Genomic DNA, 288,358 nt, shown 5'->3' with positions numbered 1-288,358 from the left:
TCCTTTTCACAACCTGGCCTGTCACTTCCTTGACCTTTTCTCCTCTCTATCTCAGTTATTCACTCTCTGAAGTTTGTCATTGCCAATAACAGCAGTTCCTCCATTATCTTCCTTATAAAGATCCCACTTTCCAACCCAACAGTCTCTTTTCAGCTTTTTTTTTTTTCTCCAGCACTTCAGCTCCAACAACCCTTTGGCCCCACTCCACCAGAAAAAAAGCCATTCATTCTACCAGTTGTCTCCATCTCTTTTCTCTCTCAGGTCCATATTTCCTTCTGTGTCTGGCTTAAATTGCATAGTCAGCCATTAATATCTTTCTTTTGCATGTACTCTACACAACCTTGTTCTGCTTAATATTTATCTTCATCTACTCTGTGCCAACATCTGAGAAGCTGAATGTGGCTGAAGAAAAATCACACTGTTATGATTGGTCTCACCTTATTTTTTTTTTCTTTTACCAATACCTCCAACGGGCCCCATAAAGCTTTCTAGGAATTTTGTTATATTTTGCTAATTCATTCATTCCCCTATACTCCTAGGTCAGTGATTCTCGGCTATGGCCTGCCCCATGACTTGTAGCATTGGTTTTACCTGGGAAGAATGTTAGAAATGCAAACTTTTTGCCCCAGCCCAGACCTATTAAATCAGGGACTCTGGGTGTGAAGCCTACACATCTTTGCTGTAACAAGTTATATTAGTCCCTTTTCACATTGCTATAAAGAACTACCTGAGACTGCACAATTTATGAAGGAAAGAGGTTTAATTGACTCACAGTTCTGCAGGTTGTACAGGAGGCATGGCTTGGCAGGCCTCAGGAAACTTCCAATCATGGCAGAAGGTGAAGGGGAAGCCAGCATATCTTACATGGTGGAAGCAAGAGGAAGAAAGAGCAAAGATGCAGGTGCTACACACTTTTAAACAACCAGATCTCACGCGAATTCAATCATGAGAGGGCACTAGGGGGATGGTGCTAAACCATTAAAAACCACCCCCATGATCCAATCACCTCCCTTGAACATTGAGAATTACAATTCAACTTGAGATTTGGATGGGGACACAGAGCCAAACCATATCACACGCCCTCCTGGTGATTCTGATGCACACTCAGGATGGAAAGTCCAAGTGCTAGCTCCTACCAGAGAGTCAAATCTGGCTCATCACTGGTTTTGCTTGTTTTAATTTTTTAAGTAGTTAAATTGAGACATAACTCATATACCATAGAATTTACCTATTGAAAGTGTACAATTCAATGGCTTCTAGTATATTCACAGACTTGTGTAAACATTACCAAAACCAATTTTAGAACATTTTCATCACCAAAAAAAGAGAAATCCCATGCCCTTGAGCTGGTATCTCTCAATCCCCTCATCTTTCCCATCTTTAGGTCTAAAGTTGATTTTGAATTGATTTTTACATACAGTGTGGAGTAGGGGCCCAAGTTCATTCTTTGCTTGTGCTATTCAATTGTTGCTGCCTGTTTTCATAAACAATGTTTTACTGAAACTTAGCCACACACATTCACATACATATTATCTATAGATGCTTTAATACTACAACTGCAGAGTGTGTAGTTGAGACAGAGACTGTATGGCTTAGAAAGCCCAAAATGTTTGTTAGCTAGTCTTCTGCAGAAAAAGCTTGCTGACACCTATCCTAAAGGATGACTTTGTATCTTCTTGTTTCCTCAAACCTCCAATACTTTCTTTGTACTAACTCTCAGCTGAAGGCTCTGCTGATGACTTTGTGAAATTTAAAATGATTATTAAATAGAAGAGCATTTCCTCAAGTTCCCATCACTAGATGTATCAATTCTGTTACATCTGAGCTCATATTCTTTACCTTCTTCCTTGCTTCTACTTAAGACCAACCCTCCACTTGTGTATGAGGTCGCATACCATTAATTTTTCACTCTCTTGAATCATTCCCATCAGCATACAGACATGCTATAATATTAATCATCATTAAGAATAACTTTTCCTGATCTCACTTTTCTTCCTGCAGTAACCACTATGTTTATCCCCCTTTACTATAATACTCCATGGAAGGGATGTCTCTATTTACTATGTAATTCTCTTTATATCTCTTTTTAAAACTTCTTTAAGTTCTATTTCCATGCCTGTAGATTGAAACTACTCAACTCCACACCTCAAAGCAATAAGAGCTATCTATGACAAACCCAAACCCACTCATACTGAATGGGCAAAAGCTGGAAGCATTCCCCTTGAAAACCAGCACAAGACTGATGCCCTCTCTCACTACTCCTATTTGACATAGTATTGAGAGTCCTGGCCAGAGCAATGTGGCAAGAGAGAGAGATAAAGGGCATCCAAATAGGAAGAAAGAAAGTCAAAACATCACTGTTTACAGGTAACATGATTCTACATCTAGAAAACCCAATAGTCTTGGCCCAAAAGCTCCTTAAGCTGATAAAAACTTCAGTGAAATTTCAGGGTACAAAATAAACATACAAAAATTACTAGCAGTCCTACACTCCAACAACAGTCAAGCTGAGAGCCAAATCAGGAATGCAATCCCATTCACAATTGCCACACACAAAAAATAAAATACCTAGGAATACAGCTAACCATGAAGGTGAAAGATCTCTACAGTCAGAATTACAAAATGCTCCTCAAAGAAATCAGAGATGACATGAACAAATGGAAAAACATTTCATGCTCTTGGATAGGAAGAATCAATATTGTTAAAATGGTCATACTGCTTGATATGGTTTGGCTCTGTGTCCCTACCCAAATCTCATCTCCTACTGTAATCCCCATAATCCTCACATGTCAAGAGAGGAAACTGGTGGGAGGTGATTGGACCATGGGGGGCAATGTCCCCCATGCTGTTCTCATGAGAGTGAGTGAATTCTCATGAGATCTGATGATTGTATAAGTGGCAGTTTCCCCTTCTCTCACCTGCTGCCATGTAAGACATGCCTGCTTCCCCTTTCGCCATGATTGTAAGTTTCCTATCACCTCCCCAGCCATGCAGAACTGTGAGTCAATTAAATCTCTTTCCTTTATAAATCACCCAGTCTCAGGCAGTTATTTACAGCAGTATGAGAATGGACTAATACACTCCCCAAAGCAATTTATAGATTCAATGCTATTCCTACCCAACTGCCAATGACATTTTTGACAGAACTAGGAAAAACGATTTTAAAATTCATATGTAACAAAACAAGAGCCCGAATACCCAAGGCAATCCAAAGAAAAAGAACAAAACTGGAGGCATCACACTACCTGACTTCAAACTATACTACAGGGCTACAGTAACCAAAACAACATGGTACTGGTACAAAAACAGACTCATAGACCAATAAAACAGAATAGAGAGCCCAGAAATAAGGCCACACACCTACAACCATCTGATCTTTGACAAAGCTGTCAAAAAGCAATGGGGAAAGGATTTCCTAGTTAATAAATGGTGCTGGGATAATTGGCTAGCCCAATGTAGAAGATTGAAACTGGACTCCTTCCTTGTACCATATACAAAAATCAACTCAAGATGGATTAAAGACTTAAATATAAAATCAAAAACTAGAAAAACTCTGGAAGACGACCTAGGCAATACCATTCTAGACATAGGAACTGGCAAAGATTTTATGATGGAGACATCAAAAGCAATTGCAACAAAAGCAAAAATTAACAAATGGGATTTAATTAAACTAAAGAGATTCTGCACAGCAAAAGAAACTATCAACAGTGTAAACAGACAACTACAGAATGTGAGAAAATTTTTGCAAATGATGCATCTGACAAAATTCTAATATCCAGTATCTGTAAGGAACTTAAACAAATTTACAAGAAAAAAAAACCCATTTAAAACTGGGCAAGGCATCAATAACAGACTGGATAAAGAACATATGGTACATATACACCGTGGTATACTATGCAGCCATAAAATCAATGAGATCATGTCCTTTGCAGAGACCATGGATGGAGCTGGAGGCCATTATCCTTAGCAAACTAACACAGGATCAGAATATCAAATACGGCATGTTCTCACTTATAAGTGGAAGCTAAATGATGAGAACACATGAACAGATAGGGGGAACAAGACACACTGTGGTCTTTTGGAGGGTCGAGGGTGGGAGGAAAAAGAAGATCAGGGAAAATAACTAATGTGTACTAGATCAATACCCACGTGATGAAATAACATTACAACAAACCTCCATTACACAATTTACCCATGTAACAAACCTGCACTTGTACCCCTGAACTTAAAAAAAAAAATGGACAAAGGTCATGGGCAGCCACTTTTCAAAAGAAGACATATGTGCAGCCAACAAGCATATGAAAAAAAGCTCAACATCACTGATCATTAGAGAAATGCAAATCAAATTTTATTTCTTCATTAGACTTCCAGGAAACTACATTTTCCTGGAAATGTGGTTCTAAAGCCTTTTAAAATAAACTTCTACTCTTGCTCTGAAACTTGCTTCAGTCTCTTTTTCTTCCTTATGCCCCTCAGTTGAATTATTTCTTCTGAGAAGGCAAGAACTGAGGTTGCTGGAGACCCATAAGGATTAGCCACTGGAAACTTGGATATTATTTACTGGTTAACATAATGAGAATCTCGAACCTGAGTTGTTCGCAACCAAACTCCTGATCTTTCTCCTACCCTGTCCTTCAAGTGTCTTCCCCATTTTAGTTAAAGGCAACTTATTGCTTCTAAATTGTTGAGGCCTAAAATCTTAGTGTTACTATTGACTCCTCTTTCTTTCAAATTCCACATCTGAAAGTTGGCTGGGAAAGTTTTACAGAGAAATTTTTTTTTTAAATTTTCTATCTGGAGGGCAAAGGCCTAGCTGCAGGGATTCTGGAAGCAAAGAGAGGAAGGGGTTTAAGGTTCCCTATGCAGTAGGTAAACTTTGGCTCAATCCTCCTATTGTCAGCCCCTCATCCTCCACTCACTTTATTTTTATCCACCTTCCCTCATTTTGTTCCTTTTTCATTTCTCTGTTTTCTCCAGGTCCAAATCTACTTCTTCACATAACTGCACAGATCCCTCAGACCCCTACTGTGTATAGGGCAGCTAGTTGATCCTGGTGGATTTCAAAGACACAGAACTCAAATCTCTGACTTTTAGAAGTAAAAACATTAGGGCTGGGAGCAGTGGCTCAGGCCTGTGATCCCAGCACTTTGGGAGGCTGAGGCAGGTGGATCACCCGAGGCCAGGAGTTTGAGACCAGCCTGGCCAACATAATGAAACCTGTCTCTACTAAAAATACAAAAACCTAGCCGGATGTGGTGGTGGGCACCTGTAATTCCAGCTACTCGGGAGGCTGAGGAAGGCGAATCATTTGAACCTGGGAGGCAGAGGTTGCAGTGAGCCGAGATCATGCCATTGCTCTCCAGTCTGGGCAAAAAAGTGAAACTCCATCTCAAAAAAAAAAAAAAAAAAAAGAAGAAGTAAAAACATTAGTGATTAATGTGGTGCTTGTCTTGACACATCTTTGGCATATTAGGCATTCAGTTTCTTAGGATAGAAGGAATACTTAACTATGTTTACAGAACAATTAACAAATATTTTGGAATTAACCTGTGTGTATAGGTGCAGACAACACTCTGTTTATTAAATTCTTGCCTTTTGTGTGTGTGTGTGTGTGGCTTATTGTTGTTTTGTTTTAGAATCTTGGGGTTGTTCAATAATAGTAAATAAGACAAAAACGTCTGTTTCTATCATGGGTAGTGTCAACAGTTTACCATCCAATGAGAGCATCCTCCTCTGCTTTTCTTTTTCTGTCCCTTTTAAATTCTATTATGTTTGTTTCTGAGGAGCTACACAGATGGCAGTTATCATGAGAGTCAGTCCAATGTTGGGGATACTTTCTCCATTTTACTTTACATTTTTTTGCTGTGGCCTTGCCTATACTTCGATTATTTTTCCTAGCTGCTACTTCTTACATGGCTATATATATATGTGTGTGTGTGTGTGTGTGTGTATATATATATATGTGTGTATATATATATGTTCCCCCATCTGTTCTTGTGTTCATATCATTTAGCTTCCACTTACAAGTGAGAACATACCATATATACATATATATATATGTATATTCTTTTTATTTCCTTCTCATCTCAATAGTGAAATGACTACTGTAAAAGGTTGCTTTCATTCAGTTGATCCAGACTGAGACTGGAAGGAAAAATCCTGACTCCTCTTTTATTTCCTGAGAAAAGGAAAATAGTTCAGAGCAGTCTGAGGAATGTGAGTTGTGCAAAATTTATCAGGCCCAGAGAGTCATGAGTATAGGACTTACCCATAGTGATAGTGGTGGAGGAGGACAATTATTTAAAGCAGTTTTTTCCTAACAAGCTGCCTTGTCCATTATCTCCATGTTCCTGGGATTTGTGATAAAAAGAACAATGTACGGCCAATCAATAGAAATAATGTAAATTATTGGTAAATAACTTAGGAACTGCCTTATCCTTTTCTTTAAAAATTTACTTGTACCTGCTGCTAATGGAAGTGTATATTCGAGGCAAGTTGAATATATGCTCTCTGGTTCTAGTCCTCAAACTTCAACCAAATAAACTCTTCACTTATATTAAGTTTGCCTCAGTTTTTTCCTTTAGGTCGACACTCCTAAACCTGGTCTGTTAGCTCTCTCCAGCTCAACCCCCAGAAAGATTACTTGTGTGTTTTATTTGTGCTTTAAGTTTTTCCCATCTTCTTTCCCAATCTTTTCTTAGTTCTTTAAAACATCTTTTCTTTTAAGACTTTCGCTCAAAAGAGGATGGGGAAGGGAACACTGGATTTTCTTCCTGGATTTGCATACCTTAGATCCATTATGTCAGTGAGATATATCCTGAAATTTGCATTCCCCAAATTTGCTTACATTATTATAAAATATAACTGTCATGCATTTATTACAGTGATGTGTAACTGAAAATTCAAAAGTCCTGATAGACTTGTGGTAACAGTTACTAAGCGGGCAGTTACGAGCAGCAAATCTGCTGAGTGAGGTGTACCGCACGTGTAACTCTCAAAAGAAGCCACAGACTCTTGGGAAGTTTTTTTAAAACATTAGAAGCCAATAAAAGTTGGCCCTAAAATGCCAAGAGGCTTGGAATTTTCTTGAAATTTTTTCAAGAAGGATTCCCTAAATATGACTAATGACTAATGGCAGAGGAGGTAAACTAGGAATTCATTTTCTTTCCTTCTTTCATCTAAGGGTGGTGGTCGTGGGGGAGAACAGTCCTGGTTGCAGGAAGTGAGATTTAGATTTACCTGTGGGTGGTTCCTGCTCTTGTTTTACCTGAATTGATTTTTAAATTCTTTGCAGGTAAAAAAGGTGTATGTCATTTACAAGATAATATGGGAGTTAGGCAACAATAGTAATTGTCATTTAAAAACTTTTCTTTCCTAAATTACTTCTTATTTTGAATTTGCAATTTCTGCCTATAAGAAAGTTCTATTTACAATAAGTAGAATAATTTATTAGGGTGGGCATATCATAGACGATATTGTAAAAATTGCTGTTCATTTAAGAAATACAATTAGTCTTGACTTGATGTCATCCATAGGTTCTTAGAAACTATGACTTTAAGCAAAATGACATATATGTATGTAACAAAACCATTTTTTCTCATCAATGTTATAACAAAACTATATTGAATAAAATTACGTTATTCAATGACGTGCTGCATGTTGTTTTGCTTAAAGTCACAGTTTCCAAGAACCTGTTGATGATGTTAAGTGAGGACTTACTGTATAAAATTTTGAGAAATAAATGGAACACATTTAGGAGCATGCTGGATTTCTTCCTCCTTCTCCTCTCGAATACCTACTTGTTTTATCTTTATAGAAAAACTTATTTGAAAGTGAGAATGGGTTCCGAATGCAATGAAAGGTGAGGGGGGTGATAAAACAGGAAAAACTAGTAAGCTTTAACATTAGCTCACATATATTAAGAACATGGCTCATTTAATCTTGACAATCCTATGATGTTCTCCACTGTCCCGATGGGAGAAAGCGAGACTTAAAGAGACAAAGTGACTTGCTAGTGAGAGGCAAAGAAGGGATTAAATCTAGGTCCTATTCACTCTGGTGCTCAAGTGCCAAACTACTACCTTTCAGGACCTCACAGGAAGAACCAGAGAAAAGAAGAGAACGACTGGGGAAGAGAGAAAGCCAAAGTAGGTGGGAGAAAGAGAGGCAGCCTGAGTGGCTAGAATCAACTTTCCAATTTCAGGAGCATGGACTCAGCCCCCAATGTGGATGGAAGAGGTCTCCCTTATTAAAAACGTTTGAAGGGTTGACTGCAGGAGCTGACCTGAGGGGTATCCAAGGTTTGTTTTTGTCTCTCATCTGTTATCCCTTTTCATTATAAAGAAATTTCTGAGATCTGTCACACTCATTACAACAAATGTCACTACACTGAAAAATGTTCAAAATTCCTCATTTCGAGAACCAGTATTTCTCATGTGTATATTTTGTAAAATTCCTAAAGTAAAGCAAGAGAGAAGCACACCGAGCCTCAGGTCCTCGTTGGAGTCATGATGGTCCAGGGCCCTTTCCCAGCTTTTCCTATTTAGGAATTAAATTTCAGCAGTTTTTCCGTGAGTGTTCAACCATTTGCAGTGGGATTCACAGTGACCAGTCATAAGATTCACTCATTTCAACAAGTACTTGCTGAAAACATTTTGTGTTGAATATTCTCTTTTGAACCTTCTAGAATTTCTGTCTCTTTCTGCACCTGCTCTGTCCCCAGAATGGGAGGTGACCTTTTTGGACTTCACTAACAATCTGGCTCTATTTATGTCCAATTAGTAGAAGCCACCAGCAGGAGATGAAGGGGCAGGAGGAGAGTGAAGTAAGATTATTCCTTCCCTATGGAAGAACAGGGGTCTGCAAACTATAGCCCAGAGGCCCTATCTGCCCTGCAGGCTACTTTTGTAAATTAAGTTTTATCAAAACACAACCACTCACATCCATTTAAATATGGCCTATAGCTGCCTTTTACACTCCAGCCAGCAGAGTTGAGTAGTCATGACATGACAGAGATGGTATGATCTGTGAAGCCTAAAATATTTATTTTCTGGCACTTTACAGAAAAAAAGTTTGTTGACCCCTGCCTTAGGTAGGTTCCTCTTCAGGTAGGATTAATCTTTTTTTTGTTTGTTTTTGAGATGGAGTCTCACTCTTGTCACCCAGGCTGGAGTGCAGTGGTACGATCTCTGCTCACTGCAACCTCCTCCTCCCGGGTTCAAGCGATTCTCCTGCCTCAGCCTCCCAAGTAGCTGGAATTACAGGCACATGCCACCATGCCTGGCTAATTTTTGTATTTTTAGTAGAGACAGGGTTTCACCATGTTGGCCATGCTGGTCTCAAACTCCTGACCTCAGGTGATCTGCCCACCTTGGCATCCCAAAGTGCTGGGATTACAGGCATGAACCACTGTGCCCGGCCGGCAGGATTAATCTTTAGGCAGTTTTATTCCTGCCAGAAACCACTACTGTTGGTTGAATGGCACTCTCTACAGCTACAGCTACACTACAGGTAGAACTATCCCTGAGTTCTGGTAACTATTTCTTTTCCTGCCCTGTTTAGGCCTACGAGTGATTGTCAGTGTTGCTAGTCCCAGGGACTACATGACACATATACTGCCACTTTCCTTTATCCCTGCATACACTCAGTCCTTTTGTGTCTCCTAATTTACCCAGTTGGATTGTGCCACCTATTTCCTGCTAAGACCCCAACTGACTTATTACACGCATAGCATCATACTAGAAGCAATGAAAAAAAATGGAAAAGAAAAGAGGAAGTCCACATACATATTCTTATTTTATGGTGGTGATGACAGGTGAGCTGAGCAATGTGGATAATGTAAGTATGAATAAATATGATAAAAGGAAGACAGTGATAAGTACAATAAGAGAGGCCAATACACAAGGGAGAAGGGGAAAAATCACATCTGGTTGAAATATTCAGGAAAGTTTTCATTGTTTAAGTGGCATTTGAGCTGAACCCCAAAGGGCTGGTTAGTTTTAGAATGGTGAATATTTTTAAATGTACAACATGAGGTATTTGGAAGAAAATAAATAATGATTTCCAGTTTCTTCAGCGAGACACTTGACAGAGCACTTTGGCCATTATCTCATTTTGTTCTCATGACTCCATGAAGTAGTTGCTATTATTAACCCATTAACAGATAATGGAACACAGGTTTTTATTGAAAACTGAGTAACTTGCCCATGATTTACAACTCGAAGGAGAAGAGTAAGGATTCTTACATTCTTACCCAGATGCTTAATCCTTAGGAAGATAGCAAGGCATAAATTGTGTTTCAGTGGTGGTTTCAGGCTGGTTCTGCTGCATAAATAAAGCCAAGGTCATTGATTTTGGCCACATCTGAAGCAACTAACATTATGTGAAGAACTTTGGGCTAATGTTCCACAAGTACTGGGTAGTCTCTGAGGCTTTTTGCTTAGGCTAATGAGACAATTGGAGTTGTATGCTTAAAAAAATATGATCTACGTTATATATAAAAAGGGGTTTGAAGTAGGGTGATAGTAGGGGGTTTTTAAAGGACAGCGTCAACACCAAGGGTATGGCCGAGGGGCCAAAGGAAGAACTGAAGTGACCGTGGCTTTTTAAGTCTGGATAGGTGGTGAGTAGGAAGGCAGTGATATTAATAACAAAGCTGGTGAACACAAAAGGGAAGGCTTTATTTTATTTTATTTTATTTTATTTTATTTTATTTTATTTTATTTTTTGAGACAGGGTCTTACTCTGTTACCCAGACCAGAGTGCAGTGGCATGATCATGGCTCACTGCAGCCTCAACATCCTGCGGCTCAAGTGATACTTCCACCTTAGCCTCCTGAGTAGTTGGGACCACAGGAATGTGCCACTACACCTGGCTTTTTAAAATTTTATTTATTTTTTATTATTTTTATTTTTAGTAGACACAGGTCTTGCTACGTTGCCCAGGTTAGTCTTAAACTCCTGGGCTCAAGTGATTCTCCGGCCTCAGTCTCCCAAAGTGCTGAGATTACAGGTGTGAACCACTACACAGCCTTTGGAAGACTTTCCAAGAATGATAAGGGATCCGATTTTGGAAATGTGAAGCTAAAGATACAGAAGAAAATTCCAACTCTACTTACAGATAAAATTCTAATATGGGGTTGGGCACAGTGGCTAACACCTGTAATCCCAGTGCTTTGGGAGGATGAGGTGGGAGGATAGCTTGAGGCTAGGAGTTCCAGACCAGTGTCCTGGTCAACACAGCGAGACCCCATCCCATCTCTACCACAAATAAATAAATAAATAATTTTCTCTGCAATTAGAGATATGAGTTGAGTCTCAAGAACGTTCTGGCTATAGATTGTTGACATAGGAGTTCGGTAGCTAAATACATCTATGGCAGGTATAAGAAGAGTAAGTGGTGGAGAAAGTTGTAAAAACAGGAGGGAAGATTAACTTCTGACCATTGACTCCTTGGGGGATCACAGCTGGGCTTCAGACAATTCTTCAGTTCCTAGTGCTGGGGCTAGTGTCTATGAAATACGTTTTCCCCCTCCCTCCAGGCCTCCTAGGTAGTTAGGACTTTTCAATAACATTGGACATTGCCATATGCACATGAACACACTCAGTTTTAATTTCTCAGATTCTCCGCTTGCTGGCTTCTAAAACTGTTGTAAGAACTGTTATCTGGCTTCACAGGGTTGTGACAAGGCGGTGAAATGCTTTGAAAAGCGCCTATCGCTAAACAAACGTGAGGTACCGGCGCTCGAAACTTTTCCCCAGGAGGTGTGCACCTCTACTTAGTGCGTAATGCCCAGACTATTTTCGTAGCTCTCCGTCCCCGCCCGCCTTCTGCCGCGGACAGTTACAAACCTGGTCGATAATTATCCTGGGAGAACTCGACGTCCCAGCTAAGAACGCGGGTCAGAGATCACAGAGACAGAAGGATCTTGGGGAGGAGCAGGGGCCGGGCATGACGTAGCAACTGGCAGCGCCGCCGATTGGCGGAGGAGAAGGTTGTTCCCGCAGAGCGGCTGCTGATTGGCTACGGAAGGCAGAGGCGTGACGTCCTCAGAAGTTGAGCAAACACCTCCTACTTCCCAGCCTTCCATCCCAATTTCTGCTAGGAATTCGGAACCTCCCCTGCAGCGACTCGGAAGATCCGAGGCGGTGGGGGACAAGTCGGCGCCCCAGAGCGGACGAGGTGAGGAGAGGAGAGGTCCCCGCGGAGAGCTGAGCAGACGCGCGGGTGGGCTCAGCCTGTGAGATGCGGTGGAGATAGCAGGCCGGGCTCGGGCTGTCGCTGGGAGGGGCCTGCGAGCCTGGCCTTCGAGTCCCAGCGCCTCGAGGCGACCCGGGCCGGGCCGAGAGAGGGAGAAGGCGGCGAGCATTCGGGCTTCCCTGCGAGGAATGGAGGGAGAGCGGAAACGCAGAGCGTTTCACTGAGAGGAAGGGAGGGAGAGCGGTCAGCGCAGCTCCAGCATTTCTAAGCAGAAAGGCGAGGGATTGCAATTCTAATTTCTTTTCTTTCTTTTTTGGCGGATAGTGGTGGTGCTGTGGCTGGGGAATAAAGAACTGATGAAGCTGCGGAAACAATGCCTTGTTAATTTGTGGACCGCGTGCTTAGAGGGGACGGCTGGCTGAGGGGGCGGTGGATGGAGATTTCGGGGTGGTTCTTTCCCCCTTCCCTCCCCACGCCCAGCGTAGCCAAACTGATCACAAACTTCTCTCCTTGTCCATCTTGGGCTGCCCACTCTCCGAGACACAGATCCATTCTCCAGCAAGGATCGGAGATGGGTGGAAGTTGGGCGCCTTGCAAGTCTGGGTTTCCTGAACTCTTGAGCCCCAGTGGGACTATGCGGGCCATTGTGAGCGCTCGCGCGGGAGGGGGCGCGGGGAGAAGCAATTTACCCACCCTCCTCGGTTGAATGGGGCTGAATGTCTGTCTATCCTGACAGCTTCAGAAGAAGAAATGTGCTTTTCAGACATTGATTTCAGGGGAATGGGGGTGGCAGGAGCCGAAGAGAGAGAGAGAAAGAGCGCTCGCGCGCGCGAGAGAATGAATTAGTTCAGTAACTTGAACAAGGATGAACATTTTTTGATGTTGTGGGTCATCAGTGGGGAAGGTGCAGCTGTGAAATGTAGTTACACACAGGACGGAATGGTCCTTGACTGAAGCTGCGGCTTTCCAATACTGTATTTAAAAACTCCCAAAACACTGATGGCAATTTGGTGTTTCTGGGTTTGTCTATTTTGTCCCTTGCACTCCCCTCTTCTTTTTTTCCCATGAAGATGAGTGAATCTAGGGCTACATGACTTGACTGTGTAACCTGGTGGCCATTCTGCAAAATGAGTTAGGTGGACAAAAATTGAAGCCAATTTACCAGAATCATTTTCCCACTCTTCAGATAATCATATTTGTTATCAGTTTCACTTGTTATTGATGATGGCGTGATCAGAACTTTGGTTTATTTGTCATTGAATTTTTTTTCTCACTAGTCCTTTAGCAGACCTTGGTTCGGAATTTTGGAAATGATCTTTGGTGTGTAAGAAGCCACCATTTAACAAAACATTTTCATTTTTTTCATATATTCTTTTATTAATTTTCTCATAGAAATAACATTACAAACGGTGGTAAGTTTTCTCGGGAAGGCTACAAAAGATTCTATGCAAATCATGAAATCATGCAAACAAACATTTGGAATGGAAAATAACCCCAAAACATTATTACCACATTCATCTGATCTAAGGTGCCTTCTATTGTAAGATGTATCCCTATTTCACAGATGCTAAAATCTGTAAAAAAATTGTCTTAAATTTGATGAAATACAACATTAAAATGGTAATTTATTTACCTTGAACATCCATGCCTGAAATTTGAAGTTGAAGAGAAGGCTTATTGGGCTCTAATTATTTTTTTTCCAAAATAATGTAAGGGTGGGGAATTAATATGGAACCATCGTTAGAGTGCCTATTTATGTTCTACATTTCTAATGTTTTTGTAATTCTCAGTGTCCAGTCACTACTATGCTTAATAGAATCAGAACATCAGAGTCCGAAAGGGACTTTAGTATTATATTTTAGTCTGGGTAAGGAAACTGAAGTCGAGAGGAGGAACCCCACATCTAGTTCTGTGTCCCAGCTCCCATGTCTGAGTTTTCCCACTATACTGTACTATATTTCACAACATTTGTTGATCTATGAGATCTTGGAAGAGAATTGAGTTTTTTTTTTTTTTACAGAGTTAGGGGGATGTGAGTCTCTTCTTATTAATGTGTCTATTTTGTTTGTTTGTTTGTTTTCTTGCTGCATAGGTCTTTATAATGTTTATTGAATTTGCTTTTTCATTTATTCATTCTTTCTTAAAACACTTGCTGTTTTCCCATGTGCCAGTCATTGGGAATATAGAGATGAGTAAAACACAACTCATACACATTTACAGTTTAGCAAAGGGACAGACAAGTAAGCAGATAAGCATTTTGGACTAGACTCTGATTTAGAACTAACTTTGTATTCCATTTCAATGAAGCTAAAATTATGAGCTAGAGACCAGGAGAAATATGTGTCATGTTTATGGATGACTTTGAGTAGGTGATGGGCTGGAGAAAATATGAAAATTCTCAGACCAGATTAGTTAACACTAATAGACCTCCTCCCCCAAAGTCTACCATTTTTTTCCTAATCCAGTAAAGTATTTTATAGAGGGTTTAACATGGAAGCATTAGAAGAATGTACCCACGCACAGGAAGTGAAAGTATGACCAGTGTTAATGCAAGCCCAAGCCTAGTTCTAGCAAGCCTTGAAATGGGGAGGGATTTGGATTAGTTCTAGGCCATCACCTGGTGCTCTGTTAATTCTGGAACTCTTTTGAACCTCTCCAAAAAATATTATGGTTTGGATACCTAGTGTAGGCCAAGACTCATAGCCATAGAGCTGCCACACTTATTTACAGACACCAGGGCTTCTTGGGAAACCATGGGTTTTAATATATACTTGTATTTTTTTTTTTTTTTAGTTACTTGGAAGGGTGAATATAAATAATTAGCGCTGTTCATCCATGAACTTATTTTCTTCATCTAAAGACTACATTACCTCATTCTTAGTCTCCCGATATTTAATCACAATATATGCCTGATTATTGCAAATAATTTGTCATTCAGAAATCCCCCGTGTGATTTGATAGTTTTGGTTTGAGCCATTGAATTATGCTGTAGTGAAATTATTTTAAAGATCTAAAATAGATGGACAAAGAGCACATTCCTAACTGTGGGGATTAAAGTGGGAACATTTGGCCTTAATTTCTTCAAAAATGAATGTGTGATCCTTCATACATATCCCAAAAGAAGTGACAGAAATTAAGAGGAGCAATGCTTAGTTCATTCCTTTTTTTTTTTGAGATGGAGTCCCGCTCTGTTGCCCAGGCTGGAGTGCAGTGGTGCGAACTCAGCTCACTGCAAGCTCCGCCTCCTGGGTTCATGCCATTCTCCAGCCTCAGCCTCCCAAGTAGCTGGGACTACAGGCACCCACCACCGCCCCTGGCTAATTTTTTGTATTTTTAGTAGAGACGGGGTTTCACCGTGGTCTCGATCTCCTGACCTCATGATCCGCCTGCCTCAGCCTCCCAAAGTGCTGGGATTACAGGCGTGAGCCACCGCAGCCAGCCGCTTAGTTCATTCTTAAGTTCTTGTAATGCTTGTGCATTGTTTTGCTTAGGTAGGTGATCTATAAGCTTAAAAAGTATTCTGAGTGGGTTGGTGCTATAGAAGGGTTGAAGAGACTTAAAGAATTTTAGGTATTTGATGGAAGAGTAAAAAGCTCTATGAAAATCTCAGCTCTCTTCATCTACCCAGTTCCCTTATAAAAACTGCAAAAATTAAATACATCTTTTTTTGTTTGTTTGTTTGTTTTTTTGAGACAGAGTCTCACTTTGTTGTCCAGGTGGGAGTGTAATGGCATGATCTTCACTTACTGCAAACTTTGCCTCCTGGGCTCAAGTGATTTTCATGCTTTAGCCTCCCGAGTAGCTGGGACTACCAGCATGCACCACCACGCCCAGTTAATTTTTGTATTTTTAGTAGAGATGGGGTTTTGCATGTTGCCCAGGCTGGTCTTTAACTCCTCAGGTGATCTCCCCACCCTGGCCTCCCAAAGTGCTGGCATTATAGGCATAAGCCACTGTGCCTGGCCAAACACATCATTTTAAGGCATAAATACTGCCTGAAAAGTAGCAGAGAGAAAAATCTTGATCGAGTTACATTTAAAAAGTTATACCAACGAGAACAACAGACTGTCTTACTGTGACATCCATTATGATAAGTCATTATAAAAATACATAATAGTGGCTTGGAAAATGCTTTCTATAAAACAGAAAAAAATCCCCTATTTCTATGGGCCTCACTATTCTCATTTGTAATACTAGATTTTAGATTACATTATATCAGGCCTACTTTGACTCTAATATTTGGATATAATCAATAATTAATAATTCACTATCAGACATTGATCATTACCATTTAATTAGATAAAACTAATCCTGAACATGGGCAGGGACTGGATTACTGCTTCTTTATATCTTTACCAAGTACATCATGCTGTGCATATCTTAAGTAGCCCCCAAATATTTTTTGAATTAAAAAGAATCAAAAGCATTTGTCCCATATTCCATGTACAAAAGATTTTATTTTGACAGCTCTATGAAGAGACTTTCTGGATTTCATTATAATTTAAATATTAGAAAATATTCGTGCTATAAGCAAATGACTAGCTGTTTTTATATTAATATATGTAATTGTACAAAAGACCACTCTGCTCACACTCTGAAAGGACCTTTCTAACCACACATGAGATTCTCTGTCCTGAGAGTGGCTTTTCTTAAATATAATATTTTATAAATACATTTTACAGAATCTGCTTTGCTTTGGTTACTCCATGTGATTTAGAATGATGGTGTACTCAGTGACCATAGGACAGCTCATGGTCATTGAAAGAAAATGGTGGGATATGTATGGAGTGCCAAGCTCTGTCTCTGTGTCCTTTACTCTTTCTCTCTCTATCTCTGTCATTTTCCTTTCCCTTTTCTGGAAAATAATAAAAAAATACAAAGAACATGCAAGCATGTTCTTTCTTCTGATTCTCATGTTTTTGTTGCAAAGTTAGCAAATTAAAAGATTAAGTCTTGCCCCCTTGAGAGATGGAAAGATAAGACAGTATCATGGAGTATGTTCTCTTATTGCTACTGGGCAACCTTCACTATTATCTTCCTGTCTCAGTACATAGTAGTTCCTTCTTATTCAAGTTTTCGCTTTCCATGGTTTCAGTTACACACTGTCAATCTGGTCTGAAAATAGGTGAATAAAGTACACTAAGATATTGTGAGAGAGAAAGAGAGAGAGAGAGAGAGACCACATTTACATAACTTTTATTACAGTATATTGTCATAATTATTCTATTTTATTAGTTATTGTTGCTAATCTCTTACAGTGCCTAATTTATAAATTAAACTATATCATAGGTATGTATGTATAGGAAAAAACATAGTATATATAGGGTTTGGGACTATCAGAGATTTCAAGCATCCACTGGGGGTCTTGGAATGTATTACCCACAGATAAGCAGGGGCTACTGTATCTCGCTGCAATTCACTATAATATTCCCATGACTTTTAGAGACATTTCAAGTTCCTAATCAATTTTAGGTAAATAAAATTGTATACCTTAGTGGTGTTCTGTTTTACAAAAACAGAGAAGAAATCTTTTAAGTTTCATTTTTATATTTGAAATGTTAACCTTCATGTAACAGGGAAGACTGTTACAATTTGTCAGAGGAAGGGTCTTGTACCCCACCCTTGCCTGTGTGACACTCTTTCTCTGTTTTCCTCCTCTTTGTTCTTTCTAGCTCTTTTTTTCCCCTCTCTGCCTCCCGCTTTTCTACATCCTTCTTGCTTGTGTTACAAGCTGTTATCAGCATCCGACATTGTCAGGTAACCTCACTAGAGCTGGTGGTGAGTAAACCCCGATCTTCCCTCCTTCCTTCATTGAAGGCATTCCAGAAATATACATTTAATTTACTTCCTGATATTCTTGAAAAATACCACAAAATCCAGGACAGAAAAAGCTAAAGCAGTCCCCGTTGGCATTTCCATGAAATACTAGACACCAGCAGTGCAATTCAGAAATTCTCACTATTTCCTATTTCTTGAAGACCTTAGAAGCAAATGAACTGTGGATCTTGAAAGTTCTATGCTGAGACCAAGTTTTAAGGTTCAAGCAGTAACTAGCAGTTACACTATAATCAAACCTTTTTTTTTCTAAGCCCCCAGAAATCTAGAATTTGTCTTGGCAGGTACTTAGGAATGATTTTCAGTATAAAGCAGGAAAAGGGGTCAAGAGAGGCACGGCAGGCTACGGGGAGAACTGCTAATTCACCGTAACTGTTGAAGGCAAAGCCATATGGATCTGATTTCTTTCTGAAACAAGAGTTGGCTGGAGTTAACAGCATGTGTTGGATCTATATGGTGTGAATCTGTAGGCTTTGGCAAAGAAGAGAAAATTCCAGGTCTTAAACATTAAACTAGGAATCCTGCTTCTGCTTAAAAGCAACAGATCCTATATGATTCCAGTTCAGTTTCTTCATCTATAAAATGGGGATATATATCTACTTAATAAGATTTTTACAAAGAGGAAATAAGATGATGTCCATAAAGTGCTCAGCATAGAGCTTGGCATGTGATGCTTAATCAATGGTAACTACTGTTACATTTGTTTAAATAATGAAAGTTACAGATATTATGATTTAAGGCTTCCATGCAAAAAGTGAAAGTGAAAGTAGCTTCCCAAATAAACTGAAGCTCAGTCCCAGGCACTTCTGTCTTTTTCCCTAGTCTTCCAAGGTAGTTGGCCTTTGCAAGTATATTTGTGTATGTTACAAGTGACTGTCTATGTTTGTGTCTGTGTGTGTGTCTACTGCTTTCCTGCCCTATCCCAGACAAAGAAGGTGGTGGGAGAAGGAGCAGGGATTATTACTGAGTGAGGGATGAGTGAGGTTAACATTCAAGCTTGGGCTAGAGGGGAGGGATTAAATTATCTCCACATGTTCCTCCTGGTGGAGTCAAGAATTTCGACTCATAATAAAAGTTACAGGGGTATGTAGTCACCTGTGAATTCATGAAACACAGCCCCTGCTGGGAAGATGGGACGGTTTCTGGACATTCGTGTATGTTCAAAGGAATCACTATCTTTGGAATTGGTTTTATTAGAAACTAAGGGATTCAGGTTCTAGTTTTTCTTTTGGCATCGAGAAGACTGTTATGGGTTTGGGATTGAGTTTAATGCAATCTATTTTAAAAAACAAAAGCACATGAATAAACAAAAAAATAGATGCAGTATATAACAGTCATTTACTGAAATGTTGATAATCTATTTTGCATGCATATTTTGCCCTGAATAAAAGCCTGAACTCCTAATCATCAGCAATTTCTCTTGCTGTGTGCAGCTTTCTTTCTTCTTGGCCGTCTTCCTAAAGCCTTCTTAGCTGGACTCTTCGCTATTTGGTCTGTTCTCTGATTCTCTTGTAAAGTGTCCTATAAATTTACTGTCTAGGTAGCAAGTAGTTGTTTGCCCCCAGGAAATGTACTTGTATGCTTAATTGTTTGGTCAAGCCTTCCCCATCCATCAAGCTGGTGCTCTTCCAAGACTGCAGTCTGATGTAAAAGAAATGTTTTTCATGCAAGCTTTTCTATATGTTGTTAGCGGTGATGGGTAGAAAATTTCTAAAAGGTATAAAAATCATTGAATCCTTATATTTTGCTGCCAACTTTACATGGAAAACTAAGTTTTAGCATTCAAATGATCTGGCAAATCATCATCTGAAATGACATTTGGCTACAAAATTGAAGTTGGATAGAATCCAATTGAAGTTGGATAGAATACTGTTAAACCTGGATATTTATGCTTTAAAAATTTACATAAGATTTATTCTGCATAGGAATAAATGAACCTGTATATAAAAATTAAGGAGCATCTGGGTGAAAATAAAATGTTTGCTAGTGTCACTTTAATATCTTTAATTTGGTTTAAAGTATTATTTCCACCGTATTCTATGCTTCCTCCAGCTGAGGGATAAAAGAACTACTTTTAGTAGATGATATCTTTCAATCATTCTCTCCTTCATGTGCAGCCCTGGTTCTGGGACTAGGGGGACAAGACACTTCTTGTACCAAGAGAATGCTGCTTTGAGTAGAGTTTATTCATGAGAATATACCTTGCCTGCCACGTTGAGAGAAGCCCGTTACATTCATCATAGTCAGCCTTTAGTAACTATTTATTGATTGAATGAGTGGAATTACACAGTCTTCTCACTTGAATAGCAGTTGGAAAACTGGTTGAGGCAGGTCGGGGTTTAATACAACAGCAGGCGGCCATGTATGGAGAGAAAACCCAGGAAGAGGAACTGGCATGTTTAGAGCAACAAAGGTGAACAGTAAAGGTGAGCTGGACTCTAAGAAGCAGAGTGATTTAACTCTGCTTCTTAATCTTCTAACACCTCTGGTTAAAGAATAGGTTTGTTTAGTTGATTGGTTTTCTTTTTTTTTTTTTTTTTTAATACTTTAAGTTCTAGGGTACATGTGCACAACGTGCATGTTTGTTACAGAGGTATACATGTGCCATGTCGGTGTGCTGCACCCGTTAACTCGTCATTTACATTAGGTGTATCTCCTAATGCTATCCCTCACCCCTCCCTGCACCCCATGACAGGCCCCAGTGTGTGATATTCCCCACCCTGTGTCCAAGTGTTCTCATTGTTCAATTCCCACCTATGAGTGAGAACATGCAGTGTTTGGTTTTCTGTCCTTGTGATAGTTTGCTCAGAATGATGGTTTTCAGCTTCATCCATGTCCCTACAAAGGACATGAACTCATCCTTTTTTATGGCTGCATAGTATTCCATGGTGTATATGTGCCACATTTTCTTAATCCAGTCTATCACTGATGGACATTTGGGTTGGTTCCAAGTCTTTGCTATTGTGAATAGAGCCACAATAAATATACTTGTGCATGTGTCTTTATAGCAGCATGATTTATAATCCTTTGGGTATATACCCAGTAATGGGATTGCTGGATCAAATGGTATTTCTAGTTCTAGATCCTTGAGGAATCGTCACATTGTCTTCCACAATGGTTGAACTAGTTTACACAGGTTGATTGATTTTCTTAAATTTCCAATCTGTTGAGGACCAATACTTTTGTAAAATCCGGTAACAATAAATTACTAGAAAAAATGATCTTGTGGCCTGACATGGTGGATCACCCCTGTAATTCCAGTAATTTGTTATAAATTTAAAAAAAGAACTTAGCCAGGTGGGTGGTTGTGCACCTGTAGTCCTAGCTACTAGGGAGGCTGAGGCTGGAGGGAGGATCACTTGAGCCCAGACTGCGGTAAGCAATGATCTCACCACTGCATTTTAGCATTGACAGAGTGAGACTTCATCTCTAAAAATAAATAAATAAATATGATCATGTGATATTAAGGCTTCTAAATGCTTACTTTCTATTTATGTACACATCTAATTGTGAACCAGTTTTTTTGTTTTTTTGTTTTTTTTTTAAAAACAGTTCACTGACACTAGGTTGTGGGGCACATTGAGAAAGACTTATTTTGGGAATGTTCAGAGATAAACTGGAAAGAGGTTGGCACTAAATTGTGAAGAACCTTGTATACCATTATAAGGATTTCAAACTTTATGCCATCAAAATTTAGACCAATCTGAAAGTCTTGCTCTTTATTATCTTCCTGGATTTGCATTGTAGATTAATTTGTTTAAAACTTTTGTGCTGAATAGATGTTTGATAAAATGTGTATTTAAAAAGCTATTTTAGCTTAGCAGTTATTGGATAGTGTCACACGTGTTGCTCTATACTTTTTAAATTTTGCAGTTAAATAATCTTGTTTTTGAAAACTTGGCTTTAAAGGAACACTTGACATCCCAGTTTTCCCTTCCCTCTTCTCTACCTTGTGTCTGTTTTCATAAGAACGGGTTGTATTTTACCTCAGATTTCTCAGGAGACCAGAACTGATCTGCCAGCCCTGCTGCCTTTTGTTGCTCTGCTCTTTACATTGTCTTTACAGTCACCAGGTGTCAAGATGCTGCAAGTACATAGGACTGGACTGGGCAGGCTGGGGGTCAGCCTCTCCAAGGGTCTTCACCACAAAGCTGTGTTGGCCGTCCGGAGGGAGGATGTGAACGCCTGGGAGAGAAGGGCCCCTCTAGCTCCCAAGCACATCAAAGGCATCACCAATCTGGGATACAAGGTCTTGATACAGCCTTCGAATCGGCGGGCCATTCATGATAAGGTGAGTATTTCCAATGTTTTTATGTGAGAATAAAACGAACCTGCATGTGAAAATTAAGGAGCATCTGAGTGAAAATAAAATGTTTGCTAGTGTCACTTTGATTTCTTTACTTTGATTAAAAGTATTATTTTCACCCTATGCTTACCCCAGCTGAGGAATAAGAGAACTTACTTTTAGGAGATGTTATTTTTCAATCATTCTGTCCTTCATGTACAGCCCTGGTTCTAGGACTAGGGGGATAAGACTCCATTCTTGCACCCAGAGAATGCTCCTTTGAGAATGTACCTTGCCTGCCACTCTGAGAGAAGCCTGTCGTGTTCATCATTCCACTTGCTCTTCGAAATAATATTATGGTATAGGTATGACTCTCATTCCCATTTTAGCAATATACATATATATGTATGCTTTTCCTTTCCTGAACCATTTTAAAATAGATCACAGACATCATAATTCATTACTACTAAATGCTCCAACATGCATCTCCTCAGAATAAACCATGTTTTCTATATAACCACAATATGATTTTCATACCTAAGAAATTAATAATTCATAATATCATCTTATATCGTCTATGTTCAAATTCCCCATTGCCTCAAATGCCTTTTATTTTAATTGAGGCTTAATGAAGCTTTATTGCATTTTATTATTGTATGTCTTTAGTTCTTTCAATCTAGAACAGTACATCCCTTTCTGATTTTGTTTCAATTATATTGATATTGACATGGACTCTTTTTAAAAGAGCCCAAGATTTACAGAGTGTCCTGCTACTGGGCACGAATAATCTGGTTGTTTTCTCGTGAATAGATTATATTCTAATTATATTCTATATGTTATATTCATGCCAATAATGTTTGGCATGAATACAACGTAAGTGATATGTGTTCTTCCCATGGCATCACATCAAAGGCACAAAACATCAGGTCGTCCCATGGTTGGCAATGTGTGGTCACTTGGTTGAGGTGGTTACAGTGAGAGCTCTTCATTGTTAAAGTCAATTTCACCCTTTGCAATTACTGAGTCATCTGTGGTATGGTATTTTAAGATCTGTGATGTTCCTATTCCTCAATAACTTTACAACTAATCATGTTAGCCTCCATTGATAATCTTTGCCTGAATCAGTTTTTACATGGAGACATGTGAAGTGATGCTTTTCTAATTTTATTACTCCCCTAAGTTTGTTTGCTGACATTCTTCTTTAGAAAAGAGGTTTTCTTTTCTTTCTCTTCCACTCCTCCACTTTTTTGAGTTGTGAACTGTTTTATTACAGTGCATTGAACTGTTTACCAAACTGTGAATTCTGTAATTCGGTGTTTAAACAATTTCTTAAAAAAACTTTCTTACCATTGCATTTAAAGCCTTGTTATGAGGAGTTTATATATACATCTTCATGTTGACAAGATGAATCTTAGGATGTTGCTAAAAAGATGAGTTGTGAACTGTTTTATTACAGTGAACTGAATTGTTTATCAAAGTGTGAACTCAAATTTACTATTGCATTATGCTTCTTTAATTTTTGCTTTTTTAAGTATATTTTGGAAGCATGGACCTTTTTCATTCAATCCATTTACCATTACTCTTTTTAATGTCTGAATTATCCCAAAATTGGTTAGTGTGGGTCCTTCCAAGGGGGCTTCTCTGTCCTTTGGACGTGAATCCATTTATCTTTGAGCTTTCTTGTTTCTTAGAATAACAAATTGTCCTAGTCTCACCTTGTACCTTTCTTGCCCCACGTGAGGAAATTAATAATTTCACCAAGAAGACTTGATTTCTTTTATTATATAGAGACCAAGATCTGGTATCTGATGTTAAGCATGTTTATTGTTACTGAGATACTGTTGCTCTTAGGCTCTATTAGTGTACAGAATTTAGAAATAAACACAAACAGATGCCCATATATATATATTATTTAATCATGAGTTAATACTGATACTAAAAGACCTCCAGAGGAAAAATTAATGTCCAGGAAAATTAAAATTTAACATTGCACAACTTTTTACCTTTAAAATTTTATGTTTGCATCTGTTTTCTCCAACAGTAAAAATCTTAATTTTTTAATATTAATGCATATTGTTTGCTTTATCCTATGATATGTATAAATAGTGTCAGGATCACAATACTATTATTACAACTAATAGTAAGCCCACTAAATGAAGTTTACTATTTCTTTGATTTTTTTTTTTGCCTTTAGAATATATCTGACAATGAATATTCAGAGTGTTGTATTAAAAAACTTATTTGAATTATTTTTTTGGTGTGGTTTCATCATCAATCTAATATCCATCTGGATTTATATATTATTGTTTCTATTGAGTTTTAATGTTTGCTTTCCCATTTTTGATTTAATTTTGTTTTTCAAAGTAGAACATTTACAAATTCCAGAAATGAAGTCATGTTTTCATTTTAATCCCATCCAATTCTCACCTACCCCAAAGAGGTTACTCTTGTTTCTGATCTATCATTTTTTTTTCTTTTTTTTTTCTGCAAAAATAAACACCTGTGTGTGTATTTAAGTATTTATTTCCCTTTTGTTCTTATAAAGAAGGCTGTCTACTATATACACTCTTTTAACCTTGCTTTCTTTCTTTAGTAACAACATATCTTGAACATTGCTCTATGTAAGTTCTTAGAGAGATTTCATTTCATTTCATGGCTGTGTGGTAAGTACTCCATTGTACAGCTTTACCATGGTTTCTTTACCAATCTACTACAAATGAGAAAATGGACTGTTTTTGAAGAAACCAGGGAGAAATTGTATATTCATTCTTTAACTATCTCTGTTATTCATCTCTACTTTCCTTTGAAGTAGATTCCTAACTAAACTTATCTTTTGTTCAATTGCTCTTTTAATTCTGCTTGGGTTATACCTCTTTATTTAAAAATCAGATATGTCTGTCTGTTGCTTCCATGTACTAGTTATGCAATCTCAATTAAGTTTGTAAGCCTCCGGTTTCCCATTGATTGAATGAGGATTATAATTGTACTTACCTCATGAGAGTTGTATGAAATTTAAATGAGATAATTCATGCAAAGAGCTTAGCAAAGTATATGTAATTTATTAATACCCATCAATGATTGTTACTTATTACCCAATAAAGCTCATATTAGCCATGACGACATTCAACCTACATTTCCAAATCGATTTACTCGTATGTTGTAAATGTCTCTTTACTTCTCTCTCTTTGTATTTTTATATATGTCTTCATGCCTCTTACTGATATTACCATCTTGTGTTTCCCATCTTCATTTCTCTAAATTTCAGGTAGCCTTTCAGATTAATTTAAATTCTCATGTTTCTTCGGTATCCTACCTTTCAGATTAATTTAATTTTCATATTTTTTGATCATCCTACTTAGGAATTATCTCAGTATCAGTTAAAGTAGCATATCACTTAGGTACTGCTGATCATGTTTTGTATTTTTCATTTACTCCAATCCAGAGTACTTTTTACTATATTTTGTGAGCTCCTTTATAGAAGGGATCTTGACAATCTTTCCTTGTATCTTAGCATCTCATCTCTAGCACAGACTAATGTACAGTAAGGACAGTAATAAATACTAACTGGGTCAACACTGAAAAATAAACGTTATAATGATGTCTTATCTTTTAAAAATACAACTAATAAATCACAATTTGGCATTTAATATTTCAGTGTACTGTTGGTACAAAATATACATTTCACAAGTATGCTTAAGTCACATGTGCTAGTGCATATGACCAAATTATAAACTCTTCTTAAATATATATATATATATGCCAAGTTTTCTAATTGTTTAATGCTGTGAGAGTTGACATGATAGATTTATCTTTAGCCAACAAGTACAAACATTACAAGTAGTTGTTCTATTATTTGTTCTAATTCATACAGATTTTATTCCTTCAAAAGATTTGTTGTGCCTTTGCTATACATTTTGCTCAAGAAAACATGGATATTACAAATCAGGATAATAACCTTTAATCATAATTACAATTTCAGGACTATGTCAAAGCTGGTGGCATTCTTCAGGAGGATATTTCTGAAGCTTGTCTAATTTTAGGAGTTAAAAGACCTCCAGAGGAAAAATTAATGTCCAGGAAGACTTATGCATTTTTCTCCCACACAATAAAAGCTCAGGAGGCCAATATGGGCTTGTTGGATGAGATTCTAAAACAGGTAATTAGTGATTAATATTTATAAATATTAATGTAGAAAAATAATATTTTTTACTTTTAACCCCCAAATGGAGTTTTAGTCTTCTTTTCTTCTTTAGTTTAAGAGAAACATTGCATTCCTTTTATATTCTGAAATGGAAAGAATGATAAAAGCTTTTTCCCTAAACAATTTACCAATTTATAAGGTCAATTGGCCATATACTACCAAACAGAATTTTAGAGCTGAAAATAACCTCAGGGATCATATAATCTACTATCTTATTTTTCAGATGGGATTTTTTTTGAGATGGAGTCTTGCTCTGTCATCTAGGCTGGAGTGCACTGGCACAATCTCGGCTCACTGTAACCTCCGCCTCCCAGGTTCAGGTGATTCTCCTGCCTCAGTCTCCTGAGGAGCTGGGACTACAGGCGCCAGCCAACACGCCCCGCTAATTTTTTGTATTTTTAGTAGAGGTGGGGTTTCACTGTGTTAGCCAGGATTGTCTCAATCTCCTGACCTCGTGATCCGCCCACCTCAGCCTTCCAAAGTGCTGGGATTACAGGCATGAGCTACCGTGCCTGGCCGAGACAATTTTTACATTTATTCACATTCATAAGGGAAAATGCATTTTTGAGATATAAATACTATGAAAAAAACTAGCAGCTGTTTAAAACACAGGATATTCATTTAACAAATATTTATTCAGTGCTGATGCTGTGTCTGACACTGTTTGTTCCAATGAAAGAGCAAAAAAGTAAAGTATCTTTATTTTCACAAAGCTTACATTCTAGTGGGAGGAGACAGGTAATCAATGAATAAGACATCTAATATCCACTTGGGAATATGTGTGATGAAGATAAATATAATATTGAAGGAGAAAAGGAGTCCTGGGCACTGGGAGGTGATGATGCTATTTTAAGTAGGATGGTCAGGGAGGACCCCATTGTGAAAGTAGCATTGAGCAACAATCTGAAGGAGGTGAAGGACCGAACCAATACATCTGAGATGAGTCTTTTAAGCAGACGGAATAGTAATGCAAAGGCCTGAAGGTCTTTCTGAGTGTGGGGTTAGAATAGACCATGTTCAAAAATGCTTATTTTGTCTCTTGTGTCAACAATGGTTGGAGGTGGGAGAGGAGAACACCATTACTAAGAAGGCTGCTAACCTGGGCTGGTCTAGACTGCAAGTCACAAGTGGTGGTGGCCTGCACCTGGAAGAAATGGTGGAAGAGAAAGTTGTGAAATGTGGACAAATCTTGGATATGTTTTAGAGGTGGATCCTACAGGATTCACTGATGACATAAAGGTGGAATATGAAAAAAGGAGAGCAGTCAGGAATGACTTCAGGTTTTGGCCTGAGCTACTTGAAGCAATTGCCATGGAATGACATGATGCCACTACAAGAGAAAACGGCTTGGGTGGGCAAATCAAGGGTTGAGTTTAGGGTCTGCCGAGTTTAATATTCTATTAGACATTTAAAGGGATAATCTAAGAGGGCTGTTGGAAATGAGTCTGAAGCTCAGGAGGGCGGCTTCTCCTGACATGCATTTTGTAGTTGTCAGAGACCAGGTGGTGTCTAGAGCCACGAGACTGGATGAGCCTAGGAAGGGAGTATAGAAAAAGAAGTCTAAGGTCCACATCTTCAAGATGTTAGAGCTAGAATCTGAGATTAGGGCAGAGGATTGGAGGGTTCATAAACAGTAAAAGCAATGGAAAATACCTATTATATAGGAGTGTAAAATACTTCCAATTGATTCCAAATACAGTAGACCAGGGTGACAGTTAATTTGTAGTGTTTCTAAAGAATAAGTTCAAGTAACTTAATGGAAATAATACTATGGGAAGAATGTTCCACTTTAAGCAAATAAAGTATTTATAAATTACTTTAGGAACTTTTTTTGTTATTTTAACTTTTGTTCATTATAAGAAAATTAACAAAAACTGACCTAACAGGGCTGCTTTTGGGCAGCATTTTGTAACCAATTACTTGGAGTTGGAAGAATGATGAACATTCTTAAATTCATGAACATGATAAAAATTATATGATCTTTGAGGAAATAAAATTACTGTTTAAAATAGTGTATAATTACAATACACTAATATGTTTTAAGCATGAATTACTAATGCTTTCCTGAGAGTGGAAAGGTTTTCAAGGAAAGAGGAAGAATATGTTTTTAGTGAAGGCAAGGAAGAGAAATGACATAAAGGTGGAATATGAGAAAAGGAGAGGAGTCAGGAATCACTCCAGGTTTTGTCCTGAGCTATTTGAAGGAATCGTGTACTACTTTTAATAGGAAGGTTACCTGTAAAAGGAAGGAGAGGGAAGAAGAAAAAGAGAGGAGAAGGAGGAGGAGAGAGAAAAATATCTGTGCTTGGACTTGAGAGAGAGTGTTATTTTCCAGGTTGAGAGAGAGTTGTTATTTTCCAGGTAGAAGAGACCTGAGTTTACTTAGAATGGTTGAGAAACAATGTAAAGAGGGATGATGCAAGAAAGAGGTAATAGTTCAAGAAGAGTGGTCTTGGAGGACATGAGAGAAGCTGGGATCTAGGTCACAGAGATTCCTCTCAAAAGGGATCTGTTTTCTTTGACCAGAAGGAAGGATGTAACGATGAGAGGGGCTTTAGATATGTTTATAGATAGTGCTGGGTGGGTGGGGGCAAAAAGGTAAAGGAAATTCTACCTTTATTATTTCATTGCTTACCATCAAGGGGGGTATAGCACCTGCTACAAACATTTTTTCATTTCTAATTTCAAGCCTACCATTGGTTTGCTACCTGCATTTTGTAAATATTTCATGGTATACCTGATGGTAACTTCTGTTAGCAAGTTAAGGTGTATTTCAGAAGAAAAAATGTGAAATATTTACTTGCTCATATATGTCTTTACTTGTTAAAATTAAGCTTAATGGGTCCATTTGAGATTTTTTTTATCCCCTTTTCAGGAAATTCGCCTTATTGATTATGAGAAGATGGTGGATCATAGAGGAGTACGGGTAGTGGCATTTGGACAGTGGGCTGGTGTGGCAGGTAAGTATGCCAGGGCTTACATCACCCACTTTCTAAATTGGCTTGGGGAATAACTATGAGTTTTCTCTTTTCTGTGGCAAGGGGATAGGAGTGTTTATTTCCATGGAAAAAATTAAAATGAAGGTATGCTGAAGGATAATGAATACAAGTGGAATAAAGTATGAAGATAAATGGTTAAAAATATTTTATTGCAAAAATTCAAAGGAAAAAGCAGGGAGAAGGGTAACAACTACAAACAAGCTCTGGTTTTTAGGTAGTTCCTTTCGAAAGGCTAGAAGGAGATACCTGTTTGGTAATGAGACATTGAGAATTAGAAGATAGGGAGAAATAGAAAGGGAAAAAAGGTCCAGGGGCAGGAATTTTGTCCAGTTAATTCTTTGAACCTTGTTTGGTTAAGAAACACCACAATATGTTACAGCTCTGTTTCAGATCAGAGTACTTACAGGTCTAATAAGGAAGGTCATGACTTTGGCATTATTTGTTTGACCTTGCTATATAAAAGTAGAAGATTCCTTATGTAAAAAGTAAAAGTAGAGGTTCCTCTTCAAAGACTTTCCTCCCTATTTAATTAGGAATAAATAGTAACTTCTCTTAGAAGCAAAATTTATTCAGACCCGTGCTTCTAAATATTTGCCCCGGCAGGCTTATACTGGTCCAAGCAAGCATTAAGTCATAGCCTGTTCCTCTTCCTTATTTAAAAATGTTTTTACCTTTCTCAGCATTCCACAGGTTACTTCCTCCTTCCTTTGTTCTCCTCTACCTTTGCCTCTTTTAAAAAGTTCTAAGTTGCTAGCCAGTTGGAACAAATACAGAATGTGAGGTCTCGTTCCAGCCAATGGAAACCGGACACAGCAGTAGGGTGGATGAGTCAGGTTATAAATGACCCTGTCTCTTTGGTGTACTCTCGTGGCAAAACTGCTGGCAAGTGTACCATTTCTGCAGGAAGTGAAAATGGCCTTACTAAATAAATTAAATTTATGTTCATGTGCTGTTTCTTTATGGCACCAGGGAACAAGCATTTCAAACACTTATTATGGCTTATGTCATTCTGCTTATTATTAATATTATACTTGAATCCACCTGCTTTTTAAATAATAAAGAAATCTAAGCAAAAATGTGAAATTCAAAAAATTCTTTTACTTAAAACCAATTCAGGCAGGGCATGGTGGCTCATGCCTGTAATCCTAGCACTTTGGGAGACTAAGGTGGGCGGATCGTTTGAGGTCAGGAGTTTGAGACCAGCCTGACCAATATGGTGAAACCCCATCTCTACTAAAAATACAAAAATTAGCCATTGGTGGTGCATGTCTATAATCCCAGCTACTCGGGAGGTTGAGACATGAGAATTGCTTGAACCCAGGAGGCAGAGTTTGCAGTGAGCCGAGATCACGCCACTGCACTCCAGTTTGCGCGACAGAGCAACACTCTGTCTTTAAAAACAAACAAACAAACAAATTCATTGTTTTTATTCACTCACCTCATACCTTTCCTCACCCAACACCCAAATCAGCTCTATTAAACTAACGGAAAATTAAATTTCTTAGTATAAAAGCAGTAGTAGAGAGATCTCTGATGACTATGATTCCTAGGGCCTTTCACGACTCATCCAGATGAGGGTTTTATTTACCTAGACAGAATTAATACATTGGAATTAAGTTGATTTATTTAGAAGTCACCATATTCAGAAGTAGGACCACATCCATGAATAAGATGTGGTTCATGTTCTTAGAGAAGCATTCAGGCAAGTAAACACAAATACAATGCTAGTGCTAATTGCTATAAGAAAGGTATTTGAGGCTGGGTGCAGTGGCTCACACCTGTAATCCCAGCACTTCGGGAGGCCGAAGAGGGCAGGTCACCTGAGGTCCAGAGTTCAAGACCAGCCTGGCCAACATGGTGAAACCCTGTCTCTACTAAAAATACAAAAATTAGCCGGGCGTGATGGTGGGTGCCTATAATCCCAGCTACTTGGGAGGCTGAGGCAGGAGAATCGCTTGAACCTGAGAGGCAGAGGTGCAGGCAGCCGAGATCATGCCATTGCACTCCAGCCTGGGAGACAGAGTAAGACTCCATCTCAAAAAACAAACAAACAAAACGAAAGGTATTTGAACTTGACTGTTGCAAAAGCTTTCTTTTAAAAAGTGCCTTTGAAGGTGAGATCTGAAGAATGATTAAAAACTATTCAAGGAAGTAGGAGAGGACAGTACAAGTGTGCAAAGTTCAAAGCGAAGAGAGGAAAAATAATAGTTTTGAGGAATAGAAATAAGTTCAGTATAATTAGAGTGTATATGGAAAGAACTATATGTGGTTCTTATAAGTATTTAGAAGGTGGAATTCACAGGATGTTGTGACTGATTGGATGTAGGGGTGAGGGGGACACTTTAAAGATGACATGCAGGTTACCGACTTGGACAGCGATTCAGTTCTTTTAGTACCCACAGGAATGGAGGAAGAATTTGGGGGAAGAGAGTAAATGTGTTCTGTATAGGACAATATATTAGTAGATTACATACTAAGTTGCTATAATGGAGACTCCACAAAACAGAGCTTACATAAGCTAGAAGTCCAGGAGTGAGAAGCCTAGGAATGGTGGAATGAGAGGAAGCCTTTGCTATTGTCAATGCTTGGCTTTCATTTCTAAGGTGACCCTTCAGATTGCTATTTTCCAGTCAGTGGAAAGGGGAGAAAGGAAGTAGAGGCAAGTAGCTTCCTTTCTAAGGATGTGACCCAGAATCTGAACATATTATTTCTGCTCATACCCATTGTTCAAAATTGACTGAGAAATGTAATCTATAACTGGGCAACTATGTCTGCTGCAAAAACCATGTGCTCTCCATCTGTGAAAGATTAACTGAGTTCAGACTTAATATCCTGTCATTAACCAACTAGAAAAATTGAATGCGATATAGAAAACAATGTTATCAGACATTGGACAACAGGCAGTACAGACTTGTGGTCCTTGATAGATGGAAAATAGATGAGGTGTGCTCTATGTTCACCCTGGCTTTCTGTCTGGAGAAATTATCAGATGGTATGAATATGGAAATGTGATGCAAAGCCTGGTGAACTCACTAAGCTGAGGAGATAGGAGTTGGGGAGCCTGAGCTGGCTGGAATTGACAACCCATAGTACCAAACAGTGGGGAGCTATGCAGAAATGGTGTTCCAGAAATATGCTTAGGGGTCTTGCTAAGTGGAGGATGAAAATTCGTGAGACTGGCTTAGGAATAATTTGTGGAAAAGAACAATTGCCAGGGAACTCTATGGAAAAGTGTTCTCAGAGTTTGTCCCATCAGCTGAGTGGAGAGACTTAACTGAATATATAAGGCTTTCAGGGAAGTCCTGAAGTGTGTGGCTAAACCAGCTCTTAATAAAGCCTACTCTACATTCATTCCTATAAAAGCTTAAAAATGAGCTTAATGTCTAATTTGAGAGAGATGCAATTAGCACACAAGTAGACTAAAACGGCTATAATAAATGTTCAGTATATTCACGTTTTAAATGGAAACATAAACAAAATGAGGAGAGAAATAGAGGAAATCAGTCCATCTACCTATCAATCAATAGATACCATGGAGGAAAATCTATACATAAGCAGAGGATTAGAGAACATATATAGATTTTCTTCTGTAGTGTCTATTGATTGGTAAATACATGGTAGATAGATTGATTTCCTCTACTCCTCATTTTGTTTGTGTTTTCATTTAATCCTTGAGCACATTGACCAGCATCTCTGTCATTTCTTGTTTCTGGGATTGTTTCTGTTGTTGATTATCTCCAGGTTAATGTTCCACTGCAAGACTCATAATTTTTTTACTGAATGCCAGACATTGTTCATTTTTCATTGTTAATAGATTTTGTTGTTTTCCTTTTAGGAGCATTGGGCTTTGTTCTAATAGGCAATTGTTTGTGGATTACATTGATTCTCTTAAGGCTTGTTTTCTTTTCACTTCCCTCTCTTCCTTCTGGAACTCCAAATACACACATATTAGACCATTTGATCACCACCTGTCACTTAAATTCTGTTTTTTTCCTCAGTCTTTTTCTCTTTTTATGCTTCATTTTGTTTAATTTCTACTGCAATGAGGAAGGAAGAAAGGAAAGAAATAATGACCAGAACATTCCCATATCTTGATAAAAATTATAAATACACAGATAAGTGACATTCAATAAACCCCAAGTCAAAAATAGAAATAAAAAATCACAAAGAAAATGACAGTAGAACCATCATAATTGTCTTGCTAAAAAACAATGATAAAAACATTAAAAATAATGGGAAAAAGGAACCATATACATAGAATAACTAAGATAAACATCAAACTTCTAATCAGAAACAGTTTAAGCTAGCAGAAAATGGAGCAACATCTTTAAAGTGCTGAAAGAAAACAAACCAACTTATAATTTTATGCATAGTACAATATATTTCCAAAGACAATATCTTTTTAATATCTTTCTGGACATCTTTCTAGGAAATGAAGATTAAACACGGATTTTCTGGTCAAATGAAAGCTGATAAAACTCACTGACATAGAAGTATTTAAAAAATTTCTCAAGCAGAAGGAAATGAAGTCAGTTGAAAACATGGATTAAATTAAAGGAATAAAGAACACTACAAATGGTAGAATGTAAACAAACATAAAAAACATCATATCTTATTTTAAAACTTTTCTTTAGGGCTGGACACCATCGCTCACTTGGGAGTCCAAGGCAGGCTGATTGCTTGAGCTCAGGAGTTTGAGAACAGACTAGGCACATGGTGAAGTCCCATCTCTACAAAAAAATGCAAGAGTAGCTGGGCTTGGTGGTGCGTGCCTGTCGTCCCAGCTGCTTGGGAGGCTGAGGTGGGAGGATTGCTTGAGTCTGGGAGGTTGAGGCTGCAGTGAACTGTGTTCATGCCACTACACTCCAGCCTGGGTGACAAAGTGAGTTAACTGTCTCAAAAAACAAAAAAAATTCTTTAAAAGATAATTGATCGTTTCAAATGAAACAATGTATTGTGATATTCATAACACAGGTAGAAATAAAACTTATGCCACCAATAATGATGGACAGGTGAAAAGGAATAGAACCATACTTCTGTAACTAGGTTATTTTATTATACCAGAAGTAGTATAATATTACTTGATAGTTGACTATAATAAGATAAAGATGTATATGGTAACCTAGAACAATCACTAAAAATAAAACAAAGCTCTAAAGCGAATAAGTCAATAATGGATGTAAAATTCATACTAAGAAATACACAGTTCAAGCAAAAATACAAGAAAAAGGACATAAAAAAAAACAAAGTACAAATGAAATAAGAACACAAACAGCAACATGGTAGCTTTAAATTTAGCTATATCAATAGTTACATTAATGGCCTAAAAACTCCCAGATAGGCTATAGAATGAGTCACAGAACAATTTTTGATAAATTTAAAAGTCTGAAATCATACAGTATGTATTATGACTGTAATAGAATTGACCTAGAAGTTTTTATAGAAAGATATTTGGAAATTTTCCAAATATTTGAGAGATATTCAATGTAATTTTGAATAACTGATGGATTAAGAAGAAATCACAGGAAAATTAGAAGATATTTTTAAGAGAATAAAAATTTAAAGTATAGCTTATCAAAATGTGTGGGGTATAAAGTAGCAATTAGAAAGAAATTTACAGCATTTAATTCTTTTATTAGAGAAGACAGTTTTTAAATTAATAATTTGTGCTTCCACTATAAGAACCTAGAAAATCAAAGAGAAATTAAATCAAAAGCAAGTAGAAAGAAATAAATAATAAAGATACAGAGAAAATTAATGAAACTAAAACAGGAAAAGAATAGAGAAAATCAATGAAACCAAAACCTGGTTCTCTGAAAAATATCAATAAAATTGATTAACATCTAGGTAGACTGATAGAAAAAGAGAGAAGACAATATTTACTAAGAAGGAATACTAGGGAGCCATCACTATATCTTATAAATATTAAAAGGATAAAGGAATATTATGAATAGGTCACTGAATTTGGCAACTCTGATGAACTAGATAAATTTTCAAAATGTACAAATTACCAAAATCAGCTCAAGAAGAAATTGAAAACTTAAGTATCAAGGTACAAACTAAATTCCACTAATAGGCATTTATTAAGAGAAATACAATATTTTATACAAATAATTTTTTATAGCAACTTCATTTATAATAGCCTGGAAACAACCCAAAGGATGAGCAGAGAAATCAACTGAAATGGAAATGGGAAACTCTTCAGCAAAAAAAGACTATACTGATATACACAAAATATGTATGAATCTCAAAAACATGATGCTGAGTAAAAGCTGACACATTGTAAAAGAGTACAATTGACCCTTGAACAACACGAGTTTGAACTGCATGAGTCCGCTTATATTCATGGGATGCAAAATCCACCTTTATGGGGGGCCACCTTTTCATACAGGCAGGTGTCACAGGACTGACTGTGGGACTTGAGTATGCCCAGATTTTAACATATGCAGGGGTCTTAGAACGAACCCCCTGCATATACTGAGAGACGACTGCTTAAAATTTCATTTATATGTAACTTTAGAAGAACTTAATCTATATAGAGAGAAAGATCAGTAGTTGTGGAGACCAGGAGTTGGTGAAATACTCTGTATCTTGATCATGGCAGTAATAACACAGATGTGTATATTTGTTTACAGTTACCAAACTATACATTTTAAATGGGTGCATTATGTTGTATATAAACTATTTCTTTATAAGTTGACTTTAGAAAAACGACAAAAGAAAATTTGGTAGGGATGTGTGTTGGGGGTGAGGACGGGGAATGGAGGAGCATGGAAAGTTCTTTCCTAAAAAGAATAAGGAAAGAATGGATGCTCAGGTCTTTGCTGCAGGGATGCTGAATTTTAGCTTTCTGAAGAACATCCAAATTGAGACAGAAATAAAAAGGTGGCTGGCTAAGTTTTGAAATCAAAAGAAAGATCTGTTTTCAAGAGAGACTTGAAGTCATCTGCATATAGACAGTACTTGAAATTTAGGACTAGATGAGATTACCTAAGGGAAAAATGTAGATATGGAAGAAAATAGAGCCCAGGACATAATCCTGAGGGTGAATAATATAAAAGGAATTGCCACAGGAAGAGGATCCTACAGAAAGGTAGGATTAAAAATTTCAAGTTGGGATGCTGAGGGGCACTCTTCATTTCAACAAGGAAGAGGTCTGCATTGCCAAGTACTTCTGATCTGATCTACAATGTGTCCACTGAGTTTAGCTATTTAGGTCACTAAATAGTGATGGGAGCCCTAGGGTTAATGGTGACTTTGTTTTTGTTTGTTCATTTGTTTTTGTTCTGGGAGGCATGAGAGCATGTTTAAATGCTGATAAGAATGAAGCAATAGGGAAGGGTAGTGAAGGGAGTAACTCAGTAATAAATTCCCTGGGTGACAGGAGGGGGTGGGATCTGGAGCCAAGGTGGAGAGATTAGCCTTAGATAAGAAGAGGAACTTTCTTCCTATTTTATCAGGATTGAAGGTAGAAGGAATAGGTGGGGATGCATTTGGGTTAGCGCATTTGATGGCAGAAAGTTGAGAGGATGGATAAAATCTACGGAGGCCTCTTCTAAATCTGAGACGCGTGATCTGTGCTTCTGCAGGGCACCATGCAGATTGGAGAACGAGCAGAGAGAACAGCTTAAATTCTTCCCAACTAATAGTCTTTCTATTGGTCTGATTCTGTAACAGGAATGATCAACATTTTACATGGAATGGGTTTAAGGCTCCTTGCTTTGGGACATCACACACCTTTTATGGTGAGAGGTGTTTATTTTGCTTATTTTTTTGAAAACACATCTCACACCTTAATAATAAAAAAATGCTGAGCTGGTGAACTAACTTGAGTTGTGTATGTTTGTTTTCAGCACATTGGCATGGCTCATAACTACAGGAATAGCAGTCAGGCTGTGCAAGCTGTCCGTGATGCTGGCTATGAAATATCTTTGGGTTTGATGCCTAAGTCAATAGGACCCTTAACATTTGTGTTCACAGGAACTGGTAATGTTTCTAAGGTAAATTTTACCTGACTTCCTTTTGTAAAACAATCCAAAACTTTGAAACTAACCCAAATGATGTGGGCAGGCATTTTGTGGGTATTTCAAATGGACTGAAGATTCTATTTTAAGCACTTTTCTTACCAACATATTTTTCTCATAGTGAAAAGTAGTAATGATCTAAATATGTGTGTGTATGTGTGTATGTATGTGTGTGTATATATATGTGTGTGTGTGTATGTGTAAGTGTATATGTGTGTGTATATCTATACACACACATACACACATATAGCTTTTAGTTTATTGCTAGCTGAGTCTTGGAATACTTTTTCTTCATTTCTTTTTCTTTTTTCAAATGAGATAATTCGGCCGGGTATGGTGGCTCACGCCTATAATCCCAGTACTTTGGGAGGCCGAGGCAGGCGAATCGCCTGAGGTCAGGAGTTCGAGGCCAACCTGGCCAATATGGTAAAACACCACCTATACCAAAAATACAAAAATTAGCCAGACATGGTGGCGCACATACATAATCCCAGCTACTAAGGAGACTGAGGCAGGAGAATCGCTTGAACCCGGGAGGCAAAGGTTCCAGTAAGCTGAGATTGAACCACTGCACTCCAGCCTGGGTGACAGAGCAAGACTCTGTCTCAAAATAAATAAAATAAATAAATAAATAGATAAATAAATAAGATAATTCACTGTTAACAGTGTAAAGGTCTGTTCTGAGGGTGATCTGTTTCACCTCCATCACCAAAATGTCCACGAGTTTGAAAGTGACCTCACGATGTCCATTTTTTAAGACTACTTGGAGTTTTGCAAACAAGATGTTAGGAAGATTCATTTAAGACTGGAATTCATGATTTCTTCCTTCTCTGGTGGTTTTAGGAATGTGTTTGTAATCTCCTATAGAAACTTGTAATTGTAAAATAATTCCTTCTTCAAAGAAAATATTTTACAAATAGGATATCATTCTTATTATATTGTGAGGTAAGCATCCGATTATTTCTTTTGTAGGAAATATAATTTCCCCATTTGAAATAATTTCTGCAATGGATCTAAAATAAATGGAAATATTTTTTTCCCTCATTTCTAAACACTCTTATTGATACTCTGAGTAACTTAAGTAAAAAAGAAAAAAATTAAAGGTCCTTCTAAGTGTGCTGTTCAAACAGGATAAAAGCTAGCTAGCAGGCTGGTTGTAAGCAACTCATCTGTATTTCTGTGTTGCAGTCCTAGTTGTAGGGAAGGCAAGTGGAGCTATGTAATTGTTGGGAAAATGATCAGATCTTTGCAGAAAACCATGTTGGTTCTTTTTCTGTTGATTTTTGGATTTTTACTCATTGTTATTTGTAGGGAGCCCAAGCAATCTTTAATGAGCTACCTTGTGAATATGTGGAGCCCCATGAATTAAAAGAAGTTTCCCAAACTGGAGGTAAGGGACAGGAGATGACTAACTTTTAATGTTTTTAACAGTCTATGTTATAATATTTTATCACCATAAATTTTTATTATTTGTCACCCACTTTACTAATTTCTTTCTCCTTTGCAAGACCTCAGAAAAGTGTATGGGACAGTGCTAAGTCGTCATCATCATCTTGTCAGGAAGACAGATGGTGTGTATGATCCTGCAGAGTATGACAAACATCCTGAGCGCTACATAAGTCGTTTTAATACTGATGTGAGTATCGTATTCACCTTTTAAGTTGGTTGCTTATGACACAGTGTAGGTAGGCTATTTTCAAGGAGAGAAATTATGAATTGTACATTGGCTTTCAGTTTTCCTGTTGTGAGTTCTTTGGGTATCATGAGTTGGCCTTTGGAGCTATCATCTTTTAGGGTATTTGGAGTAGTCTTGCTTAGTGCTTTTGGTGGTTTCTGTGGATACACTCTTTGTTTCACTGTCTCCATTTCTGCTTCAGGTCTACCTGTGCCCAATAGCTCTAAGCCATTTCCTGTGCGTTATTGTTTTCTGTATTTATCCTGGACTAGTTAGCACTGTGGGCAGAGCATAATGCCTATGATGTTTGGTCTCAACATGGCCACAAATTGCAACCATAATCTCAGCCAGCAATCTTGAAATGCATGCCATTGATTATCAGGGTGAGGGTTAAATAGTGTGCCTATATAAGTGCAGACCATCTCCACTGTATGAAAAAGCTATTATACTTACAAATCAAATCCTTCGATGCGACACACTGGCTGTATCTTATAAGAAATAAAATATATTTGTGTGTTCTATAGTCACTGGCCATGCAACAATCTTCCCTCAGATAAACCAACAAACCAAAAAATAGATAAAACAAAAAATGCATGCATTTATTGTGAAAAAGAATGCTTTAAATAATTTTAAATATGTTTGACCAACATAGCATTTTCAGATTCTGGTATGAAGTTTAGCCCTTATATCATGCAGGGCATGTTAGGGAAAAAAACTCTTACCTTCAGCTTGAGATGTTTGAAGAAGAAAAATTATGAACACAGTTTCAAACTGAAAAATTTTGAATCTAAGAAATCTTTATTCTTTCTCATTTCCCCAATCACAGAAGTATTGGTGATTGGATGCATCCTAAAACTGATACTGACCTAATTGCCATGTATGCATGTATGTAGCACATTGCTCCATAGAGCTTACAGGTGTTATCCGATTTAATCTTCACAGCATTCCTTTGAGGAATGGGGTGTGTATTATCCCCATCTGTCAGGTAAGAAAAATAGAGCCCAGGGAAGTTGAGGTAGCATGATTTAGGTCATACCCTACTGGTATTAGAGCTGGAAATATAATTTTAGGTCCACTGCTTTTTGTTTGTTTGGTTTTTGTCCTTTTATTTTTCTTCGGCATGCAATACATTATAGAATGAACATATTAATGTATTTATAGTCATATATTTCTCTGTCATGGGGTAATTCTACACTGAAATCTGGGTGGCTATTTAATATCTTTGCCTCAAAAGATGGACACTGACATGGACAATAAGAAAATCAATTAGAAGTTACATTTAATTATTTCTCATAGAATTTACTGATAGCTCTCTTTCAGTATACTGTATTAAAATAGGCTATTTTCTTGAACCTGGAACTTGCATTACAGATTGCACCCTATACAACTTGCTTAATTAATGGAATCTACTGGGAACAAAACACTCCTCGCCTCCTAACCCGCCAAGATGCTCAGAGTCTCCTGGCTCCAGGCAAGTTCTCAGCTGCTGGTGTGGAAGGCTGCCCTGCATTACCACACAAGTAAGGATTCTACTTCAGCAACGATAATAGTTTTGACCAGCTGCTTCCATTATTAGAAGATCAAATATCACATATCACAGGACTTGATTTCTAATGACTACTTCTCTGCCTTATCTTTCTTGACCTCTTGGCAGTACTCAACACTGTTAACCATCCCTCCTTTTTTTTTTTTTTTTTTTTAATTTTATTGTATGTATTTATCTTTAGAGATGGGGTCTTGTTATGTTTCCCAGGCTGGTCTAAATCTCTGGACCCCAAGCAGACCTCCTGCCTTGGCCTCCCAAGGTACTGGGATTATAGGCATGAGCCACCATGCCCAGCCCACCTCTACTTCTTGAAACATTCTTCTTTTGTCTTCTGTGATGCCCCATGAGGCTCTGAAACTATTTCCTCAGAGAAGTCTTCTCTTGTTTCTCCATTCCCATCTCTATCTCTAGTCTGTTACTCTGTTTTTTGTTTTGAAATTCCTCATTTATTTTCTCATGTTTATGATTTTTCTCCCTCTTCCTAGAACTTAATCTCCTTAAGGATATGGGTTCTGTTTCTCTTGGCCATAAGCACCTAGTACGTTGCCTGATATATAATAGGCATTGAAATAATTATTAAATATTGAATTAATTAATATTTGTGGAAGAGTAAAAGATATGTTTGCTTTTCTAGGCATGTAACTGGCATCAAGTAAATGCCAAGGGAATGCTAGGAGCGACAACGTCGCCGAGGTTTAGAAGAAAGCAGAAGCATTGGGCACAGCAAACCTTAAAGGGAGGAATGAGGAGAACAAGAATTCCAAGTGAAAGGATTGGTGCTTAATAAATATGGAGCTACCAAAGCATATTTAGGGTGCTGAATGTATCAGTCTAGCTCTACATTGGTTCATGTATGCAAGTGGTAATTGGAGATTGGGCAGAAAAATTGTAGTCAACTTTTTGAATGCTGGACTGAGACTTTTGTTCATAATTCTAGAGATTTCTGTGTAACCACATGTAAAACTATACAGTATACAGTACTAAGCAGGGTGGAGGTAGCATAATTGAATCTTTCTGAGTTATTTAGAGATAACTATGTTAACTTTAGTCTGTTAATGATTTCTCTAGGAAAGCAATTTTCTGCTTTTGTTTCCTTTTTTCTTTTCTTTCTTTTCTTTTTTTTTTTTTTTTTTGGAGACTAAAATTCATACTGGGAAGATTCTCTGTATCACAGAACAGTGCAGAGTCCTGAAGAATGAGCTATAGGAAAAAGACCCCAAAAGCCTGGAAAATATTTGGGATCTACGTTGAAAATTGTTCCAAACTCCTTTTTTTTAGTCTTGTTGGAGACTTCAGAATTTCATCCTCTCATCTAAGTATTGATGTTATTTTCAGACTTGTAGCAATATGTGACATTTCAGCTGACACAGGAGGGTCTATAGAGTTTATGACTGAGTGTACAACAATAGAGCGTCCCTTTTGCATGTATGATGCAGACCAGCACATTATTCATGACAGGTGAGTTTGCTAAAGTTGTTAGATGATATTTCTCACTTAGTTACATTGATATACTACTCTAAAATGCTCAGTATTTTACATCTTTATGAAGTTATGAAAATTTGGAGAGATATACTCAAACATACTAAAATTTGGTAAAAAAAATCCATGCACATTTGAACACACACACATACACACACAAATATATTTAAATGTGAGACGGGTTGCTGAAGAAGGAAAACGTTTTGTTTGAAAAGTTTTGTTTATTTTCACGTATACTTTTATACAAAATTATAAATGATAATGAAGCAAATATAATGGAGTAGACATCTGGAAAAGTCAGAAGTTACAAATAATATTTTGTGCTGAATAAACCACATTGCTTCTCTTAGTGTTGAAGGCTCAGGGATCCTGATGTGTTCCATTGACAATTTGCCGGCACAGCTCCCAATTGAAGCTACAGAATGCTTTGGAGACATGCTTTACCCTTATGTTGAAGAAATGGTAAGCAGACTGGTAATATCAGTAACAACTCTGTGGCTTTAAATTGAATAATGGAGTAATTCTGTGAATGTTCTGGTCTTCTGTATCTAAGAAATCTGTTGTAAAATGAAATGCCAGCCCTTCCCTGAAATACTTACTGATACTATTTTATTTGACATATTCTGCTTACTTGTCTCTTGGGGTATATGATGATATCACTGCCTTCATGCTTAATTACAATTACATCTGTTTCCCATTATAGGTCTTTTATTAAGAATGTTCACCACGTGTGAGATAAAACATGCTTTATTTTTAATTCTTTGCCATCTATGTCAGTTCATATTGGGGCACTCTTATTGTGCCATAATAACCAGATCTGAAAAATTAGAAATATAGAACATTTTTATTGGTTTCTGGTCACTAATAGTTAAGTGACAGCTTATGTTGAGGTCATGTATTTTTCTTCTGTGATCATTGATTAGCTAATGAAATACCGTGTTATCTAAATTCCATTTTCTTTATCAAAGAAAATTTTTCTTATTTCAGTTTTTATCCTAAGCATTCATAGCCTTCCTGCTTTATTTTTATTTCAGACTGTCTGCCTCTGCCAATGATTCCAATATAAAGAATGGCTCTTGCTCTTTTCATCTATATCTTCCCTCATATGCTCTTACACTAAAATAGAACAATAGTTAGTGGGGCAAGAATAAATGAAATTTCCAGTCTGTGATCTTCTTTTCTTTCAAATAGTATTCCATTTTGACCCTTTCTTTTTCCTATTGGAATATGTCAACAGGGAGATGTAGCAGGCTTGAGAAAATGCAGGCAGCAGGCACTGTCATGGTTAGACATGATATTGCACCTACTAGGTGCAGGAAGTGTTCAAAGTACTAAATATATTTTAATTTTAAGTACTCATGAGAACCATATTAGGTAAGTACCGTCATTAAATCCATTTTACACATTAGAAAACAAATACAGAGAAGTTAAGGATGTGGTGCTGATACAGTCAGTGCTGGATCTGCAATGTGTCTGGAGTTGGTGCTGAGGGATTAAAGAAGCAGGAGAAGGAGAGTACAAATGCCAGGCTTTGCTAGAGACATCAACTTGCTTTATGACCTTGAGCAGGGCACTCACTTCCTTTCTGAGCCTCAGATATTTCACCTGTAACATGAGGTGGTTGTAATGAGTACATAATCTTATTTTATTTTATTTTATTTCATTTTATTTTTTTGAGACAGAGTCTTGCCCTGTTGCCCAGGCTGGAGTACAGTGACGCAATCGCGGCTCACTGCGACCTCCACCTCCCAGGTTCAAGCGATTCTTCCTGCCTCAGCCTCCTGAGTAGCCAGGACCACAAGTGTGTGCCACCACGCCTGGCTAATTTTTGTAGTTTTTAGTAGAGATGGGGTTTCACCATGTTGGCCAGGCTGGTCTTGAACTCCTGACCTCGTGATCCACCTGCCTCGGCCTCCCAAAGTGCTGGTATTACAGGCGTGAGCCACCATGCCCAGCCATGAATGCATAATCTTAACAGTTTCTCTACTTCTAAAATTTTATAATGGTAAATGTTTAAGTGGCCAAACTATGTATATTAAAAATACAATAATATATTTGCCAAGATGTTTACCATTTTTGATGTTCTTCATTCATTTCCCTTTGGCATCATTTCCCTGCAGACTGAATAACTTAATTTATCACTTCTTACAGTACAGGTTTGCTGATGACAGATTCTCTTAGTTGTCCTTTATCTGAAAATGTCTTCATATTCTCTATTCTGCTAATCAGATATTTCTGTGCATTTTTAATTTCCGATGTTCTATTTTCAGTTCTAGAATTTCCGTTGGGTTCTTTTTTAAAAATTTTGTTTTGGTATTTTCTCTTTCTCTGCAGAGAGTTTCTATCTTTTCATTAATTATGAGTGTATTTTTCGTTATTGCATGGAACATAGTTATAAAAACCACTTTACAATGTTCATCTCATACTTCCAACTTTCTGGGTCAATTTGTGGTTGAACTTTATTGATTGTCTTTTCCCTTGAGAATTGGTCATAGTCTTCTGGTTTTCATAGACTGAATAATTCTGGATTATGGCCTGGATGATGTGGATATTATGTACACTTATCAAATGCATTTTCTGTATTCATTGAGAAGATCATTTTTTCCTTTTCTCTGTTAATATGTGAATTTTGTCAATTGGTTTTCAAATGTCAAACTAACTTCACATTCTTAGGATAAATCCAACTTGGTTGTATGTTAACCTTTTATTTATGACTAAGTTCAGGTTGCTAAGGAATATACCAAAATTTATTAGTCTATTTTACCATTGGTAGACATTTGGGGTTGTAGAGAGATATATATATCTCCACTTTATTTTGTTGAGTTCGTACATAGATTTATCTTGTTTAGGATTGTTAACATCTATGTTCATTAGAGAACTTAATCTATAACTTTATTTTATTATAAGGTCTTTGTCAGGTTTGGATATTAAGTTTATGTTGACTTGAAAACAAGTTAGAGAGTATTTCCTTATTTTTGGTCTCAGAAACATTTTACATGAGATTAGTGTTAGTTCTACTTGATACAATTCATTAGCAAAACGATTTGGGTTGGTAGCATTTTTGTTTGTTTCTTTTTTTAGTTTTAAGGGTAAGTTTTAAAATTATAGATTACATTTTATTTAAAAACTTAAGAATGTTCAGATTTTTATTTTTCTTTGTCAATTTTGCTATGCTTGTTTTCTAGGAATTTATATTTCATCTAAGTTGTAAACTTTATTGTCATAATTTTTTTTAGTAATAACCTTATTAACTCTTAAATAGATTCTGTAGTGATTTCTCTTTTTCCTGATGTTGGTTGGGTATGCCTTCTGTTTTTTCTTAATCTGTTTTACCTGGAATTGATCAATTTTATTAGTCATCTCAAAAAATCAGTTCAACTTTGGTGATCATCTCTATTTTATATCATTTTCTGTTTTCTTAATTTATAATCTTACCTATACTATATTCTTTATTTTACTTTATTGAGAGATTAGTTAACCTTTCTTTTCATTACTTCTTGCAATAGGTGCTTAGGTAATTATTTTCCTGTGTTTCTCTTTAGCAATATGTGCATTTTAAAACCATTAGATTTACTTTGAGTACAGCCCATTTTTTATTGTATTATTTGTTGTTTTGTTCTTTGACTTTCTTGTATATTCTGGGTATTACTTCCTTGTGAGACGTATAGTTTGCAAATACTTTCTCCCATTCTGTTGTTTCTTCACTCAATTGATTTTTTGTTTGTTTGTTTGTTTTGCTGTGCAGAAGCTATTTAGTTTGATGTAATTCCATTTGTCTATTTTTGGGTTTTGTGCTTGTGCTTTTAAGTTCTTATCCAAAAAATTCTTAACCAGGTCAATGTCATGAAGCATTTCCCCTATGTTTTTTTTTTCTTCTAGTAGTTTCATAGTTTTAGGTCTTCCATTTAAGTGTTTAATCCATTTTGAGTTGATTTTTTTATATGATGAGAAATAGGGGGTCTAGTTTTATTCTTCTGAATGTAGATATCCAATTTTCCCAGCACCATTTATTGAAGAGACTCTTCTTCCCTTAATGTTTGTTCTTGACACTTTTCTCCAAAACTGGTGGATATAGATGTATGGATTTCTTTCTGGGCTTGCTTTTCTGTTCCATTGGTTTGTGTGTCTGCTGTTATGCCAGTACCATGCTGTTTTGGTTACTATAGCTTTGTAGTATATTTTGAAGTCAGGTAGTGTGATGCCTCCAGCTTCGTTCTTTTTGCTAAAGATTGTGTGATGATTTGGGGTCTTTTGTGATTTCATACTAGTTTTAGGATTGTCTTTTCTATTTCTGTGAAGATTATCATTGTTTTTTGTTTGTTTGTTTGTTTGTTGGTTTTTGGTAAGGATTGCCCTGAATTGGTAGATTGCTTTGGGTAGTATGGGCATTTTAACAATATAAATTCTTCCAATCCATGAACATGGGAATATCTTTACACTTGTTTTTGTTTTCTTCAATGTCTCACCAATGTTTTACAGTTTTTGGTATAGAGATCTTTCATTTCCTTGGTTAAGGTTATTCTTATGCATGTTATTTTTGTTGTGGCTATTGGAAACGGGATTTTTTTTTTTCAGATTGTTCACTCTTGGCATATAGAAATGCTACTAAATTTTGTATGTTGATTTTGCATTCTGCAATTTTACTAAATTTATCAGTTCTAACAGTGTTTTGATGGAGTCTTTAGGGTTTTCTATATATAAGATTTCATCATCTGCAAACAAGGACAATTTGACTTCCTGCTTTCCAATTTGGGTGCCTTTGTTTTCTTTTTTTTGCCTAGTTACACTGACTAGAACATCCAGTACTATGTTGAATAGTAGCATCCTTTTCTTGTTCCATATCTTAGAGAAAAAGCTTTCAATTTTCCATGACCAGTATGATGTTAGCTGTGGGTCTGTCAAATATGGCTTTTATTATGTTGAGGTATGTACCCTCTATGCCGAATTTGATTAAAGTTTTTATCATAAGGTGATGTTGAATTTGTCAAATACTTTTTTCTGTTTCTGTTGGAATATTCATATGGTTTTTGTCCTTCATTCTGTCAATGTGATAAATTATGTTTATTAATTTGCATATGTTGAACCATTCTTTCACCCCTGGAATGAATCCCATTTATTATGGTGAGTGCTCTTGTAAATATGCTGTTAAATTTGGTTTTCTAGGATTTCGTTGAAAATTTTTGTATCTATGTTCTTCAAGGATATTGGCCTGCAGTTTACTTTTTTTGTTACATCCTTGTCTGATTTTGGTATCATATTAACACTGACCTTATAGAATTAGTTTGGAAGAATTTCCTCCTCCTTGATATTCTGGAATAGTTTGAGAAGAATTGGTATTAAATCTTCTTTAAATGTTTGGTAGAGTTCAGTAGTGAAACCGTCAGGTCCTGGGCTTTTCTTTGATGGGAGACTTTTTATTACTGATTCAATCTTGCTGCTTGTTATTGATTTGCCTATTCAGATTGTTTATTTTTTTGTGGTTCAATCTTGGTAGGTTGTATGTGTCCAGGAATTTGTTTGTTTCTTCTAGGTTTTCCAATTTTTTGGCATATCATTGTTCATAATGCTCTCTTATGATCCTTTGTATTTCTGTGGTATCAGTTGTAATGTCTCCTTTTTCATCGGAGGTTTTTTTTTTTTTGAGTTGTGGGTGATTTGTTATGCAATATTGTTGCAGAAGCTAATACATACTTAAAAAAACTGTTAGGTTCAGGGGTACATGTGCAGGTTTGTTATATAGGTAAACTTGTGTCATGTGGGGTGGATGTACAGATTATTTCATCACCAGGGTATGAAGCCTACTACCCAATAGTTACTTTTTCTGCTCCTCTCCCTTCACCCTCAGGAAGGCCCCAATGTGTGTTGTTCCCCTCTATGTGTCCATATGTCCTCATCATTTAGCTCCTGCTTATAAGGGAGAGCATGCAGTATTTGGTTTTCTGTTCCTGCATTAATTTGCTAAGGATAATGGCTTCTAGCTCTATCCATGTTCCTGCAAAGGACATGATCTCATTCTTTTTTATGGCTTCATAGTATTCCATGGTGTACCACATGTTCTTTATCCAGTCTATCATTTATAGGCATTTAGGTTGAGTCCATGTCTCTGCTATTACAATAGCACTCCAATGACCACTCTTTACAACAGCATGTGTATGTGTATGTGTCCTTATGATAGAACATTTTATATTCCTTTGGGTATATACCCAGTAATGGGATTTCTGGGTTGAAGAGTAGTTCTGTTTTTAGCTCTTTGAGGAATTGCCACACTGCTTTGCACAATGGTTGAACTGATTTTTACTCCCACCAACAGTGTATAAGCATTCCTTTTTCTCCACAACCTCACCAGCATCTGTTATATTTTGACTTTTTAGTAATATCCATTCTGACTAGTGTGAGATGGTATCTCATTGTGGTTTTGATTTGCATTTCTCTAATGATCAGTGATGTTGAATTTGTTTTCATATGCTTGTTGACTGCATGTATGTCTTCATTTGAAAAGTGTCTGTTCATGTCCTTTGCCCAGTTTTTAATGGGGTTGTTTGTTTTTTCTTGTAAATTTAAGTTTTTATAGAAGCTAGATATTAGACTTTTGTCAGATGCATAGTTTGCAAATATTTTCTCCCATTCTGTAGATTGTTTACTCTGTTGATAATTTCTTTTGCTTGCAAAAGCTCTTTAGTTTAATTAGATCCCATTTGTTGCAATTGTTTTTGGTGTCTTCATCATGAAATCTTTGCCAATTCCCATGTCCAGAATGATTTTGCCTAGATCATCTTCCAGGGCTTTTATAATTTTGGGTTTTACATTTCATTCTTTAATCCACTTTGAGTTGATTTACACCATTTTATATGCTATAAGGAAGTGATCCAGTTTTAATCTTCTGCATATAGCTAGCCAGTTTTCCAGCACCATTTATTAAACAGGGAGTCCTTTCCTTATTGTTTGTTTTTGTCAGCTTTGTTGAAGATCAGATGGTTGAAGACGTGTGGCCTTATTTTTGAGCTCTCTATTCTGTTTTATTGGTCTTTGTGTCTGGTTTTGTACCAGTCTTATGCTGTTTTGGTTACTGTAGCCCTGTAATATAGTTTGAAGTCAGGTAGCATGATACCTCCAGCTCTGTTTTTTTTGCTTAGGATTGCCTTGGCTATTCAGCTTCTTTTTGGTTCCATATGAATTTTAAAATAGTTTCTTTCTAGTTCTATGAAGAATGTCATGGGTAATTTGATAAGAATAGCATTGAATCTATAAATTGCTTTGGGCAGTATGGCCATTTTAATGACATTGATTCCCCTTGAAAACTGGCAACAAGGATGCCCTCTTTCACCACTTGTATCCAACATAGTATTGGAAGTCCTGGCCAGAGCAATCAGGCAAGAGAAAGAAATAAAAAGCATTCAAACAGGAAGAGAGGCAGTCAAATTATCCCTTTTTGCAGATGACATGATTCTATATCTAGACAACCCCATAGCCTTAGCCCAAAAATTAAGCTGATAAAGAATTTCAGCAAAGTTTCAGGATACAAAATCAACATACAAAAATCACTAGCATTTCAATACACCAACAACAGTCATATAAAATTTTATTTATTTGAGTCTTTTCTCCTTAGGCAGACTCGGGGTTTGTTGATTTTGTTTACCTTTTCAAACAAACTCTTTGTTTCATTGATCTTTTGTATTTTTTTTAAGTCTCTATTTTGTTTATGTCTTCTCTAACCATCATTATTTCTTTGCGTCTACTAATTTTGGGTTCAGTTTTTTCCTTTTTTTCTTGGTCCTTTAGGTGCAACATTGGGTTATCTGAGATCTTTGTTCTTTTATGAAATAGGCATTTCAAAATTGCTATAAACTTCCTTCTGAGTACTGCTTTTGCTGTATCCCATAGGTTTTGGTAGTTTGTGTTTTCATTTTCATTTGTCTCTAGAAATTTTTAAATTTCCCTTTTAGTTTCTCTGTTGACTCCTTGATTAATGGGGAGTATGTTGTTTAATTTGCATGTGTTTGTAGTTTCCAAAGTTTCTCTCGTTATTGGTTTCTAGCTTCATACCGTTGTGATCAGAAACAATACTTGATATGATTTCAATTTTTTGAATTTGTTAAGACATATTTTGTGGCCTACCATATGGTCTATTCTGGAGAGTGTTCTATATGTACTGGAGAAGAATGCGTACACTGGTGCTACTGGATAAAAAGTTCTATATTTATCTATTAGGTCCATTTTGTCTAAAGCACAGATCAATTCCAGTATTTTCTTATTAATTTCTTTCTGGTTGATCTTTCCATTTTTGAAAGAGGGGTATTGAAGTCTCCTACTATTATTGTTTGGTATCTATTTTTTACCTTCATGTTGATTAATTAATATTTGCTTTATATATTTAGGTGTTCCAATGTTGAGTGCACATGTATTTACAATTGCTATGACTTCTTAATGACTTGAGCTCTTTAACAATGACTTTCTTTGTCTCTTGTGAAAGTTTTTGTGTTAAGTTTTTTCTGTCTAGAGTAGGTATTGTCCCTGTCCTCTGTTGGTATTATTTGCATGGAATATCTTCTTTCATCCCCTTTGAGGGAGGAAAGCCTATGTGCATTCTTAAGGTGAAAGTGTGTCTCTTGTGGGCAGCATATAGTGAGAGCTTATTTTTTTTTTCCTCCTTGCAACTTTTATTTTAGGTTCAGGGGGTACATGTGAAGTTTTATTACATGCATAAATTGCATGTCACTGGGATTTGGGGCACAAATGAATTCATCACTAAAGTAGTGAGCATAGTACCTGATAGGTAGTTTTTCAGTCTTCACCCTCCTCCCATCCTCCACCCTCAAGTATACCCTCGTTTCTATTGTTCCCTTCTTTGTGTCCATGTGTACTCAGTGTTTAGCTCCCACTTATAACTGAGAACATGTGGTATTTGGTTTTCTGTTCCTACATTAATTTGCTTAGGATAATGGCCTTCAGCTGCATCCAGATTGCTGCAAAGGACATAGTTTCATTGTTTGTTTGTTTTTGAGGCAGTCTTGCTCTGTCACCCAGGCTGGTGTAGTGGCACCATCTCATTTCACAAACCTCTGCCTCCTGGGTTCAAGCAATTCTCCTGCCTCAGCTTCCCTAGTAGATGGGATTACAGGTGCCCACCACCAAGCCTGGCTAATGTTTGTATTTTTATTAGATACAGGGTTTCACCATGTTGGCCAGGCTGGTCTTGAACTTCTGACATCAGGTGATCTGCCCACCTTGGCCTCTCAAAGTCCTGGGATTACTGGTGTGAGCCACTGTGCCTGGCCAATTTCATTCTTTTTTATGGCTGCATAGTATTCCATGGTGTATATATACCACATTTTCTTTATCCAATTCACCACTGATGGATATCTAGATTGGTTCCATATCTTTGCTATTGTGAATAGTAGAGCTTTGTTTTTTTAATCCATTCAGCCACTCTGTGTTTTAATTGAACAATTTTATCTGTTTACATTCAGTGTAATTATTGATATGCCAAGGACTTACTACTGCCATTTTGTTAATTGTTTTCTGATGCTTTATAGCTTATTTGTTCTTTTTTTCCTCTCCTTCTGTTTATCTTTGTGATTTAGTGATTTCCTTTAGTGCTAAATTTGTATTCTTTTATCTTTATCATTTGTATATCTGCTTTAGTATTTTGCATTGTGGTTACCACAAGGCTTACATAAAACATCTTATAATTATAATAGACTATTTTATACTAATAACTTAAATTCAGTTGCATACAAAAACTCTAGACTTCTACCCTCCCACCAGTGTGTGTGTGTGTGTGTGTGTGTGTGTGTGTGTGTGTGTATATATTCATATTTCTTTTTTACCTTTCTGAGTTGGGTGCAACCAGTTAATATTTTTTGACGTCACAATTTACATCTTTTTAGCTTACGTATTTCTTAATACTTTATTGTAGCTATCATTATTTTTGACTGTTTTGAATTTTAACTTTCATCCTAGAGTTATATATACCTATGTTTTGCAGAGTGCCATAGTTGTATCGGGGTATTCTGGATTTGATTGTATATCTACCTTTACCAGTGAATTTTTTACTTTTATATGTTTTCATGTTAGTAATGTTCTTTTTTTCTACTTGAAAAACTCCCTTAAGCATTTCTTATAGAGCAGCTCTAGTAGTGAAGAATTCCCTAAACTTTTGCTTGTCTGGGAAAGACTTTATTTCTTCTTTTTTTCTGAAGGACAGCTTTGCTGGGTATAGCATTTTTGGCTGGCAGTTTTCTGTGCATCAGCACCTTGAATATATCATCCCATTCTCTCCTGGCCTGCAGGATTTCTACTGAGAAATCTGCTGATAGTCTAATGGAGATTCCCTTATATGTAACATGATATTTTTATCTTGCTGCTTTTAATATCATTTGTCTTTGGTTTTTGACAGTAATTATAAAGGGACCTCTTTGGGTTAACTCTATTTGGAGATTGTTGAGCTTCATATATTTGGATGTTCATCTGTCTTCCAAGGCTTGAAACATGTTATTTTTCATTTATCAAAAATTTCTATTCATTAATTTTAAAGTTTTACATTTTTTAAAAAAGTTATCTATATTGTCCTTTTATTTTTTGAACATATTAATCACAATTTAGAATTATTTTTGTTAATTCCATTACACTTCTTGGTTCTATTTATGTTCCCTGTTTTTTTCCTTGGTTTTTATGGTTTTCAGTAAATTCCTACCTTTCAATATATTTGTTTATTTTTGGTTGAATGCTAGACATTGCATATTCAAAATTTTAGATATGACTCGAGGCTCTGGATGTTGTGTGATTTTCCTCCAGATAATATATTCTTTGTTTTGGGCAGTGGGATAGACAAGGATAAAGGTTAGGAGAAATTCACCTAAATTCAGTTAGGATGAAGTAATTTAAATCTAGGTTTCAGTCCTTTGGAGAACTGACCTTTTTCAAATTACCATTTATTTTAGATACATGAAAACCATTTTCTATTCATTTTAATACAGTAAATAAATTCTCTGTTACCAGCACCTTCTAGGAACATGTTTCTTGTTCTCAGTTGGGTGAGTGAGCTAGATCTTAACCTATAGTTAGGGAGGAAAGATTGTCTCATTGGCCCTTCCCTGTTCACCAGAAACAGCAATGCTAACTTATATGCCATTACTTCTTGGCAGTATATTCAAGAATCGGCTTCTTTGAGAGGGACTAACTTACATACCCATAACTTCTTGGCAGTATATTCAAGAGTTGGGTTCCTCGGGAGAAAAGAGGAGGACTAGAAGGTTGCTGAAATGTTAATATGAGACATCTTACTTTTTTGTTGTCGCTGACTCAATTTTGCAAGATAATGGGAAGAGGGTGTGAATGATTTTCTAGGTCTACTCGGTCAAGTCACTTTTGCTACCACCTTTGAAATGCTGATGTACCTATACATATAACTACTAATACTGATACTGATCTGAGGGAGACCGCTTACTGCAGGATTGGTGGCCTTGCTGAGTGGAAAACCTCATTCTCTACTCCTAATAGAACAGCTTGAACTTTTGGAATGGAGTAGAGGCCCTTGAAGGGAGGACTATAGCTATAAAGCTTGTGAAGATATTTGACAACATGCTTAATATGATACATTTAATTGGTTGGAAAGGATAAGCTTTTTGGTGTTCACAGCAAGCAAAGATGATTATAATCCAATTTTAGTTTTAAAATTGGGACTTGTGCTGAAACACCATAGTCTTGTGGGCAGAGTTGATTGCTTGTAGAAGACTTCTATTAGCAATCACTTATACTCGGTGATCCTCAGAAAACTGTTTCTTAAATTCTTTTTTTCCCTTGATTAATATTTTAATATGGATACAAACACCAAGAGGCCTTCTTTGCAGTGTCACTTATCTCTTACAAATCTCATTTTCCTTTCAGATATTATCAGACGCGACACAGCCTCTTGAAAGTCAGAATTTTTCTCCTGTGGTGAGAGATGTAAGTTATGAGAAGAATATTTTTTCATAAATGTATTTTTTCTACTACCATTTTTGCTCTCTTCTCTCTGTTTCTCTCTCTCTCCATCTTTGTCATTCTGTCTCTTCTCTATCAGTCATGAGACCTTGTTTGTAGGACTAAAATGTGGATACTAAAGAAATGTCTTGTGTCATATACATTTAGGCAGTGATTACATCCAACGGTACATTACCTGATAAATATAAATATATCCAGACACTCCGGGAGAGCAGGTAAGTATTGTTCAAATCCTCTTGTTTTATACATTTATTCTTATCTTGGAATTCATGAGTATTTTTTAATGCTTCAATGGGAGTTCTTAATATTAGGTTTGTACAATATATAAATTTTGATAATGTTTGAAAATGTAGGAAATCCAAACTAAGTGGCTGGCTAAAACCACTGTGATTGTTTCCCACTTAACAGTAGTACATTTTGGCTTTCTAATAGCCTGTATAGATGTATGGGTAAGCAAGCAAAAATCCAAAAGGATTGTCCTTCAGGTAACTTCTTGTTTTTCTCTAGCTTTTGATACTTGATCATGCCTCGGTTATTTTCTCAAAGGAAAATGAGCGCACTAGCCTTTCTGTGGTGCTTTCAGTTTGGATTTTAGTTGAGGATTTGGACTCTCTTTTGTTTAGAATAATGTTCATGGAAGTGAATTTGTGGTTACAAATGAAGAGAGTTGTGAATAAACAATTGATGAAAATAAAGGTAGTTTTCTCCAGGGATTCTTATTAGGGGGAAGGTGCCAAAAGTAATGTAGCAAATCTACTCAAGAGAATAGTTACTTTAGAAAGGTCTTTAGCTAAGGCCCTCGTTTCCTTAATTGATTTTACTACTTAAAGTTTGAAAACGTTAATTTTATTTTTTTGGAATATTCTGGTTTCCTCCAGCCGATTGCCCTTGATCTGTGTTTGTATCTACTCTGCTGGTCTTTTCACATTAAAAAAGGAACCCGTGTACTGAAGTCTCAGGAGAAACCAGAGTTGGAAAACAAAACAACACAGCACAACTGTTTATCTTCTTTTTCAGTGGTTCTACCTACAAGCAGTAAACAAAGAGATCTGCCCAGATCAAGCGTACTATAGTTAGGCCTTTTCCATATGTGCTGGTTTGATTATAGTTACTTTTTAATGTGTCAGTGAAATATACTGGCATAAGCCACTAAGTATTTACTTTTTTTTCTTTGTGAATAAGAGAAGCTAGCTCTATAACCCTATAGGAGAGTTTCTTACAGGTAAAACCTCACATCTGTTTGTTTTTCATAGCTCTATGTTTTGGTTCTCATCATACGATGGTCTTTTACACTACTGATACTAGTGACATGTCTAACATGACTGGTCATGATGATAGCTTCTCTCTTATGTGTCGTATTTCATGAAGCGGCAGGTTTACTTGGCTCCAATTGCTAGAACTTGCTGCCCTCTTTCCTGATGGAAACTTATGCCAAGATACTGATAACAAAGGTTGCATTTTGAAAGGAAATTTACTTTATATTGAACCCTGCCTTATTCTTCTGTTCTTGTAATCACTTAGCACGTGATTATTAACCTGGAGTCTGGGGTTTGGGGGGTACTGATGGGCTGGACAGTATTAGAATCTAGGAGTGAGTTTCTGTTTTGAGCATTTGGTATTTGGAATGTTTTAATTATACAAACTATAGAAAATATTGTTAGACAGAAAATATAATAACCAAATAATAGTGGTTCTCTCTGGAAGGTGAAATGGGAGACGGTAGTAGTTAAATGAGACCTCTTCACATCAGTAATATGTGTGTTGGGGTACAGAAGGACAGGAATTTTTTATACTTACATTTATTTTTATTTGTTAAAAATTAATGAAAAGTTTTTTGGGTTAATGTTCAAGAGACATTATGGCCTAAAGATTCTAAATAACAGAGCCTGCTTCAGTCCCTGGCACTAGGCCATTTCTATGGTTTCATGTTGATAACAGGGAATTTGATTCAAAAAATATTTAATGAGTAAATTCCATATTTAAGACAAAATGTGCTGAGCATTAATGGGTTTGTAAAGATGGGTAAGTCTTAGATGCTGCCTTGGAGGTCATAGTTTGTGGGAAAGACAGAAAGTCATCTGCCTGGAAGGTATTAATATAAATTCCAGCAGAATAGACTGTTCAAGAATTAAAATAATGCCTAACACTAGTCTTCGGTTTCTACATTTAACCCATGGCATGTGTGACTCAAAGTCATGGTTTTGCTATTTTCAAGTGACTCTAAAGATATATGACAAAACAATTTCTAATATGGATAATAATATTCTCTTCCTCAAATTGTTGTCTTCTGGGATTGTTGTGAGGAATAAATAAGGTTTCCAAGGTAAAACCCCTTGCATGATTTTGAACCACATCTTCTGGAAGGATAAAATGTGAGACCAAGTTACTCAATCACAAGTAAGCCAAGAAAAGGTCCAGCATCTGCACCCCACTAGTAATACTGGGAATTCATGAAATACATCATACATCTATAGATATATATCTCAGAGATGTCAGGTCTATTGCTCTTCATTGCACAAAATGTAAAATAATTAAAGAAATATGTTGATATATGGAACTCATTCATGTTGAAATTCTTATTTTAAGTAATGTGAAGAGAAAATGTTGCTTCATTATTTAAGTTTTAATAGGATTTGTGGACAGCAAGATTCTGTTATTTAAAAAAAAAAAAATTTTAATTAGCCCCTTCCCCCCCTTTTTTTTTTTTTTTAAATAGGGAACGTGCTCAGTCACTTTCAATGGGCACCAGGAGAAAGGTTTTGGTTCTTGGATCTGGCTACGTATCTGAGCCTGTATTAGAATATTTATCAAGAGATGGCAATATAGAAATAACAGTAGGTAAATAAGCCCTAATTTTTGAAGAAGAAAAATGTATTTTATAGCATGTTGACTTCTACATTTTAAAAGACTACTTTGTTTCTGAAATTTGAAAATTTATTTTTGGAGATGTTAAAGTATATTTTACTCTGACATATCTAAAAATGTGACTTTTAATTACTGAAATAGGCTCTAACATGAAGAATCAAATTGAACAGTTAGGCAAGAAATATAATATTAATCCTGTTAGCATGGACATTTGTAAACAAGAAGAGAAGCTGGGCTTCTTGGTGGCAAAACAGGATCTTGTAATCAGGTCAGTATCTGGCAAGAAATGAGTTTCATATTTTTGTTGTTATTTCTTTTCTCTTGTTTTTCTTTTTCACTTCTCCTCTGTTCATACTCTTTTGGAGTAAAGTTTTTAATTGAAATATGGGTCCAGAAGGTGCACAAATCATAAGTATATAGCTTAATGCATTTTCACAAAGTGAACACATTCTGTGACAATTATTTATGTCAGAAAACAAGAGTATCAATAATTCCCCAGAAGCCCTCCTGGTGCCTCTTTCTATTCACTTACCCTGTCCTCTAAGGGTAAACACTATCCTGGCTTCTGACATTTAGTTTCTGCCTGCTTTCAAACTTCATATAATTGGAATCATTCAATATATCCTCATTTGTGACTGTCTTCTTCCATTCAATGTTGTGATTATGAGAGTCACTTGTGCTATTGTCTGAAATGATAGTTTATTCATTCTCATTGCTGTATAGTATTTCATTATGTGAATATACCATTATTATTTATTTGACTACTATAGATATTTAGGTTGTTTCTGGATTTTGGCTATTATAAGTCACACTGCTATACACATTTCAGTATTTGTCTTTTAGTGACCATTTCACCAAAACAGTAATTATACATTTCTGTTGGGTATATACTTAGAAGTGGGACTGCAGGTCATAAGGTATTAATGTTTTATATACTTTAGTGTCTATTTTATCCTTTGGAGTTATAAAGCTTAAATGAAATAAGTAGATTATTTAGCCTTATGACCATTTTAAGTCTCATCATAGCAACAGATCTTGAAATAGAGTATTACTAAATAACAAAAATGCAGATATAACATCTAGACACAGAGTTACATGAGATTTAGTTTATAACTAAATTTGGTTTTGATATTTGAGTACATATGTACACAAAGAAAGGAACAACAGACATCAGGACCTGCTTGAGGGTAAAGGGTGGGAGGAGGGTGAGGATCGAAAACTACCTATTGGGTACTATGCTTATTACCTAGATAATGAAATAATCTGTACACCATACCCCCATGACATACAATTTACCTGTATAAGAAACCTGCACATGTACCCCTGAACCTAAAATAAAAGTAATAAATAAATAAATAAATTAATAAATTAATTAATTAATTTGGTTTTGAAATGTCAAAGTGATGAGAATAGTCATTCATTCTTAGAATTTTCCCAAGATGAGAGGAAGAAAGTTATCTGTTCCCTCATAGTGATTACCTAGTCACTTTCACAGATCAGATTCAAATTGTATCTTTGGAGGAAGTTGTGTGATGTTCTGCTTTAAAAAAAAAAAAAAAACGGCTTGGAAAACATATAATGAAAGGTAGTTCTGTAGGCTGGCATTTTTACATTTCTCTTGATATCTTTAAATATAGGCTAACTTCAGCACTTAAAATGTTACTCAATTTACACAAATGTTATGAGCACTAATTTTTATTTAGAAAAAATTGACTAATGACCAACTGAACCTCTCTGATATTACCATGAAAAGAAATCCTGATTCAAAATAGAATGATCTAGCCTTCTGAGGAGAACAATAATTTATTTTGCCACACAGAGGTACCTAAATGTATCATTTTTAATTAAAAGTAAAATAACACGATAAAATCCATTTGAAACAGAATCTGAAATAAAATGTGACAAGATAATGGACAAAGACATCAATCTCTTAATATGTCCAAATTTTAAAATTTAGCAAACAAGTGGCCTTCAATAAGATTTAGCATTAGCAAAATCTGTTTTATATTTAATGTTTTCTTATTTGGTGTATTTTCTATGCTGAATAATGGTAATGACATTAAACAGTGTTATCCTATAGCATTCCTTAAAATTTTTTTTCTTTTTTTTTGAGACAGTCTCATTTTGTCACCCAGGCTGGAATGCAGTGGCACAATCTTGGCTCACTGCAACCTTCGCCTCCCAGACTCAAGTGATCCTCCCACTTCAACCACCCAAGTAGCTGGGACTACAGGCACATGCCACTAGGCCTAGCTAAAGTTTGTATTTTTAGTAGAAATGGGATATCACCATGTTGCTCAGGCTGGTCTTGAACTCCTCAAGCAATCTACTTGCCTCAGCCCCTCAAAGTGCTAGGATTACAGGCATAAGCCACCATGCCTGGCTAATTGTTTTGTTTTTTAAGTTGGGGAAAGAATGTTTTGATATAACCACAGTGATAGGGACTACAAAAAAATGAATAAAGAATATGTTTCGCAAAAAATGTTTAGCAATATGTACAATTCTCATAGCTACAATTTTTCAAATTTAGTTTTTAATTTAGTACAAAGTAGTAATTGATTTCAATGTTTCTTTGAAAATTCCACATGTATTTTGTGTGTATTTTTCACAAGTGACATTTTCGACCTTTTGGAGTAATTGGGTTGGAGTCAACTTAAATAATTTAAGAGTATGTCCCACTGAGTGCGTACTATATCATATTCGAGATGAATTATGAACTCTAATCCCTTCATCTAAAAAAGTACCACCAGGCAAAGTCCTATCATTCTACTTCTCAGCCTATTACAAGGCCAAAGTTTTAAAATATTATTAGATCTTAGTAAAATTTTGGTTGGGCAAGTTTAATATGGAGAATGTGATTTAAAAATTTCTGTTTAACCTTTAAGATGATGACATTGCACATTTTCTATTAATATTTGGTTCTAATAGTTTTGCAAGTATTTTGCTCAGTGGCTTCCAAAAGTCTACCAAATTTGTTAGCAGTAATTATTTTTGGTTTAAAGAACAAAAACACAGAGACCAGGAGCTTTTGATACTGATAAAAGACATACACAATTTTATTCTGCATTATAATAAATTTAAATAGCAATATTCTATTGACCTGGGGAGGAATAAATGCCAGAAAAGTGGTTTTATTGTTTATTTTTTATGAAGTAGAGAAAATCTGAACTATGCAGAATGAATTTGATAAGTACAATGATATAGTGTGATATTGTTTACGCTGGTTTTTATTTTTTTTTTGTTGGTACTGTAGACAGCTTTACCAAACAGGCATTAAAAAACAACTTAAATATTGTCGTGTAATTAACAGGGTATTTTATTATTCCTAGAATAGAATATGGATGTACTCATTTTTATAACACTCATATTTATGAAAATTTAATTTCTTTTGGTTATGCAGTCCCAGAGCCAAATTACACCACAGCCAAATTTGTTGAAAACCGAATCAAAGTTGAGCTTTGAGTACAGCATCATCCATTGTTCACCATGTGGATTTTTAGCCATTTTGATAGCCTTTACACTGATCAACACCGTTAAAGCCTATCTCCTCCTTGGACCCTTCCTGGAGTCTACTCAATAATGTAATACATTAGCTGTAGAAATATAGGGATGAATGGAACAAATTCCATTAAATGTTATAAAGATATAACTGGATGCCTGCAGAGGAAGGATATCTGGCTTTGGGGAAATCTGGGAAAGCTTTGTGGAGGAAAATAACTCTTTGGAAATTTCTTAAAGGGGCAGGTATAATTTGGATTGGGGTTTTCTGTCGTGGGTTTTCCACTAAAATAGGGCTGCTGTTCTTTTTACCTTCACATTTTCCAAATGACTATCAGGAAGTGTCAAACTAGGTCAAGATGGCCCATGTATTACATTATTGAGTAGACTCCAGGAAGGGCCCAAGGAGGAGATAGGCTTTAATGGTGTTGATCGGTGTAAAGGCTATCAAAATAGCTAAAAATCCACATGGTGAACAACAGATGATGCTGTACTCAAAGCTCAACTTTGATTGGGTTTTCAACAATTTTGGCTTTGGGATTATAATTTGGTGCTGGGACTGCATAATCACAAGAAATCAAATTTTCATAAATATGAGTGTTATACTCATAAATGAGTATATCCATAGTCTATTGTAGGAATAATAAAACACCCTGTCAATTACATGACAATATTTAAGTTGTTTTTTATTGACTATTTGGTAAAGCTGTCTACAGTACCAACAAAAAAATAAAAACCAACATAAACAATATCATACTACATCATTGTACTTGTCAAATTAATTCTGCATACTTCAGATTTTCTTTAGTTCATAAAAAAACAAAATAAACAATAAAACCACTTCTCAGTCCTTTATTCCTCATCAGGTCAATAGAATAGAGTATTGCTATTTAGATGTGATAACAGGGTGAATTTATTCTCTGGCCCACAGGGAGTCATTGATCATGTCCAAGGGAATATTTATTTATTTTACTTTCAACTTTTATTTTGCAATCAGGGGTTACATGTGCAGGTTTATTACATAGGTATATTGTGTGATTCTGAGGTCTGGAGTATCAATGAATCTGCCACCAAGTAGCAAGCGTAGTACCCAGTAGGTTGTTTTTCAGCCCCTGCTCCACTTCTTATCTCTTCCCTCTTGTAGTCCTCAGTGTCTCTTGTTTCCATCTTTAATTCCATGTGTACCCAGTGTTCAGCTCCCACTTACTTGTAAGTGAGAGCCTGCGGTATTTGGTTTTCTGTTTCTGTGTTAGGTCGCATAGGATAATAGTTTCCAGTTGCGTCCATGTTGCTGCAAAGAACAGTATTTCATTCTTTTTTATGGCTGTGTAGTATTCAATGTTGTATATGTACTACATTTTTTAATCCAATTCACTGTTTTTCTTTTTTTATTTTTGTTTCATTTTGTTTTGTTTTATTGAGACAGGGTCTCACTCTATTGCCCAGGCTGTTGTGCAGTGCTGTGATCTTGACTCACTGCAGCCTTGACCTCCTGAGTTCAAGTGATCCTCCCACTTCAGTCTCTGGAGTAGCTGGGACTACAGGCATGCGTCAACATGCTGGGATAATTTTTGTATTTGTTGTAGAGATGATGTTTCACCATGTTGTCCAAGCTGGTCTCGACTCCTGGGTGCAAGCGACCCACCTGTCTTTGGCCTCCCAAAGTGCTGGGATTACAGGCATGAGCCACAGCACCTGGCCACAATCCATTATTGATGGGCATGTCAATTGATTCCATGTCTTTGTTATTGCGAATAGTGCTGTGATGGATATGTGAGTGCCTGTGTCTTTTTGGTAGAACAATCTATTTTCCTTTGGATAGATACCCAGTAATGCGATTGCTAGGTCGAATGATAGTTCAACCTTTAGCTCTTTGAGAAGTCTCTGAACTGTCCTCTGTAGCAGCTGAACTAATTTACATTCCCACCAATAGTGTATAAGTGTTCCCTTTTCTGAGAGAATAATTTAATCAGAACAGTACCTTAAGATGCAGCTTTAATACAGTTCGAGTACCTTAGAAAGTAGGGTTGAAAAAGGGAGTTTCTGATTAGTTTCTTCCTGTTTTCAAGCTTGTTACCTTATGTATTGCACCCTCTTGTGGCCAAGGCCTGCATCACAAACAAAGTTAACATGGTCACTGCAAGCTACATCACACCAGCACTAAAAGAACTGGAAAAGAGGTAAGTTTTAATCATTTTAAACAAACTGAGTGGATCCATGGCATTGTTTTTATTTTACATCCAAGTTTTCCTTTTTCCTCTTTCCACCTGCTGCAGTGTGGAAGATGCTGGCATCACAATCATTGGTGAATTGGGATTGGACCCTGGTCTGGACCACATGTTAGCAATGGAAACAATAGATAAAGCCAAGGAAGTGGGAGCCACGGTGAGCCCAATTTATACCCAAAGGGAACATTAAAATGTCTAACTTGTTGTGTACAGAATCAAAGTATGAGTTATAATATAGCAACACCTTTAATCAAAGTTAATGATTTTTTTTTTTTTTTTTGAGACTGAATTTTGCTCTTGTTGCCCAGGCTGGAGTGCAATGGCACGATCTCAGCTCACTGCAACCTCCATCTCCCAGGTTTAAGCAATACTCCTGCTTCAGCCTCCCAAGTAGCTGGGATTACAGGCACGCCCACCATGCCCGGCTAATTTTGTATTTTTAGTAGAGATGGGGTTTCTCCATGTTGGTCAGGCCAGTCTCGAACTCCTGACCTCAGGTGATCCGCCCCCCTCGGCCTCCTAGAAATTTTAAATAATATCTTATAACTGCAAAAATATCCATACAGGAAAACAATGTCCAAGTCTTAGGTAGCAACCAATTTTTGGAGAAATAGATGCTACTATAAAATTTTGGCTTAATACAAATTTTAGACTACCTTGAAGATTCTGTAATAAGGTTTGACTTTTAAAAGTGAGAAGAATATTTGGGTATCAGCAATCTGTTGATATGAAATATCTTTTATGAAACAGTACCTTTGACAAGATACTATTGGGTGTAAATGTGATGATTCAGATTGTTTTAGGTTTTTTGAATGTGTGTGTATATATATGTATTAAAATTATATATATGTAAATATATAATTTGAATACAAAAGTTAGTAGGAACTGACTAAGCAGAATTGAGCTAAGAGTTGGATTTTTAACTGAACAAAATGTTAGTCACTATTTTTACAGTTTTTTTAAAAATATATATATATATAAAATTAACTGTTATTTAATCAAATGGTACATGCTTTGAAGATGTATTTTCGAATGCCTTAGTAACTTTAAGAATGAAAAACTGTAGCAAGTTTACTCCGTTCATATCATTGTCTTCAATTAATTAGTTAGACATTCTCTAAGCTGTGAATTCTTCCTTATTTATTGATTCTTTAATTTATAGATTGAATCATATATTTCCTACTGTGGTGGGCTTCCAGCCCCTGAACATTCAAACAATCCATTGAGATATAAATTTAGCTGGAGTCCGGTGGGAGTTTTGATGAACGTAATGCAGTCTGCTACCTATCTGCTCGATGGAAAGGTGAGGAATCTCATCCAAGCATAGTGATATCAACCTGCAATAATGGCTTGAGACAGTCTAAATACTCCCTGATCCCAAACCCTTTAATAATGGTGATGCTGCCTGTCTCCATTATCTCCTCCTGTGGTATTTCCCAGTATATATTTTCTGTTCTATTTAGCATGGTCTCCTTGCTGTTCCCAGAAAAGCCTGTGCCTATTCTCTTCCCTAGACCTTCTTGCAAGTTGTTTCTGCCATTCAAAAATTCACTTCTCTATATATGTAAACACTGGTTATCTCTTGATTTATTTCAGCATGACAAACATTTTCTGAGTGCCTACTATGTGCTGGACTTTGGGCAAGTTACCCAGGACTGTCACAGAGAATGAAATTCATGACCTCAGAAAGCTCACAGCTGGATTGGGGATGGGGCTCTTGGAATGGAGGGTTTGGTGTGCTGGGGAAAGAAACTACAATTTCTTCCCCAGCTGCCATGTAACAGAACATAAGAACTCTCCAAGTTTAATATTATTTTCATTATTTTACAATAAGAAAGCTATGGCTCAGAGAGCATGTCCAAGGTCATTTGGCTGAGATTCAAACCCAGGTCTAACTAACTCTTAAGGCTTTTTTTCTCCTTTTGCCGGATTGCCTAATGGCTGGAAAGACAGACCTGGGAATAAGTAATTATAATTTAATAGGGAAATTTCCAAAGTATGTTAAAGTGGCTCAGAGGTACAGACGGGAGAACAGTTTAATTGGCCTTGGTGAAGGGGTTGGGGGAAGGAGGATGGGGAAAAGGAAAACTAGTGGAGAAGAGGATGTGCTTGGCCTTGAAGGATATGAAGGTGCCAGCTAGGCAGGGATGTTAGCACTCATGGTATGACAGTTTTATAAGGGGAAGAATCAGGTTTAGGGAGTTAAGATAACAGCTACACTTAAAGAGATGGCAAGTGACAGAGCCAGTATCCAAATCACGTCTATCTGACTTCATAGTTTAAGCTCATAGTTTGGAGAAAAATGAAACGAGACTCAGAGTGCCTCTTTGAATTGTGTGTTGTAGGCACCTCACTCACCTTGCCCTAATCCTGGCCCTGCAGGGAGTGATGAGTAATATGATCAGATAGATGTGTCTTAAAAAGATTATTCTAGCATCAATATTTTACATTGTCAATGTATTTGTGAATCAAAATGTATTTCAGGAGTAGAGAGAAAGAATTTCTTAAGCAACAAGGTGAATGCTGTTATTAGCCATGGTGTTTTGTGCCTGTGATATAGAGCATAACTCATACTTGGCTTGGAATTACAAGGGGAGTTTAAAAAGTACCAGCGCCTCATCCCCAAAGATTCTGATTTGCCTGGGTTTGGGGATTTTTAAAATCTTCCTAGTGATTCTAATATGCAGCTGAATTTGAGAACAACTCATTTAATGATCAGAGAATCACAGCTGCACTTAAAATAGTACTAAACAAGCAGGACACTTTAGCTTGATGCCAGAATGATGTGTGACATGTTTCAGGATAATAAACAGGATCAATGAGTTCTGGTCTAATTCCTGGCATCCCTCATAACCTAGCCAAAGACCAGGCAGTTGAAAAGATCCATTGGATGTCAGTTTCCTGATGTGTAACGTGAGCACTGATGTTCCATCCAATTCTTTAATTCTATGAATCATGAAGGTTTGGACCAGAATTTTAGTCTGATGTTTTACCAAGCACACATCCTTTTACATGCTACAGCCTATCTCCTATTGCATTCCAACAGCTCCTTTTACCTTCTGCAATCTTAAGAGACTGGCCTATGTTTGGTAAATTAACATGTGAAGGCAGGACAAATTCTTGCCTCAGTTGAGTAAAACACTTATTTTTAGGAGGCCTTATAAATGCTAAAGATGTTAACAATGAAAGGGTCAGCAGAGTGCAACCATGTAAAAGAAAGAGCAAGGAACTTGGTATCTGTGGGCCTGGCTTTGTGCTCTAGCTCTGCCATTACTGGTTGTGAGCTTTGGGTTCCTCCTCTGAAGATAAAGACAATCATGCCAGCCTTCCAGGTTCTTAGTCAGTGAGGTCACATAGATTGCAATCTGCCTAACAGCAGATTGTCAGGCATCTAATCAATCTAGCAAATATTAGCTACATAAGGAAATTAGTGGTTGTGAGAGCTTAAGAAAAACAAGAGGTTATTTTCAGGTTGCAGAAGTTGTATTTGTTGAATTTGAAGTTCTCCTCTTTCATCCTAAACGTCTTTTGTAAAAATGAGTGCTTTTTGCATCTGTCTGACACTGTGGAGGATACCAAGAGAAAACATGACACTTTTCTTTTCTTTGCTGAAATGATACTTTTTTCAAGGTCCCACTTGCATTTCCTCTTGTGGATGAAGCTTTTTGTGACCACTCCAGCATCTGTTCACTATTATTTTGTATGAACTGAATCAAAGAATCAGGCACTTTGTTTGTCTGTGTCTAAGAATTTTCTAGGTGCTGCATTATTCAGTCAGTAATTCAAATGTATTAGTCTGTTTCCCAAGCCAGATTGTTGAACAACTTAAAACCTCTCTTGTATTCTTGCCCTTCACTCCCTCTGCCATCACCACCCTCCACCATGGAGCGGGTCTTAAATAATTCACAGAATCATAACGGGAAACCAAGTCACCTCTCTGACTTCTACTTAAATTTGAAGACTTAAACTTCTCCAGAAATTGGGCAGTGGCCTATGAATTTGAACATATCTCATTGTCTTACATCTTTGCAGTAATTTCTAGCCACTTGTACTATTTCTAACTTCTAATTTGATTCCTAACAATTCTGATTTTCTTCCACATATTCGGAGACAGTGATTTCATCTTCTCTTAGTTTCATTCCCCTCACAGTGGTGGTGTACTTTTTTACATTGGTGGCATTTGGGAGTGACATGGCGGAGCTTTGCCATCATCTTCTGCAGTGTTTCCCAGTCTAACCTGGCAAAACATGTAGTCTAAGTGAGAAGTGTGCTTGCTCTGCAAACATCGCTTTAAGATAAGTTTTCTAGCCCTCTATCCATTGCCTGCCACCACCTTGACTGCAGCACCCAACCCCTTGGAAATCAAGAGCTACCACTATCTTCCTTTGCCTGTACCAATTCTTTATGCAACTTTCAGTGCATCCCAGGTGGCATAATCTAGAATGCTGTACTTTGTCAATATCCCTTTCAAAATACTGATCCAGAAATAAGCATGATTAAGGGGACAGTGTAGTAGAAGGAACACAGACATTGCAGTCAAATAGAACTGGGTTCAGATTTGCCTTTGGGTGACTCAGCCTCACTTTTCACCTCTGAAAAATGAGTTATTTCTTGGATTAAAGATAATGCACAGTACAAGGCACTGGGCACGTAGTAGGCCCTGAAAAAATGATTGTATATTTCCTTATTAGTTTAGTGATCAAGCTTACTGTGATTATTTGAATATATATGATACATTTATTCAAATATAACAGTGATTCTGTCTAGTTGGGAGATGTGTATTTGTGTTTGTCTGTGTGTGTATGTGAAAGAGTTGGACCTAGAGAAGCTTGCAACAGCAGTGAATAATGAGCCTGAGCATTGTCAGAGCAGAAAGAAATGCATATTCTCTGCAAAACAGACAAATATGTTTCTGTTGTCATTCAAATTATTAATAAAATAATAAACAAGAAATAACTTATTGTTGAACTACATTATATACCACTAGAAATACAACTATGAATGAATATCAAATGACAATGATTACCCAGTAATTTTTGGGTCAGGTTGCTTAGCCAACTGCCATTCTCACTAAATGAATCATTGCCATTCAGCTGACATTTCTTCATCTTCTTTGTAAGGATTTCATGATAGCCTTATGAACTTGCTGTTTTATTTATGATTGGTAAGCTAGAATATTGTGGTCATTATTGAATTTTTCTTTCAGAAATTTTCCTGAACTTCAAACAAGCAAATGAAACTTAAGAATTGTCATAGATTATAGAAATGAGATGGGTGTGAAGACCCTAAAGGTCAACATTTGCTTTTTTTTTGTTTTTTAAGAGATGGTGTCTTGCTGTGTTGCTCAGGCTATTCTGAAACTCCTGAGCTCAGGCCATCCTCCTGCCTCAGCCTCCTGAGCCAAGTAGCTGGGATTACAGGTGGGCACCATCATGCCCAACATTTGCTTCCTTAGATTTTTTCAAAAATTTAGAATTCTATTAAATAAACTGGTTTTAAAGAAGTAGTTCAGAAATCATCCCCCCTTTGGAAATGTTTACTCTGCAATCTAGTAGGGTTCACAAGAAAATTAAATGAAAGGCATTCCTCACATCCTTCATTCAAATTTTCACTTTTGAAATTTTAAATGGTGCTTGGCACTCTCCAAAGTGAGCCTCTGAACTGAAAAGACTCCAGTGGTCCTGACATTGCAGTCAGCATAGCCCTTTTCTTTCTGGGGCTTCATCCACATATAAATGAGTTTCCATTTTCTCTCTCATACAAAGGCACGTTCAGAACCCATCTACTAATAAGCCATGAGAATCATTAAGTTTAGCCAAAGGCCTCTTCAGGCAAATCCTGTGAATCCACCTTAAAGTACATTGGCAGCTCCCTGGTACAGTGTTATTTTGTGCAGCTTTAGAGAAATTGGTCAGGAATTGTTTCCAGTGGTACAATAAGGATAAAATTCAGTTCCACCAGCAGCACCAAACAGAATTCTCAGACCTAATTTTATCACTCCAGAATGCTTTCCATTATCTCAATGATAATAATAAGCCAATAAACTAGAAGAAAATTTAGTCCTTTAATTAAAATTAGAGACAAAGAAATCCTTCATTGCATTTTGAGTATGTGTGATGGGGGTAGGGGTATGGGAAAGAGAAGTACTGAGATATCAAAAGATTTTTATTTCATCACTCATGTTATTCCCTTCACAATTTGTGTGATCTTCAACGCATAGATAGTAACTGCTCAATACATTTAGCTGTATGAATGAAATGTATGTGACTGATGCCTAATGTGGCATTTAGAAGGCTCATGAAAGTAAAAGAAAAGAATGAGAATATTGATTGTTGTTTGAGCATAGAAGCCATTTAAATAATTATCTGTTGCTTTTAGCTTATTTAAGTTTATTTTTTAAACATTTTTATATAAAATAATTTTGTGTTTTTTTTTAAACATTTTTTATTTTTAAATAAACATTTAGAAAATAAATTTTTTAAAAATTAAAACGATTATTTAAAATTTTTTTTTCTAAATGTTTATATTTTTAAAAAAGGCAAACTCTAGTGGGAAATAATTTAGTTCCCTTTTATCCAGGGGAAGGAAAAAAATTGAAAATAAGACCTTATGTTTAGAAAAACTAAATGTTTTAAAGTCAAATTTTAAAGCTTGAGAGAAGAATTGCTTTGTGAATTATGATATTAGTAGAACAGCTTAAGTATGGGATGATGATTATGGTGGTTTCATTTTTTTTTTTTCAAATTTCTGTTGCTTTCTTTGTTTGTATAATGCAGATAAGCCCTAAAAGAAAGGAATAGCTGTAACCCCATGTGTGCCTTCTTAATGTTCCTCAGGTTGTGAATGTTGCAGGAGGCATCTCCTTTCTTGATGCCGTTACGTGCATGGATTTTTTCCCAGGATTAAATTTGGAAGGCTATCCTAACAGAGACAGTACAAAATATGCTGAGATTTATGGCATTTCTTCTGCTCACACTTTGTTGCGGGGGACACTGAGATATAAGGTAAGCAGCTGGACTTTAGATTCAACATGTTGCCAGTTTTGATGTTAAGTGATGTGTACACTTAATTTTTCTTAGTAGTCAAAATAATTAAGATGATAAACCAAGTTGGAGTCTATTTTTTCAGGAATCTTATAATTGATTGAATATTTTAGGAGACTCACCTCAAAATAAAAAGATAATTAATTGACTCATTAGGAGTTGGGGACAGGCAGGGCTTCAGGCTTAGTGAGAGTTGGAGGTCAAGTGACTTCCCCGGGACCTGATTTCTCGTAACATCTCAGCTCTTCTTTCCAGTATTCACAGGAGTTTCAAATGCTGTGCGATGGCAGAGTGGTGGCAGCACCCCAGCCTCTCAGGGTCAAATTCAGTGGGAATAAAAAATGATACCATTCTAATAGCCAAAAATACGATTTTTGTCTCATTAGCTCCCTAAGGTCAGTGGGATAAAATGTGCCCGTCTACTTTGGCCTATGTTATATGTCCTAGAACTGGAGATGGAGTCAATGTCATTAAAAAAACATGGACTGGGGTGGGAGGAAACAGGCGGGATGAAAGGGGCTTCCCCAGAGCAAATCCAAAATGTTTTTAAACCACAAAATGGGGAGTACATTCTAGGAGCATAAATGCAAATGTCCACTACACATTTATTGATCACAAAAAAAGCAGTTACAAGTGTGACCAAATCAAGACAACTGGTGTAATAGTTTTCTAGCATAATATCACAAATTGGGTAGCTTGAAACAATAGGGGTTTATTCTCTCACCATTCAGGAGGCCAGAAGTCTGAAATCAAGATGTGTGTGAGTAGGGTTGGTGCCTTTTGGAGGCTTGACTTTGAGATACATCCATCCAATTTGTGCCTCAGTTTCATATCACCTTCTTCTGTGTGTCTCACTGTGTTGCCTCCTCTTATTAGGGCACTAGTCATTAGACTTAGGGTTCACCCTAAATCCAGGTTGATTTCATATTGAGGTCCTTAATTAATTCCATCTGCAAACATTCAAGTGAGGCCAAATTCTGAGGCTGTGGATGCCCATGAATTTGGGGACGGGGCACTAAACTCAACCTAATGTAACCAGCATACCTAAAATACATGCATCTCTCAGGATCAGAGACCTGACTGCAAATCTGTCTGTCTTGTGAGATTTCCTGACTAAGGCCAGAGAGGGGATTTGTCTCATGTGTGTTATCTAGTATTCTCTAATTATCTTTTTATCTGGAAGAGGTAAGGCACATGGACCTGTCAGTGATGACCCTTCGATCTTGTGCCTGCTTTTCTGTTGCTCTCTTATCTTTTTTTGCTGGCTGTTCCTTTTGCCTGGAACTTTTCCTCCAGGTATTTGTATCATCCTCCTTCGAGCCTTGTTCTTTTCTTCTCTGCAACCCTGCCCCTGGTAACCATGATTTTATTCTCTATCTCTGCATGTTTTACTTTCTTAAAAAAAAATTCTGCATGTAAGTGAGATCATGCAATATTTTACTTTTTGTGTCTCACTTATTCCACTTAACATAATGTCTTCCAGGTTCACCTGCCTATCTATTCTTAAAAAGAAAACAACCACTATATTTCTTACTCTTGAGAGCTTCTGTTACATTTATGGGCACTTAGCATTTACTTTTCAGCATTTTAAGTTATAATTTTATGTATATTTTTCTTATCTCCCAAAAGAGATTGTAAGCTCCTAGAGAGCAGGTGCTTGTACTCCATGAATATGATTTTTTCATTGCCCAGGAATCAAATGAGACATCAGTGATAATGTCCTACTGAGATCTAGGAGCTGTGGCTCTTCTACCAGCCTTTAGGCACAGTAGAAATTCTAGTCTGAACTCATGCATACTATCCCCAGGTCTGGCAGATTTCTTGATCTATTTTCTTCAATTTGTTCAAAGAATATGAGTAGTAACTTTTTTTTTGGCCAGCAGTTAGGATATATAACTTTCAGTATAGTCTTTTGACAAACATATAGATCCAGGAATGAAGGATTTTAATAGATTTAAACATTGAATAAAGGTCTCAACAAGGTGTGCGAGTGGGAGCCATCCCCACAGATTCCCTGAGGATGGAAGATGTCACAATGTTCATAATCACGAGGGCCACCATCGTGGGCAATGCCAGCAACCCACTGGTAACCCTAACATTCTTTCCAGTATTGGAGATGAGATACCATCATTCACATATGACAGAGAGGCCTTGACTACTCTCTTTCTCTGCCTGCCTGTCACCTGCTTGTCCTTCTAGACGCAGCTTAATAGCACCTTCATGTGGTATCATCCCTAACTCCTTCGCCTTGAACCACCCACACCCATCTATGTGAGTTCCCCTTCTTTTGTGCTTCCACAGCTATATTTTCCTCCAATCTAGCATCTATTGATATAATACTCTACTACAATTTAGTCATCAGTGCTGATACATTTTTGTTCACCATGGACTAGGCATTATTTGCTTGACTTATCTAACCCTTCTGTTGACTGCAGTTTCTGCATGGATGAGACTGCAATTTTTTCATCTCTGTGGCCTCAGTCCCTAGCACAAGTCTGACATGGCAGCAGTTTGCTAAATGCTTATTGATGAATGAATACATAAAATAAATTCATTTCTAGGGGTCAGCATAAAAATATATTTCTGAGATTAATAAATAGCTCAGAAATCAGTATTTTAGATGTTGGATAAAGGGATCTCTAGCACCTATCAGGTCCCAGAAGCGAGCTAAACAAGCTAGTGATATTACTTTTCTGTTTCTCCTCTTTGAAGTATATTTGCATTTGAATTAGAGCAAGTGAGAATTCTTTTTTTAGTAACCTTTGAACAGTTTGAACAATATAACCTTTAGAAATGGGAAAATTGCTAGTTGGCCAGACATTCAGTAGTGAAATATCTGATGGTTACAGAAACTATTTTATATTTTAAAACCTCTGTTGCTCCCTAGAATTATTTCCCTCTCTCTCTTTTCTTCTCTCTCTCTCTGCTTGAGCAGTAATTGCAGATAAGATAAATTTCTTATCTTAGCCCTCTCACCCTGCTTCCCATTTGCACACTGGGGAATAAACCATTATGGTCTTTCTTCACTTCATCTATTATTCAGAATCTATTTATCCAGCCATTTGTTCTCTTTTAGGGATTGGAATGCTGAATAATGGATTGGAATGTTGAATAATGTTGAATACCTTCCTATGGTATCCTCCCTAACTCCTTCCCCTTGAACCACCCAGCCCCATCTATGTGAGTTCCCCTTCTTTTGTGCTCCCACAGCTATGTTTTCCTCTAACCTAGCACCTATTAATATAATACTCTACTATACTTTAGTCATCAGTGGTGATGGATTTTTGCTCACCATGGACTAGGCATTATTTGCTTGACTTATCTGCCCCGAAGTAGGCATTGGGATGAAGAATATGCACACAAATATAATGTAATATAACATAATATAATATAAAGATATAATTTCCCTGCTTTCAATACCTACAGTACAGCACCTGAATAGACAATTAATTACGAGCTGTATTAATTGCCATGATAAAGGTATATACAAAATGCTACAAGAAGGGAGTGCCCACTCACCTATGGGACTCACAAGAGGTGCTAAACTGGGTCTGAAGGGAGGAGAAAACATTTCATAAATGAAGAAGTGTGGCCAAAACATTCCAGTTACAGGAGCTGCATGTACAGAGGCCCTGGTTTCTGGAAGAACACAGCACATTCGGGGAAAAGTGAAAGTGGAGATCTGTGAGTTAGGGTAGATGAGCATATTGTGATGGGTTTTACATAATATACCAAGGACCTCAGGTTTGCTTTGTAGACAATGAAAGACATATGAGGAATTTTTATCAGAGTGGTGATATCACCATATCTTAGAAAAATCTCTCTGATTCCTACCTCTTTTTCTGCTCTCCATATATCTTGGGAGTAGTGGCTCTAATCAGTAGATTGGATTATCTGCTTTTGAGGAGGATATTCTTACAAGTTCCTCCTTCCATTATAAGAAAGAGCTCAACTGACTCTTCTATTAAATAATATTCTGCTGAGCTGACAGCATATAACACATAAGAAAATTTGCCCTTATGCTGCCAGAAAATTCCATTCACGTTACCCAGAAACAGAAGTAAAGACCTAAGTTTTGCAAGGTCTTTTATGTAAACCAGTAGAATTATTATGACACTATTGATCTCAGTTTGAGCTTGAAATTGGTTGTATCTATATCCTCAATACTTTTTTGGTGGGTTGTGGGGAGGGGTTTCTAGTAAAGACAGGAAAACCTGCTAGGCAAATTCTAAAAGAGCTGTAGTACTCATATCATCAATATAAACAATTTTCTAAATTAGTTGCAAAGATAGATCCCTCTTTTCAAAAATATTTTATATTTTTTCATTGGAAGAGAAAAATTTTATATACTGCTTATTAATTCTTGTTTCAGGGATATATGAAAGCTTTGAATGGATTTGTAAAATTAGGTCTAATAAACAGAGAAGCACTTCCTGCCTTTAGACCTGAGGGCAACCCTCTCACCTGGGTGAGTGACTCCGGAATTACGTTCTATCTGCTCCTCTTCAGGAATACCTTCTGAAATGGTCGGGGGTGAACTCTGCTTTGGATCAGCAAAAGAACCCATTTTTTAGCTTATGAGCAGGAAGATAAATCCTAACTCCAAAGCCCCCTTTCCCTTCACTGTTGTGGAAGAATGGAGAGGGTGTGGGGCTGACACATATCAGGACTGTTTCCTGCAGCAACTTATACCATTTGACTGCTCCTTGAGCTGTCGTAAGAGATGCATTTGCTCTCTGCATTAAGCTCTGAGCTCTTCCACTTGTCTAAGTGGTGACCCAGTGATGGGAGTCACTTGGGCTTCCTGAAAGTGAGAATCCAGGAGAGTTAATAGTGTATTACAGAACTGGATTCCCAACCTCCAAATCTTGTCAGTACTCTCATTTGGCTACTTATAACCATGAGTGATTTGATTTTCAGTTACCGAGCTTATGCGTCTATCTGTTGTTGTACCAAAATTTTAAGGCCTCAGAGTTGGAATGAACTTTGGAGGCTTAGAACTGAATGTGAAGTAGAGCTTCTACTGACTGCTCAGAATTAACTCATTACCAGCTGGTTGTTCAACTTAAACTAGTGTGCCCGTATTCCAATAGAAATGTCAGAAATGTATCACAAGGAGAAAAGGACCAATGTTGCTAATTCCATTAAATCCCAAAAAAAAGTTTTGGTATTCTTGCTAGCTAGTTTCTTTAAAAAAATTATTTTTAAATTTTTTATGCATACATAGTAGGTGTATATATTTATGGAGGACGTGATATATTTTGAAATAGGCATGCAATATGTAATAACCCCATCTGGGTAAATGGGGTATCTACCACCTCAAGCATTCATCCTATCTTTGTGTTAGCCAGTTGCTTTCACATTCATTTTTTTTGTGCACATTTGTGAACCTTTCCAATCTTAAGTTTTACCTTTCATAAATTTATTGTTGGGTAGGAGTGAATAAACATCTGCAGAGAGAACCTGGGGTTGAGGCAGCTGGCTTGGGAAGGTTGGTGCAGACATTCTTAGGGATGGTCTTTTTTGTAAAGGACCAGATTATAAAGGTTTTAGACTTTGTGGGCCACACGGTCTCTGTCAATACCACTCAGTTCTCCGATAGGCGATACATAAACCAATGAGCATGACTGTGTTTCAATAAAATTTTTATTTAATAAAACAGACAGTGAGCCAAATTTGGTCTGTGAGCCAGTTTGTTGACTCCTGATCTAGAGCATAGCTTTTCCTTTGGGAGCCTAGAAAAAGTCTTGTTTTGAAAGTAGAAAAAACTATGGCTACTGTTTAAGTGTTCTTCCTTTGAGATTTTATTACCTGCAAGGACTTTCTCATCTCTTGGACCTACAAAAGAACCTGGGTTGCTACTGACAACCACTGCAGTAAGCCTTTTCCACTTTATCCTGGTCAAAATGGACTACTGGAGGTTAGGGGGAGAATGGGTAAAAACATAGTGATAGAGACGATATACAAAGACAAGGAATGTGCTGGTAAGAACTGCACCATCTGTTTTGTATTGAGTTGATCTTAGAACCCATTTTTATTGGTGAAATATCATTTTGGAATAGTAGCTATTTATTGACGTGTAGGTATGCAGATGTGTGTATGTATGTGTATGTGTTGCAATTTCCTATTTCCAATTATTTTTAATTTTAAAATTTGAGGTGTGTTTGAAGTTCAGTGTTTTAGTAGGATAATTTTTCAGTTAATTAAAAAAAAATTTGTTAGGGACTTAGAAATATTGTCTTTATTTTTCTAACCAGAAACAACTCCTCTGTGACCTAGTTGGGATTTCACCTTCCTCTGAGCACGATGTGTTGAAGGAAGCTGTTCTTAAGAAACTAGGAGGAGACAATGCCCAGTTGGAGGCTGCTGAATGGTAGGCACCCACCACTCAACTTAGAGCAAAATATACTGGCTCAATGATTGCTAATTTCTACTCAAAAAAAGTTAAATATTTTACATTTGTCTTTGATTAATTTGTTGCTCTAATGTGGGTAGAGAGATTACCATGTGCCATGTTCATGTAGGCATAAAGAGTAGATAAAGAGAGGAGCTCAATGGCAATTATAATTTGAGAAATGCTTATCTGGAAACACTTTACCACTCAGTTCCCAAGCATAGTGGGGTATTTTTGCTTTCCTGTAGGAGATTCTGAGTAGTCAGAGAATATTACATTAAAACATTCTTTCATATGACTGCTGTGGCATCCTGCTGGTATACTTAATGTTGGAGAACTAACCTATAAACTAGTCTCATAAAGAGTTTTGTAAGGACATGGGATTACCATCCATCATCTCTGCCCTGCTCCAGGGAGCAGTGCCTGGGTGAGTCTGGAGATGATTCTGAAGGTTAAAACATTGCTATTGTTATTGTTATTTTACACTTTAGGAGAATCCTACAACTTGAGTTACCATCTTGTAATTCTGCCCCTTCAAGATTAAATTCAAGGGGCTCCCTTTTGCTTCCCAAATGAGAACATGTATAGGACTTGAACTAATGCAGCCATCTCCTGTGCTTTTCAGGTTGGGCTTACTTGGGGATGAACAAGTCCCTCAGGCAGAATCCATTCTGGATGCCCTCTCCAAGCATTTGGTCATGAAGCTTTCCTATGGTAGGCCATGAAGTATTAGCTAAATATACCTGAAGAAGAATCATAAGATAGAGTCAGTGCAGATAATCGTATTGGAGGGTTGGCGCCAAGCAGCAGGAATGGGAAGATGTGATATGATGAAAAGGGCAATTGGACTATTTTTCCAGGGGGAGGAATGTGAGAATTATTAGGTAAAAATAAACTTAGTTATTATGGAAAAGGAAAAAATAGTTTTACTATTTATTTATTTATTTACTTATTTATTTTTTGAGATGGTGTCTCGCACTGTCACCAGGCTGGAGTGCAATGGCGTGATTTCGGCTCACTGCGCCCCTGCCTCCCAGGTTCAAGAGATTCTCCTGCCTCAGCCTCCTGAGTGGCTGGGACTACAGGCACCTGTCACCATGCCCAGCTGATTTTTGTATTTTTAGTAGAGACAAGGTTTCACCATGTTGGTCAGGATGGTCTTCATCTCCTGACCTTGTGATCTGCCCACCTCAGACTCCCAAAGTGCTGGGATTACAGGCATGAGCCACTGCGCCCGACATTACTTTTTTTTTTTTTTTTTTTTTTAATGCATTAGGCAGCATTTTTGGAGCAAACTAAAAGGCCTCTACAGCAGTGCCTTTGTGTCTGTAAACAGGATATAGTGACACGAACCCGGATAAAGGAATGAGATTAGAGTTCTAATTTCCTTGAGGTTTTCACTTTGACTTTGGGCTAAAAAGCTGTGTAAATAATTGTCTAGTGATCATATATGAAAGGAGGGAAAACTTTTAAGACCAGAAGGGCAGGAGGAGTAGATGACAGACAATATTTGAGTTGTAATGAGTGGCATTTTTACTTAGCTTTATTTGTTTTAAGGTCCTGAAGAAAAAGATATGATTGTGATGAGAGACAGCTTTGGAATCAGACATCCTTCTGGACATTTAGAACATAAAACGATTGATCTTGTGGCATATGGGGACATCAATGGCTTTTCAGCCATGGCTAAAACCGTGGGGTTACCCACCGCCATGGCAGCCAAAATGTTGCTTGATGGTAAGTCTGTTCATTTGAGGCGTAAGCCTGTTTCCTTATCACCTCCAAGCCATTTGGTGCCTGGATGTCAAGTAATTGCTCTTGAGCATGACACAGGCATTTGCTAAAAGTGAACCATCTTAGAAGATCCAAGCGCAGACTGCCTGGGAGGTCCCCTTTTGGTGAGTAAAGCATGTGGGCTTTGGAGATAAACCTGATTTCTGCTCCAGCTCAATTACAAGGTGGCTGAGTGATGGGCTGCAAGTTACTCAGCACCTCTGAGCAAGAGTTTCCTCATATTTAAAGTGGGTATTGCCATCCCTGTTTCACAGAGTTGTTGTGACACTATCTGATACAATACATAAAGCTGCTACCACATAGAAGGGTCCCCAGGGAAAGGTAATTTCCTTCCTTTCTTTAGTTTTTGCCATGTTGGGAGTGATTAAAATAGGAAAAGATATTCACTCCAAATTCTCAAGGATATAGGTTAAGTTTTATTAGTCTTCATATCTCCACATATTATTAGTACTCAATAAATATTTTAGACTAAATGAATACAAATTTCAATCTTCCACTCTCCCTAGAAGATCACATAGACATTCAATAAGCATTGCCTCTGTTTGACCCTCAAGAAAGAATGAGGAGAGTAGAAAATATCAAAGCATATAAATGTGAAATAATGAAAAAAAAATGTATAGTAGCATATCAGCTAATGTCAATTAAATGACCAACTTAGTTATTGAGGAATCAATGAAGAAGTAAGTGATGAAAGTTGGGGTCATTGTGGCCTCTAGTGAGAGTGCCCAGGTTCTATGTTTCAGTCATACTAACAGGTGCCTGTGCCCATATAATCAAACTTGTTACGACTCATTCTGTTGGTGTCTTGACTTTTAAAAAAAATGACATTAGCAAGTTAAGCCGACCAGTCAGATTTACTTTACTTCTTACTTTACTTTATTCTCTGATTGTCCTGGCAGTAATTAATGCAGTTAAGTGTACAAGTTCTGACAATATCCCTAGGTCTGGCTGTGCTTTCAATCTAAAATCAACTCCTTTTCCTTACAAAGTGTTGACTAAGTAATAATTTACTAAGGGACATTTTTAAGCAGCTACTTAAAAAATGCCTAGGCCTCCAAGAATTCATTGACTCTGAGTTTGCTTCTTTGTGGAGACCCTTGATGGGGAAATTAACCTCTGACACAATCTTTAAAATGGTAATTACACGTTTATTTTCTTCCAGGTGAAATTGGAGCCAAAGGCCTAATGGGGCCCTTTTCAAAGGAGATCTATGGACCAATATTGGAGCGAATTAAAGCAGAAGGCATTATATATACTACACGGAGTACAATTAAACCATAATTGAGAATTATATTTTGTTTTTTTCTTCCCAGGCAATACACCTCTGAACATGTGTGTGATAAGTGGGTTTGCTAATGTGCTGTTTTAAAGTATAAAGCATAATATGTTTTGGTTAACACAATGTACTTTTTGAACTATAAATCTTTATTTTAATGTGGAAATGTTTGGAACAGGAGATGCCAGCCACTAACAGAGAACTTTAATAATTCTACCCTGTATTTTATAAATATGTATGTGAAAGTGATGATCGTGCTATTTGTTAATTTATTGTGCCACTTTTTTCTTAAATGAACGTATTGTCTTATAACCAGCAGATGAAGTTTTACTTTTTTAGTCAGAAAAAATTTCCTCATAAAGCTATATTTTTATATTTTTAAAATTGATACAGTTAGGTACCTTTAGATTACCTATCTGTAAGTTTTTGCCAAAATGCTGTTTTATGCCCTTTTTGTAAAGTTATGATTTATTTTGTAAATGTAATTCCTTATAGTTTTTTCTTGAGTGTTTGGAAATGAGAATAGATAAGATTAAATTACAATTTACAAGATCACTTCATTAGGCACAGGAAAAGTATTTAACAAAACTCAACACCCTTTTACAATAAAAAATAAAAAACCCTCAATAAACTAGGAATAGAAGGAAACTTCCTCAACCTGATAAAGGGCATCTATGAAGAACCCACGGTTAGCATCATACTTAATGGTGAAAGACTGGATTATTTCCCCCTGAGATCAGAAACAAGACAAGGATGTCTGCTTTGGCCATTTCTATTCAACTTGTACTGGACAGTCAAGAAAGGGCAATTAGGCAAGAAAATAAAATAAAAGTCATCTAGGTTGGAAAGGAAGAAGTATAACTAAATAGAGATGGGAGACAATATGGTGGTTTTATGCATAGTAATCCAAAGGAAAACTATAGAAAATCCAAAGACATGATCTACTAATAAATAAATTCAGCAAAGTTACAGGATACAGGATTAAATATGCAGAAATTGGTTATCTTTCAATATAGTATCAATGAATAAATCAAAAATGGTATTAAGAAAATAATTCAATTTTCAACAGTGGTCAAGCTTGGTGGCTGGTGCCTGTAATCCCAACACTTTGGGAGTCTGAGGCAGAAGGCTGCTAGAGGCCAGGAGACCAGCCTGGGAAACAGTGAGATCGCATCTCTACAAAAACAAACAAACAAACAAAAAACAACAAGCAAACAAAAAACAGCTGAATGTGATGACACACATCTGTGGTCTCAGCTACTCAGAGGCTGAGGTGTAAGGATGGCTTGAACCCCAAAGTTCGAAGCTGCAATGAGCTATAACTGGGTCACTGCAATCCAGCCTGGATGACAGAGTTAGACCCTGACTCAAAAAAAAAAAAAAAAAAAACAATTGACAGCATCAGAAAGAGTAAAATACTAATATAATTGAGGGTCCAGAAATATTGATCACATTTATGGTCAACTGACTTTTGAAAATGGTGCTAAGACAATTCAATGGGGGAAAAATAGTCTTTTTCATTAAATGGTGCTTGGAAACATGGATATCCACATGCAAAATAATGAAATTGGACTCCTACCTCATATTGCATATAAAAATTAACTCAAAGTGGACCTAAGATCTAAATGTAAGAGCTGATATTATAAGTATCTTCGAAGAAAACATGGCATAAATCTTTCTGACTTTGAATTAGGCAATGATTTCTTAAATAAATGACACTAAAAACACAAGCAACAAAAGAAGAAAATAGGTAAATTAAAATTAAAACCATTTGTGTTTCCAAGGACAATATCAAGAAAGCAAAAATACAACCCACAGAATGAGATAATTTTTTTAAAATCATGTATTAGTTAAGGGAGGAATTTGTATTTAGAATATATAAAGAACTGTTACAACAATAATTAAAAGGCATATAATTCAATTTTTAAAAATCAACAAGAGATCTGAATTAACAGTTCTACAAAGAAGACACACAAAAGGCCAATAAGCACATGAAAAAGTTCTCAACATCATTAGCCATCAGGGAAATGCAAATGAGATCTACAATGAGATATCACTCTACACTCACTGGAATAGATATGTAATCAAAGTGATAATATCAAGTGTCGGTGAGGATGCAGAGAAATTGGAACCCTCATGCACTGTTGGTGGATACCCACGAGATATAGAAACAAATGTCTACACAAAAACTTGTGCACAGATATTCTTTGCAGCATTATTTATAATAGCCCAAAATTGAAACAGCCCTAATTTCTATCAACTAACAAGTGAATAAACAAAATGTGGCATAACTATACAAGGAATATTATTCAGCAATAAAAAAAGAGATGAAGTACTGATATGCACCACAACATGGAAAAACCTTGAAAACATATCAAGTGAAGAATGCCAGACATGAAAGGCCACATATTATATGATTTCATTTATAGGAAATGTCCAGAACAGGTGAATATATATCGAGAGAAGGCAGATTAATGGTTGCTTAGGCTGAGGGGTTGGGGAGGACAAAGGGGTGACTGCTAATTAGTATGGGGTTTCTTTTTTGGGGTGATGTAAATGTTGTAAAGTTGATTGTGGTAATGGTGGCACAACTCTGAATATACTAAAAACCACTGAATTGTATACTTTGAATGTTTGAACTGTGTGGTATGCAGATTTTATCTCAAGTTGTTATAAAAAATTAAATTACAAATACAATTTGTTTATTTGCTTCTTGGGGAAAAATCTCTTGCCTTTAGAGATACAAAGTAAGCACCTGTTTAACCTTCACAAATTGTGCTCATATCCTGGCAAGTGAAACTAATTCTGCCCTTGAAAGAAGCAGGTACTACCAGTGAGGTATATGACAGTTGAGAAAACATCTCCTGCTATTTGAAAACAATCAAAATTGATTAAGGCCTGGTCCCACCTGTCACAGATAATATATGGAGATCAATAATCTATTAATAAGTACAAACATTTTGTTGTGGAATTTTTCTTACCATGACATTCATTTCGACCCAATTGATTAGGAAATACAACTCGTGTCATATTGATTTCACCATCTAAAACGGCGCCCAGATTAATTGGGAACTGAGAAACTAGCACTTTGTGTAAGAACTGGGATCCAGTTGAGCTCTCAGTGTAGTTAAATGGTTTGTGCTTTATGATGACAATGAGAATTAAAGGGGATTTGATTTGAAGAGCTGATTTAATGTTAGTGTTAAATGTGGTAATAGAAAAGGCAATGTCAGTAAGCTTGAATACAGCTATATGTAATTAAACACTACATTATCCCTCAATAACAAATTTTCCTGCAGTACCTTTAATAATAAAGGTGGTGGTGCACATGTTCTCACTCATAGGTAGGAATTGAACAATGAGAACACTTGGACACAGGAAGAGGAACATCACACACCAGGGCCTGTCGTGGGGTGGGGGAAGGGGGGAGGGATAGCATTAGGAGATATACCTAATGTAAATGACGAGTTAATGGGTGCAGCACACCAACATGGCACATGTACACATATGTAACAAACCTACACGTTGTGCACATGTACCCTAGAATTTAAAGTATAAAATAATAATAATAATAAATGTGGTGGTGATAGGATTTGGGAATGAATGAGCAGGTTATGGTTATAGGCATATCAACATATAGCTTCACCAGGAGTCCACAATTATTTTTCTGTGAAAGTCAGATATAAACATTTTAGGCTTTGCTGACCAAAGATATCACAACTGTTTATTTCTGCCTATATATTATGAAAGCAGCCATAAACAGTACATAAATGAATGGGCATGGCTGTGTTGCAATAAAACCTTATTTGCAAGAACAAGTGATAGGCAGACATGACCCTCGAGCCAGTTTGTGGACCCTTGGTCTAACCATTCTGGTAGACTTAATGCTCACATCTTTCAGATCTTTCTGCCTCTTTTGTTCTTTTTCAGATAACACCAATATTTGTATTATCCATTTTTTGTTGTTCTAGGTTAGTGAGACACTAGATCATACTACACAATGTGAATGGCTCTACAACATACTAGCTTTTCTCTTCTTTATGAAACGAGGATAACAGTGACTCCCAGGATGATTATAAAAATTAATGAGATAATGAGAGAGAAATGCTTGCCACTTAGTAGATGTTAAAAAACATAAGTGGGTTGTTCTCTCTTTTACAATACAGTTTTTGCCTGAAGTTTATGTTTAGTTAATACGATCTTAACTTTGATCTATTTTTTCAATTTCCTGGATACCTTTGGAAGACTCCTCAAAGATCCATGCTGCTTGAACAAGCCATAGATTTATCTGCTACATAAAGTGGTTAAAGAGATGAAAAAGACCACAACAATCATTTGACCAAGCCTCTGACTTCACAGAAGAGAAAATGTGCCTCATAAAGTTAAACGACTTGCCTCAGGTGATAAGACTTAACATTGAAATTTGATCATCATTTGGAGACACTCAAAATACTTGAAACACTTTGGGAGCACCCTGATTTTTAAAACATCTTCTAGGATGGATAACTTAGGGCCCACCACTAGCCCATATGGTGTCTTTTTGAAAATTAGACACTTCTACTGGTCAAAAAATTGTTCCTAAATATACAATGTATTAGAGTAAAACACTTTACTACCCTCTAATGGAAAATTGCCATAGTGAATACAGAAATCTTTAATGTCTATGATATGATTAGTTCTCCCTTAGATGCAATGCATAATTTACACATCTGTGCAAAGTAGTTAATCTTATCTTTATGTTTTGTATAGTGTTAGTGGCTTACGTTTGCTGATTGTTTGCAGTGGAACTACATCTGCCAGATCTGAATTCCAGTGGAAGGAATCCAGTGAGAAAAGCTGGCTGTTCTGGAGTGATACTTGTTAGTTACTGACAATTAATCTAATAACTTCCTTTTTCCAGTCTTGTTTTAGTCCTAATACCCATTCTTAATTTTCATTAATTAGCAAGAATTACAAAACACAGTCCTAACTTCTTAGATTAAGAGGTTACATCCTCCCAGTTTGTCAGTGTAGTAAAATCGAAGGTTTCTAGTACCTTCTAGTTTCATGTTAATTGACAGTGTGTGCTATATCACCAGCTAACAAATTCATAAACCCTGGGAATCCCATTCCCAGCCTGAGAGCTCATGAAGCTGAATTGATACTGCGCTCCTCTTTGTTACTTTGGAGACGATTCTGGGCTGTTGCCAGGCACAACTAACCAGACCCTTGGCTCCAATAAATCTGAGCCTGATTCACAGTGAAGCTGGCACAGGGTAAAACAAACCGCCATAGAAACCTCATAACCTTGACAAAGAAAAAAATCATGCTTGCCTTAATAGCAAACTATTGATAAAAGATTTATTCTCCTTGAGAGAAATAATTAAAAGGAGGTAGAAGTCAAATGGGAGCTGGGAAAGAAACTGAAATAGGTGCTGTAAAACCTGGGGAAGACCAACAGAAAAGATGAGCGAACAGCAACTCCCAGGGGCATGGATTGTTAATACTTTTGCAATGTTAGAAAATATTTGGCTGGCACAGTGGTTCTATTTAGTTCTGGACTATGAATCTGGTGAAAATTGTGCAAATGGTTCATCATGTAAGATGCTTAATAAAGATGGTGACACTTTGCATCCTCTTATCTGTCCATATGGTAATTATTGATGTTTTTCGGATTTCTTCCCTGCCTTTTTTTTTTTCTCTCTCTCTCTGTGTGTTCTTTCTGGGGGCATGTATCCTACCCATGGCATTGAATGCCACCTATGTCTTAAATCAATCCCAATTTTCTTGCCTGAGCTTCAGATTATCTGTACTACTAGCTACTTGACATCCCTGTTCAGATATTTCCCAGACTTCTTAAACTCAATGTAAATTTAAAAATTTATACTATAAATGAGTGTTTCTCAATGGGGCCAGTCTAGGTCTGCTAAATGGATCCTTCACGTGATTACTCATTTCAGGAACTGGCAACCACTATCATCCTAGTCGCTCTCTATATAATCCTTGGTGGTCTCTTTTCTCTCACTTCCACATTCACCAAATCAGGACTTTCTCTTCTCTATTAAACGTATTGGCTCCAAGTCTTTCTACCCACATACAACTTGTCTTGGTCAGGCTGCTATTATATTTTCTATGGATCATTGTGATAGTCTTTCACCTGGCCTCCCTCTCTCGGGAATTACTCCCCTAATGACCATTGTCCTCACAATAGACACATTAATCTTTCAAAACTGCAAATATGGTCATGTTCTTACTCTCAGCTCTCTCCCCATTCCTCCCAGGATAAAGTTCAGACCTGTTATAGCCTCCAGGGCTCAGCATAAATGTCCCCCTGTATGTCTTTATAGTCTCATCTCATCATTGCCCACCTCCTTACAAAATATTATCCAATTCCTGAACTTCCTTCACCTCATTGAATAGGCTTGCCCTTTCTTGTTTTTGAGCCTTTTCTGGTTGTGTTTTTTTTTTACCCTAGATATTCATCTCCCCCTAACCTTTTACCTGGTTAACTCCTAGTCCTCTTTTTAGGTTGTAGCTTAGAAGTTACTTTCTTGAGGATTCACAAGTGTGAGTTAGGTATTTCTAAAGGACCCTATACTATTTTTTTCATAACACAAATTACTCTGTGATCTCATTGACTGGAGGCTTTTGAAAATATGTGGAAGATTTTTTGTTATTACAGACTTGGGGCAGGGTGTTGCTGACATCTGGTAGGTGAAGGTGAAAAACAATAAATCCCCACTGAAAGAAGCCACTCGGAGCAATCAGTTTCCTTAATTTATTAAGGCATCATATAACTGTAAAGCCATTTCAGATATCTTTGCATTTTAATTTGCTTTGATGATAATGAGTATGTTAATATTATCATCCCTTTCAAATCATGGGTGGGTCTATTTGTGCATCAGTAAAAGCAGTCTTTGATTTCCCTTTCCAAGGTCAATAAATAAATAAATAAATCCCCGCTGAGTCATACACCATATAGACAAAACTATTTCTAGCACTCCAGTTGCATTCACATCTTGGCCTTACCATCACACTGCACACCTTTGGACTTCCAGCTGTCAGCCTCTCTTTGCCTGAAGGCTTTGTTTGACAGTGAAAGCTGTCTTTGCTCATAATCACAGCAGCCCAGAAATGCCAGGAATTGTGACCCCTCTCACTTCCATTCTCTTCAGCCAACCAATGACCCATAGGAGCTAATATATCAATAGGCTAGCTCGTTAGATTTTTGGATGGGATAATTTGGATGTGGATGTCTTCTACTGGCTCCCAGAATTCTACAATGGGATTATATTCCAGTTATCCACTTGAGGAACTTGACTGATACTACATCCATTATCAGCTGTCTTTCCTTCCCTGACTCATTTTCCTCCTGACCGGCATTGAATTCTTGTCACAGGTTCTGCTTCTATAGCAATCCAAACTAAGATTCCACTAGACTCCAATGTATCCTCAACACCTGTCATGGTGCCTAGCACATAGCAGAAATTATATATACATAAATATATGTAATACTGTATAAATTTGCTATATATATAATTTTAATTGTATATAATTATACCATATATAATATAATTGCTTGTTTTACATATATAAATAATTATATATAATTTCTGAACAGAGATGTCAATTTATGTATAACCATATACAATTACAATTATACATAAAAACAAACAATTATGGCCATATATATGGTATAATTATTTAATTCTGGCATATACAAATATTGCAGAATAGTATTGACACATTTAAAAGCCATGGTACGAAGATGTGTTGAAGGTTGAGGTGGAGATAAGGGAAAGTTGTTACAGGCTTGGCTTGTATGTAATGCAGCTTTAGGTTATGTTTGAACATTGGATAGTAATGCTAAAGAGACACATTCTTCTCTATCATTTTTTTCCTTCTTGGAGTTTATGTGAAAATTTCCCCAAAACATGAGGGTGGGTAAAGAGCATCAGTATGAGTCTGAGCCAACCCTGACTATCAACATCATTGTGTAACCATAGGTTTAGGTCATTTCATGGTTGACATTACAGGGGGCTGATAGGATCAGCTTTACGCTTCTAAAAGATTTATTAGACTGAGTGTTGAGAATGAATCAGGGAAAGGGGAAAGGGCCAGAAGAAGACATATTCTGAGGCTACTGCAGTATCAGAAGAAAAGATACTTGAAAAAATGATTGGATGGTCATAGCATCATTTAGACCATTCTTTTCCAGTTTGCTGAATTTGGAGCAGGGAGCAGAAACCACTCTAGGTATTTTAAAGAAAAATCATACAAGGCATGAAGACCAAGAGTGTATACATGTAGCTAGGGTCAGGATTGGGAAGCTAGAATCAGAAGCTACTGCCCTTGCTGCCATGGTTCCAAAATTAGGTACTAGAACCCTGTTGCAGAAAAATTATATCTTTACAATCTTCTTACCAGCAGGGTCCAAGAGGGCAGGAAGAGGGCTTCTGTGAATTTCTGTCTTCTAAATCTGTGTAAGGGCATTTACAGGGTAGCCAGCAAGTCAGAAGGCATGAGTAAATATATGATAAATCATTTAATATTACATTATAATACATGGTAAAATAACATTGTGTTTCCAGACCTGTGACTCCCTGTATGTGGTGGAACATACTTCATCCAGGACCCTAGCTGCGAAGCAGTCTGGGAAATACAGTTGCTAGCATTTTAGGCTTTGAAGTGTAGGAAGTGTTCTAGTTACTATTGCTGTGTAACACACTACCCCAAAATGTAGTGTCTTAAAACAGTAGTCACTTATTTTGCTCATCAACCTATAATTTGGGCATGGCTCAGTGCAAACAGCTGGTCTCTGGTCCATGTAGTGTCACTTGCGATGTGTTGATGCAAAGTTGGAGAATCCATTTCATGACAGCTTGCCTACATAGCTGACAAAATGGTTCTGCCTGGAAGCTCATCTGGAGCCGTGGGCCAGGGCCTTGGTTTCTTTGTCGTAGGTCTTTCCATGGCTATGCAGCTTTGACACAGCATGGTGGGGCTGCTCCAGGAGCGAACATTCCAAGAGAATCAGGCAGAAGCTGATTCTTTTATGACTTGGGCTTGGAAGTCACATAGCATCACTTTCACCATAGATCCAAGAGGAGGGACCATAGACCCTGCTTCTCAATGAGATGAGTTTCAAAGAGTCACATACAGGACAGAAGATACTGTCCGGCTGTTTTTGGAAAATATAATTTGCTGCAGAAAGGTTCCCTAGAGGGTGAGTGGCTGTGAATACACAGAGATTACCCTAGTTGTCAATCTTTCTCACTGGCCTTGTCAATATTTCCTCAACAGCCTTAATAACTTTTTTAAGAGTTCATTTTCTTTTCTAGGTGTTTTATTGAATCTTTTCATGTATCCCCTTGGACATAAAACTAGAATGCCATGTAGACAAAATGTGAAACTTTTTTCATTTAACATTCTCTAAAAAGCCCAGAAAACATACAGTTTTAACTTCCTGTCTCTTAAGTTACTTCCTTGAAGGTGCTATAACAGACTTTGCTATTTTTATATTTTTCATAAAGAACTTTAATGCTGATAGTTTTCACTACAAGGCTTTATTAAATAAATTAGCAATGAGGATAACAATTACTTGCATCAGTTCATTTCTTTGTATGGATAATTCAGAACTAAAGCAACTCTCCTAGGATTGAAGCAAGATAATAGAAATCTGAGAGATACTGGGAATGGCTCATGCAAAGGTAAAATATTTCAAATTAGCGTATTTGGAGCAGTTCTCTAAGGTCAGTCTGTGCTTCTTGTGGCCTGCTTAGAATGTGTCACAGCTGATGGACTGATGATAATTTTTTGTATGTAACAAGAAGTTTCAATTTAACACCTACAGTTTTTCTTACTCCCACTTCCAAATCTTATTTTTTTAAAAATATTTTTCTTAAAAAAAAAAAAAAACCCTTGGTAACTACAATTTAATGTCAAGGATGTTTAGATTCTTAAAACTGGTGCAGTGTCTTACATTTATATGTCTTAACATTTAATGCCACCCTAAAACACCCATATCATACTAATGAGGAAGAGATCTCTAATGTACCAGAATATGTTGCAATTAGCAAATGAATGATAATAATCAATCATGGTTTATAATATTAAAAAGCATGTTTTGTTTATCTTGACAAATGTGCAGATTTTCCATTTTCCCTAAAGAGTTAAATTCAATTCAATAAATGCTTAATATTTCTAATGCGCTATTTGTAAGCAGAATTCAATTCTAATATCACATTTTAAAATTTATCTGCTAGTAAAGAGATTATAGTTTCCAAGTTTTGTGTATTAGAGAAATAGCCTGTCATAATAGGTACTAAGAGATTTGAGGCTTTCAGATAAGAAATACTAAAATTCAGTAAGATTTTCCCTGTATAATTTGAGCAGAACATGCATCTGTTAAATGTTTGCATTGATTTTATATGAAGAAGCTGCTGTCATAGTATCTCAAGAAGTATCATATTGGAACTATGATGGACTCTGTAATCCTTATGGAGGTAGCTAAAGGGATGGATTATGCTCCTGATTAATACTACTTCTGAAGTTTCAAAACTCCTCTCCATGATTTAAAACTGGAGATGCATTAGAACTTCCTTTTTCAACTGGAGTAATTTACAAAGGTGTTACCAAAGAAAAAAACAAACTAAGAACAGATATTTTGCCAAAACTAGTAAATTTATTATGTTAAGTAACATTGCCTATAGAGTGTCAGGTTTACAAGGAAAGGACTATTAAAGAGAGTATTTTCATTTTAGGTAAAAATCAATGCTTTTTTTTTCATTCATCTAAAATACTGTGACTGCTGTTAGTGTGCCAGGCACCGTTCTACATGTGGGGATATGAGGTTAACAAAATAATCAAGACTCCTCTTCTCAAAGAGTTTATATACGAATGAAAGGGAAAAATAACAAACAAATATAATGTCAGAAAACAAGGAGCGTTATGGATAAAAATAAAGCATGATAAAGAGACAAAGAGGGCCTGGTGGGAGTGGCAGAGAGACAGGCTGACATTCTGCTGGTGTGGATGACTCAGTCTCTTCTGATGGTTACTGCTAAATATTTTGAATCTCCTTCTTGAGAGAAGGGAATGCCACTTCAGACAGGCTGATCAGAGAATGCTTCTCTGAGGAGATGATATTTGAGCAGAGACCTGAACCCATGAGTGGAACAATAGGACTCTAATACCCTGCCAGTGGAGGTCTCAACAGCCTAACTCTTTTGGAAAGTGAAAGAGTAGTAAGGTAAAAACGTTCATACCATCTGCTCCCCCAAATAACACAACAATTGGTCCTGAGGAATAATCCTAAACCTGGTGAAAAGCTTTTCTACACAAATAAATGTTTATCATTGTATTGTAATAGGAAGGATTTCAAAGAGCCAATATTAGGGGCTGGGTGCGGTGGCTCATGCCTGTAATCCCAGCACTTTGGGAGGCTGAGGCGGGCAGATCACGATATCAAGAGATCAAGACCATCCTGGCCAACATGGTGAAACCCCATCTCTACTAAAAATACAAAAATTAGCCGGGCATGGTGGCCTGCGCCCCTGTTGTCCCAGCTACTCGGGAGGCTGAGGCAGGAGAATGGCATGAACCCAGGAGGCGGAGGTTGCAGTGAGCTGAGATCGCGCAACTGCACTCCAGCCTGGCAACAGAGTGACACTCTGTCTCCAAAAAAAAAAAAAGAAAAAACAAAACAAAAAAAACAAAACAAAAAACAACAACAAAAAACAAACAACAACAAAAAACAATATTAGGAGAATTATTACAAGATCCATAGTGTAAGAACAGGGTTTCTCTGTCTTGGCACTATCGACGTTGTGTTCTGGGTGATTCTTTGTTGTGAGGACTGTCCTATGCATTGTTGAATGTTTGGTGGCATCTCTGGCTTCTACCCAGTAGTTGCTAGTAGCACCCCTCACCCTCTGGCTAGTTGTAATCATCAAAAATATCTCCAGACATTGCCAGACAGTGTCAAATGTCCCCTTCTTTGAAACCACTATACTGAATGAAATATTATATAGCCTTGGTAAAGGTAGGCTTATAGATTATGTGTAATAAAAAATGCCTATATCACTATAAAAAGAAGCATAAAAACATATTCACAATGAGACCACAATTATAAAAATAAAACAACATATGGAAAAAAGCTCTGAATGTGTTAAACACAAGGAATGAAATTTTGGTGTTGGATGGAAAAATCGAGTGATATTTACCTGACTGACTTATTTGGCTTCATTTATTTTCATTTGTCTCATAGCTGATTATTGCCTCAGAGTTAAGGATCAAGGAAAGAGAAAATGTTGCTGTATCTGACAGGAATTTTCTTTTTAATCTGTTTCAGAATATATTTATTAACATTTATATAAGAATGCATAATTGATATGATATACATGTTACTGCATAATTATTTTCTGTTGGACAAGACTCTGTAAGTCACATTACTAAATAAATAACCTTAAAGGGTAAAAAATTCTGTATCTCCTCAAAGGCTGCTTGTTCCTGGGACAAAGGCTAAGGGAAAAATAGACAAAATAATTGAGGTGACATGTATTACTGATTCAGATCAGCTCATGATTAGACATTGTGGGTGGTGATAAAACTGTAAAACAAGAGGACAAGGAGATAAGGTTAGAAAAGCAACAAAGGAATTCAGAATTAACCTTGTGTCCTTCCTCCCTGGGAGGAGAATTAAGAAGTACATTAATTCTTTTTGTACCTTGCAGAGTGGTGCTTATCACCATTTGGGGATTTGTCACACTACTATTTATGAGACTTTTTTTGTGTGCCTATTTCTATTTCATATCTCCCATGACTATTGCTTTAAAAGAAAACTCGCATAAAAAGGAAAGCTAATTAATTTTAGCTCTATTTTAAAGACATCGTGAAAATTTCTTGATATTGCTTGAGGTAGCTGGAGGCTCCCTGAAGTGTTGTTGCTATAGAGCAATGGTTCTGAAACTTTAGCATTCATTAGATTGTTGGGCCCTAGCCCCCAGAGTTTCTGACAGATGGGAATCTGAGAATTCCATTTCTAACAAGTTCTCTGAGTTTGTCCATGCTACAAATCTGGGAATCATATTTTGAGAGCCACTGGTTTAAACAAAACTTCTCTGGCTTCCTGTTCTGGGCCCTGAGCTGAGCATTCTTAGGGAAAAGTGAGCTCCTTTGTAGGTAGTATTATAAAACACTCCTGGCAGAGGCAGGGGACTGCTGCAAGCATCAAAGTCTGCCTGATACTAATGATTCCATTTTCCTGCATTTCAGTTCCACGTGGCTCTTGGATCTTGATGATTTGCTCAACATGGGACCTCTTCTCTTTTTCCATTCTGGATTTTTTTTTTACCTCCTAGTCCTTGTCTGTCTATGCCTTTTCCAATCCCCTCCTTAACCTTTGCTTATATTGGAGTCTCTGACTAGCAGATCTGCCTACTTCTAACTTCCAGCTAGTTTCTAAACCGGAAGTTCCCAACATTTCTTGGTACATGATGCTCTTAATTCATCAGTAACATTTTCAGAATTCTGTGTCTTGGTCCATTCAGACTGCTGTAACAAAATACCATAAATGTGGTGGCTTATAAACAAACATAGATTTATTTCTCACACTTCTGGAGGCTGGGAAGTTCCGAGATCAAGGTGCCCGCAGATTCGATGCCTGGTGAAGGCTTGCTTTCTTGCTGCCTTCTCATCATAATTTCACACAGCGAAAGGGGTGAAGGGTCTTGCTCAGGCCTCTTTTATGACACTAATCTCATTTATGAGAGCTCTGCCGTCATGACCTAATCACCTCCCAAAGGTCCTACTTCCTAATATTATCACCTTGAGGGTGAGGGGATAAATTGTCAGGAGACATAAACATTCAGATCATAGCACTCCCCAAGCCAAAAGAAATACATAATTGTTCTGTTCATTCAGTAGTAAAGTTCAAATAATTTAATAGTAAAAGTTTGTGCAGTGTCTGCACATGTTGCTGTGTTTTCCTCACAAGTGGAAAGTTTTGTGACTTCCCTGTGTATTTCAATGCACAGTTTGGGACCCACCACTCTAAATCCTGTCCCATCCTACTAGCCGTTTTTTTTTTTTGTGCCATCATCATAGGGGGACCCACATCCACAATTTTCTGCCACACAGGTTTCAGCACAATGCTCCACAAGCAAACACAAATTAATGGCAATATTTATATTTATTTTTGCAATTCCTTGGATAAAAACCATTTGAACAATGTTTGGTAAGGTGTTATTCTCATAAAAACTTCTTTCAAAACAAAGGTATTTCTATTTTCCACGAAAGTTAAAATTACATGCTGAAACAAAGTTAATGACTTAGATAACACAATACAGTGTCAGAAAACTGGTAGAGTAAGACCAGATAATGAACTACGTCATTAAACTAAACAATTACACAGAACTAGAAAACTTGACTCAGTAGTAAAATATAAAAATCTACAATTATAAATATAAATTTGGTCCATGGAGACACTAGGGCAGTATTTACAATAAGTAACAGATTATTTCTACTTTAGGTGAATACTGCAGTTGTAAAATGTTGAATATCATAGGCAAGAGTGTTTTATTTACAGTCTACTGTATTAAAAGTTATATTTCTAGCAAACCTGATAATTGCTACAAATACAGCTAAAAATTTGACACTAAAAACAAACATTTTCTGTAGTTTGGAATTCCTAATCTCTATAAATTGAAATTTTCTGTTAAAATCAATACAGAAAAAAATACCACAATTCCATCCTTAGAAATACTGTAAAATTCAACCATTTTAGTTCAAACATAATAAGTAAATTACAAGTCTTGCAAAAAGGCACACATTGTTAATGATATAAATTTGGCAGCAGAATCCTATGTCATGAAAGTTACTGTCAGGTGATGGGAAATCAACAGATAACAGAACTAGACTGATTTTCCTGCCTAATTTTAGGAAGAGGAAAACAATGCTCAGATGTGAGTTCCCCCACCCCTTTCAGTGTTAAACTAAAGACTCTAAGCTCTCAGCTATATTTCCATCAGGCAATGCTGCACCATTACTATCCAGAGAGGTGGATGGATTCTCTTCCTGCCTTGTGCTTACAAGGCTGAGGATCACTTTGTAGAGAAACTGATACTGCTCCTAGAGAACAGAAGATGGGAGGTTTTTAAGCTCAGTGAAGACATACATTTGTAAAAAGAAGAAATATTTTTAGACACATTTCAGCACTGTTCATGAAAGGACAATGTGTTAAGGGCACTGTTATACTCAGCAGATGTACATAACCTATACTGATGTCTCTTCTGATTAAATTAATGTTGCAATTGGCAGACTATTCACTGACCTAGAAAATTAACCTACATACATTTGCCAATAAGTACTTAATTCTTATTCATGAAATCAGAAGGTGATGAGACAGGGTTCTGTTAACTTGTGGGGGAAACTGTTTGGCACTGGACACCTGTAACTCACTCAGAAACAAGTTTCTTCTTCTTTCTCTACTTGTTAGAAAATCCACTGAGTCTGTCTCTTTATGGAAAGATCTCAGGAATGACTGTACTGTTAGCCCAGGGACCCATATAGAATGCAATCCTTCACTGTTCACCAATAAGAAGAATTTCACATTCTGTCAGCCTGACTGGTCCTATGCCCTGCTATGAGCAAAGGTAAGCACCTGCTCTGCTGTAGTCTCAGAGTAGTGGCACATAGAAGAATGAAACAGTTTTTCTCTTACAAATGCCATCTCAGGCAGTTTGGGGAGAGGTAGCTGCAGAGAACCTGAACCAGTGAGCAGCATCATAGCTGAAAACCATGAGGCGCACATGTGAAGCAGTGCATAATTAAATGCTTTTGCGAACTGTGCATCTCCAGAAAGGAGTTTTATGCAGCACAAGCTTGACACAACTCAGCGGCCCTGAATGAGACTTATTAGGGGCTCCTCTGCAGTGCATGTGCACGAAGATAACCTTGACCTCCTGCCAACTGGTCTGGGCTGGAGCTTTGAAGAAGGTCCCTTTATAAGGCCCTTAAATAGACCGAAGAGCTGAAGATGAGCCTACGAATTCTACATTCACCTAAGCTTATTTGCATTGTTTACTATTGTGCACAAAGGCAAACATGAGATTTAAAAGTTTTTATCCATAAATTTTCTGAAGTATAAATTTTAAATGTCTATTGTTCTATGGATTGTGGACTTGTAATTCAGCTTGAAAACTACATACTAATGTTATCAGTTAATAAGATCTTTCTTGATACATGATAAGATTTCAGCAGCCTCTAGGAAGTTAGTAGTACTCTATCAGTGAAAAATTTGGTTCACTGCCTTGTTACTTACAATGTCAGCAAAGACTCCTGGCCTCATCAGATTGATCATCTTGGCTACCTGGTAAACATCCACAGAATTTTCTTTTTCTAGTTGGTGCATAAGGGTTGTCAGAGCACAGAAAGTTCCTGCCGTCACTCCTCCATGCCTTGTAAAAAAAAAGAAAAGAAACAAAGATTCCATTGAGATGCACCACTCAAATTTAGAACTCACAAAGCATATAGCCTTGACAACTTTGCAATGAAAACACTGAAACTTTTAATGAATTGTCTCTCTTCACTTTTTGCACAAAGAACTATGATTTAATCTGAAATATTGCCAAGCGTTCATGATATTAATAGTGGAATACTTTACAGAAGTTTAGTATTTGCTTATGGTTTATTATTTGTATACTATGAAAGGAGTTGGCAATAATAAAAAATAACCTGAGAGTATCATATAAAGACATGTATAATACACATATAAATGTATAAATGCATATATAACAAACTGTATTTTATATATTTATAACATAAGTTCAGCATATGCATTTTTTATTTGTTTATGATGGAATCCTAGGAAGATTTATTGGATGAAGTTTCTTGTTCCTGAAAAATAACAATCGTATCAATTTCACTGCTATGCCAGGAAATCAATGACTGAAAATGCCTCTCTGGTTGGCTCCTGTAAAATTTCACTGCTAAAACACTGACTTAGTATACAAAGTGTTCTCAGCATCAAATGCAAGAGAAGATACTTGTGATCATGACCCCATTCTCTGTCTTCAACAGGGACTTCAAGTGAAGTAAAAAAAAAAAAATGTTCTGTGTTAACTTTACTGATAAAATGAAGATAATCCACCATGGCTGAATCATCACAGTGGGTCCAAAGCATTAGGTTTGTCTGAAGACAACAGAAATATACATATGCCTAGAGAATGTGCAGGTGTGAAACAATCTAACATACGGAACTTACTCATCATGAACAATCATAGGCCCATCCCTATTGGCAGCTTCTTCTTTTATAACACTTATAAGTTCAAAAGTTTTACTAATGGGGCTATCTGGATTTGGCCATTTAGGACACTGAAAGTGCCTCACTTCGAGTACATAATCATCCTATAACAAGAAAAAACAAAGTAATGTTAGTTAGTGACAGTTTACCAGGAGTGGAATCATTAAGGAAAATCAGGAATTACAGTAAGGTAATAAAACCCAATGGCAGGCATGAGTGAGCAGCAGTAGTTGCAGCACATTCTTCATGGTGGAAGGAAGAAACAGTTGTGATGCTACATTTACCATGCATAGATTTACTAATAGAATCAAAAAAACATAATTTCTTTTTTTATTCTAAAAATAAACTCTATCTGTGGGTGAAATATGACAATGCTTACAAACCATGAAACTATGTACCAAAGATGTATTTGCACTGCTAAATTCAAATTTATAAAAGGAAATCATTGGTGTTAAAATTTGTTTTGAAAATAGCATACACTTCCCTCACCTATCAGTAATCCTCAGGCTTAAGTAAAAGGAGATTGCATGACACAGTGGAGAAAACGCCGACAAGGAGGTAGAGATCTAGGTTCAACTCGGATCCCAATTCTGATTCTTACTTAAGTGACTAACAAGACTGTGACTTGATAAATCCCTTAAACTTCTCACCTCCAGTTTCCAAAGGTGTACTTTTTTAAAAAAATGATACATTTAAAAACAAGTAGCAGAACCTAAATTTTACATAAAAGTGCAAAAGGTCAAAATAGCCAAGATACTGGTAAATAAGAAAAACAATAGAGGAAATTAACTCATCAGATATCAAGAATTACTCTAAGCTATAAGAAGTAAAACACTGCCATTGTGGCTGAGGGATGAACGAAGTGACCAATGGAATAAAATAAATGTCCTAGAACAAGCACATATATATATAAACTATATGTATATGAATGACTGAACTGATATTGCCAATTCATAAATAATGGTGGGACAATGGGTATCACATGGAAAATAATGAAACCGAACCCTTGTCTCACAAAATATAATACAAAAAGTCAATTTCAGGTGGTACGTTTGGAAAACAGTGTAAGAGAGCATCTTCATGATTTCAGGGTAAATAGTAATTTTTTAAGATACTAAATGATGGTTTCCTTTTAAAGGCCAGGAATAAAAAGATCAATACATTCATATAGATTAAACTTCAAAACTTTTCTTTCACAACAAAAAAGACAAAGAAAAAAAAGAATCACAAAGAAAGTAAAAAATTCAAATCCCAAACTGGGAGAAAGTATTTGCAATATATGCAGCTGACAAAGGATTAGTATCCACAATACGAGACCTCCGATAAATCAGTAAGTGATAAATAACCTAACAGAAAAACGGGCAAAAATAATGAACAGACACAGTACAAAAGATAAAATCTGAATGGTCAATTAATTTATATAAAAATATGTTTATGTAAAAATATTATTTATAAAACATATTTTTAAGTAAAAATATTATTTATGTAAATAATTATGTAAAAATATAAAGTTATGTTGAAAGCTTCATTTTCAACAAGAGAAATGCAAATTAAAACCAACAAGAGATGCCGTTTCATTCCCAGCACAAGCACTGATGAGGATGTAGCGCACTCATACATTCCTGATGAGAGGATACCTTTGTAGGACGACTTTGGAAAACAATTGACTTCATTTAGTAAAGTTAAAAGTTGAAGATGATCCAACACGATAACACAGCAGGGGAATTCCCAGGATATCCCCATGAGGAAATTTTGCATATGACTAAAAATATTCATATCAGCACTGTTTGTAATAGCAACACCAAACCAAGACAAAACACAACAAACAAGTAATAATTTGCATGTAAAATACAAAACAAGATATGTATTATCTGGAATGCTAAGCAGCAGCAGTAAATGAATTTGAACTATACCCAAATACATGGATAAATCTCAGTAGCATAATACACATAATTTATATAAAGTTCACAGATATTTAAAAGTAAGCAGCACACGTGTGAAGGAAAACAAAGACAAGGGTTAAATGATAAAATAAGATGAGAGCGCAATAAACAGTAATTCAGGAAGAGGCTACTTCTGAAGTGAGGAGAGGATGAAGGGGATAGGGAGCACATGAAAGACTTGATGGTCAAGGCCATGTTCTATTTCTTAAAGTCAATAGTGGGTAAAAGTAACTTAACATAATTGTTAAACCTTGAACATATAATATCTTAAATATATTCAATATTTAATAAATTCTTAAAAATAGTCCTCATAACAAATACATAAATAAAAGACCCCTAGCTTTTGAGCTCAGTAGCATAGACCTTCACTTGTCTACTAACCTCAAATGTTGTGATATTTGGGTAAAGTTTTTAAAAATGTCTGAAGTTAATGAAACTGTCCACTTTAGTCTTTCCTTCTTTTTTGATCTTTGTTATAGAAATACTGTTGATCCCTGAGTTGGGCTCCTGGATCATCAAGCTGTCCATAATAGCTGATTTACATAGATAAGACATACTGAATTGGGATCAATCAGGAACCTGTGTTATCTAGTTTATTTTCTGCATAATACTAGGAGAAAAACAGTGCCAATTTCCCAGTGCCGAGCAAGATATTAAACATGATCAGTGATCAGGATAATGAGTGTAACAAGATAATAGGTATTTAATGATTATTACTCTTGTAATAGGCTTTCTTACTAACTAGGAATAATGAGAAGAAGGCATGAGAGATGGCAGATCTAGATGGATGCTACTGAAGTGATCAGGGAATAATCAGAGGTAGAACTTAGCATGGAATATTAAGAGCTCTCAGGTACCTTAGGCGCCTTCTAGTTCCTGCCCCTCATTTTACAAATAAAGACCTAAGTCTTTTTTATTTTAATGAGATAGGATACTATTCCACTGCTATGCTGTTTACACTATTAGTTACTTGTATTATCAAGTTTATATGTATTGGTCATTTAAATATTCTAGAGAATAAATAGAGAATCTTCTTGTATACCATATATGTACCAGTTTTCAGAACTGAAAACTGCAACATTCAAATTATTGAGAAAAGTGCAACATTCAAATTATTTGGAACATGATTTTCTTTTTCTTTCTTTTTTTTTTTGAATGCATTTTTTTAAAATTATACTTTAAGTTCTAGGGTACATGTGGACAACGTGCAGGTTTGTTACATATGTATACATGTGCCATGTTGGTATGCTGCACCCATTAACTCATCATTTACATTAGGTATATCTCCTAATGCTATCCCTCCCCACTCCCCCCACCCCACAACAGGCCCCGGAGTGTGATATTCCCCTTCCTGTGTCCAGGGGTTCTCATTGTGGAAGATGATTTAATCTTTGTCAGATTGAGAAGGTACTCTGAATCTCATATTTCTTAGACATCATTATTAGTATGTTTTAGTATTTTACTATAGCTCTATGTAAATAATTATTGACAAATAATTCAATAATAGATATTTGCATATAATTAAGAGTTTAGTAAAATAATGTATTATCTTGTAGATAACAACAGTATCTTGTGTAATAGATAACCAAGACTTTAGTAAAATATTCCTAGTTTGTTGTACTGCATGTTTTCAAAGCACTTCACTTATCAACTTATTACATCACTATCACTCATCAACTTTCTACATTTGTAGAGAACAGTAAGTTTCGTCAGGTAGTATTTTTCCCATTTTACTTAGGAGACTACAAGATAAGGGCTTACATTAAAACATGAGAATTAGAATTAATACATTTATTCTTTTACTGTGTTTATTTTCCACCTAAGTTCTGTCAACCACTAATCTAGAGTACATGAGCTTTGATTTTCTGTGTGTGTAAAATTCAGGAATGATGTAGTGATGACTAATTGTTTAATGATTCTATACCATTTTGAAAATGAAAGTGACAAAGTAATTTGATTATTTGTGTAATTGTCTCAATTGGGAAAAAATCAGAATCATGCTTTTCATTTCTAGGAAAGATCCTTAGGTCAGAATACGTTTAACATGTGTTTAAGATAAAAGGTTTGTCATTTAACTTATATCCTTACCTGTGTAGCTTCTAAGATAAAGTCCTGAATTATAAGTTTTTCCTCATTAGATAGACATTTGTGTTCTTCAGCCATAAGAGTGACCTTAAAGCTCTCACAATTTATAGGCTCATCTTTATTTGGCCAGTAAACAAATTCATCTTCTGCCTGGAGAATTGCAAATGAAAGAAGAGTTTAGATTTTAATAAAATGCCCAATAAGTCAGATTGTGAAATAAAGTTAATTGGTTGGCACAGAAATTTCAACTCCAATTTTTCTTTGAATCTGAATATTTACTCTTAAAATCTTCCTAGTGCCTTCAACTAGATTGATGTGCTGAATAAAATACCATACTTAGGAACCCAAATTATTGCTTTATTATTTTATGCTCTTAGCTATCAACAACAATGATAAGCTTATTGCTTCTGTAATTGACAACTGAGTAGAGAAGATTCAAGTGATCTTAAGAGCTCAGAAATTTCCAGCCTCATGTGTAATGGTCACACAATAACTTTATAGACAAGAACTGAATATCAAAGCTAAGTAAACATGTAAAGCCTAAATGAAATATTTACTTTATTTTACTCGTTGGGTTCTCCAAACACATATAAAGAAGGGGATGGGATATCCCTGCTTTTCTTATACTAAAAAAGTCCTTCCTATACTAGGAACTCGCTTAATTCTAACTAGGTCTTTTTTTAAAGAAAAAATTAGAGACCTCCTTAAACACAGGGAATCTCTAAATATTCTAACACATTTTATTTTAAAAATGTAAATAGAAGCATATAGACTGATTTCTTTCATGGCTGTGATTCTAATTTTCTTAAGCAATGTCACAAAACACATACATTTAAGTTCATTTATATCTACTTTCATTTAAAACTTTTATTCATCACTTTGGCCTAGTAGATTGTATAATGAAACCAAGCCCAACAGTAGAAGAGTATGCCTTCAATGACATTAGTTTATTAGTTGAAAACAAAATTGCTTGTTTGTATGCTGGACTTTTTGCTATTTGTAACCTGATATTCCTCTGTAAAGAAAGTCCCAAAAGCGGTCTAAGGGACTTACCATGTTTTGGCCATCAGGAATCATAACCACCAGTTGGGCATTATGGTCCCATATCATCCTCCAGAAATCCTTGATGGTATGGAGGAGAGGGTGCTGGGTAATGATGAATTCATTGCTCTGGTAATAGCCCTACAAAACCAAAGAGAAGACAAAAACAGCACTGGCGTATGCCTTTAAACATTCAGATAAACATTTATATATCAATGGACCTTAAGTCAAAATAGTCTTTTGAATTGCAGATTGTGTCTATATGTAGTAATATGATTATTATAGCCAATGCTTACTGGGCACTTCCTGTGTTAGGTGTGACACTACATGTTTTTTTTTTTTTTCTTTTAAATCGTTTGTTCCTCACAGCAGTACTGTGAGATAGGAACTATGATCCCCATTTTACAGATGATTAAACTGAAGCTTTAGAAATTAAGCGTTGTGTCCAAGTTTGCCTTAAGAAGTCAGATGTAGTATTCAAGGTTACCTATCATCTTGTAGTGAATGTTTATGATTTTTATGTTGCCTTGGTATTCCTTTTAAATGTAAGTTGGACTTTGTCATGCCAGAAGCAGGGTTCAGTCACCCTTGATACAGTTTCCAGTTCTACATCGTCCCATCCACCAGTTCCTTAAAGTGATCGATCCGGGTATTTCACTTACAAAACTGCTCCATAGTGACCATTTCACTACGGAACAGTCTGATTAGTTGGCCTTGCTGACCCTCACACCTACATGGACTTTGCAGATATGCCATAGTAAATACCTCTCAGTCATTACGTGACCTCCTGGGACTTGTGCCTGCTTGCTTTAAACCCATCAAGTAAAACTCCCCGTGGAAAACCTGCTTGGATAATGCCCTGGACCCGATAAAGGCATTGGTTCATGGGTCCTTTTCTCTCTTTCCCTGCTTGCTCTGCCTAAGCTCTATGCGTGTGGCCTCCAGTGCCATGAACTCCTCAGGGTCCATAAATTCCAAAAACTCTGAACTTTCACACTGTGCTTTTGTCATTGAAGACTTTAGGTGAGACTGCTCAACGGAATCCATGCAGGTGAATCCCATATTGGTGCTCTTTCGTGTGGGCCTCTGGTGGTCACTGAGGATGGTAGCTATCAGCTAAGCTGATAGAGAAACTGGAACAGTTTCATTAAAAACACACCTCTAGCTGTAGACTTACCAAACTGCTTTGTGGATACTGTCTCTTACTCCACAGAGAGTGGGAAATCTACAGGAGAGTTTACATTTCCCACTTTGGTGTCCAGACACCTCGGTGCCTCTACAAGGGAGGAACCAGGGAGACACCTTGCATATTTTGCTACAGATACCTAGAAGCTAGAGCTATTGGGTTAACTGTGATATTTATACTGTTACTAAAGTCCTGGCTCTTCTAGCCCCTTCTGTTTCAGATCCCGTTCCTATCACCCAGTGGCTCATTTGAAATGTGAATGTATTTAGATGCCACTACCACACATCCCTGTGTTTCCTGCATAGATATTCCTTAATATTTTCTTTGCTGGATAAATAGAACAGAGGTTTTGGAATAAGAATTAGGAGCTTTTCATCAGAAGCCAAGCTCCATGATTGATTGACCTTAAATGTTAATGAAGGTCACACAACAGCTACTAAAACACTCATCCCTCACACAAAAGATGTAAATGCAGAAGAAAAGCATTGTATCTTTAGAAATCCAGGTCCTAAAATGAGCCCAGTTTGCAGGCTAAGAATCATGCTGCAAACCTGGAGTAGTGAAGTCAGTGAGGTTAGGCTTTGCTGAAGCCGGTGAATCCTGGGTTTGCTCAGGGGTTCTGCCTTAGTGAAGGAAATAAAGCCTTTTAGATAAGCAGGTATAAGTTTTATACCTACTCATCAGCCCTGAATGGTGAGTTTGTGTTCCCGCATCTACTAATTGGTCTTGCTTGAGGTTTCTTCAGTCCCAGCACACATAAAAGCATGCTGTTATTACAACTGTTGCTGTGGACTGTGGGCTTGCAGTCAACAGATTTAAGTTAAATTTACCACTCATTTGCCCATGCCTGTAGTCTTTGCTTTTGGCAGCCCATTCTGGTTTTGATCCCTGTAACACAAGCTGGGAGTCTCCTCAGTGACTTCTCTGACTTACCATGATATAGGAGGCATTGATGTAGTCTGTGCCTTCTCCATTCAGGGATGAAATGCCAACCCTTGATCTTTCCACTGGAACACAGAACATTCATTGTAAAACAAAACAAAACAAAAAAACTCATGCTCACAGCACTGTACCATCTTTTCCCCATGCCAGATGTAAAATATAGCTGCATTTTTCAAGTTGAAGTGTCTCTGATCTGTAAGCTAATTTTTCTATACATTTTGCATATTTAGATAAGACTTCAAGGATTTATGAGTCCTTTGGAACAGTTACATATTGGACAAAATTAAAAATATCTGAATGTGCTCCATTTGCTCCAAAGGTATACAAATATTGCCAAATTTCCTACAAGGCTTTTATTATTTTAAAAAAGTTGTTTCTTCAAGGATCAACACAACTTACCAGGGATGATAGATGAAGTTCGATTCTTTTCCCTGTTGCATTGCTTTAGGGCTGTAGAATAGTCACTCTGCTGTATATTTGACTGACTCAGGAGCTGGGTAAGAAAGTAAAAAAATATATAGGTGATTTCATTTAAGTCCCCCAAATACACACACACACACACACACATACACCAATCAAGATAAGATACTGACTAAAAATATATATGAAATGTTTTCCAATAATTCCTTGAATTTAACCTTGTTTTAGTGAACTTCCTGGAGCTGCTATGTTTTACACCAGGGGAGTTATAAGAAGCAAAGAAATCTCTAGTAATTCTTTTAGCATTGAGAGAATCTTCCTCATGGCTTCCACTATAGATGTGCAACCTCCATTTCCTCTATTTAAATCTCACACAGACGTTTGGAGGTAAATTACATCGTGTGTGTGTATATACATATATATATGTATATAATTCAGTTTTATTTATTCCTTCTGTTACTACTCCATTACATGAATAATCTACATTCTGTTTATCTACTCCTCAACTAGTGAATGTTTGGGTATTTGCAGTGTTTTGCAATTGTACAGCTTTATAGCTATGAGCATCTCCTGTATGTCTCTTAATATGCACATGTGTGACGGTTTCCATAGAGCATTAGGAGTATTCAGTTATTCAGTGTTTAATTTTTGACATCAGATAAATGAAAAATAATATATCAAGGTTTTGATTTGCATTGTCTTAATTTCTGTGAAATGGTGAATTTTGGTGCTCATTAGTCATTAAGATATCTTCTTTGATGATTGCGTTTTCATATTTTTACTTCATTGCCACTTATTAATTTGTAGGGGGTTCTTGCTGTCTTGAATGTAAACCTATAGTGTGTAAAAAGTTGGAAACATCTTTAGTTTCTTTAATCACACAGAGATTTACAGCCAATTTATTTTTCTTCTTTAATTGTTTTCTGCAAATTATCATTTTATGTAAGAAGTCCTTCTCTATCCTGACGTTATTAAGAAATACTTTCCAACATATGCCCTACCATGCATTTTCCTCCCCTTCCCTCCTCTCCTTTCCCATCCCCTCCCCTTCCCTCCCCTCCCCTCCCCTCTCCTTCCCTCCCCTCCCCTCCTCTCCTCTTCTTTTTTGAGGCAGGTCTCCACTCTGTCACCCAGGCCGAAGTGCATGCATCTTCGACCTCCTGTGCTCATGAGCTTCTCCTGCCTCAGCCTCCCGAGTGGCTGGCACTACTGGCATGCACCACCACACCTGGCTAATTTTGGTATTTTTTGTAGAGAAGGGGTTTCACCATATTACCCAGGCTGGTCTCAAACTCCTGGGCTCAAGCAATCCGCCTGCCTTGGCCTCCCAAAGTATTGGGATTACAGGTGTGAGCTACTGTGCCCAACCCAATATTTTCTTTTCTAAAATGAACTCACAATAGTTATAAAGGTTTACTTTCACCTTTAGGTAGTTAATCCATCTTGAATACATTTTAGTGTTTGAGGAGTGGTAGAGATACAATGTTACTTTTTTTGACATAAAAATTTTCCCAATGTTATTTATAGACTAGTCTGCTGTTTCTTCACTGATATGTAATGTTATCTCTACCACATAACAGATTTCCTCAAATGCATCATTCCTCTGCTAGATTCCTGCATTTTCCAATAGTATCATATCACATCATAAGTCTTCCATATACAGTACAACAGAATTCTTCTATTATTGTTTCCTTTTCAGTATGGGTGAGATATTTCAGCTTTTTAATTTTCCATGCTAAATTAAAATCTATTCTACATTTTCCATGAAAAACCCTGCTGTAAATTCGATTGATACTGCATCGACTTCTATAGTCAATGTAAGGAGAAGCAATATCTTAATATTTCCATGTATCAACATTATATTTTATTTGGGCCTAATTTTATGCTCTTCGATTCACTTTTATAAATTTCTCTATATATTTACTACACGTTTTGTTAAGTGTCTTTTTTGAGATGATGAAGTTTTTGCTACTGTTTTGTTATTGTTTTTGTTAATGATTGGGTTCTTTTTTGTTCTAATACGTTTTCTAATCACTCAAAGCTAACAAATAACAATGCTGTTGATTTTTATGTATGTTCATTAAACTCTAATTAAAGATAATTATTTTCTCTTTTGTTTCTCTTGATATTCTTTACAGGTAGTTATATTATCTATCTGCAAATCCTTTTCTACCTTATACATCTATCTAGTTTAATTCTATTTCCAGAATAACGTTGAATAGTTGTGCCAATAATTGACATTCCTTATCTTTTCTTGAATCTACTATGAGCATTTCCAATTTTAATTTCTATGTATGATGTTTATTGTAGTTTTATGATAGATACTTTCTAGAAGGCTAAGAAAGCTTTCTTCTATTTCTGGTTTATTAAGAGTTTTTTTTTTTTAAATGAACAATATAGAATTTGATTGACTACTTTTCCCGTATTAATTGACAGGGTCATAATGTTCCTGTATGTAAATCTATTCATATTTTCCAGTGTTAAACCATCATTTCATTTTTGGAATAAACTCTATAAACTCTACTTGCTCATGATATTAAAGAAATACACTGCTGGATTTGAGTTGCTGATATTTCAAATAAGATTATTGATACTGGCCTATAAGTGTTTTATTCTGTCTTTGTTCAGTTTTGGTATCGAAGTTACATTTGTTCAATAAAATAGCTGGGTTAGTTTTCCACCTGGATTTTTTATGCTAACATTTGGAATTTTCTGTTCCTTAAAAATTGGTAAAATGTGACATTAAATTCTTTTGGGCCTGGTTATATTTTGAAGGTGGGATTTTAGGCAGCTGATTTGATTTCCTTAATGGCTATTGGCCTAGTTAAATTTTCTATATATTTTTAGTGTATTTTCATTATATTTTTCCTTTAAAAATTCTTTTTACTTTTCATTTCTTTGGGTACATAAAAGGTGTAATATTTATGGAAAACACGAGCTATCTGGTACAGGCATACAATGCATAATAATCACAGGAGGGTAAATGGGGCATCCATCACCTCAAGCATTTAACCTTTCTCTGTGTTACAAACAATCCAATGATATGCTTTTAGTTATTTTAGAACATACAATAAATTGTTCGTTTCATATAGGTTTTCAAATGTATTGTCACAAATATGTTCAAAGTATGCTTTTGTGTTTAAAAATGTTTCTAAATTATATCTCTATTTTTTTATCTCAATATTATTTACTCACATTCTTTCCTCCCTTCATCAATCTGGACACAGGTTTGTCTATTTTAATAGTCTTTTGACAGAACCTGCATTAGGTTTTGTTAAATCTTCATTTAATCATTTTTAATTTTCTATTTAATTTTTAAAACCTTTAAAATGTTATGCAGTGCTTCTTTTGACCATTAATTCTAAAGATTCTATAATTTCCTCTTAAATATGTATATTATTTAAAAGGGTATTTTTAATGCCCAAATATCAAAATTTTTATGGAAACTTTTCATTGTCAATTTCCAATTTTTACTGTATTACATTCTGAGAAAATGACTGATATGATATAGATTTCTTAAAATTATCTCCCTTTTCCCTCTGCATCTATTAACAGTTTTATTTTAGAGTGTGTGTGCAATGGGCCAGGCACAGTGGCTCATGGCTGTAATTCCAGCACTTTGTGAGGCCACAGCAGGCAGATCGCTTGAGCTCAGCAGTTCGAAACAATCTGGGCAACATGGCGAAAACCCATCTCTACAAAAAACATTTAAAAAATTAGCCAGGCGTGGTTGTGTACACTTGCTATAGTCCTAGCTGCTTGGGAAGCTGAGGTAGGAGGATCACTTAAGCCAGGGAGAGGAAGGTTGCAGTGAGCCGAGATTGTGCCTCTGCACTCCAGCCTGGGTGACAGAGTGAGACCCTGTCTCAGAGAAAAAAAAAAAAAAAAAGGAATATATGTACAACACACCACACACACACACACACACACACTCACACACACTCACCTTCTCTTCACAGAGAATAGAAACCATAGAGTACTTCCTCAGCCTCCGGCCTTAGAGCCTATATGTGTACTACTGTAAACATGCACATAGGTTTTACTGATTTTGAACACTAATTCCTTTACCTGTGTCCTGAATGCTGCCTCTTTATACCACTCAGGGTCTCTGTACCCTCCAATTATCTCCCTTCCCATTAGTTTTTAAAGAAGCTCTCATGTCTTATATTAAAACATAAGCAAAGAAACCCCAAATAAACACCCCCCAAATCTTACTAACTCAAAGTTTTCTTATAGTTATCTTAATCATTCTGTCCAGAGTAAAAAAGTTTTAAGAGTTATATAATTGTCATTAATTCCTCAAATCCATTTACTCCTTAACTCCCTGTAATCTGGCGTCAATGCTATACTTTCCAAATAGCTCTTAGACAAAGGTCATCAATAACTTATGTCTAAATCCAATGGCCTCCTCCATTCCCAACATACTTGATTTGTCATTAGCACTTGCCATCTCTGTTCACTTCCTCTTTCAAGAAACATTATTTACTTTGGATCCTAGTATATTCCACTGTCCCAAATTTTCTCCTACCTTCTGATGTCAGTTTCCCCCCTTTCCTTTGTGGGCTGGCCATTCATAGGTTAATTAAAATGTTTTCTTGAGTAATCCTTTCTAACCTTTCTTAGACATTTCATTTTTAATTGGCTATCTTATCCCATTCCAAGGCTTCAAGGAACCATCTCTAAGCTGATCACTCCCAAATCCATTTCTTCAGGCCAGACCTCTCTTATGCTTCAGACCCAGTATCCAATTGCCAAATATACATGTTTATTGGGACATCTCCCAAGAACCTAAAAATAAGGTAGATTTGGAAGTATCTCACTGTCTTCTCCCTCGCCACACCTCTCAAGCATGTACCACCTCCACTTCCTGAATTCTCAATCATGGTGAATGACATCACTACTTTCCCAGTGCCCAAGCAGAATCTGAGTAGTTATGCTTGTGTCTTTTCTCTCCTTTCTCTCTGCAAATGTCCAATGAATCACCAAATCCGGTGTTCAACTCTTAAATATATCTTACGCAATTCTCCTCTGGTAAGTTGCATCCTTACCTGTACTCCTACAGCATCCTGTTTTACCTCTATAATGGCATTTTTCACACTATTTTGTTTATCTGTTTCTTTTTTAGTTTTTTAGAGGCAAGGTCTCACTCTATCTCCCAGACTGGAGTGCAGTGGCACAATCATAGCTCACTGTAAGCTTGAACTTCTGAGCTCAAGCAATTCTCTCACCTCAGCCTCTGGAGTAGCTAGGACTACAGGCTCATGTCACTCACCCAGCTAATTTTTTTATAGAGACAGGGTCTTGCTCTGTTGACCAAGTTGGTCTCAAGTTCTTGACCATGGTCTCCCAAAACAGAGGAATTACAGGTGTGAGCCACTGCACCTGGCCTGTTTGTGTTTTCTTACCTGTATCTTCTATTAGACTGCAGGCACCATAAGACTAGGAGCTGGGTGTGCTTTATTTATTTATTTCACAAATTCATGTTTGCATTCTAATAACACAAAAGCCTGGCATCTGCCAGGTGTCTGATAAGTACTTGTTGAATAAACAGATATTCAACTTATTTCAAAGAAATTTTCTACGGACAAACTTGAATAGATATCTTTTTTATGGGATGGTACACACACATACACACAAATACATTTTCCTATGTATGATGTTAACAGGAAAGAGAGTAAAATATCTCTCTTTTCAATTGAATTCTGACCTTATAGTTAATATTTTCATTTTGATCCTGGATTATTTAGCTTACCATATCAATTTTTTTATGCAACTACACAGGGGCAAATCATATTTAAATGAGAGTTTTGTTGAAACGGGTAATATTGTGTGTGTGTGTGTGTGTGTGTGTGTGCGTGTTTAATTTATTTAGGGAAAAGATATCTTTACAACTTAATTATATTTTAACATTTCTTTATTATCTGAAACCCAACTGCATACTCTTTTCCCCTCTAAGGCATTCCTTTATGACTGAGATAAGCTTGGCTGAGTAAAACATGTATGACTTTCTGACAACAGGTTCTAAACTCAGTATTGACCCCAATCTTTCTCTTAAACCTCCAAAGGCACACCGTGCAGTAATTTAAAAGGCAAACAGCCCAAAGGAATTCATGGTGGCTAACATCCTATGCTGTAGACTGGGGAGCAAAGCAGGATAAATAAGTGAAATCTCAACATTTGTTAACTCTCCTGGGTTTTTCTAAGGTCTTCCAAATTCTTCCTAGATATTCATTCTTCAAAATTTGGCCCTAATTCTCCAGGAACTCTGAGAAGTAAGCGGATAGCACAGGAACAATGTGGAGCAAAATAATATAGCCCCTATTCCTGTGGAAAGCTACGATTCTGCAAATGCTTTGGTCTCAGCTGGCAGGTCCAGTAACACCTGCTTTTTGAATTCTTTGCCTACTGATTTCTGAAAGTCAGAGAGCTGGTATTGTGGGAAGTACAATATGGACAAAACATGCTCTTGTGTCTGGCTTATGGCCTTGAGACAGGGTGAGGGGGAGAAACTGGGGTTGAAGAAGCTATTATTCCAGTGTGTACTACTTTGGTCCAGGGGTTTTAAGTGAGACACAGATTTTTTCCAAAGAGTATCAGGAACAGCCTGAGCCACTGCACTCATGTTTAAGTGGTCTGTTTTTTTTTCAAAGTAAAAAGAGCACTTATATAGTCTGTTTTACAAGTTCTTTCTGTTCATTCTGTTATGCTCTGTGACCTTCTTTTCTCAACCAAGTTTGCATTTATAAAAGTTAGTTTAAGGTTTCTGAGAACTTTTCCTCTTGCTACTCAGAATTATGTTTCTCCTTGAAATTTACCATGTGGCACTGTAGCCCACAGTAAGGAACAACGATGGCTCAAATACAAAGTCATTGTACCCACACTGCCCACTCAACATGACCCTGTCAACTCAAATGAGAAGATGCAGGGACATTCAGTTCTGTAGTGACATCCAAGAGGCTTCCAAGAGGACTCACCTGGAATTGTCTCTCTAGCTTTGTTTTGCCTGCTGGTCCAGGAATGAGGAGTGCATTAACATAGGCATGAATATGATTGTCCAGCACCTCAGTTTCTTTACTAAGTATGGCCTCAACCAATGTATCATGAATGAAGACATATTGCTCCTGGCAAAACAATGACAATAAGCAACATTACTTTAAGTTTTCCTCATATGTATCTACCTACAAACATAGTACCTTCCATTGACAGACAAGGAGAGTTTTACAGAATGGGGGAAGACCCACAAAAGATTGCTTACTAAACCTGGAAGGAAGTCAGACAGAGGAAAGGAAGTGGTCACAGAAGAAAGAACCTCTTTTCATTCCTTAGCTCTTCATTTATTATGTATTGTTGGCAATACACAATAGGGTAGGAGGCAGGAAGAGTTGGCAAGGCAAAGGAATGTCCTCTCTGCCTATCCTTCAAACTTGACACCTCTATACTTCGTGACAGGGCTTTCTTGACTTCTACACTTCTGGTGGGCCTACCCCTTCTGGCAACGCCAACTCTCCTTTTCACTTGTCATATACAATTTAACTCAATTTTATATATAGTTGTTAATAGTTCTCTGATATTTCACATATGGGACTCTTCCTTGGTCTTATATGACCAGAATGTTATTTTTTAATGTTTATTTTAAGTTCAGGGGTACATGTGCAGGTTTGTTACACAGGTCAACTTGTGTCATGGGGGTTTGTTGTACAGATTATTTCATCACCCAGGTATTAAGGCTCATACCCATTAGTCCATTAGTTATTTTTCCTGATTCTCTCCCTCCTCCCATCCTCCACCCTCTGAAAGGCCCCAGTGTGTGTTGTTCCCCTCTATGTCTCTGTGTGTTCTCATCATTTCGCTCCCACTTATAAGTGAGAATATGTGGTATTTGGTTTTCTGTTCGTGTGTAAGTTTGCTCAGGATAATGGATGGAAGGAAGTTTGGTGTGGTTTCGTTTTGAAGCCCACTCAGCCATGTGTTTCCGATTGCTTTCAAGCTGCCATTCATAGGTTTCCATTTAAGTTCATTTTTATTTAGAAACAGTGAAGATAAAATGCAGATTTGCTGACGCTGTTCTGTCACTTACGGGTAAACTATATGGGCTTAAAATGGATATAATTTAAGCATAATTTATATTTTTTTAAAAAAATGAATCCATTCATCCACTACGTATATGAAGAACTTGAGATTTTTGCTAACAAGGATGTGTGTGGACCACTCTACTTAGACTTTTGCTGTATCTTCTCTGTGACCAGTGTCATTTTAAAGGATATTCCCTATTTGAGGTCACAAAACGGATAAAATTTATCGGCTCATTCATGACATAGCTGCAGTTACTGGTGTCATGGGTTGAATGGTGTCCCCCCACAAAGATATATTAAAGCTCTAACCGCCTGATAACTCAGAGTGTGATTTTATTTGCAGAAAAGTTTTTTACAGATGTAATAAGTTAAGATGAGATCAACTGGAGGAGGAGGATAACTGGTATGCTTATAAGAGGAAAATTTGGATACAGACATAGACACAGAGGGAAACAGCCAAGTGAAGACTGAGACTGGAGTTGTGCTGCCACAAGCCACGCAATGCATGGGCCTACCAGGAGATGAAAGAGGCAAGGAAGAATCTTCTAGAGGCTTCTGGAAGGGCATGGGCCTGCAGACATCAGAACTATGAGACAATAAACTTCTGTTGTTCTAACCTACCCAGTTTGTATTACTTTGTTTTGCAGTCCTAGGAGATGAATACACCTACATTTTAGTGACATTTCCATACCTTAGATGAATAAAGTCATCCTTTTAAAAATCATACCTCAGTTTGCACCAAATAATTTCTTTGTGAACGGATGTGTTTTAAGAAGCCAAATATGTTGACAGTTCCTTCGTGTTGAATCTGCTGCAACATACTGTCTAGCACAATATATGTGCCTGTTCTTCCAACTCCAGCACTGAAGAGAAGACGAAGAAATAAATATTTCAATGTTAAGCATAAAATAAATTTGAAAAATAGATCACTACTGGTTGTCATGTTGATTAAAATAACTTCCTTCTTTAAGCAAGTGAGCCACACAATAAATTTGGCAATTCAATGTTGTAAACAGTTTAGTAGTTAAGCGTAATGCTTTACACAACAAATTTAGAAGTACCCTTTCTAATGTTTTGTCATGTGTCTAATTGCAAAACAACCTCACTATTTCTGTTGGAGATTTTAAAACTTTCAAAAACCATATTTATTATTCATTGTATATTGTACAATGAAAATATTATGTATCAGAGTGTGGCAAATAGACATTTAATCTGACAAAAATGAAAGCTTTAGCTTCACCAAATTCTGAAAAGAAAAGGTCCCTAGGTCTATGTTTCCAGGTACACATGTTTGTAAAGGTTTCCGCGTTAATGGGAAAAAGAATTTGATAAAGCTTTCTGCTGAAAATATCATTTCAGTGAGATTGTGAGGAATAAAGCATGACTTCAGTTATTTCTAAAGGGCCATTATCTATCGACTTCTTCAAAGCCTCTAGCAGAGGGACAGAATTCACGCACAGGGATTCTTTTCAAATGTTCCGACAAGTAGGAAGTGCTAGAGTGGAAAATTAGCACCTGCTCTGCACAATTGCCTGGTCCTTCTCTGTTTGCTAGGAAACAATCCCTGACCTTCAGCACTATTTTTCTTGCATCTTCCTGTTTTCCTCAGTTTATAATCAGGCTAACAGATTAAAAAACCTCAAGATGGGTCTCTCAAATTTAACTCCTGAGATGGTAATTAGAATGTGTTAGATAAGCTATATATAAAAGGCAAACACTTGCTTCTCTAAAAACACACTGCTTTGATAACAATTCTTCACATAGAAACAAATTTGATTTTTGTGATCATAAGACTTGGCATACAGTCAGCACTCAATAAATATTAACTGCTATTATTATTTTAACTAAAAACATTAAATAAGGATGTTTAACATATTTTTCCTCTTTCATTGAAACATCATTATTTCTATTTATCAACCTAGTCTTGGAAATTACAAAATCTTCGCAACAATGAATTGACAATACATTCAATGTAATGTATTAAAACTCAAGAAAATGAAAAAGGGATTCTGGTCCCAAAATGTTTAAAAACAACTTAAATATATTTTGCCAAATTTCTCACAATCTGTGTGCTTTGGCTTCTGTGATGCAAGCCTGGCATAATAATTCTAAAACAGAATTTTAACTCCTAGGGGCAGGGGTTGTAGCTCAACCATTTTTATCCCATGGTGTTATATGTTACGGTAAATATTTGTTTAACAACAAAAACATTGTTCCACCTGCCTCAAATAGTTAATAAGCTGAAATGCAGTTGAACAATCAAATAAAATAATCAACATCAAAAAATATGTGGTGCTTAGAAATATTCAGCAATCCAATTCTGAGTCTGGCATGTTCATTTCCTAGTGATCAATACTTATGAAAATGAACATATAATTTCATCACCCTCACTTCAAGAAATCATTACCATTTTGGCAAAAGCTTTGTTCCATTGATTTCCTTTTTGCAAGTATAAGAAATTCTATGGGTTTAGAGGCACATCTCTGAGACTCACCTGCAGTGGACGACAACAGGCCCCACTGCATGGCGCTTGGCATAGGCTGCCTTTCTCACAAAGGTCAGCACCGGCAGGGAGTACTCTGGTACTCCCATGTCAGGCCACTGCGTGTAGTGATACTGTGTGACCATACGTCCACTGGATCTTCCTTTCTGGGAGCCCTGGAAAAGTTCAGGCAGTTAATAACAGTCAAACACACACACACACACGGGGTCCTCAAACAGCAAGTCAGGAGTCATAGCTTGATTTGATGTTGAGGGTCCATAATGAATGAAAAAAAGTAGAGTGTCATTTGTGATGGTTAATTTTGTGTCCACTTGGCTATACTATGGTGGCCCATTGTTTGGTCAACACTAATCACACAAAATGTTGCTGTAAAGGTATTTGTTTTAGACGTGATTAACATGTAAGTCAGTAGACTTTGAGTAAAGCAAATCATAGTCCATAATGTGGGTGAGCTCCATTCAACCACTTGAAGGCTGTAAGAACAAAGACTGATAGGATAGGTTACCTGAAGAAGAAAGAATTCGTCTTAACGGTGCAACGTAAAGATCCTACCAGAATTTCTAGGCTGTCAGCTTGTCCTACAGATTTAAGATTTGCTAATGCCCATGATCATGTGAGTCAATTCTTAAAAATATAAATCTCTCTATCTCTCTATTCTGTTGGTTCTGTTTCTTTGAAGAACCTGAGTAATACATTATTCTTCGTGTTTTCTTTCTTTTTCTTGTTTCACTCTCCACTCTTTTTAGTTGAATGCTGGGATTGTTTCAGGGCCATCCTATGCAGTTGCCACACAAGGTAGGAATTTCTGTTCATGAATCTCATTCACTTTAAACATCAGCAACAAAACCAGTCTGGCTCCAAAGCCACAGCAGGCATCTAGAGACTTGAAAGAAACCTTTAGGGCTGACAGCAGCGGTGATAAGCTTTTTTTTTTTTTTTTTTTTTTTTTTTTTTGACAGAGTCTCACTCTGTTGCCCAGGCTGGAGTGCAGTGGCATGATCTCAGCTCACGGCAACCTCTGCCTCCTGGGTACACGCGATTCCTGTGCTTCAGCCTCCCAAGTGTGCACCACCACACTCAGCAAATTTTTGCATTTTTAGTAGAGATGGGGTTTCGCCATGTTGGCCAGGCTAGTCTCCACCTCCTGACTTCAAGTAATTCACCCACCTTGGCCTCCCAGTGTCCTGGGATTACAGGCGTAAGCCATGCGCCTGGCCTGTTATAAGAATTTTTAATGCCTTTAGTTATATACTTTTTACCCTTTCTTGGTTCTATCGCTTATTCACTTAAAAAATGACCAAATGCATTAAATGCATTGTTCACTTGATTATGTCCATTATTTGTTGATTCACCTTTTTTATTTTTGTGTTTCTTAGAGTAAAATTTCTCACAGTATAATAGGCAAGCACTTGCACACTCTTCTGAGTGACCATAAAGTTTCCGTACTCCTCACTCCCATCGGCAGGCCAGTACTGATCACATTTTCTCTGCAAAAGAAAATGTAGATGTTACTTCCGTATTTCAAATGCTCCATGTAAAAGTCATTCCCTGAAATCAGTAAAGGTCTGAGATGGTGACAGGAATGGACTCCCTCACTCTTCTAAATGTTTTATTTTCTTTATAAGTGACTGAAATTAGTTGTGGAGGAGGCTTGGAATAGAATCTGAGAGCTGAACGAGACTGAGATGAGGTAGCCTAAATTTTCCCCTTTCAGATAAGGCAAGTGAGTCAGAAGATTCAGGTTACAGAGCCAAGACTAAAATCCATGTCCTGTGAATTAAAATCGATTTCACTCTACATTGCTTTTCAATGAGTCCCATTTACTTCTCTCACAGTATGAAGAATGCATTTAAAAGGCAGATAAGCATGATTCATAACGAAACTTTTTGACTAACAGTATTAACAGTTTCCCTTTAGCTGTCATATTTACTAAAAAAGAATCCCAACTAACTCTCAAAACTTTGGCTCCTTCCTAATGCTGACTCTATTAAAACTAATTTAAAGTACCTCTAATTACTTTTCTGGGGATGACATAACAGATTATCTACATACCCTTCCTTTCTCCACGAGGTTTGTTATCATGACAATTACTTCCACGTTATGTTCCCATATCATTCTCCAGAAATCTTCAGCTGTGGATTTCAGTGGGCCTTGGGCAGCAATATAAGCTTTTGGTCTGTTGTAGCCCTGAAGAATTAAATGACAAATATTTCCTACTACCTGATTTATATGTCATCTTCAACTGTACAATACCTAAGTTTTAAGGTCAGCATACTTTTTCATAAAAGAAAACCATAAAAAAATAAACTTGCAAAGTTGGAGAAATTTGATGGTACTAACTAAGATAGCTACTCTTGGTTAGAAAATACTCTTGGTTAGGAAGCAGAAGGATCCCTATCATTTTTGTAAAAAAAACAAAAAAACAAAAAAACAAACAAAAAAAGAATCGTTCTCTTTGCTTTGACACAACTATAATTCTGTGCATCTGTATTCCAAGTGTATTTAATCCATTTGCAGTCTACTTGCTATGCTTAAAATCAAGTCTTTAATAGCACTGCTTTGAAATGTATTTTAGGCAATGGGCTCAGATGTCTACAACAGCAAAAAAAGCATCTGGAGTGTAACCTCCTTACTCTACTTCAAGGTGCTGAGAAGTGCTAATCATTATTAGCAATTCGTCACTGTGTCCCATTTTGTACAAGATGTTTTATGAGCATAATATGGATTGGCTGTTTTCCCACCCAAATCTCATCTTAAATTGTAGTTTCTGTAATTCCTGTGTGTTGTGGGAGGAACCAGGTGGAAATAATTGAATCATGAGGGTGATTTCCCCCGACGCTGTTCTCGTGAGAGTGAGTGAGTTCTCATGAGATCTGATGATTTTAAAACGGGCTTTCCTCCTTACTGGGCACTCATTCTCGCTCCTGCCACTCTGTGAAGAGGTACCTTTCACCATAACTGTAAGTCTCCTGAGACCTCCCTAGCCATGCAGAACTATGAGTCAATTAAACCTCTTTTCTTTATAAATTACCCAGTCTTGGGTATTCCTTCATAGCAGTGTCCTTCATAGACTAATACAGAACGTGAACCTTAATCTTTCATCTATGCAAAATGGAAGCATCAATCCTGATGTGGAGATGAGGAACCTAAAGCTCAGAGGAGTTAAGTGGCTTTCCAAAGTCCCACAGCTAGCCAGTGGCAGAGATGGGATTCAAAATCAGTTCTAACTCCAGATCTCATGTTCATTCTGACATGCATATTTCCTCCTCAGGGAGCATGAAACGGTTGCCTGTAACAAACCCACTTTATACTTATGTACTCATTTATTTGAATTCAGTGTTCCACACAGTATTAACCTGAAGCCAGCTAGACTGAGAGGTGCATCTTAGGGAAGTAATTGAGTTCTGCTGACATTCAGGTGATCACAGTGAAAAACCAACTTAGTGAGCGGTCTACAGTCTCTGGAGAGTCCCAGTAAGTTCCACAAAGCTGGGTATCCTGAGGAATACCCAAAATTATAAAGGTTGATAACTGGATTAATAATCATGTTTGCCTTTTAATCAGTACTACTATGGACATTTTTTGTTCATCTGCTAAATGCACATCCTTGTGCCAGGAGCTATGGGAAACTTAAAATAAGCATTGGCCCTGCCCTTCACTTTTTTTTTTTTTTTTTTTTTTTTTTTGAGAGGGAGTCTTGCTCTGTCGCCCAGGCTGGAGTGCAGTGGCGCGATCTCGGCTCACTGCAAGCTCCGCCTCCCAGGTTCACACCATTCTCCTGCCTCAGCCTCCTGAGTAGCTGGGACTACAGGCGCCCGCCACAACGCCCGGCTAATTTTTTTTCTGTATTTTTAGTAGAGACGGGGTTTCACCATGTTAGCTAGGATGGTCTCGATCTCCTGACCTCGTGATCCGCCTGCTTTGGACTCCCAAAGTTCTGGGATTACAGGCGTGAGCCACCAAGCCCGGCCCTGCCCTTCACATCTAAAGAGTTAGAAACCTATCTGAATCTACCTATTCTATCCTGAAGGTACACTCCCATCAGGAATTCCTTTCCTCACTCAGGAGATAAACCAAGCAAAATAGCTTGAGTGTCATTTAACATGAAAATTTTTAGTCATAGGCTCTCTTAAAAATTATTTACTGTTACTTTACCATTTTTATTCTCTATCAAATAACATGACATTAAGCACTAGTATATGTATGCATGTATGGCATTATGGTATAATTCAGTCTAATATGATTTCTATAAAATTTTCAATTAAAACATGCTTACATCAACATAATTGGCATTGATATAATCAGTCAGTTTGCCATCTTTTTCAGCAAGCTGTGCAAGCTTAACCCTGCTATGATCATCTGTAATATAAAGAGAATATATTTCATTGTAGCACAGACTACTTTTCAGCATAAAGATAATTCATATTTGCATAATAATTTATTTCATACAATTAAAATCAACACAAGCAATCATTTACTTTAATAGGCTTTTTGGGGATACAGAGACAACAAAGATAACAAAGACAAATATAAAAAGAATCTCCACCCTCAGGAACATTTCTAAGGTAATAGGTGAAACTAGGGTATATACACAGGTGTCAAGTGAGAGGTGCAATGTAGTAGAGGGATATGAAAACAGAAATTGTTTTGGTTTGAGATAAAAGTTTCTATAGAGGTTGACATCTGAAGTTGGTCTTTTAAATGGAATTTTAAGGTTGGTTACAAGGGCTGTGAACAGTGGAGAGCTTCTCAAAGAGATGAAAACGTGATGGGTGGGGGGGCTCACAAAGCTAGGGAAGGATGAACAGAAGGCTGATGAAGGAAGAAGAGATACAGAAGAAAGCCAAAGTTTCCCTAGCAAGTTTCTGTGAATGGTTACAGCAAACAGCTCTTTCAGGAAGAGCCTCAAAGAGAAACTGCTTCAAAAGGAGAAAGGAGAACAGCTGCTGAAGCACAGAGGAGGTAGAGAGCACACTGCCAGTGAAAACAGGATGGATGCAAAATCTGGTAAATGATATAAGGTATAACTATGGTAATTCAAAGTATGATTACAGGAGTTTGAGATTAAATTCAGTTCTACAGAAAAACTATTTATTTGGAGAAGATACATATGAGAAATAAAGTATTACTTGAAGGAAACATGGGAGTTTCACTGGGAAGATTATTCTTCTCAAGGATGAAGAAGTGAATACAGACCAAACCAAAACAAGTTAAAGAGATACTCTGGGATATGAATATTTCTATGATGGTAACAGGTCACATTGATACAGGAATGTATGTGCAAATAGACATATGGCAACTGACAGATGGGTCTCAATGTCACGGTGACCTATTTTTGTAGTTTGGTTTTAATAGTTTTAGAATTTCTGGATTGTTTTTCTCTATCTCTAAAATTGGACAATTTCCTATCTTGCCTGGTTGTTTCAGGGATTAAATGAAATAACTTATTTACAGTGCCAGCCACATAGTAGGTGTTCATCAAATGTTAATCTCTGTCTCCTCCTTAATTACCTGATGGGTATGTTCTATTTAGCTTGTAGAGGAAAGTCTAATAATTTTATCTCAAGAAGCAAGTGAGTTTTATGTGTAGCCAGGATAGATGCAGTCCAGGAAGACAAACATAAAGCCCTCTACTAAAAAATAAAAACTAGTGTAAACTCTGTGGAAAGAAAGGCAACATCTATACAAACTATGTAAGAGACCATGATAATAACAGGGAGAAGAGTGCAGCTCCATTGGCTTTCAGAACTAGAATGAAACCAGAATTTAAATAACCTCGTTGGTAATACCATGCTCCTATGAAGCCAGGAAGGGCCACGCCACTGAATATATAGAAAGGGTATAAGTAGAATGTTTATTTGTTTGTTTGTTTGTTTTTGGAGTGGGGAGGGAACATGAAGATGAATTTTAAGAGATGAAGGGGAATATAAACAAAAATAAAAGGGAACAAATGCAACCAGAAGTGCTGTAAGAAGACAGAAGAAAGACAATAATTTCATAGAGAGATATTAGGTAAAATTGCACTAATGAAAAAAGCCAGATAGCTGCTCATTAAGGAGAAAGGGAGAGAGAACGGCTAAGAAAACAAAGAGAAAGAAAGAATTAAAAGAAAGAATCCAACTAATTCTTTATAAGACCCCAGGAAGAATGCCAAGAAAGGGAGGAAACAGGTAAAGGTAGAAGAAAAAAGAAAAAGTTTAAAGAAAATGTCATTCGGTTGGTAAATTCACATAAGAGTAAGCAAATCCTAGGTGAAAATAGGACAAAAAACACAAAGGGAGATGTACAGTCCATGAAAGAAAGAACAAAAGAAAGGATTGGATTAAAATTCTAAGTTTGTTTTGTTTAAATGAAACAGATGTTATTAATTGCAGAAGGTATTTAAGTCAGAGTGATATAATGCTACATATTATCTAACACAAGTCTTATTATTCCCTGATAAAAAGGCCCCAAAAGCCACACTAAGGTCAGCTCTCAGATGACTTCAGGACACTTTTAAAAGGCACCAAAATGGCAATGATATTGAAGTCAGAGCTGATTTAAGAATATACTTACAGGCAACAATATTTATGTATCGATTCTTGTGCTTGTTGTCTGGGTGGTTGGAGCTGTCTGCTGTAATACCTAAGTCAACAGTACAGCTCTGCACTTCCTGTAAAAAATTATATGTAAATCATTTTAACACACATTCTTTCAAACAACGTGCCTTAAAATATAATAACGAAGACAAAACAAACAAAATAATCTATCAAATGAAATTTTTTAAATGTTACAACTACTTCTTGGCTAAAAGAAAATGCAGTGAAATAATGCCTTACCTGGTAAAACTCTTTCAGTGTCTAATGAGGGAATGAATGCCAAAAAAGTAAAGAAATCAAATTCCACAGCACACGACAAATGAGAAAAAAAAGCGTTCATATTAGGTTTACAATGGAAAACTATGATCATGCAATAAATACATTTGTCAAATACTAACACAACAGAATGTTTCAAACAGTTGCATGCAAATCAAAATGTCTAATAATTTGGAACTTTAAAATTATGTAAAAGAAAACATAACACTTTTAAAAGGAGATAGTGATGTCATAATATGATGATTTTAAAAATGCAGATGAGAGGAACCACATATTCCATGATACATTTTGTCATATTAGTCAGATTGGCTAATATCCAAATTTTATTTTATTTGACCATAGTAGCACTATTTGAAACTCTGAATTAGTGATATGCTTTTTTGTTTTTATTTTTTGGGGGGTTACTTTAAAAAGTAAACAGCTTCCTATTAGGTGGTTTGTAACAGATTTAAGGCTATCAAAACATTAATCATTTCCTAAAAATTTTAAAAATCACACACACTACATCATTTTGAAACAAAATTTAGATAGCATAACACTCTAAATATTTAATTAGTAGACTTCTTTTTGTTTAAACTTCAGTAAGTACAGAAAATTTGTTCCTGCCCATTTTTTTATTAAAAATGAGTTAATATGCTTTCAGAAATATTTTCTAACTAAATATATGTTTAGAATTTATAATTATTTAGTATTATATAATAAAATAAAAGCCTTATAATTTCTGAGAAAGTAGATAACCAAAATAAAAATCTGATTCATCAGCGAATGGCCCAATCTCGCTCCACATAACCTTTTAAGGCTTCTTTTGCAGCAAGTCATTCGAACAATTAAAAGCAATTTGATGTGTGAACCACTTAAAAGGTATAACACTATTAGTTACTAAGCTAATTATTCAGTTAGTGTAAAATTTTCTTGAATCAGGCAGTGAGTTAAAAGAGACAGAATTAAGAAAAAACTTTAAAAGTGAAAACATGAGGTTATTTTATTAATTTAATTATTTTGGACTACTTAATATTCAAAATGATTTTATAGTTATGAAAACCATGAATTTGCATATGTTCTCAGTAATTTATATTATAAATTGTCTATTTTTTCTTATTTTGTTGGATGTTAGCCTGATAATTTCTATCAGTTAACACTGAAATTAACACTGAGTTACCACTATAGCATGCGTAACCTCTAGCCTGTCAAAATAATAAATAATAATTTGATGTTTTAGACATGTAACTCTTTATATTATTCCACCCTACTTAGTACTGCCTCACACTGCTTTCTTATTCAATGTAGCTATGATTTAGATTTCTTTTAGAATTAAATAAATTGGCTCCTATTATTTTTAAATTAGTAAAAACATATCATACGTCTCTTTCTTTTGATTTCTTAAAGCTTTCTAATCTATAACATTTTGCCTCCCTAAATAAATAATGATGGGTGTGAGTCCTGGGAAGCAATTGCTGGGTGCAGTGGGGAAAGAAAATCAAGAGAGAGTGGATTTTGTGATTAGGCTCACAGCTCAAAGTACTTCAAAGAGGGAGGCCCGCAGAGCCACTGGGGTTAGGGGAAAGGGAAACAAAAATGTAATATGAAGCTCTCTAGTGAGGAATGCCCAGAGTGGAGGCTGAAGACCGCTTTCCTGCTTACAGCTACAGTGGAAAGGACATGAGTTTTTAAATCACAGACTTAGGTTTGAATGCAACTCTGTTATTTATCAGTTGTTAATTAAATTCTATGAAGTTTGATTTCATCAATAATATGAATAGAAATAATAATAAGTAATTCCCAGAGATGGGTGAAAGTTGAATGTGAAAGCACGTAGTCCAGTGACATATAAGAAGGTGTTCACAAAGGGTAGCTTTTATTTTTTGTGGTTTTTATTGTTACCTTTGTGCTTATAGCTCTCTATTTTGAAAAATCTGCTTAGCTGATAGTTCAGTGAGCCACGATAAATTGGCAGTAAATTTCTCTGTCCTTCTGTCTAAGAGTATTTTAACAGAATATCATTGGAAAAATTTACTGATTTTGAAGTTCAAATGTTTTTTTAGAAATGCACATTTTCTTGAAAAGAAGATACATTTTTACCTGGTATAATGTGTTATCTAAGTGTTTTTGCATTAATACTGGTATACAAACCACAGTTAAGAATTTTTATGTAATTTGGCTGGAAATCATGAAATTTAGTAGTTTAGTATAATTTATATAATTTAGAAAATTAAAAAGAATCAGTTATTAATTCAGATTTTTAAAAAGAATATTAAAGATTTGTACTTTATGGAAGAAAATGAACAATGTTTTTTATGTTTCCACCAGTACAACTTGGCTTTTAAAATAGAAAACCAATTTTCTAAATTATGTGGTAACTATAACACATCTCCTAAACACATATGTAATTATGGAACTCATATTTTTACTAGAAGTACAAATGGTTTCACTGTCTTTAGGTCAAGAAATAGCCTATTGCTGAATATTTTAAATTTCACTATTTTCTATATTATTTAAAATACACATATTAAAATCATACCTCAAATTCTTCAGTAAACCCACTACTTGCATGTAAGTCTGCAACATGCTTTGGAAAGTGCTTTATTGGAATTGCTCCAACATCATCTACGTGAATAAAAAACTTGTGTTAGAGAGCACAATTTAACAGAAACAAACGTACCTATCATTTATAAGTAGCTTCTAAAACAACTTCAAAGTTCAATTATTTGTATAATTCTAACTAAATCTCAGCATTCAATTATTAAGCAACAATTACTAATTTTCTCTACATTTATTATCAATCAAAACCTGTATTTCAGAAATCTGATTTGTTCAGCAATCTCTTTTCCATCTATACCTAAAGATAAAATCATTTATTTTCAATGTTTATTTATAAATACCACCATAGCCCCACTCCTTATCAGTGGACTGCATCTTTTGATGGACAACTTTCTTTAACATGCCTGGATGTTGCATGTAAATTCTGAGAAAAAATGCAGAAATAATATAGTTTCAATTTTCCTGTGGACCAAGCATAATAGATAGTGCAATTTCAGTTTTATAAAACTGTACATTTTAATGCCTTACAGTCAAATAGTCAGATGTTTACATTTGAAAACATTTTTTCCTTCTCTCTATAAATAATAGAAAACATTTATATGGAGAATTTCGTTAAGGATAATGTCAAAAGCCTTTGGAACTTTTAATCTGTAAAATTTCAAGAATTCTAACTTGAAAATATGCTATGTAAACAAAGTCATTGGATCTGTTAATTAATTGTGAAGGGGCCAAATTATTTTAACCAGTTCTGATTTTTTTTTCTTTTCCTGGAAAGACTTTCTTAGACTGAACATATTACTAGTTCACAGTATGCAATTTTACAAGTGATTTCTCTGACAAGGAAACATCAAACACATTTCACTAGAAACAGTTATTTATATCAACAGATGTTCAGCATTTAGGCCATCTAATATTTTAAAGCTTCAGTTACCAAGAATTTGCTGATAAAAAAAATTGGAATCCATCTGTTCTCTCTCTTAGATGAGTGGATCTGAATACTAAAATTGAATTAGTCAGTCAAGCTTAAGAAACACTAGACAAAGGTGTAATTCTACCTTCACACTTATAGACGGATCTTGCTTAGAAGAAGCTTTTATAATTAGAGAAGAAAACAGAAATGATTTGTCACATGTAAGTCATTAGTTCTAGTAAATGTCCTTCAAACCCTTGATGTTATCCTGCACAGCCAACCTCCTTTCATAAGTAGACTACTACCTTTTATTGACAGTCAGGTATTTTGGTAATTTCTTCTATTAATTGGTCTGCAAGTAAGTGAGACTAACACTCATTTTGCTTTCTGATTTTTACATGAAAACATGCATATTCAGGTGATCAAGAGGGAATCTTTGAGAACTGAACAAGTGAAATAAGGAGATGCCCTTGGATCACCACTCTTTTGACACTCAAAACAGGGGAGTTTGGATCTCCTGGACTAGGTTCTGATTTTGTATTATTTTATTTGTTAAAAATAAACCATGTTGGACTTTGGATAAAATTTTAGTTAATTTGCATACCCATGCTGATGGGGTACGTGGAAGAGACATGTTTGGAAGTGAAAGGAATCAAAATGTAACAGATAACCGAGAGCTGTTGGTCTAAAACTTCTAAGTATGGTAATGAGACACTGTGGTACTAAAATAATAGTATTTTAATGTAAACTAGAAAAACAAATAAAACAGTGGTGCTTAAAGACACAGACTTGATAAAAGAGGAAAAATAGCAAACACTTACAATTCCTAAGTTTATAAGGCACAAAAAGAAAATATCATAGTTAAATATATATAAATAATATATATAATATATGACATAAACATATAACAAACATCAACATATAAATGTAAAATATAAATAAAATGTTTGTCTTTTTTTCTATTTTTTTTAAGTCATGAGATTTCAGAAGATAACATCCTGTAGAACTTGAGCCTCTAGCAATGGAATATGGAGCATCAGTCAGAGAATTTAAAAAGTGCCATCTGTGAAATGATCCCATAGATGAATTTCTCCTTTTGTATCCCTAGTTTCTTAACTTCTCTTTCCTTTTCTTGTCCTCTATTTTCCAGATCACATAATTCCAGACCACTATTTTTTGTTGCCACTTTTCAATCCAAGATGCTATAAAATGTTAATTAAATAAGTGGCTTGAATATGCAACATGTCCATGTAGCAAACCTGCACATGCACCCCTTGAATTTGTATTAAAAATGAGTGGTTATGATTTTACTTATAGTGTAAACTCTAGGATTAATGGATGTCTCTATCAAAATGACCCTGGCTACCTTTGAATACTGTTATTCAGATAAATTATGATAAAAATAGCTAAAGTCTTCCCAAATATTCAACTGTTCAACATTTTGAGAGATTATTTCAAGCAACCATATATTGTTTGTGTTCATGGCTTTTCCTGCTATTACCACCACAATTTTATAGATCTTTCCTTCTAATGTAGGTTAAAAAAAAACCTTTTATCACATAAACTCAAGTAATCAGAAAGGAACAATACTTTATCCTTATTTTTGTCATTTTTTTCCCATCCACATTTTCTGCATTGACTTAATCTGACTTTTGTTGCTTGGGTTTCCATTAACATAATAGGAATAAGTAAAAGTCACCGTTATTCTTAACTAATATTTTATTGCTATAAATGTTTATGTTTTTAACATAATACACCTGAACAATTATAAATTATTTTTGCAATATCATCTGTATGATTAAGAACGTTTAAAATTAATGAGGACAGAATATAAACCTGAGTACCTGAAACATGATGTAATAAATATTTGGGGCAACACAAAAATTTACTAATCTACATTATAGCAATTTGCATAGTGTCCCAATAAAAACAAACCTTTCAACATTGTGCTTTTTGTTCAACATCTACCAGCTACTCATGGTCACACTTTAAGCCATTACCTGAAATTGGAAAGATAGGTGTTGGAGGTGTGGATATAACTCTAGGGGATGTACTGTCCTCTAAGTAAAAGTGTGCAGTCTGGAAGCATTTCCTGGAAATAAAAGAAAACAATTTATACTACTAGTTGCTATGGATAATAAGACAATTTCTGAGCTGCTTGAAAATTTTGATAGAAATCTCCAGAATTAAAACAAAAGCAAGTATATACCCAGAAGAGGGATTGCTGGATCTACATCCATTTTAACAAGTCACAAGATATTAAATTATAAAATTTATCTCAGTTTTACCTGTAGCAGATGCAGAAGAGCAAGCAGATATCAGGCATGCTAAAAGCACAGACAGTGTTTGAAGTTGTAGCTGGGTTCAAAGTGATACTTTGTTAATATAGGAAACCTCAATGCCCTACATATTCTTCCATTGTGGCTATAATACCCAAAATGTCCTGCTATCTTGGATAGAGCCAGAGAAGAAAAGAAATAATGTCCAAAGCTATTTTCACTCAACATTTAAATGACCATGTTCTTCTGAGCATATACAGCTGCTAGCAAAAAGCAGCAAGCTATGTAGAAATGAACTATGTAGAAATTAACTACACAGTCCATAGTACACAGAAATGAACTATGAACTATGTAGAAATGAAACTACACAGTGGTAACATTTTGATGAAAAAAGAAAGTAGCTTCATGCTGTAATAATGCAGGAGTGACAGAACTTAAATGAGAAAATAATGAGCATACAACCAAAAATAGGAGTGATTTTCTCCCCAACAGATGCTAGCCTTGTTGATGAGGGTTTCGAGAATGAATATATTCAGATTCAGTGACAACTATGATCTACAATGTCACCTGAATCTATTTTCATTCAGATAATAAGAGTAACATCTGGTAAGAGCACACCACAAACTATCGACAAGAGCAAAGAGCCAACTACTGCTATAAAGTAAAGCCAACCATCTTTAATTTTAAAAACTGGATAATTAAAACTGCTAATGACACTCTTTGATGTAGGTCATTAAATTTATTTGGAGCAATATTCATGAGTGGTTAAATTGAAACACTTGAGTTCTGTTTGACTGAAAACGACAATCTCACTTTCCATCTAAACCTTCAAGCTACAAGGCATTTATCCTAATAAGTTTTAATGTAACATTTGTTCTTATATAGTGACACACCTAAATCTTTATTTTTTTCTAGTAAATTAGTTCCTTTAGATAAAATTCTTGAATGGCTTATCACTGCAATTAGAATTACATTCAGTTATGTTAGCAAGGGCTTTAAGACCTTTTTAAACCCTGACCTGGCCCCCAGCCTACTTCAGTAGCTTCCTTTCCTGCAACTCTCTCCCTCACCCACCAGGATCCAGCCCACACTGGTCCTCTCCTTCACCTCTGAAGAAGCCCTGTCAGTAGCTTTTCAGGGCCTTAACTCTTGCCATTCCCCCTGGCTTCCTGCCTCCTTCCCATCACTTTTGCATTGGCCCAAATGTCGCTCCCTCTGAGTTCTCCCCTGATCATGACAGCTAAGTGTCAGGCTATCTCACTAAGTCACTACTCTTTGCCTTTTTGTTTGCTCTGTGGCACATCACTATTTGAAATACTATTATGTTTTTATTTGTTTTACATGTTTATAATTGGTCTCTTCTTATCAGAATGTAAGCTCCACAAGGCAAACTACTTTGTCTCAATCACTGCAGTGTTAGTCTTTAGTGCTCGGGAGCATGTGTGTCATGTTGGAGGTAACCCCGAAGCATTTCTCTGATGAATGAACTTCTATAAGTAGGAGTGGTGTAAAATTATATAGTTTACTTATAACCTTAATGTCACAAGCAAATAAACAAAAATAAAGCAATGATGTACATAGCAAAATTAGCCATCTACTGTGGTAGTATAAGCCTTTGATAATCACACCTGAGAGAAGATATATTGAGAGAACACAGAAATATCTTCAAGAGAGAGCAGGTCGAATAAGAGAAAGGTGAGTGGATACAGAAGCAAGTGTCAAAGGGACCCTCCTAACTAGGTTAATATCCTGGAAAATGGAGACTATGGCAGACTGATGAGGAATGAGAGACATGAGGGCCACAGAAACTATCCTACAGAAGGCCCACATGAGCAGAATTGAAACCAGATTGTGGCAGAAACTATACAGAAAGTTTGGCTTATCTGTGCAACTATGAATGGAGCATGTTCTGACATATTGATATGGAAACACTGGACTTGATACTTGCTTTTAAGATTGCAGAATTAAAATCCCTTTGATTTCTCCAAAATATAGTTATGCAAGCTGGTGAAATGTTTTAAAAAATATTTCAACAAATCTTAACATAGTAAAATGCCTTTAAAAAGGTAGTGCAGTATCACAGCTGATACAAGAATCCCTTCAACAGCATCTCTAACCTATGGTTAAGAAGGTCCAGTTTGAATGCCTTCAATGAGAAGGAGATCACTCCTTTTGAATCCTCCTTATTTCCTAGATTTTATTTTTTCTTCTACTAACTCAAAATTCATTCCCTTCTAAGTATTTACAAATGGTACTCAAAGAACAGGTCTTCTTGATCCACTGTTAACAGCTCTAACGGGTTCATATCTATCTCCCTTTTACTTTTGCCCATATATTCTAGTTATATATTTTACAGATATTTAGATTATAATATCCAAGGCTTTTCAATACTTAAACCCTACCTGTCTGTGGTTCACACCCTGTTAGACTTTTCTTATTGAAGTTTATACTCTAACAATATAATCACACTGTAGATAAATAAACCTGCCTTTTCTCTCCTGACTCAGTATTTATCTATTCTGCTTTAAACATTCCTCTACTTCTAACCAAAATATCTCACTGGCCAATATGCCAGGCAAACACTGTCTTCTTTCAAGACAGCTCAGAGGTATCTTCTCTGTGAAACGGCCTTTCATTTCCTAAGTGGCCTTTAGCACCACAGCTTCTCCTTTTCCACTCCACCTAACCCAAATTTCTATTCACAAAAGCCTACATAAAGACTGCTTTGGCTGGATGTGGTGGCTCACGCCTGTAATCCCAGCACTTTGGGAGGCTGAGGCAGGCAGATCACCAGAGGTCGGGAGTTCAAGACCAGTCTGACCAACATGGAGAAATCCTGTCTCTACTAAAAATACAAAAAATTAGCTGGGTGTGGTGGCACATGCCTGTAATCCCAGCTACTCAAGAGGCTGAGGCAGAAGAATTGCTTGATCCAGGGAGGTGGAGGTTGCGGTGAGCTGAGATCGCACCATTGCACTCCAGCCTGGGCAACAGCAGTGAAACTCTGTCTCAAAAAAAAAAAAAAAAAAGAAAAAGAAAAGACAAGACTGTTTTGAAAAATACACCTAATCAATCTAAGAGTAATCTTCATTTCCTGGACATTATTCTACATTATTTAAGTATTTTTCTTAATAGGTGGTTAGTGTAATTATTTTGTATTATATCTGTTTTGTGCTTATATCTTTATTAAATTTTTAAAAGATGGGGCCATATCTCTTGATTTTATGTAAACCCAACTCTTAATACTGTGCCAGGAGTAGAATAGGTGTTCAATATTTGTTGAATGATTAGATGGATTTCTAGTAGCAAGTAAATCCCACCAATCATATGTTGTTCAGCTGCATCCTGGATTCCCTTACCTACCTTAGCCTCAATTGGGATAACTTGAAATCTCAAAACATTTTGGAAGGAGAGATAAGATATATAGGTAGAGAAGGATGGATGAATGGGTGGCTGGATGGGCAGACGGATCGATAGAGAATGTACCAATAACTCTGACTGAATGGGAAGAAGGCAGCATCTCATAGAATATAAAATGGTAAATTAAAACATGTTGGCATTGAGGTTGAATATGTTGCTAGTGTTCACTGTAGTGTGGGTAAACACGAATTCTACTCTTGTCACAAACAAATAAACAAATCTGTAATCAAATCTTTGTTGGTTCTAGAAAATAAGTAGCCCAATAACACTACTTGGCATTAATTTCCCTAAAGGATCTTATAAATAATACCAAAAAGCTTGTAAGTAAAAAAAAAAAAATTAAAATAGTATAGGCTAAATTATGGATGAAGGTCATTTGCATATTGGTTAGGTATACTTTGTAGTGCAGTTTTATATAGCATGTGACACTACACTTAAAAGGCAATCTGGTACCAGAGGACCTCCATTCTGGGTTAGTAGCCATCTTCAATGACCCACAAATTTGAGTTTAAGATCAAGAGAGAATTCATATTGCTTTTCTTCTCCCTACACCCAGCCAAAACAATTGTGTTTATGTGAAGTCCTTTTCTATATTGCTTTTGATAGTGTGCCATTTGGTTGGGTATACCTTTGGTACTTCTTAGGTTCCAACTCTTAAAAAAGCTTTCAAAAATTTGCCTTAAAAAAAAAAAAACTTTTGAAAATCTTCCCTGTTGAAGTCATTTTTGCATCTTAGAAACTTATGGTATGGCTCATGTAAATTATGCCATAAAACATCTGGAAAATGATTTCAAGGCATATTATTTAATGTATGACAAGATTCAGTATCAGTAGTCCATCTGTTCTGTATAAGCAGTGAATGTCTTCACGTCTATGTGCTAAGTGTTGATAACTACGTCACTTGCTAATTATCCATCAGGCATGATGAAAAAAGTGATGACTGTTTTAAACTTGTAGACATAGGTCCTATCAATCAATGGTAATCTGATTATTTGATTTATGCCTTTTCATCACAGTATTTATAATGAAAACCTAGAAATGTGTATTATTCCATTCCTGGGTCTGGCTACAATCTTTTTTTTTTCTTTTTTTTCCGAGACAGAGTTTCGCTCCTGTTGCCCAGGCTGGAGTGCAATGGCGTGATCTCGGCTCACCACAACCTCCACCTCCCAGGTTCAAGTGATTCTCCTGCCTCAGCCTCCCAAGTAGCTCAGATTACAGGCATGCAACACCACGCCCAGCTAATTATATATATAATATACATAATTATATATAAAATTATATATATTATACATAATTACATATAAAATTATATATATTATACATAATTACATATAAAATTATATATATTATATATAATTATATATAAAATTATATATAATATATATAATTATATATAAAATTATATATTATATATATAATTATATATAAAATTATATATTATATACATAATTATATATAAAATTATATATTATATACATAATTATATATAAAATTATATATTATATATATATAAAATTATATATATTATATATAATATATATAATATATAATTATATATAATTATATATTATATATATTATATATAATATATAATTATATATAAAATTATATATATAATATATATAATTATATATAAAATTATATATATAATATATAATTATATATAAAATTATATATATAATATATAATTATATATAAAATTATATATATAATATATAATTATATATAAAATTATATATATAATATATATAATTATATATAAAATTATATATAATTATATAATTATATAGAAAATTATATATATAATATATATAATTATATAGAAAATTATATATAATATATATAATTATATAGAAAATTATATATATAATATATAATTATATAGAAAATTATGTATTATATATAATTATATAGAAAATTATGTATAATATATATAATTATATATAAAATTATGTATAATATATATAATTATATATAAAATTATATATATAATATATAATTATATATAAAATTATATATATAATATATATAATTTTATATAAAATTATATATATATATATAAAAATCCCAAAGTTCTGGGATTACAGGCATGAGCCACCGTGCCTGGCTGGCTACAATCTTAAAGATGATCTAGTGAACCTACCCAAATGGTAAACAGGAGAAACCAAGTCCTAGGTGGGTAATTGACATGCCCAAGGCCATATAGCAAATGCCGGGCAGAACTAGGAAAGAGATCTGGATTTTCTCACTTTGAATTTGTTCTGTCTTTTGGCTAAAATCTGCTTCCTCTGAAAGTTTATATAAAAAATAAGGGGAATATCTTGAGTTAGGTAAATTAGGTGAAATAGAATTATTATAAAACTTTGAGATTAATTTCTCATTAAAATAGGTTAGAAACATACTTAAATATTTTCTTCTAAGAATTTTATAGTTCTTACACTGATGTCTATGGTCCCTTATGAGTTCATTTTTGTGTATAGTGTTAGAAAAAGGTTCAATTTGACTTTTTGTATGTGAATATTCAATTGTCCTAGCACCATCTGTTGGAAGGACTATTCTTTGCCCATTGAAAAGTCTTTGGATCCTTGTCTAAAATCCATTGATCGTAAACATAAGATTTCTGGGTTCTCAGTTCGATTCCATTGATCTATATGTCTATTCTTATGGCAGTACTAGACTCTCTTGATTCCTGTAGCTTTTCATTAAAGTTTTGTAACTGGGAAGCATGAGTCCTTTAATTCTGTTAAATTCTTAGACAAAAATCTAGGAGTAAATCAATGTGGTGCTGGGTTAGGCAATGCCTTCTTAGATATGATACTGAAAGTGCAAGCAATAAGAGAAAAAAATAGATGAATTTGGCTTCATCAAAATTAAAAACTTTTCTACTCTAAAAAAGATATCATCATGAAAGTGAGAAGATAACTCACGGAATGGGAGAAAATAATTGCAAATCAGATATCTGATAAGGGACTTGTATCTAGAATATATAAAAACACACAACTCGGGTTCTCCTCTTTCAGCTTTGGAGGCCCCCTCCCTCCGTCTCTGTACAGGGAGCTTCTTCCTTCTGCCTTCTCCCATCTTTCTTACCTATTAAACTCTCTGCTCCTTAAAACAAAACAAACAAACAAAACCACAACTCAATAATAGAAAGACAAATAACCCAATTAAAAAATAGGCAGCAAAGGATTTGAATACACATTTATCCAAAAAAGATATACAACTATCCAACAAGCACATGAAAAACACTTAACATCATTTAGTCATTATGGAAATAGTAGAACACTTTAAAAACCATTGAATCATACACTTTAAAAAGGTGAGTTTTATGATATTTTAATATTACCTAATTGAGCTGTTTAAAAAAGTTTAAATATATAAACTTGGAAAAATTCTTAAGGACTTCATTACTATTAGGACTGTTATTGGTACGACATTAGATTTTTAAACCTTTTCTCAGGCTGTAGCTTTTACAAAGGTCTAAAATGTTTATATATTGGCTAGTGAAATCATATTGTTTACAAATGTAGCTTCACTGGAATTTGAATAATTCACACAAACCTTGAAGAATGAACTAAAACTATCATCTTGTGATTCAGCACATTATACCCCTAGCATATGATGATATAAAAATTTATATTTTTTCGTGAATTAACTTCAAACAGATGTTAGTAGGTCAGATATCTAACACTACTTAACATTTCAAAATAGTTAAGATTGACAATTTTTATCAGAACATTTAATAGATATAAAACATATGCATAAAACCATCAAAGTGATTTTTTTTTGAGACAGTCTTACTTTGTTGCCCAGGCTGCAGTGCAGTGGCATAATCATAGCTCACTGTAACCTTGACTCCTGGGCTCAAGTGATCCTCCAGCCTCAGCCTCCTGGGAAGATAGGAGTATGGCATGCCCTACCATGCCCAGGTAAATTGTTTATTTTTATTTTTTTTTGTAGAGATGGAGGTCTCACTATGTTGCCTGGGCTGGTCTCAAACTCATGGCCTCAAGTGATCTACTTACTTCACCTTTGCAAATTGCTGGGATTACAGGTGTGAGCCACTGTGCCTGGCCAAAATACTCATATATATTTTACACAATTACACTCTGCATTCAAGGTACATAAAGTGTTATTTGTGAAGAAAAAAGAAATATCTTATTGAAGGTCAAATTAATATATTTTTGACTGGTAATTTTATCTTTTCCCCATATAATGCAGATGAAATGACCCATTATTAATAGAAGATAGAAACCTCTCCAAATTTTAATTTTCCATGAACTATCAAATTGTATTAAATAAGATACTGATTTCCAAATTTTCAGAAAATATACTTGAAATATTAAGTAACAGAGATTAAGAAACTAATTTCAATCTTATAATTATAAACCATCTGACATCTTTATTGGAACTTTATACTAGCACTATTTACTATGAAGCAGAATTGGTCATATTCTCCATCTTATTTTCAATTTTTAACACTGATTCCCATTAATTAAAAAGGTAGTTTGCTAGTGAAAATCAGATTAGATAGAAACCTGTAATCTGAATACACATATCAATGTGGTAAAAAATTTGGTCAACAAGTTCAGTGGGGAATGGGGAGAAAAGCAATATTTATTTTTGTTGAACACACATTTATGGATTATGGATTATGTTCAAAGCACTCTGCTAAGCATGAAACCTTTAGCAAAAAAAAAAAAAAAAAAAAAGTTTGGCATTATTGGAATCACCGGGATACAGACTAAAGAAACCAGGTTTGTTTGTTTCTTGTTATGAACAAAATAGACTCCTGACCCATGTGGGGTAACAAAAGCATGATCTGTTCTCCATAGTGTGCAGTCTACTATGTTCTAGTAAAGGAAGTCAGATATGAAATACAGTTGATCATGAAGACATTCTTCCCTAGCCAACCAATGTCCAACTACATGCAACTATTAATACATGCTCCAGGCCTCACTGTGTCTGAAACATCTAATAGCTTTTACTCAAAAGACAGCTCATTTCTACTTCCCGATCTTTGCACCTGCTGTGTCCCTGCCTGGAATGCTCTTTTCCTTTCCTTTCTGACTCCCACAGAGCTTGAGTCCTATATTTTAGTTTACACTTACCCTGAGCATTCTGGCCTACCAAGCTTCTTTGTTCTCTGACTACTTTTAGCACTAGATTTCAACTGCTATGCATACACTTTTGTATAATATTTTATACATTTTTATAACAAATTCTTCCCCCTCAATAAGCATAGATTTCTTCAAATCACTGACTGTTTTTTCACTCATTTGTTCATTTTTGATATTTCCTGATGGTTAACACAGTACTAGGTACGTGGGAAATAGTCAATAAAATTGGTAAATATTTCAGAATAAACCACTGCAATACATTTTGAGAGAACACATAAAGAGTGCTGATATAAAGTTATAGAATGATGTTGCTAAACAAAAAAAATTATTATGTACCTTCTGAACAAAGTTCTTTTTTAAAATAAAAGTATGCTATGCCTTATAAAAGTACTATGCTATGCCCTTTCTTGATTTACACATGTGATTCCTTATATCATCATAAAGTCTTTGTTTTCTAACAGACACAGTTACACTGACCTATGTTCCTAATAAATACACTAATTTGCTGTGTGTTCTGCTTTCCACAGGATGGAAAGTTTATGATGGGTACAATTATTCTTGTCCTTTAAGGGACTTAATAGATTATTGAGAGCGAAGATATATTTCATCCCCAAAGCAAATTATAATGTATCTTAAATGCCTGTGCATCTTAAGATAGTCATTAGCTGTATTCTCTAATTATATTTATAGTTTGATTGCTTGATTTTATTTTTATGCACAGGTTATCATTTTTATCAATATGTACAGTTAATACACATCTTGTACAAACTCTCCTGTCACTGAAAAACAATATTTGTTACTATATAAAAAATGTTTTCTTAATTTTTGGAATTATAAAAACTAATGAGAAGCTTAGACTTATGTTAAATGCTATGATGATATCTATTAATTAGATTAACATGAAAGTACAACTGTCAAAATACTGTGTTAAATAGTAACAGGTAAGAGTTCCTCCATTTTACCTTTAATTGATGTATGAAGAACAATTAACTCTTTCATTATTGTGCCTTTGGATTCACAAATTTACCTTGAATAAATTCATGGCAGCTCTCAAGTAAAATACATTTTGAATATGCTTTGAAGACCTTTCAGATGAAATGTGGGCAAAATCTGAGTTTTATGAATTAAATTTTCCAAAACAAATACTCAACTTACCTCCAGTAGATGAGAATACCCACAAGAACCACTAGACAGATAAAAGTCAGGGCTGACACGATCACAAGGGGTATAACTGCCTTCTTCTCGGATTCCAACCCCTCAGCTAGACCAATACGAGACTCATGGCTACTATTACTGGCCTCTGTAGTCGGAGAAAATTGAGAGAATTGATATTTAAGGTGAAGGAAAAGTCACAGCATTTTTCAACTGATTAATTGCAACCTTCATTGCTGTTACTTACCTTTAAAATTTTGACTCTTTGATGCAAAGAATGTCTACAATTATAAGCTAATTTAATTAAAACAAAGTTTAAAATGTAAGGCAGGCTATTAGACAAGAAGAACTACAACATCCCAGCAGAGATTGGCACCCAGATAGGGGTGCCTTGGCAACAGGTAAGCATAATACTGCCTTGAAAAGCCTTGCTAAATAAGAAAAATCAAAGTAGTGAAATTTAAAAAACACTACTGTTTTAAAATAGAATGGTCAGGAAAAACAGTGCTACTTACTGAATCACCATATATATTAATTTTCTAAAATAAATTTAAATAGGATTATTTTTAACCCTGCATTAGGTAAATAGTTAGAAGCAATTAATAATTCCATGAAGAAAAAAATCTTGGGATAACTCTTCTTATACTAGGATAACCTTTCAATCCAGTAATCTATTTCAGTTTTAAATATAGATTGGTTTCAAATGTTATTTTGAATGCTCTTCTTATCTGTTGTTTTATTCTACAAAAAAAAAATGCAATTTCAGGTGAATTGGAGGAATATGTAGATCTAAGAAATTCTTCTGAAATATGCAAGTGTAAATAATTAAAAGTCCGAATTTGGTCCTTGAGTTAATTTTAAAAGATGACACATGATTATTTTGGAGGCCAGTCAGGTACATTATTGTACTAGCACTTTGAAAATCACTTTAACTAGAGATTACCTTCCAAGTTGTTAAAAAAGAGTTTCAGAACAGTGAGTGTGGCCAATAACAATCCTTCCTCTTTGCTTTGAGGTGTGTTCAGTGGGAAACCAAGATGATTAAGCATGAGAACGGTTTCTAACATTACAGCATGCTGACAGTGCTACAAAAAGCCCTTATCTACCTGCAGACATTCTGAAAGAACCACATTTGAGTTTCCCATCAAAATCTACATGCCTTCTTATGCACTTGGCATTTCTGATGCTTAAGTAATAGGAGACAGAGAAACTTCACTTAACTTAAATATGTATTTAAGAAAATTGAGACTAATATAAGTGCACATACATAGCATTAAAATATATCTAATTGGAGAGAACTTAAGATTTAAAATAATAGCTTTCTTCTGTTGATCAAGGAAGATAGCAGAAAGGGCCAGGAATTTAATCCACTAATAAAGGAAATGTATCAGGCTGGGCGTGGTGGCTCATGCCTGTAATCCCAGCACTTTGGGAGGCTGAGGCAGGCGGATCACTTGAGGTCAGGAGTTCAAGACCAGCCTGGCCAACATGGTGAAACCCCATCTCTACTAAAAAAAATAAAAAAATACAAAAATTAGCCAGGCATGGTGGTGCACACTTGTAGTCCCAGCTACTTGGGAAGCTGAATCAGGAGAATTGCCTGAACCCGGGAAGTAGAGGTTGCAGTGAGCCGAGATCACGCCACTGCACTACAGCCTAGGCAACAGAGTAAGACTCTATCTCAAAATAAATAAATAAATAAATAAATAAATAAATAAATAAATGTAATGTATCACAGGAATATAAATGGCACACACACTTCTCAAGATGTTTGGTCTTATAACTATAAATGCATTTACTAGGAAAAATGGAATTCAAAGGTGTGATTAAAAATCATAAAACTGTATAAAAAGTGAAAATGTTCTAAGCCAACTCAGCCCTGAGTTGTAGCTAATATTCTTGTGAGAAAAGCCCAAGCCTCCATTTTTAAAAATGTTAATCCTAAGCTCTGGCCATTATTTTGTGGAGACTCATCTAGAATCATCTAGTCACCTAAATAACCTGATGGTGAATGCAATGAGCATTTCCTTATAAAATTTAGAAAAACATCTTATTTTATACATGGTTGTCTTCACAGTTTTTTCTATTGTAACTATTGTTACCTAGATGGAAAGTAAGTGTGTCAGTAATAAATGAAAACATTCACTTAGCAAAGTCCTTGGTACCTCATTTAGTACAAATGGTGGTTAATATTATTATCTATATCAGTTTTTCTTGATGTGTGATCCCCAGAATAGCAGCATCAACATCACCATAACTTAGAAATGCAAATTTTAGGCTTCACACACCAAATCTTCTGAACCAGAAACTCTGTGTGTAAGGGTCAGCAATTTGTGTTTTGACAAGTCCTCCAGTTGATTTTGATCTATGTTAAAGTTTGAGAACCAGTGACGTAGATTAATATATGCATGAAGTAAGCTTATATAATTATGCAGGTCTTCAATGGCCACAAATTTTCAAAGCAACATGTATATGGATATATATATATATATATATATATATATATATATAAAATTACATATTTCATTTATATATGTATAGCATACATATATATGAGATATGTCCTATCATATATGTGATATATATGTAAGACATATAATGCATTATATATGTAAATATACCATATACACATATTTATATACAGGCACTGTATACACACATGCACACACATATAGTTTTGTGTATAAACTTTTCTCAAAAGTGCTCTGGGATATTTGATCTTAAATCCTTTAATTAAGAAGTCAGAATGATCAAACTATGGCATGAAACCTAGCTCTTTTACGCAAGATAGGTTATCATATGAAAGCACAATCAGTTGGTTGCTTTGTGTACTATAATGAGGAACTAATTGTACTGATTTTATTTTTATTTATTTGAGACTAAAATATCTGTTTGATATGGGTCAGTAGTATATATGAGTTAATGAAATTAAAAGATTTAATTAATAGGTAATTAAGAAATAAAAAACTAAGATTAACATTTTAAAAGATGTTTTGAGAATAAGATAGTATAATTTTGGTATTACAATTTAAGCATTACATTTATTTAATTGGCCCCTAACATGAAAGCATAGTCTTTAAGAGATAGACATTTCCAGGCTCAGTTTTGTATTTACTCATGTGACCTGGATCAAATAATCTAGTATCTTTGGGTGTCAGTGTACTCATTTATAAATTGTGGATGCTAATATTTGCCTTATCTATAGTATTTTGAAGAACATATCCTGAAAATTGTTCTGCATTCTAGAAATACACCATAAAATTTTAAGTTTCAGAGCTAGTCTTCATGCATTTGATAAAGGGATACATTCAATTATTGGATAAGACAGATTACATATGATTTTACAGATACAGTTTTAAAAATAGGCCAGAATTTTCCCCTAATCTTGTTTGATCTTATTTACTTCACTAATTATGTTACTTGATAATGTTGGATGTCATATTCATGTTGTTTTATCCTAATTAGTGGGAGAACATACTCTTGATAATTAAATAAAACGAATTAGTGCGCTGAAGAGAAACTTGCTAAGCTTTAGTCAATAATTTTAGGTTTAGCATCTCATTATATATATCCTTCTATAATAGTATAGTCTAGCAAGAACGTATCAATGTCACCACCTGGTAAGATAGATAGATGGATTCCTGATATTTTCTTTTAACATAAATCTAATGAAAACTAAAAAGCAACTACTATAATTGAGAACAGATAACAGTTCATATATATGACAGCACTAATGACTATAGTGACCTATGGATTCATTATTAATTCTCACATATCGGCATTTAAGTGTTTAAAATGCAATGTTAAATAGGTATCAATTCAGAATACAGAAAAAGTTTTCTATCAAAATGTACAAACTTTTAATTGCTGCTGCACTGAAGAAAAAATATACAACTAATTAAAAAGATGAAATAGCAAAGAGAAAAATATCCTAATGAGACTGATGTCTATGTTCTGGATTACAAATATTCACTTTTATACAATGAGTGCATTTTGTTACATTAGCCTATCATTTAACTTAAGGTTAAGATTTAAATAGTTTCATTATTAAACTTCAAAATACCTTCACATTTAATAAAAGCAAATTATAAAATTCTTATGACCAATTCAGTGAAAGTATTACTTTTCTATACTTAACAGAATTGAACTTCCCTCTTCTTTCCACTGGCATTTAAAGCAGACATCTATATTATAAACACTGCACATAATCTGCTCTAAGAAACATCTGGTCAGTAATCTAATTTGCATAAAATACATTCACAAATGAAATTCATTTCTACAGAAAAATGATTAGTGTTTTACATCTTCTCATACAATACCTATACATACTGTACATATTAATGCCCATTATTTAACTTAAAAAAGTGTGTAACAGCAGGCATAAAGTAAAATGTATTTTGATGGTTTACACTGCCCTCTTTAGGCAACATTAAGATAAAGAAAGACAAAAAAAAATAAAATTTTTTTAACTTCATTATTAACTCTCAAAACTTAGTAACAAAACTTAAAAAAAAAAAAAAAAGCCTCCCCGGCCTGGTGCAGTGGCTGACGCCTGTAATCCCAACACTTCGGGAGGCTGAGGCAGGTGGATCACGAGGTCAGGAGATCAAGACCATCCTGGCTAACACGGTGAAACCCCGTCTCTACTAAAAATACAAAAAATTAGCCTAGCGTGGTGACGGGCACCTGTAGTCTCAGCTACTCGGGAGGCCGAGGCAGGAGAATGGCGTGAACCCAGGAGGCGGAGCTTGTAGTAAGCCGAGATTGCGCCACTGCACTCCAGCCTGGGCGACAGAGCGAGACTCTGTCTCAAAATAAATAAATAAATAAATAAATAAATAAATAAATAAAAAATAATAAATAAAGCTCCCCAAGCTGATATGAATGTGGAAAGTAACTAATTCCTTTCCATGGGGGTGTGTCAGAGAGAAGTGCTTATGTCACATTACTCTCAGATTTAATAATTCATTTTATAATTAAATAGAATTAGTTTACAACTTATTGTAGAATAAAAGTATGAAAATTAAAATCATCTAAAATAGCATACTCTGATCTTATTTTAAAAGCAGTGTACTAAAAATGTATTATGCAAACAGAATTGCCCCCACCCATAAAAGGCATCCTGTAGAGTATGAAATATTGACAATAAATAAAAATTGTTTTGTCTATTTTGGAGAGAATTAAATTAAAAACCAAAATGTGTTAAATAATTGTTTGAAATAATAAATAAAATTATACTTCAGAAACTGGAGACTGATTTGTTGAATGTTTTGATTTTAAAAATGATGATGTACCATTTTACCAAATTTCTATCTTTCTATAATTTTTGTTTTACTTTTAGAGCAAGCAAACCACCACACCTCAGTCTGTCCTTCTGATCCATAACTAACCTGCCTCTGAAACGTGGAACACTTCTGAGTTCTCGCTAGTAACAGATGGTGTTGGGGACTGTGGGAATCCAGGAGATATTTCTGAGTCACCTGCTGCCAGGATCCCATCAGCATCTTTTTCATTAGTGTCTGCAAAACTGAAATCTGTGGAAGTCTCATTCTCATTAAGGCTATCTGAGGTACCTTGCCCTGATCCACTTTCTTCATCACTTGTCAGAACTGCCCATGCTTTAGATTCAGGGCTGAGAGGAAGCAGAGCACTACCAGTCTGAATGTCATTTTCCTCTTTTCCATCACTCGGCTTTTGGGATAGCCCATTTGCTGATGGTGATTTACCAGGACTTCTGTCCATACCAGTTTGACTGTCTGAGGATACACTTGTGACTCTATTATCTTCTTCAGAATTCTCAGATAGTGAATATGAGATTGGATTATTCTCATCCATAAGCCTGTTTTCGTGGGTGTCTGAATCATTCATTACCTTCTCCTGCGATTCTCTATAGGATGAGCATGACATACACTTATGTATGGATAAGCCATCACTATCTCTGTCATCATCATCATCATCATCACCATCATCATCATCAGTGTCACCATCTTCACCACCACCCACTAAATCGGCCTCAGATTTGGCACTATGACTCAGCTCAGAAGTTGCCTTAGAAGGAAACAGCAACTTGGTTGAGGTTACAGAACCATCTCTGTTGGGAGAAACAGCTGTAATGGCAACATGCCCATTTCCTATAGGAACAGAATGATCGGTAGATACAAATGTATCAGAAGCAACTGTTGGAATACCAGCAAATACCTTATCAGTAACAGAACTTTTGGTGGAGGTTAAAATTTCATCAGAATGTATAAACTTATTTATTAGTGTATTTAATGGTTCATCAATTGATAAAACAGGTGTAGCAAATGCATGCCTTCCTTTTGGGGGATGGGCCTGGTTAATCTCCAAATTGGCCGTTTGGAACAACTCATCATTACTGTACAAAGAAGGTACCACTTGGTGGGAACTTTCACTTTTAAACAAAACTGGTTCATATTTCTCACTTGCATAGGAAATGGTCAAACCTTGAAGTGAAGCAGAGTGCATATGAGAAGTAGGTGACACATCAAAAACTGGTACAGATGTAGAGTGCAGCATGTTTTCACTTGAAGCAGAATTTGATACAATGAGATGCAACATTGTAGAACTAATTTTATCAACTTTGGGGGTTTCAACCAATATTGGATCACTAGGCACAGCTGGAAGAACAGTTTTAAGCAAGGTGTCAACGTCAGAAGCCTGAAAGGAAGGTTGTAGCAATACTTCAGTACTAAAAGAAGCTGAGGTCTCATAAAATAAGAGCTGAGTTGAAGGAGATAACATTTCACTAGAAGCAGGGTCAGAGAATGCTGGCTCTGAGTTTGCACTAAGCACAGGTTTAAGCGAAGTGTCACCAGATGCTTGAGAGACAGTATGTGTAGGTTGAACTGGAAAGTTATTTTCTGGAACTTGACTAATCTCGTGATCAAAAACCTTAGTGGTTGTATGAGCAAGGGACCCTGGAAACATGCCCTTGGTGCTAGAAATGGAAACAGAGGTTTCTTGTAAAGATGCATTCAACTTATTTACATTATCATACATGTTGGGCATGACTGTAATTTCAGAAGGGTAAACCATCTCATTGAAAGAAGGAATTTGCAGTTCAGTCTCATTTCCATATATTATTTCACTTTTAGAAAGCGCCTTATTATCATCACCAAACACAGATGTTGTATATGTAAATTCAGCTACAGAAACAGGTGAAGAAATGTTAAGGGCTGTCAGCCCATCTGTGTCAGGTAAAAGAAATTCACTATCAGAAGAGGCTCCAGACCATTCCCCATCACCAGAGAGGGCATGAGTAGGCTGCAGTAATGATGCAGTTGGGGTTATTAACGAAGACTTAGGTATTGGTATATGGCTAGGGCCGCTAAATAAGGAACCCTGATAAGTTACACCCACAGAATCATGCACAGGTATTGCAGAACTGTAAGAAACAGTGAAGATGTGTTGGGAGCCCTCGTTATCAGACAAGGCATAAGAAGGTTCAGGCCCTGAAGAACGTGCATGCATCATGGCATCACTGCTGGGTGGTTCAACTTGAGAAAACATAAGCGTTTTATAAAAAACACCAGATTCACTACCAAATTCCAGTGTCTCTGAAGCAGCGTGAGTAGTGGACAGCACATCAGAATACTGAGCAAGGCTGGGCTCTAACAGCAAATCACCCCCAGCCACTGGCAGAGAAGCATGCAAGGGCACCTTATCACTCTCAGTAGCTGAAGTAACTTGTGGAAGGATTTGAGAAACTGTATGCAGATGGCGAAACAATTCACTACTGAAGGAAGCAGAGGAAAATGGAAGCAAAGGTGCACCATCATAGGAGGACAGGATGGATTCAAATGACACATCGACACTGGGAAATACAGGCGTAGCATGCAAGGCCGAATCACTACTTGAAGCAGCAGGGGTAGTGTTGAGGATCTGATTGTCAAGCAACAAAGGGGTGACTAGAGGAAAGACTTCACTACTGTAGGAAGGTTGAAGAGGTGTCTCACCATTGTATACCGGTTGGGTTGTCTGCGAGTGTACCACGTTGACCGTGGAGACCAAATCCTGTTGTCTGGAGGATGGGGTAGAAGCATGAGGTGTTACCTCAGTTGGGAAGTAGGCAAAGGTAGAATAATGTGGCATTTCCAGATCTGTAACTGAGGGACCCTGTGACATCACCGGGCCTGCAGAAAAGGACTTGGTTGTCTTCTCAGATTCATCAACACGTATCTCAGTGTAATTAGTCTGAAGAAAGCTCTCTCTGCCTGATCCAACATCGGGCTGTGCTGTTACATCTGTAGAGCTAGGAAACCACACATTTCCCTCCACAGAAGGATCCTTTAGTGATTCTTCTGAACCTGATGAAGTTGAATCTTCGGAAGCATTTCTAGCAGATTCCGGTATAAGGACATCATATGTGATTGTCTCTGGGTTTTCGGAGGAAAATATATACCCTTGGGATATGTTCTCAGAGATGAATGGGATAGCAGAAGTTGCGGGACTGGAGCCTGAAGAATCTTCAGCTCCAGTATCAAGCTTGAAACTGGTCAGTAAACTCTCCTCCTCATATTCTGTTATAGAAACTGTATTTAAGGATTCTGCAGTCCCCGACAAGTTCATATGTGGAGATCTAAGAACAGTTTTAGAGTCATCATTTAAAGAGGCTGAAGTACCTTCCACAGTGTGAGATGGCAGTTCAGTCACAGTCTGAGAAGTCAAGGAAATATCTTTTTCTGTGGCTAATTTAGTGACTGGTTGGGAAGTGGAATTTAAAGATGTGTTGGGAACATCACCCTTTCCAGAGAATTCACTTCCTCTTGTTGGGGATCGGTTAGTCTTGGCTTCATTGTATTTCATCCCTATGCGATTGTAGTGTGTTGTGGTAGAAATCTGGGGTTCCTTTTTCCTGATTTGGTTTGTAGCACTGTCTCTACCAGGATTCACGACAGCGCCTTCTTCAATGTCTTTTCCCTCTTCCTCCTCCTTTGAAAAGCAAACAAGATTTAATGAGTCATAAGGAAATAAGAGAAAAAGAAAATCTTCATATCTTACACTGCCAATCATCACTTGTGGTATCTTGGGAACTTCTTATCCTCACAGAACACCATTCTGTACAATGCATACCTGTAACCTACAACCTTTACCATCCGCTCTCCAGGGGAGTAATTAAATGTAATGAAAACACCTAATTTATGGCTGCCTTTATTTTAATGCTATAGAAAGAAGTGGTTAAATGAATAGATACCACATATTTAAAAGGAAGGCACACTGTAGTTATTTATTGACAGTGTTATTTAACATGGCATTTATTTTATTATTTTTATATTTCTTTGTTCATCGGGCATCAATGTAAATAGCCATTAGCTTATTGTAATAAGAATTGGCGATGAAACTATTTTAAAGACCAAAGTAGTTGAACATTCAGAATATTTAATTATATCTATTTAGAGCAAATCATAATTTTAAGGTCATAATAAGGGGAAGATTTAGAACTAAAAGAGGTGTTTGGTTTTCTTTTCCTTTTGTTTTTTAATATTTTCCACTTAAGACTTAGGCAGATATTTCAAAGGCAACTTGTCAAAATATGATTCTACTCCTAGATTTTTAATTTTGTGTTTCACTTGGAATCACCATTCAGGAGGCTGAATCTTCCATGCAATGACCCAGGAGGAGACTTCTAGTCTTCTGGCTAGAAGTTAACCAAGACCTATGCTTTAAGCATAATCTTCATTGCATGGAAGATTCAACCTCCTGAATGGTGATTCTAAGGGAAACACAAATTAAAAAACTAGGAGTAGAATCATATTTTGACAAGTTGCCTTTGAAATATCTGCCTAAGTCTTAAGTGGAAAATATTAAAAAACAAAAGGAAAAGAAAACCAAACACCTCTTTTAGTTCTAAATCTTCCCCTTATTATATCTTCCCCACATATATATGTATATATACGTATATATATACATATATATATACACGTGTATATATATATACGTATATATACATATGTGTATATATACGTATATATACATATGTGTATATATACATAAAACTGGGCATATTATATCTAATTATATACTTAGAAAACTCAATTGCCAAAGTTATCAAGTTTTTTTTTTTTTTTAGTTCATGCGGGACATGATTTTGTCAGTATTTTTGTACTCAACAGCTTGTTAGAATTGTCATTTATTTGATCATCTATTAGATATTTTAAGGCCATGTTCCTTAAAAGAAGAAAAAAATTACTGAGTACAGCCATTGAAAACTTGACCAATATCAGTAGAAAGAATCTGAATCTTAAGCCATGTGTGCTCATGAGCATGTGTCATACACATGGAAATCTGCACTGTATGAAACACACGATTCCAAGCTTAATGGCGGCCTCATTATTTACAGCTTAATTATTTGGCTAGTTGTATTTTCTGAAGCAAATGTGAAAACTTTAGGAAGTTAGTGCACTTGATCTGAATTATATTGAGTGCTAAAAATGGCTACTCTCTCAGATTCCCTTGACAAATTTCCTTACAAGAAGTCAGTATTCTCTATGAAGTTTTACATTCTGTGTGATACCTTGTTCACAAGGACCACCTGAGAGATTTTGCCAAATAATTTCCTAAATAAAATATTCCCATAATCTACAAACCTAAAAACTTAATGCAAAAGGAAATGAGAATAATTTGCCTTGACTTGCTTTTTTAGGGAAAATTGGTTGGTGCCAATTATTTCTTCTTTCCTTAGAAGTTCTCATAAATATTTGTTTTATAATTTGATCCAGAGTTTTGCTGGGGATCAATGTTAAGCTTGGCAGTGTGGAGTTTCTAAACTCTTCCTTGTTTTTGCAAACCTATATATTTGCCTAGTTTTCTGGTGTCACTCCACACTCCTTCTCTCTACCAAAACTCTGTTCAAACCTTCATTTTCCTATCCTTTCCTCCCATTCTCAGCAGATGGCCTTTCTGTTTTCAGGGAAAATAGAAGCCACCAGACAAAGACACGCTTCTTCTCAACATTAAAAACAGGGACCAACCAAGTTACCTCTGCCCCTCCTGTCCTGTTGTAACTAAAGAGTTGTTTTCCTTCCTTTCTAAAGCTAATTCACACTTCTGTGTTTTAGATCTAGTCCCTATCATGAACCTGGGAATTGAACATAATTGAGTAGTTCAGTCTATTTTGTGTTTCTGATTTGTTTTCTCAAATTCTCTAACAGATCATTCTCATCAGCTTAAATTAACTCCGATCTCTCCTATTTAAAGAGAACACAAAGGAAAACCTCTAATTCCCCTTCTAGTTGTCATTCTACTTCTCGTCTCTCCTTCACAGCAAAAGCTCCCCAAAGATATGTCATCCATTTTCTCTATATTATCTAACAATGTCTATTGACTTCCACAATAATATTACATTTCTTTCTCTTTGCTTATATTTCCACATAAACATCCTTTATCATATCCTCCAAGCAATGTAAATTTTCATAAAATTTTTATTATAACATAATGCCACACACCTCTTCTTGTTACATATTTGGGAAAAAACTATGCACACATCAGATACAGATGCGTTCTATAAACTTTATGAGGTTCAGAACCCCTCAGTACCCAGTGAGGGTGATTAGACCTTCATTAATCCTACCCTACCATATCTTGTTGATCTCTGTAAGGTCACATTGGCTGGGTCAACATTTTAAGAAGAACATATCATTCATGCCCTGTGATTACTTTATTCATATCTGACTACAAGTATTTTAACAAATACTCTTTCCTACAATTTCTTTATGGAGTTATTGTGACTCTTTCTTCCACTATAGTTTCGATCTGTGTCATATGTTATCCTTCACAACTTCATTTTAAAAAGTTAGTGTAAAGCCATGATCAGCTACAGATACTTTGTCTTGCAAAGTCATACATTTCTGTTTGGAGAGGATCTAAGAAATATCCTTCACACTCTTTATTTCTATATTCAGGGATTAAAAGTCATTACGAATATATTCCATGCATTTTCCAGCCTGTCATTCATTCCTGCATGAAGCAAAGGAAGTGAATAGTAGATTGGTTAAGCAGTGTTTTCATCCCATCTCATAATCATGCTACAGGAAGACAAATTATGACATGGGTCTCTTTCGATTTGACAATATATTATTAATACAATAGTTGATTTCAATAGCAAGAACTACAACCAATTTGCCAAGCCAAGCTTACCAATCACTGCTGCTGTATCCTTTATTTTAAATCCCCATCTGTGTGGTGGTAGCTGCCTCCCTGCCCCTTGGCAGTGCCAAGGATTCTTCCAGCTCAAAGAATTAGAGCTGCTGTTTCTTTGGGCACTACCACCATGGGTAAAGCCCCACAAACCAAATAAGCCTAATGTCATATATGTAAGTGGTGAGACCAGAGGCACCATGACAGGCATAGCTTTAGGGATCTCTATTGTAGAGTGTATGACAAAAATAAAAATATACCTCCATTATGTAAGTGGAATAAGCCAGGAACAGAAAGATAAACACTGCATGGTCTCACTCCTATGTGGAAGCTAAAAAAGTTGATCTAATAGAAGTAGAGTGTAGAATAGTGGTTATTAGAGGCTGAGAAATGTAGTGGGGAGGGGGCGACAGGCAGAGATTGGTTAAAGGATACAAAATTACAGCTAGATAGGAAGAATAAGTTCTAGTGTTTGATAGCACTGTAGGATGACTATAGTTAGCAATAATATATATTTTCAGATAGGTAGAAAAAAGGATCTCAAATGTTTCCAACACAGAAAAATGGTAAATGTTTGAGATAATGGATATGCAAACTACCCTGATTTGATCACTATATACCTCATAAATATATAGAAGTATAATATGTCCATTAAAAAATGGAAAATATTTAAAAATGTATGTAAGTCACATGTGTAGCCTATTCACACAGCTAAATATTATACTAAATACTATTATAGTTTTATGTCAAAATTTACTAGTAATTAACATTGGAAGATTTTAAATAACTTTTGTAGGCTTATGGTAAAAGTTGCCTTAGGGTTAATGGCAATAGAGAAGAAAAATAACTAAACGTGGATCTTGTAACTAAAGTAACTAAGCATGGATCATGAATCATGGTAATGGGAATTACTATGAAAAATAATTGATCATTCCTTGGTCCTTTCTAAAAAGTTTGTGATGTGTAATACATGTTATATGAGATGGAACTTAAACAGAATATCATTTAGTACATGGCACCAATTACTGAAAAAAGGGCTTACATCAGTATGTGAGACCAATTATTTGAATTAACAACTCAGCACAAATATAATTTCTTTTTTGACTTAATTCTGTTGATTACTTGTAGATATGTATATATATATATATATATATACACATATCTCCATATGCATGTGAACATGTATGTACATATACAAATAAAGATATTCTTAGCTGAAATCTGTAAACCCCTGTTAAAAGGTAGACTGGTCATTTTGGTAAAATAGTCCCTTGTAAGAGAGACTAGCCATAAGATACATAAAATATCAAGATAGTTTATACCTATGAAAGACCTAATTGTTATTTATTGCTAGATAACAGCACTAGTTATCACACTTTTATCAGCTCCTACACAATCAATACACATGTACACATTCGTATTATCATCAACAGTAACACCTGAACTGAATACATAATTTCAGTTATGATGAACAGCACATTAAGGCATATGACGAAATATAAAAGATATTAAACAATCGTTTTCTATTTAAAAAAAGTTAAAATTTATAGATAGTCTCAAATACCAATAAATTTTATCTATAAAAAGTATAGACTATTCGTAGTATAGGTGTCTATTGTCAGCACAATGTTCTTCGAGTAAATGAATATTTATCAACTTAAATAATAAACAATTTAAATGGGAAAATATATATATATACAATTTATATTTTGGGCCATATTTATCATTAGTCTATCAATCTTTGGTTATTTATATATAAACTGTAAAATGTTAAGAACTGGTTAAATATAATTTTAGTTTATTTATTTATTTATTTATTTATTTATTTATTTTTATTATTATTATTATTTTACTTTAGGTTTTATGGTACATGTGCGCAATGTGCAGGTAAGTTACATATGTATACATGTGCCATGCTGGTGTGCTGCACCCACTAACTCATCATCTAGCATTAGGTATACATAATTTTAGTTTTTCAGAAAAATTTGGAGACTAAAAAAATTCCAGTTTATAGCTGTAGTGCATAGCTATAATTATTTTTAAAATTCACTGTTTTTTTAATCACCATTTATATTTCTTGTTTTTTAGTACTATACCAATCAAAACATCTTTCAACTTCTTCATAAGAGAATCATGTATATAAATTATGTGACTATCTATATATAAAGCTTAGCAACTAACCCCACAAACAATGAATCATACACACGTTTTATTCATGTGGCAATACCTAACACCTAAGCAACAATTCAAAATAGACCACTTAATATTAAAACATTTGAATATAAAAATGACTATGATACCTTGATTATTTCTTCAGTTCCAATTAATTCAGGGAAAAGATCAAGTTCTACAAAATTAAAAACAAAATTATTAAAGTTTTTATTCAACTATTTCAGCCTTTGTAGATTTACCTTTGGGTGAAAGAGAAAAAATTAAAAAGAATAAAAAAGTTAATGTCAGCTTTGAAAATATAGACTTTCTCACAATAAAAACTCCAAATTTTAGTTTTCAACATTACTGAACACTACAACACAACACTACATGAGCTTATATGTAATCTACCCAAATCTTGATCTCTACCTCCCACTCCACTCCCTTCCCCATTCCCCCTGCCCCTTAGTCTGATTGAAGCTAAGAACAGAGAGGAGGTCGGTGAAACTGATAAAACTGGGTGTAAAGGAACGCAAATAATTTTTAATCAGTACAGAGTTATTTCATCCTTAGCAGGGCTGATAAAAGCATGGTTGGGGAAATGCCACGGATTTTCTGGAGAATTGGTAGAATTTATTTTTTTATTTAGCTATCTCTTCCTTAAGTTTCTATTTTGACTGAGGGACAAATAATTATTTTTACTCCTCATATCTGGCCTCATACCTATTTCTATACTGGGTGCTGCACCAGGTAAAACCAGCAGGTTCCAGCCTTGCTGTCAGCAAGAACTAACAGTGAATCTTGTGCATTCTCCCCAGGGAAACTCAGCTAATGCTGTCTACTTAAAGAATCTGATGACCAGGATCGTTCAAGTCTGTTTGTCCCAACAAATCAGAATCAACATATATCTCAGTTCTAAAACAGGACCTGTCAGGGAATGTCAGGAAAGACTAAGCTGGTTCTTTCTCTCCTAAGAAGGAATCTAGCCACTCTACCACGTTACCGAGGGGCCAGAGAAGAATCTTTAGTCTTGGTCTGAGCTGCCTGGGTCATTAAGAAGATTGTAGACAAAGTAACTGTGAGGTTTGAGCATTATTATAATGATGTTCTTCACACTCCCATGCCTTTATGGAATCTCAGGCTATCACCAAAATTTATGCTCTGCACCATCCTAATGCTGCTTATGTTCTATGTTTTATATCCTCAAAGGAAATGTATACTCTATAGAAATTTCAAGGTATAACTGAACCAACATTAAATGTTTATCATACCCAAGTCTGTTTTCCAATACAAAGTTTCTTGAGTTTATTTTTACCAAGACTCCTGGGTATTAATGTATTGAAAACCATAAAATGAGAATTCATGTAAAATCTGTTAAGCATGCCTAGCTCCCAAGAAGATTCGGATAAAGTTCATACCCTTGACAACTTAGCTGTTTCAAAATTACTTACCCTAAACAACTCCTGTAATTTAAAAAGGAAAGTACTCACTAGAAACAATCACAATCTCACTTTTAATTCTCACTTTTTTTCTTGTTAAAACTAACCATGAAGGACTTTGGAAATTTTATTTCGATCATTAGTGGTCTCCTTCTTCTATTTTTCTTCCTATGAAATCCTTTCGTCACCGCCTGTTCTTCATGCTCTTTATTCTTTATGTTTCCAAACTAAAGTGATTTCAATCATCTCAAACACTTGTGTCTTTGTAATCGCCATGCAAATTAATACATGTGAATTTAAAATTGAGATGCAACTAAACCGTGACAAATGACCTTTCACATGATTTTCTAAAAGCTATGACTAAAGAATTTCATGCATGTAAAAAATCTTCAAATTAAGCCCATTAGACAATACCTAGTTTTATTGAAAATAATTTGAAGCGTAGCCACTCTTTTTCATAGACTGTTGAAATATTTAATGCTCATAATGGCAAATCATAATCAAATACTTGTTAGTGGTACACATACTGTAGGTTTTTCCTCTGCTAAGAGGCTATGGAAAAAATATCAAAACTATTTTCCATTTGTTTCAACATGCTTAAGAAGGTGTTTAAAATTTTTTAAAAATGGTCTAACTCCACCTAACTTCATACTTTTAATGGGCAAATATAATTTTCTTATTTAATCGTAATAATGGTTGGGGAAGGGTATGTATAACTATCACATTGAGGATTTATTTCCCTTTTTCTTCAATATTTTTAGTGTGTATTGCATTAGACTTATTTTTATCATTTTACCAGAGCATTAACTAACTATAGGGATTATGGTTTCTATTCTAGTAAATTACAATACAGGGTTTTAATCCAATCACATCCCCTAAAGAATATTAATGACTTATAATTGGATTGCTGTTTACTGTAATAAAAGCAAGACTTTTTCTTTGGGCCTCCTTAGCTCTGGGGCAACATGTGTGGGCCTAGGCAGGTCTCTGAGCCTCCCTTCATTCCTTGGCGCTCTCATGGGTGAGCACCCCCAAGTGTTAGCACATTCATATTGCTGCGTATAAACCCACCTTGAAGGCTCCTTATTCTGATTTCCAACTGGACTGAGATCATTTGAACTGACTGAAATTCCCAGGAATACTTCAATACCTCTATTTCTTAGAATCCAGAAGTCTTTTGCTGAGTCTCTTCATAACAATTTTGAAATAAAATAATTTGGAAGATTGTTTCTATCTTCCTAAAGATTTTGAAGCCATAATTCTGGATCTGTGAATTCAACACCCCGAACTCAAAGTTTAGCTCTGCTGATGGGCACAAGCTCTCATATTGGGTATCCCTAAACCTGCTGCTTTCTCACAAGTAATAACTGATACTTTAGTAACCATTGGTTTGAGTCAGGCACTACCAATATATTAAATAGTTCAAAAATTATACTGGTTTGTAGAATCATCTCCCTTCATCAAAATAGACTCCATAAAGGCTAGAAAAAAGTCTGATAGTGAAGAACTATCAGTAATTTTTGTTTTGAGTGAACACTTAAAATTCACATTTTTGTAATAACTGAACAAAAACTGTTGACTCATTCTGGTTTTGTTTTGGGACACATGTAATGTTAGATTAAAAAAAAACACATTAGGAACACATTAATTTTCTATAACACAAAAAAGCAACACTGATGTAGGTGAGCAAGCAAGGCTTATTTAATTGTTTGAAGATAACCCAAGTTTCACAGTGCACGAAATAAAAGCAATGTAGACCGCAACTGCTTCAAACTATAATTCTGCATATAATAATGTAATAACACTAATAGGAAGGATGGTACAGGTAGAGTAAGGACAGATGTATGGTGACTTAACAAGACAATTGTTATACAACTGAAAGCACACAGTAACAAGAAAACTGTTGATTTAATTCATCATGCATTTAAATCTAACACATATAATTATCAAGGCCCTAAAACATGTACTTAAATAATCCCTCTATAGCTGTATGTTAATTAGCTTTATCTTCTATATGAGAAATAAACATAATTATCTTAGTAACAATAAGATAAATATATTTATGAAATTATTTATTCATAAATATAATTATCTAAGAAGTATTTTAAAAGAATATACATTCCTTTTTAACATTAAAAAGGCTCCTTGATAAATTTAAATTAATTTCTGAATGCAAACTTACACATTTTTTTAAACGACAATTTGAAATAATACTTAATGAGCATTAGTTTATGGTGATACTTTTGTACACAAGTGTAATTAAAAGGTACAAAGAATAATGTAAGCAAATTATTAATTTAAATGCATAGTTTTATCACATTTAGGAAGTTAAAGGCACTATTTGGAAGACTGAGTTTTTCTTCAGGGAAACTGATTTAAATATTTGAAATCTGGCCAGGCGCTGTGGCTCACACCTGTAATCCCAGCACTTTGGGAGGCCGAGGCGGGTGGATCACGAGGTCAGGAGTTCAAGACCAGCCTGGCCCACAAGGTGAAACCCCCGTCTCTTCTAAAAATACAAAATTAGCTGGGTGTGGTGGCTCATGCCTGTAATCTCAGCTACTCAGAAGTCTGAGGCAGGAGAATCGCTTGAACCCGGGAGGTGGAGGGTGCAGCAAGCCAAGATGGCACCACTGCATTCCAGCCTGGGTGACAGACTAAGACTCCACCTCATATATATATATATATGAAGTCTATCAAAGAATGACAGCAATTATAAATTTTTTTTCATTTCTTTTTAACAAAAGCAAAAAACAGTACAATATTTAGTAAACAGTTTATCCTAAATAATAATAGAATTATTAAATACGCTACATTACAGTTACCAAGCTAATAAAATAACACGATTAACAGAATGAAGTGGTATTAATAAAAACCATGAAATAAGCAGCGAACTCAAAAGCCACTTACATCTATATTAGTCACACAAATAATAAAATTCACAAATCTTGTAGGCACCAAATCTGTTTTACCAAGCCACAAGATAGTATTACTGTCAAGACTTTCATTGGGATATATTTACCAAAGAAACAATATTTAAGACAATGTAATTTCAATACTAAATTGTAAATATGTGGATAAAAATGCCATTGCAGCCTTTCAGATCAGAAAGAATAACTCCTAAGAGAACCAATCTTTTCTTTATAAAAAATAGGATAATCCCAAACTTTGGAGGAACAGGCTTTTGATGCAGGACTTTTTGGTAGAAATAATAGGGAATAATCTATCTAAGTTTGTAACCCTTAGCTTTTAAGAGGCATAGCATATCAAAACATCAAATCAAATACCATCTTTTACTAACACATCATTACTATACAAAATGCCTTAAGAGACTGAGGCATCCATGGAGATTTAATGGTGTATCCAAACAAGCATCTCATTATTACAATGTTCAATAGTGTCCCGGTCCTTTAAATAAATAGAAATTTTAAGTTTTAATAATATTTATTATTTAGTACAAATGTGAAAATACAACAAATGATAGAAGAATATTATACTTTGTGCCAATATAGAGTCAGTCTAACAGGATCACTCAGAAATCACTTATGGAGAAAATACATATTTAATCTGTTTCTTTCATATGCAATAAGTTTCTCCAAAATAAAAAAGAACAAAAAAAATTCAGAAAGTTTAAAGCTTTGGCATAGCGAATAAAATAGGAAGCAGTATAAAAATAAATGGGTAAAAGTAATAATTTTTTGCAAACTCCTGAGAAATTGTTTTAGGTACGAAATTAGAGTAGCATAATTAAACCAAGGTAACAAAATTAAGTGAATGTGTTCAATATACTTCATACTCAAATGCATAAATAAAGGTAGAGGAGATTTTTTATATGTCGTATTTCAATCAATTCACATATGGTGTTGGCCAACATGATCAATGTTGTATGGCTAAAGGTGTCATTTTCTGGGTAGCTCATTGTGAAGAACTTTGGTGACGGTTGCCATGCAATGGTGTAGCGTGATATGGCATAGTTAAAATCATGGTCAGTTACTTTGATACTCACCTTTCCATAAGACTTAGAGCTCACATTCCATTAAAAAATAACCTGATTTTGAAAAACAATCCTAAATAAAGGCAATAAGAAAGATGGTAATACCCAGGCCATGAGGCAGGTCATAAGAAATATTAAATAATGATATTGCCATCATCGTATAGTAATATTCATTAGTTGTTAATATCAAGTTGGGAGATACCTTGGCAAGTTTGGTAGCCCGTAGTTTGGAATGATGCATACTGTAATATCTGATGCTCTCACATATAGTCTTTAACTTAAAAAGTCAACTAGTAAGAACAGCTATAGTAAGGTGATCAATGAGCAAGTACTTTAAGCTCATGTTGGACTAAAGTCCCTGCTACAGCATTTAGACAACAATGCAAACCATGCACATCAGTTTTCCTGCCATAGGTAAAACCGAAATACGCTATAATTAATATAATTTGTAACCACTCACTTACATTAAAATTTGTAAAAATTTCAATAAGTAGGCTCCTAATATGGATGACCAAAGAATATATATATTTATGTATGTATTTATGCAGATGTATGTGATTATACATATGTATATATACATATATACATGTCTATTCTATTATTTAAAACTGCTTGCACTAACAAGAGGGAAACTAACTTAATTATGTAGACTTGTAAATTGTCAAATTATGGTGGTCAGCATTTGATTCAGTTATTGCATATGCTCTAAGATCAAAAGATTTTCCCATATATTTAGAGAAGGTGCATGCAAATAAAACATAAGTAGAAACAACTTTCATTTGTCTTGTTTTTGAGAAAGAGTAAGGGCAATCAACCAAGAGGAAAACACCCCACTCCCCATAACCAAATTATAACAAGTGGAAAAATAGATCTAAGACAAACTCTTGAGATGCTTTGTATAGATATTTGAAAGTATCTCACATGGTCTTAGGATCATGTATATACTTACTACATAATGCTTTGGGGGCTGAAAAAAGGAAATACAAATTAAACCAACTCTTAATTATCCAAAATAACAGTCTCAACATTTACATAGCAATTTTCATTTAATGATCATTACAATATTATAAATATGTTTAGTCGCTCTTGTTTTACAAATGATAAACTCCAATATTAAGGATAAATTTACTTATTGTCTGGCACCAGACCTGCTGAATGAGAAATGGGACCCATGCCCCAGAAAATTACCTGGCAATCCAGACTTAAGAGAAAATCACTTTGCCTTTTGGCCAAAAGAATATAAAGTTAGAAAGAAAGCATCAATGCATACAGTAATTAAACTAACCTCATTTATTGAGTTAATATATAGATGTATCTGGGGGCACATACCAGGATTATCAGTAGGCATGTCAACAATCAGTTGGTCGCTGTATTTTCCATATAAGCCATTAGTGCATATGGCTACTATTTGAAGAACATAACTCATATTGGGTAGCAAATTATTGAGAATAGCACCCTAAAAGAAAGATGTTAGTAATTATACAAATGTTATTCTCACAGGACTACCAACACACTAGGTATCTTCCCTAGAAAACTTTTTCTCCCTGGTCCATGGAAAATACTTCTATTTTATTAACCGAAGGAAAAGTTTATGCAATGTTGCTTAGTTAAACTTGTGGTATTTGTGAATTATGAAGAACTGGAAAACTAGGCTTTTTTTTTTTTTTTTTTTGCTTTTTAAAAATCAGATTTAGTTTCAGGAAGTTTCATTTTTAGCCAGAACTCATCAAATTCATAAATTAGTACTACAAACTAAAAATTAATATTTTAGACAAATAAATGGGGGGCATTTGCAAACAAGGAGCAATGTGAAAAGGTGAACAACTAACATCTCTTTTTCTTGACAATATATATGCAAGAACGTAATAGAATTATCTTCTTCACATAATTATGAAATAAACATATTTATTACTATTTATTTCACAATTTTCCCAGATCATTGTGTCTCCATATTCTAGGCAACTGAATTAAAAGGTTACTAAAATTTTATCCATTTTGTCCACATGATATGAAACATAATTAACAGTGAGTTTTTATTTAAATGCAGGTTCCCAGGACTTGCAGGACTCTAGGTGCCTGAGTGCAGAGTCGAGTGTCCTTTAACCTGCAGTGGGGACTTTCTGGACCTACATCCAGATGAAGGTTTGTCAACTACACCCTAATCTATGGCCAACACTTCCCTACCAGAGCAAAGTTTAATACTGACATGCTCAGGCCACAAAAGGAATCTGTACTTTATTCACATGCGCTGGTGGAGGGAGGCAGGGGTGGATCTTTTTGTAAGAAATTTTGTCTTACATCCCTAAAGTTCTGACCCAATCATGACTTCCCAGCTGTTATCTGAAAACTTTTTGGTGCAACAAAGAGGGCTTGTATGTCCCCTACTCTACTTTTCCTGTGCTGATATAGCGTAATGGAAGACACAATATAAAATGTAACAGGGCACTGAGATTCTGGTCCTATTCTACAACTGAAATCTTAAGAAAAGCCACACTAAAATGATCTTCAGTTCATAAGTCATATGTATCTACTCTATAAAGTTATTGTTGGTAAAGTTATGATATCCATTTAATTAAATGTAACTTTTGACATAATTTAGTATAGCTTCTAATTTTAAATTTTTTTTTAATTTAAAAATACTCAGCCCACCCCACCTTCACATAAAGTCTAAAAGTAACGGAGGAAAATAATATATAACCATTTGTAAGTTCTTACCTTGGAAATTAAATTACAATGTTACCATATGTAAAATAACTGATCATATAGTTACCAAGTCTTGATAGCCATCTGTCAAAAATTCATGCTTGGTTTGGTCCTCTCCGTCCAACTGCTGGTACAAAACTGCAAACTTCTCAATCATGGTATCATAAACGACTCGAGGTCTTTCCCATGTAACAAGAAGGCTGGTATAATTCTCTGGGTCAGCCTGAACATTTTCTGGTTCTGAACTACAAACTTCAGAGAGAAAAAAAGTACAGTTGTTGATAGAACTTTGCCTTGAGGACTTGAATAAATAAAACATATTCTATAAAAATTGTGTTTTATTTCAATATAAAGTAAAAAGTTACACTTTCCCACTGTGGAGCTTTTGCTTATTCCATTTCCTATATCTAAAATACACTTTCCTCCCCTCTTAACTCTATCTGTTCAAATCCCAGCTTTCCATTCTGGAAAGGTCTTGGTCAAATGCTACCTCCTTCATTACGCACATTAATCTCCACTGAAGTGATCTCTGTCATTGTGAATCGTCTATTTTATCATTATTACTGCATTATTTACATACTTTCGTATTATATTTTTCCTGAGTGAATCTTGACTCCTCTAGTGGATTGTAAACATAAGAACCATAGCTCTGTAGTTCTATATTGCCTAGAACATTGTTTTGAATATATTTGACATACAGATTCATTTTTAGAAATAAATGAACAAAGAATATCTGCAAGCTTATGGTGACTTAATTTCTCTTGTTTGGTACCTGAAAATATATTCAGTTCAGGATGAGGATAATTTCAATTATGAAAGACATACTATTATTGGAACATTTTGTTATTAGGGAATCCTTGAACTAATTTAAAATTCCCAACCAGAGAAAACCAAAGAAAACCTAAAATTGCCATTTCAGTATTTTTCAGACGTGCTGACAAAAATCCCATTTTTTTACATAAGTAAATTAAGAAAATAATTTTAGGGAATTAAGAGACTTGTTTGTCTCATCTGAAAAAGTAGTATTATGAAAAATCATTCAGAGACTTCTTAAAATGAATTCAGGCCCATGCTGGGAATCATGCCCCAAATTTAGTCCCATCAGAGAGTGCCCTGGTACATTCCAAAATGCACTTATAATGTGATAGTTTGGACTAATTTGGAGAAGAAAAACTATAACATTTTATGATATTTTACTAACAAAGCACAGTAATAAATATCTCTTCATGGGCCAGACAGATGTGCAAAGCAGAGGGAAAGAAAGATCTCTCAGGCTGAATATTAATTAATATACTTACTTGTTTTCAGGTGACACCTGAAGTTACAAAGCCACTCAATGCGAGCATGCAGTAGACTTAGGTAAATCAGTCATCACTGATACAACAATTACAAGGACTCAAAAATATGTTAACAACTGCCGCCGATTGTGACCAAAACGACTTGTCTCTGCTAGTTTGCAGTTCACCTCATGAACACAGGAGGGCACCCACAACTAACAATTAGTCTTACAAATGGAAACAAATTTTACATATAATATTTAGTAGTCACAAGTTTAGCATATGTACAATATGCTAGCAATGGTATAGCATATGTACAGTATGCTAGCAGTGGTACAGAAATGATTTAGGAAATATGAATATACATATATACCTTTTACAAATAAATACATGTATAGCTTTATATCAGTTAGAAATTATTTTTCACTTCAAACCTTTGATGTTATTTTTTGTTTAGGGAGGGCTTAGGTTGGGGTGTTCCTTTAGAAATAAAAGAAAAATTATTTCATTATCAAAAAACATGAATTCAGAATAAGAAAATATATTTTAATTTAGGTGTATACTACATGATGTTACTCTACTGAGTGAGACTTCTACTGATGTCCACCAGATGGCAGAAGACCTTCAAATTGTCTCAAGTGAGCTATTCACGTTTCTACCATTGGAGCAACAAGCACGTTCTTGCTTCTAATGAATCCCAAGTTCACTTTTAGAAAAGTTGGAGGTGACTCTGGACAATATCATTTGTAGATTTCGTCCTCTAAAAATCAATTCCACTTTTTACAGAATGGGAATGATTTAAAGTGAACTATACACTTCAAGATGAAACTGTTTTGAAATGCATTAATTTTGGCTAACACAGTGGAACCCCGTCTCTACTAAAAATACAAAAAATTAGCCGGGCGTGGTGGCGGGCGCCTGTAATCCCAGCTACTCGGGAGGCTGAGGCAGGAGAATGGCGTGAACCCGGGAGGCGGAGCTTGCAGTGAGCCCAGATCGCGCCACTGCACTCCAGCCTGGGTGACAGAGCGAGACTCCGTCTCAAAAAAAAAAAAAAAAAAAAAGAAATGCATTAATTTTATGCATACATACAAAGCATAACAATCTCTTGAGAAAAAAATAAAAAGATTCGTTGCAAAACATCCAAAGGACTACTGCCTAAGTAGCAGAAACGACTTTGGTTGGATGTCTATGTTTGTCTCGCCTTAGTAGTAGCAATCAGTAGATGTGTCAAAATTTATGAATCAACATTAATATAAAGTAGAGCTCCAAAAAGAAAGTTATATTTTCTTGCCCATAAGTTTTCACTTCTTTGTTCTCCTCCTTGTAAATCTGTAAGAGTTTGTTAGTCATTTGTTTAATAGTTTGAATTTATATTTTAATTAGAAATTTATTTTTTAAATACTTGTGTTGATTGTTGTATGCTATCAACAATATAGTTGTATGCTATCAAGCTTCAGGTAAATCTTTTATTTTAGATGTGGAGACACAGGCTCTTATGGTGAAAAAAAATACATGCTTTAGAATGTTATTAACAGAAAAGCCTATATTTCTATATGTAGTTTATGATCTTGCCAAAGGGTTTCCTTTCTATAAGATAGAGCTGAATCTTTTAAATAACAACTTAGTTAATTCCATACACACTATTTGGTGTTCAAACCATGGAATGACCATAGAAGAAGTGATTAATAGACACTAAATTTCCCAGGTTTTGCATATATTTCCTATTGAAATCAGCCCAATTATCTTTGTGTGTGTTTTTTTTTTTTTTTTTTTTTGAGACAGTCTCGCTCTGTCATCCAGGTTGGAGTGCAGTGGCACAATCTCGGCTTACCGCAAGCCCCGCCTCCCAGATTCACACCATTCTCCTGCCTCAGCCTCCCAAGCAGCTGGGATTACAGGCACCCACCACCACGCTCGGCTATTTTTTTTTTGTACTTTTAGTAGAGACGGGGTTTCACCGTGTTAGCCAGGATGGTCACCGTGTTAGCCAGGATGGTCTCGATCTCCTGCCCTTGTGATCCTCTCACCTCGGCCTCCCAAAGTGCTGGGATTACAGGCATGAGCCACTGCACCCGACCTGCCCAATTATCTTATTAGAAGCATACGTACTCTGTAAAGTATGTTTTCTGGATTGAAAATCAATACCATTTTTCCAGATCAATATGTACTCAGACATCAACTACGAGCTGCTATAAAGTAAAATAGTAACAAAAATATAATTTTCCTGATCATGAGGAGTTCGAAACTGTTGACACTTCATTCCCTCCCTCAGGATTACATCTCACATACTGATTCCTTTCCACATCTACATGTGATCTGGGTCATAGTTACTGATTCTTCAGGGGACACTGGCTAAGAAGGAGAACCTAATTACTGGTTGGTGCAGGCTTCTGGCTGTGAGTCTGGGGCTCATGCCAAGTCATGTAGAGTACAAGTAAATGGCACTGCACCATACATGAACAGTGACCAAAGAATCCTCACTATAAAGAATGAGAATGTAGTCTCCTTTATCAGGGAACTATACATGTTCTTGCTTTAAAAACTTATTTTTAGCATTCTACTCTCATCTGCTTAGTTCTAGGCACTCTAGACATACAGAAGAAGAAGATAGTGTCTCAGCCTTTAGGATGCTCATTCCTGTGATAGCTTTCAAACACTTAGATTTAGTAAGCTCTCAGATGTAACGAGTGGTTTTAGATTCTAAATTCTGCACTCCATTGATACAGGAATGTATAAAAAACTTATGAAAAATTCTGCCATTTAGGCCAAATTCTTTTCAAATTTATACACATTTCCTACTAAAAATGGTATAAGCTTCTTAAACTTTTAGCTGACACAAAGTCCTGTGCTTTATCATTCATCCTCTCATTACTTAAATGAAGAGTGAACACCTAGTACGTAGGAATGGACGTGATCTGTGGAACCAGTGCCAAAATATTAATAAGCATAGCACTGAGTGATGAAGAAAAAAAAGAAAAGAAAAGAGACAGAGAAATGCAAATGCATTCCTTGGCTGTGACAAATCTTTGTTAATCAAGAAAGTTGATGCAGATGACCAAGGGGAGATAGGAGATTCTTTCCACTTCTGTTGCTCTCTAGCCTGCCTTGGAAGAAGCACAATCTGCCCTGAGGGAGAAGGCGCAGTCTTAGCTTCAGGTATTCTGAGAAAAATGTGGATTGATACGAAATGGCAGGGAGGTGATTCTTAGGGAGTGGCGAAGAAAATGTCATAATTACCTGAGATTACACTAGGTCTCACTCAGTTATTTCCCACTAATTTGAAGTTCTGTACAGTATAACACAGCTCATGCCAAAAGTGCTTCATAAATACATGCTAATAAGTCCACCACTTCCTTATTTGAAGTTTATGAGCCTCATTTTTAAAAGTAGTAAGACAATGACTGCTGAGAGAAAAGCTGAATGACTTAGAGACCCAGAAGGTAACCAATGAGGTTGTGACTTCTCCTCAGGCAGTAGCAGATCCTAATACAACTAATGTAAACATTGACATAAATGTTGAATGTAATTGAAAAACATCTATCCCTGTTTTGTACTTCTGAATGATTACATATTCACTTTAGATTAATAGCCAAAAGAAGTCTTTCTAATTCTACCTCTTTCACTCAGTCTTTAGGGACCCAGAGTGACTTCATCAACAGTTCAGTTTGTAGTATATAATCTTCCAAGAAGTAAATAATATTCATTTCACTTTTTAAAATATAGTTGCAGTACAGTGTTTATATACATGTGACCTTAACAAATGCTAGTGACAACCCACTGACCTTCAAGAAGGTAAGTCTACTAATGTATAATTCATCATGACGTTTTTCAGGAAATTGTACAACATTTCTCATAGGTCAAAATATTATGCTACAAAGACACTCCCTTTATGCTACTCTGCCTTGACAACTATTTTATCTTTTATTGTTTTGGTTTTTTTAAGTTTGTATTAAATATATTACAGTGCTAGCAAATGAGATTTGAAGTGCATCCATAATTCTATTCAACAATTATCTAAAAATACCTTAAACATGAAAAACTTGAATAGTATACCATACTCATTGTGAAATCTTGGCTCTTTGTCCATATATACACGTGACAATGATATTAGTTATGAGTCAGTAGCACATTACATTCAAGGGACTGTACTGCTTTACAAATTTTAGGTCATTTAAACCTCACCACAACCCTATAAGGTGATCATTTTTAACTTTTCTATTCTATAGGTGAAGAAACTGAGGCTTCGGGAGGTTAAGTAAGTTGACAATTTTTATACAACTATTAAGTATTGGTGCTGGAGTTTAAAATCAAGTCTACTGAACTTTAAAGGCTGTTTCCCCCTCCCCTGTGCTTCAGCAGGTCCCTGCTTCTTAGCAGAAAAACCTTGTAAGGTGATAAGAAGGCAGCATGAAAGCATCTGATGCCTGGAAGGCGTGGATACAGTTGAACTTAATCTACTTCATACTTTTGCTATGTTTGTACTATTATTCACACATAGTACTCATTATTTAACAAACAAGCAAACAGTTTTTATTGGCCAAGCACGATGGCTCACGCCTGTAATCTCAGTACTTTGGGAGGTGGAGGCAGGCGGATCGCCTGAGGTCAGGAGTTCGAAACCAGTCTGGCCAACATGGTAAAACTCCATCTCTGCTAAAAATACAAAAATTAGTCAGGTGTGGTAGCACACACCTGCAGTCCCAGCTACTAGGGAGGCTGAGGCAGGAGAATAGCTTGAACCCAGGAGGTAGAGGCTGCAGTAAGCAGAAATCGAGACAATGTGCTCAAGCCTGGGTGACAAAGAGAGACTCTGTCAAAAAAAAAAAAAAAGACAGTTTTCACTAACTCTTTCAAGACCAGATGGTTCTATTAAAGTCTGTGATCCTTAGAAGAGCCAGTGTCCATTCCATGATGCCAAAAAGAAATGCCTTCCTAATAAATGGCGCTCTCCATACAAATGGAAATACAGAGGTTTGAAGTTCTGATAAGAAATGCATTAATTCACAAATAATCTATTGAGCGCCTGCTGTGAATGCAAAAAATGAATAAGGCCTGGTCTCTAACCTTACAGAGTTTATATGAATATACAAATCTCACGTGGTTTTTGCGATTATTTATAATGTATTTCTAAAAATACATTTTCCTACAATGCATTTGTTGAGAGCAAGATTTTGACAATTTTTGTGCTAGCTTTTACTTCTCCTCTTGGTCAAAATGAGGATGTTAGATATTTATAATGGCAAAAAATATATGAACCGAATGTCCAAAATTGAAGAACTGGTTAAGGTTTAATATGCAGTTATAATTATATGATGGAATACGACATAAAAATTAAGAATGATGTATTAAAGGTATAATATGAAGTAAAAAATCAGTAAACAGACATGTGGTAGAGTCTCATTTTTTGTGAAATATAATAACATTTTTTAAAAATTTCACAGAAAGATCTGGATGGATATTTACCAAAATCTTCATAATAGTTATCTCTGGGCAGTGTAATTACAGGGTAATTTTTATTTTCTTATCTGTGCTTATCTATAGTTTCTATGTTTTATAAGTTCACGTAATAAAAATTTTCAGATTGAATTTAATAAAGATCAAAACTGAATATAAATACAATCTTCAATTCTTATTCTCAAATTCAGTTCCAAAGGAGATAGTATATCCATTAAGAAAAAAATTTTTGGCGGAGCGTTGTGGCTCACGCCTGTAGTCCCAGCACTTTGGGAGGCTGAGGTGGGCAGATCACCTGAGGTCGGGAGTTCGAGACCAGCATGACTAACATGGTGAAACCCCGTCTCTACTAAAAATACAAAATTAGTTGGGTGTGGTGGTGCATGCCTGTAATCCCAGCTACTCGAGAGGCTGAGGCAGGAGAATCACTTGAACCCAGGAGGGGGAGGTTGCAGTGAGCCGAGATCATGCTATTGCACTTCAACCTGGACAACAAGAGCGAAACTCCAACTCAAAAAAACCAAAAAAACAAAAACAAACAAACAAAAAAAAAACCTTCATAAGAAAACAGTATTTCTATGCACAGGACAAATAGTAATAAATGCTCATTGAGTGTAAAGACTCATGATGGAAAAAGCAAGTCCTAGTTTGTGAAGAAAGAAACAACTAATTTCTGTGGGTCTAATCAGATTCATTTCTCCTCTTTTTTTAACTGCAAAAATAAAAGCAAGTAGCTCACTTCTTTATAATGATTTCAGTAAATGCAGACTGTTATACAACAGGCATCTATAAAAATTATTACATAATAAGTCTTGATATGCTAGGTGTTCATTATTGTTAAGTACAATAATCTTACAGAGGATTAACAGAGTCAAAATGAAGAATGTAAATTATTTAGCTATTTTTTTCAGTCACAGAGGAAGCTCTTTCTTAACAATTCTGTCATAATACTGATACTATCTTTTTAAAATTAGAATCTTTCTTTTCCTGAAATGATCTTTAATTTTGAACATGAACTGTACACACATGCTAATACTACTGTACTGTATTCTTCTGAAGGCTTTGCAAATTTTTAATTATTTAAAGGATGTTCAGCAAGAAGAACTTGGCTCCAACCTGTCTGGAAATCTAAAGCCAGTCATTCCTTCTGTGTTTGTTGCCAATAACACATATGCTGTTTTTAACCCCAGAGGCTTAGACATGAGTAAGCTTTGGCCAATGTTTTAATTCATTCACTTATTCACCATTCATCAAGGAATCAGAGAGCTCTTACTACCTGCCAGGTACTTTATCAGATGTTACAGGTAATACTGAGATCAATTAGACAGGGATCTACTAAGAAACTAAGACATGCACATAAACATCCCTGAAGCAAGGCAAGAAAGGCAAAGTGCCACAGCTGCAGGTCAGGGATTATGATGGTTCAGAAGAAAGAGGAATCACATTCAGTTTTGGGTAATCAGGAAGGCCCTATACTGCATAAGGGCATATTAATTATTTGACAGTGGTTCGTATTAAATCCAAAAAAGAATTGACTGAATATGTAACTGTGTGGATGAGACTCATCCAACTAACATGACCTGACTTTTCTATTTCATTGCTATCTCAAAATGATATATTTTGACAATGATTGAAACTTTAAAATCATAAATGTGCATATTAGTCTATGTAAGTAGAAAAAAAAAGTTCTATATCATCTCTGATCCCCCCTAGAAGGGGATATGTTTTGGCAAATGAAAGGCCCCTTTTAAAAAATATTTATGTATTTATTTATTTTTACTTCAACGTTTATTTTAGATAGAGGGGCACATATGTAGGTTTGTTACATGAGAATACTAAAAGATGCTGAGGTTTAGCGTACAAATCCCATCACCCAGGTAGTGAGCATTACATTTGATAGGTAGACTTTTTAACTCACCCACCTCTCCACTCTCTCGTACACCACAGTGTCTACTGTTCCCATGTTTATGTCTATGTCTGATTAATGTTTAGCTCCCACTTATAAGTGAGAACATGAGGTACTTGGTTTTCTGTCCCTGCATTAGTTCACTTAGGATTATGACCTCCAGCTCCATCCATCTTGCTGCAAAAAAACATGATTTCATTTTTTATGACTGTGTAGTATTCCATGGTGTATATGTACTACATTTTTTTTAATCTACCACTGAGCACATGGGTTGATTCCATATCTTTGCTATTGTGACTAGCACAGCAATTAACATATAAATGCATATGTCACTTCTTAGAAGAAGGCATACAACTGCTAAGAAACATATGAAAAAATACTCACCATCACTAATCATCGAAGAAATACAAATCAAAACTAAAATGAGATACTATCTCACACCATTCAGAATGGCTATTATTAAAAAGCCAACAAATATTGCATCTAGTGAGGCTGCAGAGAAAAGGGAACGCTTATACACTGTTGGTGGGAATATACATTAGTTCACCCATTGTGGAAAGCAATCTGGAGATTTCTCAAAGAACTTAAAACAGAGCTACCGTTTGACCCAGCAATCCCATTACTGGGTATACACCCAAAAGAAAATAAATCATTCTACCAAAAAGGGCCTTTTTTGATTGCTGAGTTCATTAGGATGAGCACGGGTAGGCAAGTTTGAAGGACCTGGGACAAAGCTAATTTTCCTGCCTTAGGAAGACATGAAGACTTGGGTGGGATGAGGGTAGCAGCTGAAACTCTGTGAGGGGAACTGACCAAAGAGGAGGGTCAAACAATCTGAAGGCAAAGACTCTAAGGCCCAGCAAGGGAGACTGCAGAAGAGACGTGTTTCTGCTAACATAATTTTAGAATAAAAACTGATGGCCATAAAGATACAAAACACTAATAAAAACTAGGATTGTCTTTTAAGCACTTTTATTTATCCTAAGGATATACAATATAAGCGGATAATACTATATAAGCAATATTGTCTAAGCTGTAGGCAGATATTTTGATGAGATGCTGAGTTTTGTAGCCTCTCCCCATCACTCCATAAATATTTAGTCAAAAATACAAACATAAAGTAGTTGGTGTGACTGGATTTTCTTGAGGAAGCTGGGGAAGGCACACATATAGGATAAGTAGACAACAAAAACAGCCTGTAAATATGCATTTTTATTGTAAAGCTTTCTAGTTTTTCCTTAAGTATTGCATATTTAAGTCCCTTCAATTTAAATGAGTGAGTCTATTTTGAGTTGCTGTTTTTCTAGTTAGTTCTGTCATTTATTTTGGAACCAAACCACAGACAAATAGGTGATAAATAAATTACTATTACTATGGCAGTCATATTAGTATTGCAGCAGGGATGTGAAATTCTGTGATAATATACACACATGGTCTAAGGGAATAAAATCGATTCCTACAAGCTCCATTCAAGAAAATTATTTTCCTTACTTTATAGGTCCTATCATATATTTCTAGAACCCAAAACACCAAGTAGTTTAGAAAGTGTTGTTTCCATGTTTGACCTTAGGATAAACAAAACACTCAAAATCCATTACTACTTTTTTGAAGTTTCATGTCTTTAAAGTCATCAGTTTTTTATGTAAGCAGAAATTATGTTCCTGTATAAATGTCAAGTACAGTGGACAGAACTTTGCAAAGCTTTAGATTCAGGGAGACTTGGGTTCAAATACTGACTCCCTTCCTTTCTAGTTGTGTAAACTTGGGCAAGCCATTTAATATCAGCTTCCCAAACTGTAAAATGAAGACAATGAGGCCAACTTCATAAGAGTGAAGTGAGGTCTAAGTCAAATATTGTCTGGCTCCAATGCCTGGTAGAGTCACACAATGCACAGTAGCTATTACTGTTTTTGTTATTATGGATTATTACTTTGGGCCTTTAACACTTAACTGTGAAAGCAATGTTCTGCATTAAATCAGAATTATATAAAGGTTTACACATTAAACAGTGCAGGAAGCACCTATTAAGTGTAACTTGCTACGTTTTTATTATGTGGAAATGGAGTCTTTCAGCCATGCAGTGAATATTTAGTGAATGAGAGCTTTACTTTAGTTTGGCCATGGAGATAAAGAGATAAAAGACTTATTTACTTCCACTATGGAGCTCAGAGATTGCTGGCAGAGACAAATAAGTAAATAGACAATTACCATAATACGGCAACTGCTATGAAGTCTGGAGAAGCTGAGCACGTCGTACAACCTCCAGAGGAACACCATTTACCATCTATGGGTATGGTGTCTCCTTGAGTGTGCAGTCCTGTGGCCATTGCCAGGGCCAGAGTTAGGAGGACAGAAGTAGAGTCAGAGATGGCCTCCCAGTGGATGCAATGCTCAACTTGAGTCTTGAAGAATGAGAAGGCAGGGAAATGAAGACAGTGGAGAGGAACATGCCATCAATGGGGAAGCCAAATGTATAAATGCAACCTGGAAGAATGTGGTCTTGCATCTTCAAGGGACTTCATGGAGTTCAATGTAAGGGAAGGATGCTAGTTGGGGAGGCTTAAGCACTAAGACTAGTAAACCTACACAGAGCCTACCATGCAATAACAAGCAGTTTGAATTTTATTCCAAAAGTGATGCAGAACCACTGAAGGGTTTTAATAAAACAGAATTGATAAAACTGTGTGACCAAAAAAATCATATTTATTTAATTTGTAATTTGGTCTATTATATTTAAGAAGAGGGGATGGTTAAATCCACTTTCTTTATTCTAATTGATTGTCTATTATTTACTGGACAGTATGCTATGGTATTTAGTACTACCAACAGAAATATAATTAAATTTCCTCACTTTGGGGCAATTTAATTTAAAATTTAGTGTCACAGTAAATATAGCTATTCATCACTGTTGTCTTGAATTCTATCTTTTTGTTAAAGGATAAACGATTCTTGGAAATATCACATTAAAACAACAAAAACTTGTTGTTTTAATGCCTAATCTTCAAAAGCAGATGATTATTAAATTAATATTATACATGGCAAAAAAAATCATCGAATTCATTGTAGGACTGATATCAAAGAGGTCCATCTACTTGGAAAGCTTAGAAGTCCCCAGTGCAAAGGTCATTTCAATGACTTCTTTAATGAACAAGTGACAACCTCAGTAAAAACTGAAAAGGACAAGTCAGCAGATGTATCTGATTGTGTTCTCTGGACATTTAAAAATGCTTTTAACTACCGTGTCAGCTTCAAAAAACAGACGGCATTCCAGAGACACCCCTCTGGTGTCATTTCCCTTGGCTGTACCTAACAAGAGCAAATTTCTTTTCCTCCAAGAAGGAAACTGGGAAGAAGATTCACTTCTTATTCATTAATAACTCAGTGCATTTATTTTCAGTACCGATTAGGTGCTAGGCTCCTTCTTGGGGACTGCCAACACAAAGACGAGCACTTTAAAACCCAAATACTGTGTCAAGACTCAGTTCAAAGGCGGTTCTGTCATGAAGGTTTCCTGATCATCCCAGCCAGAAATGATCTCCCAAGCTCTGAACACCTCAGCCTCTTATTCAGTCCTTTCTCATACCTCTCAGCCCGGGCAAATACCAGAAAGTGAACTTGGAGGTGTGTACTCTGCTTTGCTACTTATTACCGTGTATTCTGGAAAAATGATTTTCCTTATTAAATCTCAGTTTTTCTCATCTATAAAATGGGGTTATTCTTATGGGAAGAATAGATTTTTTAGTTGCCATTTTATAGATGTGGTATCTGATATTCAGAAAATTAGATAGCTTACCTAAAGCTACAAAATTAATAATTAAAACATTTCTAAAGCTCCAAGTCCTCTATATTTGTCATTTTACTAAAATTACCTCCTATAACATTGCATCTATGACAGTTGTAGAAGATTATATTTAAATACATACCTGCTTCATGAATCTCTTCCTTTCCAGTGTATGAGGAAAACACCTGTCTAGAGAACTTGTACTGTTGCTCTCGAAAATTGTTTTGTAAGTAGTCCATCAGCATGACATAACCAGACTGTTGCATTGTAAGAACTTCACAAAAAACAGCCAACTGAAAAAAAGATCAAATAATTTAACATATCTGCTTCAAAGGCATTGGTAAATATTTTAAAATGGATATTTTATAGCAAAGTTAGAACATAATGTTTTTTAAATGGCTTTGAATTACTTGATTTGTTTGAATTTCTAAGATTACCTGGCTTTCAGAGATGCTAACTGTATCTTTAAAAACAATCCAGTCAACTGTGTCTGTGCAGGGAGGAGATGTCAATGAGCCATTGTAAATGTAATACTTGTCAGTTGAGTTTGGCAGAAGGTTCAACAGTATGAATGGATCTAAGGCAGCCTGCTTCCCTAAAAAGGAATAATATACATCTCAGCTGGAATCTCAACACTGGAACTTAGCTGTTCAAAGCTTCTATGAAACAGAGACACATGCTTTGTTATGTATTTAATCAAAACTGAGATTTTGAAACATTTTAGATATATTTTTAAATGGTAATAAAGCTGGCATGCCCCAAATTGTATTACACATGTCACTATACAGTGTTAGATGCCTTATCTTTACATCAAGATGGTGAACAGAATATTTCACATATAAAAATACTCAGAAATCATATGATCATCTCAATAGATACAGTTATATCATTTCATAAGACTCAATACCAGTTCATGGAAAATAAAAACAAAACCTTATTCTGGTGAAGATGATCATCAAAGCCTGTACTAGTCATCATATTTAAGAACGACTTATTGAAAGTGTTTCCCCTAGAGATCAAGAATAACACCAGGATTTCCTGCCATCACCACTTCTATTTAACATTGAATTGGAAGACTGAGCCAGTGCAATAAAGAAAAAAGGAACGAAAATCTTAAGATTGTATAGGAAAAAATAATACCATCACAATGTGCAAATAACATGATTGTGCATGTAAAACATTGAAAATTATTTACAGGCTGGGCGTGGTGGCTCACGCCTGTAAAAAGGCCAAGGTGGATCACGAAGACAGGAGTTCGAGACCATCCTGGCTAACACAGTGAAACCCCATCTCTACTAAAAATACAAAAAATTAGCTGGGCATGGTGGCACGTGCCTGTCGTTCCAGCTACTCAAGAGTCTGAGGCAGGAGAGCCGCTTGAACCTGGGAGGCGGAGGTTGCAGTGAGCCAAGATCGCACCACCGCACTCCAGCCTGGGTGACAGAGCGAGACTCTATCTCAAAGAAAAAAGAAAGAAAGAAAATCATCTACAGAGTATGAGAAATAATAAGTGAAATTAGCAAAGTCACTGCACATAGATCAATATATAAAAATCAATTGTATTTCTGTGTACCAGCATCAAACAACAGAAAATAAAATTTAAAGCAATATGATTTAAAATAGCAAAACATTATCAAATACAAATAAATCTAACAATGTGTAGAATATCTACACTGAAAATTACAAAACATTCTTGAGAGAATTAAATAAATATTAAAATGGCAGAAAGACTATGTTCATGGGTTGGAAGAGTCAGTATTGTGAAGGTGTTGATTCTCCCTAAATTGATTCATAGATTCAATTAAATCCTAATCAAAATCCCAGAAGGTTGAGTGTGTAATTGACATATTGATTCTAAAATTTCAATAAAAATCCAAAGAAAAGTTAAGACAATCTTGAAAAATAATAAAGCTGGAAAACTTTCACTACCAGATAGGAAGAGCTGTCATACTGTTATATATAAAGCTGTAGAAATTATGATAGTGAGGTATTTGTGCAAAGATCGATGAAGAGAACAATGGAAGAGAAAATAAAAGAAAAATATGATCATTTGATCTATGATAGAAAAATTATTATGGAATGTGGAATGGATGGTCTTTTCAATAAACAGTGCTATATCAATTGAATATCCTCATGGAAAAAAGTGAATCTTGATTCCCTACTTCACATCATAAGCACAAATCAGTTCTAAACTGATTGCAGATTTAAATGAACATATTCATAATGCTTTTAAATGAAAACATTAAAAAAGTATCATCATAACCTAATGGTAGGTTGAGGTTTCTGAAATGGCACACAAAAAATATTACTCATAAAAGGAAAAATAATAAAATTTAGTATATGACAAGATCTATTCATCAATAGTCATTAAGAGAGTTAAAAGGAAAGACAAAGAGTGGAAAAAAATATTTTTGATACAATATACACATATGTGTTTGTGTGTGCACACACACACACACACACCAATGAATATGGATTTATTCTTATATATAAACTTGTATACAGATTATAGAATTTCTATCCAAAAACTGGTAGAGTTTTCTTAGGTGGGCCATCTGGCCTTCAAACCCTGAAACAATCCAAATATATCTGTCTCCTTGAATAGTCTCATTTGTATCTGTCCAATAGCACTTACCAATAGCAATACCTTGGTCATTTAGCTATTTGTGAACCAGCCCTCACTCATTAGGCAGCAATCTACTTACCAGTGAGATCTGTGTCTAATTTGTTTTCCTATCTCCTGAACTACCCAGCCCAGTGCAAGTCCTCTGCCCTCTCTATGAGATTAAGGCCATTAAGAAATAGTCCCTGAAGCCAATCAGTGTTGTCTAAGTGAGGTGGCACAGTGTAGAGCAGTGGTGTTAATCCTTATGTGAATAATCCAGGGAGTTTTAGAAAAATACCAGTGCCTCAGGCCCCACTCTAGACCATTTGAATTAAGATCTCTAGTGGTCAGGCCTGGGCATCTAGATTTTTAAAAAGCATCCCCAGGTGATGCAAACATGCAGGCTAGTAGGCTAGTGTAGAAAATCCCAAGTAAAGTGAAGCCTTTTCAAGGTTTTAGTCTTTCTTTTCTTTTCCTTTTTTGTTTTTTTTTTGAGACGGAGTCTCACTGCCGCCCAGGCTGGAGTGCAGTGGCGCGATCTCGGCTCACTGCAGGCTCCGCCCCCGGGGTTCACGCCATTCTCCTGCCTCAGCCTCCCGAGTAGCTGGGACTACAGGCGCCTGCCACCTCGCCCGGCTAATTTTTTGTATTTTTAGTATAGACGGGGTTTCACCCTATTAGCCAGGATGGTTTCGATCTGACCTCGTGATCCGCCCGCCTCGGCCTCCCAAAGTGCTGGGATTACAGGCATGAGCCACCGCACCCGGCCTAGTCTTTCTTACCCACACTTACCACATTAGAACACGAAATGACTAGACTATCTGATCTTAAAAGTCTATTCCAGCTCTAAACTCTATGAAGACTAAACATATTCAGAAAGCCTCAAAGAAAAATAAGTTATTTAAAAGTTAAATTAGTAAATGTTAACTTCTCTGTAACACAGAAACTTCTGAAGGGAAAAGGAGTACTGTTACTAACTAAAGTTAGAGATAACTGCTTCAGTCTGAATTAACAACTGAATCTTAGAAATAAAAACCTTTTCTTAACTGAATTGATAGTCATGTCAATATGGCCTACAGGTAGTTTTAATCCATTAGAAAGTTCAAGCTTTGTTTGATTTAATGGATTCATTAGTAACTTCTAAAAGTATGTCCTCCTCTTCTCCAATGCCAAGATAACATGATCAGAATTCAGATTAGATTCAAGTTCTTAGGAACTAAGAAGAATATTTATTTTTAATCTGTGAATGTTTTTAGATTTATGTTTTCAGTACTAGAAAATTGTTGTAGTTAAATTACCTCCTTAACTGACAAGTGGACTGTAATTGTTCTTTTTCCCACTGAAGACTAAATTTATCTTACAAATATTTCATGAAAAATGTGTGTGTTGAGAATACTAATTAGGTAAGGAGACAGAAATTGACTCACTGCTAAGTTAGGTGGAAATGAATTGACCCCAGGAGAGCCAGGGTCCCGGAAGGGAAAGCAGAGGTGAGACCTGAGTAAGGAGAGTGAGATAGAGAATTTTCCTATTATTGGGAAAGAAATTAAAGGGGAAAAAAGTTAAAAAGAAGCAAAAGAATCAGAAGTTTTTTTAAAAGATTTTCCTCTCCCTATCTCCAGTGTGGAATCTATTCTTTCTGCCTGTGGACCTCAGTAGCAGTCACCTGGTCTCTCTTACGGATGTGGTAACTAGATATCACAAGATTTTTAAATTACAGAAGTGCTTTTCAGTTACATTTTCTTCTAACAAAATTTCACTACAGTGTTTTTCCTTTGTTTGTGTTTGTGGTTTTCATTTTGTTTTGTTGGCTTGAGAAAAAAACACCTGCTTCATCCAAGTAACCTCACTATTGTTAACACACGAGAGAAGCACACCAGAGCCAGTGCTGCTCTATTTGGGGTTAGTCATTCATTTATGCAATCATTATTTGCTTGAACATATAATGATGATCAACCAAGCAACTAATCAGATCCTTCCATGAGAAGGCTAACAGTGGAAGAAAAAAAGATGGGGAGGAACAAAGATGAAGAAACCACAATAGGGCCAAGCACTGGAGAAAGGCTGGTAACTACATAAAACCAGCTCCTATTACTTAGGACAATGATATTTAGCATGGGGCCACACCAACGCCTATGAGGACTTTTCAGTACAGAAATTTCTGGGCTAAAATTGTGATTAAGAAAGCACTATAAATCATTCTGATGAGAATTCCCATCAGATAATCACTGATGATGTTACCTGGGATGTGTCTCTTCCCTGCAACTCGAAAGATTGCAACTAACGTCTTTTGTGGGCTCTGCTTGGAAAATATTAATGCATTATCTCAGTATTGCTGCAACATCATGCTCTCTCTCTCTCCACTCCATGGATAGGATAATGCCTCACATAGAGTAGGTATGGTGGATGGGAGGGAAAGAAAGAAAGAGGGGTTGAGGGGAGGAATGAGAAATGGGCTTTGTCCTTTATTGAGGAAACAGGAAATGAGCAACCAGCCCACAGCATAATAAGACAGATCTTATAATCCGAATAATGGTTGAAAAGGTGTTTTTTTTTTTTTTAATAACTTACATTATATGGTGAATACAGAGCCAAATTTGGGGGTTTAGCTGTGGTTCCAGAATCACTGCCTAAAGACAAGTGCCCACCTTTGATCCTCAAGGTTGCCAGCAGCAATGTCTGATGGCCAATATGGGGAAGGCTTCAGTTTATTGGGCAGTAGGGGATTTTCTAGAGTCAGAAATAGACTGGATTTAATTCAAGAACTCTCAAAATGGAAACGTTTGACTTTAGAAAGACTTAACTTATTTGGTTTGGGTAGTTGTCCTTGCTTAGTATATTGAAATACTAAGTATCCAGATGAATGAGTGGATAGGCATGAAGGATTTTGGTTTTTGGTAAATGAGGAAGTTGGTGCACAAATAGTGGTGATATGGTTTAGCTCTGTGTCCCTGCCCAAATCTCATCTTGAATTGTAATCCAAATTGTAATCCCCATGTGTTGAAGAGGGACCAAGTGGGAGGTGATTGGATCATGGGGGCAGTTTCTCCCATGCTGTTCTCATGATAGTGAGTGAGTTCTCACGAGATTTGATGGCTTTATAAGTGTTTCGCAGTTTCTCCTTTGTTCACACTCTCATTCTCTCTCTCATGCTGCCATGTAATACATGCCTTGCTTACCCTTTGCTTTCCACCATGATTGTAAGATTCCTGAGGCCTCTCCACCCATGCAGAACTGTGAGTCGATTCAATCTCTTTCTTTTACAAATCACTTACTCTCAGTGCGAAAATGGACTAATACAAGTGAGGTGGGGGGGGGGTAAAGGACTAGAATCTGTCCTCAGCTAATCCAAGAACTGCTCTGCTTTCAAATTAAGAGCCAGAATATAGGCAGAATAATGCTGTTAGGGAATCCATATTCTCAGAAAGGGAGAGAATATGTAGTCACAGTGTATCTGACAAAGTATCTTCCTGAATGGCTTTCAGACAGTAGATATTAGAAAGGAAATTTTAAAGAACACGAGCAAGTTTATTCTCAAGTTCATATGAATGCCTTCCAAGGCACCCCCAAAAAGCAAAGTACCCTGGGAAAGTTAAGAGGCCTTAAGAGAAAGTCTCAAAGGTCCCATAGTTACACAAGTCAGGGTTAACAACCCAGTGTTAACATCTCCTTCATTGTCCCCACAGGCTGGTGAAAGGTCTGGAACATTCAGAATTCATATCTTATACATTTTTTTAAGTACAGGAATTCAAACAAGTTGCTTTATTTCAGTCTGGATAGATTCCACTTTGTGACTCAAGAAGGGAAAAATTAAATGTGACTATGGCATTCAATGTTGAATTTTGCAATCTGGGTCGATTGAGGGAGATAACAGCTTCATCTTGCATTTGATTGTGTCTTTAAAAAATAAAAATAAAAGCTACACTGCAGGAGTTAACATATTCCTGATTTCTGAAAAGTTGGGTCAATTCAGATCCTCACATGTAATTGACAATGATAAATCAATCCTAGGCCAGGCTTCTGCTTTCAAGAAAAGGATCTACATGAGTTTTGCTTCTGATTTCAAATTTTGCAGCTTCCCAGAGAGGAATAATCCTCATTTTATTGGTAACTCGGGGCAGCATTAAGATCCTGTGTGTGAGTGCTTAATAAAAATAAAATAGTAATATTAACAGGCTTACACTCCACTGCCCATATTGTTAAAAGCATTTGTTGTGACAAATTACAAGATCCATGAGATAGCAGGCAGAACAATGTCAAAGCATATCGCATCTTCTTCTATGAAAGTGTTGACCTTCTTCCAAAAATCTCATCTCCTCATGTTGATAAAGCAAAGGATTTATCAAGGAAACCACCAGGGAATAAATTTTAACTTGAGTAACAATTCCTTTTCTACTTTAAAATATGATATTTATAAAATTAGCTGTTTTCAGATTAGGAATTAGTTTTTAAGGGATGTATAATGCAGAGACATAATAGATAAATAGGCTTTAATTGCATGATATAATTAGATTATTTTCAAGAATAAATTTTAAAAACTATTTCCTATATACACTAATGTTTCATGCTTTTGATGTAACAAAATTTTCTGATAAATTGTTATTTATTTGGTGAGAAATGTATAAATTATCAAGTGTGGAAAGTGAGAGATTGCTCCTCTTTAAAAATGTAGTACTTTCCACCTTTTGGAACAAGTGATTTTTGTCGTATTGTCAACATTCATATCCATCCAAAGCAGAATCTTGAAGAAAGATATTTCCCCAAGTAGCTTACCAAAACGACTAACACTCTCGACTCCATCAATAATCGCTTTGAAATCCAAATTTTCTTCTGTCCCAACCTGTTAAAGAAGAATCACATTCTAAAAATAGAATAAAACATTTGGATAACTATTCAATAAAAATGTGAAGATTAATGAATTCCATTTTAAATATGTGCATTAAAAAACAGTAAGTTCCAAAAACACTTTTTTTTATAGCTAGGTGAAAACAAATAAAGCAAACAAAAACCAGATAACTTACATATTTCACTAAGAAAAGTAAATTTTAAAATTTTATTATTCATAGTTACTGATAATAATACATAATTATTAATATAATGCTTTGTATGTACAAATAAGCAAATCTGTGTACTTATAGAACACTTTGCCCCAGCTAGAAAAGATTCACCCAATTAACAAACACAAGAGTCTCCTTTTAAAAATACCAGGCAAGGGTCATCTTTTTTTGAAAATGACCACCAGTTTTAATTTTACTTGTGAGCGCCTCTCTTTGTTAGAAACTATGTCTTGATATTTCACATCAATATTTAATGTGACTTAAAAAGGAATTACACTAGTGTAAAGTGTATATATAATTATTACCTCAAACAAAACGGATAAAGCTCTTAACTTCCCTTTTCCTTTAACTGCTTCCTCAAAACTTGAAAATCGGTCTGCATCAAAGCAGTAGATTTGCATCTATAAACATAACAATGATAGTTTATGATACACAAAGACTTCATAAAAATCAGCAAAGAGACTTAATAAAACAAGCAATTCAGTAAGTTCTATTTGAAAAATTCTATAAATTGTGTAATTCTACATTCGAAGTATTTCCAAAATTTTTTATAAGTTACATGTATACAACTACATTTACTATCATTTACCATCCTTCAATAAAGAAGGGAATGGAAAGTTAGACATATCTAAAACCAAAATGACCATTTTGAGATTACCAGGGGACTGTGCAGTAAAATTTATTAGAACAATTACATGAAATAAATAATCATAGATTACTTTAACTGCTTTATGGAATTATTTTAAATATAAGTTTCTCTCTTTTTCAAGCATGCATGCCTTTCTTGAGAGTCCAGAGTTACCATTCTTTGATATTACCATATTGTGATCTATTAATATTGAAACTCTCAAGTACTCTCAGCTTCTACCTAAAAAATACCAAAAGAGTTTTAAGTTTCATATTTTGATTCTCCTCTCCAGCTGTGAGTCTATCCCTTGTTAATTTCTGCTTCAGTCCATATATGTATCTCTCTGTAACAGCCTCTATATAATTTGGTGCTTCTCCTGTCTGGGTTTGGAAATCAGGTGTCTCAGGCTAGATAGAAGTAGACTTAAGGTAAGAGTAGGAAGCCTCTGAGAGCGTAAAGCATAGTGAGTGCTCTGATGGGAGAAATAGAGGGTGTGCAACAGAGGATGGCAGTGGCTCCTGCTTTGGGTGAGTCGCCAAAACCTTTTCAGAGACAGGATTTCTAAACTGACCCTTCAAGAATGAGCGGCTTTTAGCCAGGTGAAAGGCAGAAGAGAAGGGCGTGTGTTCAAGTCAGAAGTACCACCTGGGAAAGGCCTATTAGGCAAGACAGTATGACAAGCATGGGAAATCGAAAGAAATACAATTTAAAACTTAATAATTATTAATTTAATAATCCAAGTAAGCAAACTTTTTTCTGACCTCCCATATGGTATTTAGGAGAAGAATTGATAAGGCTTTTGTTTGTTTGTTTTGAGAGGGGTTCTCACTCTGTCACTCAGGCTGGAATGCAGTGGCATGATCATGGCTCATTGCAGTGTTGACCTCGTGGGCTCAAGTGATCCTCCTACCTCAGCCTCTGGAGTAGTTGGGACAACAGATGCATGCCACCGTGTTCAGCTATTTTCTCTTATTTTTTGTAGAAATGGGATCTCACTGTGTTGCCCAGAGTAGTCTCAAACTCCTGGGCTTAAGTGATCCTCCAGCCTCAGCCTCCTAAAGTGCTGGGATGACAGGTTTGAGCCACCATGCCTGGTGAATTGAGAAGACTTGATTGTGAGATATAAGAAATAAAAAATAAGGAGCAAGCCAGGGATGATCCTTGGGTTTCCTGCTTACACAATTACATAGAGAGTGTTTTAAAACAACAAACAAGACTGGGTGCGGTGGCTGACGCCTGTAATCCCAGCACTTTGGGAGACTGAGGTGGGTGGATCACGAGGTCAGGAGTTCAAGACCAGCCTGGCCAACATAGTGAAACTCCATCTCTACTTAAAGATAGAAAAAATTAGCTGGGCATGGTGGCATGCGCCTGTAATCCCAGCTACTCAAGAGGCTGAGGCAGGAGAATTGCTTGAACACAGGAAGTGGAGGTTTCAGTGAGCCGAGATCACGCCATTGCACTCCAGCCTGGGCGACAGGGCAAGACTCTGTCTCAAAACAACAACAACAACAACAACAAAAACCCCAATACCACTGAGAGACAATTTGAGAGGCTTTTGCATTAAAATAATTATATTAGGTTTAGTGCATGGATTCTGTACCATGTATTTTGATTGCTCAGGGCTCTTGTTGACAGAATTTTTCTTGAACTTCATCTTTGTTCTAAATAGGTAATATTGTGAGTAAGCTAAACTCTCAGAAGTGATATGTTGCTTAATGAATTGACTTTGATTACTTTGACAAATCAAATTTGATAAATGTGCTTTTCTTTAAAAATATTGAATAAAGAACAAATCCATATTATAAGCTGTAAATGTGAATGTGGATATCCACCTTTTAAAAAAAGCTTTTTACTCTTTTAAGAGGTAATTCACCCTATCTTATTTTTATTATTAATAACTGTTTTGAATTATAAAATGAATAGTCTCATTTTAGGTATTTTAGAAAACATGGGAACTTTAAAGGAGAAAATAAGAGGCACCTATAATGCCATCCCCCAGAGAAAATCATTATTAGCATTTTCTTCAATTCCAACAATTGCTTTTTTTTTTTTTTTTTTTTTTTGAGACAGCTTCTCACTCCATTACCCAGTCTGGAGTGCAGTGGTGTGATCTTGGCTCACTGCAACCTCCACCTCCTAAGTTCAAGTGATTCCCATGCCTCAGCCTCCTGAGTAGGTGAAATTACAGGTGAGTGCTACCACGACCAACTAATTTTTGTAGTTTTAGTAGAGGTGGCATTTCACCATGTTGGCCAGGCTGGTCTGGAACTCCTGACCTCTAGTGATCTGCCCATCTCGGCCTCCCGAAGTGCTGGGATTACAGGCGTGAGCCACCGCGCCTGGCCCCTCAATTACTTTTATGAGTAATAAGTAAATCCCTCATTTAATTTCCATAGTAATGTTATAAGGCAGGTGCAGCTACTATGTCAATTTCACAGAAGAAAAATGGAAGCATTGGTAAGTTAAATAATGTATACATTGTTATGTCATGGAACCAATAACCAAATGGTGGAGCCAAGATTCAAACCTAGCCCATTTGACTCAGACTCCACTCTCAGTCAATATTTAATTAATTTTCATGTATTAAAAAATTGCAAAAATTATACTGGTTATACCATTTAACATGTTTCTTTTTAAAACCATTAATATCTTATGATGAACTTTTTTTGTGTAAATATATCATTCAAAAACATGATTTTTGTGAAATCTGTAATATCTGTCATAATGTATTTAAATAATCATTGCCTTTTGTTTCAATATTATATTATAAATAAATTTTTGCAATTTTTTTATTTTTAGACTAAATGGCTTTAAATTTAAATGTTGGGTATTGCATGTAAATCATTTAAAATTCTTAATAAAAACAAGCAAACTGCCTCCCAGAAAGTCTACCAATTTAGACTTTCTCCAGACATGTAAGAAAACATTTTACTACACACTCATTTTTTTATAATTATTTACTTTGCCAATTTTAAAGCTGAAAATTTTTCTCATTTTAATCAAAAGATTTAAATCAAAGGATTCTCCAGTATGTTAATGAAATTGTCTCCCTTTTCCTTGCTTCATTCATTAATTCATCAGCATTTATTGGTTACCTATTACATGGCACTTTGGGTTGTTACCAGGAAGTGGCAAATCAAAGATTTAAGTCTTATATTCATTTAGCTTAATCTAGTATATTAATCAAGTAATCAAAATACCACTTTATAAATTATAATATTTGATTTTAAAATTAATCAAATTATATGCTAAAGAGAAACAACAATTATTTAGAAAATAAAACAGTAAACAGCGGATCTCCTGACTTACCTCAAGTGGAAATTTTTGTCCTTCTAAACTATGCTCTGATCCATCAGATGACATATTGCATTTTCCCCAGTGAAAAGTTATCTTGCTTGCTTTAAACACCATTTCTGAAACTCCTCCACTGACACGGTAGTCATTAGTGAGATTAATTTCCACTAAAAAAAGAAATACAATTGCACCTAACCTTCTGAAAATCAAAATTTTAAATTTCAACTAAATTTCCATCTACTTAAAGTACATTAAGAAAAATCATTTATTTGATAAATTTACAAAATATGAAGTCGCCATTTTGGAAGCCACACTTTGTAGGTCTGCACAATATACTTATATCTTATTGCCACAAATGCAAACTAAGCTGAAGATATTGACTAGTGTATGACTTCAAGAGCAGAAGACAGCCAGTCCACCTGCTCTGTTTGGTGTCCTAAGATAGCTGTTACTTGAAAGCTCTGCTTCCCGAAGATGTCAGATGGTAATAAGAAGGCAGAGCAAAGGGGGAAGGAACAGAAGGGTTAAAAGACAAAAAAAAGTCTTCTCCTCGGAGTGCTCTCAGCTTCCTATTTTCAGCCCATTTCTACTCCTTATCAGGCTGCTGCTTATCCCTCCATGTATCTCCCAGGCTTCATCAGCAAGGTCCAGAACCTGGGTCCCTGGCTGTGGCAGGAAAGGCAGGAAACTCATTCTTATGGAGGAGTTTTGGCCATCTCATATTTGAACCCTGAGTGGCAAAAGCTTAAACTCCCCTGTATGAGTTCCACAGCAGATATTATCTGACTATATTTTAAGAGTCTTCTGGAGAGTTCTCTTGAGAGCCCAGTGAAAGATTTTTATGTCTCTCAATAAAGTTTAAATAGTCTCTGTTCCATTAGGGAGAAATCACTGTTGGCATCAGGGACTGAATACAACATATTGGCCAGCTAGGGATACAAATTCCAACTAATAATAATAATATCAAGCACGATAACAATGACAGCCAACATTTACATATTAGTTATGATGTATCATGAACTATACCAGTTACTTTACATGTATTATCCATTGGATCTTTGCACAACCTTGGGAAGTAGATATTATATAATCCTTATTTTACAGATAAGGAAATTGAGTCACAGAAAAGCTAAGTAGGTTGCTCAAAGGTTCCCCACTGTCATTTTAAGAGCCAGTGGTGAACCCAAGTAATATAGCTCTATTAGCTCAATGATCTAATAACCACTCTCCCCTAAGAAAAATAAAACCCTCAACACTCTCCATAAAAATAGCCGCCTTCAGACCTACTGTCACCCTCTGTCATTGAATGATTTGGTTTAATTTCCATCTGTTTGGGATCTTATTTATAAAAACATAATCATCAGGCTATCCTTGAAATATCTCCTTCCCATTTTTCTCTGGTCATAAAGCCTAGCACATTTTATTGTTTAACAATAAGAAAAGCAAAACAGGGATTTCTATAAAGATTTTTGCTTACAATATATAATAAAGCAGAAGTTCCCAAAACAGTATGGTACTGGTACCAAAACAGAGATATAGACCAATGAACAGAACAGAGCCCTCAGAAATAATACCACACATCTACAACTATCTGATCTTTGGCAAACCTGACAAAAACAAGAAATGGGGAAAGCATTCCCTATTTAACAAATGGTGCTGGGAAAACTGGCTAGCCATATGTAGAAAGCTGAAACTGGATCCCTATCTTACACCTTATGCAAAAATTAATTCAAGATGGATTAAAGATTTAAATGTTAGACCTAAAACCATAAAAACTCTAGAAGAAAACCTAGGCAATACCATTCAGGACATAGGCATGGGCAAGGACTTCATGTCTAAAACACCAAAAGCAATGGCAACAAAAGCCAAAATTGACAAATGGGATATAATTAAATTAAAGAGCTTCGGCACAGCAAAAGAAACCATCATCAGAGTGAACAGGCAACCTACAGAATGGAAGAAAATGTTTGCAATCTACTCATCTGACAAAGGACTAATATCCAGAACTCAAACAAATTTACAAGAAAAGAACAAACAACCCCATCAAAAAGTGGGCAAAGGATATGAACAGACACTTCTCAAAAGAAGACATTTATGCAGCAACAGACACATGAAAAAATGCTCATCATCACTGGCCATCAGAGAAATGCAAATCAAAACCACAATGAGTTATCATCTCACACCAGTTAGAATGGTGATCATTAAAAAGTCGGGAAACAACAGGTGCTGGAGAGGATGTGGAGAAATAGAAACACTTTTACACTGTTGGTGGGACTGTAAACTAGTTCAACCATTGTGGAAGACAGTGTGGTGATTCCTCAGGGATCTAGAACTAGAAATACCATTTAACCCAGCAATCCCATTACTGGGTATATAACCAAAGGAATATAAATCATGCTGCTATAAAGATACATGCACATGTATGTTTATTGTGGCACTACTCACAATAGCAAAGACTTGGAACCAAGCCAAATGTCCAACAATGATAGACTGGATTAAGAAAATGTGGCACCTATACACCATAGAATGCTATGCAGGCATAAAAAATGATGAGTTCATGTCCTTTGTAGGGACATGGATGAAGCTGGAAACCATCACTCTCAGCAAACTATCGCAAGGACAAAAAACCAAACACTGCATGTTCTCATTCATAGGTGGGAACTGAAAAATGAGAACACTTGGACACAGGAAGGGGAACATCACACACTGGGGCCTGTTGTGGGGTGGGGGGAGGGGGGAGGGATAGCATTAGGAGATATACCTAATGTAAATGACGAGTTAATGGGTGCAGCACACCAACATGGCACATGTATACATATGTAACTAACCTGCACGCTGTACACATGTACCCTAGAACTTAAAGTATAATAAAAATATATATAAAATAAATAAATAAATAAATAAATAAAAAGAATAAAAACAAAAAAACAAAAGCAGAGGTTCCATGCCCTACTGCTTTGTAACACCCTTCAAAACTGAAAATAAAAATGTTGAGATTTGGGACAATATACTTTTAGGTAATTATCACATGTAGCATAATAATTTTAAAAATTATTCATTCAAGAAATACTTAGTGTTTATTACATATCAGGCACTGATGTAGAAAAATCTCTACTTTCATGAGTTTGTTTTTTGTTTTTTTTTTTTTTGAGACAGAGTTTCGCTCTTGCTGCCCAGGCTGGAGTGCAATGGCGCAATCTCAGCTCACTCAACCTCCAACTCCTGGGTTCAATCAATTCTCCTGCCTCAGCCTCCCGAGTAGCTGGGATTACAGGCATGCACCAACATGCCTGGCTAATTTTTTTATTTTTAGTAGAGATGGGGTTTTGCCATGTTGACCAAGCTGGTCTTGAACTCCTGACCTCAGGTGATCCACCCACCTCGGGCTCCCAAAATGCTGGGATTACAGGCGTGAGCCACTGTGCCTGGCATGAGTTGTTTTTTTTGTTTGTTTGTTTGTTTTGTTTTGATTTTTTGGATAGGATCTCACTATGTTGCCCAGGCTGGAGTGCAGTGGCATGATCTTGGCTCACTGCAGCCTCCAACTCTTGAGTTCAAGTGATTCTTGTGTCTCAGCCTCCTGAGTATCTGGAATTACAGAAGTGTGCCACCACACCCAGCTGATTTTTGTATTTTTAGTAGAGATGGGTTTTCGCCATATTGGCCAGGCTAGTCTGGAACTCTTGACCTCAAGTGATCTGGCCGCTTTGGCCTCCCAAAGTGCTGGGATCACAGGCGTGAGCCACAATGCCTGACTACTACTCTCTTGAGTTTTGAAATTAAATTATTACATTCAAATAATTACATTACCTAAATACAGAAAATATAAAAAAATTCACTAATGATAAAGCTTACCCCCATAGAGCTATTACAATTTTGAATATTTTTCTAATCTTTGTCTTACATGTATATTTGCCTTTACATAATTTCCCAAAATACAATTTTTTAAAAAACTAGAATATCAAAAAAGAAAAGGTGTCACTTTTTGGAAATTATTTATCTATGTATAACTTATTAGAATTTGTATTTAAATTTTAATTTATTATATTTTGCTTTTTTTTTTAAAAAAAAAAAGATAGTCTCAATAAAAAGGCACTTAGAGAGGGTTTCCTAATGATGGGATACAACTTTAAACCTTCTATATAGAAGAGCTAGGAATTTATTTTCTTAAATTTTAAATTACAGTCAATTGCTTTTTTCGTATCCAAATACTGACTATAACATGAGGCTAGGCAGAAAAGATCAAACTCTAGTGCTCAAGAAAAAGAAATCCTGATTGATTAAGTAATTGACTAAATTATATTAGCTGTAAATCACATTATCACATCTTCTAAAGGCAGCATCATTATTGTTACATTGTAGGAAAACATGACATGATGACACTGGTCTTTTTTTTTTGTATAAATTGTCAAAATATTGTCTAAATTTCCCATTTTCTCTGCTCCATTTGGTTTCTTCTACATATAACTTCTATCTAGTTCACAGTACACTATTCAAAGGAAAATGAGATGAAACTAAACATACTCCAGGTCTGAAAAATACATTAAAGGCAAAGAGAATGCAAATATTTTACCTGTTTTCCCAGTATTATGAATGAATGTGTTTTCCAATGATGTTTTATCCCAACCCTGAAATTTAAGTTTCTTAAGATTCACATTTACTTGTGTAAGATCTTCATCAATATTGATAGGAGACTGTTTTGGGCTATTACATGTTGGATATTTCTTTCCCCAATTTTTTTGATTCAGTGCACCTAGGGAAACGAAAGAGTAAGAAATTTAGTTTCTTAAATTATCATGCAAAAGTCAAACTTTATATTATAGTTAATACATTATATAAAAATAGATACAATAGTAGAAAAATGTTTGACATCTTTGAACTAATGCATGAAATAATTATGCCTATACTTAGATTCTGGATTTCCATATGAAAAACTATAAAAGGTCTACAGAACAACCATGCCACTATAAAAAAACAAGTCTGCAGAAAAACAACCAAGGTTTGATACAACTTTAGTCTACAACATCTTCTTTTTGTGATAAAGGAGTCAATAAGAACTAACTTTTATGCAAGCTTGATCTAATGGCCACCTCTCATAATGTGACAAGTTCAGGGTTCAACAACGGCTTTGTCCAGTCATCACAATTCTTTCAAATCAACGGAAAGCCTAATTGTCCTGTAAGGTAGTTAGTCCTAGCCCAGGGTTCCAGATTGAAAGGAGTCCAGATATAGGAGTAAAGTTCTGACTTCCTCAACACTCTCCATAAAAGTAGTTGCCTTCAGACCTACTGTCACCCTCTGTTATTGAATGATTTGGTTTAATTTCCATCTGTTTGGGATCTTATTTATAAAAACATAATCATCAGGTTATCCTTGCAATATCTCCTTCCCATTTTTCTCTGGTCATAAAGCCTAGCACATTTTATTGTTTAACAATAAGAAAAGCAAAGCATGGATTTCTATAAATATTTTTGCTTACAATAAACTGAATTTTCACATGTTCCACAGTATGAAGTGTCCTCTAAACCCAAACTGCCCTTTGTTGCCTTTATTTCACCCCTACCTGAAACCATGAACCACCTCCCGTAATCTTATTTCACTGCATGTTAACTTAGCACCGAAGCAGTGCTAAGCACAGGTATGTTCTACTTAAAGTTCTTTAAAATATTTGAAATGTTGAGAGTCCAAATCTCTGGTTAAACGCTAGCATTTCCATGGCCATCACAAGGAGGAAAGGAGTGGCAGTGTAGTTTTCAGTTTATATTCTTCTGAATGCTTTTTTTCCTGAAAATGAGAATGCGTAAGGCCAAGATTTTACATGATTGAGGTTTAGGGGATTATAAGTAAATTTATCTTTGATACAATCCTAGTCTACACTGTCTTCTTTTGTGATAAGTGAGTCAGTGAGAACTAACTTTTATGCAAGCTCTATCTAATGGCCACCTCTCACAATGTGATGAAAATAACATTGCATAATTTTGCCCTGAAAATAAATAATAATTAGTCACACCATGAAGCCATCTATACAGTCATGGAAAATCTGGTAATACATCTCATAGCGAGGCATCTACCAGAATCAATAGGTACTGAAAATCATCTTAAAGTCTAGGTCTATACCTAGAGAGTGTTTGAATACATTGTGTTTTAAATATGCACAGTGATGTGTATTTTGGATTCTAGGAACAGTTTTAATGATTTGAGTAATGATGTTTATTTCACTGTAAGGAACTCTGGCATAGGGACAAGAAAACACTGCTTATTTTACTAATGTCAATGCAAGAGAATGAAAGAGAAACTGCATCACAAATCAATTAGGTCCTCTTCATTGCTCACATTTTTAATACAATATAATAAATTCTAAGCACACTTAGAAAGAGTTACATAGTTGTGGTGCACAGAAACATAAAATTTTAAATCTTCAATAACACTGAATATAATGTATACACCTGCTACTTTCCATTGCATTTTGTGATTCTCTCTACTGGGAACCTAAAAGGCATCTTATACTTAGCATATCACAAACTGAACTCTTTTCTGCTCTGAAATAAGCTCCTTCGACACAGTCTTTGACATCCCCTGAAGTGAGAAGTTATCCTGATGCCTTTGTTTCTCCTTCAGCAAGCCCTTTAGGGCCTGCCTTCAAAATATTTCCCTAATCAGACCACTTCTTATCTCTACTATTACCACCCTAACCCAAGTCACTGTCATCATTTGCCTGTACCTTGCTACCCTGCAAGCAATATTGCCATCACCTGGGAGATTGTTGGGAGATTCAGGCCGCTACTATAGCCTTATGAAGTCTGAATCTAATTTTAACAAAATGCCTAGGATATTGATGTACACATTAAACTTGGGGAAACACTGGCTTAGACTCCACTAGTGCCTTCTATCTGGTTTTTTGAATCTTCCCTTGCTCCTTCCACAATTCTGTAGTAGTACCACTTATGTAGTAAGTGGAATTATGACTTGGCTCCCGAAATTTCCACCCTGTGGTGTAATCATCCTGTACAATTCCCTCCAATTGGGCATGAGCAGGACTTATGAATATGAAGAGAGAGTCACTTCCTTGATTAGGATAAATACGTAAATGAATAACTTAGGTTAATTCTCTGGAGCTCCTATTTAGTATTCAGCTGTCAACAATAGTACTTAGTACATGTACTTAGTACATTGCGGGCTCAAGACACTTTCTTTCTTCTTGGTTTAAGAAGGAACTTATCCATGCTTTCATCCATTCATTCACTTACCTGAATTAGTAACACTCCTATAAGTTTCCCATGCTTACCTCCATTGAAGCACTTAACATACTGTATTTTGTCTGTTAACTTGCCTATTTCATCTCTATGCCATTGCCAAACTCTGAGTCTGGCATATGCTAGAAAGAAATTAAATGCTTGTGAAATAGCCTTTGTGCATCAAATGAATGTATTCAATATTTGCATACATACGTATGCATCCTCTATTCCAAGCGGAATGGAAAGCAATTCTAGGCTCCGCAGGGGATATGCATGAGTTCAAGTTTGTTAGCTTGCCTGTGTGTTTATTATTACATTCCAGAAGGGTGGGGGTCTGTTAAATAAATAGCCAAATGCTTAAAAGGAGTAGATGCAATGAAGGAAAGTAAACATGGGTAACAAAAGCACACTAATGCAGGCCTTGAAGGATGGACAGAATTATGACAGGCAGAGGAGAAACCAAGAACGTATCTTGCTGAATGATAAGCCTGAGCAAACTCATGGTGGCAGAAAAGTTCAGGCAATGCTGATAGCAGTGGGCAGGCCAGCTTAGTCCAATGAGCAGAGTGAATAGCAGTGGTATTCTACAGAGGGAGACGGAAAGGCAGATTATGATCAATGTGCCTGGGGAGACCAGTGAGAGGCAGGGAGGCTTTGGAAGAGGAAGAAGCTCATAGACGTCTCATCAGAGAAACTAAGCAGGTAGGAATGCAGGATAGCCAGGAAGGGAGAGGCTGCGTAATGACCATTTTCATAGACATCTCCTATTTGTCTTAATTTGATTTTTACAGCATCACTGTACTTATTTAAACTACAATATGTCTATCTGTTATTTATGTTTCTTTAATGGAAGAAAATGTTTCAGTACCTTTCTTAGAGCCTGGCACTTAAGAATTAAATCAACATTTGCTGAACGACAAAAAAAATAAAATAAAAATAAAAATAAAATGCTTCAGTGAGATAACCGTAGTTAGCACCCTTTAATGTTCATGTGCTATACATATTTGACCAATTAGTGTTCTAGATAGAAACACACCTTAAAAAACATTGTGTGTGAGGAAACGTTACTCCACCAGCCATTAACACAAGAATATGAACTAAGAAAAACTAAAGTCTAACAGGGGAAATGTGTCAGAAAAAAATACCAATGCAGGTTTTTGAATATTTGAAGGAAAAACTGATTAAATTATGCAGATGAAATAAAAGTCAAAGAAAAAAATTAATGTTTCCCTCTTATTTTCTCTCATTTTTACATTGTTCTTGTTGAGTCTTACCTTCAAATATCAGATTAATGGAAAAATAATTATAATTTTTTGTAAGGTATTCAGCAGAGATCCACTGAAAATTAATAGATATATAATAAAAATCTCAATATTGATTTCTTTTAGATTCCTATAAATTGCTATTATTTAATAAGATTTTAATAACAGTATACATAGAACTGATTCTTTAAAGATCAAGATATTGTTAAGAAAAAATATATATTACTTCCATTCTTAATGAATTTCTTGTGTAGTCCAGGTTTTGAGGTAAGAAAATGTTTGTGTCTCGGCCGGGCGTGGGTGGCTCACACCTGTAATCCCAGCACTTTGGGAGGCCAAGATGGGCAGATCACCTGAGGTCAGGAGTTCAAGACCAGCCTGGCCAACATAGTGAAACCCCATCTGTACTAAAAGTACAAAAAAATTAGCCAGGCGTGTTGGCGCATGCCCATAATCACAGCTAATCGGGAGGCTGAGGCAGGAGAATCCCTGGAACCTGGGAGGCAGAGGTTGCAATAAGCCAAGATCATGCCACTGTACCCCAGCCTGGGTGACAGAGCAAGACAACGTCTCAAAAAAGAGTTTGTGTCTCCACATATTCACATATAAAAATATTATGAAAAGGCAAAATAAGTGTAATATTGAAGACTAGAGTAATCTTCATAGCATCTAGCACCAGTTGCCTTGAATAAACTCTGCTTAGTGTTCCATACACTGTAAGTCATAGTTTTATAAATTACCTTGGGCTTGCTTTCTACATGCTAACAAACACACCCAAACACCAAAATTAAAAAGTCATTTAAACAGTATAAAGCTATCAATGGTGAGTGACTTAGATTCAAATTTTAGTTTAATAAAATACAAAAATGAAGTAATTCAGTATTTTTTCAATGATAAGTAGCATAAAATTTAGAATTCCAGCAAAATGGAAAGATGATATATCTAAGAAGACACTTTTTAGATGCAAGAGTTAGCTGCTTGAAAAAAGGGGCTTCCTCAAAGATAAGAAACTAAAACCAAAAGTTACTGAATAACAATCACTAAGAGATTATATGTCTTAATGATAAATGCCATCACATAAACTGACTCAAAGCAAAAGAAGAGGGATGTCTGTGACAACTTCTCATGTTGAAAATAAGAATGAGGATGTGTTTCCATGCACAAATCAGTGTGCCTCTTTGTGTTTTTGGCCAGAGGTTTCTGCAGCTAGAAAGAGCAAAGCAGTTGCCCAATGTTGATTATAGCTGCTATTAAACCTGAAATAAAGGCAGATCAAATGCAAACAATTTCAGAATGAGAACCTGTTTCATCAAACTACATTTTCCTTTGTTTTCTGTACTAATGGGACAATCACATCAGGACAGCAAAAAATCTTTTCAAGTCTCGCTGATATATGCAATTGGCAGGGGGTTACATGTCAGAGAAGGTAGTTATCAATTTATTTAGGAAAATTCTAGCACAAATTCCTTTTAGCATTATGATATTTAAGAAAATCATTAACTAGGGGCGGGGCGTGGTGGCTCACGCCTGTAATCCCAGCACTTTGGGAGGCCGAGACGGGCGGATCACGAGGTCAGTAGATCGAGACCATCCTGGGTAACACGGTGAAACCTCATCTCCACTAAAAATACAAAAAATTAGCCGGGCGTGGTGGTGGGCGCCTGTAGTCCCAGCTACCCAGGAGGCTGAGGCAGGAGAATGGCGTGAACCTGGGAGGCAGAGCTTGCAGTGAGCCGAGATCGCGCCACTGCACTCCAGCCTGGGCGACAGAGCGAGACTCCATCGCAAAAAAAAAAAAAAAAAGGAAAATCATTAACTAAAGTCCAGCACAAATAGTCAGAAAAATAGACCAGAAACCTTTTGCAAAGTTCCTGTTTAAAGTTTTAGGGCCTTTGCAAGTTGAAAAAAAAATCTAAAACAAACAAAAACCCTACAAAACATAACAACAAACACTACTGCTCTATAATGCAATAAACTGAAAGGTTTTTTTTGCAGACCACAGTGGGAAAAAATAAAAAACACAAGATGAGAAAAAGATCAAAGGACACTGATGTAGTAAAATACTATTACGTTGAGGATAAGTAATCAAGACCTTATAATCTGTGGTGGGCATAAATTAAACCCATAAACAGAACAAATATAATATTCATAATGGTTCATAATTAACTTATTGCTTTAATCAGAAAATGAAACAAATCTTACAGAAAAATAAAGAAAATTTTAGTTAAAGCAAGAAATTATGGAAGTACAAATAAATACGATAGATTTGAGGACAACAAATAAAATGTTGGCTGGGCACGATGGCTCACACCTGTAATCTCAACACTTTGGGAGGCTGAGACCAGTGGATCACCTGAGGTCAGGAGTTCAAGACCAGCTTGGTCAACATAGCGAAACCCTGTATCTACTAAAAATACAAAAATTAGCTGGGCATGGTGGTGCGTGCCTCTAATCCCAGCTACTCGGAAGGCTGAAACAGGAGAATCGCTTGAACCTGGTAGGCGGAGGTTGCAATGAGCTGAGATTGTGCCACTGCACTCCAGCCTGGGCAACAGAGTGAGACTTTGTCTCAAAAACAACGACAACAACAACAACAAAAGATGTCATTTTGAAGGTTAGGAATGTTTCAGAGGATTCTTATTTGGGAGTTAGGAAGGGAGGAGGGCAAAGGATGACTTCTAAAATCCCGACGGGGACATACCTGAGTGTATCATGGTACCAGTCATGTTGGTAGAGAGTATGAATAGAAAGACTTTGAATTTCGTTTTGAACCTACAGACTTGGAAATTTCAATGGAAGTTCATTAAACAACAGAAAATATGGGTCTGGGAGGCACTGGTCTGGGGAACATCAGTGTACAGATAGCATACATTTATAACCACAGATACAGGTGAAATACTTCAATCAAAGTTGACAAGCAAGAAGAGGATCAATGATAAGATGGTGGAGAGTATTAACATTTAGGAAGCATAAAGGGGAGCAGTGGCACCAAATGGACTTAAGAATGAGTGGCCCGAAAAGGAATTGCAAACCCAGGAGAAAATGGTATCATGAAAGTCATAGAAACATGGTTTCAACAATGAGTATCCCAAAGTGGGTGTCATACACAGCAGAGATCGCCCAAGCGTCATGAGTGAAGAGTGAGTTTGGATTTGGTTATTTCCCAACTCCAAACCCCACATTTATAGAATAAATCAATTTCCATGAAATGATGGACTTGCAATTCAGACTACAGAGTGAATTAGAGGGAACCCGTAGAATTAAAGCACTTTTTAAAATAAGTTTGCTGTGAACGAAAGAAGGATGATAAGGTGGCGCACAGAGACAGATGCAAGGATGAGAAATGGATTTTTTTAAGACAGAGGGAAATATAAGTATGTGTATATATTAGGAGGAAAGAATTATTAAAAGAAAGAGTTTGAAGTTATGGAAAGTTGATAATCAAATATCCCAAAAGAGAAAATACAAAGCATGAATAGACTATTACTAGCCTAACGGAGGAAAGAAGCACAAGAAAGTCATGGAATATGTATTCATATGGATTTAGCTATATTTAGAATAGGGAAGTGAGAAATCTGATGTTCATGCCCTAGTATTTCTGTTTTACAGCTGCATCCCATCACATGGGAGGAGAAGTTTGGCAGTTGAACTAACATGAGCTCAGTCTCAGCACCACCACTTACCTGAGCCTCAGTTACCTTATCTGTAAAAGAAAGAATAATCTCCACATCTCAGACTGTGCAAATTAAATCAGATAATATTTGTAAATGGGCAGGCAGACAGTACAAATCTTTTCAACCCCTTTCCCTATTTTCTCAGAAAAACTGGAATCAGTATCATTCACTGCAAGGGAGGAGCAGGTGTGAGAATAGGCTTGAGAAAATAGTGAAGAATAAAATCGTGGACTTTTAGGCTGACGGAAAGCACTGAGGGCTCTCCTGATGTGGGAGACCATAGAGGTACCATTTAAAAGTGTGTATTGGAAGAAGCAGTGGCGAGAACGATCCCTGGACAGACCAAAGCTCATGCAACACTGCATCCCGTGCCCAGCCACATCCCACACCTAGCACCTACGTCCTGCCACCATTGCCGCCACCATGCCCAAGAGAAAGGCTGAAGCAGATGCGAAAGGAGATACAGCCAAAGTGAAGGATGAACTGCAGAGAAGATCTGCGAGATTGTCTGCTAAACCTGCTCCTCCAAAGTCAGAGCCCAGGCCTAAAAAGGCCCTGCAAAGAAGGGACAGAAGGTACCCAGAGGGAAAAAGGGAAAAGGTGATACTGGCAAGGAGGGGAATAACCCTGCAGAAACGGAGACCAGACACAGAAAGCTGAAGGTGCTGGAAATGCCAAGCGAAGTATGTGCATTTTTGATAACTGTGTACTGGTGACTGTACAGTTTGAAATATTTTTATCAAGTTTTATAAAAATGCAGAATTTTGTTTTACTTTTTTTTTTAAGCTATGTTGTTAGAACACAACATTTCATTATTGTTTTTTTTGGGGGGAAGGAGCGTATGTCACTAATGAATGTCTCCAAATCTGGATTGATGTGTGAAACACCTTTCCCTTCTAGTTTTGAGAGACTTCCTTTTGGTGCCCAGGAGGAAAGATTTCCTGACTTTGACACACATGGCCACCTTGGTGCAAAAGTCTTGTGGTATGGAAAACAAATTAGTTCTTATGTCTTCTTCTCCCTTTCCACCTTCCAGCATAGACTTAACTCCCTTAAACCCAGACATCTGTTGGGACCTGACCCCCATTAATTGGTTACAATGCGTCAGGCAATCTGGACTTTCCAGTGGTGCCACTGAGATGGCGTGCCTCAAAAGAGCAGTGGTTATGTTTCTAGATTGTGAATCTTCAAACAAATTCTGCCATTTTCATTTCATTTCTGAAAGTCAGGGTCGGTTGTGAAAAGTTGTTAAAAACATGCTAAATGTGAAACGTCAACCCTCACTCAAAACTTTCCCTGCTCAGTGCATCAGATGAAGACTTTATTGAGTTTTATAGTGGCTTTCTGATTTTTGGTAGTCCATTAGAGAAGGATTTTTGAAAGTTGTTGTATACTGTTAATAATTGTCTGCCCATGTCCTGACTGAAATTCCAGGATTGTTTATGGAAAGTGTCTTTAATAAAGCTGGATACAGTTTGGCTTAGAAAAAATTAAAATAAGAAAATAAAAGTGTGTATTTTTGGTTTAACTTTTCAATTTTTAAGCAATGTTTGGGAAAGTCAATATTCCTGATGGACAAGCAGAGAGGACGGGTAGTTGCAGTCCTAAGTGGAAATCAGTAGGATGAGTGTGAGTAGGATGTATAAAAAGCTAGAGAACTGGAAGTTCTGGCGAGACGATGCTGAAGCTCTCTCCCCACCACCCCCATCTCTAATCTGGTATGGGGAAAGAAAGGTAATTTTTAAAAAGCTATTAAACCGTCAGAACCCCAAAGTCCTCCTATCTTTCACTTTAAATGATAAGATGATAGAGTGATAGTGCTGAAACCCAATACTGCATTGTTTCTGTTGCTGCAGCCTGGTATCAAGTATTTAATTAAAATTGGAAAAATCGCAGATAAAATTTAACAAACTCCCAGAACAAGAGAGTTCTTGCTGCTCTATCCCCCCACTGACAAGACACCACTTCAGAAGAAAGAAAAGGCTCAGAAATAAGGTGACACTGTGACTAATGTTATGACCTTTATATTTGCCTGATTCTGTCTAATTGCACCTACTGAATTTTAATACTCAGATTCAGACTGAAGGCAATGAAGATTGATTAATTATAGGACTTTTCTGTAGCTCTTGCTGTTAACTAGCTGCCCTCAATGTTAACTAACTGCCCTCAATGAAAGGCAGGCAAACTATTTATGGAATTATGAGAGAAATAGAGTGAGATTTATTTCCTTTGTTGCTGCAGTCTTGTTATTACCAATAAGATGGCAAATGCAGAACAAAAAACAAAAAACAAACAAACAAAAAAGCCCTGGTGGAAATTGCCCCTTGGTTTGGGAAATAAAAATCTCTTCTTGCAGAATAGCTCTGAAAGTTGCCTTAGGGTCATCGTAAGCCCTCTTGTGGTCATTAACTTTCCCCTTCTTCGATAACTGATGAGCTAAGTTCTCACAGCACAGAAATAGCAGTGCAATGGAAAACAAAACAAGTCTCTGACAGTGACACTACCATCAGGGCTGTACTGGATGCTTATTATCCACATACTTATTATAGATATGGGGCATGACTACGGCTCTGTTTCCTACCTTTGGTAAAACGGTCAACGACACAGAGTTGAAGTCTGAGACACAGTGGCAACCTGGTATCCTTCTATTCATGGTAGGACCTCTACTAAACCACAGCACTGTTTCATTGTTTTGGTTGAAGTCCATGCTGCCCATATGGCAGAAGCTTCTGGCTTGATTCATATTTGAGTCATTGGTTCCTCCTTTCTGTATACACTTATCACAGAATACTCTTTCATCAGATCTCCCAGGTGCATTGTTACTGGTCACATTCAAGGAACAAGAAAGAAGCTGTGGATCCATTATGATAGCAATAAATCTGCTGCCACAGCTAGGAATTCCGTATTTTATATTATCCACAGATCCCATCAAAACTTAATGCTGCTGATTGCAGCTTTTATTTGTTCATTTGTTTACTAATTTATCAAATATTTATGATGTGTCTAGTGTGAGACAGAACATATACCTGGTACAAAAGATTCAAAGATGAATAAAAGTGCCATCATCAAAGAACTCATGTTCTAGTGAGGACCAAAGATATAAAAACTGTCAATTATAATATAATATAATGAATATAATAGCAGAAATATGCACAGGGTATTCCAGGGACACCAAAGAGAGGTACCTAACCCAGATGGGATATGAGACAAGTAAGGCTTTCTAGATAAAAAAGGCACTTGAAATAAGTCTCAATAAACATGTATCCAACTGAAGGTAAGGAAGAAATTCGTGGCTGAAGGCATCTAGGAAGACAGAGTGCATGGCTGTTTGGGAAGAACAGTAGGAGGTTCTATGTGCTCAGACATGGAATGCAAGGCAGTGAGTGGAGGGGCTGTAAGAATAAATGGAAAAATTTGGGGGCTTTGCATGCCAGAACAAGGGCTTTAAAATTTTTCCAGTAAGCTACTGAAGGTGTTTAAGATGCAAGTGTCATGGTCATATTTAAATTTTATGGAAGTAACTGTGGTTATAGAGTTAAGGAAGACAAAACTGAAGGAGATAGGTCAGTTAGAAGGTTCTAGCAATTGGTAAGGTGAAGATAATTACGGATCTAAACTAGGGCAGAGATAAGAAGAAAGAGATAGATTTGAGAAAGATTTAAAAATTAAGATTTAATATTTGAGAAAAAATTCAGAACTCGTTAGTTGATTAGCTGTGGGGTGGAGACACAGGAGGGAGTGAATGGGTGAATGATCACTTTGATGACTCTGATGACTGAGGATGATGGTGCCACCAGCCAAAAGCCACAGCATCAATTCCTCCAGGAACTGGTTGCGGAGTCCCTTGTCATCCTTTATGGCCATTGTACAATGATGCATTAGGTTCAGGTGGTGGGTGGCTGTGAAGAAGGGGAAGAATCACCGAATCACCGTTTTCTTCGATCTACATCGTTTTCTTCGATCTACACTGAGCTCTCCTCAATGGCCCTGACAACCAATGAGTAGCAAAAAATAGCTGAAGTGAATTATTCCTTAGGTCAATTATTTGTTGTCAGTGTGGCCAGAGAGGCACCACTGGCATCCTAGAATCTCTCAGAGGTCTCCGGGGACTGAAATAATGCCAAAAATTTAGCCTGATGATTCTGTACAAGAGAAAAGTTAGTCTTCACCTTGCTTTCTTTGTATTGCAAAGTGACAATAAAGGCTGACATAAAAAATAATCTAATGACAATGGATCTTCTCAAGTATGTACATAGCTGAATAACAATAACCATTATGTGACACCAGAGATCATCTGCATTGTTTTTTATAAAGACCTGTTTGCCTTTTCCATTCATCTACCTTTTCCCAGTCTGACTATTGCATCATTGTCTTCTTTTCAAACCAAGTGAAAGTTTGATAGACATTCATATAGATATCATTTGAGGAAAATTATGACACCTAAAATTTATTTCTTCACAAACAATTTGTAACAAACAGTCCAATGAGAGCACTACAACCTGTGAAACATAAAATAGATGACAAATTAATACCCAAATTAAAGACTTAAAATGAGAAAGTAAAAAAGTGCTTAAGTGATAATTAAACCAAACTCCTATTTAAAGATAGCAAATTTACGGCTTGACTTTTTAAAATCTTAAAAGTGACTTCAAGAATTAGAGATAATTTTTTCAAATGTGACATTAAACAGCTTGCCTATTGCTGCCTCTAACCTCTTTCCTGAATTTCCACTTATTTTTTTTTTAATTAGTGTCAATCAAGAGACTCTTATAAGCTGAGCAGAAGCCTGAATACTGACCCTTTTCCTTTTTTCTATCTCATTTCTTAAGGATGATGTTTAAATTATGTGTTTAATATAAGTAATTCTGGTACATGACAATTTATAAATCATCTAAAACAAGCTGATCATCAGCTTACATTGCAAATAGACTCATTGCAATAGTTAATTATATTAGCATGTGCCTCTGCTCTTTAAGTGTATACACAAAAAGGCTGAGAGAAAAGCTTTAAACTAAAATGTTAGGAGTCATCGCCAAGGGATTATTAATCTCAAAGTAAATTATTAAACTCATTATGAAAGCCAACTATATTTGATTTTTAATAAATTGATTCTTCAAAACTTTTCTTTTTCTTTTTTTTTTTTTTTTTTTTTGAGACAGTGCTCATTCTGTCACCCAGGCTGGAATGCAGTGGAGTGACTGTAGCTCACTGAAGCCTTGAACTCCTGGGCTCAAGTGATTCTACTGCCTCAGTCTCCCAAGTAGCTGAGACTATAGGCATGTGCCACCACGCCTAGCTAATTTTTAAAATTCTTTTGTAGATATAGAGACTCTCTACGTTGCCCAGAATGGTCTTCTACTCCTGGCCTCAAGCAATCTTCCTGTCTTGGTCTCCCAAAGCACTGGAATTACAGGTGCCAGATACCTTCAAATCTTTATTATAATTAAAAAAAAAAAAATACACTCACCGGGCGCGGTGGCTCACGCCTGTAATCTCAGCACTTTGGGAGGCCAAGGCGGGCCGATTACGAGGTCAGGAGATACAGACCATGGTCGCTAATACGGTGAAACCCCGTCTCTACTAAAAATACAAAAAATACTCGGGAGGCTGAGGCAGGAGAGTGGCGTGAACTCGGGAGGCGGAACTTGCAGTGAGCCGAGATCGCGTCACTGCACTCCAGCCTGGGCGACAGAGCGAGACTCCATCTCAAAAAAAAAAAAAAAAAAAAAAAAACACTCTCATGGATTTAAAGGTATCTAAACTTGTGTCTACTTTTTCAGCCCAGGGGAAGATTCTCTAACAGTCTATTCAGTAACAATATATTTAAGTAGTTTCTCTTTTTGGATGAGCAGGTTCCTTGCCTTTGTATAACTGGACAGAGAAGGTTTATCAGGAAGCTGGGGCAAAGGAAGTGAAGCAGGCACTGAGAAGCGAAAACCCCCGAGAAGTCACAGAAATTCTAAGGAGGGCTTAGGACTTCCACAGGCAGTGGAATTTGAGGAGATGAAGAGGCAGGATGGCTTTTGAGCATAACTCGCATCTTTGAAAGGTTGAGAACCCCAGCTGACACCTGTTTGAGACATTTTTAACTACTTAATACTGAGGAAGGGTCGAAGTCAAGGACAAGGTAAAAGTCAACAATGCACTTACAGGTCAGCAAATTCTCTGTTCGCTAGAGTTTAGTGAATGCAATGCCTATGTTTTCACATTTGCCACTACCAAATAATAAATACCACACTTCTAAAAGGTGTTGACATCAGAGTCATATTAGGACATTTCTTCAAATAAATCACTCTTTTTCACTACTCAAAACTTTTAAAAGTGATACTAGTAATATCAAAAATTATTACAAAGTATTTTTTCTTCTGTGGTAAAGGTAATGCTACTAGCAATGAGGTTGTACCTCTCTCAGCTCCAAGAAGACAGCAGTATCCTTTGTTTAAGGAATTGAACTAAAATTTTGGAAGTTTCAAATAAGTTGATCCTAGATCATATCTCTATAAAAACTGACAAACTGATTTGGAATAAAACATTTATTCTCAATTAATTCATTGTGATTTCACCTGGTAGAACTCTAGAACATAAAATGGAAGACATCTTCCAGATCTGAAATCTAATTTGATCATAATTCCTCATGCCTTGTATTGACTCATTTGGATCTTATAATCTTCTAAATCAAAATTATATTTTATGAATTAGTCTTCTGACACCATATTCAAAGCATACATATCTATAACTTTGATGGGTAATTAGAAAATAAATTATGGCCACAAATATGTTCTGTTTCTAAATTTGACTTTGTTTGACCTTCTCTTATTCCCTGGATATTCAACAGTCTGCTACTTGTTGTATTAGTTATTACATATTTTCTGGTAATACTCCTAAGTCTGAAAATACAAATATGAATTTTCTTTCAGTGAGACCAAGGGCTAGAAGAAGACGACATACAGATAAACAAATCAATGCAACAAGAATTACAGGTAATCTAATAAGGATTGTGCACATGATCACTTCCCTGGGGTCTCAGAATAGGTTTTGAAGAGGAGATAACATTCAGTGTAGAAATTTGCATACATACTTACTAAGGCAGGGCAGGGCTACTCCTGCTTTCTAGTCTGAGCCAGATCACCAGTCAACTTGATAACTAGAGAAGACAGGGCAGTTTCTGTATCTCATTGCAAGCCTACTATCTTGGATTTTACTTTGCTTCTTTATCACTATCTGGCATCAGGTTTCTATTCCATGCTTTGTCAAATCAAGTATGTTGAATTCTGATTATCCTGTCTGTCTTCTGATGATAACTTGTCCATCATAGAATTTCAGGATTGGGAAAAACCACATTAGTTCATGATATGGTTTATCTGTGTCCCCACCCAAGTCTCATCTTGCATTCCCATGTGTTGTGGAAAAGACCTGGTGGGAGGTAATTTAATCATGGGGGCAAGTCTTTCCTATGCTGTTCTAGTGATAGTGAATAAGTCTCATGAGACCTGATGGTTTTAAAAGCAGGCATTCTCCTGCACAAGCTCTCTCATTTTTTGCCTGCCACCATCCATGTAAGATGTGACTTGCTCCTCCTTTCCTTCTGTCATAATTGTGAGGCTTCCCCAGCCATGTGGAACTGTAAGTCCAATTAAACCTCTTTCTTTTGTAAATTGCTTAGTCTCGGGTATGTCTTTATCAGCAGCATGAAAATGGGCTAATACAGTTCAATTACCCATTATTGCTTGAATTCTCTATAGGACACTCTCAATAACAGGTTTTTCTACCTATATTTAAATACCTTTGATATTGGAGTGTCTATCTCTCCAGAATACTTTATTCCAATTTTGGATTTTTCAATGTGAAAAAAATTATTTCTTCTATCAAAGTAGGTTTCTGTAGCTTTTATATTTCTCTCCAAATTGTACCTACTGGGGGCCATCCAAAATACTTAATTATTTTTCCATATGAAGGCCCCATAAATATATCAATACTGGCATTGATGTCCCATGTCTCCCTAGAATGTATAAAGCCAAACTGTACTCTGACCACCTTGTAGTTTCCTGAGCCTTATCTTTTTCATGATATAGTCAAAACTGCTCCTCATATATCAAGACTCTACCAATCAAGGGGCCTTCTACCAAATACTCTCCGATTTGTCCATAATCTTTTTAAAGTTTAGCACCTAGAGTTGGGCACAATATTTTGAATGGAGCAAAATATGATAATATAGATGAGTTTTCTAGGCTGTAAAACATGCCTTCAACTTTATCATTATAACAACAGTAATTCATATGTGCATGGTACTTTCTTTGGGAAGTGTGAAAGGAAAAAAAAAAACTTGGGGCCCCCAAACCACAAACTAAAGGGAAAAGTCAAGCTGGGAACTGCTTAGGGCCAACCTACCTCCCATTCTAATTAAAGTCACCCCTCTGCTCACTGAGATAAATGCATATCTGATTGTCTCCTTTGGGGAGGCTAATCAGAAACTCAAAATAATGCAGCCATTTGTCTCTTTTCTACCTGTGACCTAGAAGCCCCCTCCTTGCTTCCAGTCTTCCCACTTTTGCTTCGAGTTGTCCCGCGTTTCCAGACAGAACCAATGTTCATCTTGTGTGTGTTGATTGATGTCCCATGTCTCCCTAGAATGTATAAAGCCAAACTGTGCTCTGACCACCTTGGGCACATCAGGACCTCCTGAGGCTGTGTCATGGGCTTGCATCCTCAACCCTGGCAAGATAAACTTTTTAAATTAACTGAGACCTGTCTCACATTTTTAGGGTTCACAGGAAGTAACACTATATAATGTTTAGAATGCATGGGTTCTGAAGTCACACTTTCTGAGTGAAAACAGTCTCTACCATTTATCAGCTAATAACCTTGAGTAAGTCTCTTCATTTCTCTATTCCTCAGTAATATTACCTAAAAAAAAAAAAAAATGGATTGTATGAGGACCAACCTCACAGCATCACTGTGAGGTTTAAATAACAAAATAACGGCTGCTAGACTCTCCATTTTACCACACTCTGCTTTCTCTTCCATAAGCAGCCACTCTTTTCTTATCTCAGTGCCTTTGCACTTTCCTTGCCCTTGCCTGAAACATTCATCCTCTACTTGTCACCAGATGGCTACTTTTCTTTCTTCATACCTCAGATGAAATGTCTCCCATTTGGAAAGGTCCTCCCCACCTTTGCCAAGCTATTGTCTACCATATCAACATGTTTATTCTTATTTATTTATATTTCTAAAATAGACACGGGGTCTCACTGCATTGCCCAGTCTAGTCTAGAATTCCTGGGCTCAAGAGATCCCACTGCCTCAACCTCCCAGAGTGCTAGGATAACAGGCATAAGCCACCATGTTTGGCCAGGTTTATTCTTTTCACGATAGCTATCATACTCTGCAGTTATTTATTTATTTGCTTTTTTTTGGTTTTTTTCTTTCTAATAGAATGTAAGCTTAATTAGAGCAGGTACTTACTTACCTGTTCTGTTAACAGATAGGTGATACTCAACAATTTATTCATTCAATATTAGTCCCTGTAGTTAGTATTGAATGAATAAATTAGTGAATATCACCTGTATTTGTTGTTGTTATTGTGCTTATCATCATTTCCCTTAGCTCTCATGCCTGTTCTCTGAACAGGCAGGTAAATGAATTCACATTTTCAGAATAACCAAAATAACAGCAAAATGCATTTCACAAATGTGAGGGGAAATATGGTCACTAAAATGGATAAATCCACTAAAACTCCCCAAACATTTCACAGCAGCTACCGAAAATTCAGTTCAATAGTGCGTGAAATTCCATTTCATGTGTCCCAGTTTGTCATATGAGAAAATTTCCGTATGCACATTAAAAGGAATCACTTATTTAGAACCCAAAATGATATGTTACCATGCCAGATCTATTAAATTTAGTCTGGATTTGGCCTCATAAAAAAAAATTCTTCAAATAGAGGCTAATAAACTGGTAGAGTGACAAAGCAAATCCTCAGTGCAACATCCTGCTTCCATTTATTTTAGTTAGAACCTCTGGCAAACATGAATAAAGGGAAGCCCATATTAAATGATATATTTCTTAGACTTTTGTATTGTTTTATAAGCCAAATAATTTTTATGGAAAAATCATTAAACTGGATATAGAATTACTACTTGAATTATCTTTGTTTTTCAATTTAAACTACAGGGTAATTCAATAGTTGAAACTAGTATAATCTAATTTCTGCTTTGGTAGGCTCATATTTGTGAGCTCTATGATATTATCTTTCCCTTTCTTTCTTATTAAGCAATTAAAATTTTCATGCATTGTCAACATAGCAGAGCAACACATAGGACTATGGAGGAAAATATTAAAAGACTTCATTTTAATCTTCTCCAACTTGTACTTCTCTTTTAAAACGCAAGTCCTACTAAGTAATTGTTGTATATCTTTTTTTTTTATAATTTTAAACTTAGAGAAAAGGTTCAAGTACAGAACAAAGACTTTTTTTTCTTGAACCACTGGAGTGAATAGTGCCAACATCCCACTGACACTGAGTACTTCAGCCTGAGCTTCTTAAGGACAGGAATATTTTCCTATATAATCACAATATACTCTTCAAAATAAGGAAATTAACATTGATAACATTAGTATCATGGAGTCCTTATGCTTCATTCAGATATTGCCAATATAATAACATTTAGGGAATAAGTTTCCATTCAGTAACACATGTTGCCTTTACTTGTCCTCTCTTGTTCAATCTGACACAGTTCCTCCATCTCTTCTTGACTTTCATGATCTCAATCCTTTTGAAGACTACAGTTATTTTATAGAATGTCCCTCAATTTGAGTTTGTCTGATGTTTCTTCAGGTTATGCATTTTTATTAGAAACGTCACAAAAAATATGCTCTTTTCTTCTCATTGTATCTTAGTCAGTGGTACAGGATCTCTATAAAGATAATTTTTGCTGATGTTTACTTTGATCACTTGATTAAAGTGTCTGTTAGGCTTTCCACTGCAATATTATTCTCTTTGTCTTGTAATTAGAAAGTATTTTGAGGGGAGGTATTTTGAAGTTATATCAATATCTCATTCTTTATTAAATTTATTTTTTTCAATTCTCAATTTATATTAATTTGAACTCAAGGTTTCCTATTTTGTTCAACAGGATACAAAATATTACTACCACTATTTATTGGAGCTCTATGGGACCTTCTTGCTACTTTGTTATCAGTTGTCTCTTTTCCAAGAAATGACTTAAGAGCGATGACAACTGTTTTTAGGATTAGTGTAGGAAGTAAACCAGTTTTTTTACATTTCTCAGGCTCCCAGAGGAACAATTTGAATTCCCTCTCTGACTTATAACCTCTCTCATTATATTCACTGGGGTACAGGTCTTAGGATTCAAAAGCTGTTCCCATGTTTGTGGTTATTACCACATACAGGAAAACCTAGGGATGTGTTAAGATCCTCCATGCGGCCAAACAGTGGCTCTATATAGTTGAACAGTTCCTTAGGTTTTTGTAGGCAATCACGAAATCCTTTCCTATTTCTCTGGTTGAAAGAAAATGCTTGTTTCAATTTCAAGAGCACTGAACAACTGTTTCCCACTCAGATCAGAGCATGAGTACTTCTCAGGCTTCTCTTACTAGCAGCCAAGACTCCTGAGCAACTTCCAATATTATATACAGTGTGGGTGTGGTGCAGAACTTTTAATGAGTGAAGGAGATTTACACTTAGGGAATGGTGCCTACTGAATTCTACTCTGAAGGTAACTTCCTATACTTAATGGTAATAATATGACCAAAATGACAAGCTGCTTTTTTACAAACCTTTGAGAAAATTACCCCTTCACTAAGTCTAACATTCTTCCTAGGGAGGTGGAGAAGAGGCTGTCTTTAAACTACGAGTACTATTCCATGGCTTTAAAAAGAGAGAGAATTCCTTCTTGCATTGGGTATAGACTAAGATGTTATGCTTGGCACACTGTCTCTAGGGTGTGTATGAGAAGAGGTACAGAATTTAAAGGAGAAGTAGGTATGACTGGTTGCAAATATTAGTGAGAACTGGGATGAGCTCAGTCATTTTTCAGGAGTTCCCCACATAAACTAGCTCATTATTAGGCATGGCTTGATTGGAGCTACTCATGTAACCTGGAGGTATACTGTGAATCCTCCTAAGCCAAGGGGGAATATTGAGTCTGAGGAAATGAAAAAAAAAAGAATTTGCAAAACTTGTAACTTTGAAAATGTACCAAAAAAGTTACCTACTTAAAAAAAGGCAATGGCATGATCTTCAAAATTTAGTAGTTGTTGATCTACATGTATCAATGATTTTAATCCCTATAATTCTAGAATATCTCCAGAGGATAATAGTCTAAAATGACTGTACTCAATATTCATGAATGAGACTGCATCTTACGCGTAGAGTTTAACGTGTCACTGTGAGTCATTTCCTTTACCTATAGATATTTGTTCTCTGTTATTTTAGAATTCAAGCTCCATCTGGGGCACTTAGTCTTTTTTATTTTCTGCTGGCAGATAGGAGTGCTTAATTAAGATGTGTTGAATATATGAATAAGTGAATGAAATTATTACACAACAAATGCAGGCTCTACCATTCATTATGAGATTTTCAAATAAATCCTCCGCTAGAGTAATGGGAACTGACAGATAACATTTTTTGGACAACTATTAAAACATTCAAACATACCCCCAGGGTTACAGACTAAATTTCAAGAAAAATGGAGCACAATGACAAAAAATGTAATCTGGGCTGGGTGTGGTGGCTTGTGCTTGTAATTCCAGCGCTAAAGGAGGCTGAGTCAGGTGGATTACCTGAGATCAGGAGTGAGAAACCAGTCTGGCCAACACGGTGAAACCCCGTCTCTACTAAAAATATAAAAATTAGCTGGACATGGTGGTGCCTGCCTGTAGTCCCAGCTACTCAGGAGGCTGAGGCAGGAGAATCGCTTGAACCTGGAAGGCAGAGGTTGCAGTGAGCTGAGATCACCCCACTGCACTCCAGCCTGGGAGACAGAGCAAGACAAGACTGTCTTAAAAAAAAAATGTAATCTGTATGTATGGCACTAAAATAATTTGTCCTGTGGGGTTTACATTATTGACTTGAAAAGTGACAATTACATGAGTTGTTTAACTCCAAGCAGCTACTGAAGCAAAGAATGAATAACAACCTTTACTGAATAGAAATCCAGAAATATTTAGATCCTATTTTAAAAATTTTGGATGTACCCATAAATTACATTACCAACAGCCAAAAATATTAGAAGGAAATTATTATTATTAGGATTATTAACAACACAATTTAAAAGGACTCTACTACCAGGCTTTAAAAACTTAAAAATGTATATATAAGAATGAAAAACACAATCTTAATATTTTCGGGACCCAGGATCTTTTGGAGCCAGGTAAATAAAAAGATTATAAAAAAAGAAATTTCCTTGGAAATTGCTAGGGATAAATGTGTCAAGAGTAGTGTAAGGTAAAGATAACTTGCAGCCAGATTCACTAATGAAGGATTCGCTGGATCCACCTAGGCCAGGAATTTCCCTATGTAGGTAAAGAGGCCCCATCCAGATGGGGAAATTAACGCAAGTTGCATTAAAAATTGTCCAAAAACTTGACTCATCTCTATTGATGCAGATAGCAGATTTTGAAAATAGCAAACTTAACTCATCTCTATTGATGCAGATAGCAGGTTTTGAAAATAGCATTTTCAATGTTATTACATGTTACATTGAGGCGATACTGCTACTTTTTAAATGTCAATATACCTCATCCAGAGAGCTGAAGCACTTTTACACAAATAAATATATTCATGCATGTGCTTTCTCTTTTTCACTCCATCATTCATTCATTCCCCAAATTAAGACAACATTAGCTGAGATTGATCTAGAGTCTAGACACTGCAATGTTTGGCTCCTCAGATCTGCAGTATCAGGAGCACCTGAGAATTTGTTAGACATTAAATTTGTGGCTTCTATCTCAGATTTACTGAATCAGAAACTCCGAAAATCAGGACCAGTAATCTTTTCTCAGTAAGCCCTTCAGGTAATTCTGATGGTCTCTAAAATTTAGGAACCACTGCTTTAAATTCTACACTATTGTCCGGGCGCGGTGGCTCACGCCTGTAATCCCAGCACTTTGGGAGGCCGAGGTGGGCGGATCACGAGGTCAGGAGATCGAGACCATCCTGGCTAACACAGTGAAGCCCCATCTCTACTAAAAATACAAAAAAAAAAAAAATTAGCCGGGTGTGGTGGTGGGCACCTGTAGTCCCAGCTACTCGGGAGGCTGAGGCAGGAGAATGGCATGAACCCAGGAGGTGGAGCTTGCAGTGAGCCGAGATTGTGCCACTGCACTCCAGCCTGGGTGACAGAGAGAGACTCCATCTCAAAAAAAAAAAAAAAAAAAAAAAAAACCATAAATAAATTCTACACTACTTATGGTTTCATTCTTTATCATTGTGATTGCTCATTTGACAATTTCATTGTCAAAAAAAGAACATACTGTAAAAGTTTAAGAATATTCCAAATAAGGAAATAAAATTCCTCACTAACACAATATTTAATTACCTTTAATGTAATTTAAATACAAAGCACACTTGTAAAGATAGTCACAGGAGTTTTTATTTGATGTGTCTTCACATACTATGAGCTGGCATGCATAGATAGTATACAACTAGCCATGATATTTTAGCATGAGTTTTAACAATACCAAACAGATAATAAATAATTGTTCAGTAAGAACCTGTAACATACAATCTTCTAAAGTATATGATGTCAACACATTTTGTAATCTATTCTAAGATAGTCCAAATGTGGTTAAAAAAACTTGCATATATTTACTTGGCAAAGTTTAATGTTTATCTGGCCAACAGCTGCTAGCTGTTTAATTGCTTAAAATTAGGAAATTGGAAAGTGGTGTGACTATCTATTTAAGGCCAAATATTAATTAGGATCAAATAAATATAGTTCCTTAGATCTCTGTGGTATCTAATCTATATAAACATCTTGCAGTGATAACTCCAAAATTATTAAATGAAGGCCAGATAAATTAGAGGAATTTGCATTATATGCCAAAATTAGCTTTCTACTAAATTTACTTTTAAAAATGATGGTGGCATAAAAACTCATCAATGAGACTTAGGTTTTAAATCAAGCTTTCTCTCTTGTGCTTAAGCATGAACAAGCAATCACCATAAATCAAAGTAAAACAGTTATTGTAATTTACCTAAACATGTACATTTTGAAGCTAAAGAATCATATTTAAAAGTTATAGCATTTTCTCCCCAAATATACTCTGAAACCTCATAAATATATCCTAAACTGGCTTTCTTCATTATCTCCATAGAAATTAAAGATGTAATTATTCTGCTAAAAAGCAAACAATTGAGGTTGCTCTCTAAAGATGAACTGTTCTTTCAAAAGAGAATGAACTCTTTCATGTCAATAGAGACTCACTTAGAAAATGGTGAATTGAAATGGGGAATCCTTTGATTTACAGGTCAGTAACATTGTCAATCAATTTGCAGAAGACTTTGAGTTTCAGGGGTGGGTGAACACTCTGAAGAATATTTTGAGGGCATATTCGGGTTATGGGTTACCTGCATAATTGTTCTGACTTTTTAAAAACTATACTTCCTGGTAAATGATGTAAAAAATGTGGCTGAGCTGGCAGTGATTCAGGCAATCATCTATGAGAAATTGATTCTCACTGAGCTTGGATAATGATCCCAGATTGTGAAACGAATGCAAAGTGAGGCTATTGTGTCACAGCAGAGAAGAAAATCAAGTTGTGTGATCCTTTAAGTGCCCTCAGTGGAATTCTGGCTAGATCAAGTCCAGATAAAATGCAAATGTATAATATGACCATTTTCCTAAGATAATATATTTTCACACTAATTACTATTTATTATCACTCCTTAAGGATACAGATGATTAATATACCATTTCTGACTTTATTGCTTGGTAAAGAAGTTCACCTGGTACAGTGAAGTAGAAATAGGCCCAGACACAGGCCCCTCAGATACATAAAAGGACCATTATAAAATGAGGAAATATCAAAAGGCGGAAGACATTCCATGATGCAAAAACAATCTCTTAATCATCCTGGTATAAAAATTAATTTAGACATTTAAGCTCCCTTTTCCCACACCTGATTATAAAACAAATATATGTTTAGTCTAGAAAAACTAGAAGATGTTGGACAAGCAAACAGATGAAAATAAAGGGCACTCGCAATTCCACTTTCCAGAAATGACTGCTCTTACAAATTTCCTAAGAAGACATGCGTAAAGGCTAAGAAGACCATAGACAAGGCTTTGGAACCAGAAGTTTTTACATTTACACAAGAACTCAAAGCCTAACAGCTTTATATCTTACATTATTTCCCGCATCACTTAAACAAAACAAAAACAAACAAACAAAAAAATCAGATGTGGCCACAGAAATTCTCAATCTAGGGCCCTAAGAGTCAAAACCCAGGTCCAAGTTTCCAGTCTTCCGCTTACTTTGTGACTCTAGGAAAATGACTACATCTCTTTATTTCTCCATTTGTAAAACAAAAGTTCAATCCACGTAGCTTTTTCCATTCATGCCATACACACTTCCTGAGCACACATGAAGTACTACATTCTGAACAAGGGAGGATGATTGAGACATGCAACCTGTTACGTCACTGCACTGCAACAAAGAGAGAGGGACAGGGACAGTGTATGAAAGCAAGGGTTGTGCCCTGGCCTGCAGAAAAGAAGAGTCAAGAAAGAAGGCTTCACTTGAAGAAGGTGCATAGTCTGCTATTCAGGCAGGATTATAAAAAGAATCAGAGAAACCTGCTTTTGAAAAGGCTAGTATAGAAGCAGGCAGGGGGAAGGTAATGATGAGGAATGAAACAGGATAGGTGAGCCAGCTCATTAAAGCCATTATATGCCAAGCTAAAGAGCCCATTTTTTTTTTCATTTTGCAGGTGATGGGGAGAATCATATAATTATATCTGTACTATTGAAAGATAATTGCATGATGGACATAAACCTGTCAGAAGTCCTGAATATGACAGAAGATTTATCTGACTTTAAATAATAATTTTATTGAGCACTTTATATGCATCAGACACTATTCTAACTGCTTTGTATATACTTACACATGTAATCATTGCAGCACCTGCTGAGCTTGGTACTAACATTACTTCTCTTTACAGGTGAAAAACTTTGGGACAAAAAAAGATGACATGTAAGATGGAGTCCAGATTAGAAGGAAGGAGTAGGACTGTCTCTGGAGCTTGTATTCCCATCAGACAAACTAACAAAAGAATCCCCACTACAACCTGCTTCATTAAAATACGTCCAAGTCCATAGTCTTTATCTCACTATGAACTCCCAGAACTGTGTGACAATGTTGATTAATCCTATCTTCTTGAAGCTGTACCCCTCTTGGAGTATGTAAAGCTCCTTTTCTCATACCCCTCTCTTTTGGACTCTTTTACTAGTTCCTTTCCCTTTCATTTCCTGACTAGTGTGCTGATGTAAAATCATGCCTAACATCTCTTAAATGCAAAGAAGTCAACAGCTAAAATGTAAGCCATTGCCAATCAAACTATGGCATAAATCTTGTTATCCAGAATTTTCAATAGGGTAAGGGTACCAGAATTAATTCAGTGGGCCCCAAGAAGCTTGTCTCATCACATTCCTAATTTTCTGTCCAAAAGCAGGAAGAATGCGGTAGAGGCTGGAGCACAGTGATTTCTCCTTCACCTACAGATCTTAAGATAGCCACTCCCTTTGCCTGGCACAATTTTTCACCCATGTTGACTTAACTCCTATTTATGCTTTATCTGAATCTAAAGTTGCTTTCTCTGGCAAGCCTTCCCTGAACCTCTTAGGCCAATTAGGGTTCTCTACCTTACATTAACACAATCTCCATGAGGTATTTACCATGCTTAAAAAAAAAAAAAAAATCACGCTTGATCACTATTGTTTGCATACTTGTGATTGCTTACACTCATCACTGCATCTCTGATGCCTAGCACAGTGTCTGGCTTATGCTATACAATCTAATGAGTATTGATTAAACTAATAATATCCACACTTTAAATTTTCCTTTGTCAGTAAGTTTATAATATCATTAAGGTAGAAGGCAAGCCAGGGAGGTGATAAGAAGTTTACTCCTTCATATTCTAACACAAGTTGACTGAACGTAAAAATCTGAATGATATATGAGTACGTTATATGCATAAATACAACTGATCTTCAAGAACAAACTTTTAGGGTCTTGGAAAAGAAAAACTATATGTCATTTATTTATTTTTTTTAAAGTGCTGCAAGTAGATCTTACTTCCTAGATATGCTCATGAAGTATGAAAGAATGGAAACTACAGAGTTTAGAGGTAATATATTTTGGCATATGCCAAGTTTTGGATTTGCTTGGGCACTGGTTCTAGGTGGCTCTGCCTTTGTTTCAATTTGCAGGTAGCAAAGCGCTATAAAATGCAGTCTTCCCTGTTTTCCAATTCATTAAGATTTTTAGCTACCTCTTATATGCTAAGCCTTGCTCTGAACTCACTCCACAGTATTTATTTTTTCTATAATCTATTTGTTGCAAGAAGTATTTGGGATGATCCCCTGAAATTATGTTATTACTAGTCACAATTCCTCTTAGGCAAAATTATTTCTGTTCCCCCATGAGACTGGAAATAAAGTAACAACCATGAAATATATATTGGGCTCTTACTATGTGTGAGTCTCTGCTTCAGGCACAGGGATAGTCAAAGTTTTGCCCTGGTAGCTTATTTTTTCTGTTGCCCTCACACTGATTTAGTTACAATACATTTACTTAGAAAGATATTCACAAACTACTATTGAGATAAAAGCAGGTTACAAAGCAGTACATCCAGTAAGAGGCCATCAGAATTCAGGATGCATAATTAGGAAGTGTAAGGACAAATAAAAATTAAAACTAAGAGGCTTAATTCTCCCCATTGAAAACCAGGAAGACACTTTTCTCTCCACCCCCACCCTGTCCTTTTTTAAAGAGCATTTACTTTAGAAAAGAGATCGTTGTAAGTACTTTCTCCTTGTTTTGCAATGTATATCAATCCTTTCGAAAGCTAGATAGGCCCTTTGTCAGCTTTATGATCCAGGATGCTTTTCTCAAGGACCCGGGGGCCATCCTTGTGAAATGCAAACATCAAGGAAGATAGTGACCCACTCTCCCAATTTCTATGGGAAGGCAGGAGCTTAACTTCCATGAGCCTCTGGCTCCAACTTGTAGAGGTATCTCTTGTCTCAAAAATATGAAGTTTATTTTCCCTCTGGATGAAGCCAATAGGGTAACACAAATAGTCACTCCAATTACTAAAGTTTAGCTGAACCATGTGTGACAAAGTTGCTGCCAAGTCCTTCTACTTAAAGACAAGTTATTGTTTATCTTGAAAACATGTAATGGGTTGTACCTGTTTGGCTATATGAGGGGGTGAGATTTCTTCCTATCTTGGCAATCTTTCAGTGATTGCCTATGATGTGTATTACATTCTGGTTTAATGCTTGTTTGATAAAACTGCTTTTTTTGTTGTTGTTATTACATTTATGGAGAGGATTTCTGAGGTGGGAGAAGATTTTGTTTTTAATTATATTTCCCCAACAGAAGACATTAAGAGTAGTTATCTCTGGAAGGTGAAATTACATAGATAAATAGATAGATATTAATAGATAGGTAGATAAATATATATAAACATATTAAATATGAAATATATGATACATACATGATTTTCTCAGATGAACACGCTTTTATAATGATAAATAAAAAAGTGTTTTCCTTGTGGGGAAAAAAATATCAGATTGGCACTTACAATACTCGTGAAGATAATGGCTCAGATCTCTACACTTTACAGATCTCGGCATTAATGGAATCCGATCAGAAGGCATCTACCATCTTATCACACTAAGTCTCCTCAGCCTGTGTGTATATAGGCTCCTTTTTATTGGTCATCGGAAGTTATTCTACTAAATTAGGGAGCTGAATAGCATCCCCTAAGGGAATGAAGTTTAGCTTGCATGGACCAGAATCTGATTTTGTTGAAGGTTGCTGCTTCTTCCTCCAGACCATCAGTCTCCACCCTGACTCTGGGTGCCTGTTTAATTGGACTGAATGCCTGCACCACACGCACCTCGGCTGCTGAACCCCCAGCATCTTCCTCTTCTCATTTCTGCCTCTTTCAGGAGGAGCCCCACTATGGAGTTGCTGGGGCTCCGTTGTTTCCAGGACAAAGCATGTAGGCATTTGAGAAAGAGGAACACTCTGGGTGGGGAAGGCCCCAGGAGAGCTGCCAGGTGCATCACAATGAACTGGGAACCTGCTCCTCCTGTGCCAGGCTCCACTCTGCACTCAGTCTCTGCTGCCATATTTCTTCCTCAGTCCTCCAACTGTCTCCTGTCTCTCAGGGGCTCCTCCTTGCCTCTCCCTTGATTCTGGCTTCCATCAGGCCCACTGTCCTGAGGTTATCAAACATGGCTCTTCTGGTCTTGACCCTACCTCTCAATAGGGTTCAAGTTTCCCTCTCTTCCAAAGAAACTTTAGGCTTGTGCAATTGAAGAATGAATACGTGCAGCTGTTGTAAGCATACCAGAATATTCTGTGATAGTTAGAAGCTCTATAACAGTCTATAACAGTTTGGATGCTGGTGGTTAAGGGCCACAGAGGATCTCTAAGATCCTCTGCATCCAGCCAAGAGAAGGCCTAGCTCTGGTCCAGTCAAAGGGTTATCTCATCTGAACAAAACACTATGTGGCTTAAGCAGAAAAAGGTATGAGACAAAGTGGTAAATGTAGGAAGGCATGTTTGCTCGTTTCTGTTTGCCACCATAATTTCACAAGCTCCTGACTCTGTGACAATGTGCAGCTCTCTGGAGGGATGCTTTGAAGATAAAAGATACAGCACAAAGCCCCCATGTCTCTTGCCTAAGTCACTGTATTCCCTAGAAGACAAATGACCCCAATCTTTGCCTTTTCTTACACATAAGATAACATCTGATGGGGTTAGTGTTTATGCTTCTATAATCTATAACCAATGTACTTTAGTAATCTGTAGTTAGATGGACTCTCACACCCAAACCTCGAAGTGTTTCTACTTTAACGTAACTTTTGAGTGAATCTGATGTGATTTTGCACATACTGAACCTCCACAACCTGTGTGAAAGCCGTGGCTGCAACAGTGTGCAGCAGCAGTGCTCCCGGCTATAGGCCTCAGTCTATAGTCCTCAGTCAGGCTTCGGAATAAAACTAACTTTAATTCTTTAAAAGTTTGATATTTTTATTCTTTAGTTGTCACATGTCACATGTTATCTATTCATAGATAACAGGATAAACAGCCATATACACATTCCTCCTAAGGGATAAAGGAAATAAAATCCCTAAGTCCAAAATGTGTCTCACTATATTTCAAAATAATTTTTGTGATTCTGTGCCTCAGTCATTAAAATATGCTTCACTTAATAAAAATTTGTCTGAATAATAGAAATGATTTTTCTATCTTTTTGCTCCTTGATAATGATTTTTTATCTTTTTGCTCCTTGAAAATTCTTGGTTTAAAGAGTCAGAACTACCATACAGAAAACAAAGGAAATTGAAACTAAATAAGCCTTCCACTAGGTCCGTACTGATGCATAAAATTGGAGGGCAACACAGGTCAACATAAAATTATTATAATGGCATTTTGCCTAAAAGTGTAACACATTTAAGTGAATTTTGTGTGACAATACAAACTGCAGCCTAGACTTAGATTTCTTTTAATTAGCCATGTAATTTTCTCTTCCCTTTTTCTTTTATGAAATGTGTCTATTTCACGAACTAGAGCCCTACTGAGTAAAGAATACAGAGAGTGGGCTCTGCAAGGTGGCTCACGCCTGTAATCCCAGCACTTTGGGAGGCTGAGGTGGGCGGATCACGAGGTCAGGAGATTGAGACCATCCTGGCTAACACGGTGAAACCCCATCTCTACTAAAAACACAAAAAATTAGCCGGTATGTGGTGGCGGGCGCCTGTAGTCCCAGCTACTCAGGAGGCTGAGGCAGGAGAATCACTTGAACCTGAGAGGCGGAGATTACAGCAGCAAGCTGAGATTGCGCCACTGCACTCCAGCCTGGGTGACTGAGTGAGACTCCTTCTCAAAACAAAAACAAAAACAAACAAATAAAAAAAAACCCACAGAGATTGAAGTAAAGGAGGCCCAGCAAGGGGAAGAAGCACAATGCATCCTACACAAAGCCCAGACAGTTCCAGCTCAGACAGAAGAAGAAGGGGCCAAGTTTCCTCATTCTGAGCTGCTAAGACTTGCTCATCCCATTGAAGCTTTTACTAGATGCTACCAGCAATGATACTTGTGAAGCTGGACTCAATAAAGAATCTATGCAATTTTAACTTTTTTTTTTAATAGGGGAGACACATTAGTATTTAGTTTTACTAGCAGAGAAAATAAACAATGATTATCTAATTGTGATGCTATTCTGCAGCCACATCTTAATTTTTTCAAGTCTATACTACATGAGAGTTGCGACCAAATAAAACTGTTAAGCATATTTATTTATTTATCCTTTAATCAACAAATATACATTGTATATATTTATTGTATACACATGTGGTTGTGAAATATGGATACATGGTGGAATGACTAAATTGAGCTAATTCAAATATACGTTACCTCACATCCTTATCCATTTTGTGTGTGTGTGGTGAGAACACCTAAAATCTACTCTTAGCAATTTTCATGAATAGAGTCAATACACACAGGTTCTGAGTTTTAGATCACTTAACTGAACCCTGTTCAGCCTCCACAACAAGGTTTGCTTTAGTCATCATTATCTAGCATAGAAAAAGTTTGACCAGAATATAAATCTTAGCTAAACTTTAAAAAAAAAATCTACAGATGATAGGAAATATCTGTCCATAATATCCATTCAAGCAAATCAACCCCTTCTAAATCCTCTTGTGAGATTATCAGACAGGCCCAGGCTTGTTCAATCTGTTTGGGATCAAGTTAAGACACTTTCAATAATAATTACTTGGATTCATAATGTACTTGCTCAAAGAGCTCTCCTGCAACAATGTGAAGCATCTATTTGATCTGCACACAATTAAGTTGGGCATTATTAAGAAGTATTTTACAAACGGGAAAATTGACCTGCAGAGCTCTTAATCAGCCTAGTCAGTCTGCAGGTTAATGATGATCAGAAAACCTGCACTGAGCACTGTCCATGCTCTTATTAGGGTCTGTGATAGCCTCTCACTGAGATTCAGCCAAGCAGAGGCCCTACATTTTGACAGGTGAATACACAAAGCTGTGATTCTTGTCCAACTACTTTTGCCCTTCTTGCTAAAATTAATTCACGTTAAGTTGAAAATATTTTGTGTCAACATATTTGTCAAAAATTATTTTTTCCCCCAGTATAAACAGTATACAGTAAGAAGTGAGGCTCCTGCCTCCTATGGTTTCATCCACATCTAGAGACTCACTCTCCAGGGGTAACCACGGTCAACAGGTTAGAGTATATCATTCCAGTCTTTCATCTATGTCCATATAAATACATATTTTTTAACAGAAATGAGATAATTCTATAGTTAGAGTCCTGGAACTCTCTTTTCTACTGCTCAATTGGAAATTAGAAAGGAACAGTCTGTTTATATAAGAAGTGGTGAATCAAAGAGGAAAATATAATATGTGAAAAGGATATTCCAGATTATAGAAGTTAAAGAAAGGCCAAAAATCCGTCGTTATTCTACATGGATTCAAATTTTCTTTCTGAGTTAAATTTGGCTTACTTTCTCCTGGGTCAAAAGAAATAAAACACTAAACCAAAAATAAAAGCCAAACACCAAACTATACTATACACAACCTTAAATTATGGCCTTTTTGTTTTCTATAAGTAGCATTTTCTATATACAGTTATCAAAATGGAAAGACTATTTAGACAGGGCATTCTATTTACAGAAATAGAATCAATTCGGTATTTAAAGACTCCCTCATTCTAGGGTATCCAGCGAGGTCTAACAGACTTGTGTGTGGCCAGAACAGTCACACTTTCTTATTTGAATTGAACGCATTCTTTAACTAAAATTTTAAAGGTGTTTAGGTTTTAAGAATACCTGAGAATATATCAATATAAAATTTTCAATTTCAAGTTGCTTTAAAGATTGGTGAAAAAAAAACAATATAATATTTTTAAAGTCCAGAAAATAAAGATTATATTTCTGTGGTACTACTTCTAAGAATAAAGCAGTTAAAGTACTCCCATTTCTGATGATCTTATCATTGCTTGAGGTTCTAATCAAAGATCTAACAACTCGAAGAGAAGATTTTTAACATCTCCTAGGATAATCTTGGGCTATGTGTTCACGAGATTAAAAAAAAAATAAAATGACTTCACTTTATCTTTTTTTTTTTTTCACTGAACTGTCTTTGTTTAGGAATTGTCATAGAAAATTTAAGGTTACTAGGAAGAGTGACATTTATTTTCTGAAACTCTTAAATGAAATGAAGTTGTTACAGAAAGAGTCAGATTCTTAGTGCTGACATTCCCAGATTTACAATTCACTCTTTCATCACAAAGTGACAAGCAAGCCTTGCTCAATCTCCTATATTAACTTTTAAAAATGGGACTGTCAACTGTATTTACCAACCCTGTCATTTCTTAGCATAATTGTAGCATACATCCTGAATGGAAAGTTGTTCTTAACATAGGCATAAAACACAACTAAAAGAGTATTACCTCTCCTCCCTTTCTCCACCCATCTGGTAGCCAGCGGGGATTTACATTGTTACTTCATATATCATAATTGTGTAATTTTTTTCATAACTACTTTAGCTCAAGTGATTCCATTTAAATAATGTTTCATGTGTAATGTAATATTTCTAAATGGCTTATTAGTTCTTTTACAGACAAGCCTTATAATGTACTTAGTAATTTTTATTAATAGAATCCTATATTTTCAGACACTCAAGGGCAAGTCATTTCTTCCATGATTGCCACTAATTTGATAAATTTAAATGATGAGACAATATGGGAAGGAACACAAACATACAGCTCGACAAGATAAACTGTTAAGATGAAACTACAACTGAATGTGGTCAAGTCCAATTTCCTCAAGCCATTCACAAAATTAGTTACATTTAAGAATGATAAGACTAACATTTCATTATTTTCATATAGTTATTTTAAGCAGTTAGCATAATCGTTCATTTTCTAAATGAATAATAGCATAGAAATTAAATACTACTACCAAACTTTAAATATTTGTATTAAAAATAAAAAGTGATAATTCACTTTATAGTGAATAATCCATGCTAAAGGTTTGGTTTTAATGTAATTTGCTTGGGTGAAATACATTCATTTGGATAAAGAATTTCATTTATTTGTTTTCTCTTTGATAGTCTAGTAATTCAGACAAAATAATTATGTCATCTCAGTTTTGAGCTAAACAAAGAGCTGTAAGATGTACTCATCTTTAGTTTCTTCCTAGGATCCTCAAATATTCTGAGAATATTTTTCCAAACCAATGGGAAGCACTAATGTAAATAAAGCAATTCACTCTTTAAAAAACTTTGGTAAGCTTCCATCCTCACCCTGACTCTGGAACATCCCTTTTTGAGATCTGCCACCCCACCCCCTACAACAAATTCCACATTTTAATGAGTCTATCCCTTTGATCACTAGACTTTCCTGAAAGAAGCTAAAGCCAATAGGCCTTAGGTTATGAGCGAGATGATTCAACTTGATTTTAAAGCAAAGAACTACACATTGTTTCTGCAAAGACCCATCTGTCAAAGCCTAGCCACTCTATAGGTGCCGTGTCTATACTCAGCCCATTAAAAGGAGCAGCTCTGTGGTTGCCTCCTAAGATAATAAGATATTGCACAATGGTATGTGCTGTTGCTATCATAGCTGCTAAAACCCTGGTAAAACTGTTGTCTTCTCCTCACCTTATGAGGCACACCCAAGATGCATAGGGTCCCTGGGCTGCTGGGAAACACACACTACCATCACTTCATTAGTCAACATACATCCACCCTTGCTTGGAGCCTGAGAACTATAATTTTCTTTTTCCCTAGGCAGTAGGTCCTCCGTTTTCTAACTCTGGGTTTAGGGAGAGTGGAGGGTGCATTAAAGTTTGTTTTTCATTTTACTCATACATACTTGATAAATATCTGAGTTCTCTGTTTGAAAATTGATTGGTTAGAGGAAAATAACTTCCTTCTAGTTTCGCTTCTGAAACTAGAAAGTAAGCTGTTAACAAAACTAAACCAGGCTGACTTTTATTCTGTGATAATATCTCTATGTATCATGTTTTAAAAACAGTTATATATTACTCTTAATGGAGCAAACATTATCTTAAAAACAATAGAGTAGTGAATTTTTAAAAGATGGCTTGTGATATTCTTAGGAATTAAAAATAAAAATATAAACATAAAAGGCCCAAACATGTAGAGCTTTAATACTCATGAAGAACTTCTTGGGGAAAAGCTTATCCTGGAAGTCGCATTCCCAAATCACAACTAGCAATATTTAAATGAATCATTTAAAAAGATGTCCTGCATTAAATATTGCCCAGATGGTGACACTGGCAGATATTTTCCAGGAAAACTAAGGATTCCCCTTGTAATGTCATCTTCCATGGTTAGAGATGCACTCTAAGCATTCTTAGTCCCTCCTAACATGTTTCTCACAATTATTAGGGGCATTAAAAAACAGTCGTGATTTTTATAAAATACTAGGATTTCTCTTTCATAGGAAAAGAAAGACAAAATGAGTTACAATTGTCAGATGTAAATTTATAAAGTATATAAAATTATAAAGTTTTTTAAAAGACAATACTACATTAGTTAATAAACATATACCAAATTGGTAGTACATACAAAAATATAATAGAAAAATTTGTAGGTAATCAGGGAAATACAAATTAAAAGTTAGATTCCATTTTTGATTAATCAAATTGACTAGATTTTTAGAGTTAGTGTTAGTGAAAATGTGGGGAAATAGATAATTTTAACACAATTTTCTGAAATTAATTTGAACATATCTGTTAATATTATAAATAGGTAGGCCCTTTGGTCCAACAACCCTTTTGATTAAATTTCATGTTTTCTGAAAAAAGAAATTCCTCAAGTAAATAGAGTTTGCTGATGTTTATTAAATTGGGTATAATTTGTTTACATAGCAAAATAAAAAAGAAAATAATTCCATTTAAATAATTCAAAATGGGGTCATATTATGAATAATTTTTGCTTTTGTGTATTTTTTAGGATTTAAAACATCAAAAGTAGTATTTTATAGATGTATGGCTCCTTATTGTAAATGAGTAAATTAATAGCAGGTCTTTCTGTACAATATTACAGAGGACTACCTCATACCCATCTGCAGAGTACTCCACAGTCAAGATGTGCCTTAATTTGTTCACTCTTCCTGCTCTGACAGACATCTTGATTATTTTCCAGGTTCTAATTTAACTTATTGCACTGAAGAGGTATAGTGCAAATGGCTAATAAAAAATTAAAATCATGACTTCAGTGGTAATAAAAAAAAAGCAAATTAAAGTAACAAAACATGAGTTTTTAAAATCTGTTGAATTCATAAAGATTTTCAATATGACAATCATCAATCTTGGGTAGTATACAGTGGGGTAGTCATTTATATGACACATGAGTGTAACCCGTCTAGGAAGCATTTAGGCAGTGTGTATCACAAATTTATTTATTGATTTATTCATTTATTTATATATATATATATATTTTTTTGAGACGGAGTCTTGCTCTGTCACCCAGGCTGGAGTGCTGTGGTGTGATCTCGGCTCACTGCAACCTCCGCCTCCCGGGTACAAGCAATTCTCCTGCCTCAGCCTCCTAAGTAGCTTGGATTAGAAGCATGCGCCAACATGCCTGGCTAATTTTTTTGTATTTTTAGTAGAGATGGGTTTTCACCACGTTGGCCAGGCTGATCTCGAACTCCTGACCCGTGATCCATCCACCTCAGCCTCCCAAAGTGCTGGGATTACAGGCTTGAGCCACCACACCCGGCTTGAAAGGATTTTTTTTTTCCTACTCAGTAATTGCATATCAATAATTCTATAGCACGGAAGTAATAAAAATAAAAACATATCTATCTGTCAATTCATCTATCTGCCATTGCTTATAGAAGCTTAAATATACAAAAATAGGAAGTGGTTACATAATAATAAAAAATTATTCAATGGATTAGTAAGCAGATTAACTATCATGATCAGCAGGGATATAAAAATGAGGAAATAAATATAATTTTAAGAGTAAACTGGATGCATAACTCTATAAATAAAATATATAAATTTTGGATAATGAAAACTGTCCTAAAAGGATTATAGCAGTTTTTTAAGTGGCTATTCCTGAGGGAAATAAAATAATGATTTTTATGTTCTTCTTTGTACTTGAACCTATTTCTAAATTTTCTACAATGAACATTTACTACTTTTAAAATAGCAATTAAAAAGAAGAAAGAAAATACATCCTTATCTACAAAATTCAGCATGCTTCTGCACTTCATCTATTAAGTACATTGGCCAGGCTCATGGTAAAGCCCTTGTAATCTGATTTTATCTTATCTCCCCAAGTTTATTGCTAATGAGTACCCAACTCTAATGCTCAACTCCATCCCACGTGGTTACTAGGCATGTCATGGTTCACCCAAATTCCACTCATATTCTTCCACTCAGGGCTAGAACTTTCTCTCCCAGAGTTTCTGATAATGATTTTTGGTTGTAACTATTTCAAGCCAACTTCAGATGTTCATAAGGTTCTAAGCAAAGTCTAGTAATGTGACAAAATCATTTTATACTCTAACACCAATAAATTAACAACAGTAATTCAGAAGAATGCCCCTTCTGAGAGCAAGAATCCCATCAATATTTGTTAAATGAACAAAAATAATCGTTAGCATGATCATAACAACTCCAGCAGCTAACGTTTATTGACAGCTTTCTGTTTAGAAGCAGGCTCTGTGACAAGTGCTTCACACTTTATTTATCTCATTTAATGCTCAGAACAGTCCCCCATTTCACCATTGAAAAAAACAGAGCCCCAGGTTATGCTATTTCTTGAAGGTATATAGACAGCTTGGGCCTGAGCTTCAAATACAGTTTGGGTGGATGTCAATGAGCCCTACACTACCAAATTTGTTTATGGAAAGCCTATAAGATATCATTTTGTATTTTATATATCTATTAATTAATCTAACTATCCATTTAGCTAAGTTGACATGATGTGTTGTGCTACAAAGCTTCCTTTTATATATAAAAATAGATACAAAACAATAAAAGTTTCTGCTAAATCTCCTTATATAAGTAATATGTTTACCTGTATAGGACCAGCCAATCTCTTCAACAAGTTTTCTCTGTTGTCTGTAGTATCCATTAGCCCAATCTATAAAAAAGAAAAACCAAGTAATCAGTATGCAGAAAAATATATGTCCAAAAATAAAAGATGCCCAAATTATTCATACCATAAATAGTTCTTGATTACTCCTTTCCATGTCATCTTCTCAATGTGTTCTCTCAACCTCAACCACCACCATTATATTATACACTCCAATGCCCTTGTTCTGGTAGCTAGTGTAAATTTCAGAGGGTGTGTTTAAAGGATGCTGACATTCAGGCAGAAACAAAGTATATATTTAGGTAATGAAAGAGCAGCTTAGAGGGGTTCAGCCCCAAAGAGGGACTGGAGTCAGAAGGGACAGCTTGTCATGCCTCAAAATTTTTGTTACCATTCCGTAAGTCTAATGGCTGAAATCCTATTGATTAAAGATACCTTTACATTTACAATCCAAGTTTTATCTGAAAATGCTTCTAGTGTACCCAGAGTTTATCATGCTTTCAAAATTTGCTTCCTTCCTAATGCAAAACAAAATTAGCTGCTGTCAGAAAGTAGAATTTAAATGTGCATATGTTGTTTGGGAAAAATGTTATGTCAGATAGCGTGAGTGAATTTGTCATTTGGAGGAACAGAGATGCTTGAGTTAGGTAATACAATGGGAAACTTACGGCCATAAAGATAGTCAATGTCCCATGACCCAGAGAGAGAGTCTCTAGATCTAGAACATGGGGCAAGGGATAGACAAAAGAAGATGGGTGAAAACCAGTCTTGCTCTCCATAATTCAAAATTTTGCCAGGAGCCATGCCTGCATCCAATAAATGGGAGTGTTCAGATTCATTCTCCTCCTTCCTGTACGACTGTCCCTTAATCCCTGACTGTACTAACATTCATACTTCATTTCAGCTACATTGTGGGTAAAATACATCTTTGCAGGATAGGTTTGGAACCTGATTGTGGATGGCAGAACTGTTTCTGTAGAGAAAGCTACAAATAGCTAGTTTACAAATGTACTTGTAGAACATTATTCATTCATACATTAGCACTCTGTTTATATAGTATGAAATTACTTCTTATTCTTTTTATACATTTGTTTTCTCTATTGGATGCAAATATCTCAAGGACATTTCAGAATTTATTTTTCTTTCTTCCATGTTATATACTATCTGATTATTACAACATGGTAATAAATTAGTATTTTATAAAAACTAAAAGGCAGACCAGCTATCAGAAATGCACACTTAAAATTCATAGGTTATCCAAAGCCAAAACCTACTTTGGAAAAATAAAGGTTTTGGTTGTGTTTAAATTTTTAAAAATCTATATATTAAGTAAATATTCTATTGGCTATATAACACATTTCAACATAAATCTATTTTTTACAATAGTTTTATTAAAATATAATCTACGTATCACACAATTCATCCATTAAAGTGTGCAAGTCAATGGCTTTTAGAATATTTATGAAGTTTTGTAACCATTCCTGCAAACAATTTTAGAACATTTTCATCACTCTAAAAAGAAATTCCATACCCTTAGCTGCCACCCCACACCCACGCCCATCCCCCAGCCCTAGGAAAACACTAATATTTTTGTCTATATAGATTTGACTATTCTAGACATTTCCATATAAACAGAATGATACAATACATGGCCTTTTGCGACCACCTTCTTTCATGTCACATAATGTTTTCGGGGTTTATACAGGGCACAGCACGTATCAATACATCATCCTCCTTCACTGTCCAAGAATATTCTATCATACGGTGAACAGGACAGCCTGAAAGTTCCCCTTGGTTTGACTAAACTTTAGAAAGGGTTGTTCCTGACCATAGGCCCTTGATTTCCCTTTATTACAGAATTTACTTGAGGAATATTGTAATTGTAATCCTTTTTTTTTTTTTTTTTGACAGAATCTCGCTCTGTAGCCCAGGCTGGAGTGCAATGGTGTGATCTCAGCTCACTGCAACCTCCACCTCTCGGGTTCAAGTGATTCTTCTGCCTCAGCCTCCTGAGTAACTGCGATTACAGGTGCACACCACCACGCCTGACTACTTTTTTTGAATTTTTAGTAGAGACAGGGTTTCACTATGTTGGTCAGGCTGGTCTCGAACTCCAGACCTCGTGATCCACCTGCCTTGGCCTCCCAAAGTGCTGGGATTACAGGTGTGAGCCACTGTGCCCAGCTTGTAATTCTTTCTCTATTCCTGTGAGACGTAAATCTTTTTAATAGCCACTTGGTAACTTTATAATCCAGAAATGTACCTCTCAAGGACCTGGGAACCACCTCTTTGAAAAGTAATCAACAAGAGAGACAGCACCTTTATCTTCCAGTTTAGGTGGGAGGGTAGGAGCCTAACTTCAGTGGGGCACCTTGCTCCAAGTTGTAAAAGCTACTTCTTTTCATAAATATATGAATTTATTTAGATTTATTTAGATAAATTTATTTAGATAAACTCCTATCTTTATGACAAGAGATAGTTTAGATAAAGCCAATCAGCAAATACAGATAGCTTACGGCCCTGAATGTCCTGCAGTTCTTTTCCACAAGCTCACTCCAGCACTTAAAAACCTGACCCAGTTTGCTTCATGTGTGTTGAGTTCAGACTCGGATCTAGCTTCTCTCCCCTACTGCAACAGCCTTGAATAAAGTATTACCTTCCTGTTTAACTTTGGTGCAATTTTTGTTTTGACAATTGAATATACCATATTTTATTCATCCATTCATCAAGTAATAGACACTTGTGTTGTTTCTAATTTTTGGCTATTATGAATAATGCTGTTATGAATATCCATACATAATTTTGTTTCACTTTCTACTTACAAATGAAATCTTAGGCTCACAATTTATTTTTCAAATAGGGTTGTTCCATAAAATGCTACTTATTTAAGACTAAACTGATTTAAGTTAAATTCCAGGGTCAAGAGTTTCTTTATTACAAATGAATATATACAACTAGATATTAGAAAGGGCCATAAAAGGTTACTGACTGAGACTTTTAACAGTCTAGAAAAAAGTAATTCCTATTTTAGAGATAAGAAGATTTATGCCAAAAAATGTAAGTGGTTTGTACAGGCAGCAAGTGATAAAAAATGGAAACCATAATGCGGGGTCCCTGCCTTCCACTTCATTTATCCTCCCTCAATAACAAGGATTCCTAAGAATCCTGAGCTACTGGTTACTCTCCTAAGGTGCTCCGCCTCAGCAGGAGCCTCTATAGCATGCTTGCCTTCAAGAGACACAAAATAGTGCAAAACAATACAGCAGGCTACAGGTTCATTAGCAGGAATTACTTGGACAAATAAATTATAAAGAATTGACTATATATGTGATTTAACCTGGCAATCAATTGAAATTTTCTCTGAAACTGCACTGGCCATAGGAAAAAGATTCCTTGACATTTTATATATATTTTAAATATAAATATTTTAGAAATGTAAGACATTTTTGTTACGCATTGTGGTGACTTCAGGAGATCAGATACCATGCAAAACCTGTATTTAACAAGCATTTTATTGAAAGAAATAAAACAGTAAGCTCTTGTTTTAATGATTCCTTCTAAAGGATAACAGCAAAACATCAGCAGAATTTTAGCTTTCCTTGTAGAGTTTTATCCCTACACAATGAACATTTATCCTTGGTTTTTAATTACTTACATTAAGAAAGCTTTTTCAATACAAGATTCCCAGGTGTTGGTAGCTCTCTTCAGTTCCTTTATGTATTGTTCCCTTAATTGTTACTTCAAACAATCCGTTACACATTCATATGCTAATTACATAGTGCTTGGGCGTGAGAGAGTACCCCACTTTAAAAATTCTACTTAGAGGTCTGATAGATGAGATGTGATAGCTCCAATGAACAAGAAAAAAAGAAGCTGGGTTCACTTTTTTGTTGCATTATATACTTTGAAAACCAGGAAATCCTACATAAAAAAGAATCTATTAAAGTGCTTACGCATTTTAAGATCCATTAAAATAATGAAATATAGAATTTTTTTTTTCTGTTTCTGTGGATTTCAGTTTCTTTTTAGTTTTTATATTTTGTTTCTTTCCATTTAAAATCTTTGACAAGGCTGTTATGGTGTGACTATTTTGTAGTGATAAAACTAAGAAATTTCAGGAAGTGATTGTTCACGTGATATACAAGAAAATACGTATTAGCAAATCTTTTTTAAGGTTATCTTAAAATTTGTCCTAAAAATATTCTTCATGAAGTAGCTTTCTAACCTCCTAACAAAATTGAGAGAAATTTGGTTTATATTATTTCAGATAACCTAAACATTCTCCTTTCAACCCATTCCACCTTGAACTTACCTTGAGCACTTACATATATGCAAACAGGTATATACACAAGCATATATAAAAATACATATATTTATTTAGTATATGTATTATAAAGACATATTTCTTCATTTCTGTTTACACTTATGTAAAGGAAATCAAAGTTTTGTTTTCCTTGATAACTCCCTGTCAAGGAAACCATTTTTTCTCAAAATTTTTAACCTCCCCCACCAAGTTAAAATCAGGGTGCTCATTTTCTACTAAAAAAAAAACATTATAAATATTTTGAATTCTAAGAATGCTTCTGATTGTGGCCTTACCCTAAAGAAAATCTGTTTCATGTTGATTAACAATTTATCAACTGCATTCTACTAAAAATTCCAGCAGCAGTGCTGCTAATGCTGACGTCAGCATTAGCGCTAGAATGCTGACAATGTCAGCAGTGCTCTGACAAAATACACACACAAACACATATACACATGTTATTGCCATAAGTGGCCAAAATATTACTATAATAGGGAGAAATACAGTGCTTCTAAGAAAAATAACTTTCAGATAGAAAATAATCACAGACCTAAGTTTGAATTCTAGGATTTCATATCTCTTAAAGTGAATTTGTCCAAGGTAGATGATACTTCTTGCATATTTCACATCCTTTAAAGAAGTTACTAAAGAATTTCCGAGGACATAAAAAGGAGATCAGTTGGTAGCAGAAGTCTAGAAATGTGGCAAAGAAATGATAGAATTAGAGATGAACCATTAAAGACCTTGAAGAAGACTGACAAAGAAGAGACCTGAGAAAAGGGACTGAATGTTCCAGGTAGAAGAAAAGGCATGAGGATCAAGAAGTGAGAAATCACAGAACTCAAGATTTGAGAGGTCAGGGAGCGCTCATGTAGGATCTTCATAGATCACTAGGAACTTATTTTTGTTGACAGATCACAATCCATCTTCACACTTTTAACTTTCATCCTACTCTCTCTTCTTACCTAGATTTCTTTTAAAAGTGAGGAGGTAGTCTACTGAGTTGACTGAATGGCATTGAATGTATTTCATATGTTGCATATATTTTGAGGAAATATTTCAAAGAAGAGTAAGAAATAATCCAAAAAATGTTTTAACTGAAATGAAAGGGTTGGATGTGTGCTTGTGAAGAAAGATAGGTGGTTTGTGAAGGCTTGAAGGACTTAGAACCTTCTGGAGATTGTACACTGTCATCAGAGTGGTTATCATCCACTAAAGAATTTGAAGCAAGACATGCTTAAGACTGAAGTGGCATCGATAAAAAACGGTTGATAGTGACAGCAGTCACAATCATCTGTCACTGGAAACAAAATAAGTCTTTTCTCTGAGAATAAAATAAAAAATAGGAATCCTTTAAGAAAAGAATCAACTTTTTTTTTTTGAGGCGGAGTCCCGCTCTGTCACCCAGGCTGGAGTGCAGCGGCATGATCTTGGCTTACTGCAACCTCTGTACCTCACCCCACGCCTACGCCCTGGGTTCAAGTAATTCTTCTGCCTCAGCCTCCCGAGTAGCTGGGATTACAGGCATGCACTACCATGCCCAGCTAATTTTTTTATTTTTATTAGAGACAGGGTTTCACCATGTTGGCCAGGCTGGTCTCGAACATCTGACCTCAAGTGATCTGCCCGCCTTGGCATCCCAAAATGTTGGGATTACAAGCATGAGCCACCGTGCCCAGCCAGAATCAACTTTTGATTAAAGAACACCTATGAACACATCACCTGGTTATTAAATACTTTGTATCTTCAGATGTTCTATTATTGTTGTCTTTCTCCATTTGATAAGAAAGCTGAGTTTATGACCCAAATGATCTAACCCAAAACCTTGATTTGCTAAGATAAACTTTCCAAGTAAAATTAAATTTGCCCACGAGTACAGAGTCTACAAAATTATACATGACAAATTTTCTCTGTGGATCTTCCTGTCATTCAATGTTAAGGATTGGCTTGCTGTGAAGTTAAATTATCATACAGCCTATCTTTACCCATCTGGAATTTAAACTTTTATTCAGTATACATGCAACGACATTTATGCAACCTAATTTAGCTAATTATGGTAATTCAGATAGTATGGTTTGTTTAGGCTATAGTACCAGTTCAAACATTGCACTTACTGTTAACCACTTCAGGTGTAACCAAAAGACCTAAAAAATACCACTTTTTATAGTATATATATCAAGCCATTTGTTTTCCAATTTCAACTACCTTCCAGTGTTAGGAAGCAGAGTTTTGGTTTCCTCCTCTCTTCAAAAGCTTCAAAATAAAAGTACTTTCGAATGTCTCAAAACTTAAATAGCAACTTTATGCAAAATAAGAGGATATTTTAATTTATATCATTAAAAAGAGGTAATTCTGGAAAAACATGAGTTATAAGAGTCCAGGTAACCTCTTTATTTAAGAATAAGTTTAAAGAGATAAAAAGTAGATGCCTGAGGCACTATATAACCAAAATGGTAAAATCATTAAAGGAGATGGAAAGTTTGAACATAAGGATAATGGAAAAGAACAAAGGGAGTCATTTCTTACATATGCTTATTTTGGTAGTGAGACATCCAATTAAATGCATATGTCTCACAGGACCAAGGAGAGGCTCAAAGGTGAGCAATTAGATTTTATTGTTTCTTAGACACTGGACATGCTTTCAGAGAGAGAATTTCTATGTTGGTAATTTGTTTACTATTCAAACTTTTCAATGAAAGCTCAAAATATTCACAGGCTAATCTTGATAAGTAGTTAGTATATCTTCCTATACTTAGATGCATTTAAGCTAATGTAATTTATCTATATTTCTAAAGTTGAGTTATTTTTGTTAAAACATATTAATAATTTTGATCTTTATGACATAATAATGCATGCCTATTTCAAATAAATTAGAAAAAATACAGGTAGGCAAAAATACTTTAAAAATCACTTGTAATCCTATGTCCTATAAATAACTGCTATTAACAGTTTTGCACATGCACGTATGTTTCTCTAGATGTTATATATTTATATATAATAAATTTGGACTTTACTTAAATTCAATGACACTATCTGGTAACCTATTTCTTTACATGATAATGAATCACTGACATATTCTCAATTTAATAAATATTATTTTACAGCATCATAACAGTTCACTTAAAGCATTCTCTACTTTTTGGATACTAAAATTAAAAGTTGACAATGTCAGAAGATTTATTTCTTGAGCTTAAGTGATATGCATGAGGATAGCTTCTATTAAACTAGCTTTGCTTGAGCTTCGGGTATAAAATAAAATCTGTGGATGAAGTACCACATTTTTTTCCTGTCAACCTTCTATAATATCAACAAAACACTAAGCACAAACTCATTGTTACTGTACTACAATCATTATAGTTACCTAGTTTTATGTCTATAACTAACAGTGAATTTGCTCCACCATAAGAGAAAAACTCAATGTTGACTGCTCAGTGATAATGGGAACAGAGACAGAAATATCAACCTATGTACAAATAACAATTAAAGGAACGAGCTAAAAATAGTATTAAAAGTGAGATGAGAACTCAATCTGTGTAAGAAAAAGTATATAAAAGGGAGTAGAAAACACAACTCATCAAATGACAAAAATAATGTGTTATTATATTTATGCATTGTTATTATATGCTATTATCTTATCATAATAGTATTATTTAGCAGTGATAAGATTGCTGTTTTGAAATCTTATGCCGACGTACTTTCACTGAAATCTGACGCAGAGCAAGAACATCTGCCGTGCCCCTTTCTGATTGGGGTCGCTCAGGAAGTTCTGGACAACTGGCACACTCAAATAACCAATTAGAGGATACAATGGGATTCCATTCACATTTACCATGAAAAGCACAAAACACCAAGTGAGTTCATAAAGGAACAAAAATATGAACTATTTTTAATATAAAAGAAAATGTGAATAAATGAAGAGATCTACTACATTCCTCAATGGAAACAGTGAATTTGGGGAAGTTGTGATTTTTTTTTTCCATATTAATAAATAGGTCAAATCTCACTAGGATGTTTCTAACTGGAGAAATTTTTTGAAAATTTATATAGAATAATAAATGGAGAGTAATAATTGACTAGAACATTTAGAAAAAGTGTGAATTAATAAAGGCTTGGTTAATCAATTACCAAAAAAAATGAATTGATAGGCAGATCAATAGAAAAAAGCAAACAGCACTAACATAGAACCTACTATAGATGCAAATTTAATATATGATAAAGGAAACATCACAATTAGATAAGGAAAAGTATGAAGGTTCAAAGGTTGGGAACACTATTTGTGAAAAAAATTAAATTGTACTTGACACATACATAAAAATAAATTACAAGTGGAATAAAGAATGTTTTTAAAAAGATGCATAAAAACTATTTACAAAGTCAACATTAAATTAATCATAAGATGGGGGATGCATTTCTATGTATGAAGAAAATGATATTATGAAGAAACATTTATAGCTTTGATTATATAGCATTTAAAACTTGTATAGAGAAATGTATAATGAAATACAAATTGTAAAATTAAGCTATTGATAAATGTTAAAATACATTAAACAAATATTACAATATATTCCACACATACAAAATTATTACAAATCAATAAGGGCAAAATATGAGCACAGAAGTTTTAAGAATGCAAATACATTTAATACATTTATAAAGAACTGTGAGACTTTACTGGTATCAAAGAAACAGAAACTAAAATAACATGAAGACAGCAGTTTTCCAGCTAACCAGTTGTCAAAGGTTTATTATTACTTTTTAAATATTCAATGATGATCCAGAAATCTTGAGATGTTTCTTTATATACAGGTAGAAGAATGAACTACTATAAACTTTCTGGGAAGTGAGTTGACAAGGGTTATCAAGATCCTTAAAACTCTTCATATCTTGGACACAATAATTCTATTCCAAAGAACATATTTTAAAAGATTAACAGAGATTAACATGATGTACCAAGATGTTTACAACATTGAAAATAATGGTAAATAACTATAAAATATTTTAATATACAAAAAGTGGGGGAAGTTTAAATAAATTACATAAGGTTCCTAATATGAAATGACACAAAGCCATTATATTTTCAAACATATTTATTGATTTTTTTAAATATACATGATATAAAACATCACCACTTATGATACGATTTTATAAATAGTAATATATACAGAAATGTAAATTTCTTTATGTGGTGCCATTGGGAGTGATTTTTATTTTTCATATGTTCTTATGTTTTCCAAATATTTGATGAGTTTTTGTTAAATATTTAAAAAATATAATTTAAAGTGTCTATGCACTTTAAAGAATGTCTGAAAGAATGTCTCTGATTCTATAACTAGATAAATTAAAGATAAATATGTAAATATGCTTTAAGACTGTAATAAAACATTTGAAATCCATTTTAAAATCTTCTTCCAAGAGACTGCATGATAGAGACAGCATTAACAGCATTTTAAAGTTAAGCTTATGAAATAATAGCCAAGTTGACACATAGTAGGCAAGTTAAGTACTTCAGCTACCAAGATAATGAAAAACAAGAACCACAGCAAAACAGGAAATGGAACAAACTCACAGATCATCTTATTGGCCATGATGATCAGATGCACTGGGTCTGCTGCATTTTGTGGGTAAACCTTGAAATAGTCTTATTTTAATTTTTATCTTATTTGTAAAACAGCACATTTTGCTTAGATAAAATTAAACCCAAATGTCACTGTCTATCCATTAAGCAGGACAATCTGGCAGCTTTATGTGTTAACAACCTGTTCTGAAATAGGTGTGGGTCATGTTAAAGTTGCTGCCAGGATGCTGACTGATTCACTGTGTGGTTATGTCTGGACAAGGCAGAGTTTCTTGACTCCTTTCCCACTGTATTGACTGAAAATTCATTTTTGGCATGAATTCCTTTTTTTTTTTTTTTAACTGGTCTAGAAATAAGAAACCTTTATTCCCAAGAAGCATATTTACTATAATAAATTGATAATTTTTCAATGGATCTTTAATGATTTAAGACATTTCCAATTTGCCAGTATCTTTTATAAGCCACTTGCTATTGCTCATTAAAACTACTTAAGCTTGGACAATATTGCAAAAAGAAATCAGGATGAGCAAGGGAGATCTGACTAATCTTAATTATAAACACATATATTTTTTATGCCTCTTTTCACTTTATTCTTAAGATCGGAATCTTACATTCCGCCTTTAAGTGATGACCTTGGACAAGTCACATCTCTTTGCTTGTGTTTCCACAATTTAAAAATAGGGGTATATATCTCTTTAAGTGATGACCTTGGTCAAGTCACATCTCTTTGCTTGTGTTTCCACAATTTAAAAATAGGGGTATATATCTCTTTAAGTGATGACCTTGGTCAAGTCACATCTCTTTGCTTGTATTTCCACAACTTAAAAATAGGGGTATATATCTCCTGTTTACTTACAATGATACTGTAACAAGAGATAGGGCATGTGTAAAACCATTTTGAACTCTGTAAAAAATGTGCTTATAACTACACTTACCATTTCCTGAATTTTATTTTTCAGGCATTTGGGTTTTTTCTTTCAACAGGGAAGCAATTTTGTTTTAAATGCAACAGCAATGTGACATTTATCTAATCTCATCTAATGTGCATGGCATGTTTTTGTTGTCATAAATTATTCACTTGTTTTCTGATGCTATCTGATTCTTAGTCTGAAGTGCTCTTTAGTTTTAAGGGTAAGTATGGACACACTGCGCATTGAAAATACAAATCCTGATATTCGAGGGTGAATCGTTTCCCTAGAGAACAATGTGAACACTGAAAAACAAAATATTTAATTTAAATCAAACTTAAGGAACTACCCTTATGTAATCTAATTATGTCTTTGTATTGTACAGAGGCAAAGTCTTGCTCTGTCGCCTAGGCTGGAATGCAGTGGTGCGATCCATCTTCGCTCACTGCAACCTCTACCACCCTGGTTCAAGCAATTATCCTGCCTCAGCCTCCCAAGTACCTGGGATTACAGGCACCCACCACCAAGTCTGTCTAAGTTTTGTATTTTTAGTAGAGATGGCGTTTCACCATGTTGGCCAGGCTGACCTCAAGCGACCTCAAGTGATCCACCCACCTCAGTTTCCCAAAGTGCTGGGATTACAGGAGTGATCCACTGCACCCGGCCTGTATTGTAAACTGAATACATTTTTTAAAGCAAAATTTTTCAGAATACTTTCCTTGTTTCAGAAAAGACTTAAGGCAGCTTAAGATCACTATTTATTTAAAAGCTTACATTGTTTACATTTTGAAGAGTTCTTCATTTTAGAACCACTTTCTCCACTAGCAATTTAAAAAAATTAAACACTTTGATGACATCTCTAATTAGTAGGCTTTTAATTGTTAATGAGCACCTAGCTATATTCATCACTGATTTTGCTCATAACTGTACAAAAAAGATTACATCTACTGCTTTATCGGTACATAAAAATCTTTCATTGCCAGTAGACTATGAAGTGATAATTACTAGTTATCATTTTATTTCCTTATATTGCAAAGTTTATTTGAAGTGAGCGGAAACTGTGCAAATCCCATTGTCTCAATTAGTACAGCTTAAGTACGGTCTAGCTGGCTAGCAGAATCATTTTATTGGCTTCACATTCCTCTGCTGGATACTTTTAGTCCCCATCTCATGCCTCTACTCTTTGCCTAACATCTCACTTGTACTTCCTTTTCTTTCTCACTTTAATAGTTGTATTCTCCATGGAACCTGGTGTCTCCACAATGCCCATTCTGTGAATCCCCAAAGTCAGGCCTTAAGGAGAGGGGATTCACTTCAACCACCAATCACAACATGCTTATCTTCAAGTCTTGTAATTGGTGACCTATGTTGGCCAATGACAGCACTGGGTCTTACTGGCCCACTGCTGCAACAGCATTTCCCAAATTTTGCCTGAAATTTGAATGCACTCTGCAGTGGCAGATGCTCAAAGATGCTCATTAGGTTGCCTAGATTACAAAGGTTTATTGCACTCAGAGGAACAACATTTAAAAAGCATTCCTGTTCAGTACATAATTAATAGTCTTGGAGAATACATCCCATTAGTTACTTTTTATACACAATTACAAATTGTTGGCCAGGGGTTAGATATTATTTATTTTGGAATAGTTAACTCATTTGGAACAAACATGTTTTCTCTCCAGGTTTACTGTTCTGTTTGTGAGGATGTCAAGAGACTGAACAAGTTAATGTAGTGTTTTTGGCCAGGACTCTGCTGGCATTTTGCCCCGGACTTACTAGGCCACTGGGACACCTAGAGATAATTAACATACTCCTGCACTGTCTAATGTGATAATGGTAACGGTTAAATAAAAATGAACATTTTTTTTTTTTTGAGATGGAGTCTCACTCTGTTGCCAGGCTGGAGTGCAGTGGCGCGATCTCGGCTCACTGCAACCTCCGCCTCCCAGGTTCAAGTGATTCTCCTGCCTCGGACTTCCAAGTAGCTGGGACTATAGGCGCACACCATGACGCCCAGTTAATTTTTGTATTTTTAGTAGAGACGGGGTTTTACCATGTTGGCCAGGATGGTCTCGATCTCTTGACTTCATGATCTGCCCGCCTCGGCCTCCCAAAGTGCTGGGATTACAGGCATGAGCCACTGCGCCCGGCCAAAAAAGAGCATCTTAAAACAGACCACAGGTAGCATCATTGCACATCAAAGGAGCTAGCTCTGTGGGCAAGTCAGTGTTTCTCTCTAAGTCTAGGAAAAAGAAAAAAGTGTTTTTATGAAAGGATTTACACCTTGGAATTTACATATCATATAACACAAAGACAAAGATATTGAAATGTAACCTATGTTTTCCTTAATAGATTTTTTAGCATCTAAGTGATCACACCTTTCTGAAGTTTATAGTTCTGCCATTAATTTCATTAATGGCAAATATTATTTTGACAGCAGATGTTTATCAGGTAAGCTATTATAGCTCTAGCCAAGGATACACTGATTTAACCTTGGAAATAAGATCACATAATATGCATTTTGTGTTCAAGCGGATCACAAACTAGAGTATAATGCCTAAAGTTCTTTAATACGTCATTCAAGTTCATTGGCAAATTAAGAAAATAGTGATGGCTGAAATACAATTTATTTTAAACTACTTTGTTTTTTAACTTCAGAAATGGCTTACAGAAACTGCCAACTCCTACCATTTTAAATGATATGCACCTCTAACTAACTTAAATGTCTTGCTTCACATACTATTTAAATGAAATGAATGTTTCTTGTGAGGATAAAATTCCCAGAAGCCTCTCCGGTCTCAGAGCAAGGGGCATTAGTAGGCAAAGAAGTTCTGCATTTCCCAAGAGGACCTCCACCAGACCCCTTGAGGCTACGCACTCATTTCCTACCTGAACCTCCCAAGTAATACAGTGGGTGGAGAATGTGCTGCTCCCTCCTGATCAGGGAGTGTCTGGTGATTTGGGATGGCGATCCATTCCAAGGAATCATGATAATACCATCAGCCTGACACAGCTTTCTCATCTCACACAAAGCTCCTGTCATTCAGAAGTATGTGTGCAGTATATGGCGGTGCTCTAGTGGGTCTTGATTATCAGGGAGAAAGACTATCCCCATCTCCCTGACACATCCAAAAAGAATTGAAGCAGTTTTCTAAGCCCTTCATGTAATTTTGCCCTCGTTTCCAGTCCCCCAAATTACTTACGGGAAACTTAACAGTAATTGTAGACGTAACAAGAAAACCTTGGAAACTTTTCACATGTAATGTCAGCATGGTGCCTGGCACATGAGTGAATAAATGAAAGTTACACATCTTACATCATGTTCAGTTCTGTAGTTAGGAGAGGTATAGGTAGAGCAAGTATCCAGTAAAAACCCTCAAGAAGAAAAGGCATTGAGGATATTATTTCACGGTCTTCAACAATCCCATTATGATGTTACTTTAACTACATTTTTTACAATTTTGGTCTTTAAAATACCATGGACCACCAAGGATATTTCAACAAAATAAGATTAATAGATGATTTATGATTTTAATGAACTTGATTCTTTAAATTCAAGGCACGTCCCAAGGATTTTTCACAAAAACAATTGATCCTTTTCATGGCTTAATGCCACTGTAACTTCCTCCACACAGCTAGCGATTGCCATGGACACACACTCGGACGCCTTTCATTCTCTCCAGGTCTCCAGAAGTTTACGTTTCAGGACAAAAAGAAAGAGCAGAGGAATCTTTTCTATACATAAAGCTTACTTGGGACCTTAAACAATATGCACCTTTGTAATACAAATTAGTACCAGAAATTTATAGTAGGCTAAAACATTACTTCCACACCAATTAAAAAAAGAAGTAATGTTTTAAAAATCCAGAAAATATCAAGTAATCATAAACCAGTGATTTAAGACAGTGGTAAACACCTATAATTTCACAGAGGTGTAGCAACCCACAGCTAAAAAGAGAAATGTCTGGTTTCTGTTTCTTTCTTTTATGTATTTATTTAGAGACAGGGTTTCACCATGTTGCCCAGGCTGCTCTTGAACTCCTGGGTTCAAGGGATCCGCTCGCCTCGGCTTCCAAAAGTGCTCAGATCAGAGGCGTGAGCCACCACTCCAGGCCAGGTTTCTGTTTCTTTTAAATAGGTGCTATACACAGAGGTAAAAAGGATAAGTTATGCAATTAAAAAATGAATACAGACTGTGTAGCTGGATAATTCTAGGCAACAGTTCCAGTTTTTTCCTGGGAATTAAGTTAGACAGTTTTTGTCTGAACTGTATTAATGATTTTCTGAATTCTTTATTTAATACATATGTGTGAATAAATTGAGAATTCTTTTGGTTGTATAATAATTTGAAATTTCACTCAGTCTTATTCTATTTTACTGTCAATACTCAATGGAAAAGAAATGAGAGAAAACTTTCTCCCATACCTCCTAAGGTAAGATAATTTTTTAAATCTTTTCATAAGAAACCCCAAGATAAACTTCCATATTGTGGACCGTCTCTGTGTCAATTTGTAATATTTATAAAACTAGCACAGGTTAAATGCAGCGTCATTTTATCAACTACCTATTTGCTGAATAAACCAATTAATTCAATGACTGTAAACACACAAGAAGGGCCAAATTAATAAAACATCCGGATACCTTATTTATTCCATGCACCTTGCTGGTGCTACAGATGAAAACTTTCTGAGGTCAGTTCCCCTAATGCAAAGCTTCTCAAACTATTTCATATCATGTCTCAATTAGAAAGTGATAATGTTTTTTGTGCCTTGGAATAACACATAAGAGCTGAGCGGATGAATATTTGGCACACATGTAATTCACGACTGGCACCATAGCACACTGTGTGGGAAGCCTTGCCACCCTCAAGCACCTGGTCTCAGGGCCTTTGCTCAGCCATTTCTCCAACTGGGTATCTCTACTTTCTCCTTTCTCTGCCTCCTCACTCAATCGCAAGCCTTCTCATGCATCATATGGTATCTTAATACCATTTCTTTAACTTTTACGGTCTTTCTCACAATTATAATTGAGTAATACTTTTTTTATATTTGTTTACTGTGTCATGAAGGCATGAACTGCTTGAGAATTCAAAATGTGCCTATCTTGCTCCCTGCTGCATATTCAACACCTAACCTAGGCAAACGTGCTCTGTAAATATTCATTACATGAATAAACGACAAATTTAGGATTTATGATCTCAGAGGAATGTTCCCTGCCACCCATAATTCATTTACCCGTCTCTGTTCCCCAACCTTTTTCAGATCAGTGACTGCTAAATCCTTCCTTTTATGATCAGGAGCAGACTGAACATTCTGTTCTCACCAAGAAAACAGAAAACGGGAAATTTTGCAAGTTCCCTCCTCTTCACCTTTTAACTAACTTCTATTTTCATCACCGTCTTTCTCATTGCATCTCATAGAGACAGATGCCACCACTCTTTTCCCATCCTCCTACCTTCTCCAGGATTTTCTGGACTTCAATCTCTCCTTCTTCACTGAACTGTTCTTTTAAGCCCCTGTAACATACTTAAGCACTGCTACCCTAAAAATTCCCCTTCCCTTAGTCTCACCCCCTTCTTTACCAAATGCACTAAGCATCTGTATTTCCATACATTTTTCAAATGGCAGCTGTCATATTTCAATGAACATACACCTGTATGTCTCTCTTCTGTCTATGGATTACTTTAAGAGCAGAAACTAGTACACCCTTAGATCCTCTATATCATAGTATCAGGCACAGAATAAGTGCTCATGAATATTTAACACAATGAATAAAAAGAGATTCCTGGATACAGAATGAGTGCAAAGCAGGGCTAAACACATTATCAACTTCATAACCATCTCTTATATTGTGTTTCCCATACTTGGCTGCTATCAAAGAACAGTGGATAGGGACACTATATTGATAATGAAATGTAAACTTTGCCTTGTTATAATTTTCATATAAAATGGTTGCAGTTAACAATAAATACATGAAATTTATTTCTAATTCCCTCTAGGATTTACTGGGCTTTCTTGAATTTATCTAATACTTCCTGCTGTTCAATTATGGACATCTTCAACTACACATTAGCCCCTTATGGATAAAAGAATCTTAGTTTCATACACTGGAAAATACTTCATCATAATTTTTTATTTCAAATGTAATATGGAAACAGACACTTCTGTTTTCAAAATAGGTCTACTTTTATTAGAAACTCATTAACAGAACTTAAATTTTTCCCCATTAAGTTCTTACACTGAAATAAATGTAATGACTGACCTTTTAGTTATCTAGGTGCCTGTAATATTGAATAGCTTATTGAGATATTGAATAGCTTATTAAAGTGAAATGTATTTCATATGAACATATTTCATATATATGTGTATAAAATTAAAAAGTTTCCAATATATAATGCATTTTCTTATATGATATGTGATAGATTATATGACAGATGTAATGCTTTTACAACCATACCTTCCTATCTCCCATCTAAGTTTCAGAAAAGGAAGAGGCTCTGAAAGGATAAGAAAAGGAAAGAAGGTAAGATAAGGAAAGGATAAGAAAAGGAAGAAGTTAAGAATCAGAGACAGTGGCAAGGTTGCTGTTCATATTTGCTAAAGATGTGCATCAGAACTAGACATGAAAAGTTATTTTAAATGTATGCAATCTAGAAACATTTATATGGAAGAAAACCACAATATACGCGTAACTAGTTATGACTACTGAGACAAGAAAAAAAGGACTTTATTTCACAAAAATGGCCAGTTACAGTGCAATCAGATTACTCTGTCATCAGTATTTTCAAATATACAGTCAAAATGAAGATATGGATTTTTAAATTATGTGAAAGCCTAAATCCATGCAGGTCATAACTGTGCATATAATTATTGAGAAATGTAATTTCTTTTCAAATCAAACTTTATAAATGTTAGTGAAATTGGTTTCCATAAAATTTTAAATAAGAATAGAATACTATGTTTTTAATAGAAGAAAACACTATTAAATAAGTACATTATTAAACCTTTCATTACTCTTAGGTATGAGCTTTTATAGTTTAAAGCACAAAAATCCTCATATTTGTAACTTACAGGCAAGCTAAACTGTAAAACTTGTAGGAAAACTCTACAAAAGCTTTTATTGTTGTCATTAGCTAAGTTATTGTATCATTCTTATTTTTATTCCATGTCTAGAACTTCTGCGAGTTTAAATAGCATTTAATAATTTTTTATTTTCCATAACTATGAATGCCATTCACTTCTAATAACATATACTAGAATCTTGACATTCCTTATTTTCAGGTATTTCCTGCTTATAAAACAGATGAAATATTGGTTTTAGAAATAATCATATTTTTCATTATAATGCCAACTTTATGTTCAAGCCTATTTCAAATTCATTCACTTCTCTCCATTTATCGTGCCTCTACCCAAACTCAAACCACCACCATCTTATGAAATAATGCATTTGCCTCCTAACTGGTGTCCTTGTTTTGTCCTACCTTCTCTTTTTTCTTCCCTTCCTTTCTTTAGTCTTTTCTTTCTTCATTTAGTTAATTGATACCTTCAACTAATATATACTGATTACATACTGTATGCCAAGCACCATTTAATAGCTTACTGAAATACTGAATAGCTCATTAAAATAAAAAGTGTTCCATATATATGTTTCATATATATAGGCACTTGAGGTGCACTGGTGGACCCCCCAGCCATCCATACCACAAACATATTGTCCTTGTGTTGTTCACATTGTAGTAAGGGGAGATAGAAAGTTAACAAAAACCATAATAAATGACTTAATCATGCAGTATTTAAGAAGATGATAAACACTATGGAGAAAAGCATTAGAGCGGAATAAGGCAGATGCATGAGCAGGTGCAATTTTAGACTGAGTGGTCAAGGGGAACCTTGCTGAGAAGTGACATTCAAGCAAAGCCTTGAAAGAGATCAGCGAAGAAGTCTGCAGACACCTGAGGGAAGAGCAGTGCTGGCACAGGCGCAGAATTCCTAAGACAAGACCAAGCCCCATGTGTTGGAAAAACAGCAAAGAGGCCAGAAGGGCTGAAGCTGAGAGCAGGCAGGGGAGATTACCAGGAAATGAGCTTCAAAAGATGAAGACAGCCTCTTCCATTCTTTTCTACATTGCAAACTGTCAAGAGTTATCACAGTATTTTTTGCCCTTTTAAAAATATTTACTTTTTTGTTAGGCATGCACGTAGTTTAAAACTTCAAGGACTACTGCAAGACTCATAATGGAAAGCAGCTGTACCCTGCTTCATTTCACTCCACCTCTCTAGTCCAGTGTCCCACAGGTCACATTTTCAATTCTTTCAGCTATCTCTTCTGTAATTTAACTCCATATTTTCAGATAACATACTCTTACTGCAATTTCTTGACTTCTAAATTTTAGATACTATATATTACCTTTTTACTTTCTTGGATAAGTATTTATGCTCTAACTGAAATAGTTCTATTCTCTCCAAACCTAGAGTATAAATATCATATTTTAGAGGTATTCAACATTATCATTATGTAAATATTCATGACTGTTGAGCAGAGTAGTGTATTATGATTATACTTTCTATTCAACTTTTTCTTGCAGTTAATTAAGGCCTTTTAAATTTGATTATTTTCTCAGGACCAATTGCTAATTTTCTCCAAAGCTGTAAAACACTTCTAGATTTTCAAAACACATATGGATCAATATATTGTCTGATGCAGTCGATGAATAAGTAATATAGAATTTCCACTTTCCTCCCTGAAATCCTCTCGTTCCAAGTTGGACTGAGGGCAGCAGAGCCTGCTGCCTAGCTTGTGTGCTCAGGTCATTCTGATGGCTGTTTCACTGGCTGCAACTCTGGTTTCCTGAATCTCATGAATCCCCTTTATTGGTTTATTCCCTTATTTTGGTGAGCACTGGAGCATATACTCCAGCAGCTTCTGAAAAAAGAGTCACAAGATAAAATTTTTAGATTGTCTTGTTCTATCTTCACAATTCTAGGCTAAAAATAACTTTGTCCTCCAGTTTTTTAAGGCATGTATTGTGTTGTGCCATTATACTCTAATTTTAAGTTTAATTTAAAGGTAGAAGAGAGCAAGCAAACTGATTCCAAAATTACATTAGCACATATATCTAATACATCGAATAATCAGAAATAATCCAAAATGTGACAATACTAAAGTCTAACATGTCTGCTAAATATTCTGCAAATCCTAAATGAATTCCCATGAGATATTCAGGCACCAATGAATATTCAATAAAAAATTCCACACTATATATTTTATATATATTTCCATATACAAAACTATATTTGGACTTTCCCAATCCTTATCCAAGAGTATCTCACATTTATCCCAGAAAGATGAGTAGCACTATTAATAAAGTGTCATTAGTAATGTTATTCTAGCCTGAAATGTACTTATTGAAAACATTTTTAGATTTAAAATTATTCAATAACCCATTTTGAAATAGCAATTTATTCAAGTTTTTAATTTTTAAAAGCTGCTTACTTGAAGTATGGTTACTTGTAATTAAAGGGTAATGGAAATAAAGAGAACATTACAGACGCAAAAGATACCATTCTAGAGGAGGGGACCTGTAAGACTGGAGTATGAACAACTGAAACCCTATTAGAAAGGCTAGGTAAAAAATAAATCTTATGCAGAAACTAAAATATAACACAAACAAAAAGGAATATAAAAGTTGGATACGTTAGTATTCTTAAAAGAGAGAAAAAATAGGATAAAATTAAGAAATACAGATGATGTATAGTTGATATTCTTTTCCAAAGGGATTGATCTACACATTTTATAAAATCTGCTACTTACAATGCATATAGCTGCTACAGGAGTGGTGGAACTAGAAAGATATGGAGTTGACAACAGGTGACCTGTTGTATAACCTGACCATATAAGGTAACTATGTGGTCGGGTTATAGTTAACTAACCATCACTAATACATTTCACTGGCACCTTGAAGAGAAATTATTCTACAGACAAATGATTAACCTTTCTTAATATAAAACATGGTATCCTCTTCCTCTATATTTATTTGGCAACACTTGACACATTTGGTTAGAGCTTAGTATGTTCAAGATTAAAATCATTGGTTCAATTTTCACATTAGCCAAATAACTTCTTCCATTCTCTACTCAAAGTCTGAATATCTAAATTTGATTATTATTTTGCAGTTGGATAGCTATACTTGCAAGTGTATCAGTTTAAGCCAAGAGCATATAGCCTTCAAATGGTGGCTCAGTTTTATTTTCATTTGAAAAAACAGTAACTTTTAGAAATGATCGAGGTAATTCAGAACCTCATTAAATTACATATTTGAAAAAGAAAGGTGTTTGATATTTAATTAGCTTTTATTAATTTTATTTGTGAAGTTTATTTATTTGTGAAACTTATACATTGAAAAGCTAATGTAGACATAAAATAAATTAGATCCTAAATATATTAATTTACATAATTTCAAAACGCCCTGAGTTTAGGCCTTTCCAAAGATTTTAACGTATAAATATAAATACTCAATAAAAATCGAGGATATTTTCTAATCATTTAAAATATTCTCTTAATCCTATGATTAAATGAAACCATGTGAAAATTTAGATGGATACTGAAATCACTCTTTAATATATGGTCCTGGGCTATCAGCAAATAATAAATGGTAAAAAGCATTAGTATATACATATGTCCTAAAAAAATGTGTCTTATGGTTTTCACTTATAAAATATTTGTTCCTAGTTGTTCAACCACATATAATTAGGTAAAATAAATGTCTTGGAATTATTTGCCACATTTAATTCATTTTGAACATAAGTAAGTTATTTATTAGGGTGTGTAGTTCTTCAGGAAAACTAACATGGATTTTAACAAATGTGCCAATCAGTTTAAAGTTATTTTCTAGACTTGTCACTACATATTTAATAAAAGCAACATAATATTACTCCAGTTATTCAATTAATGTGATTTTGTGAGCAAAAAACATAATTTAACTTATTCTTTTTTATCATGCATTAGTCACAATATTAATTATTGATGAAATTGAACCCTATGAATAGTGTTTATTTTGATAATAACAAATAGAGATAAAATATTCACACATAAGAGACTTGTTTTTAATTCCAATATCACATCGTAGAATTAAAACGGAGGAATCTTGTTCTGTGAAAAATCTATCTGCAAACATAATATATAAGTATACCATTACATCATTGTCATCTTTAAAATGTAATCACTTACTATTCCACATGTGTACTGAATACAACTCAAGTTTATTTTACAAAATTATGGATCATAAACTTCATTTTAAAAATAGTGTGAGCAAAACCTGACCATTTATTATTTTAATTGATACTAGGAAACGAAGAATAAGCAAGCCACTGTCCACATGACGTCAAGCCAGTGAATGTCTTTAACATCTTTGACGTGTAGTCAGAACCCACTGCCCTTTCCCAAGCCCCATCCAAGACATAACCTTGAAATTAAGGGAAAAACCCAAGCCCCTTCAAACAAATCTTATTTTTGGAAAACTTGGTGCCAGCCAGGCACCCACCAAACAATGCCAGGCTTCCACTTAATTATATTTCTTATGAAGCTTAATTGGAACTATGGAAGCCTACCTTATGACATTGGTTCTAAAATACTGAACCATATCTCAAATTGATACAATCAAACAAAATGTATAACATTTGATGAAAAATTTCTTTCATTTAGCCTTTAGTACATTAGTAAGAAGAGAATTAATATAGTTTTATTTTAACAACTACTACCAAACATAAAAGTAAAATAACCATGTTGTATATCAGAGAGTGAGCAATACACACCCACATGCCTCCTTAAATCTAAAATTTATATTTTGAAGACAAAAGTTCATAAGGCAGGAAATATTCCAGACATAATCTTTCATCCTTGATACAGTCTTTAGTCAACCAGAGATCCTGTGCTTTTGGAATAATTGCTTCCTTTAAATGGAGGTAGAGACCTTTTAAAACTGTTACCACTAGGCTAAGTTCTAACACCAGAGATTCCTGTATAAAATTAAGTTCTCCAGTTTCCTAGAAAAAAAAGTACCACTGAAACATTACAGGGAAGGTAAGAGTATTACCATATACACAGAAAACCACAGCTTTTATTTGAGAAGCAATCTCTCACGCAGTCAAGGTTTTTTTGCCCTTTGTGTAGTGGAGGCAGTTGAAATAGAAATAAACCTACTTGTACTCACTAACATCAGTACCTCTTGTAAATTATGCCAAAAACCCAGGAAAGGGGTACCAACAGGGTGATTGAGCAAAACTGTAAAAGAAAGAGCAAGTGGTAAAATGACTAGGTGATCTATCAAAAAAATGCTTCCAGATTTACTTGCGGCCCAACCATACAGAAAATATACTGTATTTTTACAGCAGGTCTAAATTTGAATTTATATCACAGATCCTTCTTTTTCTTTCACCTTTAAAGCACGGATGCCCACCATTTGTGTGTGTGTGTGTGTGTGTGTGTGGTGTATGCTTGTGTGTGTGTGTATGTATGTGTGTAAAGAATAGAACCCAGAAATCGGCCAGGTGCAGAAATCACTGTTAAGTGTTACATGTACTTCAGATTAACTTTCAGCAAAATCTTAGATTTGAATCTCCCTATAGATGTCAATTTCCACTTGTTGCAGATATTTTAGATCTTTCTGAATGATTCTCGTGCTCATGCTCCAATTTCATATCTGCATGGCCTTGTTGGAGCTGAAGTGGAAAACTGGGGACAAGACCCTTTACCAAAGCATTGTGTGAGGCAGCTGTCCTTGATGACTCTCCTCGTCTCCTTTGTCCACGACTCTTCTCATAAGGCCTAGGGAGAGGTGTGAGGGATGCTGGGGTAAAAGTTGACAGTAGTAGGATCTGTTCTTTTAGTAAGACCTGGAAAAGGTGCTGCCTTTCACTATGGTTGGTGGTTTGCTATAAAACATGGAATTCTTAGACACCATTGTGTTCTCCCAAGGACCAATAGCAGTGATTCCAAGTCAAGAGAAAAAGTCTTCCTCAACATCCTGCTATGGAATCAAATTATCTATAGTTTCTTTGGCAAAATAAATATGAAAGCATAGCCGAAGGTTCAAATCAGTAAAAGAGCACAAGTGTTTTAAAAGCAGACATAAATCTACATAATTATAGTTCATTTACAGTATCTTTAACTAAACAACTTTCGTAGACAGCAAAAATGTAATTACTTTAAATCTACCAAACTCAAGTTAAAGACCCAGCTTTAATTCTTAGGTTCATGTAAAAGCTAAAAGATTGTAGATTACCTAATATCATTATTTTTCTAGGTAGCTGAACAAAATTGTGCTTGCATTTATTAAAGTAGCGCTGACATGAAAGGTTATGTTTTCTATGCTAAGTCAAGTTCCCTTATTTTTTGGAACCAAACAATAAAACTCTGGAAACTACAGAAGTAACAACAGAAGTTATTATTTAAATTCTAGAAACCCCGGAATCTATCCTTTCAAATCTTACTGAATAAAACCATCTGAGTCTCTTCTGATTATAAGGCCCATAACATTTTTATAAATAAGGAATTAAAGTACATTTCCTGCTTCATGAATATGGCAAAAAATGTTGAGATTACTTACTGTGTTGAAACAAAAAAGATCAAAAATTAAAAACTCAAAATAATTGTTATAGTAATTATGATCATTTAAGAACATGAAACCAGAACAGGAAGATTCAGGTCCACAAGGTGAATATCTTTGGGGGCCTATGTCTGCTTTCTTTGCGTGAGGCTGTGAGCACCCCCACTGCACAGCTCCCTGATATGGGAGACCTGGTTCCAGGCTGCCATCTGTGATCCATCTTAGTCCTCCTCACCAGTGATGTGCCCTTCACTGTCTTCCTTCTGGGGTGTCCTCGATTGGCAGCCAGCCTCCTGAGTGAGATAGTTGAAAAATGGCTCAATCTCTCTTTCTCCATTCTCTTTTCCCCTACTTGGAGGAATTGGAGGTACATGCACTCTTGCTAAGCACAGGTCCAACCAACCAGAATGGGAAATTATTTGGAGATCTATCAGTGAAGGTTTCAATACTTACTTATTTCACAGACTAACACGGAAAAAAGTAATTTATATTCAAAGGCAGTCTTACACTGTAATTTGAGCTTTTTGTTCAAATTTTATTATAGTCTAAACACCTACTATTGTGTGTGTGTGTCTAAGTGTGTGTGTGTGTGTGATTTAAAGACTGGAACAGAATCCTGCATACATTTCAGATTAACTTTTAGCAAATCACCGAATTTAATTTATTCTGCTATTTTGTTCATTCACGCTTTCAATTGATATTTAGAGAATATATACTATGTGCCATATCTTTCTTCATTTCTCAACCAAAGAATGAGCAACAATAAAAGGCTTACTAGGATTAACTCTCTTCTTCTTGCTTTAGGACTCGAGCTAAGGGATGAGTAAAAGAAGAAGTTTGAATTGACCTGGAGATTAATCTTTTAGAAAGAAATGGACTTTTAAAAACCAAAGTGAGCCGAAAGCACAAAGAATGCCATTGCAGGATAGAAAAGTAGAATTCACCCTAGCCTGGTTGGATACAATGGCTGGGTAAAAAATAAAAATCTTCACATTTATATTCCATTGATTTGATGTGCCTTAATGCTTAAAATTTCATTCAAAAGTTAGCAACAGAACCCTGGCTTTTCTTTCAATTTGTTTGATAAACTAATAATTTTGAACAATTCAAAGTGGAAAAATCTAGTGATTTAACAACAGTAGCAGCCTGTAATAAAATGCATCTCTCCCATTTTTTCATTGTACAAATAATGAACATGACAACAGCTTTTTAAGTGAATAAATGATATTGTAGTTGATACAGTCTAACTAGAGAATTTCTAGCAAATTCATACCTGCCAGAAAAAAATATGCATTTTTATCAAATGAGATAAATTCATTTTAAAAATCACAATGTTACATGATACCTAACTATAATAACACAGTTGCCCAACCTTAATTAAGTGATGCTATCATAATTGGTATTGCTCTAGTACTAAGTGCAACAGCAGTATTCTATGCAAGCAAGGGACTGGACAGTCTTGTTCTCCTCTATATTCCCAGCAGTCAGCCCAGTGCATGACACATAAATGTTCCATATTAAACAAATACATAGAACTTTCAAAATAGGAAATTTGTGGTAGACAGCTGTTATCTCTGTTTATTTATTTTTTCTTTCTCCTACATCATAAAGTATATCTGCTGATTTTTCAACATTACACTGCATGGCTATGGAATCTTGAAGAAATACAGAAAGCAGTATTATAAGGTTTTGCTTCATTGTGGGCATGAAGGCAGATATTATCAATAAACATTGATCAATAAACTAAATAAAGAAATTAATACACTATCTTCTTGACACTGGATTATAATAGGTAAAAGAAAGTTCAGGAACTCAACTCAGCAGTAAAAATAATAGTAATAGTAATCATTTGATTAAAAAATAGGCAAAAGGTCTGAATAGATATTTCTCGAAAGAAGACATACAAACGGCAGATAGGTATGTGAAAAAAATGCTAACATGACTAATTATCAGAGAAATACAAATCAAAACCACAATGAGATTTCATTTCATCTCAGTTAGGATGGCTATTATCGAAAACACAAAAAATAACAAATGCTGGTGAGGATATAAAGAAAGGAGAACTCTTATTCCCTATCAATGGGAATGTAAACTAGTATAGCCATTTTGGAAGAAAGCATGATGTTCCTCAAAAAATTAAAATTAGAACTACCATATGTGTCAACCATCGCACTGCTGGGTATATATCCAAAGGAAATGTAATCCAAAGGAAATGTAATCAATATGTCAAAGATATATCTGCACTCCCATTATTGCAGCACTATTCACAGTTGCCTAGATATGGAATCAATCTAAGTGTCCATCAATGGATAAATGAATTTTAAAATGTGGTATATATACATCATAGAACATCAGCCATAAAAGAATGAAATACTGTGATTGTGACAACATAGATAAACCTAGAGGATATTATGTTAAGTGAAATAAGCCAGGCACAGAAAGACAAATACCACATGATCTCACTTACATGTTGGAACCTAAAAACATTGATCTCGTAGAAGTAGAGAGTAGAAGATTGACTACCCGCTGGTGAGAATAGCAGGGACAGTCAGGAATGGAGAGGGATTGGCCAATAGTACAAAGTTACAGTCAGATAGGACAAATAAAACCTGGTGTTCTACTGCACAGTAGGGTGACTATAGCCAACAATAATGTATTGTATTCTTCAAATTAGCTGGAATAGGGAATTTTTAATGTTTTTGCCACAAAGGAATGACAAGTGTTTGAGGTGGTAGGTAGGCTAAGTACCCTGATATGATCATTATACAATGTATATACGTACTGAAACATCATATTGTAGCCCATAAATATGTACAATTGTTATGTGTCATTTAAAAACAAAATAAAACTTTATTCAGGATAATAAAATAATCTTCTACACTCTGATAGGCATTTATGAAATAACTCTTAGAAAAATTATTTCAGTAAATAGCATCAAAAGCCAAGTAATTGTTACGTTCTAAAAACACTAATCTGTAATAAAATATCAAGAGATTAATTATAAATAAACTCTGATTTGACTTGTGCAATACTTACTTCATCAAATTTTAGAATATACTAACAGTGAAGACATTTTTGGTAACTCTGTAATTGTGTAATATTCATTGAATAATTTCTTTAAAAAGTGATCTATATTTTATATCCTGAAACAAACATACAGAAAAGATTTTAAGGCCATTTTAACAAAATACATCTTTTCTGCAATAATATTTACCTAAATTTGGCTTTTATTACATTTTTCCTGAACTTTACATAACATTGCCTCATCCCTATTTTTAGCTCTGTTTTCTCACTTTGAGTAGGTTGTGAAGACGAAAATGAAATTACTGGCATGCATAATGTTTTTGCTTGAATTATGGAAGGGGCTTTTTATAACATTGCTCTCTGTTACTACTTTCATTCTCAACAAAGAATCACTCAGAGTCTAAGGGCATTCATGGCGTTAAATATCAGAAAGAGAAAACGGGGTACACAGATCAGGACACATACTACTAAAATTCTTTTTCTTTGAGTTCAGACACACTAATCCAAGCTCACCTACTTAGCAGCTACATGATATTGAACAAGTTATATGACCTCTCTATGCCTTATTTCATTTGTAAAATGGATATAATAAGTCTTACAGGGTTGTTATGTTGAATTACATGATAAAGGGCAAACAGCAGTGATTGGCACATCGTTCACGTACAAGAAACAGTGGTCATCATACTTATTATTAGACTTTGAAGGTAGAGATTTCATTGTTTCATTTTGCATCCCAAACACTGATCACAGTGCCTTATACAGTGCCTATTAAAAGAATACATAAACATATTCTGGCTTCAGGTACGTCCTTATGGTCCTATGTCATCCTCCCAATGCAAAGATTTAGAGCCAGACAGGAAGAGGCATCTGAATAAATTGGGCAGCATGACTTACCCTTATCTATATCCTAGAGGTGAACCACTATATCAAAGCTGTTTGTTGGTGGGTTCCCCCTAGAAACAGATACAGAGACTCTCAAGATCTCTTTGCCAATTGCACATCATTTACATGTCATGCGGTAGGTTAGTCTCTGGTGAGGACTTCATGGAGTAGAATGGGAAGAGAAATGTATAAACAATTACCATATAATGGGATCTAAACCATCAATGGGACCCAATCCAATAAATAAAAGAGGCACATCAAAACAGCGTGATTTCACAGAAGGAGTGACCTTCCTGGGACAGACAGAAAGGTATCAGAGATGAGGCAAAGTTTGTATTCTGTTGTGAAGGGTGGTGGCCTCTCCCGGGTTGAGCAGTTTTCTTGAGTTGCCAGGGCTTTGATCCTTGTTCACGTTTATGACCTCGTGTCTTCAGCATCTAGTTTCAGTTCACCCCTTCTGCTTACTTTCTCCCTGGTCATGTTTCTTCCTTCTTCCAGCTCCCAAACTTGACCTCTGCACTCTGAAATCCAAATACAGGCTCTCGACCTGTCTCTCAGGTTTCAAAACCTATTCTCATGCCCCGTTCTGTCTCAGTAATTGACCCTCTCACATCTGCTCAGGCTTCGGCCATAAGAGTATCTATTGACTGGGCCAGAATTTTCTTCAGAAAACTGATCTGTGTCTGTTCCAACAGCTTTGCAGGCCCCTACGTTTAGCCACTGGAAACAGTGGTCACTGCTATTAGAGAACTAGTTCCTAAGCACAAATACTATTGCTAGAGTTTCCCTGTACTTTAAAAACTCTCTCTTGTCCAAGGCCTCAAGCTTGGGCTCCAATAGTCCATAAAAGGAACTCTCAATACATGAACACCATGTAATACTCTCTCAAGGGATTTGTCAACCTCCAATTGAAGGCTGCTCCATAGCCCCAGTCTGACTTGCACAGAGCTCTAGGGTCTTCCAATCAGATCCGGTCCTTTCCCCAGCTCTAGGGCATGGGTATTCACCTGTCCCAAGTCCCCATCTTCTCTGTGCTCAGTCATAATTCCAAAGAGCTCCAGGACTCAAGCTTTCTCAGGAGAGAAATAGCCTGAAAGAAACTAGATAATGTCCCTACATTACCATTCTGTTCAAATGAAATCTGAGCTTTCAGTAACTTCAACGATAGATAGAACAAAACTTCTGATAACTTAAAAAAAAATGAACTAGTACAGTTAGCAGAATTTATCTTCCATATATTTTATGTTACATATAAAATATTACAAATATGACAAAGCAAGAAAGATACAGAAAATATACTTGAGAGATCTTGAAATCACATATGAATATATTTCCAAGTATTAGAAGGTAGAAACATTGTGAGTCATGACTGAAAATAAATATAATCGATTTGAACTGGGTGATAAGCTTTAATGCCTAGTGGAATTTGCCAAAAGGAAGAAAATAGAGATATGTTCTCATAACCATAGTTTCATTGAAAACAACTAGTTTAAAAAAAAATCCAATAGTACTGAAGGGCTTTTGAAGCTACAAAATGTTTACTGTCCTGGGACTTGAATATTAAGACCAGCTGAGAGATGGAAAAGAAAGCAGTGATGGAAAAATTTTATCTAAGATACTTTAAATTATAGCAATAATATCAGGCTTTATATATGAATAAATAAATTTTACACTGGACTTGCTGAGTTATTTCTGTAGTCTCATCTCATATCAATTCCTCATGCACTGCCACCATTAGTGATTCCATGCCCTATTTTACTTCTTGAACACACACTCTGTTTTAGCTTTTTTCCCCTGAAGCTAAGTAACCTCAACTACTTACTAAGAGCTTCCCTGAACTTTTTGGTAGATTTTAAGTAAGTATATGAAATACGTCTCTTTGTAGCAAAATGTACTTATTCTTAGAGCAGCAGATATACCACCTTGTTCTGATGTATAGGTTAGCAAGCAAAGCATTCAGCAGTACTCCCTGAGCAGACTTCTCAATTTCCTCAAAAGAAACATATTCAAGATAATTCCCTCATCTACCTGAAGGAAGTGTGGACAACATACATGAAGTTGGCATTATTCTGGTAGGGAAGAAAAATAGTATATTAAAAAAAATGAAGGCTGACATCAGACTCCATCTTCTCATTCTCTAGAAAATACAATTTGAATACAATGGAGACAATATCTATTACATTTATATTACAGCCATTCAAAACAGCAGCTAAAAGATTTCCAAGAAATTCCTTTAACAACAGAGCCACTTTCTGGAGTGTATGCAACAACAGCATTTTTGGATTGTGAAAACATCACATCCTGCTTCTTCTGAATTTCTTCATTGAAGGCTGTTCCACAGCATAGAATCATGCATAGAACATGAAAAAAAAAAACCCATCACATTATTCTACAATTAAAAGAAATCTTCTCTGAAGTGAATTCAGTGAGTAGGATGAAACTTATGAGAGCTGCACATATTCCTGAATGTCTCTAAGTACTTACATGGTTTACTGTTTTGTTTTTGTGCTGAGAGGACTGATAACGCTCTATATACATTATCAGGTATCATTTTCTGCTACTGTAGTATTCAAATGTACCACTGAAGTGGTATACTCTACATTTGGTAGGATGTTATTTTCCTCCTTCCTGAGGGCAAAGTTCTTTTTTCCTTCTTTTAATTTAAACTAGATTATCTAACGGATCCATTATGATATAATAAGGTTTTAGGGAAAAGAATCAGTGCTTAAAAACTCTAGTTGAATGGCCAAATAAGTAATGAAGTCATCAATGGATAATTTTGCATTATATATACCATGATGTCCTCTGCATTTCTGGCCACCACAATCACTTAGTGTTTCTTGACCACTCACTCTGCCCATGGAGCCGTAAACATATTCACTACATGCAACTTTGGAAAGGAGACAGAGAAAGCTGCTGTGCATAGTTTTGGGTAGAGTGATGCTGTGAGACTGGCAGGAAGACCACGGGTCAGGTTTCCCTCTTAGTGGAGAAAGTGAACAAGATCTTCTAGCTAGCAGAAGGAGGGATTTTGGTGAAATATGTATATTAAGATGGGCAGTGACAGAGAGTGCAGACTAACCAACGAGATAGCATCGTGCATTGATGGGCTGTGGGGATACAGGAATGCATAAAACAAGGTAGAAAAACAAGAACAAATGTCCATACTCTGAAAGCACCATGGCAGCAGAAAGCCTCGAATCCACAGTATCAATGTAAAAAACTTGAGATTCTGGCTTTGAAGAAGTCATGTTACATTTTTTTTTTTCCATAGAGACTAGTTCTTAGGAATGTGTATGCTAAATCTATGTCAAACCTATTTCAAACTGTATCTCCACCATTATTATGAGTAAAGCCCATTATCACTGAAGGGTATGAGGATAAAAACAGAGGCTTTGATATCAGCAGACCTGGGTTCAAATCCAAGTTCTGCTACCTTCCATTTATGACTTTAAGGAAGCTAAAAGACCAATAATAACAAGAAAAACAACAATAGTGTCTATCATTGCATTATAAAGATTATACGAGAACACAAATACAAAGTGTCTGTTACTGTGATTGTCTTGAGAAATGGTTATTATTAATAAGGACAATACAAACCAAGCTAGTCTCTTTCTTTATACAAGAAATGTTGATTATCAAATAAACCCACTGACAATTTAGAGATTAAGGTAAATTGCCAATTGAGGGAAAAATAGATTAAAGCCATAAGCATGGAGCAATGAAAAATATCTCACCCCAGAAATATCTCACCCCAAGCCCTCAAAAATATCTAATCTATATAAGTGGAATCATACAGTATTTATTTTTCTGTGACTGGCTTATTTTACTTAGCATAATGTTCTTGTTTCTTTTCTTTTTTTTTTTTTTTTATTTGAGACAGAGTCTCACTCTGTCACCCAGGCTAGAGTGCAGTGGCGCGATCTTGGCTTATTGCAAGCTCCGCCTCCTGGGTTCATGCCATTCTCCTGCCTCAGCCTCCCCAGTAGCTGGGACTACAGGCACCCACCACCACGCCCGGCTAATTTTTTGTATTTTTAGTAGAGACGGGGTTTCACCATGTTAGCCAGGATGTGCATACTGTTCTTAAGGTTCATCTAATGTTGTAGCATATGACAGGTTTTCTTCCTTTTTTCAAGGGTGATTAATATTTCATTGATACATATATCACATTTTCTGTGTCCATTCATCCATTAATGGATATTTAGGTTGTTTCCATCTCTCAGCTATTGTGAATAATGCTGTAGTGTCTAAAGTAGGCAAACTCTTAGACACAGAAAATAGAATGGTAGTTTCCAAGGCTGGTGGAGAGGGAAAAATGAGAAGTTGTTCAAAGGATACAGAGTTTCAGTCACACAAGATTAAGACATTCTAGTTAGATCCTGTACAATGTGCATATAACAATTCTATACTGTACACTTAAAAATTTAAGAAGGTAGATTTCAAGTTATGTGTTTTTATCACAATAAAATTTTAAAACGTCTACTCTATATCAATTACAGAATCATTGCTGTTAATGTGTTCCTTTTTAAAAATGTACATATGTCCTTATTAAGGTTGGAAATTCAAAGTCCAGCATAAATTACGTTGATCAGATAATCAGTGAATATATATATACATGGATACTCAAAGAAATGGATATTTGATTGGGAAAATAGGCAGAATGACTGACTAGGGAGCCTGGTAACACTTGGCACGAAGGAGGACCCAGACAAGGGGCAGAAAGGGGGATTCTAACCTTCCAAGTGCAACAAAATAATATGTATCTGGGGAGGATAGGAGAAGAATACATCAAGGAAGGGGAAAGATGCTAAGCCAAACTTTTATTTCTTTGAGATCTGCCTAATATCTGAAGGATCTGGTCTTTTGCATTTCACTGACAATTATTTTCTTAACCTGTTTAGTGTACAGACTGTAGGCTGCCAAAGCCTTTTATATCCTTTCCACATAAGGCCAATCTGAGTCATCTTGAAGACTCTCAAATGATCCTTTAAGAACGAGAGATCTTTATTTCTAGTGTGTAACACTAGAAGATTCATAAAATTGTACCAATGTTTACAATAAAATAATTTATAAACTAAGCCTTTACAACTTGTAATAAACAAAATCTTTACTTTCTCCTGTAGTTCACATTTCCTTTAAAATATTGTTTTACATCTCTCTCAATAAAAATCTAAGAAAAAGGGCATTGCTATTTTTGTTGCAAATGGTCTGCAAAAATTCTAATTAGCTTATGAGATCAATTCTACCCAACACTATCAACTTCCTGGAAGTCCCCTTATTTCTTAAAAGCCTGCAATTCAGTAATCTATCTCTCAAAAAAGAGAAATAAGTATGATTATCCTACACCTGCAAGACTTAAAGAGGGTAGGGGAAACAGTACTAGAAGAGAACAGACAGGAGAGACAGGTCATAGCTATTTTTCTCATTAGGGTCACAGCCAGACTTTCAGGCCAATGCCTATTTTTATGGGCTCCAAAAACCAGGGTTACATCCTCTGTTTTAGAAGAGAAAGAAATAATATACCCTTTTAAAGCATTTGGATATCAAAATAGCTAAAGATTGTTGAATAAAAGATATAAACAATTTATGCAAATAAAAGCCTTCAGAGGACACATTTTCCTTCTGTCTTCTATACTAAGAGAGGGATTATCATTTTTAAAATTAAGGTGATACTCTCAAGCAAGAACTAACTATGATGACATTTAGCGTATCTTTCACTTTTAAAATCTATCCACTTCCATAGTTATAAATCCCAAAATTATCTAAAAAGTTATATATGACAAAGACAATGAACATAATACACCTTCCCCCAAACCCAATAAAGTCTATCAAAATCCAAGGAAATGGTCAGGGGGAATCCAAACTACATATCCTTAAGACAAAGAATTCTAATAATCTATAAGCAAAAGAGCAATGATTGAATGGGATAAAAGGCAATTCAGGACCAGGTGTGGTGGCTCACATCTGCAATGCCAACATTTCGGGAGGCCCAAGTGGGCAGATTGCTTGATCTCAAGAGTTTGAGATGAGCCTAAGCAACATAGCAAAATCATGTCTCTACAAAAAATACAAAAATTAGCCAGGTGTGGAGGTGCGTGCCTGCAGTCCCAGCTATACGGGAGGCTGAGGTGGGAGGATCACTTGAGCCCGGGAGGTGGAGGTTGTGGTGAGCCAAGATTATGCCACTGCACTCCAGCCTGAGTGACAGAGGCAGATCCCTTCTCAAATAATAAAAAAAAAGCAATTTAAATAAAAGATTTATACAAAAAGCAATTCACAAAAGAAATGGAAACAATAATAAATACCAATGTAAATGTTTAACCATATTATTCATCAAATAAATGTCAACTAATGTATTAGTGGTGTATTAGAGTGGTGTTTCTGTTCTTTTGGTATGTTAAGCATTTAATGCTGGGAAGGGTTTTGGCAAAGGAATCCTTCCATATACTGCTGACAGGAGCACCAACTGGCACCTGCTTTTCAGAGTGCAGTTTGACAATGTGAATCAACAGTCTTAGAAATATGCCTAACTTTGTGGCAGAACTTTTCCTTCTAAAAATTTTTTCTAAAAAATGATTAGATAGTAGGAGTTAAGGACTTGGAATTCAGACATAGATCTGAGTCTCATGTCAATCAACCATTTACTAGCCCTGTGCACACGATCAGGTTGTTCAACACTTTCTCATTTAACCTATTATAAGTCTAGACTTCCTCAGTCATATCCCTGAAGGAGGATATAGAAGTGTAGCTACCTAATAATATTATTATATTCAGCTGAAAAAATATATACAAGATAATTAAAATACTATCTGGAACCCTATAAATACTTAGGAATCCTTGGCTATCATTAAGAAGTTGTTGTTACAGGGGAACCAAATGTAAGAATATTCATGAATGCATTGTGAATAACAGAAAAAAAATGTCAAAACATATTTTAATGAAATACTAGTTTGACAGTGATTGCTAATTGCTCCCCAATAACCATTTCCCCCTTTTTCTACAGTCACAAATTGTTTAGCTGAGCACCTGGCCACCCAGAATAAATGCTAAATTTTCCGGTCTTCTTTGTGGACTTGCGGCTAAGTTCTGGCAAACTGAAGAGTGCAATTTCTGCATTGTATCTGTAAAGGGAATATACAGGCTTTGCCATTTCCCCATTTCTCCATTTCATTTGACAGAATACTGACAGGATTGTGAACTAACCAGGAAATATGGAAGAGAGTAATACTTCCAAGACAGTGGAGCAAGATAAAAGAAGCTTGGATGTCGACACCACGGTGCAAACCATCTTGACTGACTTTGTAAAAGAGAGGCCCACCAGTCTGGACTGACAAGGAAAAGAAAAAAGAAACAAACCTATTCTTGTTTGAACCACACAGCCATTTGGGGTTTTTTTGGGCATGCAATCAAACTATATTCTAACTGACACAGTGACTAAAAATGATGTTTAACGACATGACAAAGTTTCAGTGTATTTTAGATTCAAAAGGCAGATCACCAAGCCATTTGTATAGGGCAATCATTGTTAAAAATGTACACCTTTCTCTTCCTCTTTCTCCCCTTCTCTCCTTCCTGCCTCTCTGTGTGTATGTATGTGCATGTAGAAAAATGCCAGGAAAGAAGTTAAATAAAATGTTAAAAATTTGTATCTCTGATGGAATTGTGGATAAATTTTATTTTTATATATTTTATGTTATTTCTGAATATTTGCAATGATTGTGTATAATTTTCTAATCATGAAAATATTTTTCAAAAAAACAAAGATACCCACTACCATGCAGAAAATGATATATATGGCTGAAAAGCTAGCATATTGCTAAGTCTTGATATATTATCTTTATTTTCAGGTAAATCCCAACTGCCTTATTATGGAGAATTGATTATTTTCTTAAGAGTCACTGCAAGACATTTATATAAACATTACATATATATATATATATATATATATATATATATATCTGAGATGCTTGAAGAACTCTAAGATATATCAGGCAGGAATGACTTTGCCCTTTAAATGGTGAAATTGAAAAGCCAAATTTAATACTTGTGAATAATCTTGTTAAATATTAAAGATTCAAATACATAATTTTTAATATATTTAATTATTTTGTTGATGGAGAGAAAATTAAAATACTCTTATGGTCTAATACCTCAACTAATCAGAGTTCTGTGTCTCTTCCTTTTACCAGGCAGGTACTAAGTTTTGAAGATTTCCTATCCCACCACCCCACCTCCTCTTGCAGCCATTAAGTATGCCAAATCTTGCATAAAAGAAGTGACCTTGAGGTGGAACTTTCCGTTCTTTTCTCAGTAACACTAAATGCCATAACATAAAAAAGCAGGGACCATATGTTTTGTAAGAAAAAAGGTTGTAACCAAATAATTTTATTTGCATCCAGGTTGTCTTGCACATGTGAAGAGAAAAAAGACATAACATATATGTCTTACACAGAAAACAAGTTATCTAACAACACTTTAAACAATTACTTCAAGGAACAGCCCAACCCCAAATGCTAAAATTATGGTATAAAGCAACCAACTACAAGCTCTAAGACATAAAAAATACAAATAATTTTTGTTAGGCTGGCTGCTGTATGACTATCCAAAGAAAATGTAAAGAACAAAAAAACTTAAGAACATTCTGTATTTAAAATAACAAATTTGTATTTACAATACTAAATGACAGTGACAGAGAAGTTAGAGGGAGCTGGAAGAAGGCTGCTGGTGGTGGGTGGTAATGCATTTCTTCTCTGCTGTAGTGCAGGACTCAGAAAACAGTTTCGCTTTTGACAATGACAGAAAAAAAACTTAAGGCATTTTACTAGTTAATGTCTAGAATAATTAAAAATGTGACCTAGAAATGATAAATGCAAAGACTAGACAGTGCAAAAAGCAAAAACCAGAGAGTATGTAACACAATTAGTATGGATAAATATGAAAAATCAAACAAGATGAAGAAAGAATGTTGAAAAAGTATACTAAGATTTCAGACAAGGTCAAAAAATGTAATTATAGGATGTTTGCAAGGTTCATTTAACATTAATAAAAAGTTACATAAACTGTCAAAAATAAAATGACAATGCAAGTTATATATGGCAACACAAGCTAAAAAAAGAAGCAGTGATATCAGCCAAAATAGGATTCAAGCAAAATCAAACTAAAAAAAAAAAAAGAGGTTATTTTATTCAACAAATATTTACTAAGCACCTAGCATACACCAGGCATTATGCTAGGGTCTGGGGCTCCATGGTGAACGAACACAAAAACCTTCATGGGGCTTACATTCCAATGGGAAGAGATAGAGAATAAAATAATTTAGAAAAATGCATGAGTGATAAGAGCTAAGGAGAAAAATAAAGAGGGGAAGACAGAGGACATTTGAGAAGAGAGGTGGTTGCAATATCACTGCAGTGTGTCCAGGGAAGTCCTCAATGAAAAAGTATCATTGAACAAAAACTAAAGGAGGTGAGGAAGTGGATCATAACTAATTATGAAAGAAAGGCATTCCAAATGGAGAGAATAGCAACAACAAAGGCCTTGAAGAGAATGTGCCTTGGTGATTCAGAATGGCTAGGAGGACAGTGAGGCCAGAAGAGGGGAGTGAGGGGAGAGTGGAGTAGGAGGTCACTGAAGAAGTAACAGGAGAGCTAAGCATGGTGGCTCAAGTTTTTAATCCCAAAACTTTGGGAGGCTGAGGCAGGAGGTTCACTTGAGTCCAGGAAGTCAAGACTAGCCCAGGCAACATAGATAAATTCTGTCTCTACAATAAATTTGAAAAAAAAAAAAAAAAAAGCCAGGCATGGTAGCACATGTCTGTAGTCCCAGTTACTCAGGAGGCTGAGGTAGGAGGATTGCTTCAGCTTAGAAGGTCAGGGCTACAGTGAGCTCTGATCATACCACTGCACTCCAGCCTGGGTGACAGAGGGAGACCTGTCTCTAAATAATAATAAAGTAATTTAAAAAAAAATAAAAAGAGAAATAATAGGAGGCCAGAGCATTTGGGGCTTGATGGACACTTCATGAGTAGAGATTTTGGCTTTTATTCTGAGTTAAACAAGAAATTGGAGAGTGACATAATCTGACTTACATTTGAACAAAATCACCCTGGCTGATTTGTATGGTAAAGTAGGGAGACCAGCTGGGAAGCCAGTGAAATAACCCAAGAAGACATGATGCAAGTGTGGATAGGAGGTAGCAATGGATGGAGACCATGAGAAAATGTAACCCAGGAGCAATACTGACATTTGCAATGGAAGATTATGTGTAGGCTGTAAGATGGAAGAATTAAAAGTGGCTCCAAGGTTTTTGTCCTAAACAACTGAGTGCAGTTGTTATTTATTGGGATAAAGAAGACAGCGGAAGTAGGAGTTGGGACGGGAGGAAGATCAGGAGATCAAGTTTGAACATGTCAAGTTTGAGAACTGTGTTACATATCTAAATGGATAGTTGAATCTATGACACTGGGGTTCAGGTACAACTTCTGGTCTAGAAAGACAAATTTGGGAGTTACCAATGTAGAGAATACAGGGATGAGATAGCCATGTAAATAGTGTAGACGCAAAACAGAAGTAGCCCAAGGAAGAACTCTAAGGACTACAATGTTTAGAAGTTGGGGGGATGAGAAGGAACTAGAAAAAGAGATTGAGGAAGACAGTGGAGTACAATGTATGTGGCTAGTGAGATGGCAGGAAAGCCAGATAAGTATGGCATCCTGGAAGTCAGGTGAACAAAGCATCTCCAGAATGACACAATGATAACAATCGAAAGCTCTTGGTAGGTCCATAAAGTGAGGACCAAGAACACTGAATATTGGATGCACCAACGTCAAAGGCACTGGTGGGACTGATAAGGTTTTTTTTTTTTTTTTTTTTTTTTTTTTTTGGAATGGTGGGAGCAGAACCCTGTTTAAACTGAGTTCAGGAGCAAAGGACAGGACAGAAAATAGATAGTGACTATAGAAAACTCTTCCCAAAAGTTTAGCAGGCAATGGAAGGGGAGAAATGTGGCAGAACTCAAGAGAGGAGTTTTTGTTTTGTTTTATTTTTCTCTAATGGTAGAAATAATAGCATGTTAAGAAACATCCATTATTTTAACCACATTTGCTGATTAGCTTATCATATGCTAAGCTAGTAATTTGAAATAAAACACCAATGTTTCAATTATGAATGGATATAATGCAAAAAAATTGAATTTTGTAACTAAAGATGTGACAGTCAGCTGTAAACATTCACACAAAACCTTGCTTCAGGATGGCAGGAAGTCCTTCCAAAGTAATTTATGGTACCTTTTTCTACATTCTCTAGTATTTTACAGCCCTTTCTGCTTTTGCACAGAAGATATATCCTTATCAAAAACTTCAGAAGCCGAAGTAAATTTATCCTAATACAAAGACTAAACATAGTTTTATGACTAATACTGCTTCCAAAGGACCATAACTACAATAGCTAAATTTTGTGCAAGGCTTCTCATACTGAAATGTTTGACTCAGGCCTCATTTTAAATACTTTTTTTTTTAAAAAAAACAAAGCCTTTTGAAAGTGGGATGAAAGTATTCATTCTTAAAAATTAATTTTAAACATATAATTCCTTTCTGTGCTCATAATTTTAAAACTTCAATAATTTAATTCATTCCCTATATAATTGTGTTTTAAAACCTGATTTATCCAAATTAAGTCCCTCAGAAGCCTTAATCATTGCTTATAGCTATTTGCCAATTCTTCATTAGACCAAATATTGCTGCTTTTAGCTATTATGTAATAAAATAATGGATTTTAAACTTTTAATAACATAGCTAATATTCTATCAAACGTCACTATTTCAACAAGTAGTCTGTTTTTTAGTGTCTCTTAACTAATGTCTAAGCACTATAATTACTTCCCTCAGATGTGTTGTTTTCTCTTAATTATGTATTTCTTAAATTATAACAATTACATTTTGTCCTGACATATTAAAACAAACATTTCAAAATAATTTCTTAAATCACCTATTATTCAATATTAGTCAAATTCACCCTAAGTTAAAAGTAATGGCTATTCTTTCAGTGTAAGTGATCACATATTTTGGTGGATCCATTATCCTAATTCTAATTCTGATAGGTATGAGTGTTTTCTGAATTGGATTTTCCTCTTGTTTTTCACAGAACTGGGCAGTTACAGAAGTTTGTGTAAATAATTTCCATTTGTCTATTAGTCTCATAACTATTTCAGCCATCTTTTATTGAACATAACACTACCTTTGATAGTATTCCCCTAAACGTTTGCCCCATCTTGATAGACTTATTTTTCAAGATCTATTTTTTTCACAGTCCCTTACTGTTTTACATGTCTTACTGGGGAGTCTTCATCTATACTCTAAACAATATCAGCAGCCCAAAGAAGAGAAACTGATTCTTGACACAAAATGTATGGTCTCAGAATATCACTCAAAACCCACCAAGCAGGGCAAGGCATAACTCTAATATTCCTACATTTTTTAAGACTTTGAAGCATCAAAAAACACTGTCTCTCGTTTCTAAGGAAAATAGCTTTTCCTCTACAAATCTTTTATGCTGCTCAAAAATTTTAAAGCATTCAATCCATGATAAATTGTTGACAATACAGCTATTGACAGCAACAGGTAACCAATGGCTGTAAAATATACAGTGCTTTCTCCAAGCTTGAATCAAACAGGATCTCACATATCTCAGATCTTGTTCTTGGTAGAAAGGGATAAAAGGAACTGAGAGAAATGCCCTTGGCTGGCACTGGCTGGGGTGTTGGAGGGATGAAGAGGTGTTAGTGAGAGGGATCCGGTATCTTTTTGTTTCATTAAAACCCCGGCTTGACAGGAAACATAGGGAAAACTTACCCATAGAAATGGTGCATCCGCTGTGCAGGCCAAAAAGTAGATTCTCCCACCACTACTTAGAATAAAGAAACTTATAGTTCTCTTTCTCTCGTGTTTCTGGCTACAGTCATCTTTCTTCCCTTCTTCTGCATTCACTATTGTACTCTATTCCAATCACTTAATTTTCTTTCTTAAAACTCTGAATGCCATGAGTAAAAGCCCTTAGGAAGTTGTCCATGATTGTGTGCCAATTCAGTTCAAAATCTATATAGACTCTTGGACCTGTTAAAATGAGAATGTGATTTGATTGACCTACTTTCTATTTACCTTTTTTTAAAATAAAAAAATTAAGAGGGATTGAGTGAATTTGAGGGTGAATTGAATTCTAATTCCAAATGCTGCAAATGTGATCTCAACTTGCTTACTCTGCCAAATGGGGGTACAGAATTAGTTGAGGCGGTAGCAACGTTTAACATTTGACTGGGCAGAAATTATTGTATTTTCTATTTTTCAAGTGATCGCTTTTGAAGTAATTTCACTCACTCATTTATACCACAAATATTTACTGAGCACCTACTACATGAGCAAGAAGTCTTTAGAGCTCATATCCCATGAGCTCTATCCCATGGCTATATCCCATGAGGAGTGGCTATATCCCATGAGGAGACCAGACTCCTCGAAGATACAGTCATGGAAACAACAGACACGCAATGTGAGTGCTGTACCATCATGGGTGAGATGATGTTTCCCTTCCTGTGGAAGGGGACAATGATGTGTTAGAGAAAGTTTCACAGACAAAATAAAAGACAACAGGAATGCATGGGGCCCAAATCCACCCCAAGACAAGGAAAAGATTGAGCCAAAGGGAAGGAGCACACATGTGGAGATTCAAGTAAAGCTGGACAGGTAGCTTGAGTTCAGGTCTTGAAGCACTTTGCATGCCCTGGTAAGAGTATCACATGACATCAAAACTCAAAAGAACCTATAGGTCCTTTCCCCTGATGAGTAGAAAAAACACAAAATTTTGTTCGTTATTTTCTCAAAGGTTTCCATGGATGGGGACCCTGGCATACCTGTATTGTGTTTTGTTATTAAAGTCAGTTGTAGAATTGCTTTCTGAGAATTACGGAAACACATTATGTAAAAAGAAAGTCCTAATAATCCGATTCCTTAAATCATTTCAATAGTCATTGCTACAAACTTGCAAAAAGTCTCTTAACATTGGCCTTAGGCAATAATTTATGTCAAATAAGTAATAATTATAAAGTGTTTATTGAACAGTATACATCTTGGCAAGAAAGTAGGCTGGTGAAGATTTCCTACTTTGATAGTAGATGAGTTTGTTGTTATTTTTATGGCTATGTGTGTGTGTGTGTGTGTGTATGTGTGTGCGTGTGTTAAATTTAATAGAGTGGAATGTTTCAGCTGTGTTTTTGATGAACTAACGTACATGTTTGGGATTTTTAAGTGAATGAACAAGAACATATATGATATACAAAAAACTTTCCATTCTTTATTACTGAATACCAGATAAAGACCCTGTGAGGATTAATCAGTAGGAACTTAAACTCCAGTCTACAGATCCTAGGTAGGATTATATGTGCACATGTTAATATTTTCTCACTGAAACTTCATAGTCTGGCATATTAGATAGTAACAGACTGCAATAATCAAGCATAATTACTTCCACACAAAAAAGTCTATATCAATCTTTTCTTGATGACCTATTTTCAGTGCGTTTTCCCCAGTAGCTCAATCACCCAAACACATCTCCAGCAAACTGTGTACTACAGTCTCAAAGCCTCACGTTTTAAAAACCAGCACTCCCCTTGTATTTAAGAGTGAGAACTCATCGCATAAAGATACACTTTCTCTGCCAGTAGAAGACCCAACCCATGTCACCATAAAAGGGTTTATATGTCATTATCATTAGCAGAGAGACTATTCGGCTGAATATTTGATCTTTGCTTGCCTGAATGCCATCAAGTCTAATACAACTTAGACTCTTGTCATGTTTGTAAAAATTATAAGTGTTTTTTCCCCTCTCCAAATTGACAGATGCTATAGAATTCTAATTTTAAAATGTGAAGTAAAAGAGGATGTCTTGAAAAGCTCCTTCCAAATAGGGAATTGAAATACTTTCTTATGGGCATTTTGCCATTTTGGGGGTGGGGAGGGGTTGGTATAACATTTTGAATAATTTATTGAGAAACATGGAAGCATCTTGTGTTTTCTTGATTTCTTATGCCAAGAATGCTGAATAGTTAAAAAGTAATGAGAAGTTAGGAGAAAATAAGCTGGACTCACAGATAAGACAGAAGCATCATTGGATACTTTCTTGTGGAATGGACGGTGTCCAGATGTGTTGTAATTTAAAGGATTTAATGGCAACATACACTAGCCACTCTTGGCTAATTAAATGTGATTTCACTCTCTGTGCATCTTTCACAGGGATCCATTTTTCAGACAGCATTGCCATCTACGTTCAAAATTCTCCAGAGTGGCCAAAAATCATATGCATCCTAAATCATTCTTGGAAATTTTGGCACCAAGAGTTTACCTTTGTCGCAAAATAGCAGCTGCTACCACCAAAAATTAAGGCTCAAGTCGGGATAGACTTAACTGTGGAAATTATGTGACATTTTTCTAGTGGTAGGTGTTGAACAGAACATATAAGAAGAGTGTTTTAACATACACATTTTGCTTATATCTTTTCCTACTTACCCAATTATTTTGAATGTGATAAAGTGGAATGCTGGGGAACCCTAAATGCATTTTGGAGACAAAAACCAACAAACTTCCATATTCAAGCATCTCCTTAAGCAAATAACCTAAAGTGAGTAATACAGGCTTATTATTATTTATTGTTATGTTTCTTGAATGTAGCAAAAATGACGGGGAGGGGCACAAAGGAGGATCATAATACTGAATGCAACTGCAAATGGTCCATCCATGTTCAAAAGGAAGAAGTGCTGCTCACATGCTCAGAGACTTTTTAAAAAAAAATGAATTCATATCTTTGTCTTTCCTTTTTCTGAATTTCCACAGACTTAAAATCTCATCCAAATAGTCTAGCATTTACATTATTATTCTCTTTTCTGGTATGCTCCCACCAGGGTACAATTCATATCTGTAACCAGATTAACTCTTCAAAGACAAAAAGAATTTATTTAAAAAGACCAAGGAGAGTGCGGAGCACACAGTAAACATTCAACAACCATGTGCTGAACCGAGTTTCACTGCTCTAACTGGGCCCAAACCCTTTGGAGAGGGCCGACAGTGTATTCAGGTCACAGGAAGAAGCAGCATTCTTTCTGTCCTTTATGTTGGAGGCAGGAAAATGTCAGGCTCAAAATATCCAGGATATATGCTACAATTAAACATAATGATGTTTCCAAAGGATGTAATCTTTTAACATTCAAAATAAAGCAGTATCAGTTTTTAGCAGCAGGAAAAAAATGCATATATATGAAATATACACGTGCATTTGTGTATATATATGCACTGACATATATGCATTTATATGTGTCCTTATTTAGGTGTGTATATAGATGCATATATGCACATATACATATGTTTCCATATAACATACTTATATAAATGTATTTATATATATAAACCATTACATGTCATTTCCCCATCTGAAAGCCATCAAAGGAAACTTTACAGTAACCAAATACTTCTATTGAAAGTCGATTCAGTCATACTTTTAAAATAGACAAAATTTGGCATTCAACTCATATATAGCACAACATGTCTATATTTTTTCATTACATAAGGAAAAAATATGCTTACATTTCAGTCTTGACAGCTGCTGCCTTCTCTCTTTCCTGAACTTAATGATTGATTAATTTACCAATTCATGTATCTTAATGTATCTTAAGAGACATAGAGTAAACAATCCTATGTATTTTTCATGAATTAAAGAAAAAACTGGCCAGGCACAGTGGCTCACACCTGTAATCCCAGCACTTTGGGAGGCCGAGGAGGGTGGACCACCTGAGGTTCGGAGTTAGAGGCCACCCTGACCAATATGGAGAAACCCCATCTCTACTAAAAATACAAAATTAGCTGGGCATGGTGGCGCATGCCTGTAATCCCAGATACTTGGGAGGCTGAGGCAGGAGAATCACTTGAACCCGGGAGGTGGAGGTTGCAGTGAGCCGAGATTGCGCCATTGCACTCCAGCCTGGGCAACAAGAGTGAAACTCCGTCTCAGAAACAGCAACAACGAAAACTGAGAAGCCTACTCTACGCATTATTTTCCATTACACTATTTTTATATAAAATACAAGTTGTAAGCAATTTACAAAGATGCTAGTTTATGGACATAAATATGATGGCCTTCAAGTAATCTGAACTTGTGGTTAAGAAAGCCTGTGTACTGGCAGAATGCTGGCTGAAATGTCACAATAGTACATGTGTTCACTGTAAAAAGGACAAATACAAGGGTTTGAAAGGTGAATGAAGTAAGCAGTTTCAGACTGGCATTTGATAAGATTAACCTAAAACTATAAATATGCTAAAATCCATCCTTTAAAAAAGTTTGCTTGTTTTAGTTAAGTTGTGACTCTAATCTCTAAAAAAAATAATCATTTTTAGCAGCACTATTTCCTCTTCTTTCTACTCAAGGCACTGAGTTAATCCGTTCAGAGAAAATGTCTAGAGTCATTTACTGCCTTGTCTTAACCCATTTAAGAGTTTCACCATTCAACAAATAATCAGGTTTCAAGCAACCATCCTCTATTTCTCTCTCTTCTTTCTTCCCTCCAAGTTATCAACTTCTGTGGACTTGTATGTATTTGCTACCTTCTCGTTTCCTTCCTGGATATTTCTCTGATTCCATGTGTTCCATGCTACATCTTCACCTTCCCAGAGAAGACACTCCCTTAAGGATCACCAGTGACTCACTCCAGAGAATGGCACAATGTCCTACCAATTATACCAATTACATTCATATCAAGTGAGATAATGTATCTGAAAGTGCTTGTTAAACATTAAAGAATTCTATAAAGAGGATGACATTATTATATCCCAAATGATCTATAAATTTCCACTGTGACTGCCACCATGTAAGAGGCTTTTAACCAAGCTTCCTGATTCCCTGTCTCCCTCGGCTTCAATCCATCCTATGCTCCGATACCTGAGTTATCTTCCTAAAATAAAGAGATCTATTCCAGCCATTTCACTGCTCAAAACCCTTTAGTAATTTCCCATAGTACAATGAATAGATTTCAAACTCAAAACTCTTCGACTGGCCATTGTAAATCCTACCTACCATTTGAGACCTTTTTCTGTTATACTCCTCTCCCCACTGTCCCCTCCCTCCAATTACCATGTTCTCACTTTCAGTCCATGTTTCTCTGCATGCCAACCTTAATGCCTCTGATGCCTTTTGCTCCCATGGTGACCCCTGAAGCTCTATCCATTTATCCTGAATGGTCTATATCCAATCCCATCTCCTACTAGAAACCTTCCAAGAGGTGAATTTAAGACTAAATATATCTCCACACAGCTCACACTCTCATTCACCAGAAACTCCATCATGCATGAGACCTACTTATGTATGCATCTTTCTATCTTGTAAAAGTTCAGCCGGCCATGAGAAGAATAGTCTCTCTGGAGGAATATTTATCCCAAAGAAGATGCTCGAAAACAATTCATTAAATTAATTTGTACTTGCATCGTCACTAGTAAGTATATTAAAGGAGTTATTTGAAACACCTAGAAAAGTTCATTGTTAATTTTTAAATGGAGCTATTGGTGCTTTTCAAATACAGTAAAAAGAAATAGACTATACCTGATTAATAATTTCACAAAAAACACAAATTGCTAAAATGAAAAAGCAATAGCTAAATCTTAATATCTGTTTCATAACAGTAAACAAAAAGCCAAGTTCTAACAAATTATGCATGGAGAAAGAAAATAAATAATAGAGAACAAGAATATGTATCATTGATGAAATGAACGATACTATGTGCCTGTGTCTGGATAAATGTCACTTGGAGTCCCCATCTCAGAAGCTGGTTCATTTATCCTCCTACCAGCTGATAGACTTGAATCTTTGGACCCACTCCAAGACTGCCTGGCCTGAAGTTTCCCTGGCTTTCAAAGACTATGAGGTCAACCACCATAGAGCATACTCCTCCTTCTAGGGTTACTCTGAAACTGAAACTGCCTTAAGAAGAGAGAGAGACGGGAAAATTTCCAGGACATTTGTCTTGGGGCACTAGCTTTGTTTTAGGACAGCATAAAACCTGCCAATATCTCCACCTTAAGAAAAATGAACTAAGATTAGTAGTGTCATGAAGTTGGCCTAGATCTGTGGTTTTAGTCCCAGGCTGTGCTCTATGATCACCTGGAGAGTTTTAAGAAAATGTCCATGTCTGGGCTCAGCACCCATACATTATGAAGTACTTGATTTGATGCCCAGGCATCAGTATGATTTAAAAGTCTCCCAGGTGCATAGTCAGCTTGGGCTACTATAACAAAATACCATTTACTGGGTGGCTAACATAACAGACATTTATTTCTCACAGATCTGGAGGCTGGGAAGTTTAAGATCAAAAGGCCAGCAGATTTGATTACTGGTGAGGGCTCTCTTTCTGGATTGCAGATGGCTGCCTTCTTGCTGTGTCTTTACATGGTGAATAGAGAGAGGATTCTGGTCTCTTTCTCTTCTTATACAGACACTAAACCCATCAATGACAGCTTCACCCTCATGACCTAATTACCCTGCAAAGGCCCTATCCCCAAATACAATCATAACGGCAGGTTAGGCCTTCAACATGAATTTTGGAGAGGACACAAACATTCAGTCCATAACACCAAGTAAGTTCAAAATGCAGCCAGGATTGAGAATTATCGACCTAGATAAATGGTTGTCAGCGTTTTTGTGCACTAAAACACACATGACAATAATATCCCACATGCTCCTCAAGGATATCTTTATGCTCCTTTGGGCAGATCATGATTTTGCACAACTCTGTGTGGCAGCTGAGACAACACCACCTTGACATATCCTATTCAAGAAAATGTGTCAGAATGCAAGTGGGTAAAAATTTAATAATAGAAATCATTTTTAATCTGATGACAATATGAATAAAAACCATTAGAACATCTAAAAACTTCCTTATATCTGGCCAGCATGTTCTAAGCATGTAATCAAGACTCTGGTTATTACTATGATCTCTGCTTAAAGGGGTCATTTTAAAAATCAAGTTTTTTTTTTATTCCTACTGAAGGTACTGAGTTAATCAGTTCAGAGAAAAGAGCTCATAGTGAGACCCATCCTTAGGTAAATACATTAGAGCTTTAGATTCAAGAAATAGGCAGTTCAGTCAGTGACAGTGAAAAAGTAGAAAATTTATCCAGTAAGTGCTAAAGGGGAAGGCAGAGGGAAAGGGTAGAACGTTTCTCCAAGAGCAGGAAGATATCTGTATTCTCATCATAGTTACGGATATTCTAACAGAAAATCCTTCTTTCTTACTAATGAATAAATTATTTCCAAATACCCAAGTACTACATTTCCAAGGAAACTTGTAAAAAAACTATCCCCTGTTAGCGTGCACATAAATTGACTTGTACTTATTGAATAAGGCCAAAAACTTCACATTAATCAGTATCCAACATAACTGAGTTTACTTTAATATCTGTGGGCAAATATCAGAAGGGGAAAACAAAGACAATCAGCCCATTTTACCACACTGGTATATTTAGGCAGAAACATCTGTCAACTCATACTTTAAAAATTATGTTAACTACAAAGACCCCCAAATGATATTAACACAGTAAAAATATTTTTAACTAATGATTTCAAATAGCATTAATCTCTTCCCTACCAAACTTTTCATCAAGGTGCTGAGCAAACTTAAGTTTATTTAATTATCTTAAACTCATGCTAAAAGTGAAGCTGAAGAGGAAATAGCAACAAAAAAAGAAAAAGAAAAGAAGGAGGTATTAAAGGAATGAAGGATAAAAGAGGAAGGGAGGGAAGAAGGGAGGAAAGGGGAAGGAAGGAAAAATAGAAGGAAGGAAGGAAAGAAAAAAGGAAGGGAGGAAGGTAGGTCAGAAGAAAATAAAGCAAATATCCTAACAAAAGATCACCTCCTTTTTTTCTGCTTTTGACTCCTATGAAGATTTTTAACTGATCCCATGCCCCATTCCATTTGAATTCAACTCAGTTTAAATATTTGCTACGTGCAGAGTTAAACTTGTGTAGCACATCCTCTCTAGGATTAATGATAAAACTACTGACAAACTCCAAAAGCACGTACATCCACATGATGAAACTGCACTTCCCATCATTTGCCTGGTTTTCAAAACTGTTTTGTGCCACTATCTCTTATGGCCTTCTTGGCTAGAGAAGACTTAAACCAATATGATAGCTTTTGGCTGACTGAAAATACAGTGTTCATGGGCTCAAGATACTTTATTTACTCATTACTGACCATCCTGCATCTCCCATTGCCCTCGCCTCCCCAACAGCAAAGCAGCACAGGCACATGCACTTGTACACATACAAAGTGGCACACTAGCTGACTTGATGTTCCAGCCCCCTGGGATGTATCCAAAACTCATTGGTGCCAACTCATCTAGAATTAAAAGCTCACTCAAGACTGCTTCTGTAAGTACACATTCAGTATCAATCACAGGAGCTTTATTTTCCATGTACAGATAGTGTCTGGATCTATGTGATGCTTGTACAGGCATTAATCACATTCATGACAGCTCCAGCCTCATAGAGGATGCTTATATGCTTATGTGTATTTCTGGGAGAATCAATGAAATTGAAGTTCGCGTACCAGAAGTGACATTAAAGATGGATAGGTCAAGGTGAATGCTGACCTTACTCCCAGACTGAGATCATAATCAAAAGAGGGAAAGACCAGTGAAAATTGGCCAGTCTCAACAACAAACTATTTTTTTTCTAAGAAGCTTCATTGTACAATCTTTCTATAACCTTATACATTAAAGATTTATTGGCACCTACAGTAAGTGCTAAGTTCAAGAATGCAATGTTGATTGAACTTTTCATTGAATTCTTCAATGAATGAATTTAACAATGAATGAATGAAGAATGTAAGAATGGATTCTTTACCCTCAAATAATGTAGTCGAGTCGAGGAGACAGATAAATTGAAAAACAATACAGTGGATAACAGAACAAATTATGGAAAATGTACTATGGGAGCAGAGCACTCACTCCCGAACCAGCGGTTAATCTCTTCTGTTCAACTTCAGTCCATAAAGGCTACAAAGTGGCCATTGAACTCTTTTCACCTATTGCTGCTCTACCAAAGGCCCCATCGTGTTTCTAGGATGTTTGCAGGCTAACACAATACAAACCATAACTAACTCACAAGCATGAACACTTCAAACAATTTCAAGGACTTTAGAAATTTTTCTAGTTGAGTTGATGACTCCTCATGAGTTCTATCAATCATTATTTTACTAGCGTTTTTTGTTGTTTTTCCAAAACAACACTGCCCAGATGGAGATGTTCCATGTCTGCACTGTCCCATGTGGTTGCCACTAGCCACACAGACTACTGAGCACTTGAAATGTGGATAGTGTGATTAGGGAACTGAATTGTTTTATTTTAATAAATTTTAAATTACATAGCTACATCTGCCTAGTGGCTATGGTATTAAACAGGACATTTCTAAAATATAAGTGTTTTAAGATTGTGCTATATGATACTTTTTCTTTCTTTAATTTCTATACATTATGCTATACATGTCTCTGACAAATTGCAAACACAGAGAAAAATTGGTTTCCTTTTGTAACCTGAAGTTACTTCTAGGAATTAATCTCAATAAGACATTAAAAGTTGAAATACAATTTTATATATATATATATATATATATATATACACACACAAACACATAAATATATATATACACTTTTATGTATATGCATATATATACATTTATATATGTATACACACACATATCTCTCTCTTATTTAAATTGGCTCTGACTTTTACCATTGGAATTCTTAATGGAGTAGGAAGCATTTTAAAATATTTGAGAGTTAACATATTCAACACATTAAGAGATATTTGGAAAAGACTTATTTTCAACTAGTTGTGAACAGAAAAGGTATCTTTAAAACAAGACTTAAAGACAGTTTTCATTGTGGGATTGAATCAGATTAGCTGGGTTGTGAGCATCATGAGTTTTAAGTCTATGTTGATGCATGGCTGAATTATTAGCGCCTAGCATGGTGCCTTGCAGATGTCGGGCACTTAGTGAACATCTAGTGAATGAGTAGTTAAAGTAGCATGGCTGGAACGATTCTGTATCTGGATTACAGTGATTGCTACATGACCATATGCATCTGTGAAAACTTTCAAGATGGTAAAAATGTAAATTATGCCTTAATTTTCAAAAAAGGATAAAAAAGTAATACAAGAGTACATGGGCAAAATCATGAAAGGGATTCTCAGAAAAGCAAATGGGACTGTGAAATGTACCATCACGTCACATGTAAGCAACCTAGTGAATGCCAAACAGCAAATTGATACTGGGAATGAAAAGAGGAAAAGCCTCAGGCTCTGGAGCGGGAAGGAATACACAGGCTGAATCAGGATGTGTGATGTTAGGCAAGTTATCTGAGTTCTCTGTGCTGGGTTCCCTCATTTGTAAAAGGTGTAAGATGAAAACACCAATATCAAAGGGTTTTGAGGAGAATGAAATGAGAAAATGAACATAAAATGCTCAGTGCTGAAACTGCACCTAGTAGACACTTGAGTAGATGGTAACTGAAAATGAAACACAGGCTCATCTTCTTAATTATGCCTTCCTTTGAGATCTTCTCGTCCTGACTGAGGGGGTTCCATTTCCATGCAACAGTCTGAACGGTCAGCAAATGGGTGGTCAAGCAAATCTCTCACTTTAGACAGTACTCAAATCTTTTCGGAGTTAAAGGGAATGAGAAAACGCAGCTTATGCTTCCAGAAAAACCTGAATTTTTGCCAGAAGCAAAATTCCCACAACATAAAATTTTAAGCAAGATCTTGAATCTCTAGTGCAGACATGAGAGTAGAAATGAATTCATCAGTGAAATGATTTCTCCTGGCAAACTTCCCTGACTGGAAGCAACCACAGTATATGTAAACAGGAGAGAGAAATGAATTAAAGAAAATTGCAACTCTGCAATCAAAAGGAATTAATTTTCTGAATAGAGGCTAGTTATTATTTGGGAAAAAGGCATGAATATTTTTTATATGTGGTTACAATTTGTTTTCAGAGGATAAATAGACCAAACTGAGAGTCACAACATATTGAATTTCACAGACTTTATAACCAGCATAAATTAAGAAGTTAATTCTTGCAGAGGAGTTGGGTAGAATTTATTGTTAATGAGGCTCTTAAAGCAGTAAGACGTGACTGAAAAGTTCAGAATCTGATTCATTACATATTTAATAATAATACTTATACATTTGAACTTAGTGTACCTTTCAGCACTATAATTCACTTAATTCAAAGATCCTGAATTCTCCCATTAATTGGAAGAAATTATTCCTTAAAAGCTCTTAAAATATCTACCTCTCCCCTATGACTCATAGTTAAGCCTCCTTACAGGAAAGCCACTTTAGTTTTTCCCATAAGATATACCTGTTCAGTGGGTCAAGAAAAATTTGTTTTGGTTCATGTATTCTGATAAATTTTTTGTCTGGAAAGTGATTTGAAAGAAGCAGTTGGTCTATTATGTCCAGTTCAAAACATCAGGACATTTTAGATACAAAATGATATGATCTGATCACTAAGACATTCTTAATTGCCAATAATCAACATCTTAGTGAACTCTACAACTTGTTCTTGGATAATGGTAAGAACGACAGCCTAATGCTCAAATTGTATTGAGCTGTTCTCCTGTATAGCAAGCCTTAGTCAGTTGACAGACCCTTACTGAGCACTTATTACATATGTCAGGCTACCTCATTGGCTCTAAGAACACTGAAGATGAGGGGTAAGTGCATCCACAAACACTGGAGTAGTTGCTGAGTGAAAAATAATTGAAATGGAGCCTAACTTTTCCATTTGAAGATAATGTGCCTCACTTTTTCAAAACATGCTGCCCCAAGATCAAGATATTTATGTTACTTGACGTTGCCAATGCCTCCAGGTCAGCCTGTTGGCAACTGTGTAAAAGGCCAACTTTGTTAAAATGGTGAGGAATACAAAAGCAGTCACCTTCCAGTCTCAACAAAACTTATTTGGAGTTCCAATGCAAGCTTACATTCAGTAGCATTACATAAGCTTGTGATAGTCTTTAAACGTTAATTAAATTCTTTACACTTAAACTTTACATCACCAAAGACTTAAAGAAAATGTCCAACAAACTGAAAACTATACAACCAAAAATAGGCTACAAATAATGCTTTACAGAGAAAAACCTTTGCAAATGTGGTATATTTAGTATACTGACATAATGGAATATTACTCAGCCACAAAAAGGAATGAAGTACTTATACATACTATAACACGGATGAAACTGAAAACATTATGCCAAGTGAACAAAGACAGACAGAAAAGGCCACAAGTTGCATGATTCTATTTATATGAAATGTCCAGGATAGGCAAATTTATAGAGACAGAACGTAGATTAGTGGTTGCTAGGAGCTGGGGTCATGGAGAATGGGGAATGGCTGCTAAGGAACATGGGATTTCTTTTTGGGGTTATTAAAACATTCTGGAATTAGATAGTGGTGATAGCTGCACAACTTCACGAATATACTAAAAACCACTGGACCACTTTAAAAAGATGAATTGTATAACGTGTGAATTTTATTTTTCAAAAGGATCCACAACATGCTCTGGGCATGTGGTTTTGAAGACATACAAAGCAATACTCTCTGGTTTATTTCCTTGCTACTGTGATATTTATTTAAATAATTCAATTACTAAGAGGACCTGACTTCATTGTTAAAATAGATCTATAATAGAAATGTGAATTCAACAGGTGTGTGTTTGATGACCATGTACTTTTAAAAAATGTCTTCCCCTCTCCAGAACTGACTGTAAGGTTTTAGAATCAATGGAGACCAGAGATTCTCCTGCATGTCTTATGTGTCAACTGTGCATCACACCACCCCTGAGCACTTTCATAAAGCCTTTGAAATTTAAATTATGTCCATGTGTGTGGAGGTCTATGGGCAATTATCACCATATTTGCAATGTAATTCTCATTTATTAGAACTTAAAAATAATTTCTGTTTGTAAAGGTTACTGTGCCAAGAGCAGCACCATCTATTGGATGAAAATGTACACTTAATATCTACTCTATTATGAACCATCTAAAATTTAAAAATTGGGAGCCTCTGAAAAGAATTAAATATGTGTACTCAGAAAGCGAAGTACAACACTTTGTAACTTTTAGGTTAATGCGTAAACCCATTATATTTTATAGCGATGGAAAATCATGAAGGAAAAAAAAGCATTTCTTTAATAAAACGCAAAAGTCCAATCTTGCACTTTTCGAAAATGACTGGAAAACTTGAGTCTGCATCGCAGGTAAAGGGAATGCTTAAACTGGCTATTTCAGAATGCAATTTCGGTTTTAAATGCAACCTGGAGGGTGTGGATGAAAAATGAAATCTATCAATAAGTATATCAACCTGCAGCTCTCCTCCGATTTTGGCAGCACTGGCAAAACCTAGAGATTTTGATTGAACTTTTTTTTTTTTGTAAGTAATTGCCCAGACTTGAATATGACTAAATTTAAAGTAATAAAAAAACCCCTGAAAAGTCAGGTTGGTGCTTGTGCCTGTTACTACCTTTCAGGTGTGTTTGTGTGTCTGCAATTCACATCAGACACGTGTACTTTCCATTTAAGCCCATCATACCTGTAGCATAAAAATGAACAGCAAAAAAGACAGTACAGTACGCAGCCCCGCATCACAGCTGTATTTCTGGTCATTTATTTATCTTCCTATGTATATCTAAAAGGCGATTTCTACACTTTGCAAAAGAGGAGAGAAGAACGGTGGCGGCAGGGATCCGAGTAGCCCCAGCTCGGTCTCCTGGGGCTCGGGGAACGAATGCCGGCGGGTCCATGGAAGGGGCGAGGGCGAGGGCGCGGGGCGGGAGGGGGCGCGCAAATCCCACGCAGCTGCCCGCACCGCGCGGCCGCCCGCTCCGTGGGAGCCCAGTTGGCTGTCCCTTTTTCCTCCTGGCTAGATGGCGGCGGCGGCAAGTCGCGGACACGCTGAAATGCTCCCACCCTCATCCCACCGATCCCGGAGCTGAAACCCCACCGAGCTCTTCTCACTCACCCAGGCGGCAAACACAGAGGAGCTGAATGCAAGCGAGGAAACGCTTTAGGATTCGCATTTCCAGACGGTCTGCAGCCCCTCGCCGTGTGGCTCCTCTGCTTCTCAGAGTGGAGAGGGAAGGGGCGCGAAGGAAATGTTGTTTTTTTGTTTTGTTTTGTTTTTTTAATCCTCCAGTGTATAGATCGAAGTGAGATCGTGCGTGCGTGCGTGTGTGTGTGTGTGTGTGTGTGTGTGTGTGAGAGAGAGAGAGAGAGAGAGAGAGAGAGAGACAGAGACAGACAGAGAAAGCCAGAGACAGCGAGAGAGGAATAATCTGGAGAAAGACGCACGGTGGTGAGGCCCGGGGCCGCTAGCCGAGGCGCATGTCCTCCGGCGTGCGGGACTTTGCCTCTTTCGCCGGCTGCGGCGGCCGCGGTCTGAGCGCTCCGAGCGCAGCGAAGCCTGAGTGCCGGGTGCGCGCTCTGGCCGGGCTGTGCGCGCCGCGGCTTCTGGAGGGGGCGGGGGCGCAGGACCGCGCCGCTGGGAGCGTGCAGCGGACCCGGGGTCGCGCGGGGGGCGGAGGGGCGCGGCTGCCGCTCTGGGTCCGGATCCCAGAGTAGCAATTCACACACCGACAATCCTCCCCCTGTCCGCTGCCAGTGGTTTCGCTGCCCTGGAGTTAGAGGGATCCGCTGGGGTTTCCAATGTTCGCAGAACATTGGAACTCCTTCATCACTTCGGAAGGGAAGGGAAGGCCGGACACCCATTGTCCCGCACAGCCAGAGGTTGACCTTTGAGTTTCACCTCTAAGAGTTTTTTTCATTTTATTGTTTTCTGCAGATGCTTAAGTGGGTCCAATCAGAATGTGGTGGGGGCGCCTGGGTACATTGTTTCCCTCCCTTTTTTCTTTCCATTTTCCTAATAAAGTAGTAGACCCCATTGCCTTTGGGAGAGTTGACTCCAAAAAATCTCCAGCCCTGATTGTGACCAGTCTGACCCTGCCCTTTCCCTAGACCCCAACGAAACTGCCGTGCTGGGCACAGCTGTTTGGGAGAACTTTCAACACGGTGGTGGTCCTGCCAGACCGAACCACACAAGTGCCTCCTCCCACAGGGTCGAACGGGAAGATTTTTTATTGCTTGATTGAAGGGTATGCAAAAAATGTATAATACATACCTTCTGCTGCCTTAGAGCTGGAAATGTCACCCTCATGTGCTCTTTTCTTTGGTGGTGTTCGGAACTAGACTGTGAGCGCCTTGATGGCAGGGAGTTTGCCTTTATTACTATAACCCCAGATCCTAGCAAAATGGCCTTAAAAAAAAATCAATAGGTGTTCCCTGAATGTTTGTTGAATTAATTTGAAGCCAAAAGGAAACAATGAGAAGGTAATTGGTGGTAGTCTCTACACTGAAAATTTATGAGATTTTCATTTATATGATATCCTTTAACTATTAGTACATGTTTTTCGTATATGAGACCCACTTTAGAGCCTTTTAGGAGTCCCATCTAAGGCACAGAAAGCCAAGTTGTGGAATTATCCCATGTATTCTTAGTAACAATTTCAAGTAGGTATCTGTACAGTGTGTACTCTTGTGTCTTGTTCTTGTCTCAAAAATAGTATTCTAGCTTTAAAAATTTTAAAGAAAACTTACTGCACATAAAATTGGGTTCTGAATGTATTTCAAGTGTTACTACGAGTTCTTGCTAATATCCCAGCCTGTGAACACTTGGCTAAATGTGCAAGCTAATGGCAGTTTGCTGTTGCTTCAGGAATAGATTATAGTCATGTAATAACAGATTTTGAAACCATTTAGTGTTTATTCAGAAACACATATCAATATTAAGAAGTTGATCCTTGATCTTATGCTTCCCATGAACAGAAACAGAAATGCTACAACTTTTACAAGAATTATGATGGGGATTGATGGCTGCTCATATGAGTTTCCATATAGGAAGAAAATTTTGGGCCATTTTTTTTGTTAGCATTACAAGAAGTATGCAGATGTATAAACTGACTGTGCACTGAGAGTTCAGGGAAAGTTTTATTTAATATTGACTGGAGTAGGCTGGAAAGGTTTCCTAGAGATGTGTAGTTAAACAAGAAGGACTAGCAGGAAAAAAATCATGTCAAAGGCAGTGAGGACAGGAAGGAAAGAAGCATATGTCATATGCTATTAAAAAAACAGTGTGAATTACATTTGAGCAGATTGAGTGGGGTCAGACTGTGACAAACATTAATTTCCCAGTGGAGCAGCTTATATATGAAATACCACACAGGAGGGACCACAAAAGAAACTCCTAAGAACTTCCACTATTTAGGGGAAGCTTGGTTTGCTTAGGGGAATTATGGTGTTCCAGTAGGTTCCAATTATCAAGGATACCCCACTAGCCTGCAAGAATAATCCAACAACCACCATAACCCTGACTTTTCTCTTACTGGACAAAAAAATCACATCACTTGTCAATCTTTTGAATTAGATCACCAAACAACAACACTGTTGAAATAAGTTTCCCTAGTAAAAAGGGAAGGGGAATATGTGATTTCTGCTAATTTTGTTCTCATAGTTAATATTACTGTCATTCCCTGGGAAGGCACAAAAGCCACCTTGAGGGAGTAGTCGTTGCTATTGAGGTTTGTATGGGATTCAGGATAGAGGCCAATTCTGTGAGACTGAATGACAGCTGTGGGAAACTGACTGGAGGACCAGTGAATGTGGTTTTGATGATCCCTGGGAGGGATGATGGAGTAGGAGGTTGAGGTCCTTGGAATATAGGTCACTGTAACAGCCAAGGCATGGGAGAAGAGAAGGCATCAGCAGAGCAGGAACATCAAAAATGTACTGCAACTCACAGTTCACAGTGTTAATGGGGTCATAGTCATTTCTGAGACATGGTACCTGATTAATTTGCATTAGCCATTGTGAGTTGAAGTTATAAACTTGCAAAACCACACACCTTCATTCAGAATATACATATATATAAATTTATGTATGCATGTATTCAGAGAGAATCTACGTAGAAAAACAGAGACAGAACAGAAAGAGGCAGAGACAGAGACAAACAGAACCTATATCTAAAACATTAGCTTGGTGAACTAGATCCATTTTATCCTCACCTACGTACCATCCTGGAGCATTTTGTAAATCCAAACTCGTGTATAAGCCAAAGCTCTGGGAGTCTTATCACTCTCAATAAATATAATATACTATTTAATATGAACAGTTTAAACAAAGAGATGAGAAGAGATTATATTAGTTGAACCTACAAGGAAAAGGAATATTTCTGGAGGTAGATAATGGTTGCATAATGGAAGATTTGACAAAAATTTCAAAACTCAAGAGTTTTCTAAGACAGAACAAATTTGAGGATCTTTAAAATTTGTCCTTTACATTCAGTTTTTCATTTAATACAATTCTGTTGTGTGTTCATTATGTATCACACACTGATACATAATGAATTATTTCATCTCTGCCATAAAGGGACTCACATTCTAATAGGAGAGAAAGGCATCACTACTAAAATGTCTCTGCATAGTATTGCCTGATAAAAGAGAGGATGCCCAGCGAAATTTGAATTTCAGATACACAATAAATAATTTTTATGTACTCTCATGCAATATTTGGGACATTCTTATATTTAAAAAAATTAATGTTTATCTGCAACCCAAGTTTAACTAGGTGCTCTGTATTTTTATTAGCAAAATCTGGCAATCTATTTTGTTGTGTCTGAGAATTTTCTAATATCAGGGTTGGTCACTTGTGATTATAAAATGTCCATAGTTTTCCATAAGTTTCCTTACTCCACAAATTATTTCCAAAGTGTCCCTAACATAAATATAGGTAGATGGAAATGGGGAAAAGGAGATGTTTACTTTGCAGAACCTGTTTGACTTTTAAATTTGGTGGAAGTGCTTCTTACAACACTTCCATGTTATAACACAGTGACTATAGAATATTGTATAGTCACTGAATAAACTATGAAATTAAATGGGAAGTGAAATATCTGTTTTTCTTATAACAATAAATTGTTTATGTTAGGCTCACATACATTTTTGCTCATTTTTATCCATTGTCATTGAAAAATCTATTTGAACAGATGTTAAATATGAACAGAAGTCACTGAATTGAATCAAATGTTTACAAACTGAGAAAGTCAGTTATTTCTTATGAAGTAAAATACAATTTTGGTAATTATAAGGTGTTTGTCAGAAGTAGATCTCATTTTACATGGAACAATGTATTTTAGACTATGAGGCTAGATTTATCTTGTGTTTTACACCTTAAAAATTTTGTTCACATCTGATTGGCACAATGACATCTACTTAGTATTCTTGTAATGTGAAATTTCTGAAAACATTACAGACTAATTTTATTTCCTGTAGCATAGACAAATCTTTTATTTGGATTTGTCCTACTAGAACTTTCTGCTTAAAAAGCAGTTCATTCCTACCTGCCTGAGCTTTGCATCTTTGTTCCTAGTGGCCCAGATGGCCTGTTATTGCATTTTTCCAGTATCAGGCATGAAACAAGTAGGAGGGTCCTCACTGATCGCTCCAGAGCTAAGAGTGATGTGGCACCCTGAGTCCATCTGAAGGAGGCAGAATTATGTTTGAGAGGAAAACCACAGCATGTTACATTCTTAGCCTTTTAGTATCTTGTCAGGATTGACTGTAAAGTAATTTAAACCTGTTATATTCAATAATTCAGTGAGAACATTATATTAAAAAACATAAAAAGGTAGGAATCACTTTTTCCATTTCAGGAATATTTGGTACAGTACGAGATTCAAGATAATTCTTTCTCATTGTATCAGTAGAATAATATTATTCTGTATTTTGTATATTTTCAATGAAACAGTGGTTATAAAAGATAATCATAAACTTTGAAAATTACTTCTGGATGAATATTACTTAGATTTCAGTTTTTTCTCCCTTAAAAAGAAAACACATCATCATGGAAAGGATCCTGGGTCTATTCTAAGTTCATTCCGGCAGCTAAAACAAAATACTAGTCTGAGTGGCTTATAATTAGGAATCTATTTCTCACTGTTCTGGAGGCTGAGAAGTACAAGATCAAGGAATTGTTAGATTTGGTGTCTGATGAGGGCCCAATTCCTGGATCATAGACGGCCATCTTCTTGCAAGAATCTCACGTGTTCAAGGGGCAAGGCAGTTTTCTGGAGCCCCTTCTATGAGACATTAACCCTATTCATGAGGGCCCCACCCTCATGACGTAATTATCTCCCAAAGGGCCCACTTCCAAATACCACTGCAATGGGGATTAGGTTTCAACATATGAATTTTGGAGGAAGGACAAATATTCAGCCTGTAGAAGCCCTCCCAAACACAGGAGTTGTTAAAATGCTATCTTGAGTTGAAAATTTTCATTTGTTGTATGGATAAGCTCATTTGTGTATTTCTTAAAATTAAGGATATTAAGGTCTTTTTGAGGCTCTATATTGAACTAAACTGTTTAATTGATTGACTCATTTTTAAATATTTTGATTCTTTTCAATAGACTTATCTTTTAGAGCAGTTTTTGGTTCACAGCAAAATTGAGTGGAAAGTACAGACAGTTCCTGTTACCTCCTGCCCCAAGACATGCATAACATGCATGGCCTCCCCCATCATCAATATCCCACATCAAAGCGGTACATTTGTTACCATCGATGAAGCTACGTGGACACATCATTGTTACCCCAAATGTATAGTTCACATTAGGATTCAACCTTGGTGTTGTGCATTCTATGAGTTTTAACAAAAGTAACACGACATGTATCCATCACTACATTATCACAGAATAGTGTCCTAAAAATCCTCTCTGCTTTGCCTATTCATCCTGCCCTCCTACCTGACAACCACTGACCTTCTTACCATCTTCATAGTTTTGCCTTTTCCAGAATGTTAGTCAGAATCATACAATATACAGCCCTTTAAAATCAGCTTCTTTTTTTTTTTTTTTTTGAGACGGAGTCTTGCTCTGTCACCCAGGCTGGAGTGCAGTGGCGCAGTCTAGGCTCACTGCAAGCCCCGCCTCCCGGCTTCACACCATTCTCCTGCCTCAGCCTCCCAAGTAGCTGGGACTACAGGCGCCTGCCACCACGCCCGGTTAATTTTTTGTATTTTTAGTAGAGATGGGGTTTCGCCGCCTTAGCCAGGATGGTCTCGATCTCCTGACTTCGTGATCTGCCCACCTTGGCCTCCCAAAGTGCTGCGATTACAGGCGTGAGCCACCGCCCCTGGCTAAAATCAGCTTCTTTCTTAATAAGCATTTATGGTTCCTCCATGTCTTTTTATGGCTTGATAATTCATTTCTTTTCAATGCTGAATAATATTCCATTGTCTAGATGTAGTACAGTTTGTCTGTTCACCTACTGAAGGACATGTTGGTTGCTTCTAATTTTGGCTGTGATGAATTAAACTGTTATAAACATCTGTATTCAGGTTTTTGTGTGAGCATAAATTTTCAGCTCATTGGGGAAATACCAAGGAGCTTGATTGCTGGATCATATGATAAGAATCTGTTTAGTATTATAAGAAACTGCCATTTTTTTTTAAGTGGCCACACCATTTTGCATTCCCACCAGCAATGAACGAAGGTTTTTGTTGCTCCACATCTTCATCAGTATTTGGTATTGTCAGTGTTTTGGATTTTGACTCTTTTAATAGATATGTTGTAGTAGTATCTCATTATTGTTTTGATTTGCAGTTTGCTAATGAATTATGATCTCAAGCATCTTTACATATGCTTATTTGCCATCTGTATGTCTTCTTTAGTGAGTTGTCTGTTCAGGCTTTTTGCCCATTTTAAAATCAGGTTTTATATTTTGGGTTTGATTTTTTTTAACTTTTCATTTTGAAATAATTTCAGACTTACTGAAAAGTTGTAGAACTAGCACAAAGAAATTCTGTATACCCTTTATCCATACTCTCCAATTAATATTTTACCTTTATTATTCTCTCTACTCTGTTCTTTCTTCATTCTGTATGTCTATACCTATATCTATCTCTCTAACCACATATCTATCTATCTATCTATCTATCTATCTATCTATCTATCTATCCATCCATCCGTCTATCCATCCATCCATCTACATCTATAGCTATAAACTTAAAAGACCTTCTTGGCAAAGTAATTGGATTCATTTGACCTTTTTCACCAACCACTCCTCCGTCAGTTGTTCTTCGGTGGCTTCTTGATCTTATCAAAGAAGCTTTTGTTGATTCTAGAATGTTTATTGAAAACCCAATTTATAATCACTTAGAAGAGGAATTAATTATCATTAGGAACCATCTTGGGTTATTTAAGCATAAGCCTTACTAGAGTCATGTTGCTTCCTTAGAAAAGTTGCTCTTAATCTTGAAGATGTTTATTCTCAGGTACAAATCCCTTTCTTCCAACTCCCATTCATCTTGTTTCTGGCTGTGTCCCTCTTGGATAAAACTTTGCACCTGCCTTCCTACTGAATGTGCTGCCATTAGTCTTTTTATGTTTTAGTCCATGCTCAATACCAGAGTAATCTTTATAAAATGAATATCTAATATGGAGTATACACCAGTAAATAGGGACCAGCATTAGTGATTGTTTCCAAAGATTCAAAAGTATTACCCAAGGAGAATTAATCTGATTCTATAGTGGGAGCTTTTATTTGAGGAGATTATGTAAGTCAACAGTGTTCTATATTATTCATTATTGGTTGTGTTAAGATAAGTATTTGTCGTACTGATAGAATTGTGTATTTTAGAATAGGAGAGGTGATTCCTCTTCTACATTATACTGGTCCTGAGCTAGTAATGATATTTCAACACGGGCACAACTTGCTCCCTTCTCTTTGCCCAACCAGTACCTTTATTACAGATCATGATGGAAGAATCATATTTTTCTTCTTTCCGAACACCCGTGATCTTAACTTCATTATTGAA

The 288,358-nt window shown here is 35.9% G+C and overlaps 2 protein-coding genes and 1 non-coding gene across 7 annotated transcripts; 1 reads left to right on the top strand and 2 right to left on the bottom strand.

Moving 5' to 3' along the window:
• The first annotated feature begins 12,075 nt into the window (after positions 1-12,075).
• On the top strand, positions 12,076-80,711 carry AASS (aminoadipate-semialdehyde synthase). 2 transcript variants are annotated; one of them, XM_024250236.3, is made up of 24 exons: positions 12,076-12,180; positions 22,100-22,324; positions 26,298-26,474; positions 29,395-29,479; positions 37,196-37,263; positions 37,372-37,518; positions 38,854-38,932; positions 39,051-39,178; positions 40,589-40,737; positions 42,099-42,221; positions 42,593-42,704; positions 54,129-54,188; positions 54,372-54,439; positions 56,941-57,062; positions 57,231-57,357; positions 62,657-62,767; positions 62,864-62,972; positions 63,978-64,118; positions 69,652-69,819; positions 74,231-74,326; positions 76,116-76,231; positions 76,878-76,966; positions 77,810-77,986; positions 79,206-80,711. In XM_024250236.3, the coding sequence occupies exons 2-24, from the start codon at positions 22,115-22,117 to the stop codon at positions 79,322-79,324; spliced, it is 2,781 nt and encodes a 926-aa protein (XP_024106004.1). In that variant the 5' UTR covers positions 12,076-12,180; positions 22,100-22,114; the 3' UTR covers positions 79,325-80,711. The 2 variants fall into 2 exon arrangements, with proteins under 2 accessions (XP_024106004.1, XP_054415694.1); XM_054559719.1 differs by lacking the exons at positions 12,076-12,180; positions 22,100-22,324; positions 26,298-26,474; positions 37,196-37,263 and having other exon boundaries at positions 29,396-29,479.
• Positions 74,045-74,106, bottom strand: LOC112134469 (U7 small nuclear RNA). Its single transcript, XR_002915895.1, has one exon. It is a non-coding gene; the product is annotated as a U7 small nuclear RNA (small nuclear RNA).
• Positions 80,712-93,358: 12,647 nt separating the features above from the next.
• Positions 93,359-280,900, bottom strand: PTPRZ1 (protein tyrosine phosphatase receptor type Z1). 4 transcript variants are annotated; one of them, XM_009243178.3, is made up of 30 exons: positions 280,459-280,900; positions 225,039-225,104; positions 188,093-188,272; positions 183,535-183,686; positions 179,900-179,995; positions 179,311-179,377; positions 172,370-172,527; positions 172,075-172,225; positions 159,579-159,763; positions 158,138-158,264; positions 151,525-151,571; positions 145,045-146,020; positions 137,072-137,216; positions 127,095-127,186; positions 124,165-124,250; positions 121,611-121,631; positions 121,348-121,444; positions 119,069-119,151; positions 116,845-116,979; positions 116,145-116,279; positions 114,784-114,947; positions 113,017-113,152; positions 111,192-111,338; positions 104,197-104,290; positions 103,789-103,862; positions 101,682-101,810; positions 100,632-100,778; positions 96,562-96,704; positions 95,620-95,755; positions 93,359-94,427 (listed from the first exon to the last, which is right to left on the bottom strand). In XM_009243178.3, the coding sequence occupies exons 1-30, from the start codon at positions 280,514-280,516 to the stop codon at positions 94,287-94,289; spliced, it is 4,368 nt and encodes a 1,455-aa protein (XP_009241453.3). In that variant the 5' UTR covers positions 280,517-280,900; the 3' UTR covers positions 93,359-94,286. The 4 variants fall into 4 exon arrangements, with proteins under 4 accessions (XP_009241453.3, XP_002818423.3, XP_054415693.1 ...); XM_002818377.4 differs by having other exon boundaries at positions 142,459-146,020; positions 280,459-280,877; XM_054559718.1 differs by lacking the exon at positions 121,611-121,631.
• Positions 280,901-288,358: the final 7,458 nt, after the last annotated feature.

Source organism: Pongo abelii, chromosome 6 (assembly GCF_028885655.2).
Source record: "Pongo abelii isolate AG06213 chromosome 6, NHGRI_mPonAbe1-v2.0_pri, whole genome shotgun sequence".
Classification (NCBI taxonomy): Eukaryota; Metazoa; Chordata; class Mammalia; order Primates; family Hominidae; genus Pongo; species Pongo abelii.
This window is presented reverse-complemented; position numbering and strand designations above follow the sequence as displayed.

Excerpts from the sequence above, each read along its gene's own strand:
- AASS (XM_024250236.3), top strand. The coding sequence starts at position 22,115 with ATGCTGCAAGTACATAGGACTGGACTGGGCAGGCTGGGGGTCAGCCTC. Across the intron at positions 42,705-54,128 it reads ACCCTTATGTTGAAGAAATG|ATATTATCAGACGCGACACA; the intron begins GTAAGCAGACTG and ends TTTTCCTTTCAG. Across the intron at positions 54,440-56,940 it reads CAGACACTCCGGGAGAGCAG|GGAACGTGCTCAGTCACTTT; the intron begins GTAAGTATTGTT and ends TTTTTTAAATAG.
- PTPRZ1 (XM_002818377.4), bottom strand. The coding sequence starts at position 280,516 with ATGCGAATCCTAAAGCGTTTCCTCGCTTGCATTCAGCTCCTCTGTGTT. Across the intron at positions 137,217-142,458 it reads GTTCCACGTTTCAGAGGCAG|AGGCCAGTAATAGTAGCCAT; the intron begins GTTAGTTATGGA and ends CTCCGACTACAG. Across the intron at positions 119,152-121,347 it reads ATACATAAATATTGTTGCCT|ATGATCATAGCAGGGTTAAG; the intron begins GTAAGTATATTC and ends TTTATATTACAG.